This window comes from Periplaneta americana, chromosome 17 (assembly GCF_040183065.1).
Source record: "Periplaneta americana isolate PAMFEO1 chromosome 17, P.americana_PAMFEO1_priV1, whole genome shotgun sequence".
Classification (NCBI taxonomy): domain Eukaryota; kingdom Metazoa; phylum Arthropoda; class Insecta; order Blattodea; family Blattidae; genus Periplaneta; species Periplaneta americana.
In genome coordinates this window covers 51,273,900-51,562,257 of record NC_091133.1, presented here as the reverse complement: position 1 = coordinate 51,562,257, position 288,358 = coordinate 51,273,900, and positions in this window count along the sequence as shown.

The window sequence follows — 288,358 nt, the reverse complement described above, 5'->3', positions numbered from 1 at the left end:
TGTTACACTATATAAAATATTGTATCAAATATAACCTAAAATTAAGAAGCAAGAATCATTAGCCTCCATTTATAGTTACCGGTACATAAAATATTGTTTATCACATACATTATGCAAAAATGAATGATGAATAATTGAATAGTCTTATGCATGTTTAGCTACAATTCGTTCAAAATATTACAATATGCATATTGCTAAAAAAAAAAAAAAAACAGAAAAGGAAACTTCTGTAGGTTAAACCATTTATTGCAAGACGTGGCAAGAAAAGTATCCATTACAACTCATTAAAAAGAAAGAAAAAGCACAATGCGACAACTTGAAAAATTACATAAATTATTTGAAGATAATTTTCACTTTGTCTATACTTGTGCATCACTCCTGTAGAGCAGTTATTATCTCTTCTATCTTTATATACACTTCTCGTCTTTTATTTATGTTTTTGTAGTCCGTGTTTTGTGTTTCATACCATTTCATTTGCTTCATATTCTCATTATCAGCATTTTGGTCGTAGTGACAATCCGACAATATTTACGTTCTGCCATATTGGTTTAAAGTTAGGCAGATCTTTTATAAAAGCTAACAAGATGCACTTACATCTTATAAAAGATTATTTATCACAGAAATGTTTATAAAAGAAAACCCATTACACTGTCATATATTTTATAATATAAATTTTATAAAAGATCTTTGTTAAAGAACTTTGATAGTGTAATACCAGCCTAATGTAATAGTTTCAAAGAAATTTTCGGAAGCCACTTCACAACATATTACAACACTTATGAACTGAATTCAGTATGGGTTGATAATGGGCATATATACGCAATGACGTACCCACAGAAAAAATCGCGACACAAATTTCCAGTGCAGAGATTGTGTATTTTTGTTATCACATACCCTGGAAAATGCTCCCTCACATGTAACTGAGGTTGCAATAAAACAGAGAAGGTAACAATATAAATTTTTCGGCGTAAAAATTAAAATAAATAGTCAAAATTTGTACGATATTCCAAATAATAATTTGATCTAACAAAAAAAAAAAAAAACTTTGTGTGATGTAAACAATACTATATACAGCAAACACAAAAGTCAATAATTTCATCTAAAAAAATTGTATGATGTAAACAGTACTTTATATAGCGAACACAAAAGTCACTAACTAAAACAGAATTTGTTGCCTTGCTATGAGAGACGATGCTCGTCATCCCATTGACATATTTATGGGAGAAACAATTTCAAAACGCCTACATAAAATGTCACAGTAATTGGAATGAAGAGGAGTTTAGTAATAAATGGCATTATTCCATGGTACACTCCAGTTTTAAAGCAGAATTTATTTTGCGGTAGACCTACTGATATTTCACAGGTTGCATATTCTGCCTATATTTTCAAATGTTACAGATTTTATACGTGATACTTTCTATCATCAAACGAACTGTCTGTAATACCTTTCTCAAGACAAGAAACCCCATTGTACTGGGCAGAAAGAATATTGCAGTACCATCTGCAGTGTGTCCCAAATTGATGTATACACATTTTGAAACATTATTTCTCAGCAACGAGATGAGACAGAAATACTATTTTTGCGGTTTTGTATTTCTTAAGCCCGTACATGTTCAAAATGGCCCCCTTCCGCCGCAGTACACTCCCAACAATGACGTACAAAACAACGACATACGAACTGGATTGTTGCTAATGAAATGTCATTACAGGCATATTCATTTTTGAACTTTCAGTTGCTCCGGTGTTTGTGGTTTTGTGGCGTACACTGTGTCCTTTAGAGCTCCTGATAGATAGAAGTCTGGAGGGGTTAAATCCGGAGATCGAGACGGGAACTCCGCAGCACTTCCTCTTCGTCCTATCCATCTCTGATTTAGTATGCGATCGAGAAAATTCCTCACATTGACATGAAAGTGAGCTTGTTGAAATTAGAACCCATTTTCATTCTCAAAGAGGTCATTAGGACGTGGGATCATGGTTTCCAACATTTGCAGGTATTTCTCACCCGTGACAGTTCCTTCGAAGAATAACGGCCCAATTATTCCTCTGAAATATAGACCACACCATACTGTTACTCGTGAAAGATTGACGAACTTTTCTTGAAAAATGCATGGGTTTTCGTTAGCCCAGTACACACAATTGTGCCGGTTAATTGTGCCATTTAGTTTAAATGTGGCTTCATCTGACCAAACAATTAAGCCTTGAAAATCTTCCCTTTCATCACACGTGTTCAACAACCACTCAAGAAATTCCAGTCGCAATCTGGGTCGCCCTCATTTAGTGCGTGAACAAGTCTCGGACTATAAGGCTTCCATTTTTCAGCTCGCAAAATTCGATGAACACTGAATTGGCTGATACCAATCTCACGAGAACATTGCCTCATTGACATCTTTGGGGATTGTGCGAAAGCCTGCAGGACTGCATCAACACTCTCGTTATCGGTGGAACTTCTCTTTCTTCCGCACCGCCCTTTCAATACATTTGCATCGTTCCGTCGACTTCAAATTTGTCTCGGATTCTTGTGATAGTTAATCTTGTTGGTGGTTGTGTTCCAAATTCAACCCTTCAACGTCGTCAACCTCAACAACATTCTTCTCTTTCCAATAACACTTCATTATTCGCTTACGTTCATCGAACGATAATTGCACCGGCATGTTTGTTTATCAACAGATGAACATGTTTCCATGCTTTCCACTGCCTTCTGAATCTTAAACCGCAAAAATCGTATTTTTATCTCATTTCTTTGCTGTGATATAGTCCCGCATGCTGTTATCTACCTACCAGCTCTTTTGAACTTTGTGACTAAACAAAACGGATACTTTTGAACAACTGACTTTCATCATCGGTAGCGGACAAACTAATTAGCATAAAAGAGCTGGTTTAACACATCGCTATTGGGAGATCATCGTGTTGACCACACGTTATGCTACTACTACTTGGATAATCATTCACTTTTGGTATGACATGTGAACGTGAGACGAGCAATCGGCCTGGCCTGTCCATGGGCTGTCGTGCACGGAAATAAATTTCAATTAGAAAGTGAATACATCAACCAAGATTCCGTATCAAAATAACGCCCCTAGAAAACTAAAATATAAAGCTAATGCTTTAAAGTAAAATGGCAGTCAACTAATTAAACGATCCGTTTTGTGAAACAGTGTCTCCAAGTCAGCAGGTTCCTCACATCGGCAATGGAAGACGCATGTGTTACTGGAAGGACTGTACAGATATATCGTTCATTAGAAATATTAAATAAATTCCCCACTCGCTAGTTGGGAAAACATTCAGCCTTCTTTCTTTAATTATGTAAGTAACTCTCTCATCCCTTGCTGCTGTTGCTGTCCACCCCTTCCTTCCGTTACATTAGCTGTAACATCTTTTCTTTAATGTTTCCTTACACTTCCCACTTGTCGTTAGCGATAACGATCCTTTTTACGATATTTCAAAATTTCTCCTAACAGTGCCACTCAGTCCCCAAGGAGCTCACTCTTTTCGCCCTGTTCAATAATCAAGTCATAGCTTCCTTTTCACAAGTACGTACTCGTATTAGTATGCACAACTGAGCCGTTGAGAGCAAAAGTGGTGTAAGTAAAAAATGGGTAATGTAGGTTAAAGTAAACCTTCTGTAAAATACAGCGCAAAGTAGCAATTAATATTCAGTTTATTTAAACTATTAGTTGTCAGTGGGTAGCACGAAGGATATATTAATTGCTGCTTTGCGCTGTATTTTACAGAACTTTTATTTTAAACCTCGTTGCCCAATTTTGACTTCCACTACTTCTGCTCTCAACGGCTCAACTGTAAGAAATAGCATTAAATTGTGACTTCGACCATTGTAAAACTTTATGTCGTTCTTTTTGAAATTGAAGGTTGAAACATGATAAATATAAACAATACAATTAATATTTGAGGAGAAAATCCATAAAAAAAGATACAATTAAGAGGTACTCATTCATTTAACAGGGATTCACACTTTACAAATTGAAGACGACGCATTTCATCTGTGCTCTTTAATGTAGGACTTCTTGTCTTTCACCATGTAGACGTATAGGTATTAAGTGTATAACTATAGGGAGATGGAGAAAGATGAATTGGGGACCTCTGGTCACTTTTAATATTTACGATACAGCGAAGACTTATGCAAGGTCTTTAGCGCTCACCAGATATAAAGACGTCCACAGTATACTAGCAGAACGCCACCCCGGCGGTGCTGAACATATATCATTCTACCAATTTTATTAAGAGACATTACAAAGTGTCTTTCTCTCAGCACCGGGAATATCTATGATCCACCAGTAAGTTCTGTCACTGAGAGCCCTCATCCGACACCAGCATTCAGTCGTGAACGTTGTGCATAGAAGCAGTAACTGGCTGGCAGTTATCATTCAGCAACATAGACGTTGGTAGACTTTACCCTGAAACATTGTTCATGATAGCATGAAATTAAAAGTTGGTGGAATTAAATTTTTTATGTTGAGAGAAACGGAAGAACCTAGAGGAAAACCTCACCCTCTGATCTCGTCCAAAAGTATCAGTCAGCGCCGGAGATCAAATCAGAGATCTCGGAACACAGAACCTGCGCTTTATGTAGCATGGAACTACCTGAGGAACTCAATACAGGCATTAACAGAAGTAATACTGCGTATTGAAGGAATAGATAATTGAAGGTTTCAGAGCCATAGTGGGCCAAGCGCCGTTTATTAAAAACGGAGAAAAAAGGATTAAAGTTAAGTGAATACCGTACCATAGTTTCATTGAGATTGGCAAATCATTTAGTTTTTATGTGTATACTTTATATTACTTAATATATGTTTCCATTGAATTATCGTAATAACTTCATTTTAACCCTTGTTTTCTAGGTTTTAGTAAATGGCGCTTGGCCCACTATGGTTCTGAACCCTTCATTTGTTAATATACAGCAATAACTGAAGACCTGATAGCCGTAACTCCACCAGTGTAAATAAATAAATAAATAAATAAATAAATAAATAAGTAAAATAAATACATAAATGAGTAAATAACCACATGTACTTATACATCTTAGGAACGATACGGCACAGCAGTGTTGATTCTGTTCTTGCTGCAGGAAAGTTGAAATATATCGTCACGTTCAGTGGTGCCCATAAATCAAGGATTTGATAGGGAGGTAAATTTCCTCTTTTTTTGCCATTAAACGAACCAGAGAGAGACATCTGAGTCTAGTAGCTCTGATCGCTTAATTACATATATATATAATCTCAAGTTTTGGGGTGGCTGCTGGGGGTAATTAGCAACTCCGCATCGGTCCGTAATTCAATACGCTCATTTGATGTTATTCTCGACTTCCGTTCATGCCCAAGGGATATGCACATCTGCCTGTTTCCAGATGTATTGAAGTGGTAAATGTAATATAGCACATGGAACAGTTACCTGCGTATCAATTATTTCGTCATTCAAAAATCATTACAGAATCAACAGGCTGATGTACTTTGTAGTAGTAAGTTACATTAACCACTATTCTAATTGTAGTGTATCTATCTGTCTGTTCGTCTGCCCTTGGTCCGTCCTTCAGTCCGCCCGTTTATCCGATCGTCTGCCTTTATATCTTTCTGTATCTACATATAAGTATATAATAATATACTCACTACCGGTCAAAAGTTTTCGATCTCCTATCACAACTATGGATTTGTGAGTAAAACAGGGATTTCGTTTTGAATATTCTATCATATCGTAATGTTAGAGTGAGAAAATATTTATTTTGTTGGTCTATTTAGTTTTTCCGATGTAGGCCTATTTGTACGTTGAAATAAAGTATATAGTTGTTTTCATAGCTGTCCGAAAACTTTTGTCCGGTAGTGTGTGGAGGCGGTACCGTAAAAATCAGAACCTTACAGTATTTATTCTTAGGATTGCTATATCTGGAGCGCCTAATATTAATGGAATTGATCAGTGTATTCATTCACACTTTTCTGCCCAAGGGGAGGTCTTTAACTGAATACCCATCATTTTCAAATCTTTCCTATTTTCTGCCGTCTTTTAGTCTCCGCATACGATCCATATATCTTAATATCGTCTATCATCTGATATCTTCTTCTGCCCGGAACATTTCTCCGTTCACCATTCCTTTCAGTAGCCAGTGACCTAAATCTCTTCCTGATCAGTTTTAGAAATGTTCTTTCTTAATCCACACTTTCTAGCACAGTTTAATTTCTTATTCTGTCTGTCCATTTCACACGGTATATCTTCTGTCTGGTCGGTCTGGTTCGCTCAGTTGGCATAGCGCTGGCCTTCTGTGCCCGAGGTTACGGGTTCGATCCCGGGCCAGGTCAATAGCATTTAAGTGTGCTTAAATGCGACAGGCTTATGTCAGTAGATTTACTGGCATGTAAAATAATTCCTGTGGTACAAAATTCCGGCCCACCGGCGGCGCTGATATAACGTTGGCAGTTGCGAGCGTCGTTAAATAAAACATAACATTATCTTCTGTCTGTCCGTCCACCTCTATCTGTCTGTCTGTCTGCCTGTCTGTCTGTCTGTCTGTCTGTCAGTCAGTCAGTCAGTCCGCCCGCCCGCCCGCCTATATCTATCTATCTATCTATCTATCTATCTATCTATCTATCTATCTATCTATCTATCTATCTATCTATCTATCTATCTATCTGTCTGTCTGTCTGTCTGTCTGTCTGTCTGTCTGTCTGTCTGTCTGTCTGTCTGTCTGTCTGTCTATCTATCTATCTAGGCTATCTATCTATCTATCTATCTATCTATCTATCTATCTATCTATCTATCTATCTATCTATCTATCTATCTACCTATTTATGTGTATGTCTGTCTGTATGTCCCTGTCTATCTTCCTATTTGTCCGTTCTTCTGTCTGTTTGCTTGTCTATCTGTAAGTCGCTATCGATTCGTCAATCCATCCTTTCGTACCTATGTACATAACTCATAAAAACGCATGCGAGTTGCGTCATAGCCTGAATTCCTCTCCCATGCTCGTTATTAACTCATAGGATACCAGTTCGTAAATAATAATATAATGTTATTAATGACATAACCACTATAAATGAAATAATAAAATTTATTTCATTTATAATTATGCCTATTGCTGTGGTGAACTTCCTTGAATTGCAGGTGCGCAAACATTCGCGTCTCGGTATTAATCCGCTACTTTGGCGCAAACACAGTTGATTAGCAAGCTGCACGCAGTGATCACTCGGTAATTGAGTTGAATCCCAGCACAACCTTGTATGCCTCAGATGTCAAGTGTCGCGAATTAGTAGGGCTCCGTGTTCGTCGTCCGGGTCAGCGCGTCGCACTGCCATCACGGTCTAGAAAACAGCCGCTCTGTGGCTGCGGTTTATTTAAGCCCCGCTGCAAATCATGGTGTCGATCTGCGGCCGTCTAATTGCCGACGAGTGTAATTGGACCTGGATGCTGGTGTTGTGATATTGAAATATAACGCTTGTCGTTCCATTTGGTGAACCTGTTCCTCTTGCATTATTAAGACTAACGGGAGGAGGAGAAGGTGTAGTTACACGCATTATTAGCTGGTGTTCAGTTCATTTGATGAAGCGATCCTTGCTATGGCAACTACATGCTCGTCCTCCTCCGTGGCCGATAGGTTACAATGCTCGCTATTCCGCTGGTTTAAATCCGGTTAATGCCAATGGATTTTTAAGGGTCCGCCTTGCGTGCGTTGCTCTCGTGTGTAGATGGAGAGAGGGGAAGTGAGATTACAGGACAAGAGGGCCAATGCTTCAGGGTGATTAGACGGAAGTTGTTTGAATGTGAGTTTATTAATTTTAAATTTTACTACTGACTTGCGTAGTAGAAGGAACGGGAGTTTGAGAGGAAAACAAGCTCCATGTAAAGTGCTCTTCTAACAGGGAGAGAATAATTCAGAGATTGAATAGATATTGCAGGGCAGTGTTTTTCAAACTGTGAGACGCACCTCCCTGGGGTGGCGCCAGTGTTTACCAAGGGAGGCACGAGAATTTACTCGATTTTTGTACCGAAATTATAAAATATACATTATATTCGAATGGCCTTTTTAGGAAAATCGCCCATAAGGTCGAAAATAATATTAGAAAATAAACCTTTATCACAGGTGTTAAATTTTAATTATCTAGCTTGTGAACTGTCTTCTGGAAATGAAACAGGAAATGATATTGATAACAAAATAACAAAATTCCAAGTGATATGTGGCACCATTCATAGAACATTAAGACAGAAAACAATGAAGGATATAAGATTGAAATTTTATATAAAAAAAAGCAATGGCGGTACCGGTGCTTCTATATGGTAGCGAGTCCTGGGTAAAAAATAAGAGGAGCGTGAGTAGAATGCAAAGTGTAGAAATGAACTTTCTAAGAAGGACCAAACGATGCACAAAATTAGACCACATAATGAATGAAGAAATTACAAGAGAATTGGAAATATATGCAGTAAATGATAAAATTCAACAACAACTCGTCGGTTGGGAACAGCATGTTCAGAGAATGGAAGAAACAAGATTGCCCAAGAGAGTACATCAATATAAACCAAGAGGACTAAGAGATGTGGGAAGACCTATGAAGAGATGGAGGGAATCATTATGAATTCGGAATAGGCGACTCGCCTAATCCGTGAAGTGAAGAAGAAGAAGAAAAACATTATATTCGAAATAAAACAAAACTAGTCTGTAATAACTTTTTTCTTTTCATAGTTCCTTGATAACAATCAGATGCATAGGAAGTGCAGTCTGGCAACTGCGTCCATGATTCAGCGTGATTGTAACTAGAGTAGACGAGCAGCATTAGTGACTAGTGTATAGTGAGGTTTAGAAGCTTGTTCCACTACGTCTGTTGTCAATTTGAGACTTAGCAGTTCGTGAGTGTGCTATCCCAATGTATAAGTTTTTAAATACTGGTACATGTAAGAAATAAGAACTAGACAAGGCTGAACCTAGTGTTTTCGAGAAACCAAAACCAAAGTACAGCAAATATGAAGAGAGGTATTTGGACTTCGGTTGGTAATGAACATGGTTGGGCAACTCGTGCTCACAAAGTGTTAAAAACCTCGACGGAAAGAAAGGCAGATGGAGCCAGCCGTAGCAGTTACAAGTTGTTTCTAGTTTCGCTGCAGCAGCAGTTCACTGCCACGGTGCGCTCTGGTGGCTCATGCAGGATATCTACTCCATGATTTGAATTTCAGAACGACGCATGGTACAGTAATTGTAGTAGTTTTATACAAACTGTAGCTAATCACACATACCAATATTTCTTAATGGAATACATTATATTGTAGTACTGAAAACATAAATTGAACACTATCTTTTTAAGCTACAACAAATACACCGGTAACTGCAGCACTTATTTATTATTACAGCATTTGTCTTACTTGAAACATAGAATGTGAGAAACATTGTCTCTCTTTGTCGCATATTAAAAATTAATTGTCGAGAGGGGAGGCGTGTGCTGCTTTCCGAAGCTCAGGAGATCCATGACAGCAAAAAGTTTGAAAACCCCTGGTGTAGGGGCCGATCTGTTCTCGACTCTCTAGTTCACACTCAGTCTGCGGAAGGCTGGACACGGAAAGGATGCAAATATTCCTGCTATTATCTCTTAGTCGAGTTTGGTGTCATGTCCACCACATCATCGTTTTACTCCCCAATGCTGCGCACCGGAAGTCGTTGGTATTTTTTTTTTACTTTATAAGAAGAAGGGACCTGGAGTCTAGCACCGCCCAAATCTCATTGTGCTTTACCAGCTAGGACTGCCAACATTTTTTTAAGAATATAGAAATAGCGCCAATAAAAAATGAACAATTGAGGACCGTTTTTGCAAAACTTGCTAAATGAAAAAACTAAATTTTACAGGAGAGACAAAACACTGTAGTAAGCAAAATTTTTCTGTAACTGTGACATAGCAGAAAGCATGTTTTGGAAAAACGATCACACTTTGACACACTACAATGAAGAGAATTAATCAAATTTTACTAAGACGCCTTGAACATCATGTAGAGGCCTGCCTTATGTTAACGAATCCATCAAAATCTCAATTTTTCAAATTTTGCAGTTAGCAAGCTTTGCAAAAACGGTCCTCAATTTTATTTTGTTAATATTAAGTAGCTGTTCGTCATTTGTTCATGGTACTATTGAAGAACATAAAGGAAGCTTTGGAGTTTTTGTTAAAATTGTTTTTAGCACTTTTAGAACCATCTGTGAGCTGAAGAGAAACGTGGAGATTTTCATTGAGTCTATATCTGACGACATGTGAATGAGAGTTATTAACAATTTTAAATAACGTTTAAGTCATTGTATTGCCATTCGCGGTGGTCATTTTGAAACTTTTATTCATCGTGCGTGAATCTTCCATGTCCTGTATTTAAACATGTGCAGTAATGATTGAAATTATCGAATTAGTTCAAGGTTATTAATTATTGAAATAGTTCATATTTTATTGGCGTTCTCGGTATATTGGGGGACTAATGAATCGACAAAATTTCACATAGGAAATTGACAAAAAGGAACGTTCTTCTACTCTTTGGCAGTTAGGTTTAAATCAAAAGTATTTTGGGACATTTGTCTTGCATAATAGTTCTTCGTTTTTAGCAAATTGTAAAAATTCCATCCGTAAGTAGGCCAGTTGTAATTGACTGCATTTTGCAATTCTGATTTGATTAGATGGGCAGCCATTCTCCTTCAAACATCTATCCTATTATTGTCATGAGAAAAATACTTTCTATGAGCATTAGACTACTACATGGTATGCTTACAACTAAGCTAACCAGTTTCTCCAAAGTTATGGTAGTCTAAGCATTGCCTTGTTCAGATACTGCACATTTTAAAACATCTCTGAAACACCAAATTGATCATGTAAATTAAATCCTCTTATTTCACGGCAAAATTAAATGTCTGAAATAAAGATTTTACATTATGCGAAAATAAGTAAGAAAAATTCTCGAAGAGGAGAAAAGTGCTGGAGTGCAGAGACTGATTAAATTAGGGCCAAATTCAGGAAATCCGAGTAATATGAGGGGTGAGTTGACGTTATTTACCACTCTTTCATGTAATATTGGCTCTTGGGGACAATTTTCGCTCACTTGTATACATCGTGACTCAGCTAAGTGGTACCATCTGTCGATTCAGCCATGTAGCCTCAAGGTCCAGTGAAGTTCCGCTAGAGCTCTATTTCTCCCCTCCGAGTAGCGTAGTATGCCCCTTTAGACTGATACTATCTGAGCGCCAGTCACAATACCACATCCAGCTTTACAATTTTGAGTAAATGCTGTTGATATGACAATCATTCATATTAGATTGGAGAGTGGGATTTGAATGTTGGAGGGAAACGAGAGAACTCCGTGGAAACCCTCAGAAACCATAGCTTCGTCTATTACAAATTCGACTCCGCCATCACCGGGATTTGAACCCGAATCTGCAGTCATTATAAGCCAGTGCTCTGCCAACGGAGCTACCAAAGCGGCATACCTTACATGGTCAGGTGATTACTACACCACGGAACTTTATGCACTAAAAACCTGAAAATATGCATGCAATTATGCAGTAAAACTGTTGAAATATGCGCTATAAATTGAAATATATGCAGTAAACAATACATTTTAGAGATTTATTTGGTTTAATAATGTGATATAGGTCTAAATGAAAATAATTTAAAGTAATAATTGTCATTAAGCCACCAGCATTTTTATTACTGTGTCTGTTTCTTAAATAAATGTATTATACATCTTGATTACACAAATTTTAACACTGTATCACTTCGGAATATGTATGATATGAACTTTCTTGTGTTAAAATTATTAACGTACCTTGTTAACATGTTTCGACCTATTTTCGGTCATCTTCGGAACTGGTCGTTGTTGGTCTTGGCGCCTCTTGTTTCCTATGTGGGTGCGTTCGCAGTGTAGAGTATACAGTAGAATATAGTAATAGAATATACAGACACACGAAAACACACCCCAACGATATTCTCAACACACAACTCAATTTCAAAACATATACACTCTTTGACGCTACACTACGAACGCACCCACTTAGGAAACAAGAGGCGCCAAGACCAACAACGACCAGTTCCGAAGATGACCGAAAAAGGTCGAAACATGTTAACAAGGTACGTTAATAATATTTAACACAAGAAAGTTCATATCATACATATTCCGAAGTAAATGTATTAATTAATAATTTTATATACGTGGACGTATTCTGTCCAAGTGCCAACCAAAATTTGTTGACTATTTCTCGGAACGTTGGATTTCGACGCTAAGTAACTTTTGCAGCTGAAAAGTGTTGTTAAATAAAATTCTAAAACTACTACTAATATAATACTACTATTACTATTACTCGGGAAATCCAAAGGCTATTTCATTCATTCATTCATTCATTACTATTACTACTTCTACTACGCCTACGCCTACAACTAGTGTTCCACCCAAGCTCCGAGCTTTAAATTACTGCCAATACACTCCCACTAACTTCACATCCCACGCTTCCACCTACATGCAATTGAAGTACTAATAGCTACAAGCGGGAAAAGTTGTCTTTTTCTGGATCTGTTTCAACCGTTCCGTTGCACATGAAGTGCCGAGTCCCAAACAATAGCTACGAAATAACAGTTTGACAATTGAAGCCTGAGCTGGAACTTCGATACTAGTTTGTGGCCAGGGAGAATTTCTGGGGAAATGAAGCAACACGATATTGGAATGAACGAAATGCATTGCACACGCAACTCAAGAGCGAAACTAGTGAGTCTGCAACTCCACATACAGAAGATGTTGAAATAAATTATTGAGCTGTTTATTATTTCAGCATTAAGTATCTGTCTTGAAGTTTATAAAGTGTAAGCCGATTTTTAATTCGAAGAATTCTAAAATGCGAGAAGTTCTCAGCTTCTTCCAGACAAGTATTAGGTCAAGGAGCCTACTACATTCTCAATCTCTTGGCCTGTCGACCAAACGATCGTCTGCCTTTCGGATAGAATGTAGGAGTCATTTTGCGATCATCTTACGTTTCATTTTGTTAACAAGGTTAATCCAGTTCTTTCTTCGTGTTTACATGTAGTCTCTCTCATTACTGCTTCGTTTCTTTTGTTGTTCCACTTCGTATAACCTGCAGTACAACCCATAAATCTAATTTTCGCTGTTGTTAAGCGTATCTTCTTATTTTTCCTAACTAAACATGGCTCACACCCTTAAGAGAGAATAAATTGGCCTACAGAGTGCTTTGTGTAAATTCTATGTGAAAAATAAGTGACTAAAATTGCTGAATGTTTATAGTTGGTATAATATTTTCTTGTTTTTTATAACTATCCATGGTTTACATCCATAACACAGAATTAGCCTAGGAAGTGTTTCATGTAAATTTAATGCGAGAAATAAGTAGCTAAATTATTGAATATCTTCTTACTAGATATAGGCTATTATTTATAATATTCGGTAAACTTTTTCACTACGTCATCGCTGTTGGACTGGTATCAGGGGACACCACGGCTTAATAATCCAAAAATAAATTCACAACTGAACGTGACTTGCTGTTATCTTCAAACATCGGTTGTTGTCATACTTGTCACTTCCTACTTTTCAACATAGCACACGTTGTTTCTAATGTGGTACGCGGCCAAAGGGAATACACTGCAGTTCAGATGAAATACCACGCTAGGGCACCTTGTGGGACGCATGGAACTGTGATCAAGGTATATTCTAGATTCGCAAACTATTTTTCTGCCTGCTCATAACAACTACTAATTCGACATAGAATGTTTCGATCTTCTATTCTTTTCCGGAAAGGTTCCCCTGTTACATGTAACATTAACACGGGTCAGCAACCAGAAGTTAACACCGACTGGCTTTACAGCAGACCCCGTTGCGGTTACGGCGAGATAGAGCAAAGTTACACTAGATTTGAAAGAATATGTAATTTATGTAAAACAATGGATATTTATTAGCTTCTGAAACTAGTAATACCTTTAAATACAATTTATTGTTAGTATTGAAATAGCCTTGGTAGATGTAGCATACTAGCCTTCCTGAATGCATGCCCCTGATGTGCTGTCCTAAGTTGCCTCAGTAGTAACCTTGTGCTACGCTGACCATAAGAGCAGGAAGTTACGCATTGTGTTAGTTCCAAGTGTTGGTCCATAGCTATATACCCTAACCTACACCTCATTTAGATTTAAATATGTAGGAAAGGAGGAAGTTAACAAAAGAAGAAAGATTATTATTATTATTATTATTATTATTATTATTATTATCATCATCATCACAACCCTGAAATACGAAGATGAATCTTTTGCGCCACGTCGACCAAAGTGAATTATTACTCTAACCTCGACTTATGAGCATATTTCTCACTTATTTGACGGTGCAAAGATTCGTTGTGCATGAAGTTTTCATGCAGGCAATCGCCACCTGCCACGGCGAAAGGAAACCGAGTAAACACACATAGGTATCCAGTTTTTCGAAACAAAGAATGAAGGGACATTTTTTAGAATGTTTGTTAAATGAAGAGTGAAAAATGGGAGCACCTCGGAATGAGTTTCATAATCTTGGCTTTGTTAACCAAATACATTTCCCTCATCCCCGGGACTTGTACTCCTCATCGTGATCGTGGTAAGCCAGTCCTATCCTAGCTCAGCTACGGCTTTTCAAGTTACATATGTTTAAAAAATTTTAGAATTTCTTTAAGAAACCAGAATTATTAAATAGTGATATAATGCCAAAGAAAGCTGCCTGCATTTTGCTTGTCAATTTCTTCTTTCTTCGAAGAAAATTGGTATGACAAAAGTAACACTCAGTTTACGGATGAAACACCTTTCATTTCATTATAACTTTACTGTTCACAAATAACTTCAGGAAGAATATAGAATCCTCAAGGTCGTACAGACTCTCCACTGCATCGAAAGAAATGCATAGTTTGGTTTGCTCCTTCTGCTCCTGATACTATTGAGCATTTTCTTAGAGGACGTAATAATTTTCAAGAAATACTGATAATTCCAAATAACTACTTCTCCTACAAAATGGAGCGTATTGTAACAATTTCAACAATGTTCTGGACATTTTGAACCATCATTTCACGGCAGAGGGTTACGAAAGCATACAAAATTATGTCAAAACCTGCAGTATCACTTTTATCAATATCTACCACACGATTTATGATAGCCACACATAAATTTTACCACTGAGTCTTGAAAGAATGCTGAATTTATTGGCTTATAGTTCACTTAAGTTCGATTATTAATTTGTCCTTTACAATTTGTTGAATTATTGCAAAAAATCGAAAATATATTTAAACATAAGATCACATAAGCACATTTTCTTGGTAAACTAATGTTGCCATTTATCCCAAATTTTTACCAGATCTTACATATTGCCTTGTGATAGTGAAATTCAGTTTTTATTTGTATAACTTGAAATGTAAGTTAGTTTCATATTTTATACATGCTGTGAAAAATTTTTTTTCTAAACTCTAATGTTTTAAAATGTCACAAAATCAACAGATCTTTCTAAAATTAAATAAGAACGTTTCTTATAGCTGTATGTATATGCAAGATATGATAAAAATTTAGTATCGGTGAGATCATTCGTTTACCAGGAATTTGTACCTATGTGATCTCATGTTTCAGTGTATTTTCGAATTGTTGCAACAATTAAACAAATTATTTAGGGTAGATAAATAATCTAAATTAAGTGAACTGGTTGTTATTCAATTCAGGTTTCCTTCGAGATTCAGTGATAAAATGTATGTATGGCTAACATAAATATTGTGGTAGATATTGGTTCTATTCGACAGAGTAGGCTACGTGCCGACACCGAGTTTCCCCTTCTGCCTTTCTCATCTTCATCATCATCACTTATCCCAGACACTACACTTACGCATACACTCACCCTAGTACACGACATAACTCTCCACAGATACACATAATGTACAGTGTGGCCCTCCGAAATGGTGTACAACTAGAAAAATGGGTCACAGTCCTGCCATCTATCCGCAATATGCGGAATCCGAATCACATAAAGTTAAGTGGGTAGTCATTGGATACATACATACATACATACATACATACATACATACATACATACATACATACATACATACATACATACATACATACATACATACATACATACATACATACATACATACATACATACATACATTTTGTCAAAGTGTCAGTGCATGTTTTGCCATAATTTTTGTATGCGTTTCATAGCCCGCTGCCCTTCAGTGAAACTATCTCCAATCGCTACCCAACTTGATTACAATTCACTGGTCTTGATTCCCCGACCTCAGTCTGTAAGACTATTTTCCTGTGAAGTTACCTAACACACAGTGTCTCGAAACTTTCCACACATATTTCAGAGCTTGAGAATGGAAATAACCTCGTTAACAAAAATATTGATGTCACTGAGTTATACCCCACAATGAACAAACTTTTTACATGCATATGTCGTCAATGAGTTAGAGGCGTCAATATTGAAAAGACCTGTCACTGATTTTCTGTAGACTATATTTATTTTATGGTAAATTATTTCTTTAGTAAACCGGAATGTCAATTCTAAAAGTCTTGTAAGTTAAAGTTTTCATCACGGATTTCTTAGAACGATAAAATAAAAGTGTAGATTTTATCGCACGTAAATTAACTTCGTATTTAATAGAAAGAAGTCAGGCAAACTTAATAAGCCAGCTGTTTGTCGTACATAAATACATTGCGGACAGATGTCTCTGTAGTACAACGTATTATAGGAATAGAAACCAGAATACATGTTTATGTGATTTCGAACCCAACTTGGACTTGTTAATTGATGATCATCTTTTTCTAAGATTTCCCCTTTATGAAAACAAGAATGATAGGTAATTCATTGCGAATTCTTGGCTTCATTCGCTGTCGTGAATTCTCCTGACGCCAGATGATTGAGTAGCTGACAGAACGTGGTTAAATAACAGATTACAATACATAAAATGGAGACCTCTGCCGGTTATACATATAGAGTTCGCGAGTAAAAAAGGCAACTTTAAAGTACGTGTCACAAAATTACTAGTAGATAGAACGTGATGCTATCTGCCGTTATAGTGAAGAAGCTATGCCATTTACGCAGTACTAAACGATTAGTCACCATGTAGCAATGGAACGGTCCATAGCGTGCATTTGCAATCAATTCGTTTATAAAATAATTATAGTTAGGCCTATTAGGCTGCTAGAAGAACATTTCGTAGGCACTTCAGTCTGTGACTCCATGATCGTGTGCCTAATACTCATGCCATGAAAGTATGATGGATTATTTATCTTGAGGCCACAAGATCAGTTCTGAAACGAAAGCCACCGTGTGGATAAATAACTATTTTTGAATTGAATAATTTCGAGGAAAAAGTTGTTCTGGGGCCGGGTATCGAACCCGGGACCTTTGGTTAAACGTATCAACGCTCCACCAACTGAGCTACCCGGGACAATTTTTCCCTCGAAATTATTCAAATCAACTTTACAGGGAGTTATACCTGAAATCTTGATTTGCATAATAACCTACACGTCATTATTCGTTAACAGAAACCACTGTTTAAGTCACACAGTGTTTGTGTGCACTCAATGTTGGTTGTTTGACGGTTATCAGCCCACTTTGAGGTCTGTGGATATAGAGGGAAGAATTGGGTCGGTGTCTGGTAGAGTTCCCGAGTAGCTCAGTTGGTGGAGCGTTGGTACGTTTAACCAAAGGTCCCGGGTTCGATACCCGGCCCGGAACAATTTTTCCCTCGAAATTATTCAAATCAACTTTACCTGAAATCTTGATTTGTATTCTTGAATTGACTGCAAATGTACGCTGTGCACCGTTCCACTGCTCCGTGGTGACTAAACATTTAGTGCTACATAAATAGCTTAGCTTCAGAAAAAATAGCGACATATAACAACGCCTTTTATATGCTACTATACTTGTGTATCGCGTAGATACTTTAAAAACTGCCGTTATCCTGGCGAACCCTATAGTAGGAAATGAAGTTGACGACTGAGGACAAGCACAATATCCATGCATGCATAGCAGGAGGACTCTTAATTAAAAGAAACTAGTTCGTTCACAGACTGAGTTTGGACGGGTATCATCTGGTAGACTGTCTAATTGTGATCAACGAGTGTTAAGTTCAAAGATCGAGTAATAGCTTCTTGTTTAAATCCTAAATTCCTAGTCAATTTGTGTGTTACAAAGTTCCATCAAATGTGTCACAAAAATTTCGTCCTTTTATACTTAAATACTTCTAAATAAAAGTATGTTTATTCTCCCCATTAACTAAACTACTCCCTCTTAATTTATTTGCAAGCAGGCTGTAGCTTGCAATTCGACAAATATCTGTTTCAGTCTAACAGACGCAACACCAAGGATTTTAGGCCTATACAACTGGCGCATAACTTTGTATTTGACTCGATAACTTTTGCTGAACTGGCTTTGCGCTACCTCAAAAAGTTAAAAGGCTAGCGATTCTGCATTACAGTATTATTATATTACGTCCATCGAGCGATTCTGCACGAATATCACGTTCACATTTAGATTGATTGCCTGCAAGAGTGGCCTATTTATCTAACTACTTCTGTAAGGTTCATACGAAGGCTTAATGAGTTTTGCACACACTTAACGGCATTCAGGCAAACTTCAGTCTGTCTGTTTTTCCGTATATCGAAAATTTCGAAAACTAATTGACTCAAATGGAGGGCGACAAATAAATACGTATAAACATTGACTGCGACTACAGTCTTCAGTGATGTATTATTTTCTATCCCTTTCAATATCAGATGTGGAGAAGGTCATTTCCGTTTCTAATATATTCGATGAGGACAATATAAAAGTAGTTTTCATTTAACTTTCAGTGAACAAAATTGAACTGAGTGAACTGTCAGTTAACTGCATTGTGAAAGCGAAATTTGTTGACATTTCCACTACCTTCTCTTCTATTTACGCGCAATCTGACTTTCCAGCAGACACAAAATGAGTTAGAAAAGTTCAATTACAATTTTCAATGTCGCATATATGGGAGTCTGCATTTTTCTCTTTGAAAATTGTGAAATATAAACAGAGAAACAGATTGTTATATTTTAAATACGAGTCTGTCAACAAGAAGGTCATTTTTTTCGTAAGTTATTTAAGCGACACCAAATACAAACATCACAGTAATATTCAATTCCTTTTATTTTTGGTATGAACTCCATGTGGAAGGTGGAATAAACTCATATGCACTTAGGCCACTGACATGCGCACATTGTGCTATTTACACATTTTTATATTCGCGAGAAATGGCCGGACCGGTATATTTTGCCTGGGATCTCCTCATTTATACATAGGATTCGTTCATATGCTGTAAATCTTTATTTTTTTCCCGGAGAAAGGCAGGATATTGTACTTTATGCCCTTTCCCATAAATCCATCGCTTTTGGCTGATTCTGAATCGGCGAACTTCGTGTCTAATGAAAAACGTGGTAACCATTAGGTCACTCCGAAAGATAAGTATTTTTATTCTATATTCATCTTCTTTTTCTTATTATTTGACTCCCTCCTTTATACCGACTTGTAATCCAATGCAGTACAGAGGACTATATTCCCATATTTGGACCAACACTACAGCTGCCGCTTCTAAAGGAGCGACTTCTGATGTCTGTAGTATAACACGTGGAAGGTAGAGGCCCAGTGCACGACGTTGCAGTAGCAGTGTTCCACTCTCTTCCCCAGAGGCAGACAGTAAGAGTGAATTCTGTTAAATGCGGTTTTATTACATGTCCAGATAGTAATGCCCCACATTTTTGTCAATAAATATTTAATCCAGAAATGTGAAAATTACACACATTAAAAGAAATGCTTTTTATACACCCTGTTTTTTCACATAATCTCTATAAATTTTTATGCTCTTACGCCACCGAGGAAGAAGAGCATGTATATTTTGTCTGTACTTCTCCTTTCTCTGGTTATGCAGCCAAGTTTTCGTTTCTGGCTCAAAGTGGTAGACCCAGGTTTCATCGCCTGTTACTATTCGTGAAAAAACCTCCTCTTTAGCTTCAGAACGTGCCAAAAATTCAGAAGAAATGTCTTCTGAGGCTTGTGTTGCTTTGTGAGACTTCGTGGAACCCAATTCGCACACACCTTTTGAATATCCGAGAGCATGGATAATTGCATTTACACTCCGTTTGTTCACTGTAGGCTTCAGCGTCAATTGTCGACTTGTAATGCTTAGATCCCCACGAATGACAGCATCATCAAGTTGCAACATATCAGGACTATAACCAAAGCCATCGGTTCTGGCGCGTGAAACAAGTAATGGGAACGTTGAGAGCGAGTATCTTAGCTTTGCCACAGTCTGTGGACGAGAAAACTGACAATTGTGATTGACAGTTTGCTTACATCACATCTGTTTAGGAGATGGTACTACTCAGTCGAAGTGGCAACAGATGCACTGACTAGAGAGTGTACTCAAGGACACACCCCAGAAACGCAAAATGCGAATGTCTTGCCTTTGATGCTGTCAGTAAGCAGTAAGACTGACAAAGGTGTTTGGAAGTTTGCTGACGTGACGTGTTGGGTGGTACCGTTCTCAGCTGCACTGGAAACAAGTGCTCACTGACTGGCTTTTTACTCAAGGACACGCGCCAAAAAACGCTGGCACTGGTTGTAACAACCGTGATTGGTAGCCCACACCGCGGCAAACCCTCTTTCTGAAACCTTCACTGAAGGTACTCCTCTCAACTTCAGACCTTCAGAAATCTTACATTATTTATAGTGATTTCAAATTATCTATACCAGAAGTACATCTTTCTGCATTGTTGATACACAGCTGTATAGAATATTAGGTTCAATATAGCGGTAAGAAAATTGGCAGCGAAAGACATTGAGTTATAATTTCACCGCGAGTTTTATTTCTGTAATTTTTATTATTAAAATGGTTGTATCAGTCGTATCAGTTGATGGAGGTTGCGTAAGTGTGGAAACCTTCCCTTCGCCCTGAAAATATACCGGGTACTAACACTTGGTAGTAGAAATTCTAAAGAAAATCTACTTTTTTTTTGTCACAGTAACTGTAGGGTTGGATGAACAAGATTTCGTGTCTTGGCGTGAGAAATAAGCTGTTCTGTTGGTGACAATCAGTTGTTGAGTGTCATCGTTTTAAGATTAATATAAGCGTTACAAAAGCGATTTTTTATGTATGATAGTTTTTTGAGGATGAGTCATTGGGGTAATAAGAAAATTTCAAATAAATATTAACAAAACACTACCAACAGGACCGAAGTTTTTAGGACTGCAATAATAAAAATGTAGGGGCTCCTGCAGACAAGGAAAAAAAAAATTGACGTCGAGAACTGACAGAAGAGAAGTTAAATCAATTAAAATTATTCTCCCGAGCTGACTTCTGGTCATTAATAGTCTGTTGGAAAATTTAAGAGCTAAATATTTCAATACAATTTGGAGAAACTGAAGTTCAATAGTTCGAAATAAATTTCGCCATAATGTTTCTACAGCTTTTGTGAATATTAGAATTCTTGTAAGGAATTACCAGTTGTATACACATGTCTACAGAGAACATTCCCAGCAACTTCTATGAAATATGTGAATATTTTTGTTAATTACTTTTAAATAATTACGTAACTCTACCAGCTTGTTTACCGAGAGCTATGTAATGATCTTCATTGCCGGTACTCATCCTACCTGCAAATTGTTTCATAACTTAGTAATATCACTGTATTACTAGTTCCGTCTTTGAAGTAGTGTCCCTCGAGACCTGGATGACATGGCTACTATGCTGAGTAAGCCCAGCTGTGTAGTCCATGTAATTTTCCAACCTGTTCAGCAGTGGTCTCAAGATAAAGTCGGAGCACGCACAGACCACAGTTCAAGACGCAGGGGAAAAGCAAGAAAGACCGCCCGGACACAGACGATCCTGATCCTTTAGTTTTCTTATCCCTTATTAGTTATTGGTTACTGTTCAGCCGATGGTGGAAAACATGAAAGCAGGAATATTGTAAATTGTGCGTCGCCACTCAAGAGAAAAGAAGTTCCAAGAATAGCATAATGACCATTATTTCTGTATTTTCCTCTCATATTAATACTACTTTACAAAAACACGTAGGCTTAACTTACATAAACATTTAGTTTCTGATCCTTTCAACAATAAAGAATATTAGGAGAGATTCAGAAATTACAGAAACAAGCAACAGTAATAAAACTTTAAAAGTTATTTTTGTTCCTATGGTTAAGGGGTTAGGTACAGCTTACAGCAGTAAAATTTTCGGAAATATTCCAAATTTTTTTCCTCCATTACTGTATCTTGTACAAAAATGAAAATTGATATATGCAAAACACTGTTCTGCTACATGAAAAAATAGGCTATATATTTTTACGATTTAAAAAAATATTTGTTTTTTTTTTTTTTGTTTTTTTTTTTCAAAATTCAAAATGGTGGCAGTTCACTGTGCAGTGATGAAGCGTTTCCCTCATAACTCATAAACTTATTAAATTTTTCATGTTCTATCCCTTTTATTTTTTTGCTGAAATTCATGTTTACAATATAATGCTCTTTAAAATATATTCCTTAATAAATATTTTTTTATTTTGTGTTAGAAGAAAATACTAATATTTTATCATTTTTAAATGAATTTATTTTTTATCATAGAATCTATCAAAGGTAGATAAGTGATCTTGCATCATATTGTAGATATGACTGCATAAATACACACAATGTTGAATAGTTTTTGAGTTATGTGGGAAACGCTTCATCATTGCACAGTGAATTGAATTTTGGAAAAAAAAAAATTGTGAATAATTTTTTTTCTCGTAAAAATATTTTTTCATATTGCAGAAGGACAGTGTCTTACACATGCTAATTTTAATTATTGTACAAAATACAGTAATGGAGGAAAAAATTTTGAATATTTCCAGAATTTTACTACTGTAAGCTGTACCTAACCCCTTAATGGACAAGGCCGAATAGGTGAACGTAGCACGCTTCGATCGACGCTATGCTGAGGATGAGTCTAGTATCAGTTCCGAAATGTTGAAGAGGTTGATTTTCAACACACTTTCCAACATTTCAATTTTTTGTAGCAAGGAATAACTTTTGAAACTCCATTTACTGTTCAGAATCATTGAGATGATGCAACTATGGTCAGGGAGTAAGAATGCAATTAGAATGGTAGGGGAAACTTGCCCTGGAGCCGCCTTGAGTCGCACGATTTGCAGGATCGATCTCTGGGCCACGTACGTATGTGAGAGAAGCAGACACTCGGCATTCGATAATTATTCTGTACTCCGCACGCAGGAAATTGCATTTCCGCCATGACAGTCTGAGATACACGCAAGCAGCGGTGCGCGCATTGTAATTGGCTGTTACTCGCTCGCATTGCTGTTTTTAATTGCGTCCCGTAACAGTTGGCTGATATCGCAGCGTCTTTTAACGAGCACTTCATCACGCTTCAGTGTTCACTGCTTGTTAATAGCGACTTCCACCTAACAATAGGATTTATTGTGTCCCATGACACCGTGTGCCTCCTATAATAGAAATTAAGAAATCACTACCTACTGCACCACCACTATTACCATTATTATCATCATCATCATCATCATCATCATCATCATCATCATCATCATTACAAAGCGCCTTTACCGTCACAATTATTATTATTATTATTATTATTATTATTATTATTATTATTATTATTATTATTATTATTATTATGCCTACTACTACTACTATCGTTAACATTTTACCATCACAATAATAATAATAATAATAATAATAATAATAATAATAATAATAATGATAATAATAGGCCTAACATATATTCCAATCGCCATAACCACCATCACTTATTCTTATCACCATCTTTATCACATCTTTACATAACCATCGTCAGCAATCCTGACATCATCATCATCATCATCATCATCATCATATATAACTTCATAACTTCGTCTTTATGTCACCATCACCACCATTACACATTCACAAAGCATATTTTTAAGGATATTACAGACCGATTATTTAGTCCTGACAGCTCGGCGACACGGAAGAGGGGAAGTAACAGGATTAGTGGGGAGAGCTCAGAAGTAGAGTTAACCCTTTGAAGCATAGTGGTTACTCAGTAGAACCACCGTTTTCTTTCTTTCTAAATTTTATGCCACAGATATTCCATCAAGGAACCACCTCTTGAGTATACATAGAGGTGCCATCTGTGTTCTGAAATTGTGTGCAGAGTTAAAATGTTGAAAAAAATCGATTGAAGCTTTGGTATGATCCATGATATGAAAAACATAAAAAAATTAATTTGTGCTTCAAAGGGTTAAGGGCGAGCGGTCAGTAAAGGAAAGCAGTACAGCTTAACTGTACTGCAAACACACCGCTCTACCGCACGTGTGATATCCAATCGCTCTGAATGCAAGAGACTGACTAATCCGAACACCCCTTGGCGTGACTTAAAGGACTCGCCTGACCCAGGCGCACATTGTTGGCGACTGTCAGGACTAAATAATCGTACTGTACATTACGTTCCATCCTCACTCTTCTGAACATTATTAACTGATACAGCGTATTCACAAGTTGGAAGAGTTCTTGGCCAACACTCAGAGAAAGTAAGGTTAAACAATAATCGGAAACAGAGGATAAAGCCAACGCAAGATACCCAGGATAAGCACAACATGAGAAACGTAGTAAAGACAAAAGATAACATAGGACAGATATAATATAAGAAACATGTGAAGGGCCAGCAGGACCAAAGGTCTGAGTGAGAATTAACCATACCATACCATATAAGAAACGGAGACAGAAACAAGGCAAGAAATACACGATAAACAGAAGATGAGGAACAAGGGGAGTGTAGAAAAATAAAAATACACGGCAGAAACAAGACAAGACTTACATGATAAACACAAGACAAAAACCATACCATAAATATAACACAAGAAACGCAAGATATAGGCCTACACAACGTACATTGTGTCTAACTCAAGCCGTTAATAAATTGTTTTAGATATCACGCACAACACGACAAGGGGTAACCACTTTTCGTCGTTGAAATTCTCTATCTCACAGAGCTTGCATTTTGGTTTCAATAATGATTGAAAACAGCTAAAATACTCGTAATAATAAATAATAAACGGGTTTACTGATTAATATATTGATTGTGACGATGGATTTGAGTAAAGAAACATTAATTTCTAATGCGCGGATTTCTCAAAGTAGTTCGTCGCTTTCAGCAATGGTAATGGGTTTTATAAATATTTCTAAATCCAGTGAGGGTTCGATTTCCAGTTCTTCTTTTCGAACTCCGATAGCAGGTGATTCTAGAAGGTTGTAGTTAATGCTACTTTAGAACGAAAATACTGCATGTAATCTATGAAACATCTTATGAATGTTCCACAGCAGTAGCTATAAAAGCTTGAATCCTGCATTCAGTAATCTTTCACGGTTAGAAATTTATGAAACTTGTGACAGCAGAAGTGAATGATAGCGATAGAAGAATTGAATACAGCCTAAGATATTCCAGCAAGCAGTATACGTCGACATGATCCAGCTCCATGCGGGTTGTCATTGATCTCGTATGTCGTACTTATATCTTTTATGTTGTATTCTGACCAACGTTTTTCATGGTCTACCCAGGTTGTTACGTGCTCATGATAGTGTCGTTAGAAGTAACATGCATAAAATATCTTTAAATAAATGAATAAATTGTGTTAAAATTCTATACAGTCTGTTCTTCACAGGTACCTTCTTATTATGTCCGTTATTTATTCCGAATCAAACAAAACAAATTAATTTGAGGAATTGGAGATAACTTACGTATTAAGAAATATGAGAAGAGCAAATGACTCTATAAAACACTATCCAATCGAAAACGCGATTATAAGAGACGTTGGAAAGCCGAAAGAAAATAAATAATTAACATAGCAGATTCACTGCACATTTTTAACATAAAATTATCACACGAAAACTAAAATTTCTCACATTCACTTGACGATGTTAGTGGACGTTATACACACCTCTGATTCTGTCTGTGTAAACATTAAATACCTCCCACATGTCTGGACTGATATTTGGGCTGTCTAAACAGAAATCAACGGCTTAAATCAGACATCTTGTACAAAACAGGACAGAATACAAGCACGATGAGCATCAACAACTCAGGATAGGAAAAAAAACAATAAAAAAACAAGATAAGATATAGAAGATAAGCATAAAATAAACAAAGGACATACTATATAAGATACAAACACAGAGACACAAGACAAACATGGGACAAACACAAGACAAGAAACACGACAGACAAACATAAGATATAGGACAAACATTAAAGAAGAAAAAAATAATTGTGGCAGATTTGGGGAAATCCCAAGGCTAGATTCAGAAAAAAATAGTCTATGAATTTGGGACAAAGGCAAGAGTACGAATGAGAGACAAAAACAAAACTAACATATCTAATCCAAATATGACTGAGAAAACATTATTTAACCACATTCTTCTTATGTCCTCTGGATTCACAACGACTGATGCTACTAGAATTATATAGACACAAAAATATTTGAAATTAAAGTAATTTTGTTCTTTCTCTATCCATCGTAAGTAAAAAGCAACGCAAACAAAGCTAGTAAGTATCGTTCCGCGATAGTCTGTTCTGATTGGTAGATTGCTGCAGTGGTACTATTTGCGGTACAGTCAGTTACAATACCAATCTAATTATTACTTGTATTGGACGTTATGCATTCCGCTTCCGTTTGAAAAATATTACAGTACATTACATTAAAGGAAATTCAATTTGATATTTAATACCGTAACAAGAAATGTTTTATTCCTATAACAATATCTTCGCCTCACGCACTCCTGCAACCACATGTCATTGCCTGTTGTTTAATTCTTGTACTAATATCAATATATAATGAATACATGCCACAAATTCCAAAACGTACCGATGTTCTACTCGCTGCTACTTTCACGAAGAAGGCTTACTCCCAAATCAGAATCACTATCGGAAACGCTGGAAGAAGAGTCTTTTCCGACGTTAATAATTACACTGTCCACCAGATGGTCCACTTTTCCATCGAGTTCCCACATCCGTTCCTCTTCAGAAATCACATGTCTGATATCATGTTGCCACACCTCGGCCGTGACCTCTTGTAAAGCAGCGTGGACATCACTGGACAAACTCCCGCACCTCGCGTAATTTGAACGTCCAACTACTCTCTTTCTTCCACTTCTTAACGGTTTACTTTAGAATGTTTGATAATATCACTCGGTCCTGCCACTGTCACTGCGACTGGATCAGCTATAATCACACAATATTCTAGGCAAGCGATACAACACGTGGTGCACTACCTGTACTACTGCAAACTTTTGTGCGAACTGACTATTCGTTATAAATGCTGGAAGATACAAATATTCAGAATTTATATTATTGGTTACAATTATATCAATGAATCAACTATTGTGTAAGATATTTGTTTCCGAGTCACATACGTTTTATTTATATATATATATATATATTTATTTATTTATTTATTTATTTATTTATTTATTTATTTGTATGAGAACAGAGAAGAAAGACGCTAAACAAAAGGGAACTATTTTCTTTGAGAGCATTGTAGATGATGCGGTCAAGCACCAATCATAGTACTTCTAACCATGTGCTTATGTATATGTTGCTTTTTTCTTATGATGGACGGAGATTAGTGTTGGCCTTTGTCTGAAATTCAGGTTAACGCCTTTGGTTACAAATTCATTTGGTCAGATTTGATTCCTGACACGTAAATTAAAATTTATCTCTGATTCATAGGGACTTGTAGTAATATTTCTCCTTGTCATAAGTTCATTTTTTGTTATCTTCAGCTGTGGTCATTTTACCAGGTAATCAAGCTATTTTTGTGAACGTCTATAGCGGGCTCAGATTCTCGGCGATAATGATTTTTATGTTGTAAATCATATCAAAAATAATTTTGAGTGAATTTGGAAGTAAGGGCGTTGTTTTTCTAGCAAGGCGCAGTTTGTACACGCGGTGTACGCTAATGAAGTGCAGGTCATTTTGATATCGGTGATTTATTATCTTATCATGAAAATGGAGGAGAAACCACAGGTCCATAATCACTTCCCCTGCAACGTCGAAGATCATTAGCATGAATCTGCGGTCAATTACGGAGTGCAGCGGGAAATGACAACGTCGGCCTCGATTAGCTGCTGATACGATCTGATGTTGCAACGCCGCGACCGATGTAATCGAGAAGGCGGTGGTATCCGTTCTCATCTGCGCCGGAATAAACAAACTCCCAGTGCGGCCATTTTGTACGCTGTTTGTGAATATCTCGTCGCATAGCAACGGAAGCCCGTCTTTTGTTTCAAGTTTCTCTCTTTTATCAGCGTTCACAGCACATAATACGAAACGAACATCTTTATAATATGAATTACAAACAAAACTGTATCGGCTCTCAATGAAGTACATTGAACTCTTACGGCGACAGAGCGAACTAAATTGCTTCGGCGGTTTCTACGATTTTCAGTTTCGTTTTCGCAGAGACAAACCTTATTGTTTTCTCAATATACCGTTGTAAAAAAGAATGTATTCTGATGATGCAGAAAGCCCAGTTTGTCTTTTTGGCGTTAATACATGTTTTTAATATCCCTGATATCGAAAACTTGATTTTAGACTTGCCAACAGTCTATGTAGGTCTATACTATGCAGCGATTTCTTCTGCCTGTTGCTCACTGTCAAATTTTTCGTTAAATGTGTTGTTCAGTAAACTTAATCAAATTGAATTGTATCAAATTCCTGTTGCCCACGGTCAAATATTAGTTATTATTTGTTATTTAAATTTAAATATACAGAATACAGAATATAATTACAACAATAAAATATAAATAAAATAATACAATCAATATAAAAATAAGATACAATAACATTAACAAAATTTGAGGACTGAATGAGCAGCGCTCGTGTTCGGTCGCAGTTCAGATATATTATTAGTGAAACCGAGTTTGTTTAAACGTTGAACACAACTTTTCCCAAATAGAGCAGGTTCTATTTTCGTCAAATATTGGATGAAATCAACCAATCAGCGAAGTGGATATGTGGAAGCAGCGTTATCTGGTGTGGAGATTATGTAGTTCAAACATAAACATTAAACATGGCTGACTCTAGGTGGAACAAAGAAATTGTAAATCTTTTACTAGATGAATGACAATATCAGATTTTATTTGGGAAAACAGTACAAAATATTACTAACTTAATAGATGGCAAGGCAAACAGACTCAGTGTAAAATTCAGTGTATAAATGGAAATAGTATTTTTGAGAGAAATTGGATGAAAAATTTGACCTTGAGCAAGGAACCAATTTCATGAAATATTTATCAAAATTTTTATCATATTTATTGTACAAAACATTTAACGAAAAATTTGACCATCAGCAACAGGCATTATAAGCTCTGAGGAATTTTAACCAAATTCAGTATTTATTAGTGTATTTATCTATGAAAGCTGGACATAGAAAGTAATATAATAACGGTTTTACTAATAAACCGTGTATAATTTTATACGAGACTTAACCTATGCAGAGTTGGGACAGAAAATGTTACTAATAAACTATGCATAAGCAATGGATATAATTTTTCACACGCCTTGCAACGATAACTGGATGTTACTATCCTTGGACGCTGACATGAATAGCGTATAATTGTTGGAATATTATGATGCACATTTGAATGTCCCGTCTATAAGCCAGTAAACACTTTGTGTAATTGTTTCAATTGTCGATCAGTTGCGAATATAAGAACATTTTCTGCAAGTGCAGCACCAACATGTAAAAGCCATCGTTCATCGTCAATGGTTTTCTTATATATCTCTCTGCATTATCTGGAAACAAGCCAACAATAAATGAACATGTCGAAATCTAATATGTTTCAGAATATGTATGTACTATGTATGTATGTATGTATGTATGTATGTATGTATGTATGTATGTATGTATGTATGTATGTACGTATTTATGCATGTATGTATTTACTCTGCAAATGGGTATATACCCGCTGGACGTGGTTACTAATTACACTCAATAATGACAATTAATAATAAACACGATTAATAATAAATTAATAATAATAATAAAAATAATAACAACAACAGGGAGCATCGTAAATTAAATGAAGCACGATCACTTAAAATAACATTTAAAGTAAATATAATTTGTATCTTAACCCTAAGTTCGAACTAAAACCCACGAGTATGATATGTTCATACAAGTACAAATACCTTTCAGCACTACACTCATTTCGCTGTCAACTCACTCACTGTACTGGAACTACAACACATTTCAATGATTCTATATTCTGATTTCACTAACACTTCAAAAACATTTCACTGTTCAAATATTTTGCATTGCCACTATAAACTATAAAACTTTACTGACAGAAACACACTTCACTTACATAACACACATCACTGACAACACACTTCACAGATACAACACCCTTCTTCACTGATACAAATATCAAAATATCAATTACACCCTTTAAATAATGTGTATAATATACTACCGTCAATTAGTAAAGTCCTTAAGCCTATTTTTAAATACATTTTTGGTTGTTGGTAAATTGGTATTGGAATGTGTGTGTGTGTGTGTGTGTGTGTGTCTATCTAATGCCCACCCACTTCATTTGCGTGATTCGGGTTCCGCATACTACGGATAGATGGCAGAACTATGACCCATTTTCTAGTTGTACACCACTTCGGCGGGTCACACTGTACATGATGTGTATCTGTGGAGAGTTATATCGTGTATTAGGGGTATTGGAATATGGCAGTTACGAATTTGTATACTGTGACAAAACGTAGTGTGGCGAAAATGTAAAGTGTGACGAAACATCCATATAACGAAAAAAGTGTGGCGAAAAGACCGAATCCCATACGACATTTATGAGTGGCAGCTTATGTCGATTACAACCTGTACTTAAGTGACACATAAGTTACTGTTTAGGGGACAATTTTAGAACGCAATTAATGAAACATACTGCGTTGCCACTCACAGTGCGCGCTGCGTCTCTGAAACCAACTCTTCAGTAATCCGTATGATTAGGTGACATCGCAAGTATTTGCATGTGATGCGATGCAGGTACTTCGTGAGCTCGAACTGCGTCTTTGTCATGGATGTTTGTTGGTTTTCAGTGCGTTTCTCAATTCACCACTCCTCCAGTGCCACTCTACCGTTATACCCTCGACTCCTAATGGCCTCCGTACTTTAAGGGGTCAATCAACAATTGCTCCCATGATGACGCACTACGTGCGCTGGAGGAAGTTATGCAGTGGCGTTTGAAGTACACAAGCTGCGCTAAGTAACAGAAGTGGTGGTGCGCGGCGCTTTTTTTGACGCTGTGATGGATAGCAACACTTGGTAGTGTTTGCGGACGACACCGTGCTTGTGTTTGTGATTAATGTGACGTACAACACCGCGCCGCACACACCCTGCCAAGAGTGCTCCATTGTCTGATTGACCCCGACATGATGTGCTCCTATAGCCTACTTGACTTAAAGCAGCGCTTTCACAGTGCCATTGCGACAAGTACTGGTGTAAAAACGACTTCAGTGTAGGTTTTCCTAGACTACTCACCTTCATACAACAAGGGTCACAATTTCCCCTCTGAGAATCGAACCTCTGTTATTTGAATTTTTTGTCTACACCTGTGGAGTAACGGTCAGCGCGTCTGGCCGTGAAACCAGGCGGCCCGGGTTCGATTCCCGGTCGGGGCAAGTTACCTGGTTGAGGTTTTTTCCGGGGTTTTCCCTCAACCCAATATGAGCAAATGCTGGGTAACTTTCGGGGCTGGACCCCGGACTCATTTCACCGGCATTATCACCTTCATCTCATTCAGACGCTAAATAACCAAAGATGTTGATAAAGCGTCGTAAAATAACCTGCTAAAAAAAGTTATTTGAATTTTTGATCTCAATTGCTATACTTAGATTGCGAGTTAATATTCGAATAAAAATAATAAGGTGCTGTCCGTCCGAGTGGTTATGTCGCACGGAGAGGGCTGACATAGGGACGAGTGGAGTTGACTGCTCAAAACCTGAATACACAGCGAATATTAGTATAGTTGGCAGGTATGGGTTTGAGAGTACCGGCATTTCCCATAACTATGGTCCTGGAACACAACAATGGTCCACGATACAAGAACATTGAAAGAACATTGTAAAAGTAACATAGACCGTTCGTAGATAGCTGCAGTGACTTGACTTCAAACTACAGTATGGCAAAAATATAGATAAACGAGGTACTACGTTACGGAGTACAAAATTTGAATGGTTGTATCGTGCACCATAGTTGTGATCCAGGACCATAGTTATGGGAGATGACGGTACGCCTAGCTTGAGGGTTAGAGCAATAGATCTTGAAAGGTCGCAGTACTGGGTCGTAGTGTCCCCATCCCAAAATTGCATTCCATTCGAGTTCCATTATTCTGGACACTTTTCGTTTTTTCAAGTGTAGTATGCTAGATAAGTGCCCAGATCACATATAGATTGCTCATTCCTATGTTAAAATCGGTTGCACTTTGAAAAAAAACAACCGCCAGGATCGCCACCCGTCCGCCGTAAACGAACACGAGATGGCAGTACAGTCGCTAATGCAATTCAAATGGGAGTTATGACGTGACTCCTGATGTAACAACTAGATGGCAGCATAGTAAACCTGACAAATGTTGTTACCGTCAAAGCCTATAACGCAGAGCAATCTGGGTATATATGATCTAGGATAAGTGTTATAAATGTACTCTCTTGATAGTGCATCCTTCATTAGCATTTTAAAAGGAGAACAAAGTATCAATTAATGTCAGTTGATGCTAACGTTCTTTAATCACTGAATAAAATGCAGTTAACAATTTTCAGAGGTGACTTATCCTGTAAGTATAGGAAACACATTTCAACTTGTGCTGAAATATCCTAGAAACAGATGTCACAATTTCTATATCATACAAAGTTACATAACATTTAAAAGGGAAGAAAAATCGTGAATGTGATGTTATACACAAAATTCCATACCGAAAAGTTATTTAAATTGTTACTTATAATGAAATTACTGACTGCAAACGAATTATAATTTTTACTGCTTAAGGTAACAATTGTAATACAACTGGACGCCCAGAAAATAGATTTTGAAAATTTTCTTGCAGGAGAGATTATGATTTTGGATGCTTTTCAACATTCTTAATAAAACTTATTCTTTTTAGCGAGCTTCAAGAGGAATACTATATATATATATATATATATATATATATATATTGACGTCTGGAATATAAAAAGTGATTTTAGAAGAAATTATATTTTTATCGACACTATTATTTCGGTCATTACTCAAGGAATCTGTACCAGACAAGAACTTGCATTTCGTCGTGTAATTTTACTTTAATTCTACGAACTCTGTTGTTCTTGTAATAGAATTCCGAACTATAGAGCCACATTCCAGTTTCTATCTGACTAGTGCAAAGTAAAGGACTAAAATTCATCAGTTGTAGAAAAAGAATAAGCTATTTATCTAAGTATATTGTTATTACAATTAAAATCAATATGTTTATGAAATAATAGACTGAGATCTTTAACACAGTGACACTGTGCTTATTGTTGGATTCGAAGTCCGCAGGTTCATATCCGACGGAGGGCGATGGATTTTATAGGGCAATAAAATCCGTAGCATGTCTTCCTCCCTTAAGAGAAGAAGGTCAATGTTAATTCCATTAAGTTTAAGTACATGTTACTCAAAAACTGTTACAGATATATAATCAAGATTTTCAGATAATATTTTTAAATTCTTAATCTTTGATAGTAGCTACTCCAAACTATAAAAATATTAACAGGCATTCAGGTATAATTTTTAAAAAATTTGACTTTTTTTTTCACTAAAATTTAATTTCAATATTTTTTTTAGTATTTCGAAGAATGTCACAGCAAAATCCACTGTTATTTTTAGTCTTTAGGGTCTGGTTAATGCACACAAAATTTTTTATTTATTTTGGATGAACAATTAAAAAAAAGCACCGGAATAATTTTTTCTCGATTTTATGTTTGTTATATTTAAAAAATGATATCTCAATACCTGTTACTACTTTTCAATTAGTAGTAAGTATTATTAAAATAATTGTTTAAAAAAGATATCTGTAACAGTTTTTGAGTAACGTGCACCCAAACTTCATGAAATTGTCGAGAAAGGCAGTACCTTCTTACCTAAAGGAAGAAAAGCTGTGGATTGAGAGGTAAAATTACTTGGTTTCTGGCAGAGGGCTCCATGCTAAATTCGCCGGCAATTTCTCACCCACGTTGAATTTCGACGCTGAAAATCGTCTCCAGTTGAAAGTATCGTGAAATAAAATACAACTCTCACTACTACTGCTACTGCAGAAGAGAGAGTTCCTCTTCGTATTAGGGTGCATATTAAATGATTTTATTTATGTAATCTTATTCACAGAATGATAAATATATATAATGACAATTATTTTGATCACCTTCCTGATAGGCTACCTATATTTCAACGTTGCCAAAGTAATGGGTGTGTCGCTATTTCAGTCCGGAAGAATTAGAGCTAAATGTAATTGAAACGCGTATAATAGAATGAATGTCGACTTAAAATATCACATAAAATATGTACTGACGTATTGATCAGGCGAGCGACGGGCATATCTTAATAAGGAAGGTGTCAGTTGTCGAATAATGTCAGTGGAAGTGACAGCTTGCGTGCGGTTGGTTGTTTTAGCCATAATTACGTTCTCGTTATAGTATTTGCCTTCTTGTTCGTCTGTCAATTATGTGAATACATATCATTTGTCGATTACAGGTATAGAGCACAAATGATGAATATACTTATCCGTAAATCTATACCATTCGCTTGCTTTCAAATAGTAGGCTATATATTCAAAAGCAAACATATACATGATGAATTAAATTATAGGAGAGACATAAATGTCGTGTTAAAGAATTTATTTATAGAATAATTCTCTAATACCAGAATATAGGTCTATGATCATAGATTTTATTTTCGTAGTATGACTCCTGGATTCCATAATTGAGATGGTGTGAAGGCAGAAAAAAAGAAACCAAATTTCTATCACTTTCAGTCAAAGCAAGGCATACAAATTTGTGGTCCACATCTGTGGAGTAACGGTTAGCGCGTCTAGCCGCGAAACCAGGTGGCCCGGGTTCGATTCCCGGTTGGGGCAAGTTACCTGGTTGAGGTTTTTCCGGGGTTTTCCCTCAATCCAACATGAGCAAATGCTGGGTAACGTTCGGTGTTGGACCCCGAATTCATTTCACCAGCATAATCACCTTCATCTCATTCAGACGCTAAATAACCTGAGCTGTTGATAAAGCGTCATAAAATAACCTACTAAAATAAAATAAATACAAATTTGTGAATTTTATTCTCTGGTTTTAATTGTGTTTTACTTGGGCGTTACTTGGGGACGTTAGGCCTGTCGACCCCCTTGGTGCTATTCGACAGGAATGGGCTATGTGCCGGCACCAAGTTTCCCCTTCTCCCTTCCTCACCTTCATGATGATGATGATCATCATCATCATCATCATCACCCATTCTCTACACTACACTTCCACAAACACTTTACATACACTCACCATAATACACGACATCACCCTTCACAGATACACATCGTGCATAACGTGGCCCGCCGAAGTGGTGTGCAATTTGAAAATGGATCACAGTCCTGCCTTCTATCAAGCAAGTGAAGTAGGTAGGCATTAGTCTCTCTCTCTCACACACTCTATCTCTCACTCACACACACACACACACACACACACACACACACACAATGTATTTAACAACGAAAGAAACTCTACTTCCAATGCAGACCTAACCATCACCATAATAATCGTCATCACAGTCATATCCATCACTCCCACTACCAACATCACACTCAATAATTTCTAATTTCTATAATTTCCGATGTCTTCCACAAATGTCTATATTCTTTTCATAATTATTTTCGAGTCTAGTTGAATATATTTAATATTTCAGTCATTCTTTAAAATAAATTCGTACTGACTGGTGATCTAAATGCTTTTATTCACTTCTACGATACTTAATTTTCCCATTCAAGTTAGAAAATCATAATTATTGTCTTGTTATTTCTTTATCTTTAAATATAGCTAAGTACATCTAAGAATAATCTACTAAAATATAATTTGTTTGTCTGAATACGACAATTTTTCCCGATTCTTTGTTTCGCAGTTATGTTCACGTATCATCACTACTACCTTTAAAATATATTTATTCTGTTTTTCTCTTTAAAAGATCTTGTTATTTTGCGACAAATTTATTATTTTATGGAAGTTTTCAATTCAGCAAAGACTGAGTTATTATGATTATTTGAAATTTTACATTCAAGGCGGTGAAAAACACGTACTTGTTCTATTCACCATTTCCATGTTTTGCGCTTAGCGGTAGGTAAATACTCATAAAAGGAATGACCTTTATCTTGTGAGATTATGCAGGTCAATTTAATTTCCATACTCCTACAGTCCTTCATATTTTAGTTCTTTTTACACTTCATGTATAATAATATTATTAAAGAGCATGTTTGGAGTGGAATTTAATGAAAATGTTCTGTGCAGTGCCAGGGGCAATTCTCTCAGCGTGATGCGACCTAATGGTAAAATTTAGACTATGTTCATTTACAGCAGCCGTGCCCAAGAAGTGAAATTCAGAGCAATGTGTAAATTATGACTTTCAGTGTGTTCTGCGAGTAGAAGCTGACATAGGCGCTGGAGTTGAAGTGTCCGACTTATAACTAACTACGCACGTCCTAAAGTTCTACATGGTTGTGCACATCTAACGACTGTTTACACTTGTCAATTTTTTACATACAAAACAGTAGTAATTTCAGAAACAGAGTAGGCTATTCTTTAAAACGAATATCATCATCACCTATAGTGTATTGTAATGTTCAGTGGGAACAAATGAATGTACATTCCGCACTTCAGGTGAAGATCCGAGCAAGGAATGTGAGTTTTTCCCCTTCTCTTACAACAACTCCCCAACATGGAACCGGCCGGCCAATGACTAAGCCTTGTTTGTCACAGCCGGCCAATGACACTATCTCCATCCACCTGCTCCTTCAGAGGAGCTCAGTTACTAGTTGAACCTCTCCTCTTACCCCGCAAGGACCATACTCCCCTCGCAGGTATCCTCTAGTGAAATTTGAACAGTAATGTTGATCAGAGTGGAAACTTTGAACGTCTGTTATAAGGGGTATGTAGAATTGTAAACTGTACATAATAACACCTGCTGTGAACTATATGGCATTAAACTGTATGGAAGTATATTAAGTAATTCATTGTGTCATAAACTTTTAGAGTCCACACCTGTGGAGTAACGGCTAGCGCGTCTGGCCCCAAAACCATGTGACCCGGATTCGATTCTCGGTTGGGGCAAGTTACCTGGTTGAGGTTTTTCCGGGGGTTTCCCTCAACCCAATACGAGCAAATGCTGGGTTTCTTTCGGTGTTGGACCCCGGACTCATTTTACCGGCATAATCACCTTCATCTCATTCAGACGCTAAATAACCTAGATGTTGATAAAGCGTCGTAAAATAATCTACTAAAAAAATAATAAACTTTTAGACCGACAACCGTAAGCTTAAAATTAATATTAACAGAAACTTAAATTTTTGGCTCTAAATATCGAACAGATGGAGAGGAAGATGCTGAACATCACTCTCAGACACAGACTACGCAACGAAGACATAAGGAGACAAACACATCTCAAAGACGCAGCAGAAACGGCCGACAAGCTGAAGAAGAAATGGGCAGGACACGTGATGCGACTGAACACAAACCGGTGGACACACATCCTTACGACATAGGACACAAGGACTGGCAAACGCAACGCTGGAAGACAGAAGACAAGATGGGCGGACGAACTTAGATCAAGATTCGGCCATCTATGGTCAGGAACAGCGAAAGACCAACAGCAATGGAGCCTCATTACAAAGTGATTTGCAACCCAAACAGTGACTAGTGAATAGTGGACCCTTCAGTGTTAACCCAGACAGCATTCCAAACTATTACATTACAAAAGTGACCATCATTCCCGGAGTGGCTAACCGGGAACTGCTTGACAAGCCACCCTGCATAGTCAGGAGGCCCTTGCCCTTCACGGGATTTCGTGGCTAATTCTTAATTCTTAATCAAACAGGTAGCAGACACCCCTTGTGGTTCTGCACATCAGGTAGGCCTATTACTTTTTATCCACTGCGATTCTGTCTGTTCTTTTCTGTCGAGTTACTGCGATTGAGGAGTATTCACAATTTATTTGGATTAAGACATTCTGAAACCTTAGCTTTTATGGATAAATTAATAACGTTTTCTTCTAATTTGAACAATTACACTATTATACAGCATTCTGGATGAAATCGTATGATTTCTTTTCCTGTATCTAAAAGTGCAATAAAACAATTATTATAAAAGTTTACGATTATCAAATACAGCTGTACACAGAAGTACTTACAGAGCCCAAGCGACTTCGCTCATTTACACGAGAGTTGAACGATTCATACAGAATTACAACGTTCAGTCTTTTCTTGACTAACTCTACTTTCTCGCGTTAGATAAACATATATTTCAAATGTTATTAAAGTATTTCAGGAATTCGTGATTACCAGGAATAACAAAGAGAAGATCTCACTTCCCTTAAACATAAAAATGAACATTTCGTCACGAAATCTGTCTCCCAGGAAACCACAAAGTTATAATAGGCGCATATTAGTGTGGTTGTAATCGCATTCTGGGGGAGTTCTCAGCATACAAACTGCAGTTTCGGGCTTATACACACGCAAACTTGGATCTGAGTTTATTCTGTTAATGAATTTGGTTCAGGCTTCATGTCACATCAGTTGATATGGAACATACAAGTTCGTCATGAGAAACGTGTTTAGTCTGAAACACTTGGAAACATACAGAGCTACAGAATTATATAACTTCTTCATCTACTGAGTATAGAATTAGACCGCGAGGTACTATTCCTATGCTACAGGAAACTGCTATTTATACCTCTGTCTTGGTGTCTCGTATTTCGGCGTTCTCTTGGTTGCAGTTGCAGTTTTTGGAATAGCCTAATATAATCTGGCATTTCATACTAAAATTTCATTTTTAATTATTTTTGACATAGAATACATCTTTCCCCGTGTCCTATATGGGCATTCATTTCGAGATCCAGGGTGAAAAAAATGGCAGAATTTCCAGTGGCTGGAGCACCAAGCTAATCTTATTTATGTTTTCTTTCTATCATTCGTGTTACGCGTTCCAATGCACGAAGAATCAGGAACTGTTATTGCCTATAGCTTGTGCAAGTCCCAGTCGGTAATGTGTGCTGACTTCCTTATCGCAATGAACTGCAGTGAAATGCAGCGAACCTTGCAGATGCGCAGAGAGCGTACATTCTCTTAATGTATGACGTAATCTATGGTTCCCCATTATAAACAGTGTGAGCTGCAAGGGAAAGCAGCGAGTTGAAATGACGCGTTCGCATTGGCGTTTTATAAAATCTACAACCAATCAGGAGTGAGTGACTACTTGTATAGATGGGTTGTACAATCTACAAGCAACTTCGCGGATGTCACGACATCTCTGAGAAGCAGTAGTGTACTATTTGTGAGTTTGTATCTGTTTTACAAGTCCCGATAATAGAGTGTAGGGACGGCTATTTTATTCTTATACTAATTATTAAAGTTTCCTATAAAACTGAAACGTATTGTTTATAACATTTTTAATATTAACTTATTTATATGAAGAGTCCACTGCAAGAATAATGGATGTCACTTTCTTGTCGAAAATGAACCAAGACTGTCAATGCATAGCTTAAGACATATAGAATGTACATAGAGAGTTATATGGCATTAACACTGATAGTCATTGTCCAGTAATGATCGGAAAATCACAGTTAAGCTTTGAGCACTAAGCATTTCAAACTTTCAATTGCTTCTCCTGAAAAATGTATTCCAAATGACATCCATCATTCTTGCAGTGAACTCTTCATATGTACTTTATTTAATCAAATTTAATTAAAAGATGCTGTACTCCTTTTCTACTCCTTCAACCATCCGACAGATGGTCTGAATGCACCGGAATTATATTAGAATTTAAAATTTTGATTGTTTGTTGCCGACATGGAGGGGTTCAACTCCAAAGTAACTGGCAGCAGTGTTGCCAAGTGTACGGAAATTCCATCAGTTCCGTCAAAACTGACGGGATTTCAATGTAGCGGACAGGAAAAGATTGGCTTTGACGGGTGACGGATTTTCTGGCGGAAATTACGATTTACGTCGTCTTTTGATTTTTTTTTAACTGCTGTCATTTTTAATTGTTTAATTTTTGGGGAAGCGCAGACCAATCCAGCACATCAACTGCAGAACTAGGGGCAGATTATGTGGATGAATTTTTATTAATTTAATCAAGATTCGTAAGGAAGTTGCGTTAATATTTGCTTTCATTTGTATATAGATATATCGAGTGGGTCTTATTTTTTTTTTTTTTAATTTCGACAGCAATAATTTTCGAATGTGTTGGCAACACTGATTGACAGCTTCTGGAGCATGGACTTCACACTACTCCACTAGCGAGTAGATCAACCAAATTTTAACAACTTTTAAAGTGAATTTCCCATATTGTAGCACACTCTCATTTTCAGCCACGAGCCGCCACTAAGAATTTCAAATGCATACTGTAATAAGACTAGAAGCCACAGACCAATGCTAGTGTTATTAGTAGTTAGGCTAGGCCTGGGCGTTAATATCTCAATTGAGATATTGCAGACTACCCTTTAACTTCTCACTCCACCTTCTCCGGCTGAGACAGTTATGTATCGAACTGATACGAGTAGACCTGAAGGCAAGCATTGCTGAGTGACGGATTGTCTTGCTTTCGGCTCTCGCTGGTCGCCTAAAATCCACCACTGGTGTTCGTTTCTAAAGCGATGAAGCGGAAAGGACATGCGCAGGGGTATCTCCTTGCTGTATTTACTGTTGAGATTTATTTTAAAATATAATGAGTCGCCAATCTTTGTCCAAAAGATACTGAATCGTCACTTCGAATTAGGAAGTCATGAGAAAGTACCCGACCATCGGATGATTGTGAGGTGTGTAGAACAGTTCCGTACCACTGCATAATGCCGCGACAAAAAACGCTCTGGTCGCCCAAAGACTCAAAGAACGCTTGAGCGGGTGCAAGAGGTCCAGTACGCACTACTCCAAAGTCCTCAGCAATCTGCCGTTAGACACGCCTTGGCATTTGGAATGTCGGCTTGCAGCCTGCGCCGTATACTCCATAAAGACCTGCATTTTCGTCCTTACAAGATGCAGACCGTGCAAAAGTTGAATGAAATGGACATGTTGCATCGTGAGATGTACGCTTTCGTTCGGCGTTAGGAATAATGTGTTCCCTGTAATGGTAACTACATGACACATTTAAAATGTGAGATTAATTAATTAATTTATTTATTTATTTACTTAATTATTTACTTATTTATTTATTTACTTGTCTGTCTATCTATCTATCTATCTGTCTGTCTGTCTGATCTATCTATCTGTCTGTCTGTCTGTCTGTCTGTCTATCTATCTATCTATCTATCTACCTACCTACCTACCTACCTACATACCTATCTGCCTGCCTGCCTGCCTGTCTGTCTGTCTGTCTTATTGCTAGTAAGTTTGAAATGCATACACGTTAATACAATGTAAAATAAACTAGCCCACTCCTGAATGAGTAAGACTCGTGCTCAGGAGGGGATTCTAGTACAGACAAAAATAAAATTAAAATCGAGAATGAATACAGTTTAAAAAGTGTTTAATATGTTTTAAATCCAAACTATAAATCCTTACATTTTTTTTTCTAATTTTTCATTAATTTGGACAGGATTCGTGGTTAAAATAATATTAGAATAAAATTTGTTTAATAATTTGGGACCTTGACTCATGCTATGATAAAAAGCTGCATTGGTTTTACATTTAGGTTCAGACAAACGCAGAGAAATTATATTTTTATTTCTATATTTATGTATATACCTTTCAAAGTTATTAAGATTTGTTGCCTGGATATCAAAATGGAATTTCTCTGTCTGTGTTATGTAATAATTATTTAATATATTCTTCCATTACTTACGTCATACTACATTTTTAATATCCTACTATGACTTATTCTTAACTCTGTATTTGATTGTTCGTGGCGGTTCAGTTACAAAATTGGAATGTCAACACATTTTTGTTTTATTTTCCTGCCGACTTCATTCATTTTCTTGTTCTTTGCACTGTCTAAATGTATTACATATTTACTCCAGTCCGTAGAATTCCTGGCTTCTAATTTTTGTTCGTTCTGTATTCTTTTAACAGGTTACTTTGAACAAATACAAAGCACAACTGTGATGCTGTAAAATATTTACCATCTAATAAATAATTTTGTAACAATAATGTAACCTACTTCTGTATTAATTTCCGTGAATTAAAATTCGCATGGTAAAAAGTTGAAGATTGAGTTGGTAGTTCTGTCTCATCAATATAATATTTTTTTAGAGTGGCGACTGGTACATCGTATCAAGTGCGTGAATATTTGAAGATTTTTAAAACACGAATGAAAGCTGTGCCATTTTGTTTCAGTTTTTTTAGCTCTGAAAGTTTCGTAATTTAAAAATCCAATTACAGCTCTACTGATTGTGTCTTTCTGGACTGAAGCGAATCGCAGCGCAGCAACCAGGTCCTGACAGGAAGGAAACAGTTGCCGCTGACGTTGCTAAGAGATATGAAACAACACACGGCAAACTTTTAATGGTTGTGCGATCATCTGAAATATTACTTTCATCGACTTACTGTTGGGCTGGAGGTTCCTAGTTCAGTACTCATAAAAATTTCATGGTCCATAATTGTTTCTTACATTCAAGAGACGTGTACTTGAATGAGACATAATATACAGTAAAGGAATTCAACCTGTGACAGTTGTTGTGTACTTTGTTCTCTCAGATGAAGACCTACGTCCAGTCAAATCCCTCAACCCGAGATTCATTGAATATTCTAATCTGAAATTGAAAAATGCCGAAAATTAGTTGAGGGAAGGCAAAGTCCACCGTTGTGGCTAAGGGGTTAGCGAGTCTAACTCCAAACACAGCGGGCCCGGGTTTGATACCCAATCGGGGCGAGTTGCCTGGGTGAGGTTTTTTCGGAGTTTTTCCCTCACTCCTATGGATGAATATCAGGTAACTTTATCAGACGATTGGAACCCCACTCATCTTCGCCACTTCCTTTCCTCTCCTATCATCCTTTCATTCATCATCCCGTTATTTCTTCCGGTTTTAAAATCACTCTACAGGCGGCCCTCCGAAGCTTCTTGTTCTCTCGACCGGCCTCCGTGGATTGTATTCATGTGATGATGGACTCTGTTGGGTGTAGGGATCGGTCGTTAAGGGGGTTAAGTGGTTAGGTCAGTGTGCGTAGAGGATCGGTGGGCACGTAAATCATCCCAAATCGGGGGTGTACAATAAACCTCAGGTCGTAGTGCGTGAGATGTTCCCTCCCTCCTACCAAGAAAAAAAGGGAAGGTAAATATGTCCCTCTTACATGCCATAAAGGCCCACAAGGTAGTGGAACGTTAAGGTTCCCGCCTTTTCTGGACAGTACGCATTAGTAGCAGTAGGGATTTCAGTTCTACATGCTTGCCGTCTTTACGTCCAAAGAAAGATCCCTGACACTCATTTCTTTTAATGGCCGTGTAAACCCCAGGGTCATAGTGTTGATGAAAGGATGAGATCAATTGAGAAAATCCATGACCCCATAGGAAATCGATCACGCGACTTCCTGGCTTACAGCGCAATGCCTTAATAGTGAGAATACCACTTCGAACGGATATGTTAAAGAAGAGAATATTAACTAAAAAATATAACTTCACTAAAACACAAGCGGAGAATAACTACAAAAAGTGCAAAATGACAACAAAAACAGTAATCTCATACTGCAGTGTGCGTGGTAAACCACTTGATAGTAATGCTATTTTTGTGTAACTTCTGTTTCAAAAGGACTGCAGTTATTAAACCAAGATGAAATGTAATTTAGCCTCCTGTCCATATTTATACAAATTGCTTTCGCAACATAATAGACTCTATACAGGCTGTATTATGCAGTAAGGAATTCAAATTTTTGTAATACAGATACTATATTATAAGATAGTGTTTTACATTTTAAAATGTTTTAATAATGTGACACATATTTTTTTTTTTTTAATTTGTCTACTTTCTCATTGAGAAACGTATTGTAATGCAGAAAAAATATTACCTCTAATTTTTTTGCCGAAATAAATAACAAAAAGACATATTTTCTAGAATAAATTATTTATAATTCTATGATATCCCAAGACAACAGAATCCCTAACAATTTACCTTAGGTCATGGTTCAATTTTTAATATACATTGTAACCAGAGTGTTCTGTTTCTATAGAACACTTCAAGTATAACAGAACAAACCATAAAGTATGCGAGCCACCGGCGTAGCTTAGGCAGCTAAGGCGCTTGCCTGCTGATCCGGAGTTGTGCTCGGGCGCGGGTTCGATTCCCGCTTGGGCTGATTACCTGGTTGGGTTTTTTCCGAGGTTTTCCCCAACTAAGGCAAATGTCAGGTAATCTATGGCGAATCCTCGACCTCATCTTGCCAAATATCTCGCTATCAATTTCATCGACGATAAATAACCTCGTAGTTGATACAGCGTCGTTAAATAATCAAATAAAATAAATAAAATAAAGTATGCGATAAATCTGCTTCACGCGCACGTGTAGGATAAAGTATCGGTAACAATATTTCATGGTGTTCAGAATAGGCTCATGTTTCATAAGCAAAACTGTTTATAAAATACTTCTTTCTGTTGTGATTGTAAATAAATCAAATAAGAAAAGCTTATATTGTATCAATAAGTACTTTTTGTGAATTTGTGAGATAAGGTCTCTTTTATATGTGAATATAAAAAATTACAATTGTGTCCAATCCATAAAACTGAAAGTTTATTTCTTGTTTGGATCCATAGCAACTTATGTCTTTTGAATAACTGTTGAAGAACATAATATACAAGCGATAATATGATTCATAACGTGGTAAAAACTAAATTTTTGCGAAATGCATGATAAGCTAAATAATATAAAATAAGATAACAAAAATACGGCAAGTGTTTGCCACTGTGGTATTGACTATAGCGCAGTAGTTTCCAGTATCTCCCCGTGTTCTAATATGAATAAAATGTATTGTCGTACATGGCGGGGTTTTAAATTATTATAATATAATTGCAATGAAATACAGTACAGATATAAAACAGCCACTAAATGAAATAAGACGTATCTCTCCAAGTGTTAGTCTTATCATTGTTGGCATAATTATCTACAGACTGAATGTTATTGTTACAGTGAACAAGATGGACGTAAAAAGATAAGAGTTTTATGGATTGCTGAATTTGAATCCGTTACTCTTGTCCCACATCGTGTGTTTATTGAGGATCTGCCACACGAAACAGCATTTGCCTTGAAATAACCAGTTGAAGGAAACTGGAACCTATCGAATAAATTCTGTTCAGGTAGACTGTCAAAATTATTAACTCAATAACAATCTCTCGGTAGGTAACCATAGCAATCATGGTGGGATAAAATCTTGGAGAATTATACTTTTACTTACTGGCTGTCACATCTCTATCGCATTCGCTACAATTATGTAATTATATTTAAAATTCCCCCCAAGACTTTAGGGACACACAGTATAGGACTGAACGCTGAACCACGAGCATGATTTATACGAGTGAGACGTAATTTCGAAACGAGTGCGCGAAAGGAACTTTGGTACTAGTTACGTACAATATTTTTGGCACAACTACATGGGAATTATATGTCAATTAATTAACTCATTAAATAAATCACAGACTATTGAGATTTCTGTAGGCTAGGAGTCACGTCCTACTAATACTAATAATTGTCTTTATAGTAGCATGATTATTGCATATTTATAGTATTGTCTTTATAGTAGGTCTAGTTACAACTTATAATATCATGATTATTGTATAGCCCTAGTTATAGTATTGTCTTTATAGTAGGTCTAGTTACAATTTATAATATCATTATTATTGTATAGTTATAGTATTGTCTTTATTGTAGGGTCTAGTTACAACTTATAATATCATGATTATTGTTTAGTTATAGAATTGTCTTTATAAGTAGTACGTCTAGTAACAACTTATAATATCATTATTGTATAGTTATAGTATTGTCTTTATTGTAGCTGTAGTTATAACGTCATGAAGTTTTTTTGTGTATTATTTATGTTTCTGTAAGTAAAGCCAAATAAAATGATTATGTTGCAGCATTTTTAGTAGACTAGGTGACATTGACAACAATTTCTATGTTCATAGTTGGCGATGTGTTCATATTGTGACGTGACTTTTTATGTTTCGTCACGCCTGTTTATATAATTATGACAACTTTGCGATATTCGTATGGAAAAGTGAATCGTAAAAATGTATTTGCCGTACGCGTACAGCAAATAACTTTCTAATCAATAATGTGTTATGAAAAACAACAGTTTCCATTTAGATGCATCAAAAAGATAATAAAAATGAATAATTTAGTAGTATTCATACGGAAAAGTGAATCGTGACATTGTTTTTGCCGTAGGTATACAGCAAAAAAGAACTTTCTAACCAATCATGTGTTACAAAAAACAGCAGTTTCCATGTACTTGTGTCAAAGGTTGATAGAAATTAATAATTGAGTAGTATTACTAAAGAAAGAAAAAACATGAAAACCATGCTTCTGATATTAAACTATTCCACTTTTATAAACGCTTAAAAAATAAAGTACCAGCCGGTTAATGACTTTGCTCAAATGAAACCAAAACGTTACCCATTTGCTGCATTAATGGTTCTTACCCACTGTAAATAACTTTTTTTTTGTTAATTGAAATTATCAATAAAATTGCGTGTGCTCATTAGGTCGTACTTACATCATATTAAATAGCAAGTGCATATAAATTACGTACGGTATCGTAGATGTAGGATAAGAAGTTAAAACAAGGTCTATGTGTGGAAAGTGGAAATGTACTGTAAAGTGGGGTAAATTTGGCCATAAAACAAAAAACTAAACTATGATATCAATCCTATTTATGACTTAAAATAATAAAAAATATTTGAGACGTGGAAAAGAAATAAGGAACTTTAAAAATATGTTAAGTGCTTCTAGTATCATAATTAAATAAATTTTTATGGCCAAGTTTATCTGAGTTTACAGTTCTAGAAAATAATTCACTTCAGAAGAAACAGGGAATGAATACCGCGGTGTACCCTATAAGAATTTCCCTTAAAGGAATCCTATCCACCCCAAGCAAAAACTGAAGTGATGCCCTTGCTTCCTTCTGTACCAAAAATTCCACGTCGGGCATTAAAGATTTTACTCTTAATCATTTGGGTAGATTTTAGGTTTATTGTTTGAACTTACAAAAGAGGAAGTTGTATCTCTTTTTAGTTACTCTGGCTGATGGTTGTGTTGGTAACGCTATGTCAGTATCGACATACATCGGATGTTTGTCTTGTAGCTCGTACACTCTTGCAAGGGGCTGGAGTGATTTATTGCTGAGTGGTGGTTGTTCAGACCTCTGGGGATGAAGTGACGTCTGCTGTACAAATACTTCTACAAGCTGAGTTCATACGCGACTGCAACACACCCAGTATATATTGTTCAGCGATGATTTTAATAGCATGCGATGCAACTTCCTGTACTTGAACTTGCCATCACTGTTCGTTACAAACTTAAACTCGAACATTACATGAATACCATTAAAAATATTATTATTATTATTATTATTATTATTATTATTATTATTATTATTATTATTATTATTATCATTAATATTATTATTATTATTACTATTACTATTATTAAAGTTTTATTATTAATATTATTATTATTATTATTACTATTACTATTATTAAAGTTTTATTATTAATATTATTATTATTATTATTATTATTATTATTATTAAAAGCTGTGAAATTTTTTGCTGCTGAGTTTACAATATAGTACCATTGCACCCTGTCTTGATAAACAATTTCCCAGTTATATCATGAATTTATAACATTTTTAGGTTCTTCTTCAGATTGTAAAAGCCTAGGTCTTCCAAGTGATCTTTTCCTCCATAGGAGTTTCTGTGAGAACCCTTTTTACTCTTCTTTCTTCAGGAGCTCTTAGCACATGTCCAATCCATCGCAGTGTTTTTGCTTCAATTCTGACCGCAATATCAGATTACAATTATTATTACTTACTTACTGGCTTTTAAGGAACCCGGAAGTTCTTTGCCGCCCTCACATAAGCCCGCCATTGGTCCCTATCCTGAGCAAGATTAATCCAGTCTCTACCATTCATTTTAATATTATCTTCCTATTTACGTCTCGGCCTCCCCAAAGGTCTTTTTCCCTCCGGCCACCCAACTAACACTCTATATGCATTTCTGGATTCGCCCATACGTGCAACATGCCCTGTACATCTCAAACGTCTGGATTTAATGTTCCTAATTATGTCAGGTGAAGAATACAATGCGTGCAGTTCTGTGTTTAACTTTCTCCATTCTCCTGTAACTTCATCCCTCTTAGTCCCAAATATTTTCCTAAGCACCTTATTCTCAAACACAACCATAAAGAACAATCGGTAATATAACTGTTTTATAAATTCTAACTTTCAGATTTGTTGATAGCAGACTGGATGATAAAAGCTTCTTAACCGAATAATAACAGGCATTTCCCATATTTATTCTGTGTTTAATTTCCTCCCGAGTATCATTTATATTTGTTACTGTTGCTCCCAGATATTTGAATTTTTGCACCTCTTCAAAGAATAAATTTCCAATTTTTATATTTCCATTTCGTACAATATTTATTACTATTATTATTATTATTATTATCCTTATCATTATCATTATCATTTTATATATTCTGTTCTTCCTTCATTTCATAATTATTGTGATCTTCAAGTTTTTCTCACCTTTCTCATGTCAATGTGAATGGGGGAAATGAGAGGAGAACATTAAAGAAGGTTCTTGCAAAGAAGTTTGGAGCTGAGAAAACTGAACATATGAGCTCCAAACCTGTTGACCACTTGTCTCACTCAGAGTTTCGCCATTCCGGTGAAGGAACTTTAGAGAATTTGGAAGGAGGAAAGCCAAAAATGGACGTAACTTAATACGCTACCACATAAATGGGGGCCAAGCGTGACAGAGCAACAGCATAACAGGATCATCGATGAAGTTAAACGCCTGGCCATTGTGTAGGACGAGGTATTCCTTGCAAGAGACGTGATCCGAGCTCTTACACTGCACTGTGCGAGTGACATTGGAGTGAACTCGTCCCACTTACCAAAGGTAATATCATATGCGAAACCAAGGCTCCTATTTGAAGGATTAATTTGAAAAATGCTGAAATGTGTATGGGAAATGATGCAAGTTCGTTACCCATTTCTTTTAGGACTCATCCTGACATTTACCTTAGAGCCTTAGTCCATTTCTTCTTCGGGTTCGTCTTTTTTGAAGCCTTGGTCTTCGCGACCTTCTTCGGGCGAGATGCCTTGGGGTTTTTGTTTCTCATCTTCACCACCACCACCACCACCACCTACGTCGAGATGACTCTTTGCGACTTGTTCATTTTCGGACTTATCTGTCTCTCTGTTGGTTATTTAACGACGCGTCAATGAGATTGGTGATCCAAAGGTGGTATTTGACGAGATGAGGCCAAGACTTCGCCGTAGAACTATCAGACATTCTTCTTACAGTACTTCAATCTGATAATCAGCTCATTCGGACAGTCCACGCCCTCAGATTCGGATCGGCAGGAAAATGCGTTATCGTCTTAGCTACACGTGTGGCTCTTTGAGTGTATAGGCCTAGAGTTTGTTTTTGAAATAAGTGCACATTTCATGCGGATGGTAAGGCTTGTCTGGACAATCATTTTAAGATTAGGGATGTTAGGTCTTACGTTCGTCATTATGGTGTTTTACCTGGAGAAATATGTTTCTGTGGTATGTTGAGGATAAAAAATAAACAATTTTAAAGCAAAGGACATGAGATCCTCAGCACGAGATGTAGACAATCGATCAATATTTACTTAAAGAAGAGGATAACAGGGTAAAAAATGCTACGAATATTCGACATTATGCACCATTGTCTTCGCTGCGCAACTGTAAGCTCTAGACGACGGACAGATGGACATTTGAATATATTTCAGGTGGTAGATCTCGAACTTCACCTTCGATTAGTGCCACAGATTTTCTCGCTGTTTACGTTGTTCTGGTATACTAGAGCCTTCATGTATTCCCAGAAAAAAATTCGAATTTCGTTAGATCGGATGATCTAATGAACCGACTCACCACTGCCAATCCGGCTTGGAGACATCCTCCCTTTCATAAATGCGTGATGACTGATATGAGCATGAGTCCTAGTGTGTTGAATGTTGAAGCCACATTTGCCTGTTGGTGAATAAGAGATCAAAAATGAAGAGACGAAAGGATGAAGAAAACATGCAAAATAATAAAGAATAGATACAGATGAAAAAGGTATAAAAAAGATCAGTAGAAAGAAAGTAAAAAGTTGAAAAGAGAAATAAAAGGATAAAGGGGAAGGAAAGGAAAGCGAGGAGACAAACAAAATGGAAATGTGATGAAGATGAACGTGAGATAAGGAAGGTGAAGAGAAGGTAAAGAAAAATAAGTAAGGATATGAGTATGAAAAGGAATGTAATGAAAAGGAGGTAAAGAAGACGAAGGAGAGGTAGGAGGAGAGATAAAGAAGATTGAGAGAAGACAAAGGAAATGAAAAGAAGATGAAAGGAAAGGAAAGACAATGAAAGGAAGGTAAAGAAAATTGAAAGGAGGTAAAATGAATAGGAGATAAAGGAGATGAGGGGAGTTAAAGATAATGAACGAAATGAAAAACAGATAAAGAAGATAGAGCGGAGATAAGGGAAATGAAAGTGGTTAAGAGAGATAAAGAGGATGAAGGGAAGGTAAAATAAATAGGAGGTAAATGAATGAAAAGATATAAAGATGATGAAGGGAAAATAAATAAAGTGAACTAAGTGAAAAGGAGATAAAGAGGATAAAGCGAAGGTAAAAAAATGAAGAGAAGGTAAGGAAAATAAAGAGAATGAAGGGGAGGTAAAGAAAATAAAAAGAACATAATCAAGATGAAGGGAAGGTAAATAAAATAAACGGGGTGAAGAAGATGAGGTGATAAAGCATGAAGAGGAGGTAAAGATGATGAAAAAGAGAAAAGAAGATGAATGAGAGGTAAAGGAGATGAAGACGAGATGAATAAAACGAAAATAAGATGAAGACGAGAAGTAAAAAGGAGAGGTAAAGACAGTGAAGAAGAGGTGATGAAGATAGAGAGGAGGTAAAACATTAATAGGCGATAAATAAACTACAAAGGAGGTAAAGAAAATGGAAGGAAGGTGAAGAAGATGAAGGGAAAATGAACAAACTGAAGGTAAAGAAGGTGAAGGAGATGTAAAAAAAATGAAAAGGAGATGTAGGGAATGAATGGGAGGTAATAAAGATGAAGATTAGGTAAAAAAAATAAAAGGAGATGAAAAAAAGTTAAAGGAGATGAAGAGGAGTTAGAGAATATGGAAATGTAGAGGAGAAAAAGAAGAATACAGACATGAAGAAAAAGTGAAGAGAAGACCGAAGACTAGGAAAAAAGTGAGAAAGAAGGAGGCAAGTAAAAAGAAAGAATGTAGTAGATGGCGAAAGAAGAGAAGAAGTGTGAGACAAAGAAAGACGAGAGGAGTAGGAGAAAAAATGGAAAAATACATTGTAAGAGAAGGAGCAGAAGTAGACAAAGAGGTGATGATGAAGAAAAAGGAGGACGATGAGAAAGAGAAGGAAGAGATGAGAAAGTCGTACTTGCCGAACCTCTTGGATATCTCCTAGTAGCTTATAAGTCGCGTATCTAGTTGAATCTGTTTCTATTACAATGTATTAAGTTCATATACTCCCTGCGTTGCATGTTGTCGCTCGGAAGGTCCTGGAATCTAGGTTGCTTTCAGTAGGAAGACATTACGCGCTAACTCGTTTACGTCGGAGTGGAATTCAATAGTCTTTCCTCGTCACCTTGCCACGTGTCGCCCTGAGACGCGTGTGGTTGTAAGAGTCGCGGAAATATCATCTGGGCTAATGACTTACTTGAGATGTAATCGATTTGTCTGGAATATTCCTTCTGCAGTACACACTGGGTATTGCAGGATCGTAATACGGTATATAAATATGAGATATCTTATAAATGGCTGGGCAAAGAGGCCTACTGTTTTACTTACTTTCATCGTGAAATTTTGGCACATTTCCACGGAAGAAACAATAATCAATGATTTCATACTTTCATAGTGACAGAGTTGTTGCGAAGTATTTCGGTTTTCAGTTTCGTGTTGCAATTTAAAATACAGCCATGACATTTTCTCGAATACCCCACACACGTTTTTCTAAATATACAAGTAAAAAATACGGTTGCGCAGCTTATTGGAAATGAAGTTAGCAACCTTGTCTCATTTTCTTCTCGTGCAATTCCGTATGCCATTGTATTCCCGCGTGACTGTTTCAATTGTTAACATTGTTAAGTGGCATCGAAGAATAATCAAATTAATAGTGATAGCAGATAATTGTTACTGTATAGCAAATCACATAGTACAATACAAAATAAAGACAGTTAATTTACAGAAAAAATATCACAAATATCCTAAACTACACATCAAGAGGAAGGAGAAACATCGGCAGACCGAAGAAGCGTTGGAGGGACCAGCTGAATCCAGGAGACGGAACAGGCCCAACGGCCTAATCCGAAGAGCATTTGATGATGATTTACTGATGTGTGCTATTAATGTAGCAGGATAATGTATAAACTGCCTACTAAGCAAGGCAACTGACATGTGCGCAGTGCGTGCGCATAGGATGGGTTTGAAATGCATCCTGTTCCAGGATATATTTATTGTTAACTGAGATGTATTTGTGTTTAATTGTTTTTAATTTGTCGTCAATGCATTTGTTGAAAGTGTTTTATTGTGTTTATTTTCATTTATTTATTTATTTTGCGGTACAAAGTAGTGTGCGCGGCTTATTCGAGGGCGCGGGGTATTCGAGAAAATACGGTATTTAAGGCTCTATCATGAGGATCGTATCTTTTAATATCTTATTAGTATCATACTCAGCCAAGTTAGTTGTTTGGACTAGCTCACTATTTTGATACAGCAGATCAGGCAAGCTTTTCACGGTTGATATAATCTGCCAATAATAAAATTTAGAAACGCCAGAAATATTAAACTCAGAACATCATTGATGATAGAGGATATTAAGGTATATGGATCATATGCGGAGAATAATAAGAAGGCAGAAAATAGGAAAGATTGGAGAAAGCTAGGTTTGCAGTGAAAGACTTGCCCTTGGGCAAACATGCATGGATGGATGTACTGTGATCCAACCACGAGAAAGTCTTTGTGGAATGAAACGGAGCGGGGTAATGCTGTGAATGAATGTTGATGTCATAAGATGTCATAAGGTCACACACGTGGGTACTCGTATCTCTATTGGCTCGCTCTCACAGCACAAACAATAACATTGTTACACACATATTTATACTACCCTAGTTACAAAATTAGATCACTGTTAATCTCCTGGTCTTTTAATCCCTCTATATAGGAAATAACATATGCAGGAGAGCGCATGGTTTTTAAACTGGCGTTATAACGATAATATTATCTATCTACTTCGCTCCAATAGATGACGCAATAGTAAGCACATTCCTTTCACGGTTGATGTGTTAATGTTATGTTTTATTTAACGACGCTCGCAACTGCAGAGGTTATATCAGCGTCGCCGGATGTGCCGGAATTTTGTCCCGCAGGAGTTCTTTTACATGCCAGTAAATCTACTGACATGAGCCTGTCGCATTTAAGCACACTTAAATGCCATCGACCTGGCCCGGGATCGAACCCGCAACCTTGGGCATTGAAGGCCAGCGCTATACCAACTCGCCAACCAGGCCGACTTCACGGTTATCTCCTGGTTGGAGAACAGTATGTATGTATGTATGTATGTATGTATGTATGTATGTATGTATGTATGTATGTATGTATGTATGTATGTATCCACCTTGGCTAAATTTCATGTTTAAACTTCGGGCCACTTGCACCCTAGGACCAGGGGCCTCGGCAGAAACCGCGTACCCCTCGCTATAAACATCTTTATTTCGCCCTTTTATATAAATTACTGTTGTTTAATTTATGTCTTCTCAAATGGATCAGGCTGTATATTTCTAAATCAAATACCTTATATGATTTATAACCCAAGAATAAAGGTATATTAGATATACCATAAGTGGAAATATAAGGTATAAACCATATTGAACCTATAAATCTCGAATATAAATAAAACTTTATAGATAACAACTCATTGCTAATATTAATCTTGGAAATTTCTGTTTCGTGTAAAATGTCAACATTTTCAAAAAAAGAAATTTGACAACATGAAAAGTAGAAAGTGGTGACTTGTTAAGTGATTGGCTGCATTCAATAAACAAAGTTGTGGATTTTTAAGGGAAATGGATGGTTGTAATATGCTGCAAAAACCAGTGAATTTTAATTTGTTTTCGCTTTAAAATACACTTTGATAGTGAGAGCCTTATATAAATTTAATACGCATTAATTATCTTGTCAGCAGCTGCGACGTCATTTTTAAAGCCTGGTGCACAGGGTTTTTAAGAAGAAAGAATAGTTAAATATAGTGGGAAACGAATAGCCTACAATAAAAAACAATAATTCTGCTTTAAAATAATATTTGATCTAAAAATGTATATATCAAATTTATGAGCTTGCTAGTTGCTATGACGCCATTTTTAAAAGTCTGGCGCATAAAGGTTTCAAATGACATTTAACTTTGTTTGCAAGTTCTCCTATCTTTAGTTTTTTCCTTTGTTCTCATACAAAAAGTTATATAGGTTTATCTTCGAAGCTGTTATATATTTTTCACCATCACTACACCTCCTTGATCACCAGATTAATTTATCATCATTGCTTTTCCTATTGTGTTTTTTACTTAAATTTTTTTTTAATTATTTATTGCATTCCATTTGTTACATTCTTCTTTTTCTTTATCCTCTCTTAACTATTTGTGCTAATTGAGTTACTCATACTTCCAACCTGTTGACCTATATTTTACTTTTTGTATAGTGGTACTTGTTCATTTTTTATTACTTCAATTTTATTATTTTTAATATGTTAGTATTTTTGTTGTTTTCACGTTTTGTTAAATTTCATTGCTTGTGTATTTTGTAACCTGGTGAAGTGTAAAGGGCCTTAACTCCGACAATATAAATAAGTAAATTAATTAATTACTCAATTAATTAAATAAATGTTACACGCAAGTTATTTGAAATTCACATCCTTTAGGCTATTCAGACACTGTTCTCTGTGATAGGAATTTGTTATATTGTTGCATTTGAAAAATATACCTTCATATTTCTACAAAAGTACCTCTAAAATTGAAGACCTCCCCGGACAAACGATGTAACATCAAATTACTGAAATATGTGACTTAGGAGGAAATGTAATTTTGAAGCATTCGTTTATAACAATAAATTATTGTATTCAGTAGTTGAATAAACATGTATCCTTGATTAGTCAATTGTCTGTGCAAGTAAATACAGGCCTAATGAAATGTGCCCCTGAAAGTATTTTCCTTTCTTCTGAAACATGAGTTATATTTTTGTTGAGTACATTCTTATTTTGGAGAGGTCTTCAATTTATTATTAAAATGTAATTGCTTATCTTTAAATTATGAAAGCCAATATCAAAATTGTGCTCCAGACATATTTTTAGGAATAAAAACAGAAATGCTTAATTTATCCTTAAAAATGTATGAGATATATCCATTTTAGTGAATTAGCATGATAGTTTTTTTTAATTTGGGAACAATTTTTCAAAATTAATCTCGAATTTAAGTTTTTACAGCAGTTATATTTATTCATACAAAGAATAAAAAATATGCATCAATTAGAAAAAAATTCAAATTATACTATCTTCTCCCTTCAAAGTCTAAATGAAGCAGTACTTAACTCTTAAGAATGTCTGTAACTTGTAAATCAACATTAAAGTACATGAATAAATGCATTGGACGCTAAATGAAATCGCAGTTTTGAAAATTCTCTTTTTAGCTTAATAAATTAACAAGAGCTTGACAAACGCCTGTAATTAAATAAGCGTTAAATAAATACCTACATCGCCGCCATATTTGTCGGGATTCGAAAGGGGACGTCGCATCCAGACGCGCGCTTTCAGCTCTAATGGTCCTGGCGCCAGGATATGACGAATGGCGGTACGCTTGACTGATGCGCGCGTCATCGTCATTGAAGAATGGCTAGCAGCCCTGCAGCTCAGAAGTAGACCGTAGATGAACTGACAAGCAGTCACGCCATTGTGCGTTTTACGCAACACAGAAAGGAAGGGATCGTGCCATCAAAACATTTTAGTTGGGTTAAAAATGTTTACTGTTTACATTTCTAACATCGATCCTTGAATAGACCACTGCAATCTCCGCTGTGTTAACTGCACCCATTTACTCGATAGTTGTTAACAGAGTGGAACTTTATACGAGTATGGCTCGACATTCAAGCCATATTCATTAATATCTTGTAGATAATATATCCTTGAACTGATATGTAGACGTATATTTGTTTGATGTATTGCGAACGATTAGGTCTCTCGGTACTCTTAAAAAATCTTTCAACATGAATAGTTTATGCACTTGTCATTCAAAAAGTCTGGTCACACTTTCTTTTAATGCAGTAACGTTATACAAGCTCGCTACGTCACGCAAGCTCGGAATGGGTTAGTTAGTTGGGGGGGGGGTTAAAAAAAAAGGGCGCATCAGCTACTAAGGCTATTTGCGCCCTTATCTAAAATTCTTTACAAAACAGAATCGTGATGGGAATATGTGCAGTAAATGTAAAAGCTTTACGAATTATTGTACTTCATTTTAACTTAATAAAAGTTTATTTGTGCACAAATGAGGTTAATTAATAAATGTAAAGAGTAAACATAGCCTAATTGTAAAGCATTTAATTGTGGTATTAATTTTCCAAATTAATCCAATCCCTTGTAATAAAAAACTATTTGTTATTCATTACAATTTCAGATATCTCATTGGCGTCATATTGATGAGTGGATCGTTTCCACTATCAATTGAAGGTCTAAGTGGATGAAGGGAGTATGTGACATATTTTTTAGATGTGGATTTTCTCAACGGATGATGGTGGCATGTGTCAACCTAACTTATGAAACTTACTCCAGCTCTATAAAATGCTTAGTCTAATAACAGATAAATCCACATTTAAAACAAAAACGTAAAATATCCCTTTAATCCACTTAGCCCTTCAATTGCATTGTTGTCTCAAGATTAGGCCTCAAGAAGTGAGGAAGCAGTTATAAAATAATTAACTAAAACTATTGAACCTTGTTACATTTTAATACAGGGAGTATGAAGACAGAAATGCAAAGAAATATCAAAATTTTATTTTAACTCAAATATCCTTACAATCTCAATATGCTCCCAATGACAATCACGAACAGCATTAACATTTATAGCGATTTGATGAATCCCTTGTCACTTTTAGCTCAATCTTTCTATTTCAGACACATCACTCTAAGATATTTCGTTATTCTATTCAAAGTAAGAAGGATCGGGTTATTATTAGGCCTTATTATTGTTTTGAGAAAAGTGTACATCATAATAAAACATAGATTAGAATTGAGGACAAAACATGAAAATGTTTAATACAGTATGTACCAAATAAAGTAATCTTTGAAATTAATGTGAACGAAGTTACTTCATTATGTTACTGCACTTCTTGAACATAAAAAGACAGGAACTTTATTCCGGTATCAGAATCGCAGGTTTTAACTAAGTACCGGCAGTAATATTTTTGTTAATGACAGTTACATTTTCAGAAGTTTTTCAGCGTCGAAATCCAACATAGGCGAAAAGTGACTGAGAAATGTTTCATGGAACCCCTCGGATTCTTCTACGTAACGTAAACTTTTGATCCGAGTATCCCTATTGCCTCCTTGAAGAGGTTACACTAAGGCTTTAATTACCATTTAAAATCTGGGTTGAAACTTATTGACCTCAGATCCTGTGGTAACTACAGACCACCAAGAATACGAGATTTCATTAAGACATAGTGTTTGTAATGCGCTATTTCTGCGGTTTCAGTTGCTTGTTAAAATATATTGGAAATGTTTGGAAGGAAGACAAGCTTAATATATACAGTGAGCAATAAGAAAAAGAGCATTTTGATTATGATGACTGTTATTTGGTCTGTTGTTACTATTATTATGATTATTATTATTGTTATATTATTATTATTATTATTATTATTATTATTATTATTATTATTATTATTATTATTATTATTATTATTATTGGTAGAGAATAGCGATTTTTCATTATAGAGTAATATGAAAGACGTCGATAGACAAAAACAGAACATGGATTGTAGACTGTGAAGCATTGTTCTTCCTCCGCGAGCTGGAAGAGAGATATTGCAGGAATAAAATGGATCTTGCAGCTAAGCAAAGATTAATTACGGTCCATAAGTTATGAAGAGAAATGCGAAGACAAATGCTTTTCTGAAATCAGTTGAGAGAGGGCGTGTAATGGAATAACAGAGTAATCTAAAAACTTGGGAATATCTAAGAATGTCTGAATAGATTACAGTCGTCGCGATGCTGTATGTTTATGGGGGCGCCAATCGATCCCGACTTTGTTTTCCCTCGTGTGGAAAGAATGATGTCTTCCTGCAACATGGAAATGTAGTGGAAACGGCGAGACCTCTGCTGGGGAAGCGGAAAAGTACCCGCACTGTCAGAATTATGAAGCCCAATGCTACGAACATCACTGAAACTGTGAGTCGATATAAAATATCCGTGTGACTCCAAGGAACAACTTTTAGGAGAATTTCGTACGTTATTTACGTACTCCGTGTGAAATATATCGTTCAGATTAATATCCATATGAGTGTAAAATGTTGTTACACTATCTGGCGTGGACTGCTTGCTTTTGTTTCGTCTTCATTGAGATGAGATAATATAATTATATGCAAAGTGCATAAGTAACCTAACGGAGGCTTGATAACATGTTAATTTAGCTCAAGAAAGGTAATTTTTAACAATAAATCTACGCGCGAAAAGTAACAAGGGAATTTACGAACAATTATAAAATTACAATTACAAGCATAGTCATTTAAAACCAGAAGCTTTTGCTCTCATCCAGAAGTGATCATACTGATCTATCCAATATCATATCATTTAATTACTTCTGACTTTCTGAAGGTCCCTTAGTACTTTATTTCGCCAACAAAATCTTGGTCTACTGAAAGGTCTTTGCTGTCACTTTTTCATTTTATTTCATTTCATTTCATTTATTATATTCCATATATCTTACATTAGCAATGAAGCTTTAAGATGTGGAACAAGTCAAAATTTTACAAGATTAGAATTACAATTACAGTTTTTACAAATTCTTATAATTTTTACAATATTTTACAATTTTTATAATTTTGCTATTTTCTACAACTTTTTACAATATTTTGGCCAGATGTAGTGAGATGAGGTGACGCCCAAGGATTCCCCAAAATTACCTGGCATTTGCCTTATGGTTGGGAAAAACCTCGGAAAAAACCCAACCAGGTAATCAGATCAAAGGGGCGAAATGAAGTGAGGCCGAGGACTCGCCGATAGATCATCCGGAATCAGTCCTACGGCTGGGCAAAACCTCGGAAGAAACCAATAAATGAGACCAAACGGGGGGTCCAACCTAAGCCCGAGCGCAGCTCCGGATCAGCAGGCCAGCGAGTCTGCCGACTGAGCTACATTGATGGCTCTATTAAAAATATACATTACATAGCCAATCAGATTATTAAATTTACAAACGCAAACGATTATTCTTCAGTTGAGATATAACATATAATACAAAACAAATAAGTTAATTCAATTTAAGGCATAAAGAATTCAATCAGCTGAGATATACAAAACTCATAATACATATCATGCAAATTACTTCAAATTACAAACATAAACAATTTATCAATAGAGCTATTCAAATTACTATTCAATTTAAAGCATACACAATTAATGAGCCAAACTATACAAACATATATAATACAAAGTAAACACATTATTTCAATTTACAAGCATACATTCATTAAGCTATACAGATATGTACAATTCATATCAAGTATATTAATTCACTTTATAATCATAAACAATTCATCACTTGAGCTATACAGACTACTGTACACAGACTACTGTACAATTTACATCATATACAATTCATCAATTGAGATATACAGACTCCAACAATAATTCCAAATGGTCTTTGATGTAAGTCTCTGTTATCCAGAATATGTCCCAAATATGTTGTTTTTAACCAATGTTGCCTCTTGCTGTCCAATATAGGAGGGCATAACCATTTTAATGTAGGCACCATATTGTTATGTTTTATCCCAACTTCAAACTGTTTGGAGGATCACACCTGCCTTTCGTTAGCGTGTCTATATGACCTAGCCGGAGGATTGTCAGACAACTCCACCTACAGTAACTTCACAACTTAGGGATCTGTAGAGTATAGCAGACGAAACAAGTCCTTTGCGCAAGTGGTGAGTGGAGGGTTCCAGTGCAATGACCATTCTCAGGGAAGCATTGCTTGAAGACCTGGCCGGAGAACAAACCTGGGCCTTCCATGAGGAAGACCAGCGCGCTAACGCTTGAGCCAAGGCCCTGTTAAAATCTACACAAATTCTACTAAAACTATCGGATTTAAATATAGATTACCAGCGTGAAAAGCCGATGCTCATCCTAGGTTGCGACCTGGCTTTGTAAGAGCTGAGACAGGCTGCCCCACCTGTCAGCATCGGATTTACGAATGCCAATCCAGACTACTTGTTGGAATTGGGCAGTCATCGCACAATTATTAGCCAATGCAAACATAACTACACTCGACACATTGTAGGGGAGAGTCGGGTAGTATCGGACATCGGATAATATCGGACAGTGAGTTTCTTTCATCTACCACACGATGATAGTACCTGATTGACATGGTTACGTTTCTGTGATGTCGCATAGAGAAAGGTAGCCATGTCATTCAGGTACTACCATCTGGTGGTAGATGAAAGAAACGCCCTGTCCGATATTACCCGATGTCCGATACTACCCGACTCTCCTCTATATTTGGAAAATATAAACACTCACGTAAGGTTACATGCTCTTGGTGTGGTTTGCCCGTAGAGGGAGAGAACAGGCTAGGACTTATTTACATTTTCAAGCTATGCACTACGCCGAGTGTACAAGGATCTGTCCCGCTGATTCAGCCTTCGAAAAGCCAAACCACTCGATTGGTTTTCGCGGTGTTCTCCCTTTCCCCTACTGGCATTCCGCCATTGCTCCACTTAATCACCATATGGTGATATGTAGATCGTGTAGAGTGCAATGATGAGACATCAAATTTTCTACATTTATGTCGTACTGTATATTCCTATGCGAAGGTAAATAACCGCCATTATGAAAAATGTAAAGAATATGTGAAAGTTTTATGATGGCAACCTCACCAATACACGAGTACTTCCGCCTGTAACTGGTAACTTACTATGATAAAATACACCGTGTCCCGCTTAGTGGGATCGAGAAATAAGTGATAATTTCAAGTGAACGTAATCGTTTATTAATATAACTTTTTAAATAACTTGATGTGAAAACTCTCAAAGTGTCGGTGAATCCTCAATGCAACTCGTTGTGTGCGCCTTGAGTTGCTCTGCCGACATCTAAACGGTATTCAACCTCCGGCCAATTGTTCTGTAGCATTATTTTGTGGAGTCACTAGCGCAGCTAAATTTGTGATGCGTTGTCTCAGTTCCTCCAAAGTGTTAGCTCTGCCTTTTTGGTACACAGCATCCTTCACGAAGCCTCAGAAAAAAAGTCCATGGTGGTCAGATCGGGTGACCTCGTTGGCCAGGCAATGGGTTCTTCTCTTCCGATCCACCTATGCATGTACGAAGAACACTCGCGTAACAGATTTTTCTTCTGCTAGCCATAGCGCACACTGAACTTTCTGTTGTGGTGTCCACATGTTGACCATGGCGTGTTTTCCTACAAAATGGCGCCGGGCTTGTTTTTAGCAACAAACAAACGAAAGTTACGCATGCAGCTGTTTGCAAAACTTTGTTGCGTAAACTTGGACAGTTTCTGTATCTTGTCAGATATAAATCTCAACGATATCTTTATCTGGTTTTAAGTGCTGAGCATTTAAGCGGAACACGGTGTATACAATACATAGTCTAAGCTCCTCAACGAAGAAATTGCTGCCTTATTATATTATTTTCTTCAATTATCTATTAATGATCACTTCAGAACTTTCCAGACCACCGTCTTGGTGTAGACTGTAGAGATAACGGGATTTGTACCACATTTTGGGCATGGGTTCGAATCTTGCTTAGGTTGATTACATAGTTGGCAAACGCCAGATAATTCCATGACAAATCGTCGGACTCATCTATTTATCATTAATTCCATCGAAGCTGCTTGTAGATAATCGTGCATCCGATAGTGTATCATTAAATAACTTTTCAGTTACCTTAGTCGTGGTTTTCTCGCCTTAGAATCCTCCATGATATTGCTCATAAGAAAGGATAAAAGAACATTGTGTCTCTTAATAAATATTATGTTTCTCGAAAATGAAATAATTGCAGTGACGTGTTGCAAATTAATAACGCATATTTTATAATATAAGCAGAAACGCCAAGATGTGTAAACAGAGAGAGGTTGAGTTCGTGTAACCACTAACATCATTAAGAAAAGTAATCCTCTAAATCTGTGCGCTGCAACACTTTGCTTTTATTTTAAAGCAGAAATGCTCAGAGCCTTTCACCTGAATGTTATGAACCAAGCGAGGGATGCTGCTGAGCCGCTCAGATAATTCTTGTCACCGGCTACAACTCCCGGGCTCCAAGGGGAAGCCAGTGAAAAATGGTAAAGGAAATCCATTCATAAAACAGTTTCAAGTGCTTGAGTGCTTTTGTCTGTGACTTTTGATAGTGTGGCGCTTGAGATTTTCAACTTGAATAACCCGCGCTCGCTGAAATTTTTACGCACAGTAACATTAGTGATAATAATAATAATAATAATAATAATAATAATAATAATAATAATAATAATAATAATAACTCGTTGTTAGACCTATTAAACTTATTCCAGCCTAATGAAGTTTGTGGATTAGAATTTTCAAGCCACTTTTTCTTGATCTGTCAATAAATCTTCTTTCACCAGATCCTTAATTTATTCTGAAATCTGTTATACGATTTCCATTCGTTCTTTCAGCGTTTCTCTACCATCCCTTTTTGTATTCCGTTATTTTATGAATTAATTTAAATATTCTTTAGTTTTTTTACGGATATCTTAACTTATTTTCTTATTCAAACATGTGCATTCCATTATTATATTTACAATAGGCTACGGGCGTACCTCAGGATGTAGTGAGTTTGGCTGCTGATCCGGGTTCTTTTTCCGCTTGCGCTGAGCTTGGTTTGGTCTTTTCGAAGTTTTCCTCTACTGTAAGGTAAATGTCGGATAATCCCATGGTGTGTCCTCGATCTCATTTCGTCATCACAAATTTCATCGACGCAAAATAACCTAGTAGTTGATACCGCGCCATTTAACAACTATCCAAGACTTTAGTGATGGGAATTCTTAAACTTCAGCAGTTATTACGAAAAGTCGGAAGTTTCTACCTACTGTTCTGTACATGTAGCTACGGTCCGTTCCAGTAATCTGTGGAGTAACTTCGCGCATATGGGGGCGGAGCCTATCTGTGCCGAAGTGTATTGCGGGTAGCATCAGCTCTAGTCCGCTAAGGGGTAAGATGCTAGTGGTAGGAGGTAGAGAGCAGTTCAGATAAAAATTATCCCCTCCTGCAAGCGATTGGTCGCTTCGTTCAAGCAATGTCTACTCCAGAGCAGTCCATTGGGCCTAGCCCTCCCACATACAACTTGCGCAGAGGTCTTGTTTCGTCTTTATACTCCACAGATTCCTGGGACAGACCGTAGGGACAGGAGTTTAAACAAACGCAGGCTTCCGACACGAAGGTATGGTCAGGCCAACTCAACTAAAAGTATGGTCATTGCTCAGACACCTTATTGATATCATACCAGGTGAAGTAAAATGAACAGTAGGTACATAAATGTATTAAATAAATAAGTTCAATATTCTGATTTCTTTTTGTAAAGTTTATTGCATTGGTGTTGTTTAGTCAACTGTCCTATAACAGGTTGGAACCTTTTGACACCAATGAGACATCACTTATGAGGCAACTAAGTGGGCTCCTTTCCCTTTCGATTGAATACATCGCTAACTAGTAACATATTTCACTAGTGTATGACCATGTATATTTGCAGACAGAAACGTCTTACCAGGTTTATCAGGAAGGAGAAGATCCACAATAATTTTTGCAACAAATGTCCCTGTTTGTTCTGTTGTTTCACCTAAGGAAAGCCACATATGCCTGCTACTGTTTTTCTTATATCGGCTAAAATGTCAGCATAACAACCTTTCGTGTGCCTGTTGTGAAACATTGGCTCAGAGGAAAGTTGTTATGTGTTTTTATTTTCTATGATCTGCTTCAAGAAAGGGTTATCTATTTTATAACATGGAATGTTGGTCTACAAGAATTTAAAGTGAATGCAATTTCTTCCTCTAGTTTTTGTTTAACTTACTCACTTACAAATGGCTTTTATAGAACCCGGAGGTTCATTCCCGCTCTCATATAAGCCCGTCATCTGTCCCTAACCTCAGCAAGATTAATCCAGTCTCTACCATCATATCCCTTTTCCCTCAAATCTACGTTTCGGTCTCTCCAAAGATCTCTTTCCTTCAGGTCCTCCAACTAACATTCTATATGCATTTCTGTGCTCACCCATACGTGCTACATGCCCTGCTCATCTCAAAGTCGGGATTTAATGTTCCTAATTATGTTAGGTGAAGAATGAAATAAGTGCTATTCTGTGTTATGTAACTTTCTTCATTTTCCTGTAACTTCATTCCTCTTAGCCCAAAAAATTTTCCTAAGCAACTTATTCTCGAACACCCTTGACCTCTGTTTCTCTTTCAAAGTAAGAGTCCAATTTTTACAACCATATACAGTGGGTGGACATCGAATTGGGAATTTGTTATTATAATCTCATTTTATAAGTGATCAAGAACATTATACACATCTAGTGCACCTATTTATATGCAAATGAAGATAACAATTCATTGTTAACACTCTAACATCTCTTATGACTTTCTGTTTAACGTCGCAGATGGCATTAATTGCCAACAATGTGACGCTTAAACATGTGTCCAGGTTTGGTCTGATATAGGCCTACTGGATTTTATTTGAAGACAGGTCAGTTAATAACCCGGTACACTCGCAATCATACACACTTATAGACTCTGTCTAGACATCCGGGAAGTTTTCTTCAACGAAAATTCCCCAAGAGCCGAGCCCGGGAATCGAACCTAAGATATCCAGATCTTGAAGTCAACATGCTGACCACCAGAAGACAGAGACAGTCAGAAAATGAATATAAAACATTCCTTTTGACATGATTATGATGGTAAATTAGTTATGTGTTACCAGATTGCTTTGAGATTTAATACAAGGTTTTTTTTTAATTCCTAATTCGTTGTCCACCCACTGTAGAACAACCGGTAATATATATGTTACATAAATTCCAACTTTCAGTTTAGTTTTTGATAACACAACTTACAAAATATCTACCTCGCATTCAAAGAAAATCATCTACTTCGAAATTTCTCCACTAAAGCATTTACCTGTAATTAAAAATATATAAAGTATATAATTCCAAAATGTACAAACTTCATTTAATTAGTATATATACATATATTAATTCTCAGAATATAGTCGGATTCGGCATAAATATTTACTCGTAGCTCTTACTGTGATATTGTCTGTACTGGACTGTGTTCTGGTTGTGTATGAATTAAATGTAAAATGAACGCGAAGTACGAGACATAGTTCAAGCTACGTATTGTTGCTGGTATGTTCTCAATTAACTTTTTAGGCAGTGATCATTTTGTTCGTAGATACGGCTGTAATTCAGGGTCACCACGTGAATTGTTCAGTCTGAGCCTGTTGTCTCAGCCAGGCTCAGGGGACAAAAAGTAGGAACTTTCGAGCTTCAGTTATTGTTATTATGTAACATCATCCAAACGTAAACAGGATTTTCTAGAGATAATGAAATTTTATCCCTCCACTACGATTGTGCCCAGAGAAATAACATTTGATTTTCTAATGGTTGTTGGGGTTTTGTACCTCCAACATTTCGGAAATATTTGGACTTTCTCTTTTCATTGTAGTCTACGCAATATTATCACGATGATAGAACTTTCAAAAAGTTCGGAAATATTGGACATAATATTAGGAATAAGTCTCAACACATGGTTGATAACCCACAAAATCTTATGATCTTAAAGGTGCTGTATTGCGGTTACGAAAATAACAGCAGCATTGCCCGAAAGTTCTCTAACTCCGTATTTGCAAGTTAAATCAGCAGTCATTAGACTTTTCAGATTTTTATATAACAGTGTTATAAGAACTGCTTTAGAAATGGGTCAGAGCTTTGTCAGCATTGTAATCTAACTTACTTGTATTATGTCACAACCAAATGTTCTAGTAACTTCTCTGCGCCAGCCAGTTCATTACTCTATTGAGCATCCATCGCCGTTTGAATTAGGTGCAAATGGTCTTTTGGGAAGATGACATACAGTAGTCCACTGGTCTTTCATAACATTTTAAATATAGAATAATTGTTGTAGCTGAAAAAGGAATTGAAGTGCTTTTCTCTAAATATTTTTCAAATAACAGAAAAAGTGACACATCTTGTAACTTGAAATATCTTGACCGCAGTGACGTATGAACGCCTGTCTGTGTGGGAATGGCTTGCTACTAATGGAAGTATTTAAAATATTTCAACTGTTTGAAGTTAGCGTTGTATTTGCTAAGGCACTGCAAACTGATGATGGATGACAACATTAATAACGTGTACAAATCCGAAAAGCGCATTGGACGTGTTACTGATCATCAATTATGCCAACACGCAACGTCCGGCGTTGACATTGCCACACAGGCTGAAAATAACAGATCATCGTTAATGGTCTAGTGCTCACTGCGCTATTAGGTCAGATATTCGTGGGTCATACTCGGCAGGGGCCATTGGACTCTTAAGAGTGACAAAAATCATCAGCATAGCTTCCCTCGGAAGGGAAGAAAAGCTGCGAAATCTGTGTCGTAGATATATGGGAGGTAAAATAATGTTTACTTTCATGAGAAGTCTTCAATAAAAATTTAGTGAACATTTCAGGACTGTGAAAGATAGAGAGATTGGGTTTGCAATAGAAAAACTTCATTTTTCACAGGAATTTGGTCCCTGTATAATGATCAAGGAATTTCACATAGGTGGCCTATAAAGACTGGAGTGAAACATCACTTTTGAAGGAGTGTCCTTAAACTTTTAGTATATTTAGGAACTGTATGTTAAATTGTGTTGTGGAAATAACATTATTGGCCATTATGATTAGCCTAGAAGTAGACGTGAAGGTACAGGCATACATAGGGCGAGATATACAGCATTCCTAAACACATCAGCCCAAGCAGTCTTGTTGCGCACCTGTGATGGAATGAGTTGCATGCCTCTTTTGTTACCCGCCTACGCCGGCTATGCCATCCTTCACACGACGCATTCCTCTCCAGCTATCAAATTTCTATACCATTCCATAGGCCTACTTCTGCTGGCAATCTGTCATGTCTCACAAATCTACACAAGTCCGTCATCTAGGCTTATACAAATTTATTAGTTGTCCATAATCCACCACCTCTTCCAGCTACCAATCTCATCTAATAAAGATTTCTATAAATTAAGTTCTGACATTAGATTTCGGAGCTTCTGGCGGTTGAACGATAGAGAACCGCTGAAAATCCATAGTTGTACCTCCATAGATGTAAAATAAAGAAACATCTCATGACATGATCTCCGACAAGCGTTCATTTTGAATGACGTTTACTTCGTATGTTTAGCTCAATCTATTAATGTGTCAGGTTAAATATACCATTATTATTATTATTATTATTATTATTATTATTATTATTATTATTATTTTCTAAAACTGACATTATCAAAAGTATGTCACGTGCTTTGACATTAAGTTCATATATAGTCTTCAACAGGACACTGACAAACTGGTTATAGGGAAAAGAGTCAGAAGAAGCGTAGAAGCGGCGCCGACTTCACGGTGAATATGCGAGTCGTATAACAGAAAACTCCTCCGAACTTGCGGTATGAGGGAAGTGTCATAATGTGGAGGACACTGTATTTTCGTATAGGATCTTTATCCAATATTTTGTAACAGATCTGTTAACAGATTCGATCATTTTTCAGGGTAAAAACTGGTGTCAATAATAACAATGACATTACCTTTATCTATCCGGAGAACCGTGATAGCAACTTGATTCTCCGAATTAAATGTAAGCCCTGTTAGGATTTTTAGATAGTTTTCAAATTCTATACTTTTCATGTCGAATTACCTCCTCTGTTCCTTCCGTAAGTTTTGTGATGAATTTTTGTACACTACTGAGATCTTCTGTTGGTAATTCTGTGGGAACTACAGTAGAAGCTAAACCTTAGGAGAAGAGGGAGATAGTGTACGGGTCTAGTGGGAAATCACACAAGTTCACAACCGTTTTAACGACATTATTTGTCGAATAAGAATTTTTATTATTACGTTGTTAATACATTTTCATTGCTATTATAAAATTTGTGTGGCTTATTCTATAAATTAATTACCAATCTTCTACTCATAAGAACTTAACGATGAAGAGATAAACTTCGTATAGCTGCCGTGAACGTCCAAATAAATTCTTTCATGTGATGTGTATTGTCTCTCAGTAAAGCCGAACTAGTCCGACCGTCGGTTTTCTTCGCAACAAGCGATTTGATAGTATGATGTACCTAATGTGTAAGAATTTTTATATACCGTAGTGTTTGTATCCCGTTATCTAAAATAGAATGTTAGAAACATAATAACGTTTTTTTTTTCAATATAAACTGTTAAAATTTTCTAATATTACGGTGAATTTCTTTCTTATAAGAAGTTAATGATAGGGAATTTTAGGCTATTTTAGGGCTTCAAATTTTGTTCAGGGAAAAGCCTTTGTACAATGTGCTGGGAATCAATATCTAAAACGTTTACATTTCTACATGGCGATTTCATTTTCAGAATAACATGTAAGTTTATTTAAAAGTCAGGAAAGATTATTTTACGTCTTCTGCCACCAAATCCAATCATCATTAAAATATCAATTCTCTCATTTTCTGTTAAAACCATCTTTATTTTCATTTCAATTAAACTTCTTTCCAAACACAATTATTAACAAATTTATAAAAAATTAGAACGTTATCATAGCAACATACACTTCTGTGTCCACACCTGTGGAGTAACGGTCAGCGCGTCTGGCTGCGAAACCAGGTGGCCCGGGTTCGATTCCCGGTCGGGGCAAGTTACCTGGTTGAGGTTTTTTCCGGGGTTTTCCCTCAACCCAATATGAGCAAATGCTGGGTAACTTTCCGTGTTGGACCCCGGACTCATTTCACCGGCATTATCACCTTCATCTCATTCAGACGCTAAATAACCTAAGATGTTGATAAAGCGTCGTAAAATAACCTACTAAAATAAAAAAAAATACACTTCTGTATAAAAACAAATTAAAGTGCAGAGCGATAAAAACGAGGACGCTTTTTCAGAAAATGTGAAAAAAATCATATGTCCTAATTGAATAATAATTTATTCGATGACGTCATAGCTAATGCAACGATGACTACAGAAAAGATTCACATTTACAAAATAAATCCTTTTAAGAAATAAGATTCGACGTGTTGAGCATTTTTCTTAAAATTTTCCATCTAATTATAACATTATTCGTTACTTTTGAAAAACTCTGTATGTTAGGCTACCTGTATAATACAGTTTCGAAACGTTAGAGATGTTAAATCCCAGGACATACTGGAATACCAAAAGATCTTAATGTGAACTGAACACCGTTACAGTGAACGCCTAATAGTACATTATGCAACGAGCCTGTAATGATAGTAATTAAGACGCAAGTATGTTTGTTTATGAAACGAGCGCAAGCGAGTTTCATAATTTTCATACGAGCGTCTTAATTACCATTATAGGCAAGTTTCATACGACTTTTTATGTTCGACCATATTTCTAACTTGAAATTATTCAGAAGTATCATTTTATTTGTATCTGACTCAAGATCGGAAGTGACCTGTGTATAGCTCGTGTGAGATGTGCGCAGACGCGAAAGTATTGATTTTTTCCGAGGAACATTAATGTCATTGACCTTGGTGTAGAGAATAACATGAACTAATTTTGGTATAATCTGGAAATTGATTTAGAATTGAAAAACGAGATGACAAATTGAATTTATTTGAATATTATTTACAATTAACGCTAATTATTATAGTAACAGAACATAACCTTCTGCGACAGTATTGGATTTCCAGCATCCGTGACGTTTCCCTCGTTATCTTTCGATTGCATATCCGAGAATATTCGAAAACCTGAACTTTAATGAATAGGTGTACTTTAATGACATGCATGAAAGTACTGCTACCAGGTGTATAATTACTACAGTTCGGCATGGTCGAGCATAAAATCTTAAATAGTATACTGAACGCCATCTTGATTTGGGATGTTCAGAGCACAAGTGAATCAAGTACACTTTTGGTCAATTGGGACTATATTTCGTCTGTACATACCTCATCTGAGGCTACTTTCAGAGCATAAAAGAATCATGTCCTCACAATCTTTGTAATGGTGCAGATGTTTAAAATCACACTCACCTTTAATGGGCAATTAACTATACATAAAATACTTTAAGTCTAATTTTCTGAAAAGTCTATTTTTGTGACTTGATTCCTTTGCGCCCCATTTCCAGGTCAGATACACATATCTGTGTGATTGGATGGAGTTGGATCTCGCATTTTATTTTCCTGGTTTCCCGCGGGACCTCTTGAAGACTAGGAGTTGAAAAAGAGAGCAACTTGGTCGATGCAAATTAAGTTGCTGCTAGTTTTCATTGTTTACCGCCAGATTTTCCTGTTAACTCCACTAAAGTAAATAACGGAATCAGAGTCTGGCTGTCTGAACGGTTTAGTCAGTTGAAATACTGATTCGTAATTTGCATGCAAACAAGTCTATTGAAACTCGAGGAGAATTAGCGCGGGAAATAAGAAGCAATAACGATGCTGGGAGGCAGTCGCTCTGCATGCACCTGCGGGACCTCTTCGCTGTCCATCACTGTTTGTCGACTTAATTTCAACCACTTAAGACGATCCACGCGTTCTTCGTCTCGCTGTAAGGAGCATCACACGTTTACCACCGGTAGAAATGTTTGTACTGTACGAGAGTTTGTACTTTGTCCTTGATGTAGAAACATCCCAAGCTTTAGATGTTCATATCGACTTCATTATCAGGGAGAACAAAGCAAATTAAACGTAGGCTATCTGTTGGATCCATTAACAGTCACTATTTTCTAGAACTGGGACGAGATTTAAGATTTTCATTGTGTTCAACGGAATGTAAAATTCTTGGCATTTAACTCATGTTATACAGGGTGGAAGGTAAGGTAGTACATTAATTGTAGGATGTGATTGCTTAAAATATAACGGACAAAAAAGTCTAATATCATTTTGTTCGTTTTTGCGAGGTTTTTGAAGAAATAATGCTTTTATGCCGACATTTAGATCGTGAATTTTACGAATACTGTTCTAAATACGGTTTAATTTCTTATATAACAACGAAGATAACGTTTGTTATGTTCACATTTCAGCAGTATTTTAATTAGAAAATTCTCAGATTTCGAATTAATCGATTGAAGAAACATTGCAAACATTGATTTTCGAGTGACATACAGAAGGTCTAAAAATCTGGCATCGCTGTCGAGACGGCAGACGATTTGTGTAATACTCGCAACTGATCAGCTGTTGTGATGTTTACATTGCATTAGTGTGCAGTTGGACGTACAGCGTATTTTAAACAGTATTCGTAAAATTCCCGATCGAAATGTCTGCATAAAAGTATTATTTCTTCAAAAACCTCGAAGAAACGAGCAAAATGATATTAGAATTTTTTGTTCGTTATATTTTAAGGAATCACATCCTACAATTAACGTATTACCTTACCTTTCACCCTGTATAGAGCATATTATCGGTTTACAAGCAGAACATATTAAGTCAAAAATATTACTTCTGAGAAAAGGGCGATTGGATATTCTTGACAAAACTGAATCCTCAAAATATTATTTTTATTAAGCTCTTTGTGTTTAGGCTTATTTCGTTTTCCAATTATATATATAGATATATACATTATTTACATTATATACCTACGCCTTTTTCTCAGAAAGTAGTTTTGGAATAATATGTTTTCCTTGTAAACGGACGATATAGAATAATAGACTGCACTACACTACACAAGAGTGAAGTAGAGTAGGGTGAATTGTTTATTACATTCTTTGAATTCAGGTAAACAAGACGAAAACCATAGTTATCGGAAGGAAAATTAAGAAGATAAACGTGCGACTTCTAAATGAGGCAGTAGAGGAAGTGGACAGCTTCAAATATTTGGGGTGTACTATAAGCAGTAACATGAGCTGCTGCCATGAAGTCAAAAGGAGGACAGCTATGACAAAGGAAGCTTTTAATAGAAAAAGTAGCATCTTCTGTGGACCTCAGAAAAAAGAACTAAGGAAAAGACTTGTGAAGTGCTTTGTGCGGAGTGTTGAATTTTATGGAGCAGAAACATGGACATTACGACGAAGTGAAGAGAAGCGACTAGAAGCATTTGAAATGTGGATATGGAGAAGGATGGAGCGTGTGAAATGGACAGACAGAATAAGAAATGAAGTTATGTTGGAAAGAGTGGGTGAAGATAGAATGATGCTGAAACTGATCAGAAAGAGAAAAAGGAATTGATTGGTTCATTGGCTAAGAAGAAACTGCCTACTGAAGGATGGTGAACGGGAGAAGAGTTCGGGGAAGAAGATATCAAATGATAGACAACATTGAGATATATGAAGCATATGCGGAGACTAAGAGGAAGGCAAAAAATAGGAAAAATTGAATGGTGGGTTTGCAGTAAAGATCTGACGTTGGGCAGAGAACTATGAATGAATGAATGATGCCAAAGGAAAATGTAATATGGATCGAGTAAGAATAACAAATAAGAATTTATGTCTAGGTGCTTGGTAAATACACCATGTCCGGTAGAACCTAGTGAAATAGTAATATACGTTACAAGAGCGGTATGTTGACGTTTTCATGGTCGAGGAAAAGATTGAAAAAGCGAAACGTAGTTGAGCTTTTTTAATTTCCGAGAACATGAAAACAAACATACCGCTCGTGTATCATACATTATTTTGTGCGAAGATCGTTTATTACATACCTGAAAGACGAATTTCTAATTAGTTGCAATTAAATCTCTATGTTGGTTTCTGTTTAATGACGGCAACTTCGGAAAACCAAAATATCTTTCTTCAACATTGTTGCTATAAAATGTTTTCTGTGTTTACTATACTCCAGCAGGCCGTGAAATACGTCTGTCTTTTTTTCCCCCGTCTATAAATGCGAACTTAAAACAAACGGTAAGGTTATGTAATGATTTATTTTTCATTTTAATATTTTAACAATATTATTTATATAACATATTACAGTAATAACATCCGCATCTGGAATCATGTTGATTATTTCACGGCTTCCTTAATGTTACTTGTATCAGGAATGCAATAAGTTTCGTGGAGTAGTAGACTTTACTTAATTTTTGCAAATATTTAAAAACAATAATTAACATTGCAATTTAGGTGAAATTTCAGTGGTAAGTTTCCAATTTATAATTATTACTATGTTAAACGTCTCTAAAAATAATATGTTAAAAGCCTAAAGCAGTAAAATGAATGTCGCGCTTAAGCGGTAAGAAGAGGGAAATTGTTATGTGTGTTACGTTGGGAATACTGAATGTGGTATTTCACACTTGCCGTGTATTGGTTCTTTGCGGAAAACAAGCAAATACGCACGATCTCGCACAAAAAAATATATCTCTCAGAAACTACTGCAGTTATTGTCTCGATGTTTACACGTGTGAAAGAGAAACTCAGAAAGTTTAGTTGAATGCACTCGCAGCGAGCTGAGCGCATGAGAATACTTTTGCGCGAAGAGAAACAAAAAATAAAAAAAATTAAATGTTTCTCCCTCATCGCAACATTGTTGCTGTGAATCTTGCTTTCATTGCAACTTAGTATTGCTTTCATTGAAACTTAATCTTCATCTGGGAATATACTCTTATATTGTACAGAAGCAGGCCCTGTGCGTTTTGTGGCTGACTGATATGCAGTCGGTCAAACGAGTGCAGCGTCGTTTTCAGACGGAAAGGGACAGAATTCCCCTGACACGCGACAGCATCCTACACTGAGACAAGCAATGTTGGGAGGCAGCTAGTGTTGTATATCAAAGCAGAAATTCAAGAAAAGATCGCCTTACCCAAGATGATGATGATAGGTTGCAGGTTTTCTTTACACAAAACCCACGGAAATCCATTCGTGTGGCGGCAAGGCAGTTTTAATATGCAAAAATGCATCTTCTTCTTGCCATAAGGCCAGATAATTGCATATTTAATTCGCCGAATCGTTGAAGGGATAACATTAGTGACACCAGAAGAAATGCTCTCGCTCGTGTGGCAGGTATTTGAATTTGTTTTTCATTGTAGTCCGTGCCACATATGACATTTTGAATTTCTCTTTTTTATACGTGTAAACATAAACAAATGGAATACCGTAGTCTCTGAAATATGATTTCTTTTTTTTTCCCATTTCTCCCCCGGGAAAATCTATATATAGATCCTACATACTTGTACTTCACAAGTTACATGTATATGTATATACTTACTTACTTACTTACTGGCTTTTAAGGAACCCGGAGGTTCATTGCCGCCCTCACATAAGCCCGCCATTGGTCCCTATCCTGAGCAAGATTAATCCAGTCTCTACCATCATATCCTACCTCCCTCAAATCCATTTTAATATTATCTTCCCATCTACGTCTATATACAAAAAATTACTGGCTAAGTAACAAAAATTAATTTATATACCGTAATTAAAAGCATAAGAACATTGACTTTATGAGAGAGGAAATAATAATAGGCTATATTATTAAACAAGTTCATGATATTACACTTTATGATACAAATCAATTTTTAGGGAACGAGAGAAGCCAATTTCTAAATTTTGACTATTGCAATAGCTGTTTAATATTTTAAACGTGTTTCATACATTATCTTTTGTACGACGACATTATAAAACACAGAAATAACATCAGATTTGTAATGATGGGTAGTTTGATACCATGGTCTATGAAGAAAGATGTTGCTATGACAACAGTGATGTATTAAATAATAAAGCATAGAAAATCGTTTCATAATGTTAACCTTATGGCACAAGTTATGCCGTCATAAAAAGGGCATGACGTTTTAGTTACCATGGTAATATTTTACGTCTCTGGTACAATAATGTGGCGTACTATGCATGATTTTCACTAATGATAATAGTAATTTATGTGACAAGAGACTTAATTAAGATCTTATTCATGAGTGGAAAGTTTACCAATAAGTCTCGTGTTGCATATAATATTTTTCCCACTACTAATATGAAACTAACAGGCCTATTTCTGTGAAAATAATTTTTAATTGAAATTAAATATTAGGCTCATTATTTTGTTATTCTTTGATTCAAAGCCAACTGTTGTCTATTGTTACTTCAACTGAATATTATGCACAGTTGGCTATGATTTAAAGAATAGTAATTAAGACAACAATGTCAGTCGCATTGGATACAGAAAACATAAATTTAAAATTATCGTTCTTCGGAAGCAACATGTCGTATAAAGAAGTTTTCTTACCGAATGAAATCTTTAATATCGCCAAAACGGCTGTGCCCACGTTAGTTCAACAGAAATCTGCATCTATTTATCAGAAAGAATATAAGTTATTTTGCGAGGGGCGAGAAAGTGTGATCGTGAAAGGCGTTAACGAAGAAATTATATTGGCGAACCTTTCAGAACAAAATTGAAAAAATGTAAGAGCTCTTGCTTGTGGACTAGTTGGTTTTATTGTGTGTTTACTCTATTGCGTGTTCAGTTCAAAGTGTGTCATGGCTCGCTGTATACCGTCATGTGGCTAGCCGATGAGCCTAGAGAATTCAATCTTCCTTCATTTCCGCAGAGGTGTATTACCTATGTGCCAGAGAAGTTGTCTGGCAAGTACGGCGTTCATTCTGAAGAGTACTTACCGATACGCATGGTAACACCGGTAGTGGCAGGAATGTGAACTGTTTGGAAATACGTACTGAAGTGAGTTTTTTACTTACTGTCGGGATATGAGGAGAGGGTTAAGACGATTACTTACGTATTTGTTGACATTAACTTCGACGATCAACATGAACACGGAGCATTTGATTTGTGTTGTGGAATGTTGCCGTGCGCAACCGTTGATAACAAATACCCTGCGTACGATTTACTCGCGCAAAACACAGTTCGAGAGAGTTATGGTAGCACACAGACTTTACAGACCGCCATCTGTTGCTACGACGTTGAAGTTATACCGTACACGTTCTCGAGTGCAGATTGAACGCCATGATTAATAGGCAACTTCTCTGACATAAAAGCTGAAACTCACTTCAAATCGCTGACTCACAACAGTGACGTCATAACACACTTTGAAATGAACACCCGGTAGTAGTTGTTTTACATTTTGAATGCATTTCTAGGAGTGAATAAAATATCAGCAGTAAATAAAACAAATTTTATTCACTCTTGCATTAAAGTCATTCTTTAGGTTGCTATGAGCGACTATACAAAACCCTCTTTACATATAAGTAGTGGAAAAAGGCTGTTTATAATGCTGGAGTAAAAAATGGATTTTTATTACCTGTTAATAATTTAATTTCCAAGCATAGTATTTATGCATTCGCAGTATACACGTTATGAAAATATGTCAGGGAAACCGATGGCTTATGGAGGTCGCTTATCCTATTTTCTGTTGATGTTATGAATTTCTCTATTTCTTGAGAAGTTACCTCGGTTAAGTAGCCCTAAATATAACATCACCAAAGAAGGTATATATTCGCAAGAAATGTTTTGTGCTTTTTTAACCATAGGTTAGCTAGAATCTGATTTATATGCATCGTCTATTTATCTAATACTTTAATATTTTATTTTCAGCGGAATTACTCCCCCCCCCCATTAAACCATGTTTTATAATATAATGAATGTGAATAAAGTAATTATATTAACTGCAGCATATGAAAGCCAGAGAGACATTTCATTAACCAAAATAGCATGAAAAGTGAACCAAGTTTGTAGGTAATGTATTAAATATTTTGTTCCCAATTCAAGTGATTTTATCAATTATTTAAATACCATATAAACTATTAAGTACCTACCATTTTTTTTTAAATCGACATAATTTTCTGGAGATCTGTACGCATATATCAGGAATTTAATTACATATCATTTATCTGTGTATGAGTGCTGAATAGTTTATAAATCCACGGACAGAGTGCTGTGGAAACAAATATTAAATTACAGGCCTTCGAACCAAAGCACTGTATTACAAAGATTAATTAAGGATTACGTTTGTGTAAATATATTGATGCACGTGTGCTGTGTTTGTCATTATTTATTCTCTACCTACCAAGTGTAAGGCAGAGAACATCTTCACAGTGATTGATTCGCCTTGTGTAGGGTGACCAGACGTCCTCTTTTATCCGGACATGTCCTCCTTTTTAGGCTTTTGTCCGGGGTCCAGGCGGATTAAAAAAATCAAGAAATGTCCTCCTTTTCGTAACTTGTATGCCTGATATTTTGAAACTATCTGATTTGACTCCTTTTTCAAGTAATTTGCCAATAGGTGACAGCAGCATCGACGAAATATACTCTTTGCCAACGTTCATAACTCTCTTTGCTTTTCCTATATAACTAACTGTAAAATCATTTTATATTATTAGGTTTTATCATAAGTATGCTATAATAAAATAGATATTGACATAATTTTAAATACAATGTAGGCCTAAGCCTAAATATAAATAGATATTTTCTGTCCTCTTTAATAATAATTATAGTTCTCTTCACTTTCATATGTAGCTAACTGTAAAATCATGATTATTAAGTTTTATCATAAGCCTAATTATTTTGTAATAAAATAGATATTAACATACTTTTAAGTATAATAAAAGCCTAAATCTGTGCTGTATATTAACGTAAATTAAAGTATAATATAGGCCTAAGCCTAAATCAAAGTAGTCTACATATTTTCTGTCCTCTTTTTTCGAACAATGTCCTCCTTTTCGAAGCTTTGTGTTCTCTTTTTTTATCGATGTTAATCTGGTCACTCTAGCTCTGTGAGACTACTTAAGCCGTCATTTTCGCTGTAATGGATGGCCTTGACCTTACGAATCGTCTTATAAACTTTTTCTTAAGTGATGGTTTACTTGTTTTAACCCAGGTACTTATGCAGTTACAGTAAGTAGTCCAATTGTATTTTAGTTAGTTTCAAGTTCATTAGTAGTTTTTGTTTTTATATTCACGCTAGTGTCATATTTTGGAGTTACAATAGAGGAGGCAAGACCTGTACTGTGACCTCATCATGTGCCATAGCTATATCACCAATGATTATGGAGAGGGAAGATAGGTTGTAGTCTCAGATGAAATTCCGTTTCGGTAGATTCGTATAATATTAACCATCATGAAACACACTCTCTTTCTGATAGCTTATTCTTTCCCCTATCGTCAGCTCACATGCCAAGTTTCGCCTCCTCATCTATACGTATAGGCTCCAACATAAAAGGAAATAGGGGTAGAGAAACTTAACCGCTAGTTTTACTACATGTGAAAATAGCTCTTAGTAATATAGCCTGCGGATAGATTTATTGTCTTCCCTGCTAGTAATAGAAGCTCCAAAATCTTTCTACATCTGTGACATGGTACAGAAATAAAAACATTGTGCAAGTTGTCTGATTATTTTTGTTTAAGCAACCCAAATAGCTGTCGAGATGTGTGGGACGTATTTAATGGTTTCGCAGGTGGAATCTGGGGTGAATACAACGTCCATTGACATCGTCAATTTAATGTTATGAATGTTAGTCTTCGTGTGATAATTTTATGTTAAACATGTTCAGTCAATCTGTTATGTTAATTATTTATTTTCTGGCATCATTCTAACGTTTTTACTTGTCGCGCTTATCGATGTATAGTGTTTCATCGAATTATTTGCTCTTCATAATAGAAGTGATAAACATAAAGGCCTATGCATATATTCCTACGTAAGTTATCTCCAATCTCCAAAATTAATTTATTCGTTGTTTCACTTGGAACAAGCAAGGGACATAATAAGTTATCTTTAAAGATCTGATAGCGCAGTTTTAACACAATTTATTCACTTATTTCAATATATTTTGAATATCTGACTTTAGTGATACTAACTGAGAACATTACAACTTGGGTAGATGAAGAAAAACGTTGGATTCGGACTATGACATCATAATTATAGTCTAAGACATACGAGATCGATTACAACCCGCATAGAGTTGAACCACGTAGACGTATTCTGTTTTTGGAACACCTTATATTCAATTCTTCTGCCGCTATCTTTCGCCTTTTCTGCAATGAATTTCAGAGACTCGAACCGTGAATTATTACAGGCAGCAGAATTCGAGCTTTTATAATTACTGCTGTGGAACATTCTGGTTCATATGACGTTTCGATCGATTATGCATTTTCTTTTAAAGTAGCAATAACTACAGTCGTCTAGATCAGCCGTGGCGAAAATGTGACTCGCGAGCACATTGTGGCTCGCAATGATAGCTTTGCATTTCTCTTGCTTCCTACCTCCCCCAACCCCTACCCTCTCACTCACTGGAGTCAAACTCCGTTCCATTTGTATTTGTCTCTGACCTGCGAGTGGCCTATCGTCGCAATGTCTCTCTCGAAACCATGTACCTCTACAAAAACGAAAGTTTCAAGTAGGATGCGAGGACCCATTTTTTTTGCTGCCAATATGATGCGAATATTAAATGTATAATTTGTTCACAAGTATTAGTCTACGAGGAAAACGATTGTGTGACATAAAACGGCATTATACTACATGTCACTCATGAAACATTAAAAGGTTAAGTATTATTATTATTATTATTATTATTATTATTATTATTATTATCATCTCTGTGCGACGATCCTTTTTCAGCAGATGTACAAATAATGCGATTATATCTTCGTAGTCGTAAGGACTTGACAAATTTTGAACTTTTCAAATCTTTGCCAAAAAATAAATATCCGAAGCTTCATTCTTTCGCTTGGTCTGTTGAAGCCATGTTCCCTACAACTTACGTTTGTGAAAAATTATTTTCAACAATGGAAATAATAAAAACCAAATTTAGATCACGACTGACATAATTCCTGATTTTGAAACTCTGTCGCAGAGACATTTGAAGACAGTGAAATTAACTGTCTTCAAATGTCTCTGCGACAGAGTTTCAAAATCAGGTTGTGATAATGTGTCTCATGTTTTCTTATTCATTTCTTTCTTCGTTACAAGTACTAAACATTAGTTTGTATCCTTATATTGTATAGAATTATATTTAAGTGCTTGACGTAAGGAAAATGAAAATCCGTTAATAAGTCAGACACTTGCTTCACTTCTCCTTCTGGTGTCTGCCTTCCTCCATAGGTGCTATGCACGTTGCAGGTTACACAGTGGCTCGGCGCACGATCACATTTTCACCATGGCTGGTCTAGATTCATCTGAAATCGGAATTAGAAGTTAAAAAGTACGAAAGATATAACCGGGGACCGTACTCTTTTAGGCAGTCGAAACGATTCATTCAAGCGAAGAACAATAAACTACCTTGAGAAATCCGTGTATGTTTAGAAATATAAATTATTGTTTTTTTTATTACTCAAGTTCATCGTGTGAACCAGTATGTCAATCAGTTAACTCGTCTATGTTTATGTTTATATCTGTTATTTTAGCTGTTTTCCGTAGTTACTGGAAGTAAAATAAAAGCGCGGCGAGTCAGAGAATTTCAACGACAAAAAGTATTGTCGTGTTGAGCGTGATGTCTAGAACAATTTTATTTATTCTCCTGAGACCTGAGAGTATAATACTATACTATGTACAATACTTCAAACATGATTATGATATAAGATGGATATGCAGAGACCCGAAGTATAATACAATATAATACAACTGCATTTTGCCCTAACTGTAACCTGCAGAATTTTTTCAGCATATTTCCTAATTTCGATTACTTTTTCTTAAGTCTAGAATTAGACCTATATTTAACTTTAAAATAAAACAACAAATGTCTCAGAGCTCAGGAGGATAGGAATGGCTTGGGTCAGAAACCCTACACACCACATTGAACATCGTGAAAGCTTTGAACCACACTTAATGATAAATTATTTTAAATATTTATACACTAGCCCTGCCTCAAATTCTGCCAAATCCCTTAATTTTGTTTATTTTTTATAACTGAAACATTTTTGTCCTAAAGTCATAGAAACATTGTTTTTAGAATAACATAAAGTAACTGCACCGAAAGCTGACACTAACCCAAAGCCTGACACTTTCAGTTACAATATGCCGTAATAAGATTATATGTAGTCAGAAACAGAATTTCTGAAGTTGTTCCTGTTATATTGGCAACATCGCACAGTAATCTCCTGGAAATACACCTGATTTCAACATGATGAATGCTGCACAAAGTAGACTGTTGTATCATTTTGCATGGAATAGCCGTTATTGTTAAGCAAAACGGTAGGCGTGCACACACAATTATTTTAATCATAAATGCCATTTTGTGTGGAATTTTAAATTGTTATTAATATTGAACATGTAAAATTGTATGCAGAAGATAGTAAGAACATGGTTTGTTTGAAAATTAAATTAGAATAACCTGCCACAGGGGTGTCAGCCATTGGTACTCTTAATTTTACAGATGTTCCAGTGTCTGACACAATGTGTCAGGCTTTGGTGAAATAAAAAAATTAACATTTAAATGAGATTCTTGTTCATATTATTCCAGAAACGTTACAAGATCCTGGTTTTTAAATTTGCTGGCAATAGGAAGTTCTGTACCAAAAGCTGACAGGGAGTGTCAACTATAAGAGCAGTTTCAAAAATTTTGTTCATAAGGCTGACAAAATTTTTGTCACCCAAAGTAATAATTTTAAATCGTCTGTTTCAACAAATTCTTTCCTTGTATTCTTCTGTCTGAAGTCTTTAAACTTTTACTATATCAATTAAAATACATTTAATTCTTTTGTATCTGTGCCGGTATTTCATATTAAAATTTTAATAATTGTGATTTTTATTAATTTTGTTCCTGTGACATGAACATTTTTGTAACTCTGAGATTCAGTTCTAGTAAAAAATAATACTTTTTTCTTCTTCATCTTGAAATTAAAACATCTCTACTTTCACTCAAATCACTTCGTTTTATTATGGTAATTGCAAGGAATGTTTAATTAGAATACTTTGTTTTTCTTATATGTCCCTAATTTAGCTTAGGGTACACTATGCCTCCACCATGTCCTTCAAGGGAAAGATAGATAGTAATTATTGAAGATGAAGCTACAAGAATTGCAAGGACAGAGATGATAATGACAGTGCTATCCCAGGCCCAAGTACGAGGGTCAGTAAAATGAAAACGAAAAATGTTTTTCTCCGCAGAATTTTACTATTTCTCAAAATACTCTCCAGCAGTGTTCAGACATTTTTCCCACTTGCTCACCAGATTTTTGATACTTTGTTCATAAAAGTCTTTTGGCTGCTGGTGGCATCACTGCTGCAATACCTCAATCACGTCACCAAGCGTAGCAAACTGGCGCCCTTCCAGGTCACTTCTCAGCTTGCTGAAAATCTGGAAGACGCAAGGTGACAAGTCCAGGCTGTAAGGAGTATGTTCGAGCACCTTTCAGCGCAGGTCTGGAATGGTGTGCCGAACTGTGTGTAGTCGCGCAATGTCGTGCAACATAATGACACCTTCATGCAAACGTCCACGTCGCTTGTTTTTGACGACGCGACGCAATTCAGTATGGAGAATTTCGGACTATCGAGCGGAGGTAACAAATTCTCCTCTCCCTATGAAGTGGCAGAGTAATAGTCACACTGATTCAAAGAACAGCATGAGCATCACCTTGCCTATGGTTGTGAAATTTCTGAATTTTTTGGGCATGGTGATGTGCCGTGCTTCCACTGCATGATGTGTCGCTTGCTTTGCGGTTCGTAGTTGTACCATGTTAAATTCCACGGTCACAATACGTTCGAAGAAAGCCTCCACCTCCTGTTCATAACGCATCAGATGTTGCAAACTTAGTCTCATTGAGTATTGTTTCTGCTCACATGTAAGCCATTTTGGCACCCACTTTGCGCACAGTTTATGGTACTTCAATCAGTTGGGTATTATTGAATATGCAGATCCATTACTGATATTCAGGTTCTGAGCCATTTCGTCCACTGTACATCTCAGATCTGCCCGGATGAGATTGTCTGCTGCAACAACATTTTCTTCCGTGATGACTGTGTGGGACTTGGCCAGGGCGCGGGTCGTCCGTCCTCCAGTGATGTTCGTCCTTGTTGGTATCGCTTTGTCTACTCATACACTCGGGCGCGCGACATGCAGTTGTCCACGTACACCTTCTTCATAGGGCGATAAATTTCAATTGGTGAAACGCCTTTGGCGGCTAGAAACTGCATCACACTATGCTGCGAGAACTAGGACGCTCCCGTTACTGTGAACGTCATCTTCGTCTTGCTTCCGCGCATCACTCCCTGCGTATGCAGGTTGGCCAACATTAGACAAAACAGCTCTCAGTCAATGGTATCAACTCGAAAACTTTCCCCCATGGTGGTGCATAACCTAATTGTTGGCAGCCGATTTCTCGTTTTCATTTATGTTAAGTGTCAACTTTTGGAGCATGTATTTGTCAGCCTTTGGAACAACGGAATTTTTGACGTGTCAGCTATTGGTGCAAGTAACATACTTATTTGAAAAAAAAAAACTAAAAAATATATTTGCTCTTCATATAGCCTTTGTTTGTGTGATTCTCCAATTTACAGAAATAAGTATCTTGTCTCTGATGCCTGTACCAACTCATATAAATAACTAACTTACCTGTAATGAAGCAAAATTCATAATTTGTTTCTTAAAGTGTCAGCCTTTGGTACATTTACGTTACTGTATCTATATTTTTTTCTTATAAGACGGTACAAGTAACCAGCAACTCTATTATGCAAAGAGCTAAAGTGCTCATGAAAGATGAAACAGCGTTATTATTAGTTGAAAAGAACTGACAGGTGTGCAACTGTTGTATTACGAAATATCTTACGTCTAGAAATTTGACCCGAGAATGTTCCTTATTATAAATGTAGTAGCTTATCTGCCGTACTATATACACCGACGCAGCTACATGCTTGAAAAACCCTCATACTGGAGATAAATGTACGTCGTAAAGGCATGGAAATAGAAGCAATAACTTCATAATGCACCTGCATACAGCTCGGCTGGTTCACAGGTTTGTGTTTCGTTACTTATGAACGAGTTGAACTGCCTGACCTTCTCACTGAGAAAGACTGGATTTGTAACTGAAAAAGATTTAATCTCAATGAATTGCTAATGCCACGAATAGCATGAAGGAAAAATTTCTAAGTAAACTGTTTCACATTTGGTTAGAAACTTCCAAAGAGTCACTGCAGAAAAGAGAGTGAGCTCGGAGTTTTATCGAACTTTTTTTTTTTTACTGTGCACCTATGCCACAGCGTCCGTAGCTTACAGGATAAATGCGGTTTCAAGATGTATTACTGATAATTTTACTGCCAATATTTAGATGTCCACTTTACTTCACTTGCAGGATTTTTTTTTTGTCCTTCGGAAGAGGGCCCACAGATAAGCACCTCAGCCATAGGCTTATTGTACAACCTCCTTGTGTTCGAATGATTGTTGAAGTCCATTAGGATCGTTTCTGCAAGCGCATGATTCACTGTATAGTGTCATTGTATTGATTCAGTCACAGCATTCAGTTCTGACTGGAGACCTGAGCCTCCGCCTGCCTGTGATGTTGTTCTGCGGCCTCCTCAGATCGATGGCATCTGTTCGCAATTCATGTGCCTGAATCTGCTCCATAATCAACCAAAAGAACGTGCCGTCGTCGATTTTACGACTCACGAAGGCGCCATCTATCCAAGAGTACACTCCCCCGGTCATCCGCAGACCGTTTATTGAAACCCCCTGCGGCTTCGCTGGATATGTGCAACTTCCGCAGACATGTGCCACCTATAGGCAGTTCCAGGAATCATGTCCGCCATTTCCTTCTAGTATACCTGTAAACTATTAAGATGTTTAATGGAATGATACTAATGAAGGCGAAATGAGTCCGAGGTCCAACCCTGAAAGTTATCCAGCAATTCTGCATCGAGTGGTTCAGGAAAAACCTCAGAAAAAAAAAACCCGACCAGGATTTCAACCCGGTCCCGCTCGTTTCACGGTCAAGAAGGCTAACCATTACTCCACACCCTTAGTGGCCATAATCATATGAGGCTGTATTGAGAAGTTCTTAGACTTACAAGGAAAAACTTACTGTATCTGAAAACAAAATTTTATCTACTTAACATAATGATTTGTCTTGGTCTGCAAAGCACTCTCCTACAGTGATTATAATATTGCTTCATCCGATGAAAACTTCTTTCCTTTCACTTTTTTTTTTAGTTTAGAAAATAATTATAACCTGAAGGGTAAATCTGGCGAATATGGGGTATGATCAACCAGTTCATAGCCGGCTTCATCAATAATTCTCTGCAACGCAATCAGGAACTGGTGCATTTTATCCATTGTGATGCAGTTGGATCCATGGCTGCTGCAAAGGTTCTCTAGAGAAAAAAATACTTTCAAGAATGTTGAATTTGATTTTAATAATTTTGCTGAGAGTTCCATGTTTCACACAGATAAACAAGGACAGGAATGATGAATGATTTATAAACGCGTTCTTTTGACTTTCTTAAAAACTCTTACTTTTTAGTGAAGTTTCATATCATCTGGTTTACTTATGTATTCCAATATTAATTTCGCCTTTAACATTGTTCATATGACAGGACTTGAAGTAGTATTTTCTTTCGCTCCTTGCCATCTCCTTCCACAGTTTTTACTCAGTTTAAAAAGTTTAGAGCCAGAAAACTGCTTTAATTTTTACAGACAACTATTCTGTCCCGTGTGTTTGTTTTCTAGCGTGCACTTCTATACAACTACATGTATTAAAAAGGAATTGCCTTCATGGAATTCTGTATTAATAACACAGTTTCTTCAAACATTACTACACAACTCCATAATATATGAACAGCACAACTCCCTCATGAATTTCGATACAAATGCATGTATTAATACCACAGTCTATTCATGTACGAGGATGCTTAAAAAAGTAAGGATCTTATGGAGAAACTTTATTTCTCAGGCTGGTATACTGATACACAGTAGTGGAGCTCTGGTACGCATTACTCTTCAACATAGTGACCATGTTTTTCCAAAAACTTGTTCCAACGGTAGAGCAAGGCATCAAATACCGGCATAGAAAAAAATCTGCGCCAAGTCCCTGAAGCGTCGTCATTACGGCTTACTGAACGGTCGTATCGGTGTTGAATCGCTTACCACGCAGGTACTTCTTCAATAATTCCAACAGATGGACATCACTGAGTTCCAGATCGGGACTGTAGGGATGATGATTCAGTACCTCCCACCAGAAGCGCCGTTTCGCACCGTACACTTCAACAAGTTGATGATGAATTTTTGCTGGTGAGATGTCCTTCCGACGCAAAAGGCGGATCTCACTACGCATTTCTACGTTTGATCATGTTCCCTTGCGCGCAGCCGTCTTGCAACTGATATTACGAGCTTCTGACGCAACATATGCGCAATTTAATGACTCCATGATAATACTGTGGTCTGCTGGTGCGGTCCTGGCGGAAAACTGGAACAAGAGAGGGAATATGTCACTAACTGATTAAGTACTCTAAAGGCAATATAATTAAATTAATGGTTATAGTAAGTTTATTTTGAACAGGTTGTCAACAATGTATGAGAATTATTATAAACACGTTCGTTAAGCTGTTAAAGGATTTTCTGCCCTTTTAAGGGTATATGTACGTGAAAGACCACAAATATTATCAGAAAATTCAGGCTCTAAATTTCTAAAATTTTATAAGGAAATGAATTCAAAATTGGACAAAAATTACAAGGTACCACAACAAGACTTATTAGAACTTAAATATCTGATAAAAGTATAAAAAAGGTTACTAATAATATTTTTTAGAATTCACTTTTTGCTTCACATTAAATTTTCCAAAATTTGAAAATTTTCAAACATAATATTATTTCATAACTCCACAACAATTAGAGATAGAATTCTGAAATTTTGTACATTGATTTAAAATGCATTTATGCAAAAGGTAGACTACAATAATGCTCATTTCTTTGAAAATAGAAAATTAGATCACAAAACATTATGTAAATTTTAATATATTTTATATAGGAGAAATAAAAAGTTAATTGCATTAAAATAAACAACTGTACATGTCTGAGAGTAGTCTACTTTACAGAAATAAGTGTTTATTACATGCAGGAAAAATATTAAAGATGTCAGAGAGACCATAACAATGTTCTGGTTACCAAATGATGTAACCGGAGAATTTTTTTTTTTTTCATACTTTGATGAAACTGGTTTGAAAATTATTATTAGTAACCTTTTTTATACTTTTATCAGATATTTAAGTTCTAATAAGTCTTGTTGTGGTACCTTGTAATTTTTGTCCAATTGTGAGTTCATTTTCTTATAAAATTTTGGAAATTTAGAGCCTGCATTTTCTGATAATACTTGTGGTCGTTCACGTACATATACCCTTAAGCAGATATGTATTTTTTGTATAGTGACAATTAAATTTCGTTTTTCCTTTTCTTTCGCGGCATATTGAGTGAGCCAAGTTCCGAAAGAGTTGTCCACGCAAGCTATATTGTTGTCCTAAATATCACCAGAAATAGCAGTCCTTTTACTGATGGAATGTTTGTAAGAAGTGCATGATTTCAACTTCAGAGATATTATATTCTTCCCTGATGAAGTTATTCGAATAAATAGTCTCTCTCCACAAAACAATCTCTGGCCACGTGCAGGAACTTGGTGAACACTTTTATGACGCCCTTTTCTGTAAATGTTGAGCAGGCTCCAGTCGAATTCCAAAAAGAACTGATAAGGCTTCAATGTCACACAATTTTGAAAGATAGATATTACAATATTCCAGGCTGTCTGGCCTCCTTCTCAGCAATCGGTATTCCGTCTCTTTCCCACTCACTCGCTCTCTCTCTCTCTTCGGGGCTCGGCACGGCACATGTAAACCCAGGGCAGCCACGGGGCATCCCGGTGGCTGCCCACTTGGAATGGTCTATTCTACACTAACATTTTGTACCATTCCGTATGAATCACTCTGCATAATTTGTGTAACACATACCTAACAGTTTATTGCGGTCTTATTTTTTCTTAGCACTTTTTGATAATGATCATATTTTATCTTCCTCTTTCAGAGTGTAACATACAGTTCTTTCTTCTTTCAAATCTGAGTCGATTTCTTGACGTGTTATGAATGTAAAATCAACTGGAGAAAAAAAATTAAGCAGTCTAATGGCTAATTTTGTGAGCTTTTAAATTTATTATGCTCGACCATGCCGAAATGTAGTAATTATACACTTGGTAGCAGTCCTTTAATGCATGTCATTAAAGTACACCTACTCATTAAAGTACAAGTGTTCAGCCAATGACAAGTCAGCTTACAGGTGTAGCCAATGACAAGTCAGCTTTGTACCGTTATAAAACCGCAAGTATCGATTATTCTCGGATATGCAATCGAAAGAGAATTAGCGAAAAGTCACGGAGGCTGGAAATCCAATACTGTCGCAGAAGGTTATGTTCTGTTACTATAATAAATAATTAGAGTTAATTGTAAATAATATTCAAATAAATTCAATTTGTCATCTCGTTTTTCAATTCTAAATCAATTTTCAGGTTATACCAGAGTAATGTTCATCTTATTCTGTGCCAAGGTCAATGAAATTCGGCCTCGGAAAAAATCAATACTTTCGCGTCTGCGCACATCTCACAATTCAGGTCACTTCGCACGTAACCATAATTTTGAATACTTTCAAGTTAGAAATATGGTCGAGCATAAAAAGTCGTATGAAACTTGCCTATAATGGTAATTAAGATGCTCATATGAAAATTATGAAACTCGATCGTTTCATAAGCAATCATACTTGCGTCTTAATTACTACCATTATAGGCTCGTTCATAATGTACTATTCTAGAACAATTCCGAAATGTTGCTGGAGATTATACTTCCAATATCGGAGATGCTGTAAATAAGTATTCCTATGAAACCCTCTCAATCGAGTTTTCTATCATTTAATAATTTATTTTATCCTTCGTGTATTGAGAAAGCGGAAATTGCCGAATAGAAACTCGAGATACCTGTACCTCGACAACGTAGTGCTAGATGAGACAGAAGTTTACTTGCTGCATAGTCTGCATTGTTGTGTTGATATTTAATTAACTTGAAGCCAGAATATTAACAAAAGGACATTATTGTGCTTCATAAATAAACATGATAGTTTATGCTTGTTGATTTGGTTGTGTTCGTACCACTGGACGTTCAGATATGACGTTAGAGACGCATTCTAATTAGCTGTTTGTGCTTTCAACGATGGTTAGTCTTACCTCAGATGGCATCTTTCGTGTACAACATTTTGTCACGTCTCTTTCTCTATTTAAACCTCTTCTTAGACATCATTATTGAAATTACATTGTTTTCTTTTTTAATATATTTAGGAACATACATTTGTGCCTAATCAAAGTATGTATTAATTATACAGGGTGTATCTTAATTAGACCCATAAAGTTTGGATTGGGGTAGAGAACTTATTTTTACTTATTTTTTGTTAAGGAACCCACGCGACCTCACGCAACAAGTTATAATACAATTATTTAATTTCATCGAATTAACAGGAATAGATTAAAGCAGTTAATCAGTTATTTTAAAATTAATCAACACCGATTGCATAATCTACAATCAATGGTGGCAAATGTAATGTGATGAGAAACTCCACAGTTGGGTTTCTCATAAATGCTTTGAAATTCTCGACCAGACTTAGACGCTGCTCCGAAACGTTCCATCTATTTATACAGTGCGATCGAAAAGTCTCTCCGCAGTGCTTGTGTAGCCACAGTGTAGTCGAGAATCTATTGGGCAGAGAATTCAAGTGGTAGCACTGGCTGCTAAGAATATGATGGACTGGGGATGTGAGGTTGTCAGACCGGAATTACTGGGGAAGTGCCAACTTTCTACAGGATTACGTGGCAGCTTTCTACAGGATTACTAAAACCAATGGAGCTGCGGAGGGACTTTTCGATCGCACTGTATATGAAGCTCACTAAACTGCGTGGAGGTATGATGCCAAGCACAGGGAGTGCAGTCATATGGGAAGGAGGATGATGTGTAACGCTTACAGTATGCATTGTAACATGGAATCGCGCAGGCAGTGCCCATGCACTCCGTACCAAAATATGTTTGTCAATTTAATTAAGATACACCCTACATAAATTCTAGGTACCAGTAGTCTTTGAACCCCAACGAAGATCTTATGTCGTTCTTTCTCTATTAGGTTTCATTCTTTGTTTTTTTTTATTAACATCGTTTACAAAGGAGAACATTATATGAGGCGTTCAGAGCTAAAGTGGATGAAGTCACAAATTTTCATAAATTGAGTTTAATTCATTTTCTGATTATCTGAAGCTGGATATTTTCCGAGCAGTAATGGATCAAGTCTTAATTCCAAGCATTCGCCGGTAGGTGACACCAGTCACTTTTCGCTCAGATTATTTGTTCACGATGTTCTGAGCCATAGTGGATCAAGTCACCAAAGCGTTGCATCGATTAACATCACAATTGTTTATATTTTATAAATCTAGAATTTGAGAATGAAACAATAAAATTATTGCTAGTGAAATTAAATAATCCACTGAAGCAAGTTAACTCTAAGTCCTATTATCTCAAAACTACGTCTCCTGAACATGATCCACTTATCTATGAGCGCTTCATATATTAAATAATAACATTAATACTGTCTTTCCATGGCTATAATTTTTCTTATTATTTTTTTCGAAAACATTACACAAAGTAATAATAAAAATATTTATTTATTTATTTATTTATTTATTTATTTATTTATTTAACCTGGTAGAGATAAGAATATCAGGCCTTCTCTTCCCCTCTACGAAGGGATTACAACTACAATATTAAGAATACGGGTTCGATCCCGGGCCAGGTCGATGGCATTTAAGGGTGCTCAAATGCGACAGGCTCATGTCAGTAGATTTACTGGCATGTAAAAGAACTCCTGCGAACAAAATTCAGACACAACGGCGACGCTGATATAACGTCGGCAGTTGCGAGCGTCGTTAAATAAAACATTGCATTTTGCATAGGAAATCTATTACCTGATCTTAGTTCAGTCAGCAGGTGTGGGTCAGAAAGCGTCTAGGTGCGGTTTGATATAATATATGGGCCATGATCGCAGTGCTTGATCGTAATGTCTTCCTATTAAAAGGAAGAATTACAAATTGAATTTCTTGATAGCCATCTCAATGTACCTATAATATAATATGTGACTTGAATGTCTGTCTTTTAAATAGGCATTCTGTGCATTGGTTGACTCTAAAAAATGTGTGAGAATTACTGTCTACCTAAGTACATTAGCAGAGACTTGAAGTCTGGGAGAAAAAAATAAGCTAAAATTATTAAGACTTTAATTAGCTCGTTATGTAGACGCGGGATTGTAATTCTGGGAAAATAAACTCTCATGCAACCCCAAGGAGCCACGCCGCATAGTTTGAAATCCACTGTTTAGTCTCTCCCTTTTAAGGTCCTCCAGTCCTCACGGGCTTTCGTTATTATTGGTCATTAGCTACCAAATCTTTTCTTTAGTTTGCAAGCCTACCGTTTTTTTTTTTTTTTTTTTTTTTTGTCTTCCCACATTTCACATTCTCGTTGTCTATTCTCGGATCCCCTTTAGTCATTCTGTATGTTTCTAATGTAATCGCAAAACTTGAGCAGTAGATTTCCATTTTAGATTTCTACAGAACTCAGCAACTTTCTTTATCGTTGCTCTGTTTCTAAATTTCTCAATTCTTAACCTACGCTGTGTCTTAGAGATAAATTAAGATTCTTCTCTCCAACAGCATTTATTTACTGATTTATAGTTTGTTAGCAGTCCCTCTGCTTACTATGTGTAGTCCTCTGTTCATACTCAGAGCTTTTCTACTTGATGGAACCACTTTACACTCCGTCGATCTACTCCTGATTCATATTGCTGTTACATTGTCCTAAATATATATCACTGCAAATTGTAGAATCGTTGATAGTGAGTGTATTATATTTTCGAGAGAGAAATAAACAGCGAATAATTTTATTACTGAAGAAGGATGCTTGATAATAGCAAAAATCTACTATTTTTGTTTACTATTGACATACCTTTAGTGTAGGGATTTCATGTGAGTTTTGCTAAAGTAGAGTAAGGGTGGAACGTCACTATTTCCCCCATACATATTCTAAATAGACGGGTCTCTAAATATGTAGCGAGATCTGTTTATAATTTAAGATTGCGAGAATTCCGGATAGATTTGAGATGACACTTAGGAATGCGCTTGAACATAGTTTTTATTTTGCAAGTAATTTTCCACTTAAAAAATTCTCTGCCCAATATTTTATTGAACTAAAATGACGACACTACCGTAGATTCACGCGCTGCGGTTGCTCATCTTATGCTAAAGCAGGTGACGAAGTGTCAACAATTTATTGTGTTGATGAGCTATAGACATGTTCTCATATTATAAATGGATCTCTCTATTATACATGAAGAAGGGAAAACGTGCGAAATGAGAGTCACAATTTTTGCATAATTTTTGTGTATGATAACAAGGCAGCGTATTTTTGTTTCCAAACGTGCAGCGGATCGAGTAGTTCCTTCTGGTACATCTATTACGTCACGTCGATGCATAACGTGGCTCGTTAGCCGTGGATGCCTAAGCAGGGTAGTATCACAGTGTAGTATATACATTCACAAAACTTGAGTTGTGAGGGTGCTAGGAACAATAGATTTCTATTTCGCATTGTCTGTAATAAGGCGATATTAGCGATCCTAGTGATTAGCAGCTATCTATGGATGTATATTTACTACGTATTGAACTTCGTTACTGTATATACTAGACTGTGGTGGTATTGTAAGCAGGTACGCATAGACTATGAATCATAGTACAGCACAGTAGTACAGGCGCTCCATCATCAATGTTGTATATGTAAAACTCCAAGTTACGACTACATTGATCTGATTCTAATACTGAGTAAGTTGCATTTTCATTCACACTTTTGTGTTAATAATATTTAGTTTATCAATCTATGTTATATTGTATTTCATTTTGATTTGTATTTTGTATATAAGTTATTGTGTAAAATGTAAATATTGTTACCGTAATTTGTATAATTGATTTTTGTTGTTATAATTGAGTCAATGTAGGAAGAACATTTGCTTAGCTTAAACAAATGTTTACTTACAGTTATGGTAAAAGATATGAATTTCCTAATCTCAGAATAGGCCTATAGGCTATATTTTTGTTTACCGTAACGGAGCTGATTTTGTTAAATGAATTAATTGTATATATTATATTTATAGAGTATATACAGTTAATGTGTATCATGTTTACTATTATGTTCTATAATTTATATTATATATATTGTTTCAGTATTATCATCGATCTAATTATATTTCCTGTCATATGTAGCACTAATATTTTGTACAGCGCTAGTTTCGCAATGTTATGCGTTTATGTGATTAAAAAGTACCTGGACAGACCATTTCAATTTGGTAGCAATCCCACTTACAGTTGTCATGCTCCATTATTATTATTATTATTATTATTATTATTATTATTATTATTATTATTATTATTTACAGAACTAGGTTTTACCTTTCGTAGCGTCCTGACATAAGCATTTAATGTTAGAGTTTGAACCCTGAAACTCCAGGATATACTAACTGATAACTTCCCTAATTTGTTTGGGAACGAAAATGCGCTGCCTGATGATAACATTATTTATTGGATATTCAAACACACTATTTTACAGTATATAGAGATCAAGTATTTTACATATACTTCAAGAGTTTTAGGCTGTTTTTATTTTTGTGATTTATTAATAGATCTTAATGCACTTTCGTATTTTAATATATATAGCCATAAAATTCATTGCAGTAATTATATATTTTTCATGAAGTAAATTTTCAGTTCTGTTCGAAAAACAATGTAGGGCTACAGTATTAAGAACAATTGACTGTAGTGAAATATGTGCGAGTATTTCCTATGAAATTAGCTGACATTTGCTTTAAAAACCAAATCTGAAGATTATCCCAAAAGGAATTCGAACCCACATCCGAAAGAAGCCTCAGATCATAGTGCAATTCGCTACAGCCTGAGCTACGACGCGACAATGCCGCACTTTGTTCTTTTGTTCACTTCACGGACCTTTAGTGATTAAGGAAAACGTGCGGTTGTACATTTATTGTGCTGGTTTATGCCAGTATAAAATTAACGAGTACAGGTATTGGTATTGGCAGATTATTGTTCTCATGTAAAAGAATTTTGACGTAATATCATTACCCACATAAATCGAAGAAAACTTCAATATAAACACATAGACCAAAAACTGTTAACCATTTGTTAAAAGGAGTGTAAAATTTCTAATGAAGTATTCAATTGTTTTGAAGGTATGTGGATTTCCTATAACCAATAAATATCTAACGCGTTAAAAATGGTAATGCATTTCATAAACTTCCCGGTGATCGGAGATAACTTCTTTAGGATCTTTAAATGAGATATGTTAATACATTTATTGGTAACTGCAATGAAAACACACATCACTAGTATAAAGATAATTCTAACGAAAAGCAACAATTCTTATTCTCATATCAACTTTTAGAACAGCTCACTCTCTCGCAAACGCGTAATTATTCTCCAGTTACAGCGTTAGAGTCTTTGTCCTTGGTCATTTAACCCTTTAGATCCGAGGGTACATAAGTGTGAATACAATGGTGAGAAATCACACTGCTCCTGCGCGAATTGAATGAAAAGTGAGCATAAGCAGGATAGAAATAACCCTACGAGTTGAGCTCAAATACGGTGGAAGATAGAATATAGATTCCGCTGCAGATGTACTGAATTCGTAATACCATGTGATCAAATATTTTCGGCCTTTCTCGCTAGTCATTTTGAATGAATGAAGTCATTGCTAGTTAGTGAGTCTTGCCTTGAAGGGATGGCAGTGTGGGGGAGAGAACGAACGTCTTCGAGAATACTTGCAACCAAGATGGTAGTTCAAGGACTAACACGACCAATAACGCCAGTCACTTTGTCCATTGCCAGCGAGAAGGAAATCACCACCGAACGCCTCTGTATTAGACTATGATTGAAACTTATTTCCGATCTGTACGGATAGTTAAGGAAGGATATCATTACGATGTGGGTCGCTGTGTGAATGAATTATTCGCCTCACTTACCCAGAATTTCAGCAGGTACCCAGAGATAATATTACAAGGACTGTTACGAGGTCAGTTGGATGTGTTGTAATCAGTTTGTAATTACACTAAATTCTTTCTTCATAATGACTTTCTTTATTCCCCTTTTCATTAGTCTGTTAATGATCAAATTTCTCTCTTTCTTACGGTTATAGCCTTTTCTGTACTCATTTATAGAGAGAGAGGAATTTTAGGCCCTAAAATAGGCCCTTAAACTCCTTTATTTAGGCTCTATAAAATAAAAATAGGCTTTTTTTTGTTAAAGAATGTCACTAATATAAGAGTCAACAAAATTCTAGGATTAAAAGAAACTTCCACACAATTCACATTTTACAAGGGTACACATGCCTACACCAAATGAAGACATTCTGTTTTTAAGTTAGACTTTTTCATTCACCAATCACATTTCCATAGTTTGCTTCACAGTAGATGATCGGCACCTATTGTTGCTATTTTGTCGCTGCTACTGTACAGCTAATGCATTATGTCCAGACACTCCCCCACTCTTCCTACAGAGCTGCGCACGAGATCGGATGAATCTACTTACGAATTATAGGGGAATGGGTTACTCTTTGCCTTGAACTCGGTAGACACACGGCCGACCTCTCCTTCTACTCCTATCCTGCCGCCAGAAACGTTGTTCCCGTACTGCACATCGCGAATGTCTTGACAAAATTCATGAGTTATTTACAAATGATGAGAAAAAAGGGATTGTTATCTGTCTTGGAATGTAAGAGAATGCTTATTCGGGTAGAACCCAGCGAGTTTGTTTTAAATTGCTGACAGACAGAGGAAGATAATAATAATAATAATAATAATAATAATTTGTCCCGCAGGAGTTCTTTTACATGCCAGTATATCTACTGACATGAGTCTGTCGCATTTAAGCACATTTAAATGCCATTGACTGGGCCGGGATCGAACCCGAAAGCTAGAGGATAGAGGACAGAAAGCCAGCGCCATACCGACTACGCTACCCAGGCCGACTGAAAATTGGAATTGTAGGATTGAAAGATTGTAGCAATGAGAAGGGGTGGCCCGGAGGTACATCTCTATTGTGTTGTTCACTGCTAGGAAGGAGTTGTTATCCGTCTTGGAATGTAAACGGTTACAAAAGATGATGCAAAAATTAAAAAAAAAAACTTAAAATAGGCATTTTTATGCACTATAAAACCCCTCTATTTATACCTATATTTCCATGAAAAATGTAAATATTAAATCTCAAGCCTGTATGTATTAAGGAAAAAAATAGGGTTTTGCCTAAATTCCGAGTCATTTATTACCGATCGGACAGGTAGAATTTACGTTCGGTATTTATGTAGGTATTTTTACTGTCTGAATACGGTTCAGTACGCCTACCACCCCACACCACTCGTAAAACTAACTCCAAGTTACCCATCAATGAGACGTTGAGGCCTCAGTGCGTAGAAACTCGCTCTGCATTATTGACGGCATTAATTCAAATTGACTGGCGGGAAAGGTCGAGAATATTTGATCACACTGTAGGTACATACATGAATGACGTAATGTCCAGAACTAAGAAAATAGAATAGAAATACCATCCCTTGCTATTATTTCGATATTTAGTAATCACAGGCCGTACTTCTGGCAGTGATAGGCATGTTCTAATGTGACATTTTTATGCGTTTGATATTCGAGAAATCTGGTCACACTTTCTGTTAATACGGTGACATTATAAGTTTTACTAGTCCTTGGATGACTAAATTGTGACGTGTTTAAAATACAATTGTCTTAGTTGCAGCTAGCCTTGATAGAAACCTAGATCATATTATATAATAAATGGAGATCATATTATATAACAAATGGCTCATCCCTATGTTAAAATCTGTAGCACTTTGAAGAGAACAACCGCCAGGATCGCCACCCGTCCGCGGTAAACGAACACGAGATGGCAGTACAGTCGCTAATGCAATTCAAATAAGAGTTTTGACGTAACTCCTTATGTAACAGCTAGATGGCAGCATAGTAAACCTGACAAAAATTGTTACTGTCAAAGCCTATAAGGCCGAGCAATCTGGGTATATATGATCTAGGATAGAACTTAAAGGGATAACAAGTTTAATGGATGTGATATCGTAATGACTTTATTATTATTCGTACACAAATGGGGTGATTAACAAATGCTTATTGTAATGTAGTTTGTAGTATTATACGAGACTCACCTCATCGGCCCTGTGAGGAATGCAAAAGGAATGTATCAACTGTTAATCAATCCAAAGCTACTTGAAACCACGCCCCATTTTGCCAGCTTCCGAACTGATAACGTCTACAATATAAGCTTCATAAAAACATTAACGAATCACTATATTTATATTAATCCCTGGGGCATCTGAATGGTCAACATCTCTTATCAGGTCCGCTATATTCCCACTCCCAGCTTACCCTTTGATTTTGGATTCTTCCCATTTCGTCCTGTCTCAACTCGGCCCACGGAGGATTTGTACCTGAAATGTACTCAACTTGTCCTACGTATAGAAACTACCCTCTTTATATGTATTCAATTCGGCCGATCCATGCAAACTGTAGCGGTAGACTTCAGACCAGTATTAAGAGATGTAATTACTGACTTACAAAATAGCAATATACATAGGGGAGAGTCGGGTAGTATCGGACATCGGGTAATATCGGACAGTGAGTTTCTTTCATCTACCACACGATGATAGTACCTGTTTGACATGGTTACGTTTCTGTGATGCCGCATAAAGAAACGTAACCATGTCATTCAGGTACTACCATATGGTGGTAGATGAAAGAAACGCACTGTCCGATACTACCCGATGTCCGATACTACCCGACTCTCCCCTAATATAAATAAATGTTGCTTCCAATTTATTTCAGATTTAGGACTGGCAGTGATCTTTTAAAACCACTTGTGTCGTTAAAAAATTGTTATTGCTATTTTGACATGAAATATACAAAGCGAAAATTTCGAATTTTCAAAATTATTGAAATATTAAATTGAAATAAGCAATTAACATTGAATATGCTATTAAAATGATGCAACAATTTTTAGTTGATATTTTAAAATGATACAACATGCAAGCGATCTGAAACAGAACATTCTTTGCCCATGTACTTTTTAACGCAGCTTGCGATTCTCTCATCTAAATTAAAACATCTCTTTTGCATTTTCTTGGGTGGAATGCCCATATTAAATCTTTGTTTAAAGGCTGAATAATAGTCACTATCTTACTTTAAAGCTTTAACTAATTCTAAAATATTTTGTTGTTTTATTAGACATCAACAAACCACGTACCTTGTATTGATTTATAAACGTAAACATCAGCAAACCGCGTTTCTTAATGAGAAAACGAGTTACAGTAAATAACATTTTCAGGTACAAAACTTTTCCGTGGGCCAAGTTGATTACATAATAATCCGCAGGACGAAATGCGACGGGACGAAATGGGAATATACGGTGATATTTCCCTCCTGCCAGGGCCGGTGAGGTGAGTCCCACACTGTAGGTTATGCATTATGTACGAAAGTGACAATAGTCTTCTGTTTCGATGATACGAGTGACGTCATAATTTACAGAAAAAAACTTTTATATGAAAACGTTACAATTTTTCTCTCCTTACAGCTAAAGTATAGGCTTATACGTTTCAGGTGAAAATAAATGCAATCAACTAAAGGTTAACTTCAATTCAAGAACTGTTGTCGTTGACTTGGAGTAAGGTATTTATAGTGCTGTCATTCTTATACAAATATCGATAGCTATTAATGGGTACCGATTTCATATTAGTGGGACTTGAGTTCACACCTTTTGAATCTCACTATACAATCGTGATGTCGAGCTGTATTACATCATCTCACAATATCTACGGAGCAAAGCTTCCGTCACCTCTACTCGCACTGCACTATGTTTTCGTGGTTTCCTACGAGACACAAGTGAACTGGCGTAGTGTAACAGTTTTATTAATTATTAACATTGGTATTAATTAAATGCATCTGCAACTGAGCGAGAATTCCGGAAATTCCTTTATGAAAGGCAAAAGACACAGCAATCACAAAAGCGAAATTAATTTCAGCAATGCCTTAAATTCGCTGCGCGGAGTTACTCGTTTCCGTTAAATATTCCGATACACACTCGAATGTATGACGGCGCAGGTATGGATTCCACTGTTTCGTGAATAATTTATGAAAAATGCCATGCGACCGACTCATTACCCTATCTCGTGTGTTGGTGAATGAGGATCTACCTCGGCAATGAAGAGTCTGCAGCTCATCAGTGAAATCCTAAACTTGAGCGTCATATAATATCACTGCTCCGTCTCATTTCAGCGTGCTACTCTTATTTTTCATCCTTGTCATCTCTTTCTCCAATACATATCGTCGGCGATTCGGAGCCTGAAACTCAACATCACGTGAGAATGCGGTAATGACCGTTTCAGCGTAACTGTGATGGGAACCTTGTGAACATGCAATGATAAAAATACCTATATGGTGGACAGTGGTTGCGCACAATTCATTTGACACAAGGTTATGTAAAATGTTTGTAACTGCGCAAAATATATAATGAGGTATCGTGTATCTCTTAGTGTGGAGCCATTACCACCAATCTCTAACATCACTCACTTCGGGGAAATGGATAACTAAATTGCTCAAAGATGAATAGGGATATTGCAATTAAAAAATAAATCATAATCACTTGTCATTTATTCTTTAATGTAGTTATGTAAAGAATTAAATTAATTATTTTCTGAAGTATTTGCTAGGATATTCTTAAGTAATACTACCAAACAGAGACGAAATTGAGAATATTGTTGAAAAATAGCAGTTATTGTTAAAACACAATTAAAAACAGAATACATACATGGATATGTGAAATCTGACGTAGTACAAATTCGTTATTTACAAAATAAACAACTGAATTATGTTTAAAACTCTTGTTGTTATGCAGCATTCCGTTGTTTCCATATCTATGGAAATGATACTGCACAGTTTGTATGAAAACGTTATCTGGGACTACCCATATTACAATTTCCCTGTTTATTTTTGAGTAGTTTATATTTTTGTCGACATAAGGGAGCCAGGATTGATTTTGGAATTCCTATCCTCTGGCAGGTTTTCTTCACTACGTTTAATTACTCCTGACTTCTCTTCATATTCTAAATACTACTCACTGAGCCACGGGGATCTGATATTCCCCGGGTTAGGTCGCCACACTCGGAATTGAGGTTGTCCCTCATGACAGTCCACAGCATCAAACACGAAAATGAAACAGGAAATGGATGCACAAGCCCTATTCCAAAAGAGACAACGAACATTGCAAGAAAATTGACGAGAGACAGCAAAAAGGGACATAATCGGTGAAACATGTAGAGAGTAGAGCTGAACAACGATCGAGAAGGCAAGACTAACAGCGTTCGCAAAGCCGAAAACCCGCACGACATTGTTGTATACGCCGCGTCGTTGACGTAAAGACTGCTTGTGAGTGTTTCGAGACGCCGAGATTGATCACTCCCGAAGTCCCGAACGTCAAGCAGCTTTGAATCGCCACAGTTGTTTATACCTGACAACTTTTATCTACTTCGGAAACTGTTATAAATGTATAAACAATCAAGTAGCCTATTTGAAACATCATCTCTACCCTTCAGTATATAATAATCCGTTCCCCAATCTTTATTTAATTACTAGGCCCTTATTAAAAGGCTAGGAATTTTCTTTTCATATACTTGAGATCAAGTGTGCAATCTCAGGTAAAAATATATTAACATTATGTAGGCCTATTATGTTTCTTAGAAATGCAAATTTATTTGAGAATTGTTTTTTCATATAATAGAACCAGAACATTTTGATAACTAAGATACTGTTCTGTTTTGGTTTTTGTCTCATTTAAACATTTATAATGTTATTTATTTCAATGGTGTATGTTATTCAAAGTTACGAAATCTTTCCACGCTGACCAAATGCTATTTCGAGAATGATGAGCGAGACTCGAAGCGCACGAGAATGACGAGACGAGACTAGAAAGACAAATGCAACGAACACAGCGAGCGAGAGCGGCAGTTAGTTTTGTTCATCTCTAGTAGGGAGTAGAGCGCCCGACTCTCATCTGCTAGTTCGAATCTTAGATGGAACAGCGTCATGGTAAGCCCGAACGGCTTCCATTTATTGCTGATCCATTAGCTGGCAAAATGCTGACCGCACATCGCGACAGCAGCAAATGTCACATTAGGGGCAGCACAACTCCGTGGGGGCGGTAGAGTCAGGGTTTACTGGGCTCTTCTTAAAGTAAGGGAAGAATTTTGTGAGGATTTGAACACTTGTTCCAATGATTCCCAAGTTGGGCATAACTCGCCAGATTCTGCAGTCGGCTACACCCAGGGCCCCGCGAGGCAACGCACTTTGAGGTAACGGATAGCTCTGTTGAAATAGTGGCCGGTAAATATTGAGGAGCTCTGAACTCCGGAGGTCAACAGAAAACGGACACTTTTCAAGATATTCCCATTTCATTAGCTACATGATTCAGTGCTGCTCACTAAGAAATATGTAACACTCAGAAGAATTCTGTGAATCAGAATCATTAGATGCTTGGGGGGGGAAATCACGACGAAGACTCTATGACGGTGATGATTTATATTATGTTGACAATGATTATAGAGGTGATGAAGACGATTTTCATGATGATGACTTTACTATATTAATGAAGGTGACGTGATCCATTGATGATCAACTAATGCTACTGCCGACGTTGTTGATCAGGTGATAATGATAAGGCAACGTATATGATGACATTCACTGATTATGGCAATAATTAGCCTACATTTAAAATAAAAGCGGTAATTACCATGATGATAAACACGATGACAATTATTATAATAATAGTGATGGCAACAACGACGAAGATGATAATTATGTAGATGGTTTCTAATGCTGGTGATGACGATCACAGTGATAATGTGAACGACTTTGATATTGGCAATGACGAAATTGATGATTTTACTTTGATTATTTTAATAATTTGTGGAACCTATTTAAGCACTGATACTGGAATAGAATTAAGAGATATGTACCACCGTCGATGCTAAGTCAGAATAGGAGTTCGCTTGCATGTATTGACCTCATGGGGAATAGAGAATGGGAACAAAAGACTGGATTGTTCCTCTTGAAGGCGAGACAGATTAGAACTTCAGCTGTTGAAGTTTATGATGCGAACTGATGAAGGGATACTCAATTATACACTTTTATGCCTGTTTTAGTTTAGGATATATTATATAATGTGTTTTGTTTGTGCCATTTTCATTTTAATCTGTGCATTCTTTTGGAGAGTGGTTGGATCTAATCATAGGTGAGGGGGGTGAAACCTACGAAGTAGGACTTGTTTTACACAGTACGTACGGTCAGAAGACCCCTGCATTGGATTTATGAGAAAATTCTGATAATATAGTACATCTGTATGAATAATATTGCTCAATAAATCCATGTACCTATCTTATTTCAATATGATTTTTATCTTTAAGAATACTCATTGTCATGTGTATTACCCGATCTAATAATGCAGATAATAATTCAAACAATTGAATCTTTAATTTTGGACTAAATGAAGACACAAATTAAATTATCTTATGCTAAAAATAAAATATAAAATATTCTATAAAAGACTTGTATGAACTACAGGAAAGTGGAAAATTATGTAATTTATAAATATAATTGACAAAAGCCAATTGGATGACCTATAGAGGGAAAGCACCCATTCACAGCAGTGATTTTCAACATTTTTAAAAGTAATATGCCAAATTAAAATCTGTACGGTGCAAGCAAGCTTCATACTCCTAAAAGAACATGTAAAAATTACCTATTAGCCTATAATAATTTGAAAAAGCTTGTTAATCAATGAAAATACAAATTCTTAGTTGCTGACTGGCTCATTCAACTAGGCTGCCGAGAAAGGAGTAAAGTCATAAATCATACATAATAATATTTTATTGTATAATTCACATTTTGGGAAGGATCACAAAAATAACTTCGGTTGCCCGCTTGCTGCCCTGAGGTTGAGTGACAGTATTTTAAACGGACATGGAGTGACGCAGTAAGTACATGTAACGTAATGCCAACAGAACTTCATAGTTAATATGATTGCACTGGTTCGATTTCTGGAGAAGATGGTACGTATGCATCCTCCCTGAAGAATGTAGAGCAGAGGCGGGCAAAATGTAAAGAGCAATTGGATACTTTAAAGTAGAAAGGTGCAAAGTGCCAAAATGAAACATTGGAGATAAGATAAAAAAATGTAGCTATCAGAATAATTGTACACATATTTGTGTCATGCTTTTTACTGATAGAAAACAGCAATAGTACAGTGTTTACTCATTAATAATAGTGGTATGTAAAGACATTATTTCTACATATTTAATTATATAACACAGATTGTGAAAAGGGTTAAGTAATGGGTACAGTTGCAGTAGAATGGTGCAAAGTTCAATACCTATTTTTTCCTATTCTGGAGCAATTTTACTCACAGATCTGCCTGTAGAACTGCCTATGCTCCTCATTTGGAAGATATGGAATCATTGCTAGTAGATCCCCCTTCTTTTCTTCAGTAATTTCCCTATTTTATGCTTTAACTTGAAACCATGCTGACTGCACATCTTTTATGTTTTTTTTTATGTACTGCTTCATTATCATGGGACTGTTTCACAGAAACACTAGGTACCTGCTTTACTAACATCATACTGAATGCAACATTCCTTAGAAATATTCAAGTTCTTGATGGAAATTAGTTGATCAGCAACATCTTGCATATTAAGGAAATATGACTCTAGCATTGAAACGGTTTGAAATGGTTTTACAACTTTAGAGTCTTGTACGATTTTAAGCAGGTCACTATAAATGAAGGCTTTTGTCACTTTCTGTCGTTTTTCAATCAAAGCGGAATCAGAATCGCATTGCAAGAAACTGTGGCCGCTGAGAAGGAAACGTTTTCTATGTGCTCATATAAACCAATGGCAACAAAAAAGAGACACATGAAAACCATTACACGATTTTTGTTTTCAGCTGCACAGTTATCAGATTCTTCTTGTTTGTTATGTCCATATTCATCAGTTTTAGCACACACGAGGTAATCTTATTGGCACCTCTACTCGCGATGCTTTCATCCCACATACACATGTAAGACTGCATTGTATCACATCCACAAACTCCAAAGTTATAACGTGAAACTGACATCTGTAAAACATTTCGCTGTGTGTAAGTTTGGGCACAAACATGACCTGTTGAAGATCCATTGCATTCTATGATGCAGCTCAACAGGGCGCTTACCGTCTGAAACTGCATGGTGCTGGCAACGTAACATCTGAATATCTCGCTTAAGAAACACAAGTGGATGTAGCCTCTTTCATACATCATCCGTCCACACCTGTGGAGTAACGGTCAGCGCGTCTGGCTGCGAAACCAGGTGGCCCGGGTTCGAATCCCGGTCGGGGCAAGTTACTTTGTTAAGGTTTTTTCCGGGGTTTTCCCTCAACCCAATACGAGCAAATGCTGGGTAACTTTCGGTGCTGGACCCCGGACTCATTTCACCGGCATTATCACCTTCATATCATTCAGACGCTAAATAACCTAGTTGTTGATACAGCGTCGTAAAATAACCCAATGAAATAAATAAAGCATACATCATCCTCCTAGGCACATTGCACTTTTCTGCATAATAATTTCGTTTTCTATGATTTTGGCACTTTGCACCTTTCTACTTTAAAGTATCCAATTGATGCAGCCTGCATGACAACAAAGTGACAAGGTGGGAAGAACAAGAAATATGTGACTGATATGTACGATTGGTTGGGGAGTAGCCTCTTCACGGCGATGACAGAGTTTGTTTTGTGTTGTGATGTAGAGTACAGTACGATTATTTAGTCTTGACAGTCTCCGGCGATATGCGCCTGGGTCAGTTGAGTCCATTTAGTTACGCCAAGGGGTGTTTGAGTTAGTCACTCGCTTGCCTTCGGAACGATCGGATGTCTTGCGTGCGGTAGAGCGGTATGTTTCCAGTTCAGTTAAGCTGTACTACATTTCTTTACCGACCGCTCGCCCTTATCTCTACTCTGGAGCTCTCCCCGCTACTCCTATTACTTCCCCTCTTTCGCGTCGCCGAGCTGTCAGGACTAAATAATCGGTCTGTATGTGGAACCGCATGAAATTCCTATCATAGCTGAAGTGTGAAGGACTCGTGACACGTAACTTGTTACCTTTCTCTCAGCATGTGGAATTTTCAACTGCGTAGTCGGCCTACCAAAATCAGCTGTCAGCGACTGAAGTGTGGTATGTAGAGCCTAAGATGGGACGAACGGTACTACCTTGTTTCTCCAACATTTTACAATAGGCCGTATTTTCTGATGATGATGATAATGATGATTATTATTAATACTATCATTATTATCATCATCGTTATTATTATGATATTATATTGGACGGTCCCAGGATAGAGAGTTAACGCTCCATTCCGGTAAGAGTGAACTAATTAATCAAACTTGGTATCGGGAAACGATAAAGAAAAAATAATATAGGCCGCGTAATACAAGGGCTTGACTGCGGATCTCATAAACGAGTAATCACTGTCGTGTTAAATTAAGAAATATTTGATAACAGTAGCCAAATCTACAAATAATAGCGTAATGAAATAAAGAAATATTATCTCCTTCACATTATCAAACAGTTACTATAATAACTCTCATATTAATTTGTCAAACATTTTCATAATGTCGCCTATTAGCAGCATCTTCTTGTGTCCAAAATCTACAATCTTACATTCTTTCTCCAACATTCTCTATCTTCCCACTCTCGTTCTTGTAACTCTTTTCCATACATTGCTTTATTGACTTCCCTCATTCATATATTTCGAGATCCACTTCTTTCTATTCTTCTGTACGGAATCCATTTTAGTACTCGTTATGGCAACCTTTCATCTCCCACTCGTTTTACACATCGGTACTATTCCAATTGTGTGTATTCTACATAATCCAAAATTGAATTTTCCATGTTATTTTTGTCTCATTACCTAATTTATTATTCTTTCCCGTCTAGAATATCTGGATGAACGTCTTAAAAAGTCAATTTCCATTTATAATAATAGAACAGGAATATTGAGAAACCCCACATGTCTAGAAAACTAAACTTTTCAGCAGAAACAAAAAACATCTTAGGTTCTAGATTTGTGCTCAAATATAACTTGATTTCGTAAAAAAAATGGACATGTGGGGTTTCTCAATATTTGATCCAATTTTTAAATTTTGATTCATCTGCCAAGTTTTCGATCCATATGTGATTGCATTTCGCACGATGCATTTGAATATTAGAGTTTTAACTATATTTTTGTCCCATAACATTCCATTTACTACCCCGTTATCTCCTGGCTTAATTGTCTCATAAGTGATGCCTTATTGCTGTCACTTACGAGGTTCCAACCTGTCTTCGGACAGTTCGCTAGGTAACAATAACATCCAATTGAACATAACTTTGCCGATCTCCCTTTAATTATCTTATCCTCTTTATTAACTTATTAATTTTGACATCTAAATATTAAAATTTACTATATCCTTTAATGAGACCTTTTCCATCTTGCAAAACTAAACATCTAGTATTTTCTCCAAAAATAAATGCGTTGTCCAACTGACAGAGCCTATATTAAACAGTGAATACCTCGTTGTTGAGCAAGTGCATAAATGACTATGTAACTATAACAAAATTACATCTCATCATACCTAAGATTTTCCGACGGTTTTCCTACGGCATTAGAAAAAATGTCCGGATGAGCTCCAATAGAAATGTGCCACGCACTTACATCCCCCTATCCATATATATTCTGGTATTTTTTTTCAAATGTACACATTTATTACTTAGTTACACGAGCGAAGTTACTCGACTCATTTCGCACTGCGAAAGGACACACCTTTCAATGTGCTGACTTACAACTCCCGGAGGTCTTGCCTAGTCTTTCAACATCTTACCTGTTACACGAGCGAGTTTAGTCGAAACCACTTGTACCGCGAAAGGACTAAATGACTTTCAATGTGCAAACTTACACCTTCCGACGTTTCTTCTTCAAACTCTGACGTCAGCGCATTGTGCTGCTCCCCCCCCCCCTCCCGTATGTTGCATCTAATAGGTGACGTCCATTTTCGATTTCCCCCTTCAAAAATGTTTAGAGCTCCTTCAGTGGAGCAGAGGAACCCGAAGTGAGACAAGTGTCCATCAGGCTTAGAGTTCACATATCCAGTTTTTCACAGCCCAACTTCCTTGCAAGGACATGTACTCGAGTATCTTTGAAGTTTCTCCTCTTATTTCCCCTCTCTTTCAGTTCAACAAAATTACATAATAGATCTAAGAGGTCCCAACATATTCGTATAATAATTGCAATACCAATAAAATGATGGCTAACAAAAATCTGCAATAATTATTTTTAACTAAGTTAGGTATCTCTAAGTTCGCCAGGTCTCCAAAGTTCGCCACTCGTCATTTGCGTTAAGATACGATATTTGGCCAAACGTTGGCAGCTGTAACTTGATGCATGATGCCTTAGAACTTCTTGAATACGCAAAGTGTATTAGCATTATCTCTTGCTATGAGGTAATCACCATATTTTGTTAACTGTGGTTGCCAGTATAAGATTTGCTCCGTAAGTACCCGTTTGATTTAACGGAATAACTAATACATTTACAGAGTGTAATATATCATTTTAAAGCCTATTTTGTGTACTTTCTGGCTGTATTTTTAAATTACATTTACTGCAGTGATGTCCTACTTCATGACATTATTATTAAATGTTGGAACTATTCTTAAGTTCGCCACTGCAGCTTCTTCCATGATCAACTTAAGATCATTCGTTGCTGCTTTTCTTAGATCGTTTCAAACTGTTGGCAGCGTAAATAACTGATTACATTTTATCTTTAGTATTTAAATGAGAGATATTTTATAGGTAAAGGAATATTAAAATTATTAATTCTGTGATAATTTATTAATAATAAAATTTTGTTTAATTCCTACTATGACTATTTCTTCTGTATTAAAATATATTACATTCGTACTCTGATGATAGTAAAATATTATTTGAATTTGCAATAGGGACACAAGTGGCGAACTTAGGGAACACATGCGTCCTAACCTCTCCAGTTGCATTCCCATGTCTCTTTTGTTTTTGTACGAGAAGGAGTGGGCCCTACCTTATTCTTTACGAAATTTGTATTTAAAATACTCTTTAGTATGAATATTGCAACACAAATTTTTATACTTTCGAAATATGACTTCATCACCTATTTAAAAATAAATCTGCTAAGGTGGCGAAATTAGGCTTACCTTATATTTATGTAGTAACAGACCCAATAATAGACGCAGTATTTAAAGACACTGCCCCCAATTGCGAACTACTTGAGATGATCCAGATGTCCCTGGGATTCACTCAGTCTCTAACAAAATTGAGTGAGGGGATGTTTCCTTGGCTGGCAAGCACTTACAGCTGACATCTCTACTGATACTCAGTGTCGATTGTCTTTTGAAATGGGAACCTTAACATCCCGCCACCCTAAAGAGATTTCGGTGAATATAATCTAATAGATTTATTTGTATTTTACATATATCTCGTATATCATATCTCAGGTTGATTTATGGTGAAGTGGAAGAGACGGCCTGATGACCTTAACTTCATCCTTATATATAATTCTAATTCTAATTTCATTTCAAAGTTCGAATTTCCTTAGTAATATAAGTATAGACAATATGTCCATTTATGTGAATAGTAGTGCATTCAGTGTGTGCGAATTAGTTTAATAACTTACTTAATTTGCTTCTACGAGTATGAAGGGCTCCTTCAGTCTTGGGTCAGCAAATGACTTGTGAATCTAAGAATTGAGATCTGGACCTTTGTAGTCCTGTAAAAAGTGTGATGAGTACAGTGGCTCTGAGGGAGGTTTTCTCCACCATACCTTGTAGTACATAAATGTCGGCGAACTGTATTTGAAACCAGAAATGTAAAATTAATTGACTTTAAAAATTTCAGTCGTTTTGTTGTTTTCTACAGACGTAAGGGAAAGATTTCCAGATTGTACTACAATTAAAAGCATGGAATAGAAACCCGTGGGAATTGCTGAATAATGACATTTGCTTCATTACCAATCTCTGCCATCAATTTGATCTTTCATCTTCGCTTCAGATTTCCCAAAGGAGTGTTTGAAAATTATAACTGAGAGCTATGTAAGCCTCTTGGTACCAGATATTACAAAATGTAATAATTTTAGTTTAAGTTAATTTCGAGTTGAAATGGTATTTAAGGTATAAATATCTACAAGGCTTATATCAATCATGGAATGCTCGTGATATTATTTCTAATATCTGTGGTAAGGGGAATAAGAATACCGCGTTGGTAGCTAACCTATATATTTTTTTATTTATTTTTTTTTGCGCATCCCTTCATTTAGAAGGAAAGAAAGTTTCATCTTATTATATTGTCCTCTTAAAATTATATTTTGATAATGTTCAAATAAGCGACACATGGCTTAGTCGGTTTGAAGATAGCTTCCATCGAAGCAACCGTGTCACGTTCGATTCTCTGCATTGCCACTGAAATTTATAGTAGAAAATGCGATTCGGGCACGTTTTATCAGAGTACTTCGGTTTCTCTTGCCAATTCATTATATTGTCGGTTACTCACGAGAAGTGGAGCGGAAGGAATGCGACTTACACGGCCGTGGCTGCTGATTAGGAAATATTTCACTGAGATAAACATCCCAGTAGCCAGATCTTACTCATGGCGAAATCGTTAGTTATAATAAGTTCATGGAAATTAAAGGGTACTCATTATTTTAATAAAGTAACTCTTAACAAATGCTTAATTTATTACGAATTATAATTAATAGCTCAACGTCTCACTTAAGCGCAAGAGCAATGACGAACAACTGATGAAGTTGCATAGTCTTTAAGGGAGATGGTTACTGATGCCTGTGCGTTTAAAGAATTTCCGTACAAAAGTTTAATTCAATATTTCTAAGCTTTTAGTGCTTTTAGCTTTAATCTTTAAATCAACGCAGAACTGCACGCATTGTATTCCTCACCTGACATAATTAGGAACATTAAATCCAAACGTTTGAGATGGCAGGGCATGTAGCATATATGGGCGCATCCAGTGTTAGTTGGGAGGCCGGAAGGAAAAAGACCTTTGAAGAGACCGAGACGTAGATAGGAGGATAATATTTAAATGGATTTGAGGGAGGTGGGATATGAGTGTAGAGATTGGATTAATCTTACTCAGGATAGGGACCGATGGCGGGCTTATGTTACAGCGGCAATGAACTTCGGGGTTCCTTAAAAGCCATAAGTAAGTAGTACTGAAGTTGAATAAAAAATCGTGTAATTGTAATTATTCATTTTCTGAACTTCGTAGTGTTTCACACTATATGTTATGTCAGAAACAAACAATATTATTGAAGTTTAAAATGATCAGATTTATGGTTTTTGGGATATTTTGTTTTTTAAATGCCGGGAAATAGAAATATGTGAATTTTATTTTCCTATTATTCTCTGCAATTAATAGTAAATAATTTATATTTCGAAAGAAAGCCCATTGAATGTTCTGTTAGTATGCAAATGTTTACTGATCTGTGTTTCATAATAACATAGATGTTGTTAATTAAGAAAAGTGCATACTCGCATTTCAGGTTAGTGTATTAGCTCGCTTTATAGTGCTGTTTTTAAAATGCCTCACAACAAGCGATTATGAGATGATACAAATGTTACTTTCATTATACCTAATATGTATAAGCCTACATTTTGTTTTTTGGAGTAATCGTGTTATATAGGTGATTCACGAGGACTTACCGTCCCTTACGGAGCTTATTTCCGAAGACATTCTGAGCAAAAAGGAGTCATATAAACATTTGTCCTTACTTACTTACCTACTTACTTACTTACTTACTTACTTACTTACTTACTTACTTACTTACTTACTTACTGGCTTTTAAGGAACCCGGAGGTTCGTTGCCGCCCTCACATAAGCCCGCCATTGGTTCCTATCCTGAGCAAGATTAATCTAGTCTCTATCATCATATCCCCCCTCCCTCAAATCCATTTTAATATTATCTTCCCATCTACGTCTCGGCCTCCCCAAAGATCTTTTTCCTTCCAGTCTCCCAACATTTGTCCTAATCTCAATATTTTCAGAATTACACTAATTTGAATTTGTTCGTAAAATACCATTAGCCTATTCTTGAGTTTAAGGGTAAATAATGAACTATTCAGGAGTATCATTTCTTTAATTTGCTAGTATGCTGAACCTAAAAATGTGTTGTGACTTCCATAGTTGCTTCGTACAGATTTTTTTTTTTTTTAAACTACAAAATTACATTTTCTTACGCATTTATCACAATAATTGTTACATATCATGCCACTCTTGTTCCTAAAGTCGTATGATTTGTAACAATTTTTGTGATAAGTATATGTATGTGTGTATGTATGTATGCATGCATGTATGTATTTACGCTGCAAATGGGTAAATACCCTGTGGCAGTGGTAACTAATTACATTAATAATAAATTGCAATTCGTAATATTAATAATAAAATAATAATAGCAATATATAATAATATTAACAAGGAGCATCCTAAATTAAATGAAGCACAATCACTTAATGTAACATAATTAATTAAAGTAAATCTAATTTATATCTTAACTCTAAGTTCGAACTTAAACCCACGAGTATATATGATATAATTGTTCATACTTGCATAAGTACCTTTCAGTGCTACACTCATTTCGCTATCAATTCACTCACTGCACTGGAACTATGAAACATTTCACTGACACTATCCTAATTTCACGAACATTTCAAAAACATTCCACTGTTCAAATATTTTGCACTACCACTATAAAATATAAAACTTCACCGACACAAACACACTTCACTGATACAACACTTCAAATAACAAAACATCAATTACGCCCTTATTATTCCGTAGAATTGTCGGGCGTAAGAATTATGTAATTTTTAGTTAAAAATTGAAAAATAAAATCTGTACAAAGCAATTAACAACACATTTTTAGCTTCAGAACACTAGCCAATTAAAGAAATGACACTTCTGAATGGTTCATTCTCTATTTGTAATATTCTTTTACCCGTAAGATTAAAGGAAAAGATATTTTACTAACAATTTCAAATTAATGTAACTTTGAAAATATTGCGATTAGGGCAAATGTTTATATTATATTTTTTTTTGCTCAGAATGTCTTCGGAAATAAGCTCCGTAAGGGACGGTAAATCCTCGTGAATCACTCTGTATAATACCTCGTTTCTGTAGAAATGAAAACATTTCTCCCAATAGGGAAAACTTCCATCAGTTTACCATTTGAGTCATATGACTGGTACGGTAATAGCACGATACAGCACCTGCTGTCCGTAGATGAATCGCATGGTAAGTAGAGTCACTGAGAAAGAACCATCGAGCTACAAAACTTGTCCTGAGAGTTGTAATTGCTGCATTCCGATGCATAGCGGGACGGAAGCGCATAGTTGGACGGCAGTTGTAATTGAAATAGCTTTGTTAGTGTCACGTAGAACGGATCTCTCCAGTCCGAGGAGATTTATGTTTAAGTAACTTAACACTGCGCATTGTGTAGCTCAGCATCCACAGTAGAAATCTTCTGCTAAAATTAGGAGGTCTGTGTTATTCAGGACGACTTTGGGAAATACAATGAAATGAAGAGGCATAGAAATCTTATTGTTTTTCAAGTCTTACATTTTTTTCATTAGAACATACTGTAATCATTTTACAATAGACAGAATTAATCGCCGCCATTGGAATATGCTTATAGGGTAAAGTTGCCTAATGCCGTGATACCCCTAATTCCGTGATACTTTTTTTTTTCACTGAATATCACGGATTGGTGGTAGAGCAGCTGGCTACGGACTGAAAGGTCCGGGGTTCGATCTCAGGTGGTGACAGGATTTTTTCTCGTTACCAAACTTTCAGAACGGCCCCGAGGTTCACTCAGCCTCCTATAAAATTGAGTACCGGATCTTTCCCGGGGGTAAAAGGCGGTCAGAGCGTGGTGCCGACCACACCACCTCATTCTAGTGCCGAGGTCATGGAAAGCATGGGCCTCTACCTCCATGCCCCCCAAGTGCCTTCAGGGCATGTTACGGGGATACCTTTACCTTTTTTTTTTATCACGGATTGGGTATCTTGCTTGGAAGTTCACCGATGTCTCAAAAGTAGGTGAAAGATGAACTCTTTCGAGAAAGATGTCTGGCGCTATGATCGAATGGCAAAGCTTTGACTGACATTCAATTTTAAAAAAGTATCACAGGATTAGGGGTATCACGGTATTAGGAAACTTTACCCTAGGCCTACTTTAAAAAAAGAGATGCTGTGATTGACGCGTCCTCAGTTTTGTAATGTTTTTAAATATACCTACAAAATTACAATTAATACTGTCTACATTCTCCTTCGTGTGATCAACATGACGCAACACTATAAAATGAAGCGATAAAACCATTTTTGCAAGATAGGCCTACTGTTTTTTGTTGTATTTAGGACAGGTATTGTTGTTAGGCCTTGTAAGTTACAATTCCCACACAGAACCTCGTTGTTAGGGAGACCATTCTTCATAGCATAAACCACAGAGTAGTATATGCAGTCACGAAGCTTCAGTTGTGAGGATACTAGGAACAATAGACTGTGCCGGTACTATTTCTCATTGTCTGTGATGAGGCGTTAGTAGCGATCCTAGTGGTTAGCAACTATATATGGATGCATATTTCCTACGTTTTGAGCTTCGTCACTGTATATACCAGACTGTGATAAAACTATACTGAAAGAGACTCATTACAGAGTACAGTAGTTATTATTACTTATTTACCATTGCAGTGCAGTTTTGCGAGGGCTTTGGAATAATAATTACTGCTCTAAATTTTCGATGTAAAATATATTGTATTTGCAATTTTAAAAATATGATTGTGCAAAAAATGTAGGACAACAATACACGTTTACGAAGTAAATTACAAAATCTAAACTTTTCCTCGATTTTGTGAAAAGCACTTTGTCTGGGGTGGAATCCTTTCGATAACGAGGTTGAAAACTCATACAGAGCAATACCGTTATGCAATAATATTACAAATCTGATTAATAAATATACAATTCGTTAACAGCGAAAGTAAAATTTTTCATTATGTTACCAAATACTATATCCCGCGCCGTGGCATTGTGGTCTAAGGCATGCTGCCTAGGACTCGCGTTACGGAAGGCGCGCTGGTTCGAATCCTCATGGGGGAAGAAATTTTCTCATGAAATTTTGGCTAGTGTATGGGAGCGGTGCCCACCCAGCATCGTGATGCACTTGGGGAGCTACGATAGGTAGCGAAAATCCGGTTTTCGCAAACCTGCTATGAGGGCTGGGAGGATCATCGTGCTAACCACACGATACATCCACTCTGGTTGGATGATCGTCCACCTCTGCTCTGGCATGTGGATGTGAGGCCAGCAGCCGGCTGTCGGTCTTGGTCCTTCATGGGCTGTAGCGCCATGGATTTACTTTTATTTTTTTTTTATCAAATGCTATACTGTAGAGCGAAATTAATGTTCCGAAATCGCCCCGTGGTTTTGAATGCCACCTAGACTGACTACAATGTTGAATATTGTCAGAGATTTTCTCTAACTGGAAGGTGAATACCAGGTAATTCCATGGCGAATTCTCGTACTCGTTTTATCACAACATAATCTCGGTACTGCCAGATCTATTAAAGGGGTACGGAACTAAAAAATCACATTCTGAGATGATATATTCTAAACTACATGCATTTAATTATACACAAAATGGCGCAAACTAGACCTTTCTACGACTAAACGTTTCCAAGTAACACACCCTTAATATGGATATTGGAGATGCGTGTGACGTCACTCTGCTGCGTCGTACCTCAGCAAGTCCATTCTTGATTTAGTTAATCAAGTTACATTCACCAGTTCATGTCCATTATCATTTAATAGCAAAACGTCAAAGAGCCGAGAGCTTACCCAACGCAAACCACGGGTGCGGCAATGTGACGTCAGTATCAGTGGTGGACAAAATTCCTTCGCTCGTATATTGAGAACCGCTTGATAGTTTGTGTTGCGGTTTTCAGTGCTGTCATCAGCTCCCTGTTGCCTACAACATAAAAAAAGATGTTATATATTTATTTTTGTTCAGTGCCACTTTCGTGATATAAAATCACACACTTGATAGAGCTTCGATAAATAATTCATGGAAGTACTTTCGAATTAAAGTGTACATATGGAGTTCAAACGTAAGTTTGACTCAGTAACATGAAGAAGAAGAAAATAATAATAATAATAATAATAATAATAATAATAATAGTAATAATAATAATAATAATAATAATAATAATAATAATAGTAATGGATAATGCATAATTTTAAGACAGACATAAAAGTATTATAAAACGATAAAGTTATTGACACTATAGTACAGGAATGTGCCATAAGGGTTTTCTTCGAGTACTCTGATTTTCTTGTGTATTCTCCGCCATAGGCTATCATTCATTAAAAGTGTAATGTAGACTCATTCATGGCCTGAGGTCCACTCTGAAAAGTCTCTGACGAACTAAGTGGTCTACGATCCTCGGCACTGGCGACATCTATGAGCTTGCTTGTAGATTTGTTGCAAATAAGGGCAAGTTAAGAGCCCTGCCATGGATAAATATATAGTAGGATGCGAAACTTACTGAGTTTTCCGTAATACATGCTAGAGGCGCTAATGTAGAAATTGATCTTGCTGCCACCTGTTGGGCGGTGGAGAACTTATTACATTTAGCAGCGCACCAAGTAGCGAAAATAAAAACGAATTACTCCATGCATTTAGCAGCGCACCTGGTGACGAAAAATGTTAAACTATGCAGAAAGTATTCCCTCTCTCCCTCATCTCCATTCTCAAACTAACCCAATTTAAAATAAATCATTTACATTTTTATTTCTCACAGGATCTTCCACTGAAAATTCTTACCGGAGCCAACAGGAAGATAAAAGAGACGATCTATTTTACACTACCGAATTAAAATACAACCAGACAGAGACAGAAAATTAAGCAAAAGGTTAGATAATTGGGATGTATTCTTTGGGTGCAAATCTAGTCTTTCAGGTAAAGCTCCCTGTAAAGCAGATTTGAATAATTTCAAGGGAAAAATTGTTCCGGGGCCGGGTATCGATCCCGGGACCTCTGGTTGAACTTACCAGCGCTCTGCCAACTGAGCTACCCGGGAACTCCACCCGACACCGTCTCAACTTTTCCCTTTATATCCACAAAACTCGCGTGGGCTGACGAAACGCCAGAGACCCACATCGAGTGCACACAATCTCTGTGTGACTTGGAATTGTGGTTTTCTGTTAACGTACACAGTGACGTATATATTATGCAAATCTAGTCTCTCCGGCCACGGAACAATTTTTCCCTTGAAATTATTCAAATCTGCTTTACACGGAGCTTTACCTGAAAGACTAGATTTGCATAATATATACGTCACTGTGTACGTTAACAGAAAACCACAATTCCAAGTCACACAGAGATTGTGTGCACTCGATGTGGGTCTCTGGCGTTTCGTCAGCCCACGCGAGTTGTGTGGATATAAAGGGAAAAGTTGAGACGTTGTCGGGTGGAGTTACCGGATAGCTCAGTTGGCAGAGCGCTGGTACGTTCAACCAGAGGTCCCGGGATCGGTACCCGGCCCCGGAACAATTTTTCCCTTGAAATTATTCTATTCTTTGGGTATTTAGTGTACAGCGCAATGGAAAAATCTGCACAAACTACTTAGATAGTTCAATTTATTATTTTACTATTACTTTACAAGACAGTCAACAACACTATTTGTATAACGTCCATAAACATCACTGTTTAACACACACTGCTTATACACACACGTAGTATCACTTTATGTCCACTTATTAGCAAGTTTCTGGCTGCCATCATGTCTTCTCGAGCAATGTCTCGAACGAACGGATAAATAGAGAACTCTGGGTAACGTACCCAACACGTAGTTCTCATGTTCACCACCTACGACGTCGGGCGCTGATAATCTTATTTGATCCCCCCCCCCCCATCCCTGCCGTCAGGTGATGTTGACCGCAGTTTCGCATCCTATTATATATTTATCCAGGGCCCTGCCATAGGGCAAGAAACAAAGAGTTCATTGTTATTTTGTTATAGTAGCGCACTTCTAGTTGAACACGTAGAGAGCCGGTTTTATAAAATAGTGACCCAGATTCAAAGTGGAATTTGCGGTGGACGAAAATAAAGTGGAATAGATAGATTTTGTTACTCCCTTTTTCCCTACTAGTACTCAAAATTTAATTATGCCGGTAATTATCCTTAACGACTGCGCACAAGCGACGGAAAACTTCCGCAATGTACAATCGGTCTCAATGAACGAATTGAACGGAAATCTTACAGCGAACAGCCTATTAAGCAAGTAACCACAGAAATTTCTGAAATTAACGTCTGTACAAGGATGAAAGTATATTCCAAATTCGAAACATATTCATGTAAATATAGAGTTAGTTATCTGATCCAAGTAGCTCATAAACTTATATAATATAAAATTATCCTATTAAGAAATAGGTACGTAGGGGAAGTTAGGCAAATATGCGTACCTTAAGACATTTTACTCTATATCTTGCGCTTGAGTAATGATAACAGCTTACAACCTGAAACATTTTAGAGTATATCTATTTTAAAAGAAATAACGCATTCAACTATTAAAAATATTATTTTATGTCGCATACATTTGCTATTTACTACAACCTTACAAGTGGCCATTATCTTCATTGTAAGTATAATATGGGCACATATGTTGGTAATATAGGCAGTATAGAAATTGAATGCATTTTAAATTTTCAAGCACTTACAGTATTAAATACAAAATACATGTATTTAATGCTTTCTACACTAACCATTACATTAATAATTTAACACATTCAATGAAAAATACTTTAAGTAGTGACAAATATTATTTCAAATGGTATAAATCTCTAAAAGACTAAGAACAAAAGCAAAAGAAGCCAAAATAATGTTCTAAATTTATTTTGTGAAGTCACCACAGAAAAATGAATTACTTTCCATCTCAACACATTCTTCATTGTACCAGAAAGCGCATGATCCTTCACAATGTACTCACTTTTCTCCATTTTGCTCAGTATAAAAATTTCCTCCACATGTAGGACAATGCAAGAAGAATTTGTTGAAGAAAATGCATTCGTATTCAAGTGTTTTCAAGTTGCTGATTTTCTAAATTTATTGGCTCTTGTTGCCACTCTTTTGTTAACTTCAGAAAAACAAATGAAATCAAAGAAAAAAATAGCTATCTTTGTGTAAGATAACATTCCATTTATATATTTGTATATAATTTATATTATAATCAATACAATTATAGCAATCAACATAAACAATTTTATTATTATACGACTGTCCTGGTATTGAGAAGGAAGATACAAAATAATCGAATGTTATTATTTTTTAAATTGGAATGAAAAGTTGGAATAAGTAGAACTTAGTATTTGACAATGATTTAGATAATTAAGATATATGAGTAAATTTCAGTGATATAAGTGACATTCACATCTTAAAATTCCATTCTATAGAAAAATATTAATGAAATTTTAAAAAATAACAATCAATGCTTGTGCCCATAATACCCTAAATGACAGTGCCCATATTTGCCTTAGTGTATTATTTCAACAAATAACCAGTCTGTCCAGCAAGCACGTGCTTCAGAACCTCCACCATATGGATTATTGTTCTGTTTAAATCTACCATTCCAGCCTGTTAAGTTTCTTGGCACTACTCACACATTTGTGGCAGTGATTCCTTAAGTAAATCATGTAAAAATCAACAACAGCACTGTTTTCGCCATGCTCCAAAGTGTACTCACGTACATAACTCTTGTATTTGTAGCGTTTACATTCCAGCAGCGTTAATACCATTCACGCTATGGTTCGCCATCTTAGTTCAGGTTTTATACTATCTGATGCTTCGTAACTCACGAAGAATTGAAGCCATAGTGGGCCAAGTGCCATATATTGAAAACGGAGAAAACAAGGGTTAAAATTAAGTGCTTACCATAATTCAATGAAACATATAGCAAATAAGCAAACAAGTGTGCACATTAAAACTAAATTATATGTCAATCTTCATTAACTTATGGTAGGCCTATTCACTTAACTTTAACCCTTGCTTTCTCCGTTTTTAATAAATGGCGCTTGGCCCACTATGGCTCTGAAGCCTTCAATTAGGGTAACATGGGCATTACCTTAAAAGTGCCCATATTATCTGAGTGTCCATATTTGCCTGATTTACCTTATGTTCTAGTCACAAATTACTACGTATTAAGGTATCTTACTGAGAGACACGTAGATCAAGAATAATTAATACAAAATTTAGCCGTTTGAGTAAAGCAAGAGTGTGTTAAAGTGGTCGCTTGTCTCTAGTATACTTTTCCACCCACTATCAAACCAAGCAAAGAATGTAATTCACAAGCGTATCATTTATTTGAGGGAATAAAATAAAATGAGAAAGCATGTGCAAGCTGCAGTGCACAGGTCTTCCCACTGCAGCCGTCTCCTCTAAGGCGAGCCCCGAGGGTGTTTTTAGTGCTTATGAAAGCTGGAGATGCAAATGCCCTTGTAACTCTATTAGAGTCGGGGCTACTCTCTCACTATTGGAAACTCATTACCAGGAGCTGACGACGCGCTTCGTTCGGGTCGCGGCCCTCCTGCTAATCCCAGGGCGCGCGTATAAATAAAACCGTCGCCAGGGAAACCGATTCCATCCTGCTGCTGGCGAGCACAACCTGCTAATTCAATCACGCACTCTCTTCTCCACAGCATGAGGCACAAGTTCCTCCCCGTGTACCAACATACCTTCAGCACCTCCGTATTCATCAACATCACCTCATTATCATCACCAACATCATTATGATATAACCAGAGTAACCGATGTCTTCATCGCTAACAAAATTACAATCATCTCCACCACCACTGCCATCACATGTCATCACCACTACCACATCTGTCACCACCACCACCACGTCATCACATAAGGGGAAACCCCGGTATTCGAACCCGGGCCACCTGGTTTCGCGGCCAGACGCGCTAACCGTGACCACTATTCCAAAGCGATGGACCCAAAGGTAATTTAAAAGTTGTGAATCCACTTAAGTGAAAAACAATTACATTATATAGGTAATTTCTGAGTAAAATGATTTCTAACTCATAGAACTTAATGTTTTTCTTGAAACGTGAAAAAAATTATAGGAACTCATTGAATACTAACAATCGTGAATAAAACCCTAGATCACATATATATCAGATTGATCATCCCTATGTTAAAATCGGGAGCACTTTGAAGGGAACAACCGCCAGGATCGCCACCCGTCCGCCGTAAACGAACACGAGATGGCAGTACAGTCACTAATGCAATTCAAATGGGAGTTATGAGTGACTCCTTATTTAGTAACTAGATGGCAGCATAGTAAACCTGACAAGAGTTGTTACCGTCAAAAGCTATAAGGCCGAGCAATCTGGGTATATATGATCTAGGATAGAACGTAATAACATTAAAATTAAAACTGAAAATAGCATTAATGTAAACGTAGGGCTGTAACATCAGACAGGTAGTGATTGTACACATAAAGGCAGGTCCACAATAAACCTGGAACGAGAACAGATTTTTTAGTTCGTTATTTAACGAAGCTGTATCAACTACTAGATTATTTAGCGTCGATGGGATTGGTGATAGTGAGATGGTATTTGGCGAGATGAGGCCGAGGATTCGCCATAGATTACCTGGCATTCACATTACGGTTGGGGAAAACCTCGGAAAAATCCCAACCAGGTAATCAGCCCAAGCGAGGATCGAACCCGCGCCCGAACTCAACTTCAGACCGGCAGACAAGCGCCTTAAGCGTCTGAGCCACGCCGGTGGCTGGAACGAGAACAAAAACGAGAGCGGGGATCAGAGGACATGAACGTGAAAATTTTTTTATTCACAATATACCGTGAACGGAAATGACTATGCATATCGATATATGTTAATAACGATATATAAAATTCATATTACGCATTCTGATGTTATTTGTGTGTATAATTGACCAATGGCGTTCTCTTATGAGTACAAGCCGTGACCACAAATACCTATAACAGATTGGCCATCCCCTTGTTAAAAACGGTAACACATTGAAAAGAATAACCATCTAGCTACAAAATAAACGACGACCAAATAGCTTTATGATGACAACAGAAAGAATCTAGTAGGCTGTGATCGCAAACCAGAGAGACAAAGTTAAAACTTCGCCAACTTTCACGTTTTCCTTCCCGGGCTCCGGCAAGCTTCTCGTTAATTATGAATGCTCATGTTTTTAAATATATGTACTTTAACAATTGTTACATTCTCGTTCTCGTCGTTTCCGTTCCCGGTTTATTATGCACTATGCACAAGGCCTTAGTTTTTAGTCTACATCTGTCCAATGCGATACTGCCGGTTTCTTTATTTCGAGATAATAGGCCTATGACTGAATTAATTTCACAACAATTTAAAATAAAATTACCGTGAAATTGTACTTCTCCAGACAGATTAGTAAATTACTGTAAAGGCTGGTACACAATAAACCGGAAACTGAAACGAGAACGAGAACGGAAACGTCTTTTTTTTAATAAATCGACGGCTCAGAACCAAACTGTTCTAAGTCCAACTTTTTATAAGAAAGAAAACTGTGTTTCATTGTGTTCCAGTTCTTGTCTGAATATAAACTATGAATCGAACAAAATTGTAAATATTCCTCTCCACATGGTTGCTATGTAGCTATTCCAAATTATTTCATGAAGCTTTGAATGTCAGGAGCTTAAAATAGCTCTCCTGAAAAGAAAATTAGTAAAATGGACTTGGAACAGTCTGGTTCCGGGTCATCGAAATGTATTTAAATGTGAGCATTCACAATTAATGAGAAGCTTGTCGGACGAAATTTTAACTTCGCCGTTCTCGTTTCAGATCACAATCTACTAGATTGATTCTGTTGTCAACAAGAAGCTATTGGTCGTCGTACATTTTGTATCACGGAGTCCGTGACTTAATATTTTGTCCATTCATTGCTTGTAACTAACGCAGAAATTCAGTAGAATCACTTTCCATATATGCTATATGTATATTTGACATCACTATCAGTGAATTGAATTTTTTAATATTTCGTGTCTTAAATTTCGAAGTTGGTTTACCTGTGTTTATGTTGCTGTTTTGTAGGCTACTCATGAGAGAATTTGATTGATCAAGTATACGCAAATAACATCAGAATGCGTAATACCGACTTTACATACCGTTATTGACATACCTATCGATATGCATACCCGTTTCCGTTCTCGACTTATTGTGAACCAAAAATCTTGACGTTCACGTTATTGGCTTTCCGTTCTCGTTCTGGTTCTCGTTCCCGGTTTATTGTTCACCAGCATTAATACATGTTGTAAATTTCATCATTCTGTGATACCCTACAAAACATATAATTTAATTCACATTGTTCTCTCTAAAAATGGAATAAAGGAATTTTTTTTAAATTTACTGTTAAAATGAGCCACAAAAACAAGAAATCGGTGGTATAGGCTACATTCTTGTACCTTTCACGTCAAGAATAAAATGAATACATGGAAAGGATGTTAGTAAGTTTTCTTTTATGTATAGTACATATTATACATAGGTGTATACAATGTACAAATCGTACGTAAATATAAGAACTAATAAATAAACAAATACACAAGCAATTAAATAAATATGCAAAAAGCTAAATAAATACCTAAGTAAATACATAAATTGAATTAGTACCGTTATGAACCGCAGCATTCGTTTGAAATGCAGTCACGCGTGCATTCCCACAGCTCTCCTCGTTAAACATGTTTAAACGGAAACACACGCTCTGAAATTTGTATTTGCCCATTGAGCTTCTCTTCGTATTTACGTTGACAGATTCATACGTTCGAATTCATCACTAAGAACATGTTGACAAATATACATGCATGCCTACAGCGACTAAGCCGCAACTCTTATCACAGACAAAGCTGTGCGTGGTGGTTGCATTTTATTTAGCGACGCTTTAACTTCAGAGATTATTGACGTAGAAATTCAACACATTGACTGAAATTTTGCCTAAAGCCCTCTATGAAGGACAGAGTTCCTTAGATCTATAACATGAGCCCTCCAGGTTTCCTTCCCACTGGAGGAAGTAATGCTAAATATTTTGTCACCTTTCAGATTCCATCGTCTTTGGTCAGATTTATGCCTCGGATCCAAATGTTAGTATGATCTGCACTGTAAGGTAAAGTACCCAAATAAGAGACAGGGCCCTAATAAGAGATACCTTGTTATCTTCTCCGGTATAATTTGCCATCTCTCGACAACTATGATAAATCAATGTTTGTGCTTCTAAGGCATCGTGTTCTTTGTCTAACCTCAGTTGAAAGTAAGCAACGAAGCTGAGAGCAAGAAAAGTAATTTTTCACACTTTGAACTTTTTACTGGTTTTTGTTGAGGGAGAAAACAGCAGGTAATGTAAGCTACAACAAATTTATTATTAATTTTATAAAATTGCTAGCAAAATGTTGCATATAATAAGGTAGATTGATAATAAGGAAGATAATAACTTATGACCTTCGGTAGCTACTTCATTTTTATTTACTCCGTTCCCTAATAAGAGATACCTAGGGGCCCTATTAAGAGATAGTATCTCTTATTTATAACCCTTATTTGGTATTATTATTATGGTTACCTTTGAGAGTTTATGAAAAGCGTAATGCTTCTAGTCGTGTCAGTTTGTCTCCCAACAACTACATAAGAACCAATGAAAGATTAATTGAACTATTAATTAAAATTAATTAGGTCAATCATTAATTATCCATTGTCCTCAATTATTCATTACAAAAATTACTAATTGAAATGATTAAGTTATCATTACTAATGACTAAAATTAATTATTAATTGGGATGACAATAATATCAATAGCTAAAGTCAATTAAAATCAGCTAGTCCGACAATATTTACTTTACTTAAAGATCAAAACATAAGTGCTTAATTCGTAAAATATTTTCTATACATTTCAAATAGAAATCTTGTGTAATTATTAAAACTATTAAATTTAATTGTGATTCCTGATTTCGAAAATTTCGTTGGACATGTGTAAATATCGCCACTACAGCCAGTGCCAGCGTTTGTGGCGCGTGTTCTTGAGTAAAAAGCCAGTCAGTGAGCACTTGTTGTCAGTGTAGCTGAGAACGGTAACACCCAACACGTCACGTAAGCAATCTGCCAATCACAGTTGTCAGTCTTGTTGCCCATTGACTGCGTCAAAGGCAAGACACTCCCACTTTGCGTTTCTGGGATGTGTCTTTGAGTACACTGACTGGTCAGTGTACTCAAATATCTGTGGCATCTGTTGCCACTTCAGCTGAGAGTGGTACCACCTCCTAAACAGATGTAACGTAAACAATCTGCGAATCACAGTTGTCAGCTTTAATACCCACAGAGTATGGCAAAGATAAGTTACTCGCTTTCAACGTTCCTATTACTTTTTTTACGCGCCAGAAACGGTGACTTTGGTTATACCACAGTTAGGCCTACAGAAGCAGCAGCAACAGCAGCAGCAACAACCATCACCTCAAGAGCCGTAAGCTTCAACCAGTGGGTAGTCGCATGTAAAGTCATCCAGGGCAGGAAAAGGAGCTATCATAATTTCAGTTCTGATCAGAAAAAAAATGAGAGAGAGTTTAGATAAGGAAAATCAAAGAAAATACGGAGCTCGCAAGAAGTTGTTCGAAAAACAACAAAAATCACAGAAAAACTCAGTCCAAGAAGCAGTGCTTGAGTTCGTCCAGTGATGAAGAATCCGATGTGGTAATGGAATTAATTAACTCTAGTGACTCGGAATGTAGAGAAAATTATGATGATGGAGAGTGTTTGTTTTGCACTAAATTTTTTTTCAAAGGACACCAGGGCACAGGGGGCAGAAATAGATTCAGTGTTCAAAATGTCGTCGTTGGGCACACGAAGACTGCAGGACTGATGATGAACCTTTCGTTTGTCCAACTTGCTCAATACAGCGAAATAAGAATTGTGTCAATTAAAAAGATCGGCAAAATAAGTGCAATCAACTTAAAATTAAAATATGGCGATCGAAATTTAATATTCTATCATTTTTCTTTCTCTAGCAAGATATTAACGTTAGCAATAGTAGCACTGACCTCTTCAATTTTAAAATTTTCCTGAATTTATTAAAGTATCTACATGACTTCAAAATGTTATATATTGCTTCAATTTTCAGTCAAATGATGATAATTTTTGTCCATGTTCAAAAATGATCTTAAATAACACACGTATCTCCTATTTGGAACCCCTTTTCAAAACATCAGTATTTCCCAGTTTTAATTTTTTTATAATTTAAAGTAATAATAAAAACTGACTAAAATTTGTAATGTCAATTCTAAAAATAGACGAAATGCTGTATGTATTCCACTCATTCAGATTAAAAATGTCTATTCCCATCCTCATTTATAAGCAGTTAAAAAAAAGTGTCTCTTATTTGGGTACTTTACGTTATCACCGAGGACGATATGCCTATGACAAAGTATTTTTTTTTATTTTTATTCTCCATTATTCCTTTACATCTTGTTGTTGTTTAAATAACGTGGAAGTACCTCCTATGGCTCGAAAATTGCTCGAATGGAATCACAATGTACTCTGACAGGTACACTCAAGCCAGAATGTATAGATAAGTTAATTAGTAGACATCAGAAGTTAAGGCATTAAAAAAAATGGTACTTTAGGCGCCTATAAAGGTAAAGGCTCAAAAAAAAACAAAAATTGGGCAATGAAAGGCAACAACTTCTACATAGGACAGACAGGAAGATAATTTCAAACACGTTACAAAGAACACATCACAGCCACAACAATATTACAAAACACTTCCACATATGCAGAACACATCATAAATGCTAACCACACCTACAGAGACATCAACACAGACATGGAAATTATACACATCCAACCAAAAAGCCAGAAACTAAACACACTAGAACAATACGAAATATATATACACACAAAACCACATCCAAATGAAATTCTCAACACACAACTGAATTTCAGAACACACACTCTTTGACTCCACATTACACTAAACAAACAAAACGTGCCAAGACCAGCAGCAACCTGTTCTGAAGATGGCCGATAACAGGCTGAAACATGTTAAATAAGTAATGTAAAATTGAACACGAGAAAGACACTTAATACGTTTTCCGAAGTAATATAGCGTTAAAAGTTGTATAATCGAGATGTACAATAAAAGGCATTTAAATTATAATGAATCACTCATAATTCATGAAGTAAACATCCATAAGACCATAAGTAACTTAACAAAATGCACTGGAAAAGTAGTTTTTATGTTCTGTGGACTTGCTTCACTTATATTTATGAATCCAGAACTTCACGTCCATAATTTGGATTACAATAAGCAACAAGCAACTTTTCAAGATTAACACACAAACTCCTGTCACGTTTATTGAACAAAATTAGTTTATATGATGAAAAAGATCTCTCAGCGTATACTGATGTGAAGAGAACTTACGTAAACAGTGCCATCCTGGCTACATAATAATCGTTCCATTACTAGTGAAAGCAGGAAATTCTGCTACCCACTGACGATATAAAGAAGCTTTCGATGTTTTCAGTTTTGGCATTTTTCACCATACAACAGTACCCTCATAAAGACAATCCTAGACTTACTGCGTACTTCGTGTTCTCAACACAGTGCTGGAGTCGGAAGGACAAGGTCGATTCCGGAGTAAGCAAAACAACAACACTGCATTGCAACAGGGTGTCCCATATCTATGGCTACTATAAGAACTGCAATTTCCTTAGTTTCGAACGCAGAAATAAATGCAGTATTGTTGAGTGAGTAGTCATATAAAGGAAAAGGCAAAAAAGTACACATAAAAGCAAAAAGCGGCAAAAAAAATACACATTAAAGCAAAAAAAGGCGTTAACGGCAAAAAAAGGCGAGATCAAACTTCATCACAATGCTTCATTTCTCATGATTTGTGCACATTTGCTAAAAGCCTTTAAATATGAACATTCAAATATAATAGGCATTTTCCTGAACATCCGCGGTGTTACTCATAGACATTTCGCTAGTCCGCGCTACGAACATGCTAAACTAGCCCCGGCTATCGATGGTTACTTGTACAGGATTCATATCATATCATATATCGCTAACACTGGTTTATGAATACGAAAAACGTTAGTTCGCTGATCATCCACCGGAAGCCCGCGCTAAGAATAACTATGAATACGGCCCCCGATGTCTAATAATTTTTAGTTACGAAAGACTATGTTAAGAAACCTTGATGAAGTTTCATGCGATGGTGATCCCCGTAATATAACAGTGATTATTGGGTATTAAGGAAGGAGGAGAAAAAATATTTCAATAAACAAACTTGAAATTCTTGAAATGTAAAATCACTGAAAAGAAATTATTAGTAAAATGAAATCACAACTATGAAATCGAAACGGGTAATAAGCCTTATTCGTGAAATAGAGGAGGGAGAAAAAGAACAGATATAAAAATGTTGCTTACTTCTATACCATTTTCGAAACATTGAAAAACATAGCAGCAGTGAAGGAGAGAAATAAAACGCCGACAAAGTCTAATAGTAGCAGTAGCAGCAGTAACAGCAGCAGCAGTAGCTGTAGCAGCAGCAGGCCTAATGCTTTTGTTATATCCTTGGGCTATTACTGGTAATTGATCGAACACGCGTGTTCATTGATCGTGTCAGAATAAAACATAGAAAGTCAGGTTATTATCGGAAGGTTTTAATTACTTGTATGTTATTGACATTTTATTATATTATGATAAAAAGAACATCAAATGGGATATTTTACACTCTGTTACAGAGAATTACTGTGCAACCAGACGTTTCGCTAATTTTATTGGTATTGTGAAGTGATCCATATCGTTATTGAATCTATTTAAGACGTAATGTTTTCTAATAAAAACTCTAATCTAATAAAATAATTTTTATTAATCTCTTGTATCTTAAATTAGACCATTGTTTGGGATTATTTACTAACCTTGTATACCATTAATTGCATTAATTTTTTACAAATAATTTCGACTTAAGTACCATGAAATAATTCAATTTTTGTGAAAATTTAAGAAAGTTAACTTCCATAATTAACATAAATTCAACTTTGCGAATATTGATGAAGGTTATAAAGCACGAGTAACGATTGTGAAAGTTTACGATACTACATGAAATCTGGTGTAAAAATATCTCTATTCTACCAGGTGTTGTTATTTGTAATAATTAATGTTACTACAGATTGCCAAGGAAAAAGAGTGCTAAAAAGTGAGTGCAAGAAAGTTAGGGTTGGCAAAAGTGATAGAAGAGGAATAGAGAAGAAAGTGTTAAGTGTAAGAAGAAAGTGTGAGAGAGTAGTAAGATCTACATGCAAACAATGAGTAAAAGAAAATTAAAGTGAAAAAATATCTGAACAAATGTGAAGTGGAAGAGAGAGAAATTGTAAGTATAATTAAATATTTCATGTTTTTCAATGTTGTGGGTTGGGAGTAGTACTACAAGTATAACTGTACTATAACTGTAGAAGTATTATAAAAATAAATATATGAAAAAATGTAACAAAATAGGAAATTTAGGATTAAAGCGAAGAGAAAGAGATAAATATGTAAATAAACAGGAGGATAGAGTAGTAGAAAAAGAAAGTGATGTGTCGTAAAATAGAGGTAAGGAAAATGTAAACAATTAATTCAGGAGAAAATAACTGGAAAAAATGGTTAAGAGTAGTTAGATTTGAGAGTAGAGAACAAAATGAATAAATGATATGAATTGTTAAGGAAAGGAATATGCATTATTTAATACGAAAGCGAGAAATGGGAGAGGTATGAGAGAGAATAGGATAGATAGGGAAGGATATATAGCAATTCATTTAAAACAGAAGAATAGGAAGTAATCAGGAAATACTTGGCACATGAATATATTAATAGAAAAGAATGGTATGTATTAAAGGGATGGTGGATCGAAAAGCAGAAATGTGATGGTCCATCATAACTGTGAATGTAAAGTTGACTGTCAAATATCATATCACATCATACTACACATTGCTACGGTTTTTAGTTCATTTCTCTATTTAGGCAGTGTAACCATTCTCTAGACTTCCACATATCCACATCCCTTGTCATGCCTTAGAAATTTCAAAAGATGTAGGACTAAAAGGATCTCAACAAAGCTTGCGATTTAACATAAATCTCAAAGAAAAAATTAAATATTACAGAGGTTTGTACTGGGAAAGCTTTCGCTTTATTTAAATGATATTTACAACCCTGTGACCGTGAGTTATGGATCGAGACGCAACTTGTAACTTGAGTTACAGCCTCGTGTGGTAACCGTTTTATGTTTTTGAAGGGAAGGGGGATAAAAAGGGTAAAATGCTAAAAGTGTTTTAATACAACGTTAAACGGCGTTTTGGCGTAGCTCCAGGTTGTACATTTGTAGTAGAGATGAGAGTGTCCCATCCATCAGCATCCGGTGTCGAGTGGATTGTAGCGAGAATCCTAATAAATTGAATCGCATCTCTGCCTCAATTTACAACGTTTTCTTCTTAGACTTAATGAGAAAATGATGGACAGGGGGTTCAGCGTGATGCCCCGGGTACGTTGCAAAATGGAGGTGTAAAAATATAGACATCTATTATCACTTCAGGATACTTTGCAGTTATAAACTTTGTTATTTGTTGAATTATATCTATTATGTCATCATGATCTTCATTAATCATTTGTTTAGTGAACTATCTGAAGACAGGTTGATACCTCGTGAGTGACACCCATAAGGCTATTAGTCAGCTATGTATGCAATGGAGGTTGAAAAAAACTAGCAATAGTACGTGAGTTAATGAAAAGTGAACATCGGCTGCTTGACTGATAAGAGAAATTAATTTTAATGTTGTTGATATTTGCAATAAATTTAGACTAATACGAACCAGAAAGGAATCAGGCACAGAATTTTCAGTGAGTAAGATAAGTATGCATATTTGTTATTAGAAATAGCGCACGAGTGCATTAATTTTATAGGAAATAAAAAGACAGACTACAGAGAACATAACCTCGTCGTCAGACGATATACTAGAGTCTGTAATAAAAAAATAAACAGTAACTTCACTATTGGAACAATTAATGAATAAATAAGTAATCAAATTACCGTATATCGATGGCTAACTACATTATTACTATTTAGATTAACTACATTATTATTATGTTCACAAAATTGGGCAGTGTACTAATATTTTGGTCTCGAATAGATGATACTACAAAGCAGAAACATATATGCGAGTAAGTTTCTCTATTTTGAGAAACTAATTTCTAAAACAGTTTTTTTTATTTATCTCTAAATGTACAGATACGAGATATAACTTTTCAACCATCGATATGCAATATTTTAATATCGTGTATAAGCTTATAGGCCCATATACAAAATATCGCATGCCTGAATCTCATAACAGGTAACATTATGATGAATCAAAATACATAAACTATTCGCTAATACACAAAATGTACGTAAGATGACTATCTAACGGAGGAATAAATATTATTATAGGAGGGAAATCAGATCTCTAAGTTAGTGAATCCTTTAACGGACCAAAAAAAAAAAAAAAAAAAAAAAAAAAAAAAAAAAAAAAAAAAAAAAAAAAAAAAATCAAATTCAAATTTATTCACAATTTACATTTGAAATGAATACATATGAATAGATACCCGAAATGAGCATATGCTCGTGCTCGGGTACAGTCCAGTAGTCTACATAAATTTTACACAATCAATAATTATGTTGATGATAGAAATAATAGTAACACTAATAATAATAATAATAATAATAATAATAATAATAATAATAATAAAACAAAAATATTTACAATAATAAAATAAATACTAAGACGGATAAAATAAAATATAAAACCATTTAGCGAGATTTAACACAGCTTAAATAAGCATGTAATAACCAGGAAAAAATTGACGAACTCGAAAATCAACAGAAAAGTTCGTTCTATCGCAGACGACAGCAACCGCCGTATTGACATTGTGTTATGCATTATTGTAGTAGGGGGAGCCGAAGGTCTACGTAACTGCCGTTCTCTTCGAATCTTCTCATATAATCATGGGAAGAACACCAAAGATGTCTCTTGCAACGCGTATTTCGAACTTATTGGTCCGTTAGCAGCTAACGAAGGAATAAATGCGTTCTTGCAACCCACCATAAGATGTATAGAAGCAATATTTTCTTCCTCTGGAAAATCTCGTGAAGTAAGATGTACTGCTTGGTAGCTAATAGATATACATATCAGCTAGAACTTCAAACAGAGGATATCTTCATTAATATTCGCCAGAAAAGTACTACTGCTGTAGAGCAGATGTCTTTAAATCTTCCAAATAGGCCTACTCTATTTGAAACCCCGCTTGAAAAGTTGTACACTTGTAGTTGCTATACCAGGAAGATTATACAACGTTAATTAATGTTGTGGAATGAAAGATGCAAAAACACCTTCCTGAAAAATGTTATAACTTGAATTCCAGTAGCCTTTTTGTTATACCGTTAGGATGTACTGCTATCCGTGATGCATCACTCTTCCTCATTAGCTATCTCTGAAACCGAAACGTTCTTCTGTATTTGTTGTCTTGTTTGTGGTTTTCGGAAAAAAACACTCTTTGAACAATTTAGGTGGATTTCATCAATAAGATATCTTACTTTTTATATGGGTTTTGTGCACAGCTATTGTTGAGAATTCTGATTCCAATACAGTGTTCCTAAAATATTTTCTTTTCGTAGAATGTAGGCCTACAACTTATAAGCTCTTTGCAATATAGAATCCTTGACTTTGGCTCAGCTCACGAGGACCAGGGCCAAGATAGATCCACGCACTCAGACTCAGTTATGTGATTGCGATGATATTTTCCAAGTCTAACCGGTAGCCGTTGGATGGGATTCGCAAATTCGATGTTGAAATAGCCCATTCCTATACTAGACCTTAGCAATCCAGAGTTCTTAGCTCCAAGCCCATGTAATCCATATCAGCATCGGAAGCCAGGACTGCCCCAAAACTTTATTCCAGTCTACTTTAACTACTAAAAATGATGCAAGAAATGAGAAGGAGAATAGGCTTAAGTGTGTTGGCGAAGTGAAAGAGGAAAACGGAAATATCCCTATAAATCCCAATGCAACGTTTGACCACCAATTCTATCACGACTAGGACGATCTCGAAGCCGAGCCGCGTTGATGGAAATCCGTCATGCTAACGCTGGTGAACAATTGCGAAATTCCCTCGTCACATTAATTTTAATACCGCGGAGAAGCTGGCAACAGGGTATATTTTAACCTGACACGCAGCTTGAACTGAGGATTGCAGTTTCTGTTTACAACGCCCTGGTCGTGTTGAAATATTATACCATACACAGTTCATTGCTCTGTTATGATGCAAGTACATTAATTTGTTTATACAATACAATAGGAACACCTCAGAAATGATGTTAGCAACATTATAATTATGCTATTTTTGCCGTTGTCACAAGCTTTATTGTCCTTAAAATAAATATATGTGACGGAGAGAGTGGGAAAACTCAAGTGTTCGTCATTAGTACGGCACTACATTTACCAAGCGACTAACTTCAAAAAGAGACTACGAGTATATTTGGATATATACTTCATTATGCAATGAAATATATGAGAAAGGCGAATTGCCTGAATATTTTACGGAGACAGTGTTACTACCAATAAAGGAGAAAAGTAATGCCAAGGAATGTAACGAGTTCAGGACTATCAGCCTGATATCGCACTCGGCGAAGATTCTCTTGCTTATACTGAATCGACGTTTATATTCTAAGATAGAAAACAGTTGGCAATTTTAATGCAATGTGATACGTCTAATTTCGTAATGTTTTTTTTTTAACTTACCACGAAATTATGCCAGCGACAAATGTAATTCTGAGGGTATGATATAAATTTATTTATATTTATTTATTTATTTATTTATTTATTTATTTATTTATTTATTTATTTATTTCGCTAATAATTGTAACATAAAATATAATATAAACAGAAAACTTTAGCTCGCCCCTGAAAGAGTAGAACTCGTGCTCAGGGGCGGATTCATGAATTGAAGTGAAGAAGTACAGTGGAACCTCTTAAGTTCGACAGAAAACAAGTTCGACATCCTATAGTTCGACTGCTTACGTAGGAAAATTAGACATGCGCCTATACGGGCACTAAAAAATGGGTTTGCCATTTGAATGGAATTGGTCCTGTGTCTTGCAGTGATACTTTTGTTAAAGGAAAACAGAGTATTCTATTGATTAGGACATCCATATTTAACCAATGATTTTAAATTAATGAACTCTTCTTTTTCTATTTGAGAATTTTGCCGTTTGTGAGACGAAACTGTCGAAACCCACTGTGGTACTAGAAGCGCATACACAAGTCTCGGAGCGGACACGAAATGCAAGTACAGTACTGTATTCGTTGATGGATAACCAATACGAATTTGTATTCATTTTACCTGCCACACCCACTACCCTTATTGGACTGAACTTTCAATTCTGTTCAGTCGAACTTAGGAGAGTCCGCTGTATATAATAGAATTTGTTTTATATCTACAACGCAATAATGATATATAAATTTAAATTTACAATTTTACTGTAATATACTTTTTGTTTACTGCGCTCTTGCAGTAATATGAGTGATTTTTTAGAACTACTTGACGAATTGTAAGATCTACAACTTTGAAATTGTCAGTGAATACACCACCCGGTTTCCTTTTATAAATGAAGAATTTCTTGCTGTGATTTGTGGTCCAAATTGTTTTCAATGGTAAATATTGGCATTGTATAGTTCTTGGTGAAAATATTTGCTTATCAATGCATTGAATATATAACAGAGCCTTAGGCTATCTTAGGTGGTAATTTTCTTAGCGTTTTTCTCATTTCACGAGAACATCTTTTGTCTTTAACCCTTCTTCAAACTTTCAAGAGAGTTTCGGCCCGATGTTTTGGAAGGTTCTCATCTACGCCAGTATCCAGAATTTGCAGTAGCAGTCTGTATAATTTATTCTTGTAATGCGATGTTTACTCCCAGTAAGTCTTGATAAGAAATTACTCAGTAAATTAGTAATAAACGACTTCATTAATATTCTTGACACAAATATTGCATGGTATTTCTGTTTATCTAGACATTTCCGTCCTGGTTTCAACCTCAGCTCTGGTTCTGGTCTTCCTCAGCCTGATGCTAAATTGCACAGACTAATGCTTCAGAACAGCAGAGATAATGCAGGATCTCACAGTAAAAACATCCAATATTTGTATCCTAGCAGATGACCGAGCAGCATCAAAGTAGTTGAGCCTTAAAACATGGAATTGCTTGATATCAATATCTTCGGTGATGAAATGGATATCGTGCTAGCTACTACATCCGAGGCTCGTTAGTTCAGAATCGCTTACGTCGAAGGTCCTGGGAGAGTAATTTATATTAATTTACGACAAGTAGAACAATCTTATCTACCTGAGTGAGAAGGCTACAGGTAAAATTTACCAGCAGTCCGCATTTTAATGCAACACTGTAATTAATAAGGAAATTACTGTAAAGTTTATAATTTTGAATAGAATCTGTGTTCATGTTATGGGCAACTGCAAGAACCCGGATAGGGTTAGCCGCTCGGCAGAAAAGATTGACGGTAGAAGTACGAAGGCGAAGTCAATCCTCGAAAAAGTAAGATCCGTAATATAAATCGATAACAGAAGAAATAGGCGTTTTCTTGGAGGTATAGCCCGACTAAACGTTTGTCATAGAATTTTGTTTCGCTGTGTTTTACGTGTACCCTGCCCAAAGAAGTTTTATTAAAAAAAATTGTGAGTAATGGCGAAGTATAGAATGACATAGCTATCAATGTTGAATGTTGATACACGTATAAGGCATCCGAATCTTTAAATGTTTGTGTACTCTGGATCGTCAGTAGCCTGTTTAGGCATATTTGAGGAGCTTTGACTGAAGGAAATAATAGGAAGTACACTTAAGACAATAGAAACATTACATATCGTTCTTACCTTTACACAGGATGTATTATACTCGTAATGTTTGTTTTTTGACAAAATTTACGTTCCTTTTTCCACTTCGTAGAGCTCTATAAACTTTTTTCTACTTAAAGCGTTTTTTTAAGTCGTCTAATTAAATTCTTGTCTGTCTTTGTCGAATTTTCCTGAGGATGACACTTCTTATTTCTTCTTGCAACTTGCAGTTTGTGAGTATGTTTCTTATAATCATAGGCCATTGCTGTCTGCCTTTGTCATTGTCTTTTTCAGAGAAAGTGTGTTATTATTGTTCTTTCTTTTCTTCTTCGCAGAATTTAATAATATTGTATAAAAATATTTTTCTCTTGTGACTGTGAAGATTCTTTTATCTCCATTATGTGGTACTCACTAATAGGCCTACGTGGATTTTGTTCCCTACTAGCTTATGTATTGAAGAACAAATAAAAACTATATTAAACAACGGATTCATGCCTAATTAATTAATTACAAATTTTAACTATATAGGTAGCCTATACATAATAAATTGAATCTTCAGTTTACTTCAAGACTCAACCGAACCAGTATTCTTAATGCGTTGCACACGCACTCTTGTATACGTTGAATTTATAATTACATATATCGATGCAGGAAGGAGTCTTGCCGCGCATGCGTATTTTCATCCTAATCACATTTATTGAAATCCTACCCAAAAGTACACACCAGTGCAATATGTTATCAGTTGTCTATTATTATTAGTAGAGGTCTCGGTTTATCTGCTTGATCTTTTATCTTTTATGAAAGTATGGAAAGTATTCCCACATCTCAGCCCTATCACCCGCACGTTTCCCCTCTCGGGACGTCTTCCTAAATGTCCCGGACTTGGTCTATCATCAGAGTTTATTAGCAATTCAGCATCATAGTCGTTGTTCGCTTACGCCCCAGGAAACACTAAAACAACGGTCTACCTATACATATATCGGCAAATAAGTTTAGTCTTGCTTGTGCCGTATTTACAACTTGCTTTCTCCAACATCTCAGTCAAGTGAAGTAAGCATTATTACGTCATAGCGAGTAATTAATAATAAGTACCTTAAATGATTTATTGTGATAATTCCAATTGCCTGGTGTATGAAAGGGTATGTTTTTACTTTCTTTCATTAATTTACTAACCACTGAATAACAGGAGAAAACACCTTAGTGAGGCGAGAGGCTGACGGTAAAAATAAACAAAACAAACAAAACATGGTAGATACATATAGGCGTCAAAATCCCAAAAACGGCCCTCGCTGTGACCAAATTTTATCGGCCATTTATTTCGTGAAGTAGTTGAAATACCTTTTGGTTTCCTGAGTGCAAACTGTTTTGTCTCACCCTCTACTTGTAAGTAATTACTCATCTCCCCAAAACTAATATTTTAAATAAACTATTTTCTGACATTAAAAATATTATAATTATAATATTAACTGCAAGAATACTTTTCACGCAAATAAGACATCCATTAGCAATAGGACTCTTATTATTAATTCAAACAATTATTGTATGTATAATAAGAAACGGCACTAACTCTTCTCGATTTCAGCAATGCCTTTGCTTCTGTTGATATCGACTTGCTTCTTGCAAAGATGAAAACTTTGCACCTATCAGACAATACCTTGAGCTGGATGGACTCCTACCTACGGGACCGCCAACAGTGTGTTTCACTTGATAATCAATTCTCCCAATGGCGATACACAAAGGCGGGAGTGCCGCAGGGCTCCGTATTAGGACCACTACTTTTCTCTATCTACATTAATGACGTATCAAAGAACTTACAGTATTGCCGATATCACCTCTATGCCGACGACCTACAACTTTACATACATTCCAGACCCAATACGATCAATGAATCGATTGACAAGTTAAATTGTGACCTAGCCACTGTCTCCACTTGGGCGGCCAATTTCGGACTCGCACTTAATCCAAGTAAGACTCAAGCCATAATTATTGGACATAAGCGTGTAGTTAACTCCCTTAATAACAGTAATCTTTCAGTTGTTACCCTTAACAACACGCTAATCCCTTATTCATCTGTCGTAAAAAATCTTGGCTTCTTTTTTGATAATAATCTAAGTTGGAATTTTCAAGTTAAAGAAACGATAAAGAAAATCTGTTCCTCCTTTCACTCTTTGAGTCGCTTGAGAAACTTCTTGCCCCAGCAACTAAAACTTACCCTAGTACAAACCCTAGTAATGCCGCACTTCGATTATTGTGACGTTTTGTTAAGTGATCTAAGTTCTGAACTGTCAGTCAAGTTACAGCGAGCTCAGAATATGTGCATCAGATACGTGTGCAACATCCGACGATATGATCACATATCACCGTCCTTCGCAAGTCTCTCGTGGCTCCGACTTAAAGAACGCAGAACTTTACACTCTTTGTCTTTACTCTTTCGAATTCTGCACACCTCAACACCAAATTACCTTTCGTCTCGTTTCTCTTATCTATACTCTAACCACGACGTAAATACCAGATCACTTATCTGTGGCTCGCTAAATATACCTCTTCATAGAACATCTTGTTATTCCTCATCTTTTACAATATCCACCTCGCGTCAATGGAATTCCTTGTCACAAAGTATTAGGGGCTGCAAGACAACAAACACCTTTAAGAACAGCTTAAAACATAACCTTATTAGCATTTCACTCCAATCATACTGATTTAAAATATTACAGACTACACTGTTGCTTTTTTTCTTTAGACATCATCCTGATTGTGCTGCATTTTCAAAATTGTCTCATAATAATCTCTTTCTATTATCTAATATAATTTGAAATATATTAACATTCTATGTATTTTAGTTTAATTCTGCTACACAGTTTATTTCAGTGTTTAATTAATAGTTCATAGTATTTTGTTGTTTAATTCGTAAATAACTCTTGTATACATGTAACTCTCATCTAAATCAAATTGTTGAATTCTTTGTAAGTTCATGCATATGTATATACACTTTTTTCTGGTTGTGTGGAAGAGAAGGCCTTACGGCCTTAACTCTGCCAGCTAAAATAAATCATTATTATTATTATTATTATTATCTATAAAAAATGTCGAAATTAAGTTTATATTTGCATAATAGTGTTAACTTAATCACAGAGATTACAAGTGCAAAAATTTATTTTCTTAAGCTATATGGATGGTTGTTGCACATGGAGTCCAATAAAGGAAAGAACTCGGGGAAGTCTTGCTTACGCGTGTTATTCCCAGTCACTCAGTTATCTCCAATAACCCGGCAGTTACGTTAACCATTAATCTCCTATGTCAGTTCCTTTTTGTTTAAAATTTCTATTTTTATTTTACCATACTTTTCTTATTCATAAGTAATTGGACAAACTCACGCAAGAACCTTCGTCGTCTTGCTTGAAATAATATAACATCGTCCTAACAACATGATTGGCCTTGTTCGTTACATTACGTTGAGGTGTCGTATTACGGCTTCCAAAGACTTCGCAATTACGTCATAGTCTACTGCTGTGTTCGCATCCCTGATGACCAGCCCTATGTTCAGCAGAAATGTGTTACAATTACACAAAGCCCTGAGATATTTAAACTCTCTCAGAATACTTTGGAGTACTACAGAGGATCGTACTGAAAGTCATGGGCAGCACATTGCTATAGTTTCAATTTCAACAATGTGACAAAAACGATTATAATATGATCATAATCTATAGACTTTACACTATGTATTGACATATTGTGACGTCATCATGTGACCACAGGCAATGTTTGCAAAATGGTCGACAACGATGGTTCGTTTCGACAGCGTGCTGTCATTAAATTCCTTGTTAAAGAAGAAAAATATGCAGCTGAAATTCACCTCAGACTTCATCGTGCATACGGAGATGCGTGCATGGGCGCCAGCAGTGTTAGGAGATAGGTGAAACTTTTCGAAGATGGGAACACGAGCATCCAAGATGAGCCTCGTAGCGGTCGACCTCGAACTGCCTACACGGAACGCAACAAGGAAAGAGTTGATGAGTTCTGGTATGCATTTTGGTTGAAATTTCTTGAACCTGGACAGACCATAAATCTGTCCGCTATATTCAGACAGTTCTGAAGCTCCGTCGTGCATTGCGCGAGAAACGTCCTGGAAAGAAGATAATCCTGTAACACAACAACGCGTGGTCTCACACTGATCGTGTTACCGTGGAGAAAATCAGAACAGTTGGGTGAGAAACTCTTCCGCAATCTCCCTACAGTCCCGACTTGGCAACCTCCGACTACCAGCTGCGAGGCGAACGCTACGGGACGTTGGAGGACATCCGAAAAGCAGTGCGTCAGTGTCTTCGGGAAGATGAAACGGACTTCTACAGCTAGAGAATTTTCAAACTTACACAGAAAAATGTGTGTAAAGAAATGAGACCATGTTGAAAAGTGACAGAAAAATCTGTAGAATAAGACAGGAGTTCCCAACCGGTGTGTCGCGACACACCACGACACACTGGTGTGTCGCGCAGTCCCATGGAGTGTGTTGCGAAATTTAGGAATAATTGAAAAATAAACTTTATGCCATACAGAAAGTCTCTTTACAACGCATTTTTTTTTATTTACAACGAAGTCTTTGATATGGTACATTTTATTTTGAGACAGACTTCACCAATGAAATGTGAAGACCTGCAACAATGCTCAGTTTAATTTTTCTGCCTGGCGATAATTCGAATGAAAGTGAACACTGCAACAATGCTTAGTAATTCGTTTATTCTTCCCACTTAGTAATAAACAGAGTTTAAAATCGTCAGAACATATTGATCAGTTCCAGTATATAGTACGTGTGAGCGGGTGATAAAGCACTTTTGATAAAATAGTTGCACTATTTAGATTTTATCATGGACAAATTTTGAATTCGATATAGACAATCTGAATCGAGTTCTGGGTTAGACGACAGCAGTGCTAATTCAAATAATGTAAGCGAAAATTCCCTCAGGGTTCACAAAAACGTACCGCGTTTCGTAAATATAGTGATGAATACTTGCAATATGGCTTTATTTGGCGCGGAGGTGAATATAAACAAAATCCCGAGTGTCTTATATGCGGAAATGTTTTGTCAAATCAGTCGATGGTGTCGAATAAACTAAAAAGACATTTAGAACTGCCGTTTTCAAAGTCATTGTGACTGGTTGTTATTATTACATTAATATTATTACTAATAAAAAATAAATGTGTCGCGATATCGTGGACGTTTGGTAAAGTGTGTCGTCAGTCGAAAAAGATTGGGAACTACTGGTTTAAGATGATGTACCTGGTTTGTCTAAAAAATAAAAATGAGTTGCACATGACTCTCAGTATTGACCCTCGTATTTGGCTTTTCTACAGGGACATCATTTTATTTTTACTAACATTTTTAATATTAACCTGTCTATATCTTTAGAGAACCGGAAACACCGCTTGCTCCCCCCTCCAAGACTGGAGTTCGATGATACTGGCGTAAAACACAAATCACTCTACTAGGTATAGGATGAAAGAAAAGTAGTTCATCCATTTACGTAAACTAGGAAATATCGTGATTTTGAGTTTGATAATTTTCATTAGGTTTTTCTTTAATCAGAGTACAGTACTGTATTAAGAATAAGTGTTTTTACTCACGAAGTGAGTTATCCATGCGAACGTATTCATTATGCAGTGTATACTGGTTACAGCACATTAGCGTACAATATAGAGAAAGAAGTTAAATTGAAAAATAATCGTAATATGATTATTTAAACACAATTTTGAAAATGGTGGCCGTTCATTTCGATACAAGCTTCAGTTCTTTTGTGCATATTATCACACTAGAGACTATTGCATCTAATTCCAATTGCCAGTTTCGTCCTTCGTACTAGTAACTCATGTTGAAATAATTCTGTACCTACTCTACGTACTGTGAATTCAATCTTCACTTCTGCCCGACCCGCACAGATAAAATTACTCAGACATGCTATCTACTGTCCGTCCAAGTGGTTATGCCGCAGGATTGTAGAAAGGGAGGAAATCACGTGACAGTTAATTACTTAACGAGGCCCTTTTATTTAAGTTAAATTAAACAGCTGTATAATATTACGTAAACGTCCAATTCCTAAGAGAAATTAATGTTTTCAGAAAAGAGCTAAGACAGCCCAGCTTTTACAGAGGGGCGAGCAGAAGCAGGTGAGGGAAATCGGGATGCGACGTAGGCAAACGGACAGTACCTGTGCGAAAATATGATTCAATACTTTCTGTGTGGAGTTGGAACTTCCTTAGTAGAAGGGGTGGGAGTGAAGTACATTCAAAAACTCAGGTACAATAAAAATTGAAGTAAAAATAAAATGATGTCCCTGTATTACTGAGAAAATTACCAAGGCATTCATATTTTAAAACTGAAAAGCTAACTTATTATTTGTAATATGAAATACAACACGAGTGACGTTTAATTCGACCATTAATAACATTCTTACTATCATATGGAATAAAACTCAACCTTAGTCATTTCGTGTTTCATTTGTTCACTAATCAGCATCGCTGCTATTAGTAAAACATCAGCTTAAATAAAGATATTTATAAATGAAGCGTAACAGTCACCGTGGCAATCAGCGGCCATTCCTTACCATAAGAAACTCTCATTGTTTCAGTTGATAATGTATTTGAACTCTTCACACAAAATGATCAGTGAAAATAATGAGCTGCGATAATAGGTAATGTGTTTGAGCCACACAGCAACACTACTCGAAAGCGCTGTTAAGTTATTTGTGTGTGACAAAACGGCTACAGTTAAATGGACCTACTTGTTCATTTTTTTTATTGAAGATTGTTAGAGTAAACGGATTCACACAACCCCAACTTGAGGCACTTGAAAGGTCATAAAAATCCAGAGAGCCCGAACTCGTGTGAAGTCAAAATAAAACTTAACATGGTTCATTTAATTTTATGTAAAGAACGAGAACCAAGAAATGTGGAAGTAGAGGTTGCTCGAACGAAGCTTATCTACGCGCTTTCCGCATTCCCACAGCGGAAACGGCTTCCACTCTGGAGCCGTCTGCTTTAAGAGCGTTAGAGTATTCAGGTTTTATCCTGTTTCGATTCGGGTTTTAAAGAAAATGGGAATATAAGAATGGATTTGATAAGGTTAGCCCGGAGGTAGGCCGCCCGCATGTTAACACTGCAGTCCGTTCCCGGTCCCTCGGGGCTTCGCCGTCAAAGGGAAAATAAACGAATGAAACTCAAAGTGCAGACCATAGTAAAACACAGCGGCGCGCGGTGCGACTTATTCCGCATCTTCCTTCTCCTTATCCTCTTATTCTTCCGTCTTCTGGTTCTCCTTTCTACTCGCTGACCGGCTTAACCAGAAGTAGCGTGCTTTGTACTCCCATGCCTTAGATTAGGCCGTGTTTCCTTCCTTTCTGTCCGTCTCTTCGTCATTTTATATCATAAAGTATTAATCGTCAGGTCTGTGAGCTGTGCTCTGGACGCACTTACAGAAAACTATGTACAGTGGTAGGCAAAAAGATTGCCCGGCTAGATTATTTATACCTTTATACCAAGGATTAAGCAGCGCGATACGTCCATCTTCAAAAAGCGCCAGTTCACAACAATTGCGAGCATATAACGTATCAGTTTTCGTGTAAAGATTCGAGTTCGAGTCTTGATGAATCCTTTTTTTTTTTTTTAATGTGTTCTTTAAAGTAATTTAAGTCCACACCTGTGGAGTAACGGTCAGCGCGTCTGGCCGCGAAACCAGGTGGCCCGGGTTCGAATCCCGGTCGGGGCAAGTTACCTGGTTGAGGTTTTTTCCGGGGTTTTCCCTCTACCCAATACGAGCAAATGCTGGGTAACTTTCGTTGCTGGACCCCGAACTCATTTCACCGGCATTATCACCTTCATTTCATTCAGACGCTAAATAACCTAGATGTTGATACAGCGTAAATAACCCAATAAAATAAAATAAATAAAGTAATTTAATGTCATTTTTGCGAGTGTCCTATTCCAATATTTCCAATATTACATAACACGCAGAAAGTCACGTGATTTGTACCACAAGTATAACAATCCCATATTCTACATTCCAAATATTATGATAATAGGCCTACATAAAGATTTACACTATTTATAGCACACGTATAAACATGGAATTTATGACGAAGTGAAGAGAAACGAATAGAAGCATTTGAAATGTGGATACGGAGAAGGATGGAGCGTGTGAAATGGACAGACAGAATAAGAAACGAAGCTGTGTTGGAAAGAGTGGGTGAAGAAAGAATGATGCTGAAACTGATCAGAAAGAGGAAAAGAATTGGCCGTGTCACTGAGTGAGAAGAAATTGCCTTCTGAAGGATCCACTGGAAGGAATGGTGAACGGGAGAGGAGTTCGAGGCAGAAGAAGATATCAGATTATAACGATATTAAGATATGTGAATCATATGAGGAGACAAAGAGGAAGGCGGGAAATAGGAAAGATTGGAGAATGCTGGGTTTGCACTGAAAGTTGTGCCCTTGGGCAGAACACTATGAATGAATGTAATTAACAGTTTCTCAATCAATAATACGCAAAGAATTACACAATTAATAGCAAACGCATAAAAATTTCTTAATCAATATTTCCAATATTACGACAATCAGTACACATTTGTAGCACACGTGTAAGAGATATATGAATGGATTTACTCTGAACTAATAGTTACATGTAGGTGCATAATGTAGGGGCTATCGTCATCTTGCGTGCAAATTGCCGTTCCTGATACGAACCGCTACGAAACGAGGGCAATCTGTTTGCCCATCTCTGTACATTGAGCGTTCTCAAACCCCTTCGCATTTCTACCCTTAGCACATTCCTTTCTTCTTCTGATATTATACGAACACTTAGTGAGACTGTAGTAACGTGCGGTTTTCATGACAGTGTCTTCATCTAACCTAAGAAAACCTACACAGTAGATCATTACATTCACAACATAAAGACATGCCCTATACGAGATTCTGACATAGTTTCTAAGCACCGTCAAAGCTGCGCAACGTAAAGGGTCGAAAACTACCATGAAAAGTATAACATGGGTAAACATAGCGCGTCTGCCTCCAGACTAGCCGACCCAGTTCGATTCCCGGCGGGATCAGAAATTTTCATATAAAATTTCTACCTCGGGACTAGAAGAGGTGACGGTGCACAACTTGTAATCACTACACTGTACACCAACAGGTATGTCTGGGTTAAATCCCAAATCTCTTCTCAGTGCACATGAAGAGAAGGTATATGTCACTGTTGATAGTGATTCGTCCGACGGATGAGGTCGTTAAACCTGGCGTCCACCTTGGTGCTATTCGACAGGAGTAGGCTACGTGTTGTCGGCACCGGGTTTCCCGTTCTCCCTTTCTCATCTTCATCATCATCCTCACCCATTCCCTACACTACACTTTTACATACATTCACTCTAGTACACCACATAACTCTTTAAAAATACACCATGTACAGCGTGGTCCGCCCAAGCGGTGTACAAATTGAAAATGAGTCACAAGCCTGTCATCTATACGCAATATGCGGAACCCGCATCACGCACGTGAAGTGGGTACGCATCACGCACACACACACATCAATATTATCATATTTTACTATAACAGTCCAGCGCCGTAGCGTCGTGGTCTAACGCATCATGCCTGGATTCGCGTTACGGAATAAGCTCTGGGTCAAGTACCCATGAAGAAGGAATTTTCTCATTAAATTTTTTCCAGCTTATGGAACCAGTGCTCACAGGCATCGTGATGAATTTGAAGAGCTACGGAAAGTAGCGAAATCCAGATCCGTGAGCCTTTAATAGCGATGATGGGATCATCGTACTAACCACACGATGATCGTTCACTTCATGACACGACACTTCATGGGCTGTTGCACCTGAAATTTATTTATTTGTTTATTTATTTATTTATTTATTATCTTTCTTTTCGGCGGTTTTACAGCGCATTGCAATATTTGTAATAGGCCTATATTGCCTGAATATGATTCTACGACTCTGCGACAAAACCACTTAGACGGACAGTAGATAGCATGTCTGAGTAATTTTATCTTTTCGGATCGGGCAGAAGTGAAGATTGAATTTACAGTACGTAAGGTACTCTTTTATAGAGTAGGTACAGAATTATTTCAACATGAGTTACAGTACGAAGGACGAAACTGGTAATTGGAATTAGGTAAAATAGTCTATAGTGCGATAATGTGCACAAAAGAACTGAAGCCTGTACCGAAATGAACGGCCATCATTTTCAAAAAATGTGTTTAAATATCCAAATAATGTTTATTTTTCAATTTAACTTCATTGTCTATATTGTACGCTAATATGCTGTAGACAGTATAATATACACTGCATAATGAATACTTCCGAATGGATAGCTCAGTTCGTGAGTAAAAACACTTATTGTTAATACTGTACTGTAATTTGATTAAACAAAAACCTAATGGAAAAATTATCAAACTCAAAATCGCGATATTTCCTAGTTTACGTAAATGGATGAACTACTTTTCTTCCCTCCTATGCCTAGTAAAGTGATTTGTTTTTATTTTACGCCAGTATCATCGAACTCCAGTCGTGGAAGAGGGTAGCAAACGGTGTTTCCGGTTCTCAACCTCTAATCCAAAGGTATAGCCAGGTTAATATTAGAAATGTTAGTAAAAATAAAATTATGTGCCTGTATATCCCTTTATTAAGATTAAAAAAAAATAACTTTAACTCTGAAAACATTTTCAAGTTGATAAAGGAAATGAAATGTTACAAAAGCGCAAAATATAATGAGAGAATATGTTATTGTTGTGGCACTCATTTTTTTCCATTCAATTACATGCAGCATGATGCGTTACGAATGCTTTCGTGATTGTTCCTTTAGTCCATTTGAACGCCACGTATAAAATGTAGAGTCGAAGCCTGCGGGACTCTAACGCAACTTGACTTTTGTTTGTTGTAAGTTTCCTTGAAGTCTTTCATCTTCTCTATAAATCCACAATTCCTTTATACTTCCCTTTGTTACTGTACCTTTCTGCCTTTTCCTACATCCTCCGAAGTCTTTCCTCTATTTCCTCGCTGCCTCCGGGAAACATTACTTATCCTTTCATCCCCGATCACGGCAGGGACAAGTCTCCTAGTTGTTAGGCGCTGCGACTGGAGTGACCGCGTCTACTTTAAAGAGAAGGAGATGGAGGTTCGATCTCCGGCAGATCTTGTAAGATTTGCGGCTTCCTGAGAGACAGTGAGGACGCGCCGTTAGCGTAACGACTAAAGCAACGGCTTTCTACGTTCGAGACCCGGGTTAAGTCCAGGAGAATCCAAATAGAATCTGCAGTGGACAAATGTGGTGTCGTATCAGGATTTGTAGGGATATCCATATCCCCTCTACCATCATTCTAAAGACATTTCAGGACTTCCCAGTCAAAACATATTATTCTTATCATTTGTGTGGACAGAAACATAAAATGCATGAAACATTATTGTGGTAAGTTGGGGGATTTCTTTTCCACACACACACACACACGCACGCACACACACACAAACACTCACACTCACACACACAAACACACAATCTCCCACACAAAAACATTCACACGTAGGGTTACCATGAGAAGAAATTCTATAGGAGGACATTGCTGAAAAAAAGGAGGACTTTTTAAAAATTGGTATGAATAAAATTAAATTAAAAAACAGTGGCTCACCTTAGCTCTCTCACTAGTAACTGCTGCTGGATCAGATTTACATCTGTACTTATCGGTATGGAGCCTTCTTTGTGCACAAGAGCCTGAAGAGACAAACTTATATCTTGTAACAAATAACTATGGAACTGTTCACAGGACATGTCCTCGAAATTCTATTGCACCATGAAGATACCTCTGACTGTCTCCGTTAGCATGCGATTTCGTTCTTTTTTCCGTTGAGTAGATAGGGAAAATACTCTCTCAACACTTCCATTGTGACTTCGGATAAATAAATAGAATTGACATATTTTTAAGAGTTCTGAGAAAGTTTCAGTGCTCGCAGAACTATTGGAATTGAAGAATTTGCACCATTGTTTATCTAAACTTAAATCTTTGTCCAAATTAACTTGATTGGCTTATCTTTGTACATTGCAGAATAAAATTGATAAAATAGCTTAGAATCATGAATAGTGACATTTTTAGAGTGTAAGAATTCAATGCATGTCAATAGATCATCATATTTTATGTTTTCATGTGCTCCAGCTTCAACCATTGAAAGCAGTTAAATTCTTTTATAGGTTTTCACCATTTGTTTAGATATTCTATACGTAATATCGCACATTATTCAATATTCATATTAATTCTAGTTGAAATATGAAATGCCGGACATTTTTTTTAAATGCCTGCCGGACAGGATGAAATGATTAAAAAAGAGGACATGTCCTCCATTTGCCGGACAGATGGTAACCCTACTCATACGCACGCACTCTCACACATTCACACACACTCATACATTCACACTTATTCTCTCACACGAACTCTCTTATACACACTCTAACACACACACACTCTCTCTAACACAGATGTATAAAAATCCTTGGCTCGACAGCCCATGAAGGGCACGAACGGCCAGCCAACTGCTGGACTCACGTCCAGATGCCTCAACAGAGGTGAACAGTCATCCAACAACGTGTAGCTAGCACGATGATCCCGATCTAGCACGTATTATTTCTCCAAAACTGACAAACGGTAAATAACATATTTTGTACAGAATTAGAAAAATTTTGATTTGTATACAGTACATGCAACAAAAGTTATAGTATTCAGGAGATATGAGCATTGACAGAATAAAATTAGTTTAGCTTAAAATAAATGTAACCTTCAAAGGTGAACATCAAATTCATATTTCTGAATTTGTTTAAATTAAAATAAACCCAAGGCATTTAAAATCACTGATGTGTTTTATAGGAACATAATAATTCTTTAATAATAATTCTTTATTTATACTGGCAGAGTTAGGGCCATAGGGCCTTCTCTTACACTCTACCAGGTCACAAATTATACAAGCAATCAAAATTTAAAAAAAAGTTAAAGAACAGAATACTAACATATTACAAAATAATAATAATAGTATAATAAAATCTACACTAAACAACATGAAAATAATACAATAATAGAAAAAAAGAAAGTAAAATACATTGGAATATAGTAAAAGCAACTCATTTAGTACAAATGGAAAACGTAATATGGAAAACGTAAGGTAGAATATAATAAAATGGAATGTAATAAAATAATAATAAAAAAGAAAAGAAATACGAATATTAAATAAAATCCACAATAAAAAGGTTATGGCAATTAATTCATCGACTGATAAAGAGAACAAAAAGGGGAAAGGAAGGAAAGAAATATATAGCCTATATTTTTACAAAACTATCGCAGAGGAAAGGGCTTATAACTGAAAGGAATCTGAATTGAAAAACTGCAATTTTAATTTATTTTTGAAACTAGACAATTTCCGACAGTCTCTGACATGTTGTAGTAGAGAGTTCCAGAAATGAGTTGCAGAGACCTTGAAAGATGAAGAGTAGAAGGATGTTCTGTGTTTAGGAATTATGCTATTATATGCTATTACATAACTCTTAACGAGAATTTTGTGTGAATGCATGTATTTTGATTTTATCTACTGACATTATTCCAAGGTTATAATTATGTCTAATTACATACAATTTGTAAAGTGATCTCAGAATTTCATTCTTCTTCTACATATGTCCAAAGCACCGAAGTCTTTTCTCTTCCATAACATCCAGAATTGTCGTTTCAGCCTTCATCATTTCTCAAATAGTGGTGTTCCTTGTCTTTTCTTTCCGCGTTTTCCTAGAAACTGTTCTCTAGAAATAATCAATGTTGCACATAGCCTAATTTGTTACTTCAATATCCACTAAATATATCCAAGTTTCAGTGTCGTATAATAAAATAATTTTAACTAAAGTCTAATAGGAAGGAGATTTTTGCTCCATAAAACCCAATTTACATGCCTAATGTCCTTCTTCCGTCGCTTATCTGTTTTTGAATTTCCAGATTCGATATACCACTGCAGTTCAAAATTTATTCCAAATATTTTTAATAGTTTGCTGTTTTGATAGTTTCAGTTTCAATCACAAATTATTCATTTTTATCCATTGTTAAATATGGGTATATATCCGCATTAATTATTATAATAACTACGTTAATAGATGAATGAATAATATAACGTATATATTAAGTGCAATTTTATTAAGTAAATTTCGTGCACAATGTAATTGAACGGGACTGAAACTCATCGATTTCGTAAATTGAAAATCTAATTAACGCTGTGCAGAATGGTTCAAGCTTTGTAAGAATTTTTGGAGATATTCTAGCAGTATTTCATTGTCAGTTTTTTGTATTATAAAAGAAACTAGCTTGCATTATAAAAACTATTTTGTTGTCTGGTTTAATTAAAACCGTGATTGAATTTAGTTATGCCGTACGATGTAATGAGAATCTGTCATTGTTATGACTAGGAATTCTTGAAATACCATTCCTGTAACAAGGCCATCAAAGCGGGTATGGAACAAATCAAACAAAAGAGCAGATGGAATGCATTTGTTCATTCACTGCGACCTCCTCCCATTTGCTGGCTATTTGTATACAGTTAGTTCTGTATGAGTCAATGCGAGTCGCTGTGTTATGCTATTAGCATGTAGTAGTTTCACTCTGCAGATCAGCCCCGTGCCACGATATAGGCTGCGTATTTTGTGGTTAAAAGTGCAACAAGTGAAAAATATTGATGTAGAGATGTTCAGTTTCAATTTTACCTGAACTACGTGTTCACCAGCCCACCCGACCTCATGCATCGGATAATACTACACTTTCTATTAAAATATACTGAGTCTGTTATCATTTTGGATTGTAATAGTTAGGCTGAAACAATGTACTGTATCATAGACGAAATAGATTAATAATAATAACAATTTCTTTATCTATCTATCTGTCTGTCTGTCTGTCTGTCTGTCTGTCTTATCTTATCTTATCTTATCTTATCTTATCTTATCTTATCTTATCTTATCTTATCTTATCTTATCTATCTATCTATCTATCTATCTATCTATCTATCTATCTATCTATCTATCTATCTATCTATCTATCTATCTATCTATCTATCTATCTATCTATCTATCTATCTATCTATCTATCTATCTATCTATCTATCTAATCTAATCTAATCTAATCTAATCTAATCTAATCTAATCTATCTATCTAATCTATCTATCTGTCTAATCTGTCTAATCTGTCTGTCTGTCTATCTATCTATCTATCTATCTATCTATCTATCTATCTATCTATCTATCTATCTATCTTATCTATCTAATCTGTCTGTCTATGTGCTGGACAACAGCCATTGGCCAATAAAAGTTCAGCACAGTGACACAATTAGTACAATAAAATGAACAACTATGGTAAAAATTAAATAATTGAGATAACAACAAAATGAAGAACTAGATTACAATGATTAATTTACAAGAATTAATACTATTATATTTTATGGAAAGGAGTTGATTCTTGCAAATGTATTACCAATTTGTGTAGAAAGATTATGCAAATAATGTTAGCATAGACATTGCCATGTTCTAATACTTCTATACACTGAATGGATCGAAATCGCCTACATGTATGTTAGCATTTTTAATACATCTGGAGACCGGCGAGAAAGATATAGAATTTTTAATATATAAAAGTTTGTGATGTCTCATGTCCTTCATAGGAATACGAAGGCTGACACTTTTAAGAAAGACTGACAATTAATGTCATCTTTAAGTACCTTACGTAAGAATAAGTAATCGAGATCATGACGTCTAGCATACAAGCTTCGACATGTAAAGTGCTCGCATTTTTTATCATAGTATACCCGGAGTTATTAGGCAGAAATAAGAACATAATGAAATAAATTTCCTTTGAATATTTTCCAGTTTTGCCGAATCAGTATCTACTAGTAAAAGAGTACAGATGCATATTCGAGTTTCTATCTCATTAATGTACAGTATAGTATTAAAAGAGAGTCAGGTGTTGAAAAAGAGTAAGTAATTGACCGAATTATTCCTAACATTCTTATTGCATGGTTATAAATATAATCCATGTGGTTGTGAAAATATAATTTATTGTCAATTAATACATCGTAGTCTCTAATAAAATCTTTTCTGTTAATTAATACGTTTTTTAGATGATAGTTATATTTTAGTATAGAGGTTTTCCTTGAAAAATAATATTACGTAAGTTTTGGATTCATTAATCATCATCCCGTTATCAACTGAACAATTGGTAATTGAATTATTGTTATCTTGAAGAAATTTACTGTCAGCATTACTTTTGATTTTTGGAAAATATTAAAATCGTCAGCGAATAATAGATAGAACTTATTCTTTTGCAAAAATTTATTGTTTTGCAAATAATAATAATAATAATAATAATAATAATAATAATAATAATAATAATTTATTTCCTTCTAATTTTACAGAAAGACTTACATAACAGTAAAAACCAGTCCATCGCTGTGGAGTAACGATTAGCATCCCTGACCGTGAAACAAGTAGGCTCGTGTTCAAATCCTCTTTGGGACAAGTTACCTGGCTGAGACTTTTATTGGTATTTGGGATTTTTCTTCAACCCATTAAGAGTAAATGCTGAGTAACTTTCGGCGCTGGACCCTGGAATCATTTCGCCGACATTAACACTTTCATACCATTCCGACGCTAGATAACCACAGCAGTTGATAAAATGTCGTAAAATAACCCACTAAAAATAATAATAACATCCGAAGGAGCAGAAGCTCGTGCTCGGATGCAGTTCAGTTACAATACCTATTCAATATCAGATAAAATAATGAGACAAATGTAATGAAAAGTGAACATAAGAGAAGGAGAATAAATACAATACATATATACAAACATATATGTATATGTATATACGTACATATATTTCCGACGATAATCATTTTGATGACTGATAAATTTTATCCTTAAGATGCGTTCTACTGGGTGAACAGTATACTGTAGAGCAGAAAACTGGTTTCACGGTCGGCCGGCTGTGGAGAATTCAAGGCCGCGCGAGGCAGTGAAACCTGTTCTGCTCTATACTGTTCACCCAGTAGTATAGTAACTTAATCGTACAAAAAGTGGAACTAGTTTTTCTTCTGAGATCCTCAAATTTTATTAGCTTTGGAACTGAATACAGACTAAAATCTGTATAAGAAATCAGTAATGACAGATTATTTAATAACACTGGCTTGTTGACAAAATATTTCGTAACATGGCGTTTGTTTTATTTTGCAGGTACGAGCTTCGAGATAAGTAGGCCTATCTCATTACATTTGCTGCGAAAATGATGGTGAGTTTACTTTAACATAATTCAATACTCATAACTCTGTCTTTTTCCAGCATGCAATATTTGCGTAGTACATCAAGATTACCTGTTAATGAATGTATAATCACCATCCACTATTTTAGAACGCTTGAAATGAGGTTGATTTTATCACCATGTATGGTTTTTAGCGGATATGTCAGTATTTTTAACTTTGAGAAGGGAGAATTGTGATTTTGGGAGGGAAGAAATAAATAAATATGAGCAACCCTCAGTGGTAGATGTATCGAATAACTCAGCAATTTAGGTAAAAATATTGTTGGAAAATCACTAAATTTCCGAAATGTTTAATGTTAGGCCTATATTAGTTTGTTTTTCTTCTTTTATTCTAAAAATAAAAAATAATCTGAATGATAAAACTAAGAGATGATTTATGAGTGTCAATCTATTATTAGTCAAGAAGCCGAATTTTCATGATCCTAATAATGATATTATCAACAATGGTCATACTTATTGGAACACTATTACCGAAAAGCCTAGTTGAAGGCTTAAAAAAAAATACAATTCGAATGTAGTTTTATCCATAAACGACGAAAGAGTAATGGAACGGAGAAAAATTCTCTCCGTCGCCGGGATTTGAACCCGGGTTTTCAGCTCTATGTGCTGACGCTTTATCCACTAAGCCACACCGGATTCCACTCCGGCGTCGGAAGAATCGTCTCAGTTTTAAGTTCCAACTCTTGGGTTCCCTCTAGTGGCCGCCCTCTGCACTACGTCATAGATATCTATGAACCTAGGACCGAAGTCCACACATGTGCTGAGGTGCACTCGTAATGAGTGACTAGTTGGCCGGGATCCGACGGAATAAGTGCCGTCTTAAATCACGAATCCGTCGGATCCCGGCCAACTAGTCACTCATTACGAGTGCATCTCAGCACATGTGTGGACTTCGGTCCTAGGTTCATAGATATCTATGACGTAGTGCAGAGTGCGGCCACTAGAGGGAACCCAGTAGTTGGAACTTAAAACTGAGACGATTCTTCCGACGCCGGGGTGGAATCCGGTGTGGCTTAGTGAATAAAGCGTCAGCACATAGAGCTGAAAACCCGGGTTCAAATCCCGGCGCCGGAGAGAATTTTTCTCCGTTCCATTACTCTTTCATCGTATGCTGACGCAGAATATCTGCATGGAAATATCATATGTAGTTCGGTACATTATAATAATATATATTTATCCATAAAGATCAGCACGAATACTAGCCTCACTACTAATTTTGATTGCGGTAATAACATTTTCCTATCTTTTGACATCATAGGACATTCACCACTGGAAACCCTACTTCCTTGTGTTCTTTGAAATGTAACTTAATTCCATAAATATTCTAATAAGATATTTAAATTATGTAATAAAAATTATCTTCAATCTTCATTTTTATTTTAAAGTGTTTAATTTCTTCTTTGTTTGTTTAGGTTCGTGTTACTTAACAAGAGAGTCTTTTTTTATGTGTATTATGACAATTTTTTATTTATTTGGTGTTGTCTTGAAAGTAGATAAATTGAAAAATGAGCATAAAAAGATTATAAGTGTAATTTTTTTAAATTATAACTTTCCTAAAATAGTTTGTACGTTTAAGACCCAATATCATTAATAAATTATTGAAACCCCACTCTAATTCATTTGGTTTCTAGCTTCCCTCATTAATGGTACAATGTGGATATTACATGACAGATAGTCCAAATAAGACTGAATGTGCAGATCAGTTTTATTACGAGTGTATTGGAAGATGCAAGTGAAATAAAAATTTTGTAAATAAAGTGCAAAAGATAAAGGGAAAGTAAACGTGAAAGAAGTAAATGTGAAGAAAGAAAGAAATTGCTAAAATTTTGGCAGAAGTATGTACATTAAGGGAAAAAATGTGACAGAGGATATGCGAAAATCTTAGAATTGCGTGAGACGTCTATAAAGGAATTAAAGTAAAAATTAGGATAAATAAATAAAATTTTCTCCAAGATTTTCGTGTTTATTGTGAATGGAATCTAATAAGCTACAAATGATAGTCACTCTTTCAAAAATAATGCATTAAAACAGAATGCACTTTTAGGAGGCGAAGTAAAGAACTGCTTTTGAGCCACAGACAACAATTAATTGGGAGCTCTATACTAAGCACATGAGGATATCCAATAAATATTGCTATTTTTATTCAACCAACTTCATGTGACTGGTGCCGACCTTGTATTAACTTTCTGTAGTTATGCGTCTGAGTGAATGGAGAAAGTTACGCAATTCAGAACTGCACGCATTGTATTCTTCACCTGACAGAATTAGAAACATTAAATCCAATAGTGTATTGGTTGGGAAGCCAGAGGCAATAAAACATTTGGGGAGGCCGAGACGTAGCTGGCAGAATAATATTAAAATGGATTTGAGGGAAGTGGGATTTGATGATAGGGACTGAATTAATCTTCCTCAGGATAGGGACCGATGTCGGGCTTATGTGAGGGCGGCAATGAACCTCCGGGTTCTCTAAAAGCCATTTGTAAGTAAGTTATGCGTCTGTTTCGCGTTTGTGTCAAAGGACAACTGACTATTATTTTAAATATATTGCAACACTCCCTGAATTATAATAACCTCTTCCAAATAGACTTCGTATATATAGGAACTCCCCTTGTGTAAAGGAATAGACTCGTTCACATTGTTGATTTTATCGCATACGATGTAAAAATTTCCATTCGACCGGTGCAATTTTCACTCCTCCAAATTCTTTCACTTTTATAATATGTAGGTTGAATATGGACATTACACGTCAAAAAAACTATTGAATAAAAATATTCATTTTAAGGGTAGGTAACTTGTAAACTCTAGTTAATCTTATTCAAAGTTTTAAGTTTTTCAAGCCCCTCGTGGTAAATCAAGGCCTAAGACAGGGATGTGGTTTATCACCTTTGCTGTTTGATTTATACATCAATAAAATACTACAAGACTGTCCGAATGGCATATATTTGGGCAATAATAATTACATAGCTACAGTCTTGTTTGCAGATGACCAGGTCCTAATAGCAAACTCTGAAGACAACCTACAGACAAATGTTACTACTTTAAATAGAATATTAGAGATGTATAATATGAAAATTTCTACTAGAAAGACAAAATCAATGGCCATGCATGGAAAGAATCAACGAAGAGTTAAAATAATGATAGACTTATAAATAATAGAACAGGTTCATGCATTGAAGTATCTTGGCTGTACTATTTCAGCATTTACATTTAATGCTGATCTAGAAGAAAATGTCCAGAAATACAATGAATTAAATGGATGTATAAACAGGTATTTCGGAAAGAATATGAGACAAGATCTAAAAATCAGGATGCATAACATTATATCAAAACCGGCCCTTCGCTATGGAAGTGAAACATGGGTGCTAAGACAACAAGATCGAAAAAGAATAGAAGCATCAGAAATGAGGTTCCTAAGACACACCCTGGGAGTCACATTAAGGGATAGAATGAGAAGCGAAGACATACGGAAAGAACTTAAAACAACAAATATGGTCGAAGAAATTCATACCTATCAACAACAATGGTATATGCATGTACAACGGATGCCCCCTGATCGTTTCCCACGGCAAGCATGTTTTTATCAACCCCAAGGCAGACGAGATATTGGTCGACCACAAACAAGATGGACTTCGCAATTCCGTTAGTCTCGGAACGGGATTTACCCATCCTTGATAGGAAGAAGAAGAAGAAGAAGAAGAAGAAGAAGTTTTTCAAATGGAAGTAAATATACTTCAGTAATGTCTCATGAGAATGGCATTGTTCTTATTGGTACAGTCATGGAGTTTTCAAGAAAATTAGTTCTGGACTTCTGTCTTTTCATATTTAAGAAATCTATTGTTCCTCTAAATACAGAGAATGTTAAAATATCATTGGAACAGTTTTAAAGGTAATTATAAATAGCATACTTACTTACAAATGGCTCTTAAGGAACCCGCAGCTTCATTGCCGCCCTAACATAAGCCCGCCATCGGTCCCTATTCTGTGCAAGATTAATCCAGTGTCTTTCATATCCCACCTCCCTCAAATCCATTTTAATATTATCCTCCCATCTACGTCTCGGCCTCCCCAAAGATCTTTTTCCCCTCTGGTCTCCCAACTAACACTCTATATGCATTTCTGGATTCGTTCATTCGTGATACATGCCCTGGATTTAATGTTCCTAATTATGTCAGGTGAAGAAAACAATGCGTGCAGTTCTGTGTTGTGTAACTTTCTCCATTCTAATGTAACCTCATCCCGCTTAGCCCCAAATATTTTCTAAAAACCTTATTCTCAAACACCCTGAAATAAATAGTGTACTACAAATGTGATAATTTTTTTTTTCTTTTGCTATTCCCCCCCCCCAAAAAAAAGAAAAGAAAAAAACGTGTTAACAAAACAAAAATCCCAAGATTTTCATTTTTGGCATTTTCATGTCATTAGTGTTCAAGGCATATTAGGCCTATTCCATTAGAGAATATTATGCTAATCATTACACGATAGGAAATTGAAACTCAGGGGTAAATATATTTTTTATAATTGAATAGCTGAACGGAAAAATGTTACAAACACGAAATTGAAATTTTACAGGAACAGAAAAAGAAATAGCTCAGCCTTATAACATTTTCCCACAACCTCCTAGGTTCTACAGTAGGCCTATAAATTGAAGATTTTACTTTCATTTTCAACCAACAGAGTTCATTAAAATATAAAACAGAGTACGTGCAGCGTGATCGTATTAAAACATTGCAAGAGGAAATAAAATGTCGTTCGCAACGTTTTTCCGCTCAGCTAGTCAATTGTAAGAACGGAGCATTTCATAATCTGTATACACTATCGGTCTTACTAATAAAAACTCTACAATACAGACGTCTTATACCTATACAAAGAGTAGCTCGTTTATAAGTCGTGTGTAAATTCCTTACTAATAATCACTACATACGTCGTGTATAACAGTTTAATTGTTAACAAAGTTACGTCATAGTTTCGTCATTACTTCTTTACGAAAGGTAATAGAATATCTTAGGTTCTCTATTGCATCCGGTAGAGCGCTCTAGTGTGCCGCGTTAAGTATCGATAGTACAACTGGCTCTGATCGATTACAACACTATATTTTGGTCAAAGAGTACAAGCTAAAGCAATACTATTCTACTTATTCTGTGCTCTTTGGTGTGTTCTTCTGTGGTTACAAGGCATCCATCATCATAAAATGACAGTCGATACGAACAGCTGTTAGAGGGGCGGCCATTTTTTCTCTATATACAACGCTTAAACAAGGGGTTTCATGTATATATCTACTGCAAAGCAATTCCCATTGTATAGTTGCAGACTGTTTATACATCCATCGCTTATGCATGGTTTATTAGTAATGTTTTCTGTCTCAACGCTGCATAAGTCTCGTATAAAAACTAAACACGGTTTATTAGTAAGATCGTATATCCATTAGAAACAGACAACACCTAAATATTTAGCCTACTCTTGAAGTACATATTTGTATGAAACTTACCAAAATAGCACTTTCAATATTTTTATGAAAAGGTGGTGGGGCAGAAGGTTAAGCACGCGTCATCTTTGGCTGGACGCTATTCCACAGCTGGCGTCTCCTCTGGTGGTCGCTTGTCGCTGGTTGCCTGCTCTGATCGCGTGAGGCTGTCCCGGACGGAAGTTTTTAAGCAACAATTGCCTTGATGGACCATTCTCTAGAAACCATAAAACGAAAAGTTTTCTCATAACGATAAACCGTTTAGTATTAATAGTTGTGAGTGTCTGACGTGCAACTCGGAAGTCTTGTGTAATTTTAGAATGGATTACTCCTATAAATAAAAGCAAACACACGAGTTATTATAAACCACTCCCAACAGTTTCGAGTAGAGGGGCGTGCGAGAGATGCAGTCGATAAAAAGTGAAACTCGTTTCTTCCTCGTAACTATGCATGAGCGGCGCGCGCAAACGGGTTCGAACCCCGCCCACAGAATGGATTTTTGTGCAACACCCTCTGTGATTGTAGGTGTTGACTCCATGGCGGCAGCTCACTTCATTCGAATGCCTTTCATACTCGACTAGATTTCACGTTGTGTTTATCGCATTTGCAGTAAATGCCTTTATTTAAATACCGACATATCGTTTCGTACCAAATGTAAACACATACAACGAATTGCTCTTTAAATAGAAAAATCGCATTCCCTGTGGTTGTAGTATTTACATTATAAATGCTGTTGTCGGAATTCTGCGATTTGAATGTTGTTAAAAATTCAAATATAAAATTACTGGCATCATCATCGTCATATTTTACATTACGAACAGCATCTTAGGTAATCCTCTCCTGCTGCTGTTGCAAAACTTCACTTTGGATGGTGCTGTGACTTCCTTTCCTAATTTTAAAGTGGTACCCGCTAAACTGGAGAAAAGATGTGAAAGCTTTCAGTTATCGTTCCGATGACAATAGTACAATACCGCCAACATGACGAAATGTAATTGAATATCTGATTTCAAAAACACTCTAAGTCACAGAATAGAAATTCTCAGAAAACTTGAAGAAACATTATATCGGTTAAATGAATTAATATAAAAAGTTAAAAAATTAACTGATTATAGAATGCATTGTTTCACATAATATTCCAAAAGCTTAAATTAAAAATGGAATTTCAAGTGTAAAACTATATATATATATATATATATATATATTGTTACATGGACGTAGGTTGTTTTTGCAACCAATTCCAAAAAATTGCTACTTTATCTAAAACAATGTATTCAGATTCTTTAAATTATAAATAAACTTGAATTAAAAATCATAGAAAATAGGTTGGTAAGCATTTCCATTGTATTAACACTGCACTTTTTATGTTTTAATATTTTCCAGATAATTTTATTATTTTTATATGAATTTTGCTTGCAACTGAACATTGACAGAAACATTCTTTTCTGTGGATACATACACTACAAAACTGATATTAAACAAAATATATTCTATATATTTTAACAAATTACACTACAGCTGTTGGTCATGCCAGTATTTCACTCCAGAAAGAGGAAGATGATTCATCATCAGGGACATGTGGAAACACACTTTTTAATGTCTCCCAATTTCTATGCACATATTGGTACTCTTCCATCTGTGTAGTCTTCTTTTGTTGATAGCTCTGGTTTTCACTTGGGGTCTATTTTCAAGGAATTCATCTTCATAGTTATATTATTATTGTTGAGTGTGATATACGGCGTAATGTCTTCATAAATATTAAATATTTTGTTCTTCTTTGAAATTTAAAGAACATTTCTTCCCAATCACACTTGAAAGTAGGCTTGGTAGATCTCCGCCTAACGTTTGGACTTGGTTCAGATAGTGGCAGATCTCCGCTTAACGTTTGGACTTGGTTCAGATAGTGCTAGATCTCCGCTTAACGTTTGGACTTGGTTCAGATAGCGGCAGATCTCTGCTTAACGTTTGGACTTGGTTCAGACAGTGGTAGATCTCCGCTTAACGTTTGGACTTGGTTCAGATAGTGGTAGATCTCCGCTTAATGTTTGGAATTGGTTTAGATAGTGGCAGATCTCCGCTTAACGTTTGGACTTGGTTCAGATAGTGGTAGATCTCCGCTTAACGTTTGGACTTGGTTCAGATAGTGGTAGATCTCCACTTAACGTTTGGAATTGGTTCAGATAGTGATAGATCTCCGCTTAACGTTTGGACTGGTTCAGATAGTGATAGATCTCCACTTTACGTTTGCACTTGGTTCAATTAGTGGTAGATCTCCGCTTAACGTTTGGACTTGGTTTAGATAGTGGTAGATCTCCACTTAAGTTTGGACTTGGTTCAGATAGTGGTAGATCTCCGCTTAACGTTTGGACTTGGTTTAGATAGTGGTAGACCTCTGCTTAACTTTTGGACTTGGTTCAGATAGTGGTAGATCTCTGCTTAATGTTTGGACTTGGTTCAGATAGTGGTAGATCTCTGCTTAACTTTTGGACTTGGTTCAGATAGTGGTAGATCTCTGCTTAACGTTTGGACTTGGTTTAGATAGTGGTAGACCTCTGCTTAACGTTTGGACTTGGTTCAGATAGTGGTAGATCTCTGCTTAATGTTTGGACTTGGTTCAGATAGTGGTAGATCTCTGCTTAACGTTTGGACTTGGTTCAGATAGTGATAGATATCTGCTTAACGTTTGGAATTGGTTCAGACAGTGGTAGATCTGTGCTTAACATTTGGACTTGCTTCAAATAGTGGTAGATCTCCGCTTAACGTTTGGAGCTGGTTGAGATAGTGATAGATCTCTCCTCTGTACTGATGTAGTGGTTAACGCTATAATTCCACTGGTCTCATAACAACTGACGTCACAGAAGCCAGCCCGACAACTTGCTACCCGGGCACTCTTGCTGTTCTTTGCGCATAGAACGCCAATGTGCACGGGTCTGATGTAGGGTATCAAAAGTAACTGAATCAAATTAATTAATTAGGAATTTTTCTTTAAAATTTAATTTTATTTGTTCTGATTCCCCACAAACCTCATCATTTGATGGAAAGACTTGCTATAAATCAGCTTCATTGTTTGATTTGTACAAGATAGCCGTCTCGGTATCGATATGCAACGGACGCTTGTTTACCTTTAATCAACTCACAATGTAATCAGAGTCTGTTTATTGTGGCAAGCACTAAGTAAAGCATGGCTTTTGATGTTCACGGCTCTGAACGCGGACCTCCAGGATAACAATGTTAAACGTACAGTATCGCATATTGGATTTGAATCACGTGCTGCACTATTCCGTGGCAGCGACGCTCTGCTTATTACGTCATAACACATTATTAGGGCGATTGTCCCTGGTAGAGTTGGAGAGGGTTACGGAATTCTTGTTACCGTACGGCAGTGATGTCAAAGGAAGCGCATATTTCTGACCTTGACGTCGTGCGCGGGAATCAAGCGCTAAGAATGGAAAGAGGAAGGGTTGTGTTTATGAATAAGCAGCCTGTTGGATTAAGAAAGCAGTGGTGGACAAACTTCAAATGGAACGTGAAATTTTATGTTGCTGTTTTTATATGACTTCTTTCTGTTTGATATTATCTATATTGTCTGAAAAACAAAAGTACTAACACCAATTTCTTAATATTGCAGTTGTGTTTTAAACGTTAATAACATAATAAAGAGTTAAGAAGGAATATTCACATAATTCCATAATGGTACAATTATACTGTACTAATTGGATAAAACACATCATTCATAAAGAAAGTGATGTCCCAAAAAAAGAGATTGAGTATGACATCATAAGTTGGAATTGATACTAATGGTACCTTTAGCCTTATAAAAGTAATCAATAAACTAATCAAAACAATATTACAGTACAAAGCAAAGTTACCTAGGTGCTGTATATGTTTTAAGTGTAACTAATATTACATAATAAAACTCTTATCGCATTATGCTTTTAAGGTGATATTGGTGAGCAACTTCCTATCCTCAGATGTGCTGAAGCTATAGAGGTAACTTTTTTACAAGATATGGGCACGTATCTTTTGCTTAAGATGAAACAGTAGTTGCTTTGTTAATTCATTTCCTTATAAACATTTTCCATGCGAATATTTTCAAAATTTTCAATACACTATCTTCAGTAATACGTATTTTCGGTAAGGCTACTAAATAAATATGTCTATATCTGAAAATTACACTTGTCTATAAAAAAGTTGAGAAAATATTTCTTTTGAATAAAAAAATCAAACTTGTGAAAAATGAACGTTAAAATTAAAATTTACATTCTTATAATGCACTTATGCTTCTTAGAAAAGTCTAAAAATTAACATGGATACATTTTTAATAGGTTCTCTTCCCTTTATCTACTGAATCAGTGTTGGCATCCCTGAATATAGCTCGAACAAGCGGCGTGTACTACCTCTTTCGTCTGTCTTTCCTTTCCGCTGTAAAGCGCTCAGGCTCTCCTGAGCTCTAAAGCGCGCTCTTGCTCCTATGGGCATCAGTTGACATGACTGCCGTACGGCCTTCCAAGGGGATTTGGAAGAATCTATGTGAGCTCCAAGCCTGCAGGGCACTTGTCTCATTCCATTTGTTACCGTTCCTTATTAGACATTTTTAAAGGGGAAATTCCGAAATTGGACGTAACCTAATAGGTACAACATTAAGGGTAAGAGATGTCACAGGCCACCATCCGACTCCACTCAAATGCTATTGTAAAATAGCAGAGAAATAATGGGATATGCGATATATTACGAATGTAACTTAAAGGATTCCGTAAGATTAAACAGTTATAAACCAGTTGATAAAAGAATTGTAGATGTGCAAAGAGACTTTTGATTAGACAAGATTTGTAAAGATGATATAATTATGCATAGGGTAATTAAGATGATATCGCCACCATCACTGCACTCTGACGTAATTACCTGGCTGGCATGTGTCGTCTTACAAGTTGTTTCCGTCGCTCGCAGCAGGAATACCTGTCCAACAACACACAGGCGAATACAAGCGTTATTTGATATTTCAGTAATAGTAATTATCAATCCATATCAGACGGATTTGCAATTGTGCGAGTCATTATATTGCATGATTGTGCTAGTTAAAAATCCAATCTGTGGCCCGCGCCGGAGCTATGAAAGTAATTCCATTTGCAAAGCGGCATCAATATTGCACCACTTCTCATTTACAAAATTTAATCAATGTCAGTTTCAAAATTTGACTCGGGGAAAAAAGTTTGGCTGTGATAATGGCAGCCTTCGGAGTGATTACACGGCGCGAGTAAACGAAAATTAATTGCATTATCGAGTAATCTACACAGGTAGAGCGAAATCAATTCCGTCGGGGATAATCTCGTTCGCTGAGCTAATCCCATCCCGATCAGATGCAAGATGACGCGAGCAGAGCGTCTTGCTCATTGTTGTCTCAATAATTCCAAGAAGGTGCATGGGGAGCAGGAATGTAGAAGCTCCGTGTTTTCATATGCTCTCTGTGTCACAGGGATGTCTGTATGTGCCGTTTGATCTTAGTATTGCTTTCTTTTCAAAACATGTTTGCACAAGTACAGCTTTAATTGCTTCTTGGGAGGAACATAGACCAAGTTGCGAGAATTCTCATGACCGTGAAATCAAAATATTAACGATCATTCAGATCTGATCGCTTCATCGTCGTCATCATCATCTCACTGTACATTGATTTGGGTCATTAGTGGATCCATTCCGGTGTCAATGGTGTAATAGTCGTTCTTTAAAGGTCATCATTTGGTAATTTTTCTTATTGCCTTTTTAAATAGTTTGGTCATACTTACTTACTTACTTATGGCTTTTAAGGAACCCGGAGGTTCATTGCCGCCCTCACATAAGCCCGCCATCGCATCGGTCCCTGTCCTGAGCAAGATTTATCCAGTCTCTACAATCATACCACGCCTCCCTCAAATCCATTTTAATATTATCTTCCCATCTATGTCTCCGCCTCCCCAAAGGTCTTTTTCCCTCCACCCTCCCAACTAATACTCTATATGCATTTCTGAATTCGTCCATACGTGCTACATGCCCTGCCCATCCCAAACTTCTGGATTTAATGTTACTAATTATGTCAGGCGAAGAATACAATGCTTGCAGCTCTGCGTTGTGTAACTTTCTCCATTCTCCTGTAACTTCATCCCACTTAGCCTCAAATATTTTCCTAAGAACCTTATTCTCAATACCTTTAACCTCTATTCCATACAGAATAACTGGTAATATAATTGTTTTACAAATTCTAACTTTCAGCCTTTTTGAGAGGAGATTGGATGATAAAACCTTCTTAACAGAAAATAACAGGCATTTCCCATATTTATTCTGGGATTAATTTCCTTTCGAATGTCATTTATATTTGTTACTGCTGCTCCAAGATATTTGAATTTTTCCACCTCTTCAAAGGATAAATTTCCAATTTTTATATTTCCATTTCGTACAATATTCTGCTTCAAGTAAAATTTCCGTGTTTTCCCTAATCGTTTGTGGATTTCCTCCTAACATATTCACGTCATCCGCATAGACAAGCAGCTGATGTAACCCAGTGAATTCCAAACCCTCTCTCTTATCCTGGACTTTCTTAATGGCGTATTCTAGAGCGAAGTTAAAAAGTAAAGGTGATACTGCATCTTCTTCTTTAGCCCGCAGTGAATTGGAAAATCATCAGACAGAAACTGACCTATACGGACTCTCATGTACGTTTCACTGAGACACATTTTAATCGAACTAGTTTCTTGGGAATACCAAATTCAGTATGAATATTATATAAAATTTCTCTCTTAACCGAGTCATAATAGTTTGGTCATACAATGTAGAAATACAGAAAAAGTTCAAAAACCACCTAATAATAATAATAATAATAATAATAATAATAATAATAATAATAATAATAATAATAATAATAATAGTTGTAGTAGTAGTAATAATAATAATAATAGTAATAATAATAATAATAATAATAATAATAATAATAGTAATAATAATAATTTTGTATTAGGATTATCCCATTATACAATAGTTCTCCTTCAACCCAAACCAATCTGCTGTCTCTATATGTCCCTGTCCATAACATCCTCATCATCATCATCATCATCATCATCACATAGTTCTTTTCTCTGCATGCTCCATCGCACCCCTTCCTAAGTTTGGGTCTTTTTAGCAATTAAACATTTTAACGTATAATGAGGAATAGCCCATTGCTATGACCCCAACCTGGAGGACCAGGTAATGCTTAATCGAGATTTTCTTCCTCTACCTTTTAGTGATCCAACATTAAGCTTCAAAGCAGCAGTTGCTGGTTTTGGTCCGCCCCTGATATTCCATTTCCCTGGTACCACCCATATCTGGGAGGCATTCTCCTATCCACCACCTGGAGAGGCGTCTGATGGGGGACTGACAACTCCTCACGGGAATAATAATATCTAGTAATAATAATAATAATAATAATCATCATCATCATCATCATCATAATCATAATAATATCATTATTATCATCATCATCATCATCATTATCAACATATTTCAGGTTCAAGCCATCAAGGCTCGTTCCGGTCTCATAGATTTTAGTCAAAAAGTTGTATCCAATTTTTTCTTGGTCTGTCAATATTTCTTATACCTGATAGTTTACAATTTAAAACTAATTTTGGAATGCGGGAATCATTCATTCTGTCGACATGTTCCTTCCAGTTGTTTCTATATTGTTTTGTTTTGTCTGTTAACTTAAAGATATTCAGTTCATTTCGAATGTATTCACTTCTTTTTTTTTTCTAGTAGGTTATATCTAGCAATATTTCTTAAAAATTTCATTTCAGCTTTTTTTAATCATTTGTTCTTCTTTTTTAGTTAAAGTCCAAAATCCACAGTATAGTATAGCATAGTAGGTGACAATGTGATACATTTTTGAACTCGTCTTAATATGTGTAATCAATGTAACATGATTAAAGTATATAGTGCTATTTGAAAAATTGATGACATCACGTGTATCTTGCACCATAATGTAGTTACATGCACCATATCTCCACACTCATGTTAGCTCCTCGTTCTAACATAACGCTCAAAAACAAAAAAGTTATAATAGGTGCAAAAAATAAATGGGACACCCTGTATACACTATCTAGCTCTTGCTTCGACACCATCAAATTCTGTTTCCTTCATTACCCTGTTCGTGTTGTGAAAAGAAGAATCCTGAGTGCGTGGAAACGTAACATCCCAAGCCATGTTAACGCATTTTCTGAGCCAAAGAATGGATGGTTGCCAATTAAATGAAGCTTTACATAGGCCTAGTATCTGTATAAAATGCACAGAATAGTACGGACGTCAAACGATCGCTCTAATATTGCTGATGTTCATCTCTTTACTGTATTCAGTCAAAGGATATGATGTTATACATAGAGTTTACTTTCCTTATTTTTATTTCCCATGCAATATTCATTATGTGAGATGCTTGTAATAGTCAGCAAATAATTTTCCCTTGCTTTATCGTCATTACAACAAGATCGTAGACTGGTGGATGCTCACGGTGGACTTCAAATATAATTTTTTATTTCAGGGAAAGGAACATTGCAGATTATACTAGCTTCTGGCCATTCATTCGTACGGCCGTTATTATTACTACTGGGATTGTCTAAGCACAAGTTACCTGTAGAGCTGTACAATATAATACAGTGTAGAGAGGTAGAGATAGAGTGCCTGGTTTTGTCTAACACAAATATCAGGGACATCATTTTATTTTTACTAACATTTCTAATATTAACCTGGCTATAGCTTTGGATTAACGATTGAGAACCGAAAACGGCGTTTACTATCCTCTTCCACAACCGGAGTTTGATGATACTGACGTAAAAATACAAATAAATCACTTTACTAGATATAGGAGGGAAGAAAAGTAGTTCATCAATTTACGTAAACTAGGAAATATCACGATTTTGAGTTTGATATTTTTCATTAGGTATTTCTCTAATCAAAATACAGTAAGTGTTTTTACTCACGAACTGAGCTGTCCATGCGGACGTATTCACTATGCAATATGTTGTATACTGCCGACAATACATTAGCATACAATGTGGAGAGTACATTAAAATTTAAAAAATAATCATAATATGGATATTTAAACACATTTTTGAAAATGATGGCCGTTCATTTCGGTACAGGCTTCAGTTCTTTTGTATATATTATCTCACTGTAGACTATTGTACCTAATTCCAATTTCCAGTTTCGTCCTTCAAACCAGTAACTCATGTTGAAATAATTTTATACCTACTCTATAACGGAATACCTTACGTACTGTAAATTCAGTCATCACTTCTGTCCTATCGGAAAAGATAAAATTACTCGGGCATGCTATCTACTGTCCATCCAAGTGTTAATGTCGCAGGATCTTAGAAAAGGGGGAAATCATGTGACAGTTAATTACTTAACGAGGCCCTTTTATTTAAGTTATTTTAAATAGTTGTACAATAGGCTATTACGTAGACGTCCAATTCAAAACAGAAAATATTTTCAGAAAGGAGCCAAGACAGGTCACCCACTAGCCTTTAGTCCACACCTGTGGAGTAACGGTCAGCGCGTCTGGCCGCGAAACCAGGTGGCCCGGGTTCGAATCCCGGTCGGGGCAAGTTATTTGATTGAGGTTTTTTCCGGGGTTTTCCCTCAACCCAATACGAGCAAATGCTGGGTAACTTTCGGTGATGGACCCCGGACTCATTTCACCGGCATTATCACCTTCATATCATTTAGACCTAAATAACCTAGATGTTGATACAGCGTCGTAAAATAACCCAATAAAAACTAGCCTTTATAGAGGGGCGAGCAGAAGCAGATAGGGGAAATCGGGATGCGACGTAACTGAACGAACACAGTATGTGTGCGAAAATATGATTCAATATTGAAAGCTCTTTTTTCACTGGAAAACGCAACCATATTTCCGGAACGTACTATACTCACTAACTCAATACTGTGTACTATGACCGTAAGCGACTTTGACTGCATATATGCGGCCTTGGTTCTGTGTGGAGTACGTGTGAGATTTACTACGTAATAGAGGGGGTACAAGAAAAATTGAAGTAAAAATAAAATGATGTCCCTGCATAACTTGGCCATTATCGATATTTCAACTCTAGCGCAAGATCGTCGTAATCCAGCGCCCTATCAACTGAGCCTCACACTGTGCTTCTTGCATCAGTTTCAAGATAATAAAACAGGGCGCTTACTTCTTTGAATTGAAAATTAATATTATTGCATAATTGTATAGACATTTATCAGGGTTACAGGCTTATTGAGAAACCATTCACATTTCAATTGGCATGGCACACAAACACTGTGTAGATATAGAATTAGGCTCACAATCAGTCGTCCGGATTAGCCTGGCGTAACGAGCCCAACAGATTAGGCGACCTTTGCCTTGATTATGGAACCTGTGTATAGTTCCGACGTTCGACATGTCAAGTTCTAGAACTTGGTGTAATATCCAAAAGCCTAATTTTGATCACAGTCACCGTGAAAGCCTAAAAACTCACACTATGTAGATAGTTCAGGAATATCAGTTAATCATGAATGAATAAACAATTAAATTTATACAGGACCTGGGTTCTGAGTATGTAGTAATTAGGAAGTTCTGAAAGAAATTATTATTATTATTGTTGTTATTATTATTATTATTATTATTATTACTATTATTATTATTATTATTATTATTATTATTATTATTATTACTACTATCGAATTGTTCTTTTTCCTTAGTAGTTGCCAATTTATTGCCACGTTGAGATGCACCGGCTACTTCGCCACTGCACCGGTGGGGGCGGTGTATTCAGGTTTGGGCACACGTATTCGTCCTTTCCGCGCAGAAGAATGGCTCAATCACGACGGTCTGTCGGCCGGAGACTTGCTCAATATGCCAAAGATTTCTGCATCCGAGAGTGGGAACTTCTTGATTTTCTACTGCCTCAATTTCTCTGTGCTAGAAATTCCACGAACAGCTTCCAAGTTCAAAGTTAAGGCATACACTGTGAAGAATGAGGAGTTAATGATAGCAAATTAAATTGAAGTTACGGCAGTAGCAACGTGTACTAGAATTCTAAGTGCTTGTATTAAACTGTTCTTAAATAGCTACAAAGTAATAAATAAAATAATAGAGTAGGGTTACATTTTTCATATTGTCGTATGGACGGATTGCAAATGCATCCATTTTATATGCTCATGTTCCGGGTTCAGATCCTCGGGAATGCAATGATTAAATTTGTGAGGAGCATGAAATAATGTAATGAATTCCCTTGTCAGTAATAATTGTTCATTCTTGTACGACCTTAACACTTATTTACCTATATAGAGGCACATAAAAGTAACTATGAAGTAATGCACAGATTGAACGCTATACATTTGCGTTTTGCATTCTGCAAAGTACGTAGAGAAATATTCTAATGCTGCTAAAGAAACAGTTTTGAATTTTTACTTCTAATATATTTTTAGTCGGTTATTTTACACGCTTTATCAACAGCTATGGTTATCCAGCGTCTGAGTGAGATGAAAGTGATAATGTCAGCGAAATGAGTCCAGGATCCAACGCCGAAAATTACCCAGCATTTGATTTTGATGGGTTGAGGGAAAACCCAGAAAAAACCTCAACTAAGTAATTTGTCCCAACCAGGATTTGAACCCGAGCCCGCTCGTTTCACGGTCAGACGTACTAACCGTTACTTGACAGCGGTAGACTACTTCTAATATCGAAAACACTGTGTGCGCGTGCCGACTGTTAATAATTATTTGTCCTAAACTACTGAAAGAAATTAGTTCCTATTCAGTTTTCCGAATCAATATATACCGAAATTATGCACATCAGATATAATAAATGTTACGAAAAATGGTGTCTTTTTTTCAATTCAAACAGACACAATGGCGACTTAGTATAAATCTAATACAACGTTATTCTTATATAATATGTATATATGTATTTATTTACACTGCAAGTGGGCAAACACCCGGTGGCAGTGATAACTTAAATTACACACATTAAAAATAATACACAATGCAATTGAAATACACAATAATTACATTTATAATGATACATAAAATAACCTAATTAATAAGTGAACCTAATTTTCTATTACAACCCACTTATGTATAGACCCTACATAAGTTTCACATTGAAACTGATAACCTTCAGTTCACTCTCATCTCACTCACTACACTGGCACTATGACACATTTCACTGACACTTTAGAACACATTTCACTGACACTATATAACACATTTCACTGATACTATAGAACACATTACAAATTATCACTGATCGAAACTATTCACTGCCATTTAAATCATAACTTCACTGACTCACCTCGCTTCACCGATACAACAGTTCAAATAAGACAAACAATTACACCCTTATTCATACTTAAAAACAGAACTACATCAAACTGTACATTTGTAGTCTAGGACCCTCTTACAACTTTTTAAAATAAATTACAATTCAAACCAAAGGAATAACTCCTCAGGCTAAGTAAATACATGTAACTTTATGTAATGTAACGTCTCTTTTTTCAATTTACACTATGTCTTACTCCTCACTAGGTATGGGGGGGGGGGAGTTATTTGAGAATTGACTCACATAAAAAGTGCAAATCCCTTTTACCGCTATTGCTCGCAAATGAAAATACAAGGAAAACAGAGAGAAAACAATGGGAAGAGGATGAGAACAAGTGGACAAGAGAAAATGAAAAGACAAGGAGAAAAAAGGGACAGCAAATAAAACAAGGACAAGGAGAATAGAGGGAGAATAAGGGCAAAGCAAGGAGAACTATGGGAATACATGGAGAACAATGGAAAGGCAAGGAAATCAAAGGAAATGGAAGATGAAATGTAAGACAATGGGAGTAACAGGAAAACAAGGAGAATAAGTGGAGCACAAATAAAGCAACGGGAAAAAGGGGCAGACAAGAAGAACAAGAGAAATAGAATGAGAACAAGTGGAAGACAAGAAGAAGAAGAAGGCGAAGACAAGGAGATCAAGGGTAATACAAGAAGAATAAGAAAAAGACGAGAACTAATAAAATACAAGAAAAAATAAGGGATAAGCGGAAAAGATAATAGGAAGACAAGGGGGAAAACAAGGGGAACAATGGGAATATAAATAGAACAAGGAAACACAGTGAGAAAAGAGGAAAAACGAGCAGAACAAGGGGAATACAAGAAGAACAAGGGGAATACAAGGAGAACTAGGGTAATACAAGGAGAACAAGGGAATACATTGATAAAAAGGGGAACGGGAGAAAGAGAAAGAGAGGAAGGGAAGACAAGTAGAATAAGGGGAATACTAGGTGAACAAGTTTAGTGGGAGACAAGGAGAACAAGAGGAATGCAAGGAGAATAAGCAGTTCTACGAAGAGGTAGAGATAGGCTATGCAGCATACTTAAGCTGTGCACCTGTCGATTTTTTAGTGCTTTTGTACCATGTAGAATAAATTCGTAAAGGAATCGGTCCAGATCACATAGATCTCTTCTCTAATCATAAGAGAAATTAACTTATACAGAATTACTTCCAGATTGCGTTGCGATTTTATTCAGAGATTTTACCTCATTCGGCTGTTATTACACAGCTGAAGAAAAGTTTCTCCTTGAAGGATGAGCTGTCATAAATTTTGTAACTCCACTTCTTATACTGAGTGAATTTATGCTGATTTATTATGCTTAGAAAAATCTTGATGGCATTATTATGAATTTGAAAATAAGCATATTCTTAGAATCTGATTATAAATAACTAATGTTTTCACAATATTTATGTAGGCCATCTCTCAACTAAAGGTTTCTCCAAATATAAAACTAATCTTAGGCATGTGTAGGCTATATTATATGAATATATTTTGTGTTGAGTTGTGCGGTTATCTTTTTATGTTCATGTATTGTAGGCCTAAATGATTTTTCAACCCCAATCTCTTTGTGTTCATATTGTTTCATGTTATTTTTTTTAACTAATTTCATTTCGTTTAAAACATAACACTTTGCCGTGCTAACCACATGGCTGGAGAGGCCCCCAACGTGTTCCTGTCTAGTGTTGGTAGAAAGACAGTCATATCCTCCTGTATACCGCAATGCATTGCAGTTCGGTACCAAAAAGAGGAAGTTAAACATGATAAAGAAAGAAAACATAGGCCTACTAGTATATTGATATACTGGGTGTTCATTTCAAAGTGTGTCATGACGTCACTGTTGTGAGTCGGCGATTTGAAGCGAGTTTCAGCTTTTATGTCAGAGAAGTTGCCTATTAATCAAGGCGTTCAATCTGAACTTGAGAACGTGTACGGTATAACCTGAATGTCGTAGCAAGAGATGGCGGTCTGTAAAGTCTGTGTGCTACCATAACCTCTTTCGAACTGTGTTTTGCGCGGGCAAGTCGTACGCAGGGTATTTGTTATCATCGATTGCGTACGGCAACATTCCACAACACAAATCAAAATGCTCCGTGTCCATGTTGACCGTCCAAGTTAACAAATACGTAAGTAATCGTCTTAACCCTCTCCCCATATCCCGACAGTAAGAAAAAAAACTCACTTCAGTACGTGTTTCCAAACAGTTCACATTCTTGCCACTACTGGCGTTACCGTACGTATCGGTAAGTAATCTTCAGAATGAACGCCGTACTTGCTCGGCAACTTCTCTCGCATTTAGGTAATACGCCTCTGCGGAAGTGTAGGAAGATTGAATTCTCTAGGCTCATCGGCTAGCCACATGACGACATACAGCGAGCCATGACACATTTTGAACTGAACACCCAGTATACTTACGTACTATATCTTACTGCTGTTCAGAATAGGGTATAACGAATATTGTGCACACTTAATATTCCTGATTTTAAAGGTATAATTGCAGGTATTTTAGTACACGGTACAAATATATTTTTGCGTCATTCATTCAACTCAGAACTCCTGTTTCACATTATTTATTCTGTTATTAATTTCCTGTCTCTGAAAATTGTAATCAATGATTCTATCACATTTAAAATTTAATTTTGGATGAAGTTTTTGCCTTGAAAATGACTGTGGACAATAAAGAAGAGTGATTTTCCAAACGGTGCTAAGTCACTTATAAACAATTTTTTATGTTATAAGTTAACGTTATTATCTATTTCCCATACATCTGTACAGGAATACACTTGAAACTTTTCAAACGGTGTTATGTTCCGTGTTATTCCTATTATAATCTCACAGTTTTTTTTCGAAGTGTGCTAAGTCAGTAATTTGAATGTTCCAAACTGTGCTATGTCATTGTGATGTGATATAAGAATGATTATTATTAAGACTTTGCATACTTTCAGTTTTACATGTAATGCAAAATGTTCAAATAAACATAGCCTACATAATTACTGAACAGGTTTACAACGTCTTCTTTTCAATGCATGTTAAGTCAAGTGACTTAGTACATTTTTGAATATATTAAAATGTTTAACAGCATTGTTAACTAGCACTATAAATTTCCAAATATTAAATTCTGTCAATAAAGCTCATTTTCCATCATGTTTCAACTGTCAAAGTCTTTTTTCAGTGCTTTCAAGATATTTTTATTTATAAAAAGTCATGTTTCCTGAAAAAGTAGCTTTTTTGACTTAGCATGATTTCAAAGTCTGAAAAGGTGACAGTTTTTGACTGCTTACCAAGTAAAATTCTTACTGGAGCGTATTACCAATATTAGACATCACTTTTTCCATAGGCTACATTACAATCCTCCAAAATTATCGGGAAAATATGAAATGTAAAGACTTTTTTAATAGCAGTGGTAAATGTGTCTCGTGTATCATGTAAAAATTCTATCAATTTTATGTTATCTTGCTCAAAATTTAAAGTTTCTAGCTGTACTTAATATTGCAATTCTAACCAATTCAATTTGCACTAGACAATTCTTTGTCTTACACTTACCCACTTTATACTTTTCATTACCATATATTCTACGTATGAGATTGTGAACACACCGTACATTGTCTATAAAACAATATGGAGAAGGAAGTACAGTAGACTATTATAACGAAGAAATACTCGCTATCATGCTAATTTTCTTTGCATTATAACCACAACCTGAGCTTACATTTAGTGGTAATAATAGGTGCTATGCACTACCAAAGATGTGCATTTAGTGCGGATCATAGCGACATCACCGTCTGTGATTTATGGTCGTACCGACGGTAATGGCCTTATGTAATTACACTAATTACCCCTCACTAATGGCAATAATTGGCTTTATCAGGCATGCCAACCATATCAAGGAAGATTCTGAGAAAACATAATAGACGTTCCTCCGAACAAAGCAGCGTCTAAATTAACGAAAGGGAGCATCTCATTCTCCACGTATTCGAATATAAATATGAATGAATTATGGTTGTTATTGTCTAAATTTAATGCTCTGTAGGCCTACTTATTCATTTTAGATCATGTTTATTGATTCAAAATACTGAATAATAAGAAATAATAACCATAGTACATAGTATATATATTACCGGTTGTTCTCACTTTGAGAGAGGAACATGGATTAAAGTGTTTGAGAATAAGGTGCTTAGGAAAATATTTGGGGCTAAGAGGGATGAAGTTACAGGAGAATGGAGAAGTTACACAACACAGAACTGCACGCACTGTATTCTTCACCTGACATAATTAGGAACATTAAATCCAGACGTTTGAGATGGGCAGGGCATGTAGCACGTATGGACGAATCCAGAAATGCATATAGAATGTTAGTTGGGAGGCCGAAGGGAATAAGACCTTTTTGAGGCCGAGACGTAGATGGGAAGATAATATTAAAATGGATTTGAGGATGGTGGGATATGATGATAGAGAATGGATTAATCTTGCTCAGGATAGACACCGATGGCGGGCTTATGTGAGGTCGGCAATGAACCTCCGTGTTCCTTAAAAGCCAATAAGTAAGTACATATTATATGCCGAACGTTTTACGAAGCGATCAACCATTGGATGCAGATGATGCCGCTACCTGAAAGTTCGATTAAAAGTGGAATTTCATAATTTACTCATGACGTGTGTCCCTTAACAAGTGATGTTATTTAAGCAAAATATTGTCGTACTATTGGCTTAATTTGTTTTTTATCGTGGGAAGTTTAAAAACTATTCGCGTATTATTTGCCCTGCGAGAATGGGGTCAGATGAGAGTGCTTCAACGAGTGGATAGGCTTCCTTTCTTTCTTGGTTTCTTTCTTTCTTTCTTTCTTTCTTTCTTTCCTCGCTTTACCTCCCCTGTATTATTGGCTTACCCTGTGTTATTGATTCACCTGCACTGCTGAGAGAGGGTATTCTCTGAATCGACTTAGAATTGTACACATTGTGGTCTCTTTGAATGTGGGGTTGACACAACGTAAAGCCACCGCAGAGATATCACAGAACAATCAGAAAAGCCATCCATTCCAGGAGACGGATGATAAATTTCTTTCATTGCCTACATCAGGAATCGAACAAGTATTACTGGATAAAAAAAAAACATTTCTTGCTCAAACAATTTAGGTCATCAGAGGAGTATTAACAATCAGAAAATTAAACAAAATAAAAGCGTATTTACAATCCGTATAATTTAGTTAATTCAATAACATTATACCCATAATATTTTTGTATCCATTTTATTGTATGAAGACTAACAGATTATCTTATATAACATACTGAAAAAAGCTTCACATCAAGTATCAAGTTAGTCTATTATGTCCTGTTTTTATGTGGAAAGCCTGCTTTTTCTGATAAAATGTCCTGCTTTTAATTTTTTTCATCTGGTAACCCTAAATATATAATTTATTTAAGTTCTGTAAAGAAGAGGAAAAGGGTGGTCTAGCTATTCTTCTGAAAAGTGTTGTGGAAAGAACAGCGAAAGCAGTAGAAAAGCGGGAAAAATCGGTGAGTAATATAGGAAAAGAATGTGAGCGGGCGCACAAATTGTAACACCCGACAAAAATCGGAAACGACAAAAGAAATGTGAACCTGGCAGATTTGATAAGTATGTCATCCGTAGAACAATTTTAGAATATCATGCAGAGCGTAAGGAAATCCCAACAGTAAAAAAACAATTATTCACTGCTACGATTATATCTTTCATAAAAGTTCAAGGTCCGAGTTATTCTTACATATCTAGGGTAGATAAGCTACTGCATCTTTGCAGGTTGTGTACAGTAGTGACAAAAAAACCGGACCGACCCTTGTAGCTGATTTCAGAGCCTTGTTCACTCCAGAGCATGATAGACTGATAACTAAAACTTTCGTGGTTCGAATCCTGCCTGGGAAGGAAACTCTTTTTTTGTTCCTTATTCAAATTTATTCCTAATACTTTACGATTGCAGCGATATTTTACCAGAACATGAATTTTACCAGTTTATTTTCTAATGGCTTTCGAAATGGGCTACGTCAGCAGTCGAAACTACAACAATTTCAATAGACTACTCGCTATCTTGTGAATGCGGCGTGACATGCGCAGTGGCTCATTTCGGGGACTTTGATTATTCCGTGAGTCCTGTTTTTTTTTTTTTTGCCCATACTGAACATGCTCTCTCTCTTCTTCTCCATTCACCGTTCCCGCCGTAACACGCATATAAACATGATAGGGGCGCCCTCGGAGATCAACGGTATTTATATTTGTCCCGAGTAATACATAATTTTATTATATTTATTTACATTAATATACGGAATGTTAATTTTCTATTAACAGAGAAATTTTTTAATAACAGCAGGTTTAAAACATAGTATTAGTCTAGAACAGGCATGCCAGAAATCAGACTCTAAATGTGCAGTTATGTGCGCGGATCGCCGATCTGTACGGACTGCATCATTGAAGAGTTGCTCTTACCAGTTCTTAGCTGGAGGGGTGTACAATAATCTATTCTGCGCTTCTAGGGTTGGATTAAATAGGCATTTGGACATTATAAATACACTTAGCAGAAAGAAAAAAACACGGTTATTATCAGTGTCTATATTTGATAATTGTAATACAAGAAACTTCAGGCTTACTCAGTTATACTTGACAAAGTAGTGGTTTGTAAAGCATAATTTATTAATATGATTTTTATATAGTATTTGAAGAAAAAGAATATTGCAGTAATTTTGAAACAACGAAAAACGAACAAGTATTTCATTTTACGTAGAGGTATTAATTACTTTAAAGTAATAGAACCTACTCTTTCATTGTTCGTCAAGCATTATTATTTATTGGGACCATTGGTACACAAATGTTGAAGAAAATATACCCCCAATTAATTACATGCAGTAGGACATTGTGAAGTTTTCACACTGAAATAATGTCCTTGCTCTATGTCAATATAAATTAACATTGATATTAATAAATAACATAAATTAATCTTAGAATTTAAATTCACATATAGTTTATTTGGAAAACGTTGAGAGCAAGTATCGAAAAGTTGGGAGCATTATTGAAAGAAATTAAAAGTGTAGTTCACAAGCAGTGAAGCGACGATATTCTATTTATGTCAGGTTTAAAGATTTGTTAATGTAAGTATATTAGCATAATATAGTGACGTGAGATGGAAAATTTGTCATATATTTTTCCAGGAAATTTTTCCGCCTTGCAAATAGTTGCTTTCTTCGCTCCTTACAACCTCAAGAGTCTTAAATGTACCCTCACTATATTCTCATTAATTACAGCTTATGAAATGAAAGTCGTAAGTCGTCTAATCTTTGATGGCTGTGTTAGTACAGAATCCAAAACAACGCCATTGTCAAGTTCGTTTGCCGTGCGAGTACTGATTAACTTCACTAATCTGATCTAAACTGTCACAGGACTATTACCTCGACATGGGCTGATCAAAACCTTTCATTTTAAAATAATTATTGTTGGCTTAGGAAAACATTATAATAATTATTTTATATGATTCGTAATGTCTCTTCTTCGTTATGTGTGAACTCCTCACTTTATTTATCATAACTCATTCACAGACAGCCAAATCAGTACCCGTACTGAAACTGCGTTACTGAAACAAAGGCTAATATGCTGTTGCAGGTCTGTAGAGCCCTGTCGCGTTCCCCTCCAAGGCGATTCACTACTCCAGCTAGGGGAATAGAAAGTGCACATCGCACAGAGACTACTGCACAATGTGCAGGGTTTTGGCATGCCTGGTCTAGAACCAATATTATATAACTCCATAATATTAAAATGAACCCTAAATTTTCAACATTTTATGTTATTAAATTCAATGAAAAATTATACATATCCTTAGAATCAATTTAAATATGAATTACGAGTATACTGTATGTGTCAAGTTTTATATGTTTTTATTTTTTCTTTTGTTTTTTTTTTATATATACCCATTATATATTTCCGTATATTAACTTTTTTATTTTTTCTATTAAATAAAACTGCACCCGAACATGAGCTTTGCTCATACGAGTATTATTATGTTTTGATACTTATTTAGTATAAATAAATATCAAATATTAATATTGGAAATATAAAAATGTAAGGAATCCGGCGTAAAAAGAAGTGTGAAGCATATTTATGTGGAAGTTGCAAGTTTTAGAATTTTTAAACTGATATTTTTGCTAGAAAAGAGACTTGGATTGAAAATAATTGGTAACAGTTTTATTGTTCTGAGTACAAATACTAGAGCTAGTTGTCATAATTGTTGACACAGACCTGGACAAACAAACGTTGTTTGTTTTAAAAAGAGAGTAGAAAACACAGAGACCCACACCCTCCATCAGTAACTGTGTGCTACCAGAGTTCACAGTGAGGTTTTGCTTCAGTCTCAATTCATCACGGCTTCATCGTCACTTCAACCGAATGTGTGTAAACGTGACTACATTCAATGTAATCATGTCTGAGTAGACGCGGACATAGATTCAATTTAAAGAAGAGAACATCATAGTGTTTAACTTGGCGCGAAATGTTTCTGTTTGTGCTCTGTGTAGGTCTATTACATGTATAACATTAGTATTTAGCAGTGCATATTTATTGCCAAGTACCATATATGAAGTGCAGATGGACTCGTCAGAGAAAAAAACTAATAAAAAAACACTAGAATTATAAAATGGTATAACAGAAGGATATTTCTTCAAACTTTTTAATAATTTTTAAAATATTGTCTTTAGACTGTTTATTTATAATTATGATAATAGTGCAAATGAAAGAATTTAAATATTTAGTATTTCTATAGGCCTAGTTCTAGACATGAATATAATTTCTTTGTCTAATAAAATGATCATCCAAATCACTATTACATCTAAGTAAGTGGGAAGATTTCTTATAAAATAGCAAATTTGTAAATAAATAAACCGTAAAGAGTTAATATCTCACGGTCAGAGAAAAATGTTCTAATAGAAACTATAGATTTAATTCTAAAAATCATGCATAATAGATATCTGTTGAATTAATGATATTCTCCTTAGATCACCGGAAGAACCCAAATTAAGTTGATGTAAGAAATAATAGAATGGGGCATACCATAATATACATTGCAAAGACTTTTACAACCAAAAATATTAAGGCGTCTAGCAGCAAAACACGGTACGTACCTTATTGAGTTTATTACAAAGGTCATTAATATGAAAAGACCAACTAAGATCCTTATTATGTGTGACACCGAGAAAGTTAGTCTTTAAGGAAGATCTAATATAATTATGACATTTAAATACTACATTATTACTAAAAGACTATCAAAAATTTTAGAGCAACATGTAGGCTCCATCACGGAAGGCATGGAAATGGGAGTTACTAAGAGTAAAGGTAGGCGCCCAAATACCGTAATTGATCCGTACGTCGCGTTCGAATTTTTATTCTTTGCATTATTTTAAATGTAGCATCGCCCATTTGGCCGTATCGCCTGTTTTCGCATGACTGGATTCCGATCAGAATTCTTGCCAGAGAATTCTAAACGGATTTCCGTACGGTTCAAGATCGAAATATAAAATGTGTTGGCAAATTATATCGATTGCAAGGCTCCAATCGCGGTAATATTGAAGGTATAGCTTATTTTATTAAGTTCAACAGTATGAAGAGCTTTATGAAATTAGAATTAATGTATGCAGGAAGGGTACGGGAATGGGGTTCTACGAGAAATTAGGCGATCTACAAAGTGTCGTTGCAAAAGGGTAAGTGTGGGCTATAGATCCATCTTGCTGCATCCATTGACGTTGGAGGAGTAAGTTTCTGGCGACAAAAACGGCACAAATCCCGCACGAATGGGGTAATAATGAGATCTCAGCAGAGTGCCTGGTTTATTGTTTTTGGATTCTGTGCAGTATCCTCGACGAAATAAGGACCCAATATTCCACGACCGGACAGAGATCACCAAATTGTAACCCGCGCACTGTGCAGTAGTTTCTGTATAACGACATCAGGCCGTTCAAACCCTAAAAAACTAGTTTTTTGTCAGTTGATGAAGCCATCGAAGTGAATATGGCTTTCATCTGAAAACCATGTGTTGCATATGGATCCTGATACTGTTCTTTAACGTGAAGTAAACTTGGCCCCTACTCCGTATGACCGGAAATAATGTTCTACGATAATCACTTTCTCCTCTGTTGTGAGAACCATAATTACAGAAATAAACACAACACTGAATTCACAATATGTAAAACTATTAGACCTATCTATACTAATAATAAATCTGTAGCCGAAATTTTTCTGGTAATTTTCGATTTTCCAAAAATAATTGGTCCTAACATATATAATTAACCACCCTGAAACCGAAAATCGCTTTTTTGAAATTTTTGTTTGTATGTCTGTCTGTATGTTTGTTACCTTTTCACGCGATAATGGCTGAGCCGATTTATATGAAAATTGGAATATAAATTAAGTTCGTTGTAACTTAGATTTTAGGCTATATGGAATTCAAAATACTTTATTTAAAAGGGGGGTTATAAGGGGACCTGAATTAAATAAATCGAAATATCTCGCTTATTATTGATTTTTGTGAAAAATGGTACATAACAAACGTTTCTTTAAAAATGATTTCCGATAAGTTTTATTCTCTACAAAATTTTGATAGGACTGATATTTAATGAGATAAATGAGTTTTAAAATTAAAATAATGCCATCTAAGACGGTGCAATGAATTAAGAACAAATGACTTCGTCTATAAGGGGCCTTGGACAACAACAATCGAAACAGTTGCCTTGGGCATCAACAATCGAAAGCTATTAAACATAGCCTACAGAGAATGTTTCTGTGTTTGTATGAAGTAATATCAGAAGCTAAATTAACCGATTTGTATAATTAATTATTATTTCACCATTGGAAAGTGTAGTTTGTCTAGATGGACATACTGCTATAATGTTATTACAGTAACGTCTGAGTAAATCGAGGACAGGTAAGATTAGAATAGCTTCTTATGCACAGAAAATTTGATAGGCTATTTTGTACATTCGTTTTCTGTATTTCTTAAAATAATATTTATGTACACTCATTTTAATCTCGGAGAATTAACAAACAACGAGAGTGTATTGATTTAGTATGCAGTAATAGTACGTTAGCTTAGCAATCCATTATTTTATAATTCAAATTTTAACTATGCTCAATTGAATCGTGTTAAAATACATAAAATATATATGCAATAAATGCAATGCAAAAAAAAAAATGGGTAACGAGCGAAGCAGATTATGTTGCGCTGTTGTAAAAGTTGTTCCCTGGATCAAACGTCCTATTTTAATTATGTAATTACTTTATATTTATTTCTAACAGGTGCTGCGGAGCGCACGGGTACGGCTAGTATACAATAAATAAATACTTCGTTGCTAGGAAAACTTGAATAGCAGATGAGCAAACATTTCAATGTCTTTTGTTTTGCCGTATACGGTACATACTCATGAAACGTCACTATTCATTCTCATAGACTATATACAGTACAGCATAGATTATCCGAAACAACTGGGGATGGGGGGGGGGGGTTGTTCGGATAATTGATTTTTCGGATAACCAATCATTTACGAAAACAAATTGTACCGGTGTCATAGAAGCAGCATGAAACAAAGAAACACTGATATTAAACACAAAACTGTACATACAGTCTCACAGTATCACACGTCTTACAAATAACACCGAAAACTGACTAGCCTAGTTTGAAAAGTTCAAAACGACCATTAAAGTAGACCTACAGTTTAGGAATAGAAGTCCAATTTTTTTTTTTTTTTTTTTTTTGCTTCAGAGCATTTCTTCATATTATAGTTGGAATCTCCTGGTAGAGGGGCAGAGAAGGCCTGATGGCCTTATCTCTACCAGGCTAAATAAACAAAATACTAACACTAATACTGCCGCTAAATCTCGGAAACAGCGCTAGCGAAACTTCTACATGGCGCGCGCGCGCAAATTCAAATTTTCCGACTGGAACGCTTTCGGTTAACCGATGTTTCGGTTGATCGGTATTCGGATAATCGATGCTCTACTGTACCATGAATTTTTCAAATACGCTCTTGGTCTATTTTATCTCGTCACATACTCGTAGAGTCAATTGTAATGATAATTTACAAAAAAAAAAATGGCTTGCGTAGAAATTAATGCTAACTTATCTCACTACATTCACAACTTTATGCATAGAAAACATTTCAGTTTTCCAGAACATCTAAAAGGAAGTAGTGATGAAACCTACTATGAGTAATATTCTTACGAAAAAAGACGACCATATGAAATAGACGGAGACTGAACGATAGTGATCATGTAGAAAAATAAAAATTCAATTCTGAAATGCAGTGGACTGGAATAAAGACGTCTTAGGGCTCGGCATGTTAAGAAGATAAAGTAGAATGCAATTCTTCTTTTGTCGTCGTTTCGCTTTTCTTCCCCTCGTTTCTTCAAGTTTGTTCTTGTTTCAAAGATACTTTATCCTGAGAAGACCTTATATCACTTAACCGCTCTTTAACAGTTTTTGTAGTGGTATGCAATCCATTGGCTACTGGCAGCCATCTTAACTGAAACGAACTTGAAAATAACGAACGAGTTTCCTGTTGCCTAGCAACACTGTAGCTATGAAATTCTTTTCATAAACAGGCCTCGTTCTAGCCTTGTCAATCAATATCTGCATTCGTACTCATTGTTTATTATTCATTTAATACGTATGAAAAAATTATGCAACGAAATTAATTACAATAAAATGAAGTGTGCAAGATTCTCTAGTGATATAGTGGTTAATATAATGTAAGACCACCGCTTAAGGCAATAAAGGACAAACAGAAAACAAAAACAGACAGTCCATATCGGAGCGAAAGCTTAAATAATGAGCATAATTATTAAACATTTTAATTATATTAACTTATTTAAAATTATTTCTTTATAGATAAATTGTAAAACGTGACACTGTATTTATGAAATTCCTTGGCTTGAATGAAAGGTCTTAAACTATTTTATATAATTTTTAATTTAAGCATGAATAGATTTAAGGACTGAATAAATACTACAACACGTACGATGAGTACATCGTATCCAGTCCTAATTAGGTAATGCAGACATGAAACGAGATGGATCGTGTCGAATGATGCAGTGAACGGCTAGAAATGGAAGCACAAATATTGAAATATTTTCGATCGCGGTTCCTTACGACAGGATTTGAAGCCGTGAGGAAAAATCTATGTGAGCTCCAAGCATATTGCTCATTTGTCTTACTCCAATTTTTTACCGTTCCGTTCACACCTGTGGAGTAACGTTTAGCGCATCTGGCCGCGAAACCAGGTGGCATGGGTTCGATTCCCGGTTGGGGAAAGTTATCTGGTTGAGGTTTTTTCCTGGGTTTTCCCTCAACCCTATATGAACAAATGCTGGGTAACTTTCGGTGCTGGACCCCGGACTAATTTCACCGGCATTATCACCTTCATTTCATTCAGACGCTAAATAACCTAACATTTGATAAAGCATCGTAAAATAACCTATTTAAAAATAATTACCGTTCCATTGAAGAAATTTGAGAATTTTGAAGAGACAAAGCCGAAAATAGACGTAATATAATAGCGACCATATCAGGAGAGGACTATGTGAGTCAATCAATCAATTAATCAGATAGTGGTGGAGCTGAAGTAAATTGTAATGGCAGACAGAGTAATTATCTCATGTCTGCATGTCAATTTTTTTAATCCATGCACTCCCTAGAACTAGGTACAAAGCTGTTAGCCTTGGGAACTTGCAGTTTATTTATATCCCCTGTGTTTAAATTGACGTTTAATATTAAACGAAACTAATTTTGAAGTGGGCTACATTTTATGTTAGTTGCCTCATAAGTGGTGCCTTCTTGTATCACTTGTGAGGTTCAGACCTGTCTTCGGATAGTTAACTAAACAACAACAACATGTGAGGCCTACAGAGCATTCTGCATCCTGAATGTACAGTAGAACAGTAGTTATTTTTAAATGGATAGTTATAGCGTTTATACTTCTAAATTAATGTAGAAAAATATGCTAAGAAAGGTGGCGGAAAAATATAGAAGGAAGGTTTTGGTCCATAGCACATTTCTTTGAGGCCTCATTCCGACATTGGCTTAACTCCCGAGAAAAATCACGAAAAAACCAAGGGCGGGATGGGTTGTCTTGCTGATGACAAGGCAATTGGTTTACTGTGTGACTAGTGAATTCTCGGGAAAACCATCAAATCGGCCCTTATGAGGGATTTCTTACTTAATTATTACACATTTAGAGGTACATTAGTTTTCTGCGACGATACTCGGTGATCTGAAATCTATAATCGCATTGAAACTATATAAGAATACTACGAGTACATAGTCTTAAGCGCAGTGAAATTTACGTAGTTTGTAATTTTTTTTTTTACCCTCCGGTTCGTCTATTTGAGCGTGTTCAGGGACATTGTCGTTCCATAATGGTATGTGCAAGGTAATTTCTGGCCGTTTATGGACATCAGAATGTTTTTGCTATTGTAACTTTGTTGTATGTTCGAAATTCTGAGTTTCTTAAGAACTCCTTTACAAATTTTAAGTTCGTTATGAATTAATGTCACGGAAGTGACATAAGATCAACGAGCACAGAATGCATAGAGTAGACAAGAACAGCTAGGAGGTAAAGCCGCTTTTGTAGACAGTCACCATTATGATGCTACCAAAACATTGGGCTCCCGGTTAGCATATGGGCAGTTGATTGTGATGTTGCATCGTTGTTTTAATTAATAAATGAACTAATTTCAATATGAAATTCTTATTGTTATAAGATCTCCTATAACGTAATAGCTATTTTGCAATGTTTTGGTAGCAACAAGATGGTGTCAGGTCATCAAAGCGGCTTCACTCCTTCCAATGGTATTAAAATGCTAGTGTCTACTCTATGTATTCTGTGCTCGTTGCATAAGATAGCCCTGAGATAAGTCGTAAAATATTGTCTTAAAAACTTGAATTTTAGGTAAATATTTCTACAGAGTGGGCCCCCAAGCGGGAAAGGCATACGTGAAGACTGGTTTAATTTGTTTTTATATAATATTGTGCTTTGCTAAAAAGAGTGTAGGCTATTAAGAAATTTAATCCTGAAACTCATCAGGAAGAGAAAAAGGACCTAGCTGGGCCACTGACTAAGAAGAAACTCCCTACTGAATAATTCGCTGGAAGGAATAGTGAACATAAAAATTCGGGGCAGAAGAAGGTATCAGATGACAGACAACATTAAGATATGTGGATCGTATGCGGAGACTGAGAAGAAGGCGGAAAGAAAGATTAGAGAATGCTGGGTTTACAGTGAAAGACATGCCCTTGGACAGGACAGAACACTATGAATATAAATGACTAGTATTATGCCTGTCTAATTTAGATTTATGGAACTGAACGAGACTAAGTGCGTGGAAATGTACGAGTATGAAGTTCGTCTTCCTCATCTTTTTGCATGGTACCACGACTGACGTTGGAATAGAGCTTTTCATATCAAAACGTTACAATTTTTCTATCCTTGTAGGTCGAATATAGACGTTTGACTTCATAAATCCAGTTAATAAACGTCCAATACTTATTTAGCGACCATTTGTAGATTCAAATCTCACTTGGGTTAATTGGGGCGTTCTGTAAGAGAAGGGCGAGCCCGCCAAGGGTCGAATTTTGTTTTTTTACTCCTCCGAATATTTAAGACACATGTCTGCAACATAAGCGTGGCAGATGTTGGCGGGCTCGCCCTTACTACTTCGAAATTATCATTGTTTGTAAGGTTGGAGAACCTGCTTAGCTTGTGACAGGTTCATAATATTCATATTACTCCGTACGAGAAGGGCAAATACGCCACTCTGCTTGAAGGCGCGCGCCATTCAATATGTTTCTCGACTATGGTATCCTCCAGAAGTCTATCTCGAAGAGAAAACCAAAAGAGTCGAAATTTCAGGACGCCCTAGTCCTATTGTACTCCACTCAGTACAAACAAGGTAATGTCATCAAAACCACATGTGATGATGATCTGACATCTCCGATTGAAGTGCAGCTGCAGAAAGGCAAATCCAGGTTATACGATCAGTCACCCTTTGAGCTCTCTCAGCTGGTTTTACCAAAGAGGTATGTCACGCCAATAAAGCTCACTTCTGAGAAAGTAAAGGATCTGAAAGCTCTCCTTATCTATGTGCCACATCACCACAGAACGTTTCTGGACGACGTGATCAGCAAACAAATCGTGCAACTAACAGTGATCGACTCAGAGGAACATCTTCATGTAGATGTTATAATGGATTATTAGGCGCCTCTGTTCCCATAACAAGTGAGACCATTTTTGATAGCAAGGATAATAACATGACAGGCATCTACTTACTTTTTGTTTATTAATAATTTCACACACTTTGTAAATGTCACATCGCAGTGCGATTGTCATTATTATTATTAATATTATTATTATTATTATTATTATTATTATTATTATTATTATTATTATTATTATTATTAATGTCTGCCACTATTGAGTTCATTCTATGCCCTTTGCTTTTTCTAATATACTGTTTTCAATTGTTCCCATAATATTAATGGATTCATAATGTCATCTTATTTTACCACGCTTTATCAACATCTTACGTCATTTAGCGTCTGAATCAGATGAAGGTGATAATGCCGGTGAAATGAGTCCGGGGTCCAGTACCGATAGTTACCCAACATTTGCTCATATTGGGTTGAGGGAAAACCCCGGAAAAAACCCTCAACTAGGTAACTTGTCCCAACTGGGAATCGAACTCGGGCCACCTGGTTTTGCAGCCAGACGCGCTAACCGTTACTCCACAGGTATGGACTTAATGTCAACTATGATCACTATTAAGTTAGAATATTAAACTGGACATTTAATTTCCATTTTCAATAAAGGTATTCGTTTTTCAATGTACAAAGCAATTATCATTATTTACAGACTTGTCCTTGGCGGATTCGCCCTTATCTCTTTTACAGTTAAAATACTTTGAACATCAATTGTCTCCACAGGTACATTTGGCGGGTTAGCTCTTCTCTTACGGAACGCCTCAATTATACTTCGGTTTTTCCCAGGTATTCCAAACTGTGAGACGACTGTTACTCTTACTTGTCCATGTCAATTTTCGAACTGTACCGTACTAAGAAACCACTGCTCCTAGGCGTACACACGTCAAATAGAGTATGTTGTATATTGGAAATAAAATTATTATAAAAAGTGGCCGATAAATGTTAAACATTATAGATGGTTGTAATTATATAGATTAACATACAGAACATGAACAACTTCGTGAAGAATTACTTAACTCTATTATAGCTAAACTTGTAGAAATAGGAAATGTAAACAATTTCAGGAAAGTCTATTACAAACATGACTGCGGAAAGAATCCAGCAACTTAGAATTATACTTGAGGACCAACAGAGGCTTTTAAGTGCAATCTTGGAATAGTAGTCGTGGTAGTGGTGGCGATGAGGATATCATCATTTGTTAACAGCGCGCAGTAGTCCATTTGTAACGTGTCGGTTCCCCCACCGTCCCGCGGTGTCCACATTTCTTTATGCACAGGACGGAGTGTCAAGGTATTTCGCGTGTGGTTCGGCAGTGCATCATTTTTCCTTTGAATGCGGAAGCTGGTCGGGCCATCATCTGTCTCTGCCACGCTTTGAGCGCTTAGGTCGTTAGCGTTCAGACTGCGGCTCGAGACAAATTGTCGGCCGCAGTATTGTGCACGTCTGCCATTCCCACGACCGAGAATTAACCCTTTATGTTCCATGTATCTCCAACACTGTTTTCTAGACGTTCAGTAGGCACTACTTACGGCTGCAGTCTAAACGAACCGAGTTAAATTTCCTGCAAGGCAAGTGAATATTTGTCTGGCTGACTGCCCTCCAGGGTCGAGGTAATTCAGACTGTAAAACGGTTGGAAAATCCAAGGTTCGATGCCGAATGTGAGCCTAAATCAGTGATGTCAAAGTAAGCGCATTTTTCTGACCTTAACATCGTGCGCGGGCATCAAGCGCTAGGTATAGGAGGAAGGATTATGTATATGAATGAGCAGCCTATTGAATTAAGAAAACAGTGGTGTACAAACTTCGAACCGAACGTGAAATTTTATGTTGTTTTTATATGGCTTCTTTCTGTTTCATATTATATATATATATATATATATATATATATATATATGAGCCGTTCAGAGCAGAAGTGGTGTAAGTCAAGAATGGGTAATGAGGGTTGAAGTAAACATTCTGTAAAATACAGCGCAAATTAGCAATTCATATTCACGTTATTTAAACTGTTAGTAGTCCGTGGATAGCAAGAACGACGTATTAATTGCTACTTCGCTCTGTATTTTACAGAATTTTTACTTTAAACATCATTATCCAATTTTGACTTACACCACTTTTGCTCTGAACGGCTCATATATATATATATGTATATGTATGTATGTATACACACACACACACACACACACACACACACACACACACACACACATATATATATATATATTCTGTAAAACAAAAGCACTAACACCAATTTTTTAATACTTCAGTTGTATTTTAAACGTTAATAACATAATAAAGAGTTAAGAAGGAATATTCACATAAATTCCATAGTAGTAGGCTACAACTATACTATATCTACTAAGTGAATGAAACATCATAAAGAAAGTGATATCCCAAAGAAAGAGATTGAGTATAACATAAATTGAAATTTATATTGATAGTGTCTTTAATAATAATAATCCGTGGCGCTACAGCCCGTGAAGGGCCTAGACCGACTAGCCGGCTGCTGGCCTCACGCCCACATGCCGAAGCAGAGGTGGACGATCATCCAGAATGGAGGTATCGTGTGGTAAGCACGATGATCCCCCCAGCCGTTATAGCTGGTATTCGCAACCGGATTTCGCCACTTATCGTAGCTCCCAAAGTGCATCACGATGCTGGGTGGGCACCGGTCCCATACACTGGCCGAAATTTCATGAGAAAATTTCTTCCCCCATGAGGAATCGAACCAGCGCGCATTTTGTAACGCGAGTCCTAGGCGGGATGCCTTAGACCGCGACGCCACGGCGCGGGACTGATAGTGTCTTTAGCCTTATAAAAGTAATGAATAAACTAATGAAAACAATATTATAGTACAAAGCAAAGTTACTTAAGTATTTGAAGAGTTCGCGGGAAAAAATATGAATGTCACACTTTTGTTAAGGTTGATGTCATTATCTAATTCAATGGATCACTTCGAAATTTAATGTTGTTCTTATGAAAAATGGAAAAAAGGAGAATTATCACCACGAATACACTAATACTTTCCTTTATTTTCTATAGAAACAGCACTACATCTTGCAGTTTTAGACTCAATTAGATCATTATCTAATCCTTAACAGAAATGTGACATTCTTCGTTTTTCCCGCGAACTCTTCATTTGTTTTAACTGTAACTAATATTACATAACAAAACTTTTATCGCTTCATGCTTTTATGGTGATATTGGTATGCAATTTCCTATCATCAGAATATCAAATTGTTTTCTCTAAATCTGCTGATGCTATAGAACTGACGTTTTACAACATATGGGCACTAATCTTTTGTTTATGATGTAACAGTAGTTGCTTTGTTATTTCATTTCCTTACAAACATTTTCCATGCGAATATTTTCAAAATTTTCAGTACACTGTCTTCAGTATTACGTATTTACGATAAATATTAGATTTACGGAAACATTGTTTCAGTACCTGTAAGGTTACTAAATAAACACATCTGAAAATTTCACTTTTCTGTAAAAATGTTGAGAAAATATTCCTTTTGGATAAAAAAAGCAAACATGTGAAAAATAAGCATTACAATTAAAACTTACATTCTTATAATGCACTTATACTTCTCAGACAAATCTAAAAATTAACATGGATACAGTTTTAATAAGTTTTCTTCTCTTTAGTCATTGAATAATTGCTGGCCATCCCTGTATATACCTCGACCAAGCGGCATATACTACCCCTTTCGTCTGTCTCTTTTCTTCCGCTGTAAAGAGGTCAGGCTCTCCTGAGCTCTAAAGCGCGCGCTTGCGCCTATAGGTATCAGTTAATATGACTGGCCTAAATGAACAGCATGGATAAATGTCTGCGGCTTACGGAACACACCTGATAAATCGAGTTTTAGAGGGCTAACTTTGTGTCAATGAGATTTCATTTTCCAAACTCTAAAATGTTTGTCTTGGTTTATGATGGTAAATAAAAGGAACAAGCAAGGCAACTATTTATGTGTTAGCGAGGTTTTTTGGATCTCCACAGCAAATAGACAAATATAATTCCACCGCGGATCCGGGTTGAAATCCTGATTGGGAGAAGCTACCTGGTTTGAGTTTTTCCAAGGTTTTCCTCAACTGCTGGGTAACTTTCAGCATTAGACCACGGAATCATTTCGTTTTCATTAGTTTCAATTCATTTATCATCTTAATAGTTTCGAGTCGACCAGGAGATTGTGGCACATGTGCTTCCGGTATTCGCCTGCAGATGTCATCTGCCTGGAAAAGCTGCACAAATTCCAGGGAGCTACGGCAGACCGGGAAGTGTAGCTTCTTCGGACAGATGAGTCGCAAAATCTGCGGTGATTATATCTTCGGGTCAAAGGATCGAGCAGAAGCAAGCTCGTGAATTGCGAACAGATGCCATTGATTTGAGGTGGCGGCATATTAACAGGGAGACTGAGGGATGTTACTGTTCATGCGGACTTCGTCAGAACTGGATTCCATGGCAGAATCGATAAGATAGCACCTTAGTGAACCACGTGGTTGAAGAGCGGTCCTAAGGACTTCAAAAATCGTCCCAATATAAAGAGGTTTGATAAAAACCATAGGGCTGCGGTGCTTGCATACGGGCCCTACTATGAAAAGAAAAAAAATATACAAAATATAAGAAAATAGCTGCTCTTCTAACTGTATTGTTGCGCGCCTTGGCAGCTCTGTTGGCATATAACTGGCCTACGTTGACTGCACACGAGTTAAATTCCCGATGATAGCGGAGTCATATTTGTGATGGACAAAGGCAAGATTCTCGAGGTTTTCCTCGGGGTTCTGCCGTTTTCCTCCCTGCATTTCACCGTCACTCCCGATTTTAAAACTCATAAGCTTCATTTCAATACTATCTACCCCATGATTTTGAGATAGCTGACGGCTAGAATCGAATGTGTCACTGGTATAGCATTTGGTCTTACAAATACTGGTAACTCCTACAGTAATCGAAAATCAAGCATATGGAAGATATTTATATGGTTCAAGACTTTTGATTCACTCTGTATAAATTGCAAGTGGTGCTGTCGAGTATAAGAAATAATCCAATATACAGTATATATATATATATATATATATATATATATATATATATATATATTCTAGCGTCGAAACACCAGGTGGCCCGGGTTCGATTCCCGGTCGGGGCAAGTTACCTGAATGAGGTTTTTTCCGGGGTTTTCCCTCAACCCAATACGAACAAATGCTGGGTAACTTTCGGTGTTGGACCCCGGACTCATTTCACCGGCATTATCACCTTCATCTCATTCAGACGCTAAATAACCTAAGATGTTGATAAAGCGTCGTAAAATAACCTACTAAAAATAAAGAATATATTCTATGGCTTAGTCTATTGAATTAATTAGTTTATTTCTCCTTTGTTGCTTGGACAAATCTTTCAGACGTCATTTATTGTTGTTTGTGTAAAGCATTGCTTTCTCTGCATACATATTTGTTATGCTTGTTTGATAGGAGACGTGAAATAATTTCTAAGCAATGATGTAGTGCGATCCCCAGTAATCGATGTAGAGGATCATAATTGGTTGATAGGCATCTAATTTTTGTTGCATTATGATTGGACTATATCAGTGGTCGTCAGCACTCGCTGAAATGTTTAGCAGGCAAGTAATGTATCGGAATATGCACTGTCATGCAGAAGGGAGAGGGAGAAAATATACCCGCCAGCAGCTGTGGATGTACGCCAGTGAATCTGTTACCCGAGGGTAAGAGACGCTATTCCCGAGTGTGCACTGTGCTGATGACTGTTAGTCTTTATTATATGACCAGGCAGCACATATTTGTTCCCAAACGTACAGCGGATCGAGTACTTTCTTCTGGTACATCTATTACATCACGTCGAGGCATAACTTGGCTCGTTAGCCGTGCATGGATAAGCAGGATAGTATTGTAAGCAGGTACGCACAACCTACGAATCATAGTACAATACAGACGCTCCATCATATGTAAAACACCAAGTTACGACTACATTGTGATCTGATTCTAATACTATGTTGCATTTTCATTCAAACTTTTGTGTTAACATTATTTTAATTTTCAATCTATGTATTGTATTTCATTTTGATCTGTATTTTGTATATATTGCGTAAAATGTAAATATTTTTAATTTGTATATTGATTTTTTGTTATTATAATTATATCACTGTAACGTCTTGTGACGTAGGAAGAACATTTTCTTATCTTAAACAAATTTTTACCGACAGTTAGGGTAAAAGCTATGAATTTCATAATCACAAAATATATATTTTTGTTTACTGTAATGGAGCTGATTTTGTTAAATGAATTAATAATTGTATGTATTGTATTTATATAATATATACAGTTAATGTGTATCTTGTTTACCATTGTGGTCTATAATATGTATTATATATACTAGTTTAGTATCATCATTGTTTTAATTATTTTTCCTATCATATGTAGCACTAATATTTTGTAGGGCGCTAGTTTCGCAATGTTAGTGCGTTTATGTACAGGGACATCATTTTATTTTTACTTCAATTTTTATTGTACCTGAGTTTTTCAATGTACTTCACACCCACCCCTTCTACTAAGGAAGTTCCAACTCCACACAGAGCCAAGACAGCAGATAGTAAGCAGTACTCAGTTACTGAGTATAGTACGTTCCAGAAATATGTTCGCGTTTTCCAGTGACGAAAGAGCTTTCAATATTGAATCATATTTTCGCACAGGTACTGTCCATTTGCCTACGTCGCATCCCGATTTCCCCCACCTGCTTCTGCTCGCCCCTCTGTAAAAGCTGGGCTGTCTTAGCTCTTTTCTGAAAACATTAATTTCTCTTAGGAATTGGGCGTTTACGTAATATTATACAGCTGTTTAATTTAACTTAAATAAAAGGGCCTCGTTAAGTAATTAACTGTCACGTGATTTCCTCCCTTCTACAATCATGCTGCATAACCACTTGGACGGACAGTAGATAGCATGTCTGAGTAATTTTATATTTTCGGGTCGGGCAGAAGTGAAGATTGAATCAACAGTACGTAGAGTAGGTATAGAATTATTTCAACATGAGTTACTAGTACGAAGGACGAAACTGGCAATTGGAATTAGATGCAATAGTCTATAGTGCGATAATATGCACAAAAGAACTGAAGCCTGTATCGAAATGAGCGGCCACCATTTTCAAAATTGTGTTTAAATATTCATATTATGAATATTTTTCAATTTAACTTCTTTCTCTATATTGTACGCTAATGTGCTGTAGACAGTATAATATACACCGCATAATGAATACGTTCGCATGGATAACTCACTTCGTGAGTAAAAACACTTATTCTTAATACAGTACTGTACTTTCATTAAAGAAAAACCTAATGAAAATTATCAAACTCAAAATCGCGATATTTCCTAGTTTACGTAAATGGATGAACTACTTTTCTTCCTTCCTATACCTAGTAGAGTGATTTGTTTTTTACGCCAGTATCATCGAACTCCAGTCTTGGAGGGGGGAGCAAGCGGTGTTTCCGTTTCTCTAAAGGTATAGACAGGTTAATATTAAAAATGTTAGTAAAAATAAAATGATGTCCCTGTAGTTAAAAAGTAGCTGGACAGACTATTTCAATTTAGTAGCAATCCCACTTACAGTTGTCATACTCAATTATTATTAATATTATTAGTATTATTATTATTATTATTATAATTATTATTATTATTGTTATTTACTGAATTACGTTTTATCTTTCGTAACATCCTGACATAAGCATTTAAGATTAGAGTTTGAACCCTGAAACTCCAGGACATACTAACCGATAACTTTCCTAACTTGTTTGGGAACGAAAATGTGCTGCCTGCATATCACTAAAGTATAACTGGCATAATCACCATAACTTTATTTCTACCTTAAGAATATTTGTAATTAAAAATTATACCCAAACAATCAATTACACTGTTAAACATCAGACATTTCATGTGCAGAACAATTAGGTCTATTACTTAAAAATAACATTTGAATGTCCTTGGAATAATTTATGATAAAGCATACGTTGGGAAATATAAGTGAGTCAGATGCCATTTTTACAGCTGTATTACCATTAAATGTAATTATGCAAATATTAATAGATGAAAGTCTTGGAATTTATAGCAGCAACAGGGAATATTTGAGCAGCTAATTGCACATGGAAATGGATTCGTATTTAAAACAGTCGCCGTTCTATCTGCGGCTTTTGCGTCTATTTGGGCTTTGGTTACCAACTAACTTCAACCGGGATCGCTAATTTCCTCTTGAATACTTAAGAATTCACAGACGGAATACAAAATAAGTCGCACTTTTCAGGCTATACGGGACTTAAGAAACTTGTGCTATAATTAAAGGCAGAGAGGGAAAGAATATGGATAGAAGTTTCAATTGCTTCAGTTGACAAAACTGCGTTGTGCGACGCAGTGATTGACGTATAAGGAAACCGCCAACCTGGAGCGAAAATCGAACTGGAAGACCCATGAATAATTGAATGTTTTTTTTCTCGGTTTGTTTGTCAAATGTTACTATAATTGTTTTTATAATTTGCAAGTTAATTACTATCCGTCCTCCGCTGTTGTTCAAAAAGTAACGTTTAAATGTACCCGGGCTATGTTCGCGACATTAAATTGAAAATTGCCTTCACTCTCATTCAGAGTGGGTGTGTGTATCTTTTGTGGTGTTTCTTTGTTGTTTTAAGTAACGATGTTACATAATGTTTATTACATGGTTCGGGAGTTCCTATTTAGTAATGGTTCGTAGTCTCACAAGACAGATTAGAACAGGTTGAAGTCATTATTACGGTATTACTGTTACTACAATTATTTATTTATTTATTTATTTATTTATTTATTTATTTATTTATTTATTTATTTATTTATTTATTTATATATTTATGTATTTATTTATTTATTTCATCTAACAGAGCTAAGGCAAGCAGGCCTGTTCTTCCGGCCAGCCAGACTCTAATTGAATACAATAGACTTATCTATTACAATAATAATTACAATAATATCTAGGCCGAAAAACAATATTATTACTGTGAGTAGTAACGATAATAGTAAACAATAAAAGTGAGATAAGTACTATTAGTGAAACAATAATAAACAATGAAAGTAAATTAATAGTAAGTTAATAATAATAATAATTATAATAGTAATAATAATATAATAAAATTAATAATAATAATAATAATAATAATAATAATAATAATAATAATGGGGCAATTTAAATATTTATCCTGTAATATACATAACCATTAAAAATTGTGAAAATTGAAACAAGTACTATTTTAACTAGAATTTTTATTAGTACTTTCTTAGTCTATTCTTAAATTCGTTTGATGTCTGAGGTTCACTAACATTGCTCGATAGGGATTTCCAAAGTTGTGGAACAGTTACAGTGAAACCAATATTATTATTATTATTATTATTATTATTATTATTATTATTATTATTATTATTACTTACTTACTTACTTACTTACTTACTTACTTACTTACTGGCTTTTAAGAAACCCGGAGGTTCATTGCCGCCCTCACATAAGCCCGCCATTGGTCCCATTCCCGAGCAAGATTAATCCAGTCTCTATTATCATATTCCACCTCCCTCAAATCTATTTTAATATTATCTTCCCATCTACGTCTCGGCCTTCCCAAAGCTCTTTTTCCTCCGTCTCCCAGCTAACACTCTATATGCATTTCTGGATTCGCCCATACGTGCTGCATGCCCTGCCCATCTCAAACGTCTGGATTTAATTGTTCCTAATTATGTCAGGTGAAGAATATAATGCGTTCAGTTCTGTGTTGTGTAACTTTCTCCATTCTCCTGTAACTTCATCCCTCTTAGCCCCAAATATTTTCCTAAGAACCTTATTCTCAAATACTCCTAACCTATGTTCCTCTCTCAAAGTGACAGTCCAAGTTTCACAACCATACAGAACAATCCGTAATATATCTGTTTTATAAATTCTAACTTTCAGATTTTTTGACAGCAGACTGGATGATAAAAGCTTCTCAACTGAATAATAACAGGCATGTCCCAAATTTATTCTGCGTTTAATTTCCTCCCGAGTATCATTTATATTTGTTACTGTTGCTCCCAGGTATTTGAGTTTTTCCGCTTCTTCAAAGGATAAATTTCCAATTTTTATATTTCCATTTCGTTCAATATTCTCGTCAATAGACATAATCATATACTTTGTCTTTTCGGGATTTATTTCCAAAATTCCCGTATTTTCCTAATCGTTTGTGGTTTTTCTGTAACATATTATTATTATTATTATTATTATTATTATTATTATTATCATTATTATTATTATTATCATTATTATTATTATCATTATTGTTATTTATTTATTTATTTATTTATTTATTTATTTATTTCTCTAATGGCATGGAACATTAATAAAAAGTCATGAATTGTCCATCTGATTCATAATATTAATCCTGGCTTTCCAATATTTTCCGGTCTTCAATATTCTGCGAAGAGCCGGGCAGCGCGTTAAGTGGTCCCTGTCCATATCTTCGTCCAGATTACAGAGCTTGCAGGTGAGCGTTTGAAGTAACCCAAACCGATACAGATGTTCGGCAAGAGCAGTCTGGAGCTGGAACTTCGCAACAGCTTCTTGTCTTGACCATTCAGGTGTGCTATGTAAGTAAGCCTTCCAGGGCTTGGTTGTGTTGTTTGATTCTAAACTCATGAGGTATTGTACCTTCATTTGCTTCTTTGTTACTGATTTGAAGCAACTAGTGAGCATTGCAGCTTTTTTCGCGACTGCATCTGCCTGTTCATTGCCAGAAATTTGACAATGCCCAAGGATCCACAGCAATACAACTTCCTTTTGAGCTAGTTTGAGTTTCCTCGGTGTCTTACGGCGGTCATGAATCTTCACGGATACAGCAGGCTCAATTGCACCATTTGATTCCATGGCGAATCTTGAATTACTAAGGATGACAGTCTTGGAGAATTTTTCTAGATGTAGTAGAAGTTGGTTTAATGCTGTTCGAATGCCTTCGATTTCTCCATCGAACGCTATTTTGAATGATCCGATGAGTTTATAAAAGGCGAAGACGTAGCTGTATATCCCTGCTCCTGCGTTTGAATAACCATGCATTTGTGAGCCATCTGTGTATATTCTTAGCCATTCGGGTTCTGGGTGTTTTCTGTTGATGGTCTCCAGGACCAAAAGCTTTAAAGTCATTGTGTCAATTTATTTTTTTAACACACATTGGTTAGGTCTGTGAAATAGTCATGGGATTCTATTTATTTGGATTCTGAGCTTGTATCATGGGTTAAGGTTCATTTGATATGATTGAATATTGTTGTTGTTATTATTATTATTATTATTATTATTATTATTATTATTATTATTATTTCTAGCTATTTTAGAAGTTTCTATACAAACGCAGACGTGAGTTTAGATTGTAATACACAGTAAATTTTTTTTGTACGAATATACTCACCTTACATTCCACATTCACATGCTTGGTCTACGCGCTGATTCACTGAACAATTTCATAACACGTGAAATGGCAGCTAGGACCATAGGATATCTTGGATGTTGTATAGTCGTATAGAACTCCTGCGTTCGAATCAGTCATTTTACAACAAAATCTCATCCACTCTGAAGAAGATACCGCAAGTCGTGGTTCTATTTTGTACACGCTACCTGTCAGCTTGAAATATTTCTGTCATCAAGTAAAGCTTTCCTTTGGCGACACAGATACCCTCCCCTCAGACATTTTCGTGCTGATCTGCAACTTGGCATCTATTTCATCCAAGTTTTCCCCATCTTCGTGTGTGATAGGTTTCAATCTATTAAGCGCTGTCGTAATTCAGCAAACTTGGAGAATTATAATCGGACAAGTGTTCCGGAATTTCTGTCTGCAAGTGGATTAAATTCAATAACGAATACAGTATGTTTGTTACTTTCCAATTCCGTGCAACTCTAGCATGTTGCAGAATGAATAACTGATATGCTTGGACCTCTTTCCGTGGGGCATGTCTAAGAAATAATAAACTAAAATATAAACTGCCACACAATAAATTTACAATTTGGGTGATATATGAAGGGTTCAGAGCCATAGTGGGCCAAGCGCCATTTAATAAAAACGGAGAAAGCAAGGGTTAAAGTTAAATGAATACCATAGCTTAATGAAGATTGATATATCATTTAGTTTTAATGTGTATACTTTATAATACTTGTTATATGTTTCCATTGAATTATGGTAATAACTTCATTTTAACCTTGTTTTCTACGGTTTTAGTAAATGGCGCTTGGCCCACTATGGTTCTGAACCCTTCATATCTACTACTCACCTTCTAACTGTTTAAATTGAGCTCGTGTAATTAATATGATCATTATATAGAGGCAGATGGTGTTTTTGTGTATATCTACGCCACACAAATTTCAATTTAAAACAGAAAAAGCATATTTAAAATGAAATAAAATAAAAAAGCGACATTTTTTTCTTAGAAAACATAATATTGAGGACCGTTTTAGACAGAATACCTATCCACATTCTAATTCTGAGTATACATTATGACAATCAGCTTCTGTAGTCGGCCACTTCAGTAGACTATGTCATCATATTGTATTGGTATTGTACTGCATTTATTATCATTCCATGGTATTCATACATTGCTTCACAGCTAGAATATGGAACAAGTCAAAAAACTTAATACTACCTTCGGAACCTTTATTGAGAAGAATTAAACGTGATAGAACAATATTTGTGCAGTTACTGAACGTTATTTGGACAGTATTGTATCCTCTGGCACGTCATTATGAAATTATAAAAAATTATTCAATCAAATATGTTATATTACTTTCAAGGATCCAAATTTACTCGTAAATGACTTAATAATTATTCAGTGAACTATTTACACCGAGAGAAGAGACGCTGCATAGTCGTAGTCACCTACCAACGACATGCTAATGTTGCTTATAGCAGTAACTTTTACGTGGAAAAGAAATTTATGATTAATATTTTAATTAATTTAAATGACGATCGTGAAAATAAATAGTAGGCCTATTTAATACACATGTGTTTAGTGCACTAACAGAATCTCGGAAATATAAAAATTCAATTTCATCTCGTTTTTTCTCATTTTTGTAAAAATGCACTTATCATACGTGATCGCAATAATTGTTAACATAATATACTATTTTCCAAATTATTTTAAATTTCTTCTTCACGTTACAATACGTATATTAAAAAATCATGTAAGCAACTCGTGTCTGAAGTGACTACACCCATAATTTTATGGTACGTTGGAGCAATTCAGCCACTGTCATGTAAGGCTTCATTATTAGACTCTAGTTAGGTAAAAACTTTTATTTATTTTCTCTTGCCTTCCGAGCAGATTCTATGAAAAATACGATGGAAGAACTTCAATTTATGTGCTGCAGTTTCATTTGTGAGTATTACAAATAAGAAGACTGTACTCTCTAAAGCAGCGGTGACCAAAACTCGAGCTGCAGTGATTACATGCGACAGACAGCCTATGAAATAAAGCGACGGAGGAAAGGTAGTTGGCATAAAAACTACAACGAGTGGTGGTTCCTGTACTAACATCTTGATCAATCCCGTGGATAAAAATCTCAAGCATTTTTACTGTATCAGTAATGTCACTGCTGTCACCAAGAGCCAGTCAATAATATACGATTTTTCTTGCTTCTTTTTTAACCTTCCTCTTGAATATAATAGGGCATAATGAATTTTCTAAATTCTTCTCTCGATACCTGGTCGAGAAATTCGTAGTTTTTTAAAATTAAGAACTTCTTATGGACAAGTTATTTAAGCTATTTTAATCATTACTCTTTTGTGAAATTCTGTTCTATTAAGAGGCTTTAGAGCACGAGATATTTCAAACTCATTAGGAGCTGACTTCCTTACATTTATTTATCTCATTTTTCTCTTTCTGGTTATGATTTAAGACATGTCAATTCCTGGCGTTTAACAGTTCGTTGGCACATAACATAGAATCAGTTTTTCTACAATATTATTATTAAATGAATAATTAATAAATAGTTATCTCATCTAAAGATTAAGTCCACACCTGTGGAGTAACGGTCAGCGCATCTGGCCGCGAAACCAGGTGGCCCGGGTTCGAATCCCGGTCGGAGCAAGTTACCTGGTTGAGGTTTTTTCCGGGGTTTTCCCTTAATCCAATACGAGCAAATGCTGGGTAACTTTCGGTGCTGGACCCCGGACTCATTTCACCGGCATTATCACCTTCATTTCATTCAGACGCCAAATAACCTGAGATGTTGATACAGCGTCGTAAAATAACCCAATAAAAATAAATCTAAAGATTAAGAAGATTAAAATTGAGATAAAGCCTAATAATTTTATCCTTCTAATAATAATTAATAATAATTTATTTATTTAATCTGGCAGAGCTAAGGTCAGTAGGTCTTCTCTTCCGCCCAGCCAGACTCTAATTCTAATTGAATACAATTGGTTACATATTTATTACATTAATATCTAGACCATAGGGAGAAGATATAAAAATATTAATATTCATGCACGTACAGGAGAATTATAGAAACACATACTTTGTGGTTAGTAATAATAGTAATAATAATACTAACAATAATAATACATTATTCATCGTGGAAATTAATTTTTTATGTACTCCTAATAGAACCGTTGAGCAAAGTAAACATATTACATTTTGTCCTACAGAACAACAAGAAATTTCTCCTCATTCTTTACGAAACCACCTCTTACTGCTTGTACAGAGAGAGTTTGTAGAGCGACATGATACTGCCACTGCTTGCCTTCAGTACGTGAATGAAACACACAGCAATGTACAGGAAACTCCTTGTACCCGTTTGAATGTCTCTGATTACATGATGTAATCTTGACACCCGCTTTGATCACCGCTGCTCTAAAGATATAGCCTAAAACTCAGAAAATGTATACAAAAATGCATCGTATAATCCTACTGTTCATTTATACACACTTTTACAAAAGAACTTATTTGTTCTACTTTAAATATTATATGTTTCAGTTTAAATAGTGCTTATAAAGCAAGGCTTTAAAATTTTGACTCAAACGAAAGTAACTTATGTTACATCGTAACAACTTTTTAGTTGACCAGCTGTTGATACAGCGTCGTAAAATAACCCAATAAAAATAAGCTGACCGTCGTGCCTATGCAATTACGCATTAATTGTGTTGGACTGGATTGTTTTTGGGCAGGTGTGGAATGATGTGCTTCTTTTATGTACAATGAAATAATTTATTTTTATACAGTATAATTTATGGGTATAGTAAATTAATTATACTATGTTTTGACTCCATTTTCTGTCAAAATTACACCGATCATTCTAGAGTCTACTCTCTGAGAAGCAGCCAATCTCGAAGTTACTATTTGTTTCTGTTCTGTCTTTGCAGCATTGATCGCAACGTAATTAAGCGTGATATGTTAAAACTTTGGCACTAAAAGCAAAGTTTTTTGTTCTGCTGCTGTCTGATGCCCTCTCCATCGTTCGTCTTAGCTTCAACAAAGGAAAGAGAGCCCGAGGATATGGCGTACATAGTGACATTGAATGCAATGTATTTGTTTTCTTTCACAGTACATCCTTCCATAATCTCAGTTCTTCTCACTATTCACTGGAATATATAATTATTATGTAGTCCTATCTCTCGTCCTATTAGCTACTACTATTACCTTTAAAATAACACATATTTTCTCATTATAAACGATTCAAAAGTTTCGAAATAACCTATGTATTTGTTTTAGCATGTTGCAAATTGTATCACCTGTTTCTGAACGATTATTCAAGAGGTAAAAATTATTTACCAAGCACAAACGGATGAATTATGGAATGCATAAAAAAGAAAGTTTCATAACTAGAAAATATAGTCATTCAAAATCTTAATGTAGTTTATTTCGAAGGCGCAATGAGAATCTTTTAGAACTATCGGTTCGCAAGTCATTCGCTTACTAGCGCGATCCCCTAAAATCCGCCGGCATACTGTGGTAATTCCAGAGCCAATACCGGTACATGCAACTCGGTCTCGACCGGAGACTGAAGGGGCGTTTTTATTATGTATAGCATTTATAACTGGGCGTTAATGCACAGGATGAAAATAAATTGTTCTAAAAGTAAATCTATAACATTTTGTAAAATCCGAGAGGAAAGTATTCTAAATTACAAATTCAGTGGTATTGTAATTTCGCAAGAACAATGTTGTAAATACCTAGGAGTGTATCTAAACTCCAAACGTTTTAGGGGAGAGCATGTTGATAATGTTACGGGTAAAGCATAGAGGGCACTTCACTTTATTATGAGAATCTTGAAAAAGGCTAGCCCCAAATCGAGGTAAATAGCATATCTAACATTAGTGTGACCGTTAATGGAATACGGAACTACATGTTGGGATCCCTATAGAATATATCAGATAAATTCCTTAGAAAGAATCCAGTATAGGGTAGCTAAATTTGTTAAAGGTAAAAGAGGAGACGGAAATGATATGATAAAAGAACTTAAATGGGAAACATTGGAAAACAGACGTAGAAAAGCTAAAATAACATCACTGTATAGAGCACATCCAGGTCAAAAGCATGGGTAGACATAAAGGCTCGATTAGAGAAGCCCACGTACTATGGTAGGAACGATCATGGTTTTAAAATCAAATGTAGGAAACAGAAAACCGGATGTAGGTAAGTTCTCATTTTTAAATAGAACTATAAATGATTGGAATGACCTACCTGCAGCGGTCTTTGAGGGCTGTCCTTCCTTAAAGAGATTCAGGAATAATTTAAAAAATTGTGTATAAAGTGTAAATTAAAATTAAGGTGACATTTATTTTTTAAGGTGACATGTATTTATTTAGCCTGACGAGTTACTCCCTTGGTTTGAATTGTAAATTATTTAAAAATAGCTTGTAAGAGGGTCTTAGACTAGAAATGTTTAGTTTAAATGTAGTTCTGTTTATAAGTATGAATAAGGGTGTAAATTGTTTGTCTTATTTGAACTGTTGTATCAGTGAAACGTGGTGAGTCAGTGAAGTTATGGTTTTACAGTGCAGTGAATAGTTTCGATCAGTGATAATTTACAGTGTCAATGAAATCTTATGTTCTATAGCAGCAGTGACCAAAGCGGGTGTCGTGATTACATCGTGTACTCACAGATATTCAACGGATACGAGGAGTTTCTTGTACGTTACTGTGTGTTTCATTCACGTACTGAAGACAAGCAGTGACGGTATCATGTCGCTCTACAAACTCTGTCTCTACAAGCAATAAGAGGTGGTTTCGTAAAGAATGAGGAGGAGATATTCTTTGTTATTCTGTCCGACAAAATGTAATATGTTTACTTTGTTCAACGGTTCAATTAGGAGTATATAGAAAGATTAATTGCCACGTTGAGTAATGTATTATTATTATTATTATTATTATTATTATTATTATTATTATTATTATTATTGACCACTAAATATGCGTTTCTATAATTCTTCTGTACTGCATGAATATCGTTATTTTTAGATCTTCTCCCTAGGATAAAATTATTAGTTTTCATCTCAATTTTAATTTTCTTAATCTTTAGATGAGGATAACTATTTATTAGTTATTGATTTAATAATGATACTGTAGAAAAACTGATTCAATATTATGTGCCAACGAATTGTTAAACGCCAGGAAATCATAGACTGGAAGAGAAAGATGACATAAATAAATGCAAGAAAGTCAGCTACCTAATGGGGTTTGAAATATCTCGTGCTCTAAAGCCTTTTAATAGAACATTTCATTTCTTTTAGAGAGTAATGATTAAAATAGCTTAAATACGAGAAACTTGTCCATAAGAAGTTTTTAATTTTGAAAAGTATCGAGAGAAGAATTTAGACAATTCCTGATTATATTCAAAAGGAATGTTTAAAAAAAGCAAGAAAAATCGTAACTTATTATTCACTGGTTCTTGATGACAGCAGTGACATTACTGATACAGCAAAGCTTAAGATTTTTATCTGCGTGATTATTCAAGATGTTAGTACAGGAACCACCACTGGTTGTAGTTTTCATGCCAAGTACCTTTCCTCCGTCTCCTTACTTCATAGGCCCTCTGTCGCATGTAATCATTGCAGCTCGAGTTTTGGTCACCGCTGTTCTATAGTGTCAGTGAAATGTGTCATAGTGCCAGTACGGTGAGTGAGATGAGAGTAAAGTGAAAGATTATTATCAGTACCAATTGAAACTTATGTAGGGCCTATACGTATATAGGTTGTAATGTAAAATTAGGTTCACCTATTAATTAGGTTATTTTATATATTATTATTATTATTATTATTAATTGTAATTGTAATTATTGTGTATAATTGTATTGTGTATTCTAATTGTATAGTACATCCGCTCAAATGAGAGCCACTTGGAACGTGCGATTGGACACACTTACCGCAGGGAGCAAGTAGGCACGCGACTCTGAACAGGTTCCATGTAAACAACGCTGCGTTGCCATATCTCCCTTCTGAAGACTGAAGTGAATCTTCGTGTGCGTCTTGTAAAAACAGAACTAAAACACGAACACCTCCTATTCAGAGTCCGTTGAGTCACTATTTAAATCAATTACACAAGATTCCAAGCTAGTTTTTAAGGAACGATAATCACTTTCTTTTGTCTTTACATGTTCGATCCAATGCTCTTTATTGTTAATGTCATCCATCACAGTTACTATTAAATCCCGTACTTCTTGAACAGATTTGTTTCCCAATTCATTTTCTGACCGGACATTTCTCTTCAGTTCCCACCAAACGAATTCTATGGCAATGGTAGGGGGGACAGTCGTAGTACAACATGGCCGTATTTCGATGACTGTTCGTCAATTACAGTACACACATCTTTTTTATGTAATGGCTACGTTTTATCTCTTGTAGCAGATGTAACTTTGTTGTTGGGACTGGCGTGGGCAAAGGAATGTTATTTTCACGTTTTAATGGCATCTACAGTATTGTTGATCTAGTGGTAGGTACAGGATTCACAATACGGGAATGGTATGGGGCATTATCCATAATGATGTCAAACGATCCTTCCAGTCGTTTTAGCAAACATTCCACAAATCATTCTTCAAAGATTTTAGAATTCATAGTCCCACGATTGTCAGCCGGGGCATCACACATACTTTGGTGAGTAACGAATAATGAATGGAATGAAAACATTTCTTCCCCTCGCATGTAAAATTGCCATTCGTTGTCCTTTATCTCAAGAAAAATTGCCATCACAATAACTTGACCCATCTGACTAACGACACTTTACTCCGTCATGGGTATCATACCATGTTTCATCTAAGTAAACTTCTGCATAACCCAGTTGTCGATAATATTCTATATTCCGTAAATACGAGGAACGCCACATCCGTATTCGTAATGATTCCATTGCTGCTGGTTGAGATCCATGAATTTTATATTTGAACTCCATTGAATGTAATAGTGCCATTAAAGTATTTCTTTGATACGGAAACTCATATTGGGTAGCTTGTGTTTTATTACGCATTGCATTGAGAAGTTTATTTGACATTGGAGCTATTTTATTTTTGATTTATATTATATGGAACACAAAAGCCACAATATACTTATGAACGTGTTCTCGGAGTACTGACTTAGATCTGTCAACAGCGCTGGCTTACCAAGAATCAGCCGAGTGCTTCAAGACTGAAACACCTGACGCCTCCCGCTCAAGATAGGTGCAAGTGGCTCTCATTTGAGCGGACGTACTATATTGTGTATTCTAATTGTATTGTATAATTGTATTTTGTGTTGTAATTTTATTGTGTATTGTTTATATTGTATGTACCGCTGCCACCGGGTGCTTGCCCACTTGCAGTGTAAATAAATACATACAGTACATCTCCTTCCGCGAACTCACGGCACTTCACCGGAATTCCTTTACATTCGCTTCCGAGCTGTCTCGAATTGCGGGCAGATCAGTCGTGAGTTACGCTTCATTCGAGGCAGTACAGTAGTGTGTAGTGTTGTCCAATGGTTAGGTATTCACTACCTGTATCATCGTTTATACATTTAGAAGACGTACAGTACATAAAATCCAAGAAATGGTGTTGTATAACAAGGCTAAAATTTAGACATAAATTTCGTAACAGCTCAGTCCATTACGAAAAACAATATTAGATTTAATGACTAACTCTGACGAAACAGGTCCTGTGAGTCATCGTAAAAAGAAACGAACGTCACGTGCCGACAGAAGAAAAACTTGTTGATAGGAGCATTAGTCCAGAGAAATTGACAAGTGTAAATGATGATGTAGATTGTGTTTCGCACAAAATGGACTACACATTCGATACTTTCTGTGAAAGGGTGAGTACCGAATTATTTTTTTTTCTGTTTAGTACCTATTTTATAAAATGGTGAAATATTGTGACGCCATGAGTGCACGGGAGGAAGGATTCGCACCGGTAAGCGGCCGACTTCTCAAAAGGATAGTTTTAGAAGATTGTCACTGTATGTAAGCCGTAGGAGCACAGTTAGCCTCAATAGACAGCCAATATCTTCTAGTTTATTAATCGTACGACTAGTACCATACGCACGTGCGGCGGCTATTGTAAAATGTAATTTTTAGAAATTGGCGCTGTCGAAACCTCTGAATGCTTCTTGTGTCCTGAATTTCGCAGCTCCCCGTTCTGTTGTGACTTCAAGAAGAGGAAGACGCGTTCATTTTCAGCTCACTTCCTGCGCCTGAGAAATCCAACGAACATATCCCTCGGCTATTAATAATTATATAATTATATATAATAATACATTTTCAGTCAAATACACTTTTCAATTTGTGAGGTCAGATAATCTGTTACATCACAATATTTAGTACGAAGTCACTAATATTTTCGAATTTAAAAAGTCATCTTCAGGTGCATGAGATGCAAACAACAGATCAACTTATCACCTATTTTAAATATTGTTTGCATCTCATGCACCTGAAGATGACTTTTTAAAGTCGAAAATATTAGTGACTTCGTACTAAATATTGTGATGTAACAGATTATCTGACCTCACAAATTGAAAAGTGTATTTGACTGAAAATTTATTATTATATATAATTATTAATTGTATTCACACTTTTCTGAACCAACATGTCTTTCAAATATCCCTCGGCGTTTAATTGGGCGTTGCACTATCGAAGACTAAAACTTGATAAGATATATATATATATATATATATATATATATATATATATATACACACAAATAAAATTGCTTTCTTTGGTTTCCTTCAATGACTTATCAGTTATAATATCATAAAATAAAATTCTTCACATATTACATAGTGTACATATTTCTTGTAGAATCGTTTTCACCATTCTTTGTGGCATCATCAGATACTTTTGGTTTTCAATAAAATAACCTCATATGTATGATATCCTAATTATACATCTTGATTACACAACTTTTAACACTGTATCACTTCGGAACATGTATGATAAGACTTTCTTGTGTTAAATTCTAACGTACCTTGTTTACATGTTTCGACCTTTTATGGATCATCCTCAGAACTCTCACAATGACCCATAAAAGGTCGAAACATGTAAACAAGGTACGTTAGAATTTAACACAAGAAAGTCTTATCATACATGTTCCTAATTATAATGTAATCATATAAAATTATTCAAGATGAAATTTAAAAAAAGGAGAATTAAAAAAAAACATACATTCTGAAATTAAAAAAAAAAACTATTCACCAGCTTTCACTTACTTTATATATAAACATCAATTTATTTTAATATTCATGGTTGGATGTCGTATGTGGGTTTGTTATATAAATCATGATTATCATGTGTGTTAAAATTAAGTGAAAACTCGTGTACATAATGTGTTTATACACATATATTTTTATGTGCAAACCTTTGTTTGTAGTTTATATCTAATATGTTATGAATTTTAATTTATGCTCGACCATGCCGAAATGTAGTAATTATACACCTGGTAGCAGACCTTTAATGCATGTCATTAAAGTACACCTACTCATTAAAGGTCAGGTCTTTCAGCCAATGACGACTCAGGTTACAATTGTTCAGCCAATGACAGGACAGCTTTCTACCGTTATAAAACCGCAAGTATCGATTATTCTCGGATATGCAATCGAAAGAGAATTAGCGAAAAGTCACGGAGGCTGGAAATCCAATACTGTCGCAGAAGGTTATGTTCTGTTACTATAATAATTAGCGTTAATTGTAAATAATATTCAAATAAATTCAATTTGTCATCTCGTTTTTCTATGTCTAATTTAATTTCAATGTTATCTCTGTAGGTTCTTATGGCCTAGCAAGGTCAATGTGAACATCTGTTCCTCGGAAAAAATCAATACTTTCGCATCTGCCAACATCTCACAACATACGGGACATTGGTCAAGGTCAGATACAAAGAAAATTAATAATATCATAAAAAGTCGTATGAAACTCGCCTATAATGGTAATTAAGAAGCTCGTATGAAAATTATGAAACTCGCTTGCGCTCGTTTCATAAATATCCATACTCGCTTCTTAATTACCTTCATTCTTAGTAGCATATAAAACAGATAGGGCCACATTCATAGACATTCTTAGCGCGGGTTTCCGGGGGATTATCAGCGAACTAACGTTTTTCGTATTCATAAACCAGTGTTAGCGATATATTATATTATATTATATTATATTATATTATATTATATTATATTATATTATATTATATTATATTATATTATATTATATTAATCCTGTATAAGTAATCAGTCGATAGCCTGGGCTAGTTTAGCACGCTCATAGCGCGGGCTAGAGAAATGTCTATGCATTGCACCCTTAGATTCTTATTTCATTGCCTTCCCTGAAGGTGCAGCTAGGAAACCTTACATTTATAATATGATGCACAAATCTAAAAATGTTTAGATGCTATTTTCGAAATTAATTTGATTCTCTTGAAATAACATTTTATCTTTAATAACTAAAATATTCTACAGTAACTTGAAGAAAGAATTTTTGAGAATCAGTCTCCTAAGCACCTCGCTCTAGTTTTGAGATGTAGCTCAATTACCTTCTTTTCTTCCGTCGTTTGCTGATAACGAGTTTAGTAAATGGTTGGTTAATGATATTTCATTTGTACAGAAGCACAAAACGTTGATTCCCTCCAAACTAACTGTATAACGATTTTCTTACATTAGGAAAAGTCCAGATTTCCAGGCTAGTTAAACGCTATCGAATCAGTTCGTGTTATGCCAGTTAGGTGATACTTAGGCCTGTTTTTATTTCGTTAATCGTGTATTGGTTCCAACTGTTCATTCTTGCTAAACTTAAATGGCATTAACATTAAACGAGGAAGCAGCGGGTCGAACTCCGAGCCGCGGACTAAATGAACGTATTGGACTGCAGAGATTAAAGTAAGTGTAACCCGAACTCAGCAGCATCCCCGTTATTAGGGAATGTGCAGTAATTATATCCGTGCAACTCTTTGCAGCGATCCGGTAATGAATCTCTTCAAGTGCGGCGCCCTCCACTTGCTTCACACGCTCCGATGCACTTTGAGACATTCCTTTGATGAATACAAATTCTGAAGCGAAGAATTTCACATGACTGGAACTCGCATAAATCACGGCTTGCAGTAAAACTCACAACCGCAGAGCACGCGTGCCGGGTTTTATAACAACTGCAAAATAATTACATAACGTGCCTGCATTAAAAGGAGAAGTTTTCCAGTTGGCACCCCGGAACAGCTACAAATCTCACATGTGTCCCTTCATGCAAGTAGTTGCTTATCTCTTGATTTGAATAATTAAGAAAGAAGCATTGTGTTCTTCTGCTTCTCGCACTCTGTGTAACTTGACTGATTTATCTTCATCGATGAGGAATGAGGTACCGGTAGACGTTGTTTGTTTATATCCGCGTACAGATGCGAAGGTACCAGAATGCTGCATTGGAGTTAAATCGCTCGCTTGAACTCGGTCGACTGTCACACCCTCGAGTGAGATACGATCGGTCGTGATACGCACGTAATAAATAGAAGCACAGTACAAGGTCATCTCACCGACATGTCTTATCTTGTATGGAAGGCGACAGATAAGATACACATATTTTTTGCTCACACGGTAAAAATAAGGCTTTATTTTCTGCGTTTATGATAACCTTTTAATGAAGCAGTCAATGGAACGTACCAAAACAGGAACATGAAGTTATAAATAAAATAGTATGAAAAACTTCGATATACAGTTATTATTGCTAATTAATAATTATTCAATATTTGATTTACCACATATATAATATCATAGGTCCATACATAATGTTCCACCTATACACTGCGACAATGTAGAAACGTTTTACAAAATATTATTGATATAGCAGTAGAGTAATAACAATATTAGTACAGAGATAACGTCACAGAAAATATAATAAAACGAATAATCATGTTGCACAACTGTTACAGACGCAAAGATTGATACACTAATTATTAGAGATTATTATTATTATTATTATTATTATTATTATTATTATTATTATTATTATCATTATTATTATTATTATTATTATTATTATCACTACAACTACTAGAAAACTTGATACAGTTCTTGCATTATCGTGATTGTGTTCTCCGTTTATAATAATTACATTTACATCCAATAACATCTATCAGATGTGGCAAAAACAAAATCACTCGTGTGGAAAAAGAAACATTTACCTACAACATTTATATTACATTTTAAAGGAAGTTTTGTAGTTGTACTATGGAGAGGTTAGATAAACACTTCAAAGTTTTGAAATGATAAACATCTATGATGTTACTACACAGTTCATCACTGTAACAGGAACGAATGTCTAACGCTCGGCTTATACCGTTCGAGGATTTATCGCTCGTGACAATTTTACCCATCATGCATGTGCGCTACCTATCGGATTATGCTATGAACTACTTCGCGCTCGAACGAAAACGTCCGATGCAGACCTCTGGAAGGTACCATAAAGAAAAAAGAAGAGTCACATGCATAATCAGAACCAAAATGTTTTCGTATCTGTTATAGAGCATAACAATGAAATAAATTGCGTACTGTTGACCTATCAAAGGCGCGTTTCCCCGGTACCACTTACCGGCCAGCCAGTTTGACAGTAGCTGAATTCCCAACTGTCCAGCAGTTCTTACTGACATCTTACTAATATTAAATTCTTACTAAATTAAATATTTCAGTTATTTTCATTTTAAATATAATATTATCTTCATTTCTTGGTAATGAGTAGGGCTAAGAATTGTATGTCGTTACATTGCGCTTCATGCGCCTCTGACTTTTAGGTACTGATGGGAGATGTCAGTGTGTTTCGTTCTGCAGTGAACTTGAGTTGATCGGTTTTTATCGCCGCGCTCTCATGGTTAACATTCGGCAGGTCTTTGAGCGGCCTCGTGCATAACATTCGGCAGGTCTTTGAAATTTAATTGCATTATTGTTTTCAATTTCATATATCGCCGCTCCAATCATTCGCCTCAATTTCAATATTGCAACTAATAAGCTGCTTCCATTATTAAATGACACCTTCTTGAAGAGTCCACTGCAAGAATGATGGATGTCACTGTCTTGTCGAAAATGAACCAAGACTGTCAATGCATAGCTTAAGACATATAGAATGTACATAGAGAGTTATATGGCATTAACACTGATAGTCATTGTCCAGTAATGATCGGGAAAATCACAGTTAAGCTTTGAGCGCTAAGAATTTCAAACTTTCAATTGCTTCTCCTGCAAAATTTATTCCAAATGACATCCATCATTCTTGCAGTGGACTCTTCACTTGTCTAATCCTCGTGGACTAAAACCGAGGTTGCAATGTCTTGTGCTGAGGACGAACATTAAAGTATGTGATTAAAAATTATTATTAAAGAGTTATTATTAAGAGTTAAGAATGTCAATGTACTCGTATATGAAATAATAATAATAATAATAATAATAATAGCCATATAACAATATAACAAACTATTGCTTATTCTTATCGAGGAAATAGACGTGACAACGTGACGCTTAGAGTGAACGTACAGAGCAACAATCGGTCGGCAAAATTATGTTTTAAAAGCACACCGCACGTTATTGTATGATGCCGACATGTTAACCATGAGAGAGCGGCGATAATACATTACGGCCGAATACTGCTATTCGTAACAGGCAACATTCAACGTCTTGTAAAGAAGAATAATAGCAAGATGCCGTGGACGAAATTTGTGACTTAATTTCAAATGAAGAAATTTGTAATAATGATACAGATTTTGAGATAAATAATGTTTGAGTAAAATATTTTAAATATGCCCCCATTGTTTCTGCAGAAGTGGAACGAAGTTTCTCTAGATATGAGACTGGAACATATTGTTTGTTATTCACTGCAACAGTATATGAAATGAAAATTTATGTAAAACAAAAGCGTAATACACTATCATATTAACATAGTGAAGTAATAAGCCTGATACTTGTCAATGTCATGTTAGGTGTATTTTCTACAGACAGTAAATAACATGTAGTTAATGATGTTGTAACGAAACTGAATAGTTGGAACACGAAATAGAAAAAATGTAGCAAACAAGATGAAAAAAAAACTGGATAAATATTATGGATATTTATCTCTAGTAAAATTTGTGACAATTTCAAATGAGAAAATTTATTAATAGGTAATGTTACAGATTTTGGGATATATAATGCTTGTGTAAAATATTTCAAACATGTCATTATTTCTGCAGAAGTGGAACGAAGTTTTTCTGGATGTAAGGCTGTGTTTTCTAGCAAAATGTAATCATTCTCATTTGAAAATGTGGTTTGATATTCACTGCAACAATACATGACATGGAAAAATTATGTAAAACAAAAACGTAATACACCATCATATTAACATAGTGTAATAAAAAGGCTGATACTTGTCAATGTTATATTAAGTGTATTTTCTACAGACAAAAAATATGTCTTTTCTTTAACAAAGAAAATAATGTCTTTGAATTTTTCTTTGCCAGATAGTTGTGTTTCGAAGTCAAAAAGAGTACCTTTCAACCACCCAAATGCTGAGGACTATCTTACCTTCATGATAGGCTTGAGTTCAAACACTGCAGATATTTTCAAAATTTGTAATATAGTATCTTCAGTAATACGTAGGCCTATTTACGGTATATTAGATTTACGAAAACATTATTTCAGTACCTGTAAGGCTACTAAATAAATAGGCCTATATCTGAAATTTTCACTTTTCTATAAAAGAAGTTGAGAAAATGGCCCTTTTGAATAAAAAAAAAAAACAAACTTGTGAAAAAGAGCATTAAAATTAAAACTTACATTCTTATAATGAACTTCTACTTCTCAGACAAATCTTAAAATTACCAAGAATACAATTTTAATAAGTTCTCTTCCCATTATCCATTAAATCATTGTTGGCCATCCCTGTTTATAGCTCGACAAAACGGCATATAATACCTCTTTCTTCTGTCTCTATCCTTTCCGCTGTAAAGCGCTCAGACTCTCCTGAGCTCTACAGCGCGCGCTTGCGCCTATGGGCTTCAATTGACATGACCGGACTTCGAGACTTCGGACCCAATAGAGCAGTGGAGTGGGAAATCCGCATAACGATGTACTGAGTATAGTGGTAAAGTGTACAGTGGGTGGGGATACTGTAGAAGGAATACCAACAAAATACGCAAAGAAAAACGCTCTGAATTTGAAGGTTCTGACGAACAATTTGGTTTTCATACAAATCAATTTTCAAACTGTGTCTGAAACTATTACACAGTTAGAAAAATCAGAGCAAGAGATGCCGGAAGCCCTCAAATTATTTGAGGAAATAACACAGAGAATTAATGAGACACCAAGTACACCGGTTACTGAACGTGTAAAACAGAAGTGGAAATCAATTTTATGTAAAAATAACGGATATGGAACATTGTGTAATATAAACAGCAAATTAGTGGACATAGAGTCACCCGAGAATAAAGGAATGTTTCTTAGAGACTGCAATGATATTAGGTTTTTTCGTTTTGTTCCTATCACGTCATGCGACATAGAATGTAGCTTTTCACAGTACCGAAAAAGATTTACGTTTGAGACACTGAAAATGTATCTTGTAGTACATTGCAATTCGGTATTGTCACTGCAATTCCTAAACACAATCAATAGGATAAATGAATAAATTAAAATTGCTACATGTTTATTTCCACCATTAACACTGTGTATCATTAAACACAAATGCTTATAAAATACAGGAGAATAAATGCTTTTCACATTCTTTTGACATTTTCATTGTGTAATGTATATTTACTTTCAGAATTTACATATGTGTGTGTTTCCCCATACTACCGTACTCTACTCTAAATACCAACGTTGTTACCTCAACACATCTCTACCTTTCACTACCTGCAGCGAGTCATCAACCTATAGTACATGCACAGTAAACTTATTGTATCGGGTCCAAAGTCTCGAAGCCTGGACATGACATATAGACCTACTATTTAGCTACACTGACAAGTTTCCTACCCTTCGACAGAATATTGTACAGATCAATTTATTTGAAGAAATAAGTAGATGCAACTGAGATACCTCTAATATGTCAGGTCATAATAAAAAATATACTTTCTTATCTTTATGGTCTATGGTGAAGCTGTAAGCAACTGTAAAATATATAAAGTTTATTCTTGAGATGAATATTATCTGTACTGACTTCAGTAGAGATTTAATCTCTTCAGACTCATTGCGAGAAAACGAAAATAAATTAATTATGGTACTTACTTCACTGTTAACGGGTTGCACTTTAAGCGGTTGCCTATTAATTACGGTAAGGAAGTAAAACAGAATATCCTAAATAATAACAAAATAAACTAAGAACGAAATAAAAATAAAGATAAGAAAAGCAAAAAAGGAGGAAAGAAATCAAATTTAAGAATAAAGAAACAAAAAGAAAGAAACAAACAACGTCAGAATTAGCTATGAGAACATAGAAAGAGAAACAAGAACAAACTAGAGTCAGAGAGAGGTTTAAATTTCCCGTTACGTCATTCTATAATCTTTTTCCTTCACTTTACGATTTGCTGTATTTTCTAAAACAACATTCGATTACAAAACTTGATTCTTCAAAGAATATAGTCCTTGTCTAAATTTGAGGCTTTATTTCCTAAATAACATTTATCATAACTGTATCAAAGTACAAGTACGAACGCCTGCAGGTTGTAAAACATGGAGTTCAGCTGACATAAAACTATTTTGTTCTATTAAAACTTGATCCATTATGCTGCGAATGTGCCCGTATAGAATTCCGCGACCGAGCTATACGTGGATTAAAGAGAATGTATTGGAATGAAGCTCAGTTTTTCATATGATCATATAGAGAAATAATGAATTGACAAGGGGGGCGGGATTATCCTTCCATACATGCATGCATTCCGAGATCTTCTCTCGCATGTAAAAGTGTCATATATGAAACAAAATGGATATTGTCCAATTGTAATACACCAGTTTTACAACCAACAATTTATCAGATCTTAAAGCTTTTTTACGTAGAATTACATTTATCTGAACGTTCCTCAGAAGTGATATTTCGAAGTTGGATGTAACGAAATTGTGTAACGCAGAAACATCGTTATTATCGAACCGAACTAAGTGGAAACTGCGAAAACCAACGAACGAAAATTGGCTTAATAATGCATTTTCATTAAATTCAAGCTACACGACGTAGGACGGTTTCCTTCTTAGTGATGATCTTCATATTGATACTTTTAAAACATTTATATGGCAACCCTTTTCTACATTATCGTAGTCCTATTTTAATTAGAAATTCTACGTGCCAGGTATAAAAATCGTTTAACCATATGTATATGAAATTCCTATTTCATTCAGATGTTATGACGTTATTAGTATAAGTTGTATAATTTCAGTATTCAGAAATAGCTTTAGAAGTAGGCCTACATGGAAGTGATTAAGGGGTTAGGTACAGCTTACAGCAGTAAAGGTTTTGTAAATATTCAACATTTTTTTACCTCCATTACTGTATCTTGTACAATAATTAAAATTGCTATGTGTAAAACACTGTCCTTCTGCTATATTAAAAAAATATTTTGACGATTTAAAAAAAAATATATTTATTTTTTATTTATTTTTTCAAAAATCATAATGGTGGTAGTTCACTGTGCAGTGATGAAGCGTTTCCCTCATAACTCATAAACTTGTTAACTTTTTCATGTTCTCTCTCTTTTATTTTATTGCTGAAACGCATGTTTACAATAACATGCACTTTCAACTACCATTCCTTAGTAAATAATATATTTTTTTTTTGTGTAATAAAAATACTGATATTTGACCATTGTTTTAATGAATTTATTTTTATCAAACAATATATCAAAGGTAGAGAAGGGATCTTGCATCATATTGTAGATATAACATGCATAAATACACACAAAAAATTTCATCACAGAATGTTGGATAGTTTTTTAGTTGTGTAGGAAACGCTTCATCATTTCACAGTGAACTGAATTTTGAAAAAAAAAAAAAAAAAAAAAAAATGTAAATAATTTTTTTAATCATAAAAATATTTTTGTCATATAGCAGAAGAACAGTGTTTTATACATACTAATTTTCATTATTGTACAAGATACAGCAATGGAGAAAAAAAAAGTTGCATATTTCCACAATTTTACTGCTGTAAGCTGTACCTAACCCCTTAAAAGTAGTTGCCATGTGGAGTTCATTTTTGAGTCTAACTATACAATGGGCAGAATATAAGGGCCATATTCATAGATATTCTTAGCGCTGGCTTCCGGTCAGCGAACTAACGTTTTTCATATTCATAAACCAGTGTTAGCGATATGATACGATATGATATGAATACTGTACAAGTAATCAGTCGATAGCCGGGGATAGTTTAGCACGCTCGTAGCGCGGGCTAGCAAAATGTCTATGCTTAGCACCCTGTATGTTTAAGATTTTTTGTTCTATCGCAATATATAGTTTTGTGCATAACCACTCCAAACTTAGCTCCCCCAAACGCTTTACTGAAATCATCCCCATGATTGCCACTATACTCTGCTTCTGTCAGTCCCCTTCAGTTCTTTCCTTCCTTTCTAGCCTCCTCTTGTGTGCGTCTTCCCCAACTCATTTTTGATTTTCCTATCTGCTTCTAGGCCCTGCGGGTTCTAATGGGAGTGCTTGTTCGCTGATAGCACGTCGTTTCTTTCGCAGTGTATACCCAATCCATTTCCACTTCACTTTAAGAAGATATAAACCCTCGCATATATCTACAGAACTTCAGATGACATTGATCATTAATTTTATATAGTCGGTCTGAAGATGTTTATTTCAATTAATATTCGAAATGATTGCTGTTCTGAGCAAAGAATTTCATTGAGAGCACACAAATGAAGACCTATTACTGTGGAAAAAGACTCTGGAAATGCGATAGCAATCAGAGGTCTGCATCGGACGTTTTCGCTCGAGCGCCAAGTAGTTCATAGCATAATCCGATAGGTAGCGCACATGCATGAGGGATAAAATTGTCACGAGCAATAAATCCTCGAACGGTATAAGCCGAGCATTAGACATTCGTTCTTGTTACAGTGATGAACTGTGTAGTAACATCATAGATGTTTATCATTTCAAAACTTTGCAGTGTTTAACTGACCTGTCCATAGTACAACTACAAAACTTGCTTTAAAATGTAATATAAATGTTGTAGGTAAATGTTTTTTTTTTCCACACAGGAGTGATTTTGTTTTTGCCACATCTGATAGATGTTATTGGATGTAAATGTAATTATTATAAACGGAGAACACAATCACGATAATGCAAGAACTGTATCACGTTTTCTAGTAATAATAATAATAATAATCTCTAATAATTAGTGTATCAATCTTTGCGTCTGTAACAGTTGTGCAGCATGATTATTCGTTTTATTATATTTTCTGTGACGTTATCTCTGTACTACTGCTATATCAATAATATTTTGTAAAACGTTTCTACATTGTCGCAGTATATAGGCGGAACACTATGTATGGACCTATCATATTATATATGTAGTAAATCAAATATTGAATAATTATTAATTAGCAATAATAACTGTATATCGAAGTTTTTCATACTATTTTATTTATAACTTCATGTTCCTGTTTTGGTACGTTCCATTGACTGTTCCATTAAACGTTTGTCATAAACGCAGAAAATAAAGCCTTATTTTTACCGTGTGAGCAAAACATATGTGTATCGTATCTGTCGCCTTTCATACAAGATAAGACATGTCGGTGAGATGACCTTGTATTATGCTTCTATTTATTACGAGCGTATCACGACCGATCGTATCTCACTCGAGGGTGCAAAACTCGACCGAGTTCAAGCGAGCGATTTAACTCCAATGCAGCACTCTGATAGCAATACAATCAACGATGGAATACCGAAATGATTTAGGCTTCACATTCATGTTGGCCCTTGCAGAAGCGTAATGAAAACCTTCGCTACCGGTAAAATATCTATAATATCGATATTTTACCGGTACTAGTACATTAAAACTGAGGGCCAAATAGAACTTAAAATAATAAATTGATATTGTACTAACAAAACTTTGTAAAGTGGTGCAAAGTGGAGTATTTTTCAACAGTAAACTTTATTTTCACAAGTATGTACTGTAGATTACACACATAGGGTGATTAGGGGTACAAACTGCAAGAGTGACAATGATAAAAGCAAGAAGTCTTAATACACATAGATCCGAAAACCAACTTTACTAACAGGCCTATTAGTGAGATTGAAACTCGAATATGAATCTGACGTCTGGAATTAATTCTGCTGAATTATAAAGTACGAGTATTCAATAAGAATTAGTATCGCTATATTCATATAGATTTCTACCCACTGATTCCATGAATAGTTATGAGCAGAGCCCGGAAATTTGGTAAAATGCCTTTTTTACTGGGTGCAAGTAAATAATTATTTTCATAGATATAAATGTGATTTGGGGTAAATCAAAGTGATAGGGCCGATTTTTATTTTACCTATTAAATTTAAGGTGTTTCTTATTTTTTTATTTACCAGAGCTTCCTCAAATTAGAGGCTGCCATTAGACAAAGCATACAAAACAAAAAAGAACAAATAGACAATGAAAGATAACAGAGTAAGAAATATGACAAAGAAGTAAACAAACAAACAAACAAATGGCAATTAACAGAATAAGAAAAGTTACAAACAAGTAAAGAAGCAATGAAAGCTAATAAGAAAAAGAAAAATGATAATGATGCGTCATTTTTTTCAGCACACAGAATTAGACTCCATATACGTAGGTGGTTCCGTAAGACTCTTTAATTATGAGGCGGGCCATTTCATTTAGACAAGATTGTGCAGCCTTGGGGTCTTACTCAATAACAAATGCCTTTTTTGTCATTTTAAAGCAATATTTCTTGTTTATTTGCAATTTTCTAATTAATTGTAATGTAATGTGTATGAAATTTAAATATATGAAACAATGACTCACTTTACTAACAACAGTAAATAAAAGTAATTTATTTCGGTGCTTAATCTGCTAATAATCATGCTTTAATACTATTGGTGTAATATGAATAATGATCGACAATGTCATGTTTTTATGATACCAATAATCAGCTACATATATATATATATATATATATATATATATATATATATGTCCGGCTTCACAGCGAGAAGAGTCGCCTTCCGGATCCTAGTTGCCATCTTCTTCTGTCCTCCCAATCACCGTCTTGTAAAGGCTGGTTCACAATAAACCTGGAACGAAAACGACAACGGGAACGAGAACGGAAATATTGTTAAAATAAATGTATTTAAATGTGAGCATTCAGAATTAACTATTGTAAACGCTCACATTTAAATACATTTATTTTAACATTATTTCCGTTCTCGTTCTCGTTGTCGTTACCGTTCCCGGTTTATTGTGAACCAGCCTTAACTCTCTGTGACATAGCATTATTAACTCCTTTAATCCATGTATGTCGCGGTCGCCCTCTTCTTCTTCTCCCACAATCAGCTTTATAATTTTAAATATTAAACCCGTTCTCATAGAAGTTGTCATGTAGAATTTTCAATTGTTTGCTTTCATATTTTCAAATTTTACTCTTATAATTTTGTGCTACACATGTTTATTATTGTAGGAGAAAGCAATGTGAGTGAGGAACAGTCAGTTACTGTCGGGTGACAAGGAATAAGATCGGTTAGCTAGAATGTCTAAATTCAGTAAACCATTGAAACGTAAACTTCATGCTTACGCTAGTGAATTTGGTGCCATGTGTTTTCAATCAGCACTGTATACCCTCGGGATATCTCTCTTACCCGCGGATAAGACTTTGTATTAGCGTGCATCCGTGGATGCTCGAGGATATGCTTCCTCCCTTTGTCTTCTGCATATTGCGATACCCTTTTTACCCGTTACCTGTTTCAGCGAATACTGACAACCACTGCTCTAGATGCCAAAAACTTGATTCTCTATTCTTATTCAAGGTCTTTCAAGACGATATAACTTGTGATTACGTCAGTTTTCGTGTTTCTATAAAAGGTATGAGAAGCTGCAAATTTTTCTGCAACAGAAATTTTAGTTGTCTTTACCCTGCCAACTTGTACAGCAGTAAATTAGATCCATTTTAATGTATAGAGTTAGTTTTTACGCACCTGTAAAATTTAGTTTTTGCATAATAATTGTAAAATATGACTTTTTTATCATGTTATATATAGGTCATTCGTTATCTCGTGAGACCAAATGGTTGCGTGCGTCGTAGTATATAGTAAGAACCTTATATAGTGTATTCCACCTTAAGAAAAAAAAATATTGCTCATACGGGACTTGGCTAGTACCCTGTTGCCGCAAGATGCCTCAGTTAGTAGAACGAGTGAGGTACAGTATCTCTATCTCACTCTCTTCCTAATACGTACAGCATTCTAGCAAGTTTATCGCACAGTCCGTTGAGTCCGTTGAAATTATGAAAAACCTATTAATGTTACAATGATGCCTGCAGAAACATACATTATATTTTATATACATTATAACTAGATTTTGGATAATTAGGCCATTAATCAACTTTCAGACACCCCAACTAGGCTCCATAATGATGGAAAGTACGCATTAAAATACAGTTTTAGGGACCTAAAATGTTACTGCAATTACAAATAATAGTAGTAAATAATAATAATAATAATAATAATAATAATAATTCATTCATAATGTTCTGCCCAAGGGCAAGTATTTCACTGCAAACCCAGCATTCTCCAGTCTTTCCTATTTTCTTCCTTCCTCTTTGTCTCCGTATATGATCCATATAGGCTATCTTAATGTCGTCTATCATCTGATATCTCTTCTGCCCCGAACTCTTCTCCCGTTCACCATTCCTTCCAGTGCATCCTTCAGAAGGCACTTTCTTCTCAGCCAGTGACCTAGGCAACTCCTTTCCCTCTTTCTGATTAGTTTCAGAACATTCTTTCTTCATCCACTTTTTCCAACACATCTTCCTTTCTTACTCTATCTGTCCATTTCACACGCTCTATCCTTCTCCATATCCACATTTCAAATGCTTCTACTCGTTTCTCTTCACTTCGTCATAATGTCCATGTTTCTACCCCATACAATGCTACACTCCACACAAAGCACTTCACTAGTCTCTTCCTTAGTTCTTTCTCCAGAGGTCCTTTTTCTGTTAAAAGTTTCCTTTTCCATTGCTGTTCTCCTTTTGACTTCCTGGCAGCAGCTCATATTACTACTTATAGTACATCCCAAGTATTTGAATAATAATAATAATAATAATAATAATAATAATAATAATAATGGGACTCGAACACGGACCTCATGCGTGACAGGCCGATGGTCTAGCTTAGCCCACGTAGCCACCGTAATGACATACATACATGCATGCATACATACATACATACATACATACATACATACATACATACATACATACATACATACATACATACGAGTATATACACATTACTGTACGTAGAATTGTAGACACAGTTTACATCGGATTAATACGAAACGTTTCTAACGTATACTGCAGGAAATCATAAGGCATGAAGGACCCAGTTACAGATACGCGTGACACAGACACATTAACTACAAGAGCGGTTTATCAGTACGACGTTTCCAAGGTTGGATCTACTGCTTGGGGCTATTATATATTTTACAGCAATGACAGAAGTCCAAACAAAAGCTCTCCTTCCCATTGATAACTCTTACTGATAACAGAGAGTCAACTTTAAACCCTACAATCATACATATATACAACGTCACAGTGGGGAAAAATGTCAAACTACGTAACACTGGCTACAGAAATTAAACTAATTTGAACTGAGGAGATGTTATAACTAATGTACAGTAATGTCAGTCACGGGTTTAGTGTCCATAAAAATGCTTAGACTGCATGTTAACACGACACCTCAACACATCTTATAAAATGTTATCATACCTTGATACAAAGCACGTGTCATTTTGCAAGAGTTATGGTATTGCATACAGCTTAGTATTGTGATACATTTTACGTAACGCGCGAACTGTGGAACACCATTCAAGATTAATTATGAATATGATAATGATAGTAACACTAATGCTAGTCTTCTATGTGCTATGAAGCATGCTTTTTCTTAATATTTCTCTTTAATCGTTGTTCTACTGTCGTCATATATTTCGTGAATTCGGATGGAAGAAAGCTGGCTTACTAACAGAGTTAAGCATTCGCGTTCAAACTATGTCCTTGACTTTCATTACAACACGATCTGAAAGACTTCATCTTATTTCATTGTTACAGCGAAGGATTTTTTTATATTATTTGCTTATTTTGTTTCTTATTGTATGCCCATGGACCATTGGCACAAAGATAAGTTTGGTTACCACCCGATTGTGCACATTTGTTGTGCTGGTTTGTTGACTTTGAGACCTGCGCTATTACTGTTCATTCGGTAGAGATATAGTCCAAGCACACACAACTTAATAGTTTCTCTACCAACTTCCCAAATCTGGTTATGAGCCTTGACCTTTGTCTACATCTAATTTCCTTATTTGACATATTTTTGTAAGAGTTCTTGATGGGTCTCTTGTAAGGTGGTATCAATCTACCGTAATACCGGTCTACAACCTAAAATTATAAAATACCTTATTTTCGAAACAGGCAGTCATACCATGTGGAATTCAAACCCCTACGTTGGCTTTCACGCAAATTGAAGGTTCCGGCTTGTCTGTTGTGTACACATGTGTGCAATAATAATAATGATGATAATAATAATAATAATAATAATAATAATAATACAGTAGAACCCCGATTATCCGTCACCCTATTAACCGATTGGCGGATTATCCGACTGTCTATATCTTCGCTTTTTTTTTCTTCAGAAATAAATAACTTATATAAAGTACTGTTTTGTATATCATATTAGTAGCACAGTCTAGTATATACAGTCACGAAGCTCAATACGTAGGGAATATGCATCCATAGATAGTTGCTAACCGCTAGGATCGCTACTATCGCTACTACCGTCTCATTGCAGACAATACGAAATAGTACCGACACAGTCTATTGTTACTAGTACCCTCACAACTCAAGCTTCTTGACTGTATATACTAGACTATGTTAGTAGGTTCTACATATTATGTTTTTGCTATAGTGTTTTATTACAAGCTTTATCGTTACACAGCATTGTTTACTGTTCTAATTGCCGTTCTATAATATAACATTGTATATAAAATGACTTCCACGGGTGTTAACAGAAAACGTGTTGTGCTAAGTATCGAAAAAAATTGAAATAATTGAATGATTTGAGAAAGAAAAACTGTGACTCATATCGCCTCAGAATAGGAGATTGGAGTTACAACTGCGCGATTTAATAAAAAAAGATGAAGAGTAAAAAAATATGTAAATCTACAACATGAGACCTCCTTTATTCCTGTCTTTCCTGAGATAGTTATTACAAAGGGCTTCCTTGTCCTTTAAAAACCCGTCGTTTATAACCAGATGTAAATTAGTCAACTTCTGCTCCACTACATAGCGAGTTAAATACAAGGCCATGGAGAAAATTACAAAATCTTTCATGGTACGGATTAACCGATTTTTTTCGATTAACCGTACAGTCCATCCCCTTCATTACCACGGATAATAGAGGTTCTACTGTAATAATAATAATAATAATAATAATAATAATAATAATAATAATAATGAATTCCCTTGAAATAGCGCCATAGAACCCATTTGTAACGTTAAAATGATACTATTATATAATGTGAACTAAAAATCAGAAACATTTCTTCTTTGTATTAAACATCAGACGCGTGTTAATTAAAGATATCCCTGCAATTCTTTATTAAAATAATTTTGTACTATAAAAATGAAAACAGCTACTCCAGCACAAAGTACAAGAAAATGTATAATTTAATTTAACAAAAAGTAGGAACACATAGCTTACATATTAATTTGTTTTCATGAGAAAAGAGTTGAAACAAGCTTCGTGAGAAGCCGCACACAACCCCTCGCCTCGCCTCTCATGCTTTTTTCCCCTCTCTGTCTTGTAAGTCTCTATTGAAGCTCACCCCCTTCTGACAAGCTTTGTTCCAAACAACCCCTCCACTACTGAGTGGCGCAGTTCTTGTCAGAGGCAGGGGGAAACAGAAATATGACGGCTGTTTAATAACTCTGTATCGGCGGCCATTCTTCGTCGCGGCACTCGAAATCTTAACAAATTCCTCCGCTTGTAAGAAACTCATCCGGCCCTGTACTTTGTTCTTGTGCTATCGCGGCAATCCATTTCTCGTGTGCTAAAAAAGAGCTGTCACGATCAGCTTCCACCCCCGCCCCCTCGCCCATCCCTCGCGGCGGATGACACAAGAACGGGCCCGAACTGTCGGCAGTTCAAGTTGTTACAGTTGCGAACAAAACTTGGATGCTTCAATATTTTCTCACTAATGTCAGCTATTTTTAAACTCCCATCCCTCCCAGGACGTAAAAGTGGTCTTAGATTGGCTTCAAGCAAGTGAGACTTGAAAAATAGGCGCAAGAAATACTTTGAAGTTTGTGACTTCGCGAGGCTAGCGATTGAAAGCTTAGCCGTGTTCACATTTGTCTCGTTTTTGTTGTTTCGGATAGGTGGGGACATCGGCTAGTCCAAGTGGAATCTGTGGCGGATATGTCGCGACAGGTTTTCTAGAGATGTTCCCTTTTTCAAGAAACCTTACATAATATTTATATAATTAATCATAGGCTTATCTCTCTATTTACAATTTCATTCGGAATAAGTTAAATTTTCAAAGAGTTGATAGACCTAAGTTCGATTATCTTGGTACTTAATTTACTGCTAATAATAGTAAAAAAAACTTTAATTCTAGAATCTAGGGGCTGTATTCATAGATATTCTTAGCGCGAGATTCCGGTGGATGATCAGCGAACTAATGTTTTTCGTATTCATAAACCAGTGTTAGCGATATGATATGATATGATGTGATGTGATATGATATGATATGATATGATATGATATGATATGATATGATATGATATATGATATGATATGATATATGATATGATATGATATGATATGATATGATATGATATGATATGATATGATATGATATGATATGATATGATATGATATATGATATGATATGATATGATATGATATGATATGATATGATATGATATGATATGATATATGATATGATATGATATATGATATATGATATGATATGATATGATATGATATGATATGATATGATATGATATGATATGATATATGATATGATATGATATATGATATGATATGATATGATATGATATGATATGATATGATATATGATATGATATGATATGATATGATATGATATATGATATGATATGATATATGATATATGATATGATATGATATGATATGATATGATATGATATGATATGATATGATATGATATGATATGATATATGATATATGATATATGATATATGATATATGATATGATATGATATGATATGATATGATATGATATGATATGATATGATATGATATGATATGATATGATATGATATGATATGATATGATATGAATCCTGTACAAGTAACCAGTCTATAGCCGGTGCTAGTTTAGCACGCTCGTAGCTGCGGGCTAGCGAAATGTCTATGAATAGCACCCTAGAAGACTAATCGATGTTACTATGTACTACTAAATTTATTGAAAATGAAATTGATTTTTAGAAATACAAAGTTACACATTTATAGATCACTGATTATACCAGTCTGTATAGGCTTGTGGTTGTGAAAAATGGACTGTCACAAGAAGAGGTGAGCACACTCTTGAGATTTTTAAAGAAAAATATTTAAGAAGAATTTTCGGGCCAATACTTCATTTTCTATCTCAACAGTGGCGTATTCGGCATAATCAGGAAATTTATTAATTACTTAAAAAACAAACTTTGTGGCTACAATTAAAGCAAACCGGATAAACTGAATTGCTCATGCATTCACGGCAAATCAACTGATTTATTAAGCTCAAATTTAAATTCCAGAAAGAAAGCGCCATTGGGCCGACGATGATTGTGTTATTTCGACAATATTAATGGAGATATGAAGTTTCTTGGATATTCATAGTGGAAGATTATTTATAAAACAGAGAACATTGGAAGCAAGTTGTTCGTTCGTTAGCGATGAGCCTTTATGACTTATGAAGCTATATAGTTAATAATAATAATAATAATAATAATAATAATAATAATAATAATAATGATAATAATAAAGTTATATAACTTTTCAACCTTGAATTCAATACTGTTAAGAGGATTAGAATCGATCTCATAAGGGCATTGTCCAAAAACAAAATCGTCAGGTCCTTTAGCTGCTACTACTAACTTTAAAGCACGAAATACGCCATAAAATTTTGATTCAAACATGCCTTTTAGTAGTCGCTTTGCCGTGCTGTTGGTTTTTACGACTCTCAGAGGTCTTATTATTTCTAGCTAGATAGTAGCCAAATAGAAAATATTCCTCTTCGACATTATTTATCATAATGGTTTGATTATTGTTTGCAGGTAGTACCCAGAATAACACTCTAAACATTACTATTATCAGATAGCATAACACATAGTTTACAGCATGTCCCGATGTAGTTAAATTGTAAATTGTAAATCCCAATATAATTATGCCTCTACTATAGTGTAAGGTGAGATGCAATTGAATTCTATTCTTTAACTACAAGTAGAAATTCAAGTACTTGAAGGGTTTGCGGGAAAAACGATTAATGTCACATTTCTGTTAAGGATTAGCCTAGATAATGATCTAATTGAGTCTGTAACTGCAAGATGTATTGCTGTTTCTATAGAAAATAAAGGAAAGTATTACTATATTCATGGTGGTAATTCTCCTTTTTAGCAGTTTTCATATTAACAACACTAAATTTCGTAGTGATCCATTGAATTAGATAATAACATCAATCTCAACAGAATTGTGACATTCATCGTTTTTCCCGCAAACCCTTCACTTGTATTAGTACAAAGGAGCGTTAAGCTACATTTAAAAACTTTTTTTTTTACAATCTGTAATGACAACTACTTTTGTATAGGTAACGGTATTTACTCTTGCACGAAATTTTAGAAGGAATTTCGAGCTGATATGGAAGATTTCTTTGTCAGGGACTTTATTTCAATTTTAGAAAGTTGGATTTGATTGTCCCACAACTTGGAATCTGGAGAGCTCATATTTATATGGTAATGAATGACCAGAGCTCCAGTACTGTAAAATCAAAGGAGCAACATTTTGATGGATTTATTTGGACAGAGTTTTTTATTGGGAAAGTTCGAGATACCATTCAATGTCCGGATTTCCCGACGTTTGTCATTTTCCTCGTTTTCTTAAAGAAACTTTCGTTATGTTGTTTCCAAAGAAACAACGACCGCTTTCTTCATATATTTATTTTCTCACATTTATATACTTGTGCCGAAAGTAAATAATGTTATCAGTTTAAAAATGTATTTAAATAATACGATTTATTATTATAATCTTCGCAATAGACTTAAAATAAGTAGTGAATTTAACTAAGGAAAGTAGTAGACAATTTCGATTGAATTAGTGTGCAATTGTATTCCAACACAAAGCAAGTCGCTCATTCATATTACAAATAATACTTATGGTTAAATATCTGCTATTAATACGATATCTTACCAGTTGCTCTACTCTTTGTACAATAACTTAGCAGCTGCTGTCAAAGGTACAACCTAACACAAGTTGCTCTGCCACTGGTACAGAATCGTAAGAAGTTGCTACTATTTTATTTTATTATGTTATTTTACGACGCTTTATCAACAGCTTAGGTTATTTAGCGTCTGAATGAGATGAAGGTGATAATGCCGGTGAAATGAGTCCGGGGTCCAACACCGAAAGTTACCCAGCATTTGCTCATATTGGGTTGAGGGAAAACCCCGGAAAAAACTTCAACCAGGCAACTTGCCCCGACCGGGAATCGAACCCGGGCCACCTGGTTTCACGGCTAGACGCCGTTGCTACTAAAGTTGCTCTGCCATTATCATAACATTTTACAAGTTATTCTACCATTGGTACAATATGTTACAAGATGTTGCTACAGGTAAAATATCTTACGAGTAGTTACTAAAGGTACAGTACAATATCTTAACAAGTTGCTGCTAAAGGTGCAATATACAAGTTGCTCTGTCATTAGCATAATATTTTACAAGTTCCTGTGTCGATATAATATCTTACAAGTTGTTGTACCCACCATAGTACAAGTTTCTCTGTCATTGATATATCTTGCAAATTATTCCGTTATTGTTACAATATCTTACATGAAACTCTGCGACTATTATATTATATTCTTACCAGATCTTCTCTTGCTAAACCAGGAAATGAAACCTGCTTGCAATATTGTTCGCTTTGGAGTCCGTCGAGTGGTAATAGACATACTGTTTTCTTATTTTCACCATTTCATACCATTTTGTGTATTCTGTTAAGTACAATAGTAATCATCTACAATTTATTCTTCCCGTACCTTTATTTCTCAAATATTCCGTCAAAATAAGTATTTTTCATTCTCATTCTATTATATATAATGAAAGTAACATATGATAGCATTACAACTTGTAATATTCATAAAATAAAATACAAGTGCATTAATACCTTCACGTATAATATGTCAATGTGACCAAGTAAGAAAGATGAATGAATAAGATTTGTCACCGACTGTACGTAGTACCACCATTGACCGCATGGAGCTCCACTCTATTGTGATAAAATAGCGGCTTGAACTTTGCTGAAAGAACTCGATGAGTGCTTTAGTTTCACAAAATAATTAGACCATACAAATGCAACAATGTTTTCGTGATAAATACAAATATGAGCTAATTTTATCTGTTCATATATACTAGAAGAAAGAGGTTGAATAAATATTTTGTGGTGAAATTTTACGTAATGATATAAATGTAAGTTTCTAACGTTAATTCTTAAGAGTCTGGGGAACTAGATAGGCACAAGGTGAAGGTTTAGGAGAGTGAAAATCGCCCTTGTATATTACCCCCAAGCTTGCGTAAGTGAAAAATTCATGTCATGAAATCGAAGACGCTTATTAGGAGAACTACACAGGCATAAATGTATATTTTCCATTGTATAAAGTTACTGTATTATGCCTCTTTTTCATGTAAATCTCTTCAGTTGAACCGAAGAATGCATAAATAACGTTATTTTCTAATTTTTTTTAGTTGGTTATTTAACGACACTGTATCGACTACTCAGTGATTTAGAGTCGATAGGATTGGTGATTGAGAGATGGTATTTGGCGAGATGAGACCGAGGATTCGCCATAGATTACCTGACATTCACCTTACGGTTGGGAAAAACCTCGGAGAAAACCCAACCAGGTAATCAGCCCAAGAGGGAATAGAACCCTCGCCCGAGCGCAACTGTGAATCGGCAGGCAAGCACCTTAGTCGACTGAGCTACGTCGGTGGCTAATTTCGGTATATTTAATTTGATTTAAACAAGGAAGTTTCATCATTGTTTTGACTGCAATTGAAGAAATTATTCTTGAGTTGTATCCGAAATAAAAATTTTAAGATAATCTACTATACTTACAATTCATAAAATAGGGCATCCTCTTTATTCCTTCCTACATCTCATTGCTTTCAGGTTCACCTTATGCGAAAAACATGCCCTCTTTTAAATTAACACAATTTAGCTCTGTTCGTAGAGGAACTGCTTGGAATATGGCAGTCCCATGGTCCATTCAGTCGACTATGAAATTGAATACTGTCTCTTTCTCGGGTGGAAAGAAGATCAGGGTCTACTGCTGTAGGGTAATGGTCACCCTGCCTGACCGTGAAACGAATGGGCCCGGGTTCAAATCCTGGTTCGGACAAGTTAATAATCTCACTAGAGGTTTCAATTTAAGAGAAAATCAAAACCCGAATGGGGTTTAATTGACAATTACACGGTTAGAAGAAAGTATTATAAAGATTAGAAGAAATAGAGTTCTCTAATACAATAGAATATTAATTTACTTACTAGAATACTAAACTGCTTTAAAAATGTATTATTGTACCATCTCATCATTACAAATATTCCACTAGATGGCAGTAGTGTGTTATGATGAGCTGTTCTCTTGTTACCAGTTGTGCCAACTAGACAATCTTCATTGAACTGTATATTACTAGTCAAGAAGACTTTGTTGATTCCGTTTCATTTTAATTAAAATAATTGCATTCTACTTCAATCATAAATATATATTAAACAATCTCTGTTACGTGAAGCTACTGTATATCATAACCTAAATAATATAAACAAGAAAAATAATAGAAAAGTTTTAATTAAGAATTATGAAATAAAGATTAATTATTTTAAAAGGTACAATTTTATTGGAAATACAATGTTGGCAAACAAAGAAACAAATGCTAGGGAGGTGATAAAAGCAAACAAATGCTAGGGAGGTGAAAAAATTGTAGGATAAGCAGCTATGGTTGGTTGAAACACGTCTTTCCATACCGTTTTATTGATATAAAGTAGTCTGATGTATTAAAAGTGTAATAGTCTATAAAAATTCATTAAAATGAACATTATTCTCTTTTCCCCTTCACTTTCCAATTGGTTAATTTATGAAGTTACAACGTTGATTCCGGTTCAGAATGTACAAAAGATGAGCGCTTTTCAATCAACATAATGTTGTGTGTGTGTGCGTGCGTGCTTGCTTGTGTCTATATACACATACACGCATTCCGCGAATGCTTTTAATAAGCTTTGTGTGTTGCTAATTGTACAGTCTTTTTAGTTTTAATTTGATGTGCTAAATATTTAATCAATTCTCAGTTGACTTAGCCTGTTAGGAACTTAATTACCGGCATTTACTGTAAATATTTAATGTTCTATTAACATTTTTAATTTCCTTTTGTAATATTCACAGTTTATTTATATGTAGGCCTATTGTAATATGTCTGGAACAATTTATTAATGGTATAAGTAACAATTACTGGGAACAATTAATGCTATTCGTAGCAATTATTATAAGAGTAAAATCGAATTATAACGTTGTTTTAGGGAAATATCGGGATAAATGCCTCTTTCACATGAGACTTGATTGTTATATTCTGTCCTTTTATTATTATTGAGAAAAGCTGAATGGATTTATCGGAATTTTATTATTTTGTGTTGATTGTATACCAATTAATAGGAGTAGCAACTTAATAAAAAATTTCATTGTAGTCCGAGGAAACATTTCTAAATTGTGACCTAAATTTTTTAAATTATCTACGGAAGCTGGTAAAAATCGACATCTTGATTGTACTCCTCCGTTTGTATCAACTAAGATAAACACTGCACAAAGTTTTATAATAAAAAAGTATCAATTTTACATTCTGTTGAAAGTGGGTTCCTTTAGGGAGGGGGATGATATAACCTTTGTTTTGGAAATCTAAGTAAATATCTTTCTTGATGAAAATTCAAAGTGCTATCAAATTTAAAAAAACTCACGTGATTCATGAGGTATCTGGGGGTATTAAGGCCCAGCATGTTATAAGGCTCACTACCTAGTTCTGCCAATAGTTATAAACTTTTGTAAAAGAGAGCAACAGCTCTTAAGACCTATTTCTTCTTGCATTCGAGTGAGGTATAAAGAAATTAGATTCTCGTTCTTGTTTGTAGCTGACTGGTGGCAACAAGTTATGTGTGATTATTTCTGCTTTCATTATAAAATTTTGCAAAATTTAAGTTGATATTTAATCGTTTTACTGTGTATTATTAATATAATATTAAACGCACGTTATTGTGTAAACATTAAGAACTTTGGGGCTACCGTGAAACTTTCGCTAATGAGCACTCCATAAATTAAAATTGGCGTGAAGTAACACAGCAGGAAATAAGGCCCATGAAATAAATACGTGGAAACGCCCACAAGTTCATAGAAGTCCCTGAACTGTAAAGTTCAAACTCTGAAGCACAATCTCTTTTGCAAGAAATGAAACAAACGAAAGACTGACAATGCCTAATGCAGAAAGGGCATTGGATGAACCATCAACTTCAGGATTTGTGAACATCCAGGGGACGCGGATGTATTCTGTCTGTGAAGAGAATTGTTGTAGATATACACGTGTGTGTCTCTTGCGAATGTTGGGTGCACGATGAATATGTAGGTCTCACTGAGGAAAATACTGAAGACTTTGTATGTCCAAATTGTGTTCAACACTTATATTCTTTATTGTGGGCCTTATTATCTGTCACAGCAGGATATAAGGCCCAGTGAAATGATAATTTTCATTGCTCACTGCATTTATGTGTCTCTGTTTGAATATTTATTTGAAGTAAAATATTGTAGGATAAATATAAAAGTATGCTATTCCATTATTTAAAAATTGCTAAACGTCTCCATTTCAAAGAAAGAACGTTTCATTCCTTAGATGGGTCTTATTACCCCCGGTTACCTTATATTCAGTTTACTTGTTGTGACGTCCTAATATAATTTTATATCAGCTGATCCCGAATTAAACAGGTGAATTTCTTTTTTTTGTTCCTGCGAATTGCTTGTCAAATCGAAAGTTATAGAAATTTTCTACATCGCCATAGTCCGTTCAGAACGTATTTACAGTGGATCACGACAAATTTGAGCCTATCGGAGATAACTCACTGTTTTCCTATTGGCTAAGAACACTAGTTCATACGTTGTGATTTGTTGCAGATAGGGATGGAAAAGTTATTCCGAAACTCCAGCAACAGCTCCGACTTTGATAAATGAACTGTGAGTCGTAGCTGTCATACTAGTTATCGTCTGGGAAGAAGTTCTATGAAACTGTACGACGTTACATGACACGCTGTTGTGAATTAAGTTAATGATCATTATTAGAAAGCGAGACTAATGTTTACAGCATTAAGAATTATTATTGCATTAAGAAATGCTTGTGATCTATATTATTTTAACATAAAGTAAATAAGAGTATGTAACCTCTACGCTGGCAAAAGTGAAACTTTTTAAGCTGTAAATATGTAGTAATCTTTATAAATCCTCGTGGAATGAGAGACGCTAAATTATGGTTAAATATAACTATTTTATACTCACAAGAAAGGCTCACTAACTGATAATGGATTTTCAGAACGATTTTTGTAATAAGAAACCTCTCTATAAATTTCTACATCCGGAGAAGGCCTAGTCTTCGAGATATGATTTTTAAAATAATCGCTTGACACTCATATACGCATAATATCTCCATTGCTATCGTGCAGAAGAAGATATGTAAGACCTCAAGTGTGTATGCATTACCTTCAATATCAAAGAAGCTTATGAAAACTTACTCTTCAGGTGGTTTCAAGAAGTATACTTTCCATCTGTCTCGATCATAGCATTCTTTTGGTAGATTCATGGACCAGTTACTGAGGTAGACAGACTAAAGAATAACTCCAGAAGGTAAAACGGTGGAATTGTTCACATTCCAAAGCGCTCAACTCCCGATTGTTCAACCTCAATTATGTTTATCGCTTTAGACCTTGGAAAAATATCATTCGAAATTTCTCTGATATTGTTTTGTTACTTGGCATGAATATTATATTGCATCAGAGAGGTAATGTGAAAAAAATTGCAGCTCTTAACACATAATCAGTTTTCATCTCCTAGATATGTGAATATGTTTAAATATGGCTAGTATAAAGCCAGTACCTTGACAACAAATCCGATAAATTCGCCACTCCTGTAGAATTCTTAATGTATAGAACTGCTTTAAAGCTTACTGTTGTTGTTGTTTAGTCAATTGTCCGAAGAAAGATCTGAATATCACAAGTGATACCAATAAGGCACCACTTATAGGACAACTGAGCCAGGAGAAACTTATTTTTCTTAAATAGCCTATTCGTGGTGTAAAGTTCCATTGTGTATTGAGTACTTTTACAACGATTTAAACTACTGTGATTAGTGCAGTGAGTAATTTTAGATAGCCTATGCTTAAATTTCCATATCATTTCTTCATAGACTGTTCTACTGGGTGTTCATTTCAAAGTGTGTCATGACGTCACTGTTGGTAAGTCAGCGATTTGAAGCGAGTTTCAGCTTTTATGTCAGAGAAGTTGCCTATTAATCAAGGCGTTCAATCTGAACTTCAGAACGTGTACGGTATAACTTGAACGTCGTAGCAACAGATGGCGGTCTGTACGGTCTGTGTGCTACCATAATCTCTTTCGAACTGTGTTTTGCGTTGGCAAGTCGTACCCAGGGTATTTGCTATCATCGGTTGCGTACGGCAACATTCCAAAACACAAATCAAATGCTCCGTGTCCATGTTCACCGTCCAAGTTAATGTCAACAAATACTGTACGTAAGTAATCGTCTTAACCCTCTCCCCATATCCCGATAGTAAGGAAAAAACTCACCTCAGTACGTGTTTCCAAACAGTTCACATTCCTGCCACTACCGGCGTTACGGTACGTATCGGTAAGTACTCTTCTGAATGAACGCCGTACTTGCCAGGCAACTTCTCTGGCACATAGGTAATACGCTTCTGCGGAAGTGTAGGAAGATTGAATTCTCTAGGCTCATTGGCTAGCCACATGACGACATACAGCGAGCCATGACACACTTTGAACTGAACACGCAGTACAGTAAATTTCATGAATATTATATATCTGATGTCATTTTCATGACTTAGCCTATATTATTTAAGGTGATCTTGACAGTTCGGTGAGATTTATTGCCTAATATGTCTAGCACATAGCACTTTTCGCATTAGCTGTTACAGCTCTGGATTGAAGATTAAAAAAAATCATCTCGAAAACTAGGCTTTCTCAAGATGTATAAATTAATAGGGAGGTTCCTTGTTTCAAGTGGAACGTATGGGGGAAAAATCGTTGTGAAACTCCATTATCATCATCGTATTCATTGTCTACGAGTCAAATTGTCTCGAAATGATGCATACAAAATATAAAAATTCAGTTAAAATTATTCTTAACTTAAATACTAAATAAATAATATCGATCAACATTTAAAAACATCAAGAGATTTCCTTCGTAATTTTTTTAATTAGGTAAAACAACTGACAAAAATGAAACGTTGAATTTCGTATCAAGTGAAAAGTTATCCCATTGAAGGGTTCAGAACCATAGTGGGCCAAGCGCCATTTACTAAAACCGTAGAAAACAAGGGTTACAATGAAGTTATTACCATAATTCAATGGAAACATATAGCAAGGAATATAAAGTATACACATTAAAACTAAATGATATATCAATGTTCATTAAACTATGATATTCACTTAATTCTACCCCTTGCTTTCTCTGTTTTTAATAAATGGCGCTTGGCCCACTATGGCTCTGAACTCTTCAATTCCATTATTATAGATAGAGTTATTTCTACTTCCCACTATGAATTCAAACTAATTTTATCCCCCTTCGGTCAGATTACTGCATAGATAGGCCGGCATTAACAATTTGTAGAGAGACCCTTACTCACGTCCGCTGGATATAAATCATGCTTTTGCTTCTATGGAAATTCACTCACGGGTAACATCTTAAAATAGGTCAAATGAAAAGAAAAGTATATCCCTGGAGTCTGATGATAAAGTACTAATACAATTCAACATTTATATTACTTTCAAGCACTGATTTTCGTAAATATAAAACAGTAATTAAAATCATTACAATATAGGAACAACTATTTCATTTGACTTTGTGCAAAATTAGTGATATCATCATAAACGAATTTGGATTTAGCACTATTAAGGCCTATCCCCATTGGTCACAAGATAATATCATTCTAACGCTGCTTCAGTCTTCCCAGATCTAGGCGGTCTCTTGGTTATTACGAAAAGGATAGCTATAGAAAAATACTTTTATTCATCTTGTGGAGAAGGTTGCTCCAATTTTGTCGATATTACATACTATATCGCCCACTGAGTTCGAATTGTGTATTCTTTCATGAATATCGTCATTTCATTATCGGTCCAATCTAGTGTTGCAATAATGGTCGTAAAGATCTCGTTTACGCTCCTTCTAGTTGTTTTTTATATTTTTGATTCAGTACCAAAATTTTGCTGCTCTATTTAATACATTATTTTAAAGTTTGTTATATAAAGGCAGCGTTTACTTATCCTAAATTGAACGGTTCAGAGCCATAGTGGGCCAAGCGCCATTTATTAAAAACAAAGAAAGCAAGGTTAAAATTAAGTTAATACCATAGTTTAATGAAGACTGACATATCATTTAGTTTGAATGTGTATACTTTATATTATTTGTTATATGTTGTCATTGAATTATGGTAATAGCTTAATTTTATCCCTAGTTTTCTACGGTTTTAGTAAATGGCGCTTGGCCCAGTATGGTTCTGAATCCTTCAATTGTCTTTCGAAATGTATCTTTATTACTCCACTTAATTGGTTGTTGATGTTTATGCGAATGTAATAATAATAATAATAATAATAATAATAATAATAATAATAATAATAATAATAATAATAATAATTTATTAATATTTCACAAAGATATTACGTAGACTAAATAATTTTAACTAAGTTATCAAAGTTATACACAATTCGTAATTTCAAAAAATATAATTTTATAACGAATTTTCTATAATATAAATATTCAATTTATATTGGCTTATCTTGCAGTTACGTCTAGTTTTCGTGCAAGTTTCAACCAGTCTAATTTATTGTAGACCTTAAAACTTATTTACTTGCTTAATTTGAAATTCACTTTTAACTCTGCAACGTGCAGCCAGTATATATAAATCGTCCATGATGCTGTTTTCTTCCATTCCTCTTTCACAACAGAAATATTTATACAGTTCATATAAGCCTTCTCTAGTCGGCAAGCCTTCATTTCTTAATTTAATCTCACAGTATTCTATTGATATTCCTTCAAAACTATTGAATTTATAAATAAAAAAGATTGCTGATTAATTTCTAACTAAGTCCAAAAAGTTATTATCAGTTAGTCTTATGAATGCTTATCTGCCAAATTTGAATTTGTTTATTAATATTGTGATTTTAGTGTCTTTTAATAACTCCTTTCTTTTAATTTATTTTACCTATTTTATCTGAAACATTTGTTTCTGTATATCGATTCATTGCAAAGAGATGCTGGTCTGCCTCCAATTCTTCCTTGCTTCAGCAAATGACTCTTTCTTCATTACACTTTCAATATTTTCAAAATTAGATCTTAAGTAAGCAAAGTAGTTAAACTCGGATACTTGTTCTATTATTACTCATTCATTACGTATGTTTAACCCTTAAATTGGAAAAATTTCATTTGTGCGAGATCGTGCGTATTTGCTTGGTTTCCGCACAAAACCAATCCGCGGAAAGTCTAAAATTCCACATTCAGTATTCCCAACCTAACACACATAACAATTTCCCTCTTCTTACCGCTTAAGTGACATATTGATTTTACTGCTTTAGGCTTGTAACATATTATTTTTAGAGACGTTCAATATAGGAATACAGTAATTATAAATTGGAAACTTAGCACTGCAATTTCACCTAAATTGCAGTGTTAATTATTGTTTTTAAATATTTGCGAAAATTAAGTAAACTCTAAATCATTACATAATCTTACCGTTTGTTTTAAGTTCGCATTTATAGAGTGGGGAGAAAAAAAGACAAACGTATATCACGGCCTGCTGGAGAAAACATTTTAAAGCAACAATGTTGAAGATAGATATTTTTGTTTTGAAAATTTGCCGTCATTGAACAGAAACCAAGATGGAGATTTCATTGCAACTAATTAGAAATTCCTCTTTCAGGTATGTAATAAACGATCTTCGCACAAAATAATGTACGATACACGGAAATTAAAAAAGCTCAACTACGTTTTGGTTTTTCAAACTTTTCCTCGAACATGAAAACTTCAACATACCGCTCTTGTAACGCATATTACTATTCTCACACTAGTTTATTAAACCGTGTCGGAACTGTAAAGAAAACAACTATCGCAATGTCCATATTTTATATGTTGTACAATATTATAGTATTGTGAAATTTTGATTAAATTTAATTTTCCTGCCAATTTTTTTCTATCGTCCTATTAACATTATAGCATATAGCCTATTAACCTGTGAATTTAAGGGTTAACATACGGCCACTGGAGCTCAATGTTAGTGTGTTGGACTTATAAGCCAGGGGGCCCGGGTTAAAATACCGATCCATCCTGAATTTAAAACTTGTGTTGGACAAACCCGTGGTCTAGACATTGCGGGTTTCTCCGTGCACTCCGGTTCTCCTATGACACTCCAAAAATTCTCCATCATAATCATAATTATCATCATTCATTACAAGTAAGATATAGATCCACCGCCTGTGGTGCACTCTGGATAGACTGTGACGAACTAATTGATATACGCTTCTCGGCATAAGCGACATCTATGAGCCTGCTTCTAGAGTCTTGGCGAATTACGGTAAGTAAATGACATGCTACGAAGAACAAAATACCTTAAATTGAAATGTTAATTTCAAATTACACTTTAGTGACATACATAAACTTAAACATAATTCATAAATATTTAATGTAGGCTACTATTGTGATTGTAGCCAGTGTCTTTTGTGCGAAGTCCAGAAAATGAAAGTCTTTTGAAAAGTAGTTGATGCAAATAAACTACAAACTGGTATACTATTCACAGCATGGTAAAAGAACTGAATTGTTACGAAACACGTAAAAAGTAATGTAATGAGAAGATTCATATCATTATCGTGAGCCCATTTTTTTTTCAGATGCGCGTATCCTTGTTATGAGCATAGCGTTGTTCCAAAAACAAATCTTCCCTCTTTGTGCTCAATTGTGTTCTGTAGACATAGAATAGAAAAATCCACATATCTTTATGCATACATCCTTGTATATTCAGCTCTAATGGTTTACAAATCATTGCTCTGTCAAGCATTATTACTTGAATGTTCGTTTAGTCGAACAAAAACAAATTTGTTTGCTTTTCAATTCAATAAAATGTGTGTACCTTGTGTACTTGTCCTTCATGCGCCACAATTCTTCAGATTTATAAGGATGTTTGGATAAGGATTCGTTTTTCTCTGTGATGTGTATATGTCATTTTCATGTCTTCCTTATAGTGACTTGGTCTGGCTTGGAAAAAGGTCAACGAGACAGTTTGATTGGAAGTTTGAGAGTAGACTGGCTGTTATGCTATATTCCTCTTCCCACAAACAATTGTTTGGTTCTTTCAGAAAGAGAAAAAGTTGAAGCGGAAGACATTTCTTGTAGTACATCAGGCAGATACTAAAGTCTTCTGAGCAAGCTATAAGACTTTGGAGAAAGTTTCAAGGCCTTATGGATACGTTATATCTGTTTCCTTAGTGATGCATCTGTATGTAACAGTAATAGATATATTAGTCACTTTTAATTGATAGATAGATAGATAGATAGATAGATAGATAGATAGATAGATAGATAGATAGATAGATAGATAGATAGATAGATAGATAGATAGATAGATAGATAGATAGGCAGGCAGGCAGGCAGGCAGGCAGGCAGGCAGGCAGGCAGGCAGGCAGGCAGGCAGGCAGGCAGGCAGATAGATAGATAGATAGATAGATAGATAGATAGATAGATAGATAGATAGATAGATAGATAGATAGATAGATAGATAGATAGATAGATAGATTGATTTCACGATTGCTGGATCCGAGATGGATTCTTGTACTTCGGTCGTTTAGGAGTTTAGGCCTATTTTATGCCTAAATGCGATGATTGTCTTAAGTTCGACTGATGGCACGGATGACATTCGTCACATTCATGACATTAGTCTTAATATAATTCTTACGGGGTTTACTCTAAGCCCATAATTGCTACTTTTCATTCTAGAAGTAGACGTAAGCGCTGTGGCACTTCTTTACTCCGATCGAAATGGATCTCGTAATATAACATACAATATATCGCCAATGGATATACGTACATCCATGGTTTCAAGTGGGATTCGAAACCAAAAAAAGATGGCTTCCACTTACAAGGGAACCTACTAAAATCACTGGTACAAACTGTCCTCAAATAGCTCTACGATAAGATTTTTTTTCTTTTTGGAAGGGAGGGAGGGAACATCCCACGCACTACAACCTTGAGGTCTATTGTACACCCCTATATGGGTTGAGTTGCATGCCCACCAATCTTCTACGCGCCCCGACCCAACCACTTGACCCCCTTAACGACCGGTCCCTACAGCCAACAGAGTCCATATACCACTCCGGTCTCGGCAACCCCCCCCCCAAGGCTCCCCTAACGGCTCGAGGCGAAAGTCCTCCCTCGAGAAGGTCTGCCCTGGGTTCCGTTCCAGAAGCTATCCATCATCACTTGAATACAATCCACGGAGACTGGTCGAGAGTGCCAGCAGCTTCGGAGGCCGCCTGTAGATCTGAAAACCAAAAAAATAACGGGATGATGAATGAAAGGATGATAGGGGAGGAAAGGAAGTGGCGAAGATGAGTGGGGTACCATAGGAGTGGAAAAAAACCTTACCCAGGCAACTCGTCCCGACCAGGAATCGAACCCGGGCCCGGTGGGTTAGGAAGTTAGACTCGCTAACCCCTCAGCCACAACGGTGGACTTACGATAAGATTTACTTTAAATGCGAGATTAAATACTAAATAATATTAGCCGCCAATACTAACTGTAGGTACAAAAATAGCTTCCTATAAAGCTTTAAATCAACACTTGAGAAGGTTTTTTTCCATGCAGTATTAGCTTATGTTCTTACCACTGCTGTCCGTGGGTCTTCGCTTCTCTACAGTAATTAACCCTGGATACCAAGTATAAATATTTTGTTTTCGATCTTCTTTCCCTTGCAGATGCTCAATGTTAGTACAGCACACTGTTCATATTAGACACATCCTATTAAATTGTGGCTTATCAGTCTATCTCTACTGTACTGTACAGTGTGAAGCATCTTTAGAAATTACCAAATATTACTCGACCAAGGCTAGTGGAGCCGCTGGCGTAATGTGAATTATCGCGATGCGGAATTACGAACGCAGGAGCAGTAGCACCACGGCTCCTGGCTACAGGACTCCACTGATCTTGGTCGAGTAATGCTAGTAAATGTGAACCTTGTTCGCTTTAGTTTAAATGTAGTTAGTTTTGTATCCGATATTTTGGCTATGCAGTCTCAAGCGCGCTCCTCTAGGCAGCGCGGTTCAAAGTTTTATGGATTCGAATCCCTCTTCAGGCGTGGATGGATGTCCTTCGTTAATATTATATTCTGTGGATGTCTCTATGGAGGCCCCTACGCTCTGCTGACTCCAGCCAGGCTAGGTGACTCCCACATGTCTGAGTGTCTAGTCTCTAGTGTGTGTACTCCTAATAATCGTGCCCTCCCCTGCAGGCATTGGAGTGTAAGTCCTACAGCAGGAGGAAGTTAAAAGAAAACGAAAAAACAAGAATTCTACAGTGTGCGTTCGCAGCGAAGTCTTTGTAGATTAAATTCTTCAGCAATTATCCATAATTCATGAAAATCACACTTAATATCCATTATTGAGAAGACTACAATGAAAGATGTCCCGCGCCATTGCATCGTGGTGTAAAGTCTGGTTCACAATAAACCGGGAACGGAAAAGAGAACGAAAACGGAAATATTGTTAAAATAAATGTATTTAAATGTGAGCATTCACAATTAACTATTGTGAATGCTCACATTTAAATGCATGTTCTCGTTGTCGTTATCGTTTCCGTTCCAGGTTTATTGTGAACCAGCCTTAAAGCATCATCCCTGGACTCGCGTTATGGGATGCGCTCTGGTTCGAGTCCTCATGGGTAAGAAAGAATTTTCCTCATTAAAATTTCGGCCACTGTGTGGGATCGGTGCCCACCCAGCATCGTGATGAATTTGTGGACCTACGATAGGTAGCGAAATCCGGTTTCGAAAACCAGCTATAACGGCTGGAGGGATCATTGTGCTGACCATAATGTAACCTATTGGATTATCGTTCACCTCTTGAGATATGTGGACGTGAGACCACGAATCGGTTGGTCGGTTCTGGCCCTTCATGAGCCGTCACGCCATGGTTTATGATAATAATAATTATTAGAATTATTGTTATTATTACTATTATTATTTCTTGATTATTTAACGACGCTGTATCAACTACTACGTTATTTAGCGTCGGTGGGATTGGTGATAGAGAGATGGTATTTGCCTAGGGTGACCAGACGTCCTCTTTTGTCCGGACATTTCCTCCTTTTTAGGCCTTTTTCTGGAGTCCGGGTCGATTTTTAAAAAATCAACTAATGTCCTTCTTTTCGTAACTTGTAGGCCTATGTCTGGTATTTCGAAATTATCTACGACACCTTTTTCAAGTAATTTGCCCGTAGGTGGCAGCAGCACACGAAATATAGGCCTACTCTTTTCCAACGATCATAACTCTCTTTGCTCCTCCTTGTTATGGTCGTTGCTCACCAATGTTGCTAAATCTAGCTATTTTAACTGTTTTTCGGCAACAGTTTTTTGTATCTTTTTCTATTGCTTAAATAGGGATTTAGCGACAAAAATAATACTCTATCTATTGATAATAAGAAGCCTAGCGACTTTTTAATTGTTTGGCGATTTTCTGGACCTTCAGTTGCCAACACTCTTGCTCACAGGTAGCTATAAATCGACAGATCGAGCTGCGAATATAGATATGTATTTTGTATATTTTGATAATAATGGCTTTGATATGTATGATATGTAAAATCATTATTATTAAGTTTTATTATAATTATTTTGCAATAAAACAGATGTTAACATACTTTTAAGTATGATATAAGCCTAAATCAAAGTACATATTTTTGTCCTCTTTTTCGAACAATGTCCTCCTTTTTGAAGTTCCGTGTCCTCGTTTTTAATCGATGTTAATCTGGTCATCCTATATCTGGCGAGATGAGACTGAGGATTCGCCATAGATTAACCGACATTCGCTTTACAGTTTGGAAAAATCTCGAAAAAAAAGAACCAAACCAGGTAATCAGACCAAGCGGGATCGAACCCGCGCCCGAGCCAACTAGGGACCGGCAGGCAAGCGCCTTAGCCGACTAAGCTGCGCTGGTGGTTATTATTATTATCATTTTTTTTTATTTTAGTAGGTTATTTTACGACGCTTTATCAACATCTTTGGTTATTTAGCGTCTGAATGAGATGAAGGTGATAATGCCGGTGAAATGAGTCCGGGGTCCAGCACCGAAAGTTACCCAGTATTTGCTCATATTGGGTTGAGGGAAAACCCCCCGGAAAAAACCTCAACCAGGTAACTTGCCCCGACCGGGAATCGAACCCGGGCCACCTGGTTTCGCAGCCAGACGCGCTGACCGTTACTCCACAGGTGTGGACTATTATCATCATCATCATCATCATCATCATCATCATCATCATCATCATCATCAAATAGGGAAGGCACTCGGACTGAAAGCTGATAAATAAGATACGAAGTCGGAACTATTATTCGGAAATGTTTCATGTTTGTTTTAACACCCTATTTTATTTACCTGAACAAAACTCTGCTGTGTGAGGTACTATACAAGAAAGGTGTGTTAGAATTAAGAAGAAAAATATTCACAAGTGTACAAATTTTCAAAGAGGCTTCGATCTGATGTTGTGGAAGTTTCCCAGTATTAAATCTACGTTCGATGATTGCAACAATAATTATATTAATGAAAATTATTGTAAAGTTTTCACGGAGATGTTTAGTAATGATAAATTTAGCGTGAATATAGGTAAGTTTATGTCCTCCATCAAGTTTATGAACAATATAACATCGATACTCTTGCACATAAAAATTAAAAATTTAGTACTGCGGTGTTGAAGAATAAAATATTTTTTGTAGTCCCACTTAGAATTCGGTTCACGTAGGCCTTTTGCTTTCTTATAAGTGGGCTCTTGCCAACATCACTGACTATGCAGCGTATTTCACTACTCTGCCCTAAATATGACTTGGCACGGCGTCGGGCTGTCGAAAGGATTTCAACTCTGCTGTAGTTTCTGAGATCCACAGGCCTAAACAAGTTGATCTAGTTTTCGTTTCAGTGTGTTGCTGCTCCATTTTCTGTTACCCAGATAAACTAATATAATCGAAGTGGAGGAAGTTTAGTTTATCATTCTAATGGCAGATTCATTTTTACTCCGTTACAACGGCAGTGTGAAATAATTTTGATTTCTGCACTATGCCATAGATGCAGAAATATCCAGAGTTTTTGAGCTGTTTACCAGCTTCATCATCAGGAAAAGGAAAGAAAGGGCGAACCTTCTGTTATGTTTACCAACAGTTGTTGTCCAGGAATGAACTATTTACTTTACGAAATAGCCAGACCGAGTAGCCAGCGTATAGGGAATTACAAGTATGGACACTTTGCGTCGGTACTTTTTATGTAGCAAGACTGGTTTCAATGACCTTCAAACCAGCTTGAGCGTGAGATTCTCCTTTTTCCCTAGAGTTGGCGCTGACGTCACACCAGCCAGCAGTCGATACAGCAGAATATAACAGATATACAATTAATACATCTAGATACATTATGTACTCAAGTAAAATAAATTGGACCGATGAAATAATAAATCCGTCATTATCTGTAATATCTAGATTCTAGAGTTCCTTTATAATGAGAGTTGAGACGTTGACTCCATCAACATTTGCAATATGTAATGTTTTGATAGCGCTGAAAATGGAAAAACAAAACTCCTATGAGAAGTAAAACCATACGCCTATATATCGTATAGAAATATTAAACAAATTTGATACATAACTTTATAGTTTATCGCTGAGAAATAAGGAAAAACTGTTAACTTGAATTTATTTGAAACAAAGCGTTACTGGATTATGCAATAATGTAGGCGATGTTTGGATCCTGTGTGTCAATTCTTATATTGAATTATTATCTTAGCGTGTGCTCGACTACACTAACCTCTAGTGCTTGAAAGTGGAACTAAACGCCGGCGCACAGAGAAATAAAACAGGAAAATTCGCTGAGTGTCCATTCTAAATAATGCCTATGCGGTGAAAGGGCACTTCTTTTATGTGGTGCGGTCGAGTCCCGCTTCGGGCATGGATGGATGTCCTTCGTTAGTGTTCTGTCCTATATATGTCTCAGTGAAAGCCCTTACGCCCTGCTATTCCCAGGCTAGAGGAGGCCCATATATGTCGGTGTCTGTCGAGAGAACCGCCTCCTCTTACAGGCATTGGTGTGTAAGTCCTACAGAAGGTGAAGGTTCAACGAAAATGAAAAAAATAAATACAATGTGTAAGGGGTATAAGTGCCATTATTTTAACTGATGATTATTCATGTCATTAGGAAGGAAAAATGTCCTTACAATTGTTTTACAATTTCAATATTTAACTAATTATTAAAGTTCACAATATTAGACGTTTTGCGGCGTTTCTGGATGGGAGGAGGGGATTTAGAAGTACACAGTACAACTCAAGCGTGTACAGACATACCGGTACAAAACAGATGCTCTGTTCTAATGCAGGAGTGGACCATGACAATACTTTTGTTTACATAAAACGAGCAGCAAAAACAAACTTTCAATCTCACTAATAGAACATTATGGTAAATTTACATTTTATGTAACAATATTGCTCCATTTTTTATTGTAGGCCTACGTCTAAAAAATAAACAATATTGGTTTTCTGCACAAAATGACACGAACTTTTTTTAATGCAACTTTTTAATCTCTCCCGCTTCCGTAAAGCAGTACCATTTTTAAACAAATTTCTGGTTGTGTGATTTTCGAAACAGAGTAAGAGACTTCTAGTTTCTAATAATCGAGAAACTGCAACAGAACTACGCCGATTAGGTAACCTTCTTTGAGTAAAACATTGACGATACATCCTTCTTACCTCACTTGAATTACGATTACTTTCTCCATAAATTAATAACATATCATATTCCTAAACTGTGAATGACATTGTAAGTCGTTTATCAAATACCCTGTACTGAACTGTCATCCGCTTTGTAGTATACCTATGGACAGGGAGCTTGAACTCAGCTGACTCGTACTTACGTCTGTGCAGATTAATGCCTGCTGAACGTTACCATGTCTCTCACGCCAGAGTAACAACAAATGTAAGCATGCATTTTTATTTAATTTCACGAAAACGTAATAGAACACATAAATATTTATTTAAACTAATATTAACTCTTTGCTAGATACTGTATACTTACTGATGTAATTGTTTTCATAATTTTACTAACGATATAAGCAGTATATCGCAAGTAAAATATGAAATAATTTTTTTTTCTTGGAAAACTATGACGTTTTGACCCTATGTTGTTGGGAGATTTTTTAATCCTGTAGACCGTCCCCGAAGACTGTGAAAAAGACGGCACTTATACCCCTTACACTCTGTATATGAAGAGAAAATACTGTAATGCTACAAATATTAATTTTAAAATTTCCCAAAAAAAAATACACGTTTTCAGCACCCTCCTATTGGTTGTATTTGATTGATATTCAGTATTTACGTGTCAAATTGTCCGGGAATATTTCACATAACGTAATAGAATTATTAGTGAACAGTTAATGGCATTCATTTGAAATCAGAAACACAATGTTAGCCTTCTCCAAGAAACATCAGATTACCATCTTCATGATTTGTTATAAAAGCAAAATAACTTGACAAATGAAACCGCTTCATTCTCACCGGACAATAAATTATTTTCTTAGAGAAGTAAATCGTTGTACACATCATAGTTAAGTATTTAAAATTTTCGTTACGATTTTATGCTACTATTACAAGATTCTATCCTCTTTCCTCAGATAACTGTATAAGCAGTGAGTGAGGTCACCTGCTTTGAAACGAATGTCGCATCTTATTGTAAGCCATTAATATATTTGTATAATTTAAATTCCGATATTAATATATATAAAAATACAAAGAGTTAAAATAAGAACTAAACCTGTGCAAGTTATAGTGCGACAGTCCATGAAGGGTCAAGGTCAACCGACTGCTGGCTTCATATTCACATTTCTGAGAAGAAGTAAACGATCATCTAACCTAAACGAATGTATCGTATGGTCAGCACGATGATCTTCCCAGTCGTTATAGGTAATTTCTGTAACCGGGTTTTGCTAGCTATCGTAGCTCCCCAAATTCATCGCGATGCCGGGTGGGCATCGGCCCCATACACTGTCCGAAATTTGCTTCCTCATAAGGACTGAAACCACCGTGAATTGCGTATTAAGCCTTAGACCACGTCGCACAACGCTACGGCGTGGGACATACAAACAGCTACGTTATTTTAATTTGGGTAAAATTAATGATATGAAATGAAATGGCTTACTTTTGAGATTTTAAAGAATGTTTCTTCTGTACAACGTATCAGCTTCATAAGGGAATATAAGCAGAGGAAAATATAGGCCTATCTGTTAGATTCATTACTTGAAGCTATTCTATAGAAGTGGAGTTGAAACATAGCTTTAAACGTTGGATATCTTTGCTTCTATGACATGGCGCAAAAGTCCAAACAATTGGCATTACGTTGGACAACGTGAAAGTCTTAAATCGTTATTCGTGTTCAAATAGGCTCAAGACGGAATGGACTGGCCTGTTGACTTATTGACTGACTTTACTGACAGATTTACTGACTGACTGAATTACTGACTGACTGAATTAATCACGGACTGACTTCCTGATTTACTGATTGACTGATTCACTGACTGACTGACTGACTGACGTACTGACTGATTTACACTGACTGACTGACTGACTGACTGACTGACTGGATGTGACAAGCGTAATCAAACAAAAACTTTGGAAGTCGCAAGTTGTTTGTGAGACTATATAAGAAACCTAAATAGACGTAAAAGGAAAGACGAACATTTAAACTTATATAAAACTTCTGCACTCCCTAGTTTAATTTAGAGAAGTGGAACTTGAATCGTGGCATAAAGAGAAGAAAAATATTGAGGCAGCGGAAATGGCATTTTAACGACAGTGAAATTTCGATTAAGGGAGAAACGAATATACTGGTATATATTATCGGAAATTAACGTAGGTTTGTACAGCAAGTAAGAAAATTTAAAAGAAAATAAATTTCTGTGGATAACACATTTTCTGAGAACAGTAGATGTTATACATCAGAAGAGGACGTTAAAGTAAAAAGAAATTGACAGGAGGTCGAGGTAGACTACTGAAGAGATCGATAGTGGAATAAGTTACTTAGCCATTTTTAGAGAGTGGGAGAACAGTAAGGGGTAATGTACTTTCTAGTCTTTCGTATTCCTTATAATGAAATATCTTTATTGTTTATGTGAACATGTATGTGTATATGCTTAACTCAGTGGCATATACTGGTTTAAGGGTCTGGGCTACCACTGACCCTATTATTACACAACATATATTTTAAAAACCCTATAATAAAATTCCTTACCTATTTATATGTGAATTCCAGACGTCTTGATTGGGACGAAAATACTTTGATGACTTCGTCATTGAAATTACAGTTGGGCCGCTTGCGAAGTCTCTGTAGAAATGACTTTTCAATGGACATCAGTGCCAAGCCGGATAAACGTTCTTGTGTATGAGTTGATCTACAGTAGGATTTTATTCTCTTCAACGCAGAAAATGTTCTTTCTACCGATGCTGACGTAGCTGGTATTGTCACAATTAATGTTGCCAATTTAAGGACTTCAGGAATAACTTGGTTCAGCTGGTTTTCATATATGGCAGATAATATTTCATGGATAGGTTTGTTCGAAAAATCAAAGACTTCTGCTGAATATATTACACTTAATTCATTTTTCAAACGTACTTGATCAAAGTGACTGTTATAGGACTGAAGTAATTTGTTTAGTGCCTCATTCGGGAAGTTTTCTCTATAAGCAGAAAATTTTTGAGAATCTAGAAGATGTGTGAACTGAAGCTTTCCATAATCAGAAAATCTGTCAGTAATTTCCGTGTGCATACGATATAGTATGCTGTAGTACAGCTGCCTGTATTTCAATTCATCATCTCCTTTTCTTCGCTTTAATGGTGGTTCCATTGTATTGTCTGAAGAATTTTCATTTTCCATATTACTCCATATGGACGGAAACCCACTACGTCTGAACTCGGATATAGTATTTTTTTTTTTTAAGTTTGATACCTCTTGCAAGTAGTATGCTATGTCTAGACTTTTTGTCTGAAGAATATTGTAGAGCACATCTGTATGTGCGAACACTCTAGCATAGACTTCAAGAAGAAATATATTCTGAAACTGTGTGAAAAAATACAAATATCCTTGAGCCTGCACAATTACATCATCATCCCAGTTTTCTTCAGAGTCATTACAAATGATATTTTCAAAGAAAGCAGTCCGTTTTTCTCTGTATTCCTTTACTGTATTTACAAGCCGAGATGTAAAATTCCATCTAGTTGGTGCTACTTTTGGGAGTTTCTTTTTCATAAATTCCTTGAGTTTTTCTGATCTTTTAGGAGATGATGAGAAAAATGCAGCTAAACCCGACAGTGTTTTGAAAAAAATGCGGCATTATGGAATGGATAAAGTAGTTTGTTGCAAAACTAAATTGAGAACATGGCTATAAGAATGGACAAATAGTGCTTGAGGATACTTTTCTTGAACTTTTGTTTTTAAGCCATTAATATTTCCCGCCATAACTGAAGCACCATCGTATGTCTGTGCAATTAACTTATTGCCGACATTGTATTCTGCTATAACACCTTCCACATGCTGAAACAAAGCAGCAGCAGTTTTGCCCGAACTGACATTTGTGAATCCTATAAACCGTTCTTGAACATTGGCAGTACTGTCGACGTATCTTAAAACAGTGGACAATTGACTCTGATTAGAGCAGTCACTTGTTTCATCAACAACAATGGCCACAAAAGGTGCTTCTTCTATTTCAGATTTTATGTTCTTTATCATAACCCCACTTATAGCAAATATTAAGTCATTCTGAATTGCGGGAGAAGTACCACGGAATACTGTTGAACTTTCAAGATGATTGGCCAGTAAATGGTCAAATTCACTTAAGGAACTTAAATATTCAATATAATTTCCTCTATTGTCTGATTCCACACTCTCATTATGACCCCGAAAAGCCAATTCTTGTTTTCCTAGAAAGCAGACTGCGTTAATAAGACGCAGTAAAATCTCCCGATTTTTTTTCACAAGAGCATTGTGTTGGTTGATGTGTAGAACTTTTTGCTTATCTAGCTGTAAATAAATTCTTGTGTTCCCAAAGTTTGCAAAGTTCATGCTACTATAAATATGAGCTTTTGATTTGTCGTGTTTTAGGACTGCCGTTCGAAGGGAGTTCATATTAGAAAACCCCTCTTTTGACCACACATTAGTTTCGCGGCTAAATAATAAATATGGCCAGAAAAATAGTTCAGACAGTTTAGAACTACCACACAACCAATTCCACTTACCATATGATGTTGAAGTGAAATGGCGTGTGTACTCACGCTGTTTTTCTTTTACGTCCATGGACAAATTTAACTCAGGAGTTGGTCTTTCCATTTTCACAATTTCAACTTTCTCGTTGTATGTACGACGGTTAAAAGGCACTTTTAATAAACCTTCTATTACACAGTCATTTTCAACACAAACCTCTCCAGAAACTTGTTCTGCCATATTTTTCACAATATCACTTAATTGGGAAATTAAAAACTTAATAATTCACAATTAATATAACTCTTAGACACTCGAACAAATCACAAATTTAAAATACTGCACTGCAAGAACACAATCACATTCATGAGCTAGCGTACTGAGCATATTGTTGCTTCGCGCCTTCCAAGAAACCGATCACGAGAGCGGCAACTCACCCGCCTACACTGCACGATGGAAACAGAAGAGAGCGGGGGGACGGGGAGTTGTGCGACGTGAGCGGAACGGTCACAGGCTACCCTTCGTAGCAGCGGTTTCTCCAGTGATGCCGCCTTGACAACTTGTTTCTTTTCGAGAGTAGAGAGTGCATATAAATCTAACAATTACTTTAATTTTAATTACTGTGGTAAAACTAATACGGTAATACAAAATTATTACATTATGTTATATTATAAACTTTTTCTTTTGTAATTTCCTTGGGCTACCGCCGGTAGCCCCGGTAGTCCGCAAAATACGCCCCTGGCTTAACTAAGACTATGACGTTTTATGCACTAAACATATAATTATTGTTACTGAAAGAAAGAATGGATTATTTTCTCAGTGACATTAAACTAAACTAAACGAGTATTTTAGATAGGTTTATCTTTCAATATTCAAAGCTAAGTTTTACATTCGTTCGTGTCAAAAAACAGGGTCTTTGAAAATTTAATTTCCTTTCAGTTGCGTTTTCACTTTCTGTAATTTACAACTCTTCTAGTATTCTTGTTGTGGTGTAATGTTTAGTCAAATGATCTAATTCACTAAATAACTGATCTGACATGACTCACTGACTCACTGATTGACTGACGTAATGAATGAATGAATGCCCTGATTTTACTGACCTTACGAGACTTTACTGACCCGACGTGACTTTAATGACCTAACGTGGCATTACTGACCTGACGTGATTTTAGTGACCTGACGTGACATTACTGATCTGACGTGGATTAACTGATCTGACGTAACTTTATTCACCTGAGTGACGTTAGTGACCTGACGTGACTTTAGTGACCTGACGTGACATTACTGATCTGACGTGGTTTAACTGACCTGACGTAACTTTACTCACCTTAGTGACGTTACTGACCTGACGTTATTTTAGTGACCTGACGTGACATTATTGATCTGACGTGGATTAACTGATCTGACGTAACTTTATTCACCTGAGTGACGTTAGTGACTTGACGTGACATTACTGATCTGACGTGGTTTAACTGATCTGACGTAACTTTATTCACCTGAGTGATGTTAGTGACCTGACGTGACATTACTGATCTGACGTGGTTTAACTGACCTGACGTAACTTTATTCACCTGAGTGACGTTAGTGACCTGACGTGACATTACTGATCTGACGTGGTTTAACTGACCTGACGTAACTTTACTCACCTGAGTGACGTTACTGACCTGACGTGACTTTACTGACCTGACGTGACTGTACTGACCTGATGTGGCTTTACTGACTTCACGTGACATTACTGACCTGACGTGACTTTGCTGACCTGTCGTGACATTACTGATCTGACGTGACTTTCTGAAGTGAAAGTGACTTTACTGTCCTGACCTGACTTGATTGATCTGACTTGATCTAACGTGATTGACCTCATCCGATCTGTTATGAGTGACCTAACTTGACTGACTTGGCCCGTGATCTGATCTGATCTGACCTGACTTGACTTACTTTGACAAGACTGGCATGTGTCCAAGCGATTAACAGACAGGCTATGGTTTACATATGCTTACAAATATAAATGTGCATTTTCAGAATTATACTTTCAAGAGTTAAATTATAGTCACCTAAACTTGATAGAAATTTAATAAATACAGTTACAGTGCTGCAACTAGTTTACTAAATAATTAGTGCATACGAAGAATGTGCAGCAATTTGTAAAACCGAGTTTCAGGAAAATACCTGTTTAAACTCAATGACGAACTTATGGAAGTTTCGCATGGATCGAAAGTTTTTTAAACCACGCATATTTGAATTTTTCTTTTTATCTTGAAAGAAGAGAGTGAACTCATAGTCTTGTGTACATCATAGTGAACTATTACTCCAAAACACTGCTAAGCACGTTCTCAGCCACAACCAGCTGATTTTGTTTAGTTTCTCTGTGTTTTCAGATTTCATGTCAACATTCCCTTATGCGCTAGATGAGCCCCTCTCCACACGTCACCAATCGGTGATCGAGGAAATGCAATTTAATTATATTCTGGTACTCTGCATTCTTATGCTGATGATACTGAGGTTATATTTAGCGGTCCGAGTTGGAATGAAACTTATCAAAATTCTAACAGTGCTATTAACATTATTAAAGAATGGCTGGATGCTCAATTACCATTTCACTAATGATTTCCAAGTATTATAGAAGGATTAAGATGAAACAATTGTTTCATCTTAATAACTATTCAAAAGATTGCTCCCCTAATATTGATTTCATATTCACTAACCATAAATATATTCATGTGAACTATTATTTTAACATCAGTTATTATTGGATCTATTGGTGGATTAAATCAAATTTCAATCCGAAATTTAAACGATTCTAAAACAAAATTAATATCATTTTCATTAACATCACATGGCCTTGAACAACTAAAAATAAATAATAATAGAAATATAACAATACATGATTGTAACCTACATACTTGCTTATGTAAGGCTTTGAGTATATCCTCACAAGTTAAATATTTAGGTATTATTATTGACCAACATTTAAAATGGGACAAGCATAGGCTATCTCCTTCCTTTGTAACAGATTGCGTAAAAAATCCACAAATTTTTCATTCTACGTTCTTATTTACCTGTTTATGTTCTGCGTACTGTGTACTTAGCTCTGTTTCAATCAATAATTCTGTATGGTATATTAGGTTGGGGAGGAATGGCAAAATCGACTCTCTAGCCTTTAAATTTGCTTCAAAAAAGAATGATCAAAATTTGTCTATATAAACCTTTTGATTACCCGAAGAAATTAATTTTTCAGGAATTTGGTGTATCAAATCTATGACAAATTTATAAACAAACATTGCTGATTTACTTCCATAAAAATCACAATAAATTTAAATTTGATCCTCATGAATACCATACGAGACAAAACTACAGTTTCTTTCCAAACACTCCCAAATGCCACATAACTGCTGAATTAAAACACAGCAGAAATTTTGGACCCAGAATATATCATGCATTAATTAGAGCTTACCCTGAACTAAGTACACTGAACACACATAGATTTAAAAGACAAATTAGATTAATTATTTAATTGTTTTGTCTTTCCTTAAGCTATATGAGTTTAAAATTGTAATCTATTACATGTGTACTTTGTATTTTCTATATTTGTATATGTCATTACATGGTCTGTATTTTACTATATATTAATATTATTGTACTGAATTAACACTCTTCAATTTTATATAAGTAGACTGAACTGCGCCCGAGCACGAACTTCTGCTCTTTCGGGCTGCAATGCCTAATGTAGTGTAAACCTTGTGTAACTTATTAAATAAATCAATTTGAAAAATTTGAAAGAAAAATTAAATTAAAAATATGAAAATGGAATGGAGATCGGCAGGAATGATATTAATACTTATCATGGGAAAACGGGAGAGCTCCGAGAAAAACTCCGGTTGTGACCTTGTCCGCCACAAGCTTCATTATGACTGAAATTCGAACCCTTGCGGCCTGCGTGACAGGTTGATGGTCTAGACCATATAACAATCGCAAAGAACTTGTTCATGTTACTTCACTGTAAAGCATCGTGTCCCTATAGGAAACCGCTCTCTGCACTCTTTCTTGGAGCGTGACACAGTCGTGCTATAGCCCATACTTGTAGTAATTCTGGGTATTACGATTATCCAACATTCGCTGCAAATGTTCTTTCCGTGCTTCTTGATATTTTCTTATTGAGGTCGCCATTCTGTCCCAGTATAACCGTTTCCTCCGACTTCAATTCCAATTTCATCGTCAGTGCTTACATTTACCAGTCTTCTAAAAAAATCTCATTTCTGCAGCTTCGATTTTATTCTCATCTCTCCTTTCGAAGGTCCAACATCGCTATCGCGTACTGAAGTCAGTTTCCATCAGTAAACTTGGCTGTGTTCTTTCTACACATTGTATAAATTTTGAAGATTGATATTATTACTGTGTTACTGAAAAACTCTTTCTCAAGATTTTTACGGATATACAAATAATGTTCATTATTCCTGATAGTGAGATAGTGGTACATCGCAAGCAGTTTCTATCAACATATTTTCTTTATATTCTGTACTTACAAGTTATTCGATTCGGTGTGTTGCACATAAAATAGAATCACTTTAGAACATAAATTATTAATGACTCAAATTGAATAAATGAAGAAATTACTGATTTATTACAAATCAGATTAAGTATATTCTCCTTGCTTTTTTTTCACATAGGATGAACTTAGAAATGGAAATATAAAAATTGGAAATTTATCCTTTGAAGAGGAAGAAAAATTCAAATATCTTTGAGCAACAGTAATAAATATAAATGATACTCGGGAGAATATTAAACGCAGAATAAATATGGAAATTCGCCTGTTATTATTCGGTTGAAAAGCTTTTGTCATCCAGTCTGCTCTCAAAAAAAACTGACAAATTAGAATTTATAAAATACTTATATTACCGGTTGTTCTGTATGATTGTGAAACTTAGACTCTCACTTTCAGAGAGGAACAGAAATTAAGAGTATTTGAGAATAAGGCGCTTAGGGAAATATTTGGGGCGAATGGAGAAAGTTACACAACTCAGAACTTCACGCATTGTATTCTTCATCTGACGTAATTCATTCATTCATTTCATTAATTTAGTGTTCTGCCCAAGGGCAGGTCTTGCACTGCGAACCCAGCTTTCTCCAATCTTTCCTTTTTTTCTGCCTTCCTTTTCGTTTCCTCATATGATCCATATATCTTAATGTCGTCTATTATCTGATATGTTCTTCTACTCCGAACTCTTCTCCCGTTCACCATTCCTTCCAGTGCATCCTTCAGTAAGCAGTTTCTTCTCAGCCTGTGATCCAATCAATTCCTTTTCCTCTTCTTGATCAGTTTCAGTATCATTCTTTCTTCACCCACTCTTTCTAAAACAGCTTCATTTCTCACTCTCTCTGTCAACTTCATACGTTCCATTCTTCTCCATATCCACATTTCCAATGCTTCTATTCGCCTCTCTTCTCTTCGTTGTAATGTCCGTGTTTCTGGCCCATACAATTCCACACTCCATACAAAGCACTTCACTAGTCTCTTCTTAAATTAGGAACATTAAATCCAGACGTTTTAGATGGACAGGGCATGTAGCACGTATGGGCGAATCCAGAAATGCATATAGAGTGTTAGTTGGGAGGCCGGACGGAAAAATACCTTTGGGGGAATAATATTAAAATGGATTTGAGGGAGGTGGGATATCATTTTAGAGACTGGATTAATCTTGCTCAGGATAGGGATCGATGGCGGGCTTATATGAGGGCGGCAATGAACCTCCGGGTTCCTTAGATGCCATAAGTAAGAAAGGATGAACTCTGAAAGAAAACTGTGTAGTTCGCATGTGTCTGGGAGAGACTGGTTTATGGAAATTAAATAATGTATTGGTCACTTAAAAGAAGTGATAATTACTTGAAAATTCAATTTCAAAATATGGATCAACTCGGAAGTCTATAATAGGCTATATGGTTTGGACCGAAGATTTACGCCAGAACAAATACCTAATAGAGATAATATGTAAATTAATTATTTACAGAGATTGTGAATTCCGGAGTTACTCTCGGGCACAGGTTCGATTCCCGCTTGAACTGATTACCGTAAGGCGAATGTAAGGTAATCTATGGAAAATCCTCGGGCTCATCTCGACAAATACCATCTCGCTATTACAAACTCCATTGATGCTAAATAACGTAATAGTTGATAGGGCGTAGTTAAATAACCAACTAAAGGAGATATTGTAAATACTTGTACACTCCAGACATTAGTATCGCCGGATAAAAGTTTACTGCAGAATATTATTCCATATTTTAACGTGATACATTTAAGTGGACGTCTATTCGGGAAAAATATGTTACCATTTCTGTAATACTCTATACTTCGGTCCATAATATCTGATAGGATAAATAATCATTGCCGACAGAGGAGGAGAGAAGTAGAATTTCTATTCAACCAATAGTAGCGTTCGTATTCAACGCTCGTCTTGAAGCTGGGAGGAGGTAGAACGCTTCAGATCGCCCAATTTCAAGTCAACAATGGAATGAGCTCTCTTATTGTCCCGGCCTTTGCCTGGAGAAACTTGGGAACCTCGAAAAACTCATGTCAGAATAGCTGATCCTTGTGATCAAACTCCGGACCTTCCGAATACAAGGCAGGCTGTCTAAACACTGTATCGTCACAGTCTATTCTTTCTTCACCCACTCTTTCTAAAACAGCTTCATTTCTTACTCTCTCTTGTGCAGGTACTATTTCGCATTGTTTGTAATGAGGTGATAGTAGCGATCCTAGTGGTTAGCAACTATATATGGATACATATTTACTACATATTGAGCTTCGTGACTGTATATACAGTCACGAAGCTTGAGTTTTGAGGGTACTAGGAACAATAGATTGTGCAGGTACTATTTCGCATTGTTTGTAATGAGGTGATAATAGCGATCCTAGTGGTTAGCAACTATATATGGATACATATTTACTACATATTGAGCTTCGTGACTGTATATACTAGACTGTGGTATCATCGTTTTCGGTGAGATGTTTAATTCTAAATATCGTAAATCAGGAGGTTACAATTTGTTTTAGTGCTCGGAATGCCTGAGGAGACTTTGCTTGTTTCCACGGTGATGACTGACAAATGACGGCACTGATGCTGGCAGATAAGACCATCTCCCATGTTCCAAAGATAAGGGCTTGAGTAATGGGCAACCCTCGCCTCTAATTCGCTGCAGCATGATAGAGAGTCAGTCTTTCCTTGAGACTAGGAAGTCTTTGTTCGATTTTATTTTTGTTCCCCACAGCTGCTTTCCATCTTCCCTGTGTTATTTATTTTATTTAACGACTTTCTTGACTAGAAAGTTTATTCGTTGTCAGCGAAGTATGTGGGATTAGTGAGGTTTATTTCAGCATGTTATCTAGTAATGTTCCTTAAAATTGAAACAGACAAAATACAAGACTAAGGATCTGTTGCACCAAAAACATAATATTTTAGTGTCTACAATATATTTATGCTCAGACCTGGCATCTTGCAGTATCTCGAAGCTGTCTTCCATTCTTTACTTGTCTTGCGGCGTAGTTCTCGGATTTTTATACTCGATTGGTATCTAAGATGGAAAGTAACACTACATAATATTATTACTTCATTTCAATTACTTTTAATTTTACTTTTGCCTCATGTTTCTCCGCAAATCGAATTGAACTTTATTTTTAGTTAACCTTTGTTTTGTATTCTGGATCCTTGTTGATCAGCCGTAAATTTCGACCAATGTCCAACTTGTCAAAAAAAAAAAAGTTGATTCTGAGTATTCAGTTGTCCGTTAATTTAATATGTCACACAGAAAAGCTATCTAATTTTTTATTGAATCTGTTCAGTTCATGTAATTTACAAGCAAAAATGCTCATAGGGGCAGATAAAATAGTTATTTACGTACCTAAATAGGACAGAAAGTGATACTTTTTGTGTATGAGTGAGACGTTTACGAACGAGGCGTTAACCGAGTCGGTATGGCATAGTTGCGCCCCGCGGTCAATTGGGAGGCCTAGGCATGGCATATTTGCGCCCCGAAGAAATCAGGTAGCAGAATGGACATGGCATAGTTGCGCCCCGAAGAAATCAGGTAGCAAAATGGACATGGCATAGTTGCACCCCGATGGGCATAGTACACACGAAAGTGATTGTCATAAAATAAATAAATTAGGCCTACTTAAAAATATTAGGTCTATAGTGGTAGCGCACTGAAATCAGGTAGCATATGATCAATTTTTTATCGATTACACACAATAAATGAACTGCAATTTTTGTTTGTACACCGATATCTTAACCCTACGGTACAGGGTTTCGCAAATCGAAACTTAGAACCATTATGAATTATTATTAACTCTTTACCCTTTTCACTAAACTTAACATTCATTTTAAATTAACCTCGCTATACGCCACAGACGGTGTGAAAATCCTAATAAAATGTCAAGATTGCTAAGGCCCCATATTCCAACGACTCGCTCATTTGAATATGTCAACTAATAAAGTACTGCCAACTTCATGGTGTTTATTTTAACAGTAGGCTGTCGATAATCACTGCATAAACAATAGAAAAACAGTTAATAAAGTACTGCCAACTTCATGATGTTCATTTTAACGGTATCGATAATGAATATTAAATCGCATAAGAAATCAATAAGGTTGGTTGATTACGAGGCTCGAGTTTCCGTAATGTATTTTTCTCTACCTATTTCATCGGGGCGCAACTATGCCATGTCCCTTTTCTCTACCTAATGGGAACGGGGCGCAATTATGCCCACAAAACAGGGACCCTTTTTTATCTGTTGCATCTTACCTAACCGTGGGGCGCAACTATGCCCTGCCCAACCGAGTCCGGAATTTCGAAACGAGTGCGCTAAAGACTAGTTCGTATTAGTTATATACGTAGAATATCTTTTAGCATAACTACATGGAAATTATATGTGAATTAATTAACTTATTAATTAATCACAGACTATTGAAATTTTTGTACGCTAGGAGTCACGGCCTTCTAAGATTGCATTGTCTGTATAGTACCTATGTCTAATTATAACTATATTATGTCACTATGACAACTTCGTGCTATTCGTATGGAAAAATGAATCTAACAATGTGTTTGCCGTACGCTTACAGAAAAGAAGACTTTCTTACCAATAATGTGTTATGAAAAAAAAGCAGTTTCCACGAAAGGTGTGCCAAAAGAGTATTTTTTTTTCTTCCACTGTGTTAATAATGTCAAAACAAGTGCTTGAACAATTATGAGGGCTATCCAGGAAGTAAATTTTCCTGGAGTCGCTCACAGAAAAAAAAAATACTGAATTTTATGAAAATATTTATTGGAACAGGTACAGCAATTGTTGCGCTATATTTCAACATATCCTCCACCGGAATTGAGACATCTGTCATACCATGGGATCAACAGGGAGGTGCAGACACTGGTTCTGATCCCAGGCGGGAGACTTCTATGGCACAGGAATACAGAAAGAAGGTGATCCCATGGTACCGTATGGCAAATTTCTCAATTCCGGTGGGGAATGTGTTGAAAAATAGCTCAATAATGGATGTACCTGTTCCATTAAATCTTTCCATGAAATCGTGTTTTCTTTCTGTAAACGGCTCCAGGAAAACACACTTCTTGGATGGTCCTCGTAATTGCGTTCGAGTGGCCAACATTAGTATAAGCATTTGTTTTGAAATTATTAACATGGTTGAAAAAAAAAATTAACTTTTTCATGTGCCCCCATGAAAATGTTTGTTTGTTAGCAACGTATTCGGTTAATATATCGGGATGTGTGTGCAAGAAATAGTAACGTATACACGAAATTTTATATTACAAGCTTCCAATTATAATTAGCTGAATTATAAAGTATATTTTCTACAAAATATTATAATGAAACAAAATGCCCTTCTCTTTATGAATATGATTTTCTAAATATAGTATAATAATAGTCGCCACTTAACGAACTTCTTGCTACTCTAGAGTATTCGGACCTTAAATTGCAGTACAACGCTTATTGAGTGCATTGTTGCGACGTAAACTGCAGAGGAATGCGCGCAAGAGTGGCTTAAGCTAAACGTCACAGCTACATAATTAAGCTTATCTATGAAACGTTTCTTCTTAATTTGAGAATCCATTTTACACTCTGATATCTTATAGGCCTATATCTTATTTTATCTTGAACAAGTTTTACTTTGAGAAACCCTACGCACAAGCACAAACACACACACACACACACATAAAATTATTGTCCTTATTTATATATAAATTGGATATATTACACTATAAAATTACTTATGACCGTCTCAAGATTGAAATGTATATAACTCAGTGATCTCCATGAGGTAAATTCGTATGTGTGTATGTTGTACGATAGCTGCAAGAGCTGTCTCGGCACGTCAAAACGAAACAGAACAGATATCCACCCTTTCCTAAATCATAAATCTGGAACTAAATGAGCTACAGACTTGGGGTTTGTTTTAAAAATAACTTCCATCTTCGAAGGACATTTCTCCCTCTTTGACCTAATTCATAGACAACACCGAAAAAAAGTTTTCCTCTGGCTGACTTTTTCGTGTTTTCGTGTAAAAAGTCTGACTATTACTAAAAGGAAAGAGACATTCTGCATTTTCTTAGCATTCAAATGTAGATTTAAACTTATGTACGTGGAGAGTGAATGTTTCTTTACCAACAGTAAAAAGGAAAAGTTTCTAACAGATTTAATATAGGAGTTATGATGTTATGTTTCGTGTAGCGAAGAGTTTGCATGTGGGGCAAATTTTCATTGTATTGACATTTTAACCTTAATTACTTCGTAAGACATTTTTCATTAACGTCAATAAATGCAGCTTAAAATTCTCTATGTGACTATATATTAATATGTTTTAATCAATTACTATATATTTTACGGAAATGTGGCAACCTCGTTACATTAGAAAAGGAGAGCGCTTATGGTGAAATTCATGAGAAGGAACAAGACGAATAGTTTCCATTCTTTGCTCTACTGCAATTTAAGGTACGAATACTCTATAGTCTTACGTTGTTTGTATTTCTTCCAGAGTTATGAAGTTAGAACACCAACAATACATACTTTGTTATGTTAATATCTTTTGTAACTCTCTGTTATTCTAACGCGAAAACATATATTTTGAGTAATAATATTACACTTATGAGCATTCAAACGAAAGTCAACATTTCTTGCTTACGTTGTGGGATAGCCCTCACTCTGCCTAGTGACGTTACGATGGAAAAGATGATGCAGCAGTGTATGCAGATATCACAATACACAAATATTCGTGAGTGACGTAATAATATTTACGACCTGCAAAGCTACATTACAGTTAGCTGGACACTTTTTCATTAAAATACAATGCAACCCAGTTAAAACCTCACGAAGGGAGGATAAAGTTGACCATTACGGAAATCCTACCATCATTGCAGTGACCGGGGCAACCATATTCTTGTATACATATTTACTCATCCATCATAATGTTTATTCAAAGTTTTGACATTTTTGCCCACAGAAATGATTATGAACCATTGCTGAGCATTCGATATTTGCAGTAGTCTATTTTATTTGATAACACTTCCAACTGAAAACGTGAGCGAGAAATAACCGACGACAAAACTTGCTTGTAACTCTCTATCAGAAAAAAAGGTTAATTTACATGTAGTAAATTCACGACATGGAATTTCCAGCTTTACTTTCCTCCTGGAGAAAGTCTTGCTAAGTATTTTATTGCCAATTAAAACACATTACTCCCGCCTGGGTTTGAAAGCGCGCAAATGTAGCTACATCATTCCTATTAGCGTTATGCATTACAGGCGTTAAGTTCAGTTCAAGTTTGTCGAGTATGGCGAAGTTCGACATTCGCTGATGTTCGCTCTGCAGAAGGATCTCTGTTGTGTTTGTTCCACCTTGTTAAATAAATATTCGCTGTCCCTTCATGTTTTATCAGCATATAGAGTTTTAGTTGGGAGACCGGAGAGTCCGAGACGTAGATGGGAAGATAATATTAAAATGGATTTGTGTGAGGTGGGATATGATGATAGAGACTGGAATAATCTTGTACAGGATAGGGACCGATGGCGGGCTTATTTGAGGGCGGCAATGAACCTGCACGTTTCTTAAAAGCCATTTGTAGTAGTAATAATAATAATTATTATTATTATTATTATTATTATTGTTATTATTATTATTATTATTATTATTATTATTATTATTATTATTATTATTATACAATCTTTGTAAAAGTAAGTTATAATAATAATAATAATAATAATAATAATAATCTTCCCTATTTTCCGCATTCCTATTAGTCTCCACATTCCATTCAATTATTATTATTATTGATATTATTATAACTTAAAGAATACTTCTGATATAATAGGATTTGTACTTTTATTCACGATTGGAGGTTTAACAGGTGTTGTCTTAGCAAATTCATCAATTGATATTGTATTGCATGATACTTATTATGTAGTAGCTCACTTCCCCTACGTTTTATCAATAGGAGCAGTATTTGCTATTATAGCAGGATTTATTCAATGATATCCTCTATTTACAGGTTTAACCATAAACCCATAATGGTTAAAAGCACAATTTGCAATTGATTAGATACCCTATTATTTTAGATATAAATTATTTTTAACTTGAGTAGTACTAGTTAGGGTCTTGAAACTTAAAGAATTTGGCGGTATTTTAGTCTTTTTAGAGGAATCTGTCCCATTACTTCCACTGACTCGGCTAAATTGGAGAATATTCAAAGAAAATTTATTTCCTTGTGTTCTTATAGATTTTTACCAAATTCCGATTATAGCTATGAGACTAATTGCAAATATTTTAATTGCGGTAGTTTGTTTACCAGACGTCAGGATCTTGATTATTTATTTTTTTGTAAAGTCATTAAGGGTGATATTGATTGCGAATCTTTCATAAGCAATATCAGTCTTCATATTCCTGCTAAGGGTTTAAGATTTCATAAAATGTTTTATAATAGGAATTCTAAATCTCTGTCTCCGGTCTGCAGATGTATTAAATATGCTAATTTGCATGGATTGAACTTGGATCCATTTAATGTGTAGTATATCTTTTGAGTTTTTATGTTATTTTTATTAATTTATGCCATTGTCAAGATATGTATTATACTATTCTTGCCAATTCATTTCTTTACAATATTACTTATATTATTCCAGTCTTCATTTATTTGATTTCATTAATACATTTGTAATTCACTCTATTCAATTGCCATTATTTTTAATTATCTCACTGAACTAATTTTAATAATAATTATTTGTGCTATTTATTTTGTTGCATTTGGTCAATTGATTAATGTAGACTATTATATTGATTGTATTTCATCTCACTGCCATTTCTATCATTCATTCTCATCATCATTTGTTGTTTTGTTTGTATCTTGTGCTAAACTGTAATTGGCCTTGTGCTGTTGTTTCGCACATTAATATTCTAAATAAATAAATGAATAAATAAATTATTATTATTATTATAACTTACTTTTACAAAGATTACAAAATAATAATAATAATAATAATAATAATAATAATAATAATAATAATAATAATAATAATAATAATAATAATTGGATGGAATGTGGAGACTAATAGGAATGCGGAAAATAGGGAAGATTAAAAATGATTGGTTTGCAGTGAAGTCCACACCTGTGCAGTAACGGTCAGCGGGTCTGGCCGCGAAACCAGGTGGCCCGGGTTCGAATTCCGGTCGGGGCAAGTTACCTGGTTGAAGTTTTTTCCGGGGTTTTCCCTCAGCCCAATACGAGGAAATGCTGGGTAACTTTCGGTGCTGGACCCCGGATTCATTTCACCGGCATTATCACCTTCATTTCATTCAGACGCTAAATAACCTAGATGCTGATACAGCGACATAAAATGACCCAATAAAATATAAAAAAATTAAAAAAAAATAAATAAAAAATTTGCAGTGAAAATCTTGCTCTTGGACAGAACACAATGAATGAATGAGTGAATAATAATAGTAATAAATTATTACTTTATATATTACTATACATGAGGACAGTGACAGTTATTAACGGAGTGAAATTGAATTCTTGGAACAACAGTCATTGCTCTTTTGTGTAGGATTCATCAACATATTCTTGTATAATTTTAAGATTCTCTTATTTAATATTAAAACAGTTTGAGAAGATAGTACAAACTCTAAGCCACACAATTATTCTAGAAATCTTTAATAATGTCAACATTTCATTCGTGAAAGAAAATACATATACGTTATTACAGTTCATTCAGTCAAAGAACAGAGAGTTATTCAGGAACTGTTAATGCAATTGAAATGTAATTTTCTAAAATTTATTTTAAAAGTACGTTTAAATGTTGGCAAAAATAAAAGGTTTATGTCCGTCCTCAACTCTTTGTGTAAAGGTACATGATACTGGAGCAATTATCGAGAAGAGAACAAAACTCAAAGAAAAGCTGTCCAACCGTTATGTCCACCATAAACCCAGCGGGGTCGAAGCCCGGTCCTCAAGCGCCATCCTTGTTGCCGATGACGAATGGGGGCATTACAGTCGCGGCCAGGCGCTCTCCTTGCTGGACGATTTATTGAGTCGTCGAGAGGCTCGGCCGCCACCTACTTGTTTTGTGTTAACCCAGTGCGAGGGACACAAAGAATTACATTTTCATGTGTGTGAAACAAGGAACATCTGATACTTTGAAAACACATGTAATGAAACTCTTTAAAGGATGTAACGGATGAATTTTCCATTTTACATATTTTTAAGATAGAGACTTTATATTTTGTACACTTCATTTCCTTCCTCTAACTATACTTGCATATAAGTTTCATTACGATCAGATGAGACATGTTTCAGCTATCCAAATATTAAAAAAATGTATGTTCCAAAATCCTTATCCTCATATAAAATTAAAGTTTCATGCGTGAGTTTCTTTTTACAAATTCTCTTATATGTTTAGAAAAGAACCTAATATCCAGAATATTAAATTTTTACGTTTATAAATAGGGATAATTTTTTTTAAATACATGTAATTTCAAAATTTGCATTTTTAGTGTCCACTACATATGTTTTATTTTTTTAATTTCGAAAGTATTTACTTTATAAAAAGTGCTAGTATGTTTGCTAGAGATTCTTAACCTTTGAGAGAGCAAGGCCCATCAGACGATAACCCGGTTCCAACAAATTTACTCGTAAATGAAGGGTTCAGAGCCATAGTGGGCCAAGCGCCATTTATTAAAAACGGAGAAAGCAAGTGTTAAAGTTAAGTGAATGCCATGGTTTAATGAAGATTAACATATCATTTATTTTTAATGTGTATACTTTATATTACTTGCTATATGTTTCCATGAATTAATTAATTTTAACTCTTGTTTTCTACAGTTTTAGTAAATGGCGCTTGGCCCACTATGGTTCTGAACCCTTCAAATACCTTAAATATTTTTTCTGAAGTTCATACATGTCACTTGTGAGATTCAAACCTGTCTTCGGACAGTTGATTAAACAACATTTAATTAACGTAAGTATTAATATTAATTATGGCGTTATCTGAAGACGTAGAGAGTATTAGTACACTTCGAAAACGGTGTGACGTGTTGAAAAATAATTTAATTAATTATCCTTGGTTAATTAAATTTTGTACCATGTTACATTTAGCTGAAGTTAACATCATTAATTAATATATAATAATTTTCATTAGCATATAGTCCCTCGAAAAAATGATTGAGAAAGGCAAAGAATTACATTTTCTATTCATTGACCTAGAAAAGGCATATGATACCGTACCAATAAACAAACTCTGGCATTCTTTAGTAAGATTTGGAATTCCTAATTCTCTAATTCATTTTATAGGAACACTCTATGACTGTAATGCTTGTGTGAAAATGGGTAGTAGAATATCCAAAGAGTTTCGCGTAACGAAAGGTTTAAGGCAGGGGTGTGCAATGTTGCCAATACTGTTCAAAATATTTTTGGATGATGTACTGAGAAAATGGAATACTGCATGCTATAGAATGGGAATAGAAATAAATGATAAATATATTCATAGCCTATTGTTTGCTGATGATCAGGTCATAATAGGACAAGATAGGGAGGATGTTGAATTTATGATTCGCAAACTTCCTGATGCATTGGAGAAATTATAATAAGACTGATTATATGGTGGTAGTGGGAGGATTTTTTTTTATTTTTGTTGGGTTATTTTACGACGCTGTATCAACATCTAGGTTATTTATAATGCCGGTGAAATGAGTCCGGGGTCCAGCACCTAAAGTTACCCAGCATTTGCTCGTATTGGGTTGAGGGAAAACCTCGGAAAAAACCTCAACCAGGTAACTTGCCCCGACCGGGATTCGAACCCGTACCACCTGGTTTCGCGGCCAGACTTTCTGACCGTTATTCCACGTAGTGGGAGGAGAAGGGAAGATCTTCATCCGTATTTACTCGCGTAATTCACGCCATCGCATATTTCACGCACCCAAATTATTTACTATATAATTTAATAAATTAATTTCCTCGTATATTTCACGCATTTAATATTCGTGAAATACTGTAACAAGTACATACTGAAACTTGAAGTAATGAGGTGTGTTATGTTGAGGAGCCCTGAATGTACGGTATCTTAAATGCCGTAACGAGAGAGTGCATAGCAGTATTTGGGACCGGACAGCTACCTGTTACAGGCGCACCCTTCTCGTCTATGAAAGTCCTTTAAAAATACCGGTGTAGGGTATTGACCTCCTCCTACCATTTGAATGAGGGTGGTTTGAAAGCTTTGTGTTGGATCGCATCAGTTGAGTTTGAGACTCGAAAAGGGAAACCTGTCAAAAGCCGTCTGTTAAAAGTTTTAACAATGAATGGTAAATCCCGATATTCGAGTCATACTGCGTCCTTCAAATTAAAAGTTATTGCGTATGCATAAACACATGGCAACAGAGCAGCTGGACGTGAATTCACAGTTCCAGAATTTAATATTCGCTACTGGAGGAAACAAAAACAAGCTCTTCAAGAAACAAATGCATCAAGGAAAGCATTTCGTGGGCCAAAAAGTGGAAAGTTCCCTGATCTTGAAGACAAGTTACTAGGATATGTAAGGGAACTGCGTAGTTTTGTCATTTTTATCCTTAAAAACACCAGCTTGTGAAATTCCTCGCTTAATTCACGCACCCTTAATTTATAAATCGAAATTGCGGGAAAAAAGTGCGTGAAATATTCGAGTAAATACGGTAAATGACAAGACAATTAGACGAGTGGAACATTTCAAATATATTGGATCTGTTATTGACCAATCCGGCACAAGTGAAACGGACACACACAATACGATCAGTCATGCAAGTAAAACAATTAAATCATAAAATGGGTTTTTATGGAGTAGAGACTTAACTAAAAAAAAATCAAAGTTTAATATAGTAAAAACTATAGTAGTAAGAATTCTAACTTATGGAGGTGAAAGTTGGACAGTGAGTGAAAAATTACGGAAAAAATACTTGCGACAGAAATGGATGGACTGAGAAGAGGTATGAGAATATCAAGGATGCAACACATAATGAATGAATATATTCGGCTAGCGATGGATGCAGAGAAACTGTTGTCGATAGATTGGAAATAAAAACTCTGAAATGGTAGGACCATGTGCGAAGAATGACAGAAGAGAGGCTGTCCGTGAATACTTGGATGGATGGAGTCAACAAGGCCATGCAGAGGAGAGGAATGGATGAGGGACAGTGGCAAGATAGAACATCGTGGAAAATTGGAAGAGGAACATAAGGCAACCACTGGAAAGGGGAGAGCCTATAAAAGTAAAAGTAAGTAATATAATCCCTTTCTGACCACCAAAATCTTATAAAATTTACAACATTGATTATTGTATTATTAAATTGATTTTAATGATATTAGTCTGAAAAAGAAGTGGTAATAGGAAGAATGATTATGCACTGTACGCACCACAGAAGTCAGCCGAACAAGGGAAGCAGCAGAAGAGTGTCAACCAGAGGTCTGCATCGGACGTTTTCGCTCGACCGCCAAGTAGTTCATAGCATAATCCGATAGGTAGCGCACATTCATGATGGGTAAAATTGTCGCGAGCAATAAATCCTCGAACGATATAAGCAGAGCGTTAGACATTCGTTCTTGTTACAGTGATGAACTGTGTAGTAACGTCATAGAAGTTTATCATTTCAAAACTTTGCAGTGTTTAACTAACCTCTCCATAGTACAACTACAAAACTTGCTTTAAAATGTAATATAAATGTTGTAGATAAATGTTTTTTTTTTCCCTTCCACACAGGAGTGATTTTGTTTTTGCCACATCTGATAGACGTTATTGAATGTAAATGTAATTATTATAAACGGAGTACACAATCACGATAATGCAAGAACCGTATCAAGTTTTTTAGTAATAATAATAATCTCTAATAATTAGTGTATCAATCTTTGCGTCTGTAACAGTTGTGCAGAATGATTGTTCGTTTTATTATATTTTCTGTGACGTTATCTATGTACTAATATTGTTATTAATTTACTGCTATATCAATAATATTTTGTAAAACGTTTCTAAATTGTTTTTTATTGGGTTATTTTACGACGCTGTATCAACATCTAGGTTATTTAGCGTCTGAATGAAATGAAGGTGATAATGCCGGTGAAATGAGTCCGGGGTCCAGCACAGAAAGTTACCCAGCATTTGCTCGTATTGGGTTGAGGGAAAACCCCGGAAAAAACCTCAACCAGGTAACTTGCCCCGACCGGGATTCGAACCCGGGCCACCTGGTTTCGCGGCCAGACGCGCTGACCGTTACTCCACAGGTGTGGACCTCTACATTGTCGCAGTATATAGGCGGAATACTATGTATGGACCTATCATATTATATATGTGGTAAATCAAATATTGAATAATTATTAATTAGCAATAATAATTGTATATCGAAATTTTTCATACTATTTTATTTATAACTTCATGTTACAGTTTTGGTACGTTCTATTAGACGTTTGTCATGAACACAGAAAATAAAGCTTCATTTTTACCATGTGAGCAAAACATATGTGTATCTTATCTGTCGCCTTCCATACAAGATAAGACGTGTCGGTGAGATGACCTTGTTCTATGCTTCTATTTATTACTAGCGTATCACGGTCGGTATTATCTCACTCGAGGGTGCGACATTCGACTGAGTTCAAGCGAGCGATTTAACTCCAATGCAATACTCTGGTGTCAACATTTCGGCGAAACACTTGTCACACATACACACGTCAGATGTTTTTCTATGGAATGTATGTAATTATGTGTATAAAAATGTTTAAATATCTCAATTTTAACACTATTTCCAATACTAATTAATATTATGAGTTTAAAAACGCAGCACATTAACACAGCAAAAATTATAATTTATTGAACAAGTTAACCTTAGTGCTTCATATATTTCATTTTTTATTATACCTGGGAACGTTTAAGGTTTTAGTGAGAGTAATGACATTTTCGTTGCTGTATTCTGTTCGTTAGCTTGTGAATTCTGGGATAACGTGAATTGATACCCAACGGAGACAGTCATAAAGTTGCAGCAGTGATTCCTGTATTTCGTTTTAAGTATGGTCATGACAGAAAATGCAATTTCATAAAGATATGTGGTGGAAAAATATGTTGTAAGGTTTCTAGGTCTGAAATATTTCCGATCATTAAAAAATAAGTGACATGGTCACTAATATTTGCCACACAGATATTATTTAATTAAGATTTTAGAATTTAGAGTTCAAAGACGAACTGAATCTGCGCTTTTCGACACAGTGACGCAAATTATTCTTTTAAGAATATTTCCACTATAAAATATTTATTCGCGAAAAGTAAAATGACAAATTCCAGGAGGATATCTCGTGGTCAGTCTTAATGGATGCCAGGGCCGATACCGGGCCGCGGCCCGACTACGGTATATAGAACGTGCAGTTAAAAATTCATATTCCTAGCATCAAAATTTTAAGAGCTTTTCTATGTACTTTGAATCTGACGAAATATGCTGAAAAAAAGTGTGAGAAAACAGCTTAAAGTCTGCATGCCATTCAAATTAAAGAGTCCATCCATTTAAATATGACGTAATTTGTATGTTTCCAAACGCTGCAGAATACTGAAACTTGCTCAACATATAAAATAAGAGATAGCTGATTCATTTTTCACAGCAAGACGAAAATGACCAAAATTTCACCCGCCTTACCCCTTAAATAAATATATTAAATGTACTAACTACTTAAACAATTCAGTAGGCCTATTCATAGTAAAATACGTAAATTGTATTTTAAACGTTATATACCAGTACCTTTTATAGTTGATATTATTGCTTTAATTGGTGAGTTCAATACATCTAGCAACTATTGAAATTTTTGTTTGACATAAAATATTTATTTTTGTTGCGTTTACCTAATGATACAATGGAAATAATAACAATAAAACTGAAAAGAAACAAGGGAACCTCGGTTCCCGAATTACTGTTGAATTGCATTATGTAATGTATTTGGATCATGTATATTTTGAACTATTACAGTATATTTGCATATATATTCGGTCAGCATGTTTGATTCGCGCCGATTTATCAGTAGATGACGTCACAGAGGACTACGTAAGTCTTTTTCTTTATAACAAAGCTTTATTAATAAATTGTGCCGAAATTCTTACAGTCTTACTAATAAAAATTCTTATAAAGACATTCAACTGTTTTATACGCTGAATAGTTCGTTCATAAGTCGTGTGTATATTTCTGACTAATAATCATTATATGCATCGTGTGTAAGAATACAACAGTTATTCAGCCACGTCATAGTTTCGGCATTTTTTATTGCGAAAGGTAACAGAATAACTGAGATTATTTATTGTTTCCAATAGTGTGCGCTATTGTGCCGTGCTAAGTATCGATATTATAACTGGGCCTGATCAATCACCATTGATCAAAGAGTACAGGTATAGCAATATTATTCTAATTATTCTGTGCTTTTTGTTTTGTTTTTTTGTGGTTACAAGGCAGCCATCAACATAAAATGACAATGGATACGAGCAACTGTTAGAGAGGTGGAAATTTTATTTCTGTATTCGCACCTTCAAAAAATTTGGGAATTACTGGAAATAGCGGTTGTGTAAACGTATTCTGCGTGACTGTTTCGGATTTAAAAAAAGCGTAATAATGTCCTATTATGATCAGTATAAAAACGTATAATATGAAGGAAATTGTGTAGAAATGGGTATAATATTAAATATTAATACGTATAACAAAGCAATCATCTAGCTCACAATAATGTCTGCTGTGTAGGTCAATAGATTGACAGGAATAAAATATGTAATTATACAATAATCCGGGTAAATTGATCAATGTTGCTCTTCCCATGATGCATTTGACAAACATCTGTCAACTTTGGCTTTTCAGATGATATAGTTTATTTCCACAAGTCACTCTTTTCATAGTGGAGAATTTTCCCCCAAAATCTAGGTGAAAATTTTGCTCATTCAGGAAAGTCTTAGAAGGAGATTTATAAGGGAATTGTTGCTGTAATTTAGTGAAACGAGGTATGAGTACGGAACTAAAAAATTATATGCACTTTTATTTCGTTCTTCTTGGAATTGGCCTCCTAATCAATTCTAAATTAATATTTATATTTAATTCATTTTTTTCTTTAATAGAAATCCTAGTTAGGTAGGCTATCATTTATAAATTTATTGGAAATGTAACAAACAATTTAGGCTACAAGACAAATTACATTTTATAAAGAATATAAGTGATGATTAATTATGCTAATCGATATCTTCAGTGCAGTGGAGGATATCATGTCCAGGGTGCTGTCAGGAACTTTTAATTTTCGGAAGACTTCTAAAGACTCCTGTGGGATTGTGCCTCTAGCCCCAATCATAATTCCTATAACGTCCCATGTCTTGATGTTATATTTGGTCCCCAAATCGCTGCAGCATGGCAGATAAATTGCCCGTTTTTCTTTGCAGATTTCTCTAGGTTGTTCCTCGCTGTTCTCAAAACGAACTGTGTGATCGAGAATGAGTCCACAATTTTTTTTTCGGTCTATAATAATGATATCTGCTCTTCGAGTTGAACCATCAGCAGAAAGGCACTCAATTTTCTCGTACACCTCATACTTATCAGCCCGGCGAAGTTCATTGGCAATCATGAAGCGAATTTTATTATGACGTTCAATTCTCAGTAATTCTCCCTTCCGGCAAAAACCCAGTCCGTTTAATTTATTAAAATTGTTTAACCCTTAAATTGGCAAAACTTCATTTCTGACACTAGTTTATTAAACCGTGTCGGACTGTAAAGAAAACACCCTATCGCAATGTCCATATTTTCTATGTTGTACAATATTATAGTATTGTGAAATTTTGGTTAAATTTAATTTTTCTACCAATTTTTTTCTATTGTTCTATTAAAATTATAGCATATAACCTATTAATCTGTTGTATCTTATAAGATACTTTGTGAATTTAAAGGTTAAAAAGGATTGACTTGTACACTTCATGGAATGTTTCCTACTCACTAACAAATTCGCGATTGTCACAGCTAGCAAGTGTATGAGTTTCTTCACGTGGGTAATGACGAACAGCCAAGTAACCGCCATTAGTTAAAATGAGCATTAGATTACTCTTTTTTCTCCGTCCGGGCCTCAACTGTGCACTTTTTCTCTTGCGTAGTGTATGGTAGCAGACTTGACACTTGAAGACAATGCCATTCTTCATTTAATGTCCAGTGCTCTTTATCACAAAATGCCTGATGATTCTTGGAAAAGAAAACATAGAAAGTGTGGTACCTCAAGCATGAAGCATATAAATTAAGTCTAAAGAAATATTTGTTTTAGAAGAAGTATTAGCATTGATGCATTAATTCCTAAAATTTACCAAGAATTGAACATTTCGAAAAAGTAGGGTAATGACGCTCAGGCATGTAACACCTGCCAATATAGTCTGGATGCTACTGATCATCTGTATGGGGGTTTTCTTCATCTCGTTGGGAAATCGTAGAAGCCATCGTGAAACAGTTGCAGATTTTGTACAAAGTAGAGAAAATTGTTTTGTGATATTTTGTTATATTCAACACATGAAACAAACTCAAGGTAAGGTATATGAATTCTGTGAAATATTATTCATAATATAATTTATTGATATTGAAGCCGTGCATTTGGCTGTAGTATAACACTATTGGTATTTATATCAGTTACATTTCACTCGAGTAGTGTGCACCGAAATCCAACATCAATGTCGGATAATGACGTTCAGGCTGAACGGTTTTCACAGCTGTTGACCGCAATTACTCAACATACAGTTAAATATCAAGACTGTTTCGAATCATTTATGGTCATTATTTACTGTTTTATATCATTGATGCTTCTTTTGCAAGTACTGCGTTTGTGTTGAAATATAGTATATACACTTATGTTCTGATTATGATTTTACGATCGTTAATTTTATTGTATAGTGTCCGCAGGAACATTCCGGGATTATAAACTGCTATAATTCTGTCACTGTGTGTTTTACGAAATTCATACCGGTGTCATTAGAAAGAACAGCTCAAAGAATTTCAGGAAATGCGTAATTGATAATTGTTGACCGAAACAACAGATGGCAGTACAAGAAGAAAAAAAGTCATTTCCACTATTTCGCTTGTCATTAAGGCATTGTTGGATGTAAGCAAATTGTGTTTAATGATCTGAATTTGAAACCCGATGACCATGCAAAACGACGTGTTTTTCTGTGAAAATTTATTGGCACTAATGACGGATGATGAAGACCTTCCAGCCAAATTCATTTTTAGTGATAAGGCAACGTTCCACGTCAATGGAAAAGTAAACAAGCACAGTGTTAGGATTTGGGGGAGCGAGAATCCACATTTCATTTTGGAAGTTGAACGTGATTCCCCTAAGCTAAATATGTTTTGTGCCGTTTCGAAACGGAAAGTGTATGGCCCATTTTTCTTTCAAGAGAACAATGTCACCGGTATGAGTTATCTTCATGTGCTTACTGAGTGGCTGTTTCCACAATTGGAAGGAAAAGGCAACGAATTTCATTTCCAACAAGATAGAGCACCTCCTCACTGGCATCTTAATATACAAAATGTTCTAAATCAAGAACTTGTAGGAACCAAGATACTGTCTTCTGCAGCTAGCCTCCAAGGTCCCCTGACTTGACCGTCTGTGACTTATTTTTATGGGGTCACATAAAGAATCTTGTCTATCTACCTCCACTACCTCAAAATCTGCAAGAGCTCCAACTTCGTGTCACTGCCGCCATTGAGTCCATCCCTATAGATATGTTGGAGTATATCGCCTTGATGTCTGCACCGTGACACGTGGAGTACACATCGAGTAACTTTGAAGTAGGTACAAAAAATTTTTGAATTTCTCTTTCTGATGATACCAGTTTCGTATAAATCCGGCAACTGACAGCGACCCCGAAATGTTTATGCAGACACTGTACATAGATTCAGGATTTAATTTCTTAGATAGTTCAGTCATGCATTTTATTTATTTATTTATTTATTTATTTATTTGTTTATTTATTTATTTATTTATTTGTGTGTTTATTTATTTGTTTGTGTGTTTATTTATTTATCTATTTATTTATTTATTTATTCGTTTGACCGTTTATTCTTTTATTATTTCATTCATTTAATATCAGATTCCAAAAACGAGAGAGCGAACGATGTCGAAAGCTTCGTGGAAAATTGAAACAATGGAGGAAGCTACGAGTATATAAGCTGTTACGTCAGTCATGTCCATGAGAAAGGCTGCTCTAAAATGTGGCATTGCTTTTGCACCATTAAGAATGCGGTGACTGTAGAGAAAAGTTATGCGCCATCCCTGGCTAAGAAATATATGTATTTTCACACCAGAACAAGAGACTATAATAGAGATGAGACAGGTGTAATGACTGTTCACATACCGTCCCATACTCTCGCTCCTAATAGAATAAAACAAGTTAGCTCTTTGACTATTTGGAAGAAAGGGAAGAATGTGACTGGCTATTGAGCATTTAATGCAGTCGGTCATTGCATCTCTCCCATGTTTATATTCCCTCCCAAGAGAATGTCACGACAACTAGAACAAGGTGGACGAGCAGTATCGGTTTATAATTGCACGGCAAAAGGCAGGATGACCACCAAACTGTTCATAGTGTAGATGAAACGTTTCGCTGAGCAAACCAATATCCACCTCCATGGACCCGGTTTCAAATACGGATGGCGGAGTCGTGTTTGTCGTAGACAAATTGAAGATTCCTTAGGGTTTTTGTCGGGATTCTCTCTCTTCCCGTCTTTATCCCACCGTCACTTTCTATTTCAACATTCAGTAACATCATTTAAAAAATATTCACCAAAACGGTGCCGGCATGATGTATACAGGGTTGTTTCCGATCTCTTATAACGAATTTGAATAAAGTCATGTGCGTCAGGAGTCACACGACAGCTGAACTGTGGCGCGAGGGGACAGACCAGTAGTGAATGATCTCATAGTCAGAGTGCACGGCGACTCACAGCAGAAATTCCCAACAAAATCGAGCCATTTTGGAAGGGGTACATAACAACCCTTTCCAATGCCAAGTACAGTTAAGTGAAAATAAAAAAAGCCTGCAGTAAACGAGGTTTCGTTATTTTCAAGAAAGGCATCTTCTGTGGTCCTAATAGGATTTGTAAAGCTCGAATGGGATTAATTTGTATCATGTCGTGGGGTGGGGCGACTTGTGACGGGGAATGGATTCGCTTGCTTTTTCCACTCTGCAATTAATCCCATCCGAGCTTTGCCATTCTTATTAGGTACACACAAGATGCCTTTCTTGGAAGTAACGAAACTACGTTTTTTTGCACACTCCTATGATTTTCACGGAACTGTACTTGGCATCGGAAAGGTTTATTATCTACCTCTCCCAAAAAGGCTCGATTTTCTTGGACATTGCTACTGTGATGCACAATGCACTCTGATTATGAAATCACACACTACTGTCGTCAGTCTTGCTGCTCAGACTGCGGCAAAAGTAATATACTCGCACTTAACTTTCCCTACGCTAGCGTTTCTGCGGTGTGTCCTTGAGTACAGTGCCCAGTCATTGAGTTTCTGTTGTCACTGCAGCTAAGAACGGTACCTCCTCCTAAATACACGTCACATCAACAATATACCAATCACAATTGTCAGATTTATCACTCATACACAAGACACTCGCACTTAAGGTTCCCATTACTTATTTCACATGCCAAAAACGGTGGCGCGCCATATACGTCTGTGTATTGGAATTAGTTTTAGGCAATAAATGATGTCACATGCAGAAATTATATGTACGATAATTGAGACGCTGACATGGGAAAGGTAGTAACTGCCAAAAACAAAATTTTTCAGGGGAAGCAAAAAACAAATTTATGAACACTTTCTCACTTACATTATTACAGAAACTGCTTTAAATGAAAGGCATACACTCATGTTTGTGTTACATATGAAATTTGAAAAGTCTGGCACAGATTTATCTGTGAAATCCTATTTTATGAAAATACAACATTGAAATCAATCCTTAGCCAAACTGAGAATTAACGTTATTTATATATTATGCACAAATTTTTCGGTAAAATGCATGATACTTTTCATCGAGGAAGTCTAACATAGATAACAAGTCTCTCTTTTTAGCATCAGGGACAACTGGTCTTCTTTCAAGGCGTTGCAAGCACTGCAAGTTAGTGATTGACGTTAATGACTGTCCTTTCTTAAAAATCCTGTGCTCTGTCCACATTTCAAGATCAATAAATGACTGTCTTGTTTTTATTAGAGGAAAATCAGCTCTTGAGAGTCTAATCCAGTTGAGGGTGCTGATTTTGATAGTAGTTGTATTCAAAAACTTGTCACATTCTGCAGAAAAGTCGAAGATATCCTCATCCTTCATCATTATTACATTATTAGGCCTTACCTCTTCTGGAACCATGGTCTTGCATCTTTTTTTTTCTCTCTATGATGCCAAATTCCCTATCACATGGCATGTAGGAATGTTCTGAAATCAGGAATTTCAAGTCCACTGAATCAAAATGTTTCTTGGCAATAATGTAAATTAAATCAGGACCATTAGAATCATCTGATTCTTATTCTGCCCTGCACAGTTATCAGCCCATATTTGTCTAGACACACTCTGACGTTCTAAAAGGAGTTAATACCTTCTCCGCGCCAACAGCTGTGCACATACAACTTACAACATTTAGTGACTACGTTTCCAACTTCGTTTCATTACATACGGACATACTACCTTCTCTGTGCCATTGGCATGGCCATTTACTACCTTCTCAATGAAAAACCTAAAAATTCGAATTTTTGGCAGTTACGATCTTTCCCATGTCAATGCCTCAATTATTTTATTTTGTGTTAAAAACTTATTTACATCGGTGTAGAATTTTCATTTCGTGGTTGCATCACGCTTGTACTTTGAAAGCTGTATTGATACTTGAACCTACATTTGCATTAGCTTGCAATGAGTGCTTTTCACAATTTCAATATTCCCTTTTAATGCGTTGTGCGCCAATGTTCCCGCTGGAAGAAATTTATTTGACAGTATTCCCAGGTGATTTTTGGTAATATTCCCAATCTGGGATTTTTTTACTGTTCTTAATTTCCTTTACTATGGAAAATGTTAATGGCGAGTAATGATAATAGTCACACAATTATCCCTAATTCCTCTAGGAGACTGTTCAATTATTGACGCTATTGACTTGTTAAGCAATGATTCAGTTATCTGGAAGAAGCGGATTTACAGACTGGCACGTTTGAAAGCACAATGCAATCATTTATCAGGTTTAGATTTATGTCAAATAGTACTTCCAAAAGCAAAATATCCTTTGCTTTGCACAATTGCTGCCAATATAACAGCTATGTTTGCATTTCTCAACAACTTTTTAGAACTTAAAATTGTAAAATCTAATAAAAGATTAAACAGACGAAAACTTACTTGCTAATAAAGCAACAGTAGCCTTATGTGAAAATGATATTAGACATTTGTGGCGCAATAAAATTCCAAGTAAAATGAAAGATTATTGCTTTTCAACGTACATATTTATATAAATTAGGAATAGTTTAGCAAAACCTGAAGAATGTGACTTTTTGTACACCATCACTGAATGACTTATTAATGCCTCTTTATTCTCTCTGATATTGTCTACCTTTATCGGATTTTATTCAATGACGTCACAACTCTTGCCACCATGATAACTGTTTTCCGACTTCCTGATTGAGGAGTTTTTTTAGATTGACCTCTATTAATTGAGAGGTCTTTTAGACTGACCTCTATATGTTTATGTATATTCTTCTGTTTATTTTACCTTCAATCTCAAATAGCAATAGAATTGTTGGTCAATTGAAATAAGGACAATTTTTAAAAAGTTGTTAAACTGTTAATAATTATTGAATAAAAAGGTAAGATCTCTACGTCCATATTCAGTTTTATAAATACACAAAAAAGTCTGTAGTTAACAAAATTTCCAATAACACAACTAATTTTAACAATCTTTTTCATTGTGGTGACTGGGAATTTATCGAGAAATATTCCCTGGGAATATTCCTGATGATGAAAGGTCTCAGGGATTTACCCATCACTAGTTGTATCATCCTTACTCTTTACCGTTTTCTAGTTATTGCACGTTGAAATCAACATAGTATTTCGTTACACCCTAAATCATATATGTAACCAGATAGGTCGGCCTTATAGGCTTTGACGTTAACAACTTTTGTCAGGTTTACTACTCTGCCATCTTCATGTTATTCTCTGGATTATATCAAGGTCAATGACATTCGTGCCTCGGAAAAAATCAATACTTTCGCGTCTGCGCACATCTCACAATTCAGGTCAGTTCCGCTCCTCACATAACCATAACATGAATACTTATGAATAATTTCAAGTTAGAAATATGGTCGAGCATAAAAAGTCGTATGAAACTTGCCTATAATGGTAATTAAGACGCTCGTATGAAAATTATGAAACTCGCTTGCGCTCGTTTCATAAAAAAAACATATTCGCGTCTTAATTACTGCCATTATAGGCTCGTTTGCATAATGTACTATTGTTAAATCGCCCTTCCGCATATACGTATTTACGTCAAAAAAATAAGTAAGTAGGGAGATAGCATGACGAAAATCACCCTCTTGATATCAGGGAAGCAGGAAACATGCATTTCCCTGAAAATCTCGAAGTCAATTTTTACAACATCAAAGTATTTCTCTTTAAATCTGGTATAATTAGATAGTGAAAAGGACACCCAGAGAAAGCCTGCTCCTTAGAGACTCTTTAACGTATGGCTGAGATCAACACCAGCTCAGGAATCAAAGAACGATCGGTCGGGTCACCTTATCGCAGCCGGCCAGTCCGTTACCTAGCAACAAATCGCTGTCAGAGGAAGCACGCACGTCTGTGAAGGAATCTCTAACTTCAATGTGCCTTACTTCGTGTTTAAGACTTCCGTGTAACATAGGTCAATTCAGAGAGTCGGTCATTGAGAAGCAAGACATTCGCGGATACGATAATTTCAGAACTAATGTACCGAAATTCAAGTTCATTATCTCAGAGAGAAACTAACAACGTTCAAATTCTGTTGGATCAGGCTTCGTCTTAAGAACATAGACAGATAGTCAGTTTCATCAAAGATTGTCAAAATTTGCCATTGCCAACTTAAACAGCGACAATTTTCTAAAATCAACAAGCAATTGTTAACTCGCGAGTTTGACAATTTATGACTTCATATAGGCCTGTAGAATATTTAAGAGAGTTATGTATATTTTTAGAAGTGAAAATAGTGATGATTGTGGTGTCATGATTTGTCAGCCATACTAAATATAGCCTATATTCTGCATATGAAACACATTGTAGCGTAACCGTTGAGTACCTCACAATTTAAATTTTTAATTTAGAAATCCTAAATTAGAAACATTTTATTTATCTATTTTATTTATTTTTTTGTCTCTAGTAAGTTTGAAATGAATACAAGTTAATACAATGTAAGATAAACTAGCCCACTCCTGAATGAGTAAGACTCGTGCTCAGGAGGGGATCCCAATACAGACAAAAATAAAATTAAAATTGAGAGTGAACACAGATTAAAAAGTGTTTAATATGTTTAAAACCAAACTATAAATCCAATACAAATTTTAATTTTTTTTATTAATTTGGAGAGGATTCGTGGTTAAAATTATATTGAAATAAAATTTGTTTAATAATCTGGGTCCTTGACACATGCCATGATAAAAAGCTGCATTGGTTTTACATTTTGGTTCAGACAAACGCAGAGTATTCATACTTTTAGTTCTATATATATATATATATATATATATATATATATATATATATATATAGGCCTACCTTTCAAAGTTATTCAGATTTTTGTGAAAATATTTTAATAAAATAAAATAATAAATTTGTTTAATATCGAAAACTTTGACATGTTTAAACAACAATTCAGTTGAGTAATCTTCCTGCTTTTTTAAACAAATTTTTAATACTTTTCTCTTAACGGGTAAAGGTTGGAATTTTGCTATTATTATTATTATTATTATTATTATTATTATTATTATTATTATTATTGTTATTATTATTGTTATTGTTATTGTTAATTGTATATTGTTCCTATATTTCTGTAATTTTTATATTTGCAGTTACTAGTTTACTGTCCATTATCAGGCTTGAGCCTGAGCTCTGAACTACAGCAGCTACCTAACAAAACTAGGAGAGAAGTAAATGAAATCGCGACAAACAGAAAATGTTCCTACCAGTAGGCTAACTCGCCAAGGCCAGCGTTTCGAGATAAAATATGAATACTGTCATTTTGACATGTATAATGTTTTCACTGATCTTTTTAATTCTGTCACTTTCGTAAAAGAAAAAAAAAACAAACAAAAGCTTGCAACACACTTTCGGAAATGGCATTCGCAAAATTCGTATTGTTGGAGCACTCGCTATGATCTTTATCTAGATTTCATACTCATTTTGCAGTAGAGCTCTTTCCGCACATGTATTACAATTCACTATATTTAATATATTCAACTTCCCCCAAGGATTATAATAAACTCTTCCAAATAGGTTAGCCTGTGTATAGGCCTATATGCGTGTATAGGAATGCACTCGTTTACAATGTTGAGTTTATCGGATATGGAGTAAGCATTTCCATTGTTATTTCAGTTACAAAAAATTATTTCGTTTTTTCTATTAGTTTTTTAGTCAACCGTCCGAAGACAGAATTTTAATCTCATGACACCAATAAGACATCACTCATGAGGCAACTAAACCAGGAGATAATGGGCTAGGGTGCTCAGTTTCTTTGTTCCTCTATTGCATACATCGCTGAATAGTAACATATTACACTAATCAGACTTTAAATGTATACAAATAATATTGTTCTTCCTCTGACACGTATCGTCAAATGAGATGGACTGCATGATAATAGAGGTACATATCAGCCACCTCAGTCAGACGTGTTTCTATCAATGTAGGTCGAATATAGATGTTGCATGCCTAACTTTATGTGTAAGATAACGATATTATTCCAGCTATTCAGAATGCAATTAGTTCAACCGTAAGTCCATTAATATAAATTGTCTTCATTCATCGTTAATACAATTATCTGGTATTATCCGCCATATTGGCCTCACGGTGATTACGAATGCTGATTGTATCATGGATATTATTATGCTTATTATAGCTACTAATTTCTGAGACTCGGTGATTGCAATTTTTATTTTCTTGCCCAAAAGTATTATAATGAATATCATCTAACTCAAATTATTTATGTTTCTGTTCTACATACGTTTATATTATAGGTATAGTATATTTCTTATTTCTTCGAGTATCTCCTTTGCCTCTGTATTTAGTTATTAGTCGAGTATACAGAATGAACCGTAAGTAGGGTAAAGGTTGGTAATATTGTGATACTAATAATATTATGATAGTTCTTTTCGAGAATTTTTTACAATTCTACTGAGAGAGAGAAAGATCGGTTTTTTGCGTCAAAACCGGTCTTTCTCTTTCGCAGTAAAATTGTAAAAAAATTCTCAAAAAGTACTATTATAATATTATTAGTATCACAATTTTACCAACCTTTACCCTAATATCATTAATTTCAGGAGATTATTCTTTGAAATACTAAAAAGAAAAAAGTTGAGTGCAATTTTACTCGTTTTTTGCTTCCTTTTGGAGATAAAAATTGTTTTATACGAATCATTTTGGAAAGCCATTGATTTAATTCCCAATATGATAAGTCAGTTTAAGAGAGCAATGTATTATTATAACAAAAGATTTAAACAATTTTAGTTTTGACCTATAAATGTGCAGAAATTTGATCCTCACAAATGTAACTTTTTGTAATGCAAATGAATTTTACAATGTTACATTAATTTGTTCGGATCAAATTTCTGCACATTTAAAGGACAAAAAAAAATTCTTTCAATCATTTATTATCATAACAATGCTCTCTTAAATTGATTGAGCATATTGGGAATTCAATCTATGGGTTTCCCAAAACACGTTGTGATATGTTTCATATAAAACAATTTTTATCTCGAAAGGAAGCAAAAACGCACAAAATAGTATTAAACTTTTTTGTTTAAAATATCTCAAAGAATAACCCCCTGAAATTAATGATGTAACCTACGGTTCGTCCCCTTACATAAGGGGTTAGCAGATAGGGATCACTGCCCAGTTGTTTGGAGTAACAGTCATAGGTAGTTTGCCCTGAACTAGGAACCTGTATGCAGTTCCGAAACATTGAAGATAAGTTCCAATACACAGTGGAATACCTCACAAGTTTTCTTCTGGACACAATCGCAGTGGTAACTCGTGAGGTTCACCCCATATATTTTTAACTATCGCAAATTATAGATGAAATGAAGGGGATGTGGAGAAGCGTTGTGGAATGGAAAAAAAAAAAAGGAAAACGGAAGTATGCCGAGAAAAATCATCTGCAACTTGTGATTTATTTACTGTTAGTTCCACCACGTCCTTGCCGAGGATGGAACCCGGGCTGCCGAGATGAAAGACCAGCTCGCTAGCCAACCGCATATATGGCAACATTTTTGCTCGAGGTACGGAATGTTTCATTTTACGTAATACAATAAATACCATTCCCTATATTGTTATATGATGTGAAACCTGGACACTAACAAAAAATTATTGTAAATCAATTCAGACAGCGAAAATGAAGCTTTTGCGATCAGTGGCAAGGTATAGGCCTAAGCTAATGGACAGACAGAGGAATTAAGATAATATCAGGAAGGAACTAAACATTTACTTATAAAATAAAACATAATCCGTGATCCGTTTGGGTATGGATAAAATAAAAGACCGTAAAACATTTACTACTGAACTTTATTTGTTGAAACTTTGTGCATACAACACTGAAAGATGGGAAATTCCTCCGAGCTTAACATGACCCCCATTGCGCACTCTGCACAACTTATAACGGTGATGCAATTCAGCCCATGTCCGTTGTAACATAAGAGGGGTGATTTGTTGAAAAGCTTGAGTAATTTCTACTCTCAGATCATCACTGTTCCTGGGTTCCTGTGAATAAACAATGTCTTTAACACAACTCACACGAAGAAGTCAGGAGGGGTTAGATCTGGGGAGTTTGGGGGCCAAACCAAGAGATAGCTGCTTCTCGTACTGGGTTTCGTCTGCGACCTCCATGTTTTTTTTTAACATAGAATCTGTTTCTACAAATGTTCGATACCACAACATTATAGAATCGTATTTAGATACATAACGCACACCATACTCATGTCGAAATTCCCTTTGAACTCTTTTAACACTCTCAAATTTAGCATACCAAAGAACACATTGTGCCCGCTGTTGATTTGTAGTAGCCATTTTAATCATCTACGATTTTCATTTGTCCTTTCAGGTTATGGATTGTTGATTGTCATATATGGAAAGTCCCATCTTTTACTCATAATATAACCAGCAAGAAATTTTTCCTACTATCATAATAGCTTTATAATATTAAATTCATATTATCCATACCCAAACGGATCAGACTACAATTCAAAAGTACCAGTAAATAGAAGGAACATTTGCCGTAAATAAAAAATCCAAGAGTAATGTCGCCAGAAATGCGTAACAGATAAAGGGTGATTTACGAAGATCGTGAAATACTCCAGGAGCTGATTTCTGATAAACTAACTGATGAAAATGTTCATATAAATGTATGTCATAATTTAAAAATTGACTGAGTTTCAGTCTGCTGAAAGTTGAACATGAACGAGAAAATTATGAAGGTATAGGCCTAAGCATTTAAATATCTTGAAAAAATATACTGGACGTATTATAAATTTATTAAAGTACATTCACGTTATTACTCACCAAAAAAAATATATTGAAAATGGGTTTCAAAGACCCCACCTTTTACACCAATGCATGTAGTAGTTCGAGAGTGAACTGCGTGCGTCAACGTATACTAGTAATAAAGCAAACAAAATCATCGACATTGGATCCAATTCGCAGTTCGTTTTGAATTTATTATGAAATACTCTGTCCATAGTTCCAAACAGTGTGAATTTTTTACAGTACAGTATAATTAATTGTAAACGCTCGAGCTAAGTTCACAAGCATCTGTGTTACGGAAGCAAGAACCGTTATTATTTTCACGATTATTTAAAATCGGACACATGTATATATGAACTTTTTCTTCATAGTGATAACAGGAATCAGTTCCTAGAATATTGCTCGATCTTCGTGATTGACTCTGTATAGCGAAGGGACAATCTAAAGGTCTAAATCAAAATAGTTGTAACAATCTTTTGAAGCCGGAACAGGCACAAGTTCATTCCGAATTCTTGTATGAAGATGATGACGACGACGTTTATTTCACTGAACATTTTGCAACATGTTTTTGCAACGTCACTGCAATTTACTGTTAGGTGAGATGACTTCAGAAATCTTTTCTCTATAGGCCTGTAACTTGATTTTAACCACATATCACTGTTCTGGAGAAGCAATGACGTAAGTGCAACATAGGATGTTTTTCAGGAAAAGAAAAAAACAGAATCTTATTTACATAATATAAATATATATACACAGTCTTTCATAAGTAACGAGTCTATCGAAAAAATCAACTATTTTGGATAATTTTTTAAATGATGGTCATCCTCACGAGAAAGAACCCTTCCCGGTGCCGTAAAGTCGATTTGGAAACAAACACCTCCTCCCTCCGCTGCCAGAGGAAGCTACTTATCCATGTGTAATGTGCGTTTTTGTTGACAACTTAAAATGACCTGGAGCATGACATTCTATACGTCAAGGATAATGGCACACGGCCATGACTATACACATTGTTGTGACATTCTGGAATGATAAAATGCCACGCAGCCGCTTAAAGTTATTGCCGAATAGAAAAATTGCTGCCTGGTTTGAACTTGGAAACAGTGTCGCTCAAATTAAGCGTTTATTCCGTAAACGAAATGTTTCCAGGCAGGTGGATCGGTCGCACAGGTCCAGTCCTTAGGCCCCCGCGATCACCTGATTTGACTCCTCTAGACTTTTTCTGGGAATTCATTAAGGATCGTGTCTATTCGGCTTAGCCACGCACCATTCCTGATTAATTAAACGAATTGAACACACGATACAAATGGTTATGCCTGGCATGCTCACCACAGTCTATGAAGAGTTGATACATCGGTTACATTTTGAAAATTGTATAACATAATTTGTCAACAATTGAAAGTTTTTTTACATTTATGTGCTTTAATAAAGGTTTAAAACATTAACCATTCTTTCCTTTAATAGCTCTGGCGGCGAGGGAAGGGGGGTGGATGGGTTTGTTTCCAAATCGACTGTACGGCACCGGGAAGGTCTTTCTCGTGAAGATGAACATTATTTCAAAAAATTATCCAGAATTGTTAATTTTTCGATAGACTCGTTACTTATGAAAGATCCTGTATATAATGAATATTTAAAGAAAGACATATTATAACAATCGAAATAAAGCAAAATATTCCAATTTGTGGCTACTTTTAAATAGTACTAATCAGATAGGGGTATTTTTAATATTTTGCAGTCGCGTCATTGTTCTTCCGGAACGATATGAGACGTTCGTAATATAGGCCCTATTTGTCGTTGCAATGTCTCTTCTGTTGTTAGCGTTGAATTCATATCGACATGAATGCTTCCCGATTGTGAATAGATAGAGAATGAAGGATTGTGTCATGGCAAGCACTATGCAGATACTTGTTAGAGAAC